We start from the raw sequence: 288,358 nt of genomic DNA, 5'->3' as shown, positions 1-288,358 counted from the left end.
AAGCCAAGTGCAAAGCAGCTGCAGTGGAGCAGGGTTTCTGGTAGACTCACGGTGCTAGGGAAGCAAAATATTAAAGTGTGGGATCTACCCAAGAGGAGAGGCCCTGGGAAGCACTCCAGGCATTAAGTCAGAACTTCTGCAGTGCTGTGCTTCAGGAGAAGGTATGAACCAGGAATGGATCAAGGTATTCAAATATCGCATTGAGCCTTGGCTTGCTCACAGCCCGGTTGCATTTAGGTGATCTCCTTCTTTGCCAGCTTCCAGAGGACAGAGCGAATCCTCTTTTGAACTAGTAATGAAGGGAGAGAGATATCATCTAGAACCTCTGTAACTTTTCAAAGATGATGTCCAGCATCCAACAAAAATTACCGGGGATACTAATAATCAAGACCAAGGGAAAAAATAAAATAGACAAACTAAAAACACTCACAGGTTTCTCTGATGTTGGAGTTATCAGACATAGACTTCATATTAAGTGACTGATATTCAAAAAAGCATATGACAAGATGGAGAATGTCAAAAGTATATGACAAGATGGAGAATTTGAGTACATTCCAGTTCCTAGTAGTCAGTGCTGAGCTGTGGACATGGGTCTGTTCCACAGGGTGGGGTTTGTTAAAGTTGTCAAGTATAAGGCCTACTGTAAGAGATACCAAGTGACATTTAGAAGACAGTGAGAGGGTAAAACTGATTACTATGTTTGGAAACACTTAGTGGTACAGGATAAAAATAAGTCTAACACACACAAATACAGAATGATTATTTGTGTGATAAATAGAGATACCATTTGTCAGATGGCTTATGCCCATATAGAATGGGACATGATAGTCTGTGCAGCTTATGCACACGAACTTGCAAAATACGGTGTAAAGGTTGGCCTGACAAATGATGCTGCAGCATGTTGTACTGGCCTGCTGCTGGCATGCAGGCTTCTCAGTAGGTTTGGCATGGACAAGATCTATAAAGGTCAAGTGGAGGTGACCAGAGATGAATACAACGTGGGAAGCACTGATGGTCAGCCAGGTGCCTTTACCTGCTGTTTGGATGCAGGCCTTGCCAGAACCACCGCTGACAATAAAGTTTGTGGGGCTCTGAGAGTGCTGTGGATGGAGGTTTCTCTATCCCTCACAGTGCCTAACGATTCCCTGGTTATGGTTCTGAAATCAAGGAGCTTAATGCTGAAATGCATCAGAAGCACATCATGGGTCAGAATGTTGCAGATTCTGCAACGTGCATTACCTAATGGAAGATGCTTGCAAGGCAAGAACCTTTATTGTAGTTTCCATGGGAAGGAATGGATGAGGCAAGGTAAGCAAGCTTAGGATCGACTAGTTAGAATAATTTCAGCAGGCCCTGGGATGTAGGGGCTTTCCTGAATTGTCTGACACCTGGTCCTGGGATGATTAGGCAAGGGAATATTGGCCTCGAGTGTAAGAGCCTGATAGAAGAGGTGGGAGAGGAGTGGGCTCTGGATTGGTTGGTTTGTATATGAAAGGGCACTCAATAGTACCATCTCTGGGAATTGACTAGCCCTAGGAATCCAGTTTCTCCAGGGTGGGTAAGGCCCTCCTAGGTCAAAACATTAGCTAAAAAGACATGCTTAATATAAGCAATAGCTGAGGCTCATACATCCATGCATTTCTGCTTCTATCACTTTAGCAGCATACTTAGTAGGATTTAGTTGTGTTTGGACCAAAACCTGTTAATGACAATTATATTTAACAATAAAATTATGATTTAGGGAAATGTTATATGAATTAGTGAAGTTGTTATTTCTTTGAAATTTAAATAGGAAAGTCTTGATGAGAAAAACTACTTTTAAGTATATGTGGGTTAGGTGCGACTGGAAAAAAAAAAAAGTCCTGAAGATTCCACAGCATTGTGGAACTCTCTTATTACTTCTACTTACAGATATCTCTTGAGTTTTCCTTTTTGGACAATGCGACAACTGGCAGTTTTTTGTTTTTTTTCTCTTGTTTCCAATCTTTGTGGGTTTTCTTTCTTTTTCTTACTATGCTGGCAGGATCTCCAATACAATGTTGGCTAGAGGTGCTGGTCACAGGTTTCCTTGCCCTGTTTTTTATTTCAGAGAGAATACTTTCAGTGATTGCCATTAGAAATAGCATTTGCTGTAGGATTTTAATAGATAATTTTAAAAATCAGGTTAAGGAATTTCTATTTCGCTAAGAGTTTTTAATCATTTATAGGTATTCCCACTTATTTTATACCTGCCACTTTGAGGGATGCTCTTCTCGTACCACTGAGAAATTGTCTACTTTCTAGTGCCTTATAGTCAAATTCACAATTCCTCATTTGTTTTCAATGAGGGAGGCTTGCTTCCTGGCTCATCTTTTGTGTACCATAAAGTATGTCAATATGCAGAAGCGAATCAAATTTATTTATTTATTTATTTTTGAGACAGAGTTTTGCTCTTGTTGCCCAAGCTGGAGTGCAATGGTGCGATCACGGCCCACTGCAACCTCCGTCTCCCAGGTTCATTGACTCTCCTGCCTCAGCCTCCCGAGTAGCTGGGATTACAGGCATGCACCACCATGCTCAGCTAATTATTTGTATTTTTAGTAGAAATGGGGTTTCACCATGTTTGCCAAGTCTCAAACTCCTGACCTCAGGTGATCTGCCTGCCTCGGCCTCCCAAAATGCTGGGATTCCAGGCGTGAGCCACCATTCTCATCCCACAAATCAAATTTCTAAACATTGGCATTGTGTCACCCCACACTGTGTGACCCTTAATGTCAATACTGTCTGATATGGTTTGGCTGTGTCCTCACCCAAATCTCAACTTGAATTGTATCTCACATAAGTCCCACATGTTGTGGGAGGGACCCAGGGGGAGGTAATTGAATCATGGGAGCCGGTCTTTCCCATGCTATTCTCGAGATAGTGAGTAAGTCTCACAAGATCTGATGGGTTTATCAGGGGTTTCTGCTTTTGCTCCTTCTCTCATTCTCTCTTGCTGCTGCCATGTAAGAAGTATCTTTCACCCTCCGCCATGATTGTGAGAATTTCCCTAGCCATGTGGAACTGTAAGTCCAATTAAACCTCTTTTTGTTCCCAGTTTCAGTATGTCTTTATCAGCAGTGTCAAAATGAACTAATACACTGTCTTACATATGAGTTGCCAGAAACGAGACACTTCATGCTGTATAAAATGCATAAAAATGCAAAATATACATTGCATATTCGGAGTCAACTGACTTATGGAGCTTTATGGCGAGTGAGACTCCATGTGCTTAGGATCTATTTCTCTTTTATTGTATGTGAGAATTTTACTTGCATCACCAATTTCAATAACCCTGAGATCTCAGCACAGCAGTGGAATAACAATGACAGTGGCAACAGCCCAAAGAGAGAGATTGTTTTTTGAAAGTCAATGAAAATTCAACTCTAATCTATATATTTTCTATAATCTATATTTTCCTAAAATGGAAAAGCCTGTCTCTTCCCATGGCTGGGGGAAGCATAGGAGCTCAGTGACTCAAGGAAAGGTTTCAGACTTCTCTTGATCAGCCTCTTTATTTTCTTGTCATTCTATCCCCCACACCGTTCCCTAGTCCTCATCCTGACATCTGTTTTTTTAATCACTGTCATTGAAAACAAGTGTGGTGCTGTCTGAAATCCACAAAAAGCAACCTCTGGGGAAGAAAATATAAATCATAGGTGTGTAAATCATCAGCCCTGAGAGTTGGCATACTGTTGACTTGCCTAAGAGTCTGCATTTTCATTTAGTGGGGAAAATCAGCTTTGATGCACATGATTGGTGGGGGTGGTGGGGAACAGATGAAACACAATGACTCAGAACTGGCAAAAGTCTGCGTGTGGGGAGAGGGAGATTGGTGGGTTCATTCTGGCATCTAATCAGTCCCTGAGAACTGTGAGGAAATTGAAAGGGGCCAGCTTATCAGCATATTGACATGCAATGAAAGCGCCTTAAATGCTTCCCAATCCCTATGCAGAAGAAGCGGAGAAGGAAAACCACTGTCATTGGAAAAAAATTATTTGGCAGAACATTCTCTTTAACGAGCAGATTCATTCATTTTCTGGGAAACATACTAGCGTTTTGCCTCTATCACACTAAAAGAACTGGCTGGTGCAATCAATTCCACAGAACACCCATCAATTCAGTTAAACAACCAGTGGGGTGGAAAACCCCCAGAAATCAATAGTAGTTGTTTCACTGAATTGATGGGTTACTGCGAGTCGTTCAGATCCATCGGTTGACTTGTGTGTTCAGTTGCTGCCTTGTCTGTGGTGTTGTGTGGGACCTTCAGGCCAGAGACAGACCCTGCTGGAAGGCCTACAAAGTGCAAGGTGACAGACAGAGAGGTACAGGCTCCCCATGGCCAGTGGCTGTCACTTCTGCTGGGAAGATCCTTGCTGCAATGTGCAGCCATCATTGCTACTGGCAGCTCACCTCTAGTGAGGGTGATGGTGAATAGTTTTAACAAGCCACCACTGGCTGAGTGCCTTTGATGAGGGAGGTGCTTTTAAAATATTATTACTTACGTTTTAACAAACCAGCAAAGTAGAAATTATCCCTCCCTGCTCTTTTCTTGCTTGAGGATTGAAGAGAAGCAGGGAGAGGCATAGCCAGTAACCTGCCTCTGTTCATTGTCAAAGCCAGAGTTCTGTTCAGGATGTCATCCACCCCGCATCCATGCATAGCATAGTGGCTGAGAACTGTAGGTTCTGGAATCTGACAAAGATGGTTCAAATCCTGGCATCTCTACTTATTGTGGGATGTTTGGCAATTTACTTAACTGGTTTCAGTTTCAATTTTCCCATCTGCAAAATGGGAATAATATCTAGTCATTGAAGGAATGAATACAAGAATGTACACAAAGTCCACTGTGTAAGGCCTGGGAATAATGTGGCAAAGCCTGGTTTTTTGTTGTTGTTTGTTTGTTTTTTAAAAACGTTATTTTTGGTACTGTCACTAAGGGTGGTGACTTGAGCTTGTCCTAAACTCACTTTAAGGCTGCACGCCTTCCTCTTTCCTCTTTCCTTGCTCTTGCCACTTACAATCCTCTGAGAGATTTTAAATCTTTTGTGAGAGCCAGAACACAGGTGTCAATATTTAATTGTCAAGTTCTGAATTTTAGTGAATATTTATTACTTCACAATACACGAGGCTTCTATTGACCCTGCTTTATTTATCTAACATTAAAAAAACACCAGTTGGTTGCCTCTTCATGCTGGCATGGTCTGCTCCTGTACAAGCGTGTGTAGGGGTGCAGTAAGGAACAAAGGGGGTTTCAACAAAGGCTCGCTGGCCACAAATAGCTCACTCACCTGCATGGCAGAAGAAGGCAAGAAGTGACTACAAAAACACTGGCAGTACAAATCCAGCCATGTCTACAAAGTTCACGAACAGGCAAAATGAACCTAAGGCAATAGAAGTCAGTCCATTGGCCAACTCTTTGGTGTGGGAATTTTATTTTATTTTATTTTATTTTATTTTATTTTATTTTATCTTTTGAGATGGAGTCTCGCTCTGTCGCCCAGGCTGGAGTGCAGTGACACAATCTCAGCTCACTGCAACCTCCACCTCCTGGGTTCAGGTGATTCTTCTGCCTCAGCTGCCAGAGTAGCTGGGACTACAGGTACACACCACTGCGCTCAGCTAATTTTTGTATTTTTAGTAGGGATGGGGTTTCACCATGTTGACCAGGCTGGTCTTGAACTCCTGACCCCAAACGATCCGTCCGCCTCGGCCTCCCAAAGTGCTGGGATTACAGGTGACAGCCACCGCGCCTGGCCGGTGTGGGAATTGATGGGGAAAGGGCAGAGGGAGCCTCTGGGGTGCTGGAAGTGTTCTAGGCCTGGATCTGGACATCTGCACATATAACATTGGAGCTGTGCGTTTACAATTTGTGCCCTTTATGTATGCTCTACTTCAATTAAGGAGAACTGAAATTTTAAATAACTATAGAAAAAGCACCACTAGTGCTGTTGCTCAGCAGGATGTGAAGATATGTAATACGAGAAGCTGTACTCAGCCACCTATGGCACTGGGTAACAATTGCATGGATTATTCCCTTGCAACAGAGTGAACTGGCCTGAATGAGAGCTGGCCCAGGCAGACAATTACAGTGTGGAAAATGGGGACACACCCCATCACCAGATGCCCATGAGAGCTGAACAATATTCAGATTCCTTATCTCTCCTTAACAATAGTAACTACCCTGATCAAGTACCTATTCAGTTCTAAGTGCTTTGTAGATACCGATTTTTTCCACTAGTCTTTACAATAATCTTATATGGTAGGTGTCTTTTGTTCCATTTTATCACTGAATCAATAGTTTAAAGAGACCTTATAACAAGTAAGGGGTGAAGCAAGATTTTAACCTTGGTCTGTGTGGCCTTTTGATCAGTACCATAGGCTCTGAAGACAGATTTCCTGGGTTTGAGTTCCAGCCCCTCATTTCCTTTCTGTGTAAATGTGGGTAAGTTCCTTGACCTCTCTGTGCCTTAATTTTCTCATCTTCAGGAAAGGGGGTAGTGGCAGCTATGTATCACAGAGTTATTTGAGTTAATCTGTGTAAAACACTTAGAACACGGTATGCACTTGGCACATAGTAAGAGCTATACATGTGTTACTGATTACTCTGTTGAATGACACAGCCTTTCAAAGTGGAAGGGCCAAATCCTATTATTTTCTGGGATATAAAGTAGAAATATAGGCCTAGCCAAACTGTTTGCTCCCTACCTCCCTCCTATGGGTTAACATAGCCCCGAATCCTAGGCATGTGGCAGGCCCATGGGACTGCTTTCCTTCTTCCCCAAGAGAACCCCTGGGTTACAGGCTGGGGGTGGGGTCAAGGTCCCCTGTCACTCCAGATCTCTCCTGCCACCCGTATCCTCAAGGTGGCCTAAGAGAAAATGTTGTTCCAGGCTTGTTGGCAGTTCCTACCTACACTGATGTCAGGCACAGGGGAGTCTGGAAGCTGTTGAAATGAGGACTTTTCCAGCTTGTGCCATCAGGTTTTCTGCCTGGATCTCCAACCCCATTCCCATCTGGATTCTGGTAATTTTCCCCTCCCTGACCACGTGGTGACAGTTGTCCTTGTGTGAACAGGACCCCGCCTCTGAGGTCACCTGTGATGGACCTGACCAGAGTCTCTTCCCCAGAAGTCAAGACTTGGAAGTAACAAATGGTAACATCAGTTGAGATTGTCTTTGAATGGAAGAGATATAAATAGAAGAATGCGGTAGCCGTTTTCCATCTTGTCCACTTGGAAATACACTGAGAAAGGAAGTGTGCAGCGAGTGTGAGAGGTAAAGCAGAGCCTCAGATAAGAGTGGGGACCAGGAGCAGAGATTGAGAGAGGTGGGTCACTCTGAGGCCTGAGCCACTGTGGGATCACCCAGCATCCTCATCTGCAAATTACCCCTCCTGCTTAAGCTGGCTGTAGTGGGTTTCCACCGCTCATACTTGAAGAGTTCACACAAATACACCTGGACTGAGTAATTCAAGGAACAAAATTCATTGCATGAAGCAATTTTCTTGGAAGCCTTTCTTGAATCCCCTAAATTGGGTTAGGAGCTCCTCTCAAACACAGCTGCTTCCCTTTCCCCATGGAATTACTTGTATCTTAGCCCTAGTCATACTCTTCTTAAAAATATGTCTGTATTAAAAAAGTTATCTTTAAAACCCACAAGGAGTTTCCAAAATGTAGTTTTTTTGAGTTGCAATCTTTAAATGTTTAGGTCTTATTCATGTAGCTCCTGCATTATTTATTTATTTTAATAACAACATAATAGGCTTTAATATTTAGCTTGTATTTATTCATTTTACATGAACTCCTTTTTAAATTGAGCATCATCCAGGAAATAGTTAAGAATTGAGGGTTTGAGGTATTAGATATATATTTCTAAACATACGTTAAACTGAATATGTACCTATTAAAAAGAAAAGATAAAACGTACTACCTAAGATCATCTCACGTACCACTTTGGAAATTCCTGTCCTACCTTGCCGGCCCCTTAAAAGCAGGACAGCATGCACAGCCTGCTTTCTACCCTTGGGCTCAGGGCCCAACATTTCCCCTTTATAGAACTTTTCACAAGAAACCATCGAATGTGCAATTAGTTTACTTGTCTGACTTGCATGGAAGACCCTTCCATGCATTGTTTACTGCTTTATCCTCAGTGTCTTCAACTAGGTCTGGCACCTAGCTGAGGTTTAATACATATGCATTGGAGGAAATAATGCATGCATTGATAAATGAAAACCAGTTCCAGAATGTTCTACAGCCATGAATGTGAATACATGCTGCTCCTGACTGGTGGGGACACTTGAGGGTGAGCACTCTTGCTCAGTCTCTTACTTTTCTCACTTGCTCCACTCTGGTGGTGACACTATCAGGTCATGCATGGAAAGTCTTTAGTCCTTAGTTCCATTGGCTGAAGCAGAACAGTCCTCCGACACTGTGATTCATATGCACCCTGACTGGGCATGTGCAGAGCCAGCTGTATAATTTAAACAGCCCAGTTCAAAATGAAAATGTGTGTTCAAAAAGCAGGAGTCCCTATGACTCAGCAACTCCACTTCCAAACATACCCAACAGAATCGCAAGCAGGGACTCAAAGAGATAGTTGCATACCGTGTTCATGGCAGCATTACTTACAATAGCCAAAAGGTGGAACTTAAATGTCCATCTACAGATGAATGGATAAACAAAATGTGACATAGACACACAATGGAATATTATTCAGCTTAAAAAAGGAAGGAAATTCTGACACATGCTACTCACGAAGAACCCCAAGGACATTATGCTGAGTGAAATAAGCCAGTCACAAAAACACAAAAGCTGTATGATTCACTTGTATGACGTACCGGAGTTGTCAAATTCATAGAGATAGGAAGTAGAATGGTGGTTGTCAGGGGCTGGGGGTAGGGGAAAATGGGGAGTAATGGGTATCACATTTTAGTTTTGCAAGAAGAAAACAGTTTTGAAGATGGGTTGGGTCAGGCATGGTGGCTCAATCCTGTAATCTCAGCACTCTGGGAGGCCTAGGCGGTAGATTGCTTGAGCCCAGGAGTTTGAGACCCACCTGGACAACATGGCGAAATCCTGTCTCTACTAAACTTACAAAACTTAGCTAGGAATGCACCTGTAGTCCCAGCTATTTGGGAGGCTGAGGTGGGAGAATCACTTGAGCTCAGGAGACGGAGGTTGCAGTGAGCTGAGAGATTGCATCACTGCATTCCAGCCTGGGCAACAAAGCGAGATCCTGTCTCCAAAAAAAAAAAAAGAAAAAAAACAGAAAGCAAGAAAATGGGTTGATAACAACCTGAATGTATTTAACACAACTGAGCAGTACACTTAAAATGGTTAAGAGAGTAATTTTATGTTACATAATTTTTACTACAATTTTTTTTAAAGTAGGAGAAAAGCTTTCTCTCTCACGGTCTCTCTATCTCTGTCTCTCTTTCTCTCTCTCTCTCTCATGTTTTTTTATTTGGTATTGAGTGTCACACTCCCTTGGGCCCAAGCATAGGCATTGGGTGAGTGCAGACACTTATAGGTGCCCAGGACCTCATCTTGATGCCCTGGGCATGCAGGGGGTACATGCCTGGCTCCCACACTCTGAGGAGGGCAGGAAAAGTGGGCAGTGGTTGCTCGGCAGGACCCTATGGAGGGAGCAGGAAAAAGGGGCAGTGGTCACTCGGCAGGACAGGGGAGGGGGTGTTGAAGAACCCTTGCTAGGGAGGCGGCAGGTGCAATGGCAGGAGCTGAGGCTCCAAGTCTTTGGCACATAACTTGACTTACAAAACATTAATTCAAAGATGCAATCATTAAGAGTTTTAAGATTGCCACTGCAGAGCACTAAACCTCAATCCCTTCTGCGTGTGGGGCTGGGCAAGTGCACTGTATACGGTCCCCAAGAAGCCAGCCCTGGTTGTGCTGCAGAAACATAACAAAACATCAACCCCACAGCAAGTGTCCCCAGGGTGCCCACGAACATGACGCAGCTCTGCATGTATGGGATCCACAGCCAGCAGAGATGTGGCTCGAGCATAGCAAAGAGGCTGGAGGGATTGAGTCACTAAGCCAGTGAGCCTTAAAGGGCTATCTGTGGATTTCCCAGGACTAGGGCTTAGGTTTGCCAGAGCCACCCTGACCTCTTTTTACTGATGGTAGAAGTAAATTGAGGCTCAGTGATTTGAAGATTTAGCTGTTAGAGTAAATTATTTTGGGATTGAGGTCATCAAGCAGGAGAAAAACTTTGCACTATCAGAATGCTAGAGCTGAAGTTGTGTTTTCTAAAAAAGAAATGGGTTAGGCTGAGGCAGAAGGATCATTTGAGACCAGAAGTTTGACACCAGCTTGGGCAACAGAGCAAGAACCCCATCTCTAAAAAATATTTAAACATTAGCCAGGTATGGTGGCATGCACCTGTAGTTCCAGCTATTCAGAGAAACTGAGCTGAGAGGATCACTAGAGCCCAGGAGGTCAGGGCTGCAGTGAGCCAGGTTCGTGCCACTGCACTTCAGCCCGGGCAACAGAGTGAGACCCCATCTCTTAAAAAATAAATAAATGGAAGAACTGGGTGATGTTTGTAACCAAGTGTTTATGAAATAAAGCCTGCTAAATGTTTCCACAGGAGACGTACAGCCTGATGGTGTATGTGATGTCTATGTAGACGCTGAGAAACGACACAGAGCTGGAGTGCACCGTTCTGAGCATGGTCACATAGTGGAAGGAATGTTCTGAGGGACCTCCATGCTATCAGGGTTACATATGTAAACAATTTCTGGAACCTGTTTCTTTCTTTCCACACTGTGGTGAGGATGAGGATATTGTTATTTGGGGCAGTGATTCTTAAACTGTCATGCACCTATGAATCCCCTGGGATCTTGTTAGAATGAAGATTCTCTCCTGGTAGGGCTGGGCCAGAGATTCTGCATTTCTAACAAGCTCCCACGTGACTCCTGGACCATACTTTGAGGATCAAGGGTCTAGACCAGCCTGGACAATAAAAAACTGCTTCCTTCTTCAGCATTCATGTCTAAATAAAAGGCCCTGGGACCATGTAAGTCCAGAATAGTACAGACCCCTTCTATCAGGCTTCTAGGTTAAGCTGAAATGTCTCCTCTGCTCCAGGAAGCCTTCCTTGGCTCCCCCAGGCAGAGGGGAGCACCATCAGCTCAGTGCTCCCTCAGGGCTTGGTACATGCATGTTTAGTGCATAGCACGTTGCTTTACCTGCATGTGCAGAATTTTCTCTCCCTACTGGACTATGTGTCTCTGGAATGCCAGGCATATTTGCATTGGCAGGGTCAGTGCCTGGTCATAGAAGGTGCTTATATTGGTTTCCTATTACTGCTGGAACAAATCATCACCAACTTAGTGGCTTAAAGCAATATGAAGTTCTCTAGGTTAGATGTCCAACACAGGTCTCACTGGGCTAAAAATCAAGGTGTCCGCAGGTTCAGTTCCTTCTAGAGGCTTTAGGGAAGAATCTGAGTTTTTGTTTGTTTGTTTGTTTGTTTTTTGTTTTTTGTTTTTCCTTTTCCAGCTTTTGGGGCTACCTGCATTTCTTGGCTTCTGGCCCCTTCCTCTGTCTTGAAAGTCAGCAATGGTGTGCTGAGTCTCTCTCACATTTCATTTTTCTGCCCTCTCCTGCCACCCTCTTCCATTTTTAAGAAAGATAATCTGGAAAATCCCCCCATCTTAACCTGATTAGCAGCCTTAATTCCCTTTACCATGTGGTGTAACATATTCGCATATGTAACATTACCATGTAGTGTGACATATTCACAGGTTGCAGGGATTCATGTGTAGACGTCTTTGGGGGCTGTTATTCTGTCTACTACAATGTTTGACTAGTGTCTATAGAGTGAATTTGTGCCTGTGATTGGCCTTATGTACACAGCTCAGGCCAGGGGGGTTCTGAAGAGTTGAAGATTCTACAGCTCTGTACTTGCTGTGGCCAATTTTGTAGCATTTCTGGTATTTTTCATTTAGCTGGGATTATTTCTGACTCCTGGCATCTCAGAAGACATTGGTAGCCTTTTGATTCTAGTCATCCATACACAGGCAAGATCTGCATAGAACCAAGGAATTCAGTTTACCTCAGCAAGTGCTAATGCGGCTCTAGTTTTAGTTTTCATTCTGGGATGGAACAACATAGCCCCAGTTGTGGAGGGTCTCTCTGCGAGTGTCTTTCTAGTGGCACAAGCAGTGACCCCTAGGCAAATTGATGGGCTCATCTGGATTAGTCCACTGTATTTTTTAGGATGGCCAAAGCTGCTTTCTGGAAAGAAAGAGGTTCTGTTATATAGCCAGTCTTCTTGAAAAATGTTTATAGAACTGCTGAAAGTATATATAATTTACGCAGAATTTATGCCAAATTTGGGCTGAATATATATGTTTTGGTTGTGACCAGGACAGAGGAGTGTGTTAACAGAAGCAACTTTCTTAAAGCCTCCCTTCCCATGTGATTGAAGTTCTAATATTACTTCCTAAGGGACTACATTGAACCTGTTCCAAGTATATCATAAGAATAAAGCCCAGTATTGATTCCCCCAATCGCCCCAGTAGGATACGCTGGTGGCTGTAAATTTGAAAATTGTGACATACAATGACCAAGTGCTCAAAGATGTTTGTTTTCACTGTGACCAAGTGATCAAGGGCTGCCTGTTAAAAAATATCCCCAATTCTGGAGAAATGTGGGGGTCCCACAAACAGGACACCACAGTAAATGAAAATGTCAGCAGTAAAAGCTGATCATGTGTTTTTGTCTACACGATTTTGTCCATAATTCTTGCACAATTCTGTTATGGCACTTCAAAAGGGAAGCTTCTTTAAAACTGGTTTTATATCTACGGAAAATTCTAACTTCAAAATACAAAGGTCTGAGTTTATTCGTCAAATATTTCATTTATCCATGCAAAGTTCTAAGATGATGTAAATAATGTGTATCTTCTACTGTTTTCTGGGAAGAGTGCTATTTCTTGGGCTAAGATATAGACTCTTGAAGACAGGGTTAGTGTTAGTATTTTTTTGTTCTTGCTGTTTCTGGCACCATCTCAACTCTGCCTAAAAACGTCAGAGAAAGCCTTCCTACAGAGGAAGGGACAAGAGAGGTGCTTATTATTGATGATGAAGAGAAATATTCATGCTAAATGACTTCAAAGATATAACTGTTTCCCGAACTGAGCAAAATGAGTTTGCACTGGAAAAACATAATTGCCTTTGGCTCATAGTGGCTTCACTATGCGTCTACCTTGTGCTACCTCTCTTGTGTGTCTGGGGGCTGGAGTGGATCAATGAGAACCAGGCTACCATTGATCAAGCAGAATGGTGATAATGACCAGACCAAAGGATATTTTTTTCAGCTTGAATGTCCAGGGTCAATGCTTCTGGCTGTCTCAAAGGGAAGAAGCAGTTACAGCATTGTTCAAAATGGCTCTTTAGAGAAATCATTTCTAGCTCACTCCATTTGCATCTGTATTTCAGATTTGCTAGGTTTCCTTTGCAAACATTTTCACTTATTACCCTTTATCACCTTAGCTAATTAAGGAAGATACAGAAACCAGATTTTTAGGGGTTTTTTTTTTTTTTTCAATTTCAGCCTTTGGCCACTTCCTATAAAAGATTTCCCTCTGCTTTGAATAAAATTTCTAAGCAGCCTTCAGAGCCAAATTAAATGATTTGGAATTCTCTCTAGCTAGCTGATCTTTAGCTGCAGAGATCAAGAACCCCATCTAGTGGGAAAATATGAAGCTGCCACCGCAGTGACGGACTGAAATTAGCAGCGTGGTTGAAATTCTTGCCCAGCCCTTCTTGTGGAGCACAAGAAGGCCTCTGCAGAAGCCTCATTCAGAATCTTGAAACTATCAGCCTTTCAAACTGTGTGGGGCAGGAGGTGGGCAGTCAGAAAGATGCTTTGTGAGGGGAAGGAAAACAGCACTCATTCCCCTCTGCAGAGTAAAGGGAAGCCTGGCCCCAGGAAGGAGCAGCTGCCTGCAAGAGGGAGCCTGAGCCGTGGAGTCCTGGGAGCCTATGAGGTGGGCAGCCAGGGCGTGGAGGCAGCAGCAAGCCCAAACGGTCAATACGGGCCCAGCTGGGGCCTGGCGGCGGAGGGTACCCTCACAGAGCCCTGGCTCCTGAGGCCAGAGGGGCATTTGGGCCCTCAGCCAGTTAGGGGGTTTGTTCTTCCTTTTCCTAAGGCACGTCGCTGCCCAGTGGGAGTGGGTTCCTGTCCATAAGCCAGAAGCCCCACCATGTGGTGGAGGGAAAGGATGACTTTCCTTCTCATCCCCTGGTGTCATTGGACCCCCCTCCAGGGGGGCCTCAGGGGATTGCATGAGCTGTGCTCTTCCTTCGTGAGCCTCCTGGCTCTGCAGGGGGCTGCCGGCTTTTACCTTACAGCTCTCCACTGAAATGTCACCTCCCTGTGGGGCTTCCTGCCACCACCATTGTTCTTTGCGTGGCACCCTGTGGGCGTCCTTCATGATGCCTATCACACCATTTAAGATGTTTTCCTGTGCGTCGCTCTCCTCCCCTGCTGAGGGCAGGGGCCATGCGTGTGTGCTATGTTGCTGACGTAGTCCTTCCTGCTGCAGTGCCTGGCACAGGGCAGGCGCTCCCTTGTCTCTGTAAAGAAATGAAGAGGCTTGGCTGAGCCCAAGGACTGGGAGGCAGGCTGCTGGCAAGGACTGGGAGGCAGGCTGCTGGCAAGGCCTGGGGAGACCTCTCCCTGGCTGGCCCTTGTTTCTTTTCCTTCCTCTCCACTAGAAGTAATCATAGGGGTCCAATTTGCCATGGGATTTTACGGAAATCACATGGGTCAAAGTGCTATGCAGATGCAAAGCGTCATCCAGTGCTGTTTCATTTCCATTTGCTTGGTTCCATGTGTTGGGGGAGGGTCCACCGCACCCAGAGCCCAGGGACCCTATGATTCTGTCATATACAGAGTGGCAAACGTCAGACATAGGAGGCCCTTGCAGATCCCCTAATCCGGGGTGTCTCAAGCCGTCTCCATATGTGAGAATCAACTGAGCCGTTTTATTAGCCACAGACCCGTTCCTCCCTGCTGGAGGTTCTGATTTAATTGGTCTGTGAGGAGGATCAGCCATGGGTATTTTTAAACATCTCTCAGGTGATTGATTCTAATGTGCAACTAGGGTTGAAGACCTGGACCAAATCCACCCCTTGGTTGTTTTTTTTTGTTTTGTTTTGTTTTGAGACACAGTCTTGCTCTGTTGCCCAGGCTGGAGTGCAATGGTGCGATCTCAGCTCACTGCAACCTCTGCCTCCCGGGTTCAAGTGATTCTCCAGCCTCAGCCTCCCGAGTAGCTGGGATTACAGGCACCTGCCATCATGCCCGGCTAATTTTTGTGTTTTTGTAGAGATGGGGTTACACTATGTTGGCCAGGCTGGTCTCGAACTCCTGACCTCAGGTGATCCACCCACCTCGGCCTCCCAAAGTACTGGGATTACAGGCATGAGCCACCATACCTGGCCTCACCCCTTGCATTTAAAATGAGTCCACAGAGCCCTGGAGGATCACAGCAGCCACTGTCCCATGGTCAGCAGAGCCATGACTGGGACCCAGGCCCCTGCCCCTTCTCTCACAGGCACCAAAGCGGGATTTGTCCTATAGCAGGACTGACTCTCACAGAGACTGTTCTCCTGCGTAGGAGATAAGAAAGGGGGTCCCCACCACACCTAGTCCGAGGTCTGAGAGCAATGTGTAGATGCTATGCAGATGCAGAACAGGAAATGGTGCAGCATCCACACCCCAGCAGAGTACCTGGGAGGGGGACACATGGTCAGTACCTGGGACTTCCCTGGGATGCCGCCTCTCCCCTGGCCTGCCCCTACCTTTTGCAGCTGCAGCTGTTTTACTGCTTCCAGCAAGGGTGGGCAATCCTGAGGTTGATAGAAGCCTAGGGAAGTACTGTGAGCTTTGACACTGACCAGGGGATCAAAGCGGGCCACTGCAGGTTGAGGAACCTGGTCTGGTGATGGGTGCAGGCCAGACAGACACTGAGATAGAGAAACCCAGAGCTCTGGGCAATGTGAAAGGAAAATAAGTCTCAGGTTTCCCAAATCACTAAGCTAAAGGGAAAAGTCAAGCTGGGAACTGCTTAGGGCAAACCCACCTCCCATTCTATTCAAAGTTATCCCTCTGCTCACTGAGATAAATGTGTATTTGATTGCCTCCTTTGGAAGAGCTAATCAGAAACTGAAAAGAATGCAACCATTTGTCTCTTATCTACCAAAGACCTGGAAGCCCCCTCCCCACTGTGAGTCCTTTGCTTCAAGTTGTCCTGCCTTTCCAGATCAAACCAATGCTCATCTTACATATATTGATTGATGTCTCATGTCTCCCTAAAATGTATAAAACCAAGTTGTGCTCAGACCACCTTGGGCACGTGTCATCAGGACCTCCTGAGGCTGTGTCATGGGCGTGCGTCCTTAACTTTGGCAAAATAAACTTCTTAAACTGATTGACAGCTGTCTCGGATATTCGAGGTTCACAGCAAGAAGAGATTTTATTTGCATTTCAGGGGACACAACAGGCTTGTTTTGTTCCACATGGACCGTAGCTGACAGATGAAGAAAGGGGTAAGGAATCCGTCAATACAAAAGTGAGTTTCCTGTGTTATCTCTGATTGAGGCAGGGATCTCAGATGTCCATTTATCAGAGGCTTTGGGTATCAAAGCTTGGGGGTGTTCCAAAATAGGTTAACAAATTAGGGTGCCTTTTATATATTTATATTATTTTTTATTTAAACAAATTTTAAAGTTTTATTTAGGTAAGAACATTTAACATGAGATTTACCCTTTCAATAATGTTTAAATGTACAACACAGTATCATCTACAGGCACAATATTGCACAGCATTGCTCTAGAACTTATTTGTCTTGTCTTCTATGAACCCCAAAAAGTTGAGACAGGTCTCAGTTAATTTAGAAAGTTTATTTTGCCAAGGTTGAGAACTTGCTCGTGACACAGCCTCAGGAAGTCCTGAGACATGTGCCCAAGGTGGTCAGAGCACAGCTTGGTTTTATACATTGAAGGAGACATGAGACGTCAATCAATATATGTTAGAAGTACATTGGTTCGGTCTGGAAAGGTGGGATAACTTGAAGCAAAGGCAGGAAGACTGGAAGCAGAGAGGGAGCTTCCAGGTCACAGATGGGTGATACATAAATGGTTATATTCTTTTGAGTTTCTGATTAGTCTTTCCAAAGGAGGCAATCAGATATGCATCTGTCTCAGTGAGCAGAGGAGTGACTTTAAATAGAATGGGAGGCAAGTTTGCCCTAAGCAGTTCCCAGCTTGAGTTTTCTTTAGTGATTTTGGGGGCCCAAGATATTCTCCTTTCATATTTACCCCCCTTTTTAAAAAAATCTTTTGGAGAAAGCATTTTACAAGAAAATGAATCTCTGGTCTCAGGTTTCATCTGATCTCTCATGGCTAGGATGGTTTATTTCTAGATGGGTAGATCTGGAAAGCTCATTTTTAGCAGGTTATGAAGTCTCATGTCCTGTGAAGAGAAAATAGGAAGAGAAAGGGAGAGAAAACAGAAACAAAAGAACAATCCTGGAAAAAAAAATCGATATAGACCACATTACTCTGAAGTCCATATATTAATAGGCAGGTATGAAAGTGGCTTATGTATGTAAATAGGTTACTGTTATTTTCTTCTGAAGCTTAAGTTCTCTGGCTTCAGTTCACAGGGTTTTTAAAAAGCACAGCTTAGTTTTCAGTGATTCCAAATTAGGAAAAATGAAAAAGAGAAGGAAAAAAAATTGAAAACATTATTTTGAAGACTTGTAGCCAAGAAAAATTAGAATTTGGTCCGAACTGTAGAAAATAATAAAAATTGGAAAAAACATTAGGCAAGACTGGAATCTAACAACAGGTGTACAATCATTTTGAAACAATTTTTTTCTCTCTCCAGTTTCCCATTTTACTAAAGACAAATCATGGTAAGACTGGTTTGCTTATTATACTTGGCCTAATTATTTGTATACAGTGCAGCAAGAATAATTAGTTTTTACATAGGCTTTTAAATTGGCTTTGATGGGACTTTGTTCCATAGGAGCAATCTCAGACAAGACTTTTCTAAAGCCAGGCCCAGCCATGGGTTGTGCCATCAAATACCCATGAGTTGGGTGAAATTTCCTTTTCTTTTGAGGTTCCAAGATAAATCTGGGGCTTCTACACCTGTCAGAAAGTGACATTCTTTACTTACCACAGGTCACAAACCCTGTATAGGGACTGTGTACACAAAATATGAGGCCAGTTTTTCCAACGGCTTTATTGGCTCCATAAATCAAGTTTGATTCCTTAAAGGAAAGCACATCATTCCAGTCAAAGCCTTGGTAAAATAACCAGTTTCTCCAGCTGGGTCCTGTTACAAATGAAAACAGATTCTTATTGCACTTATGCAAATAATTGTATTGCCATAAGTTAAGAATACTCACAAGTAGTTTCCAATTCTGGAGAAATCAGGTAGAGAGAAACAAGTATGCTCTAAATTTTGTTCATAAGAGTACACTAAATTGTTAAAAGCTGTCAATAGCTCAAAAGAAACGTTTTAAGACTCAGACAAAGAAAACAAAGGATCAGCAAACATATTAAGCAAAAAGTAAAAAAGATTGGTTAAGTCCATGCAGTTAATTCCTGTTCTGCTTGATACTCATGAACATTTTAGCTCTCCATGAGTCCTGAAAGCTTTTCCTCTGTTCTGATGTCACAGTCTCCAAAGTTATCAGAAACCTGTATTCAAGAGCTCCTGTTGGAGATTTATAGTTGATTATAAAATCACCTTCTAAAGAGGACCAAAACAAGACAACAATTGTCCATTGATGAAAAAAAGTTTTAAGGGAGTCATAGTTAAAAGACACAATTGACAAGGAAATTAGTTACCTCCATGGCACACAATTTTAATATAACAATTATGATTATTACTGATCATGTACACTAAGTTATATCAGAATTACAGGAGTTTCCCATAATTTTGGAACACATACCAATAATATATTTATACAAATACAGCCCAAAGAAAACCAAACACCATTTTGTATTTGACAATGCTTCCCGTATAATTTTTTATACCAAATAAGCCACATTATGTCATTTTTGAACTTTAGCGAACCTAATGCCTTAAAGGATTAATTAGGTTAGAAAGAGACATAATTCATAATTTGATTTTGGAAAGTTGGTCAAATATAAAAGGTTTAAAACACTTGATATTACAAAATAGGATTACAGGTCATTGTAAAGTCATTTATTTAACCAAAGTGATAATTCAAGGATTTCAAAAAAGCGAAAACCTTCATTCTTTGAGAGAGGAGACTTCATTTTCTAAACAAGGGGCCCTAGTATAAACAGCATGAAGCCAATTACATTAGTTTTTTAAAATTTTGTAAACAATCTTCATTATATAATATAACTTCCATAAGTCTTTTATAACCTTTATAACCTTTATTAAGGAGTTGGTTAATGCTTTAAGAAAACCTTGTTAATCTGACACAGGGCTCCATATACTGGTTTTGCATCAATGTGCCTTTGACATTAATAATTAATTTGTAGAGAAACTGAACTTATTTTATCTTTCAAAATTGGCCCTTACAATCTTATGCGCCCACCTCTTCCCCAATAGTCCCTCAGTCTTGAGGAGTTGAATAGCTTTCATTTCTTGCCCTGTGTCTCAGGAATGCAGCTTATTTTGATTGGCATCTTCTATGGGGCCTGAAGATGAGGCTTTAATTGCTGTCAGTGTTTAAGATTTAGCAGGACTTGGTGTCCTTTTTAGACCCAGGAGTTAAAAGCTCTGTAACTCAATGTTATAAGGACTTTAAAAGCATATACAGGAAGATACATGGATGTAATGACCTTAATTTAAAAAATTTTTTAATCTCAATTCTTTTTCCTGAGCAAACCAAAACTTAATAACAATATGACAACTTGATTATATAAAAGTTTCAGGTTTTTAAAAAATATATAGATCCTCTTATTGTGGCTTACACTGACCGTTCATGACATTGTCGGACTTTCTGATTTGTTCTGAACATCCCTCCTTTTTAAACAACCAGTTACTTTATTTTAGAACTAAATTTACCATAGAAGATTCTTTCTTATATAAAATTATTTTTCTTTAAGCTTTTTTACCTAAAAAAATTACCTCTTTATTTGTATTACTTTCTTTACATGTTTTTTTAGTTCCTGGTTCCTTTTACCTTGTTTTATACATAACTCTTAAATAAGCTTTAAATTAGGCAAAACTTGTTCACTTTTTTTTTAATAAAAAAGGACACACTTCTTTTTCTTCTTTCTTTTTTTTTTTTTCAGCAGAAATGTTTTCCTACAATATATATTTATTGGAAAACACCCAAATACTGAAATATCTATTAATTTAATTTAACTTTCTATTCTAAATTATGACCAGTTTGTCTACAAGTATTTATCCCATTACATTTACCTAATTACTTTATTTTAGTTGTTTATGTAGATTATTTATGAAAACTGTGATAGTCATGATTTAAAGTTCTGAAACTGCCATTGCAAAATTATAACTAAGACAGTAAAAAAAAGATTTCACCTAATTGGCTTCATCTTTCTCATAACTTCCAAGCTATCCTTGTTCATTCCTGGGCATAAGCTGAATTAACGTTGGGAGGAACTTAGTTTGTAGTTTAGCTTTGAAACAAAGGTGATAACAGTTCTTTCCCAAAACAAACCTACTTATTGTCTATGGACTAGGCTGCCTAAAGCCCCAGGATTAGAAGCTATGGTAATCTTACTAAATTCAAGATGCAGCTATTTTCATTAAACCCGTATCAATGTCTTATTTATTAAATCACACAAGCGAAGATCATTTTGATTTGGGCTGGGTTTATAGTTTTGTAACCCCTATGCCAAATTTTGACACCTTATAGTATTTGGCAGGGATAAGTATGAAATTGCCTGATTAATAAATGCAAACAAAAATGTATGCTGGCAATTCTTAAGACATTTCTAATACAACTTTACCAATAATTTTAAAGCTGGCTTATTTATTAAAGATTTTACTTAAGTTACATAAACTTGAAAAAGCATTTGACTAATCTTTTCTTTCTTATTATCTAATTTAAGTGGGTTTTTTTTGAGATGGAGTCTAACTCTGTCACCCAGGCTGGAGTGCAGTGGTGGGATCTCGGTTCACTGCAACCTCTGCCTCCCAGGTTCAAGCGATTCTCCTACCTCAGCCTCCCAAGTAGTTGGGATTACAGGTGCCCACCACCATGCCCAGCTAATTTTTGTATTTTTAGTAGAGATGGGGTTTCACCATGTTGGCCAGGCTGGTCTCGAACTCCTGACCTCATGACCCACCCACCTCAGCCTCCCAAAGTACTGAGATTACAAGTGTGAGCCACTGCACCTAGCCTTTTATTTTTCTTTAAGCCAATTAATTAGAGCTCTTTTATATATATTTAGTAATGAAACATTCTGTACCCAACACATAAATACATATAAAAACGTATTAGGCCTGCTGATGGAAGTACATTTTATAGATTCATAGAGTCCCCCACTTTTTTTAAACAGACACTTCTGAGTGTCTAAACTACATTCTTCCTTAAAAACCCAAGAGTGTCCTCTGTTGCAGAACTGTTTTAGTCAAAAAATCAGGTGGAAACAGAATTCATTCAACTGAGAAAAAAAAACAAAAAAAAAAATTTTGGCTCAAAAAAAAAGACAAGGTCTTAGGAGAGAAAAACAAAAAATCCCCCCCCAAAATACAAGGGCCTTTTAAATACAAACATGCATACACACACACACACACACACACACACACACACACACACCTCCCTTCGATGTTAGCCTTTTAATTAAGCTGACTTTTAGCTATTGAGCTCCTTTAACCAAAAAAAAAAATTTTTTTTTAATCTTATTACCATATTTCAGCTAGGACAAAATGCTGCTAAACTAACAATAATCACACAAATTATGATTTCTGAGCGCTCTAAGTGTAAGCAGAAATGAACACGAGCTGGTTGTTAATGCTAACTTGAGTAGTTTGAAAAGCATTTGCAAGACAGAATCCCAAACCAGTTTTTTACCTAGTGATGGGTGTTAGCTGTAGAATGGTCTCTACCATCCTAGAAGCAGGAAAAAACCTTCATCTTCCCTGTTGGAAGCAAGCTCAAACTCCATAAAGGAGTGACCTCCCTTCCATCGTCATGGAAGCAGGAAAACTTACTTTCCTGTTGGAAGCAAGTAAAACTCCAAAATAATAATAATAATAAGAGGAGTTTTACAGCAAAATAAACTTTAGATCTCAACCTAATTTTGGGAGAACGGATTCTCTGGAGGGGGTGCCCTCAGACCTCAGCAAATTGTCCTATTGGTTTGAGCCATAAAGTTAGCTCATGCTGGTACCAAGCATTGATAGGAGATTTGTCAAAGGTCAGGGGCATCTCCATTCAGAATTCCCCCATGGTTACCAAAATATGAACCCCGAAAATTCAAGACAGATCTCAGTTAATTTAGAAAGTTTATTTTGCCAAGGTTGAGGACGTGCTCGTGTCACAGCCTCAGGAAGTCCTGACGACATGTGCTGAAGGTGGTCAGGGCACAGCTTGGTTTTATACATTGAGGGAGACATGAGACATAAATCAGTATATCTAAGAAGTACATTGGTTCGGTCTGGAAAGCCGGGACAACTTGAAGCAAACGCAGGAAGACTGGAAGCAGGGAGGGAGCTTCTAGGTAACAGATGGGTGATACATAAATGGTTACATTCTTTTGAGTTTCTGTTTAGTCTTTCCAAAGGAGGCAAATCAGATATGCACCTATCTCAGTGAGCAGAGGAGTGACTTTGAATAGAATGGGAGGCAAGTTTGCCCTAAGCAGTTCCCAGCTTGAGTTTTCTTTAGTGATTTTGGGGGCCCAAGATATTTTCTTTCACAATTCTTACCAAAAAAGGGTCTCAATCCAGACCACAAGAGAGGGTTCTTGGATCTCACATAAGAAAGAAATCAAGGTGAATCCATACAGTAAAGTGAAAGCAAGTTTATTAGGAAAGTAAAGGAATAACAAAATGGCTAGTCCATAGGCAGAGCAGCTCTGAGGGCTGCTGGTTGCTAATTTTTATGGTGATTTCTTCATTATATGGTAAATAAGGGGTGGATTATTCATGCCTCCCCTTTTTAGACCATATAGGATAACTTCTTGATGTTGCTATGGCATTTGTAAACTGTCATGGTGCTGGTGGGAGTGTAGCAGTGAGGATGACCAGAAGTCATTCTCGTCGCCATCTTGGTTTTGGTGGGTTTTAGCTGACCTCTTTGCTGCAAACTGTTTTATCAGCAAGGTCTTTGTGACCTGTATCTTGTGCCAACCTCCTATCTCATTCTGTGACTTAGAATGTCTCACTTCCTGGGAATGCAGCCCAGCAGGTCTCAGCCTCATTTTACCCAGCTCCTATTCAAGATGGAGTTGCTCTGGTCCAAATGCGTCTGACAGTATAACAAATTTTATACCTGTTGATTAGCAATTCCTCTTTTCCTCATCTCCCCAGCCCCTGGCAGCCATGATCCTATCCTTTTCTTCCATGAGTTTGACTATTTTATTTTATTTTTTTTTGAGACAGAATCTCACTCATTGCCCAGGCTGGAGTACAGTGGCGTGATCTTGGCTGACTGCAACCTCCGCCTCCCAGGTTAAAGCAATTCTCCTGCCTCAGCCTCCTGAGTAGCTGGGACTACAGGTGTGCACCACTATGCCCAGCTAATTTGTGTTTTTAGTAGAGACGGGGTTTCACCATGCTGGTCAGACTAGTCTCAAACTCCTGACCTCAAGCGACCCACCCACCTCGGCTTCCCAAAGTGTCAGGATTACAGGTGTGAACTACTGCACCTGGCCGGAGTTTGACTATTTTAGCCACCTCATAGAAAGGAAATCATACAGTATTTGTCCTTCTGTGACTGGCTTATTTCTCTTAGCATAATGTTTTTCAGGTTCATCCACATTGTTGCATGTTGAATGATTTCCTTATGTATATATATTTGACATATATATGTGTATATATATTCATTATCCATTTATCTGCCAATGGACGCTTAGGTTGTTTCCACATTTTGGCTGTTGCGAATAGTGCTGCAGGGAACATGGGAGTGTGGAAATCTCTTCAGGATTCTGATTTCAATTCTTTTGGATAAATACCCAGAAGTAGCATTGCTGGATTGTATGGTTGTCCTATTTTTAATTTTTTGAGGAATCTCCATACTTTTTCCATAGGAGCTATACCATTTTGCATTTCCATCAAGAGTATACAGGGTTCCAATTTCTCCACAACCTTGCCAACACCGATCGTCTTTGTTTTTTCTTTTCTTTTTTTTTGATAAAAGCCATCCTGTGAGGTGTGAGGTGGTATCTCATTCTGGTTTTGATTTGTATTTTTCTGATGATTAGTGACATCTTTTCAGATACGCATTGGTCATATGCATGTCTTCTTTTGACTAATGTCTATCCAGGTTCTTTGCCCATTTTAAAATTAGGTTATTAGGTTTTTTTGTTTTTGTTTTTGGCTATTGAGTTGTAAGAAATGAGATTTTAACCTACATGCAAATGTGCAGTACAAAATAACTGTAGTGTTCACAGAAAATCACAGGATTTCTAAAACTGTGAAGTCATAATATGCCACAGCAGTGGGTGCTGATAACAGGCCACAACTTTAAAGTTGTGTAGTAGGCATCTTTCCATTTTGTAGGTGTAGCTCTATGAGTGAATCCTGGCATTTGGGGATCCTCTGCCCCTCCTCCTCGCCAGGGCCTGCCCTCAGCTCATGGACATTCTAGAAGAATGGGGGACAGAAAGTAGCATGGAAAGGAGGACCCTGGAAGTGCTAGGGTGCTGAGGACAGCACTGATGACACAAACCCTCCTGCCTCTACACCACAGAACACCATGTAGCCACTTAGAGAGAAGCTGAAGAACGGTAGACAGTAATCTGAAATAAAGCACATCCATGGCACATTTGTAAGTAACAAGCCAGTTTCAAAACCAAACCCTGTGCATTGTGGGTCTTTTTGGAGAAGGCATATATACATATGCTAGAACACGAAATCAAGATGAAAAACCCATGAACCCACTGTGGGGTGATGTGATTTTTAGTTTTCTGGCTTTCCTAAAACTTCCAGAGTTTTTACAATGGATACATACTACTTTTGTAATCAGATAAAAGTGTGTTATTTTAAAATGCTAATATGAAAGAAAGAGGAAAGGAGGAGGAAGGAAAAAGGGGAGGAAAGAGAAAGGGAAGGGCCCCCTTTCTGTTGTGCTTGGTGGGCTGGTTTCCATCTGTCCTGGGGCTCCAGAGAGTGGGAGACAAAAGGACTGAGAGGCAGGGAGTGGTGCTGGGTCTGGAGCCAGCGTGGGGACAGAGTGGGATATATAGAGTCCTCCAACAGCCCCTTCAGGGAGGGACAGCATAGACTGGGGCAGTCTGTACTCCCAGTGGCCTCATCACAGCCCTGTTCGAGAGTGACAGGACCTGGGAACCCACAGACAGATGCAGACTGTGACTTGGGAGTGACTGCTGGGCATCCCAGGGTTGCACAGACCCCACATCTCCGAGGCTGTGCAGGGTTCAACTCCCTCGCTGATGATCTCCACCTTTGGTTATTAGTTATGAAGCATTGTCTAGAAATGTGTCATAGTGTGCAATTTTGGTTAATCTATATACACATATGTACTGTTTATCAATATAAATAATTTGCATAATTTAATTTCCACATGCACTCTCTTTAGTTTTCAGGATAACAAAGAGTTGCACAGACACATAGATCTGCGACACACACACACAAACACACAAACACACAAACACACACAGCTCTTCTTCCTTATGGGGCCAGGTACTTGACTTTTGCTACTCCCATTCCTCTCCTCTCCAGCTGTCACATCATGTCCCTGAGGGGTCACCTTGTCCCCAAGAAGCCCTCAAAGGAGAAGCAGGGACAGCAGAAACTGGACAGCAAGTTTTATGACAGCTGGGCCACAGCCTTGCTCACAGCTATATTCCCGGTGCCTGGCATCTTGGTGCTTGTTGAATCTTTGCTGATGAATGACCCAATGCATGAATGCATCCTCAGCACCTCTGGCTTCTCAGGGCCTCGCACCAGCTCCTGGGGGTCCTGGCCCTGGGCGGGTTACCCTCCTGGTGTCACTTTTTCCTTCTTCAGGGCTGGGGAAGAATTGTCTTTGTGTGCTCTTTTCTCACTAGGAGTGGTCCTCTTCCTTTGTGGATTCCAAACTCCAGGATGCCTAAGAATCATTTGGGGAGTTTGTCCCACACCCCGGCGAGCTCTGAGACCTGCTTTATAGTGAGGTGGCTCTGAAGTATATGGCCCCTCCCATGGGGGCTGCACTTTAGAGCTTAACTTTTTTTGACAGCACTTAGACGGGAGTTGTCTAAATCCTTCTCTGCCACGACTAAAAGACTCAGAATCTGATTTGCTCCATAGACATTTGTTGAGCCTTACGGTTCTGTCTTGACAAAGATGAGTCAGAGTCACTGGGGTTCTCTGGAGGACTCAGCCAGCCTAGGTTTTAGATTCAAGTTGACCTGGGTTCACCTTGCTTCTTATTTTGGGGGTGGGTTGGGTGTTATCTGTGTCTTCCTACCAGTGGAACAAAACTCTAACATGCAGGGTGGTTGTGAGCATTACAGAGATAATCTAAGTGAAGTGCCTAGCACCGACCAGCTCAGCAACGGGAGCACAGTGTGGTGGGGCAGGGGGTTGATCTCACAACCTGGGGTGTGGGGTCGCCCAGTGGGAGGCCTGGGGGAGACCAGAGGGTGGGCAAGGGGAAGTGGGAAGTTTGCGAATGGCTGGGACTCTTAACTCTCACCCGTGACCTTGGCCCCTAGGGGTGGAGGTCACGCCCTGCAAATGCTAATCTCAGGTTTACCCTCATCAGGTGCTGGCCTGCTGGACTCTTCTGTCGCCTGTGTGACCAGTGCCCTGAATTACAGTCTCCAGTTTTCAATATACAAGTTGTTTCTATTTTTTTGGTTAGATCCTGACTGATACAGAGAGGAAATGCCACAGAATGAAAGAAGTGAGAGGAACTGCCTCTGACCAGGCCAGGGTAGGAGATGAAGGCAGATTGAAGGCAGACGCCTCTTGGAATCTTGCCAAGCCAGGGAGAGGGGAGGAATCTAGGAAGAAGAAATAAGAAATTGTTGGGTTAAGGATCACTAGAGGAGTTTTCTTTTTCTTTTCTTTCTTTTTTTTTGGGGGGGACAGGGTCTTGCTCTGTTGCCCAGGCTGGAGTGCAGTAGTGTGATCATAGCTCATTGCAGCCTTGGATTCCTGGGCTCAAGCAATCTTCTCGCTACAGTCTACTGAGTAGCTGGGACTACAGGCACCTGCCACCATGAATGGTCAATTAAAAAACATTAAATAAATAGATGGGATCTCTCTATGTTGCGCAGGCTGGTCTCAAACTCCTGGCCTCAAGCAATCCTCCCAGATCCTCCCATCTAGGCCTCCCAAAGAACTGGGATTATAGGCGTGAACCACTGTGCCCCGCCAAGGGGGTGGGGATTTAAGCAAAGGCTCGGAGGTCTGTGGCTGCCCAGGGAGTATCAGATCCATCTTAGCACCTTCTCTTGTTCTCTCCACCTGGTCTCTCTCCGGGCTCCTGGCTGCTCTACTCAGCCTCAGTTGCAGCCGCAGCTGCACCGAGAGCCTCTTGTACCCTCACAGTTCCACTGCCAGGCTGAGCAGCTGTGGGCAGTCTGGTTCCTCCCTCCTCTGACAGCCACAAGTGCAGCTCCAGAGCAGGCCCTGAGAACTGGCTCCCAAGAGGCCTCCCGAGGGTTCAAGAGGTTGGGTGAGCTTTGCCCAGGGCAGGCAAGGGGTGGGAGAGGAGGGCAGCGCCTTCAGTGCTCTGATGACTGCATGTGTACCTGGCATAGAGTCAGTCATTCACAAGGCCTAGGGCCTTTGGACTCTCAATCTTACCCCCCTGCGGCTGGTGGCTCCATCCAGGTCAGGAGAGAAGGCCGTGAGGTGTCACTGCAGGCAGACCAATCTCTGAGGCCATCAGACTTGTAACCTGATGTGCTGAAAGAGTTTCTTGTCCCCTTAAGGTGGCACCACAAAAGACCCCTTCCCTCTTTCTAGGTGGATTTGGGCCGGTTCATAAGAAAAGGGAGGCAAACACCCTAAGCAGTCACAGAAATTGCTCTGGGGTAGAGAATGTGCTCACATCCTCTCAGCTGGAGCTGGGCCCAGCAGGTTTTTGATGCTGGTGATCAAATTAACCTCAGACAGGAGGAATTTCCTGCCTTGCTTGTTTGTTTAATAAAAGAACAAGAATTGGAAAATAGTTAAGTTGGAGAAATGAGTATATGTTCATTCTTGCCTATTAACCATCATAAATCCCAAAGGATTTAGAGTTTGTAGGAAGATCACTGACTCTACACTCTGTAACGGCCCCTTTGCTGAGAGGTGTCTGTCCACAGCAGTTGAGTATCAGATGGGTTGGTGGCTCCCCAAACCCCATCAAAACAGCTTGGTGTTAAGGCAAAGCCAAGTTCATTACATACCCCAGTAAAGGGGATTCTGAGACTGAGGAGTGCCTCGGAAAAGAGGGCAAATGTGGTGGTCATTGAATGTGTTGAACCCTGAGTGAGTGAGTTTTTGATGTGGGGGTGGATTAGAATTGGGAAAGTTTGGGACATATTAGGGTCAGGGGACACAGGGAGGTGAGGATTTGGGCTAGATTGCTGCTATTTTTGGTCCTGAGAAGGCAGGTAAATGGACTAGATTTTCAGGAAATTCTGCAAAGAAACCATAAATTACCTACAAGCTCACCTTCCCAAGGGAGTTTCTGGGAGCAGTGGTGTTGGTGGATGGTGGGTGGAAGGACCATGGTATGAGCGTGCACAGGATGCTGCAGGTGTGTGGATGCCTGCTCTCCTGAGGGCTGGTGTAGAGGACCCCAGGAAGGCTTCCCTGGCTTTTGTCCCCTGTCCTCAAGATAGCTTCTGTCGTTTGTAAAACTCCACGTTGCTCAGCACAGGCCCTTTGGAGTCAGTTTCCAGATGTCTGGTATCACAGAGCCCCCTCTTCTGTCTCATTTTTCTCTTGGACACATGGCGGCACAGAGTTTGAGATGCAGGAGGCAAAAGGTTGACAGCCACTGGGGAGGCCCATGTGCATCAGACCTCAGTGCACACAGAACAGTGCTCAGACCAAGGGAAGGCACCCGGGCACCCACACATTTCCTGGGGCCCATTGGGGCTGTGCTGCAGGCCAGGCTGACCCAGCCCCAGGGCTCCCAGAGTGTTTCTGAAATTGCCAACTTTAATTAAAAAATATATATTTAATAAATAAAAAAATTAAAAATAGCACATGTTCAGTAGAGAAAATTTTTTATAGTTTTTAAAATTGTGATAAAATATACATAACTAAAATTCACAATTTTAACCATCTTTAGGTGTAAAATGAGTGGCATTAAGTACATTCACAATGTTGTGCAAACATCACTTCCCACCTCTAGAACTTCCCCATTCCCTCAAACAGAAACTCTGTGCCTATTAAATAGCAACTCCCTGTCCTCCCCTCTCCCAGCTCTTGGTAACCACATTCTATTTCCTTTCTCTATGAATCTGACTACTCTAGGTGTTACTGGAAAGGGGTACCAATCCAGATCTCAAGAGAGGGTTCTTGGATCTTGTGCAAGAAAGAATTCACGGTGAGTCCGTATAGTAAAGTGAAAGTAAGTTTATTAAGAAAGTAGAGGAATAAAGGAATGGCTACTCCACAGACAGAGCAGCCCTGAAGGCTGCTGGTTGCCCATTTTTATGGTTATTTCTTGATTGTATGCCAAACAAGGGGTGGATTATTCATGCCTCCCCTTTGTAGACCATATAGTATAACTTCCTGATGTGCCATGGCATTTGTAAACTGTCATGGCGCTGGTGGGGGTGTAGCAGTGAGGACGACCAGTGGTCACTTTCATCATCATCTTGGTTTTGGTTTGGGTTTTAGCCTGCTTCTTTACTGCAAGCTGTTTTATCAGCAAGGTCTTTATGACCTGTATCTTGTGCCAATCTCCTATCTCATCCTGTGACTTAAAATGCCTTAACCTCCTGGGAACGTGGCCCAGCAGATCTCAGCGTCATTTTACCCAGCCCCTATTCAAGATGGAGTTGCTCTAGTTCAGATGCCTCTGACATTTTCCCTGCTTTTTAAATAACAAAACCCTTAATCCGAAGGGTTGCAAAGGGATGAAGATCCATCATTTTCTGTTACTTCTTTGGGCTGAATAGGGGCGATATTCCCAAGTCTCTTGTGTTCAGGATAGAGAGGAGCTTAGAAAGCATAAGTATGTTGAGGGACACTCATAACTCTGAGTTCCAACAAAAGATGATATCCAGAAGATGAATAAGTGTTTAATTTAAGAAAACATTCGGTAAGCTTATCCTGCTTTTTTGTTTTTGTTTTTGAGACGGAGTCTCTGTCTGTCACCAGGCTGGATTGCAGTGGCGCGATCTTGGCTCACTGCAACCTCTGACTCCCCAGTTCAAGTGATTCTCCTGCCTCAGCCTCCTGAGTAGCTAGGATTACGCCACCACGTCAAGCTAATTTTTGTATTTTTAGTAGAGCTGGGGTTTCACAATATTGGCCAGGATAGTCTCGATCTCCTGACCTTGTGATCTGCCCGCCTCGGCCTCCCAAAGTGCTGGGATTACAGGCTTGAGCCACCACGCCTGGCCGCTTATCCTGCATTTCTACACAAAGAGTACAACAATATATTCCACAACAGTAAAGCAAAATAAGCAAAATTATCTCAAGTTAACTAAATTAGAAGGCTTTCCATGAACTGGGCAACTATTGGAACCAAGCTGATATGGGGTTGCTAGATGATTCCAATACATGCTCAGGATTAGAATATTGATCCAGATTTTTATATTACCCATCCCTCTTGTTTCTTCTAAGCAGCAGCCAGAGATCACTGGTTGCTTCATAGGAATAAGCAGGGCTAGTCTAAATTACAGGAAAAAAACTCAAAAATAACTGATGAGACTAAAGTTTAATAACAAATGTACCATAGTTCTTGAAACATAATTTTTCTCTCTCTAGTTTCCCATTTTTCACTAAAGACAAATCATGGTAAGACTGATTTGGTTTCTTATACTTGGCTTGATTATTTGTATAAAGTGCAGCAAGAATAATTATTTTTCGCATAAGCTCTTTTTAAATTGGCTTTAATGGAACTCTGTTCCATAAGAAGGAATCTTAGATAAGACTTTTTTAGAGCCGAGCCATGGATTTGTACCCTCAAATACCTATGAGTTGAGTAACTTCCTCTCCTCTTGAGGTTCCCAGATAACTTGGGGCTCTTAGGCCTTTTCCCAGATAACTTGGTGGGGTCCTAGGCCTGTTAGAAAGTGACATTCTTTACTTACCACAGGTCAGGAAACCTGTACAGGGACTGTGTAGACAAGGCGTGAGGCCAGTTTTCCCAAGGGGCTTTTATTGGATCTATAAGTCAAGTTTAATTCCTTAAAGGAAAACACACCATTCCAGTCAAAGCCTTGGTAAAAATAACCAGTTTTTCCAATTGTGTCCTATTGCAAAAGAAACAGATTCTTATTGCACCATGTTGCCTTAAGATACTCACAAATAGTTTCCAAATTCTGGAGGAATCAGGTAGAGAGAAACAAATATGCTCCAAATTTTGTTCACAGGAGTATAATTTACTTAATTGTCAAAAGCTGTAAATAGCTTAAGTTTCCTTGACTTTGAAAAGCAAAACAAAGGATCAGCACGGTTTTAAGCGAAAAGTCAAAAAAGATTACTTCAATGTTTAATTTACAGAAAAACTGAATGCTCCTTTAGCTTTAGCTAATATGTTGGCACATGGAATCTCTTTTACAATTAATTGTTCACAAACCTTCTACAACTTGTTCAAACCTTTGGCTTTATCCTAACTCAAAACAACACTTTAACCCTTTAATCTAGGCAAAAAAAATCCACATTTCCTTGACTGTTTATATGTATATATATATATATTTTTTTTACCAAAAACACATTTCACTTTCCTTACATGCCTTACACATAGAACTGTTTCTTTAGTAGTCTTAACTATATGTTACAATGTTAACTCTTAGTGACTTTTACTTTTGGTGAAAACCTTGGTAAGTTCAGGGGTTTAATTATGTACTAGTGTGGAGCCTAGGACCCAGTCAGAAGTGCAGATAAGGTCTGATTCTTTCTGTTGTCTAACTCCATGTGTCCCGGGCCTTACCAAGCTGTACATTTAAGAGTCATAGTGGTGTTTTTTTGAAGCATTTAGGAGGCCTAATCACCTTTAAATTGTACATTTCTTGCATAAATCCCCTTTATAAATTCTTTTACAATGTACACAGACCATCTACAACTTGCTTGGACTTTCTGACTTGTCCTAAACATCCCTCTTTTTAAACAACCAGTCATTTTACTTTAGGACAAGAATTTACCATACAAAATCCTTTCTTATATAAAATCTCTTTTCTTTATAACCTTCTTTGCATAGATAGGGGGCATGCTAATTTCACATGTTCCCAGGCCTTATCTAGAATCTAATGCTCCAAAATAAATTGAACAATTTTCAAAAGTCAAAGAAGCAGTTTATGACCTTAAAGCATTTAGCAAACTTAATATCTGACCTGCATAATTTAGACCAAATGTCTTTGTTTTACCAATAATCTTTAAAGCTGTTTTTATTTCCCAAAGATTACTAAAGTCATGTGAACTAAAAGGCATTACACTTTTTACTTTTCTGAAAAAATATTTTATTTAGGCACTTATTTTTAAACCAATTAATCAAAGCTCTTTCATATCACACACACAACACATACAAATACACAGACATTCAGCAGGTAAAGGACTCATTCCATAAGCCAGGAATTGAACCCTGAACCCAGGCTGCCATTGTGAAAAGAGAAAGCAAGGCCACATGGTTCCCAAGGACATAGAAGACAGGAGGGAAACCCCATCCAGTTTATTTTTTTCATGCATCTGCAGCAAAGTTTATAACTGACCAGTTTACTAGGCCATCTTGAAGAGTAGGCTTATGGGTTCCAAGGCCATGTTCTATCCTAAGGTACCCCTCTTTATGACAGAACAATACAGAAAGACACACAAAGCACACCAGATTCACTACAGCTTAAGACTAGGCTCACAAATCCTTTTTTCTATTAACCAAAACTTTATAGAGGAGATAAACAATGATTTTTGTCGTGCGTTCAACTGGTTTGCACAGAGAAAGAAAGGAAAGGGAAGGGAGAAAAGCATTGTCTGTGGCAGGGTGGGGAAGGCGAGGCACTCAGGGAAGCCAGAGAAAGACATGCCCATTGTGGCCGACACTGAATCAAAATTTCAGGTGATCCCTTGTCAGTCATGAAGGGATCTTCAGGCGGTCCCTTGTCGGTCATGAAGGGATCTTTTCCAGCCATCCCATCAGCTCTCAAGTTTCCTTTTTTAGGGAGGAAAAAGCCCCCTAAGTCCCATGATCCTGTACATGCCTAATTCTGTCACCGGCAGCTGCCAGCATGAGGTATTGCTCCTCATACTTGAGGGCATTAGCTGCGGGGGTCTGCCTGCAGACCCTGACCCAAATGACAGATGAATAAAACGTACACTGACACACAGATATTCTGTTTTGCCAGTCCAGCTGAGTGTCTGACTGCCTACACAGCAAGAGAGGTTTGTCACTGCGGCTGGCCCTGAGCAGCTCACACTCCAGGCATTTATTTGGTATACAATTAACAACAGAAGCTTTGAGTAAAGACACTTGCGGATAATTAACATGGTTAAGAGAGTAGTTCTAGGAATGATTAAAGCTCAGGTACCCCAGTCTAAAGTAAATACCATTAGGGGGCAGTATGCCTGGTCGACATCCACCTGAGAGGGTCATCTAGCTCAAAGGTTAGTTAATGGAGGTAGGGTAAACAGACTTAACTGGGGAAGCCTCTATTGTCCCTAGTATTTACCCTATGACCTAATGCTCCAAAGTAAGAACTGGCTGCCTTCAGTCTCTTCAATTATTACAAGCTATGTAACCTTTCAGCCTTCCAAAAGGTTTGTGACTATTTCCTATAACTTTCCCTAATATTTCCCTTTAATATTTCTTCCACCATCCTGAGTGAATCACAACATCAGCAAAGAGTGCAAGGCAGATTAATCCAAAGAGAATAGCAGTTAACATCCCATAGTGCCAAATCTGTTCTTAGCTGAGAGGGACTTTACTGAGAGGGGCCTCTAACCCCCTAAATCTTAGGAAGGACTCTAACCTTCCTATGCTGAGTCTCAAACCCAAGTTCAGTCAAGCGTCCTTGCCTTTTATTGAGTGGGGCCTTTAGCCCACTCTGTCTTAGGAGAGACTTTAACTCCCCTAAGTTGGGCCTGTAACCCAATCCCATCCTTTACCCAGGTATATGCACCCCACTTACCCAAAGTTGGCCCATCAGTGCTGCCGTCTATTTCCTTGAGGTTGGGGTTCTCCCCAGTGTCATCCCTTGCATGGTTCAACAGAAAGATATTACTGGAATGCAGTCTCAATCCAGATCCCAAGAGAAGGTTCTTGGATCTCGCACAAGAGAGAATTCAGGGCAAGTCATAGAGTAAAGTGAATGCAAGCTTCTTAAGAAAGTAAAGAAAGGAAGAATGGCTACTCCATAGGCAGAGCAGCCCCGAGGGCTGCTAGTTGCCCATTTTTATGGTTATTTCTTGATGATATGCTAAACAAGGGGTGGATTATTCATGCCTCCCCTTTTCAGACCATAACTTCCTGACATTGCCATGGTATTTGTAAACTCTCATGGTGCTGATGGGAGTGTAGCAGTGAGGACGACCAGAGGTGATTCTTGTTGCCATCTTGGTGTTGGTAGGTTTTGGCTGGCTTCTTTACTGCAAGCTGTTTTATCAGCAAGGTCTTTATGACCTGTATCTTGTGCTGACCTCCTATCTCATCCTGTGACTTAGAATGACTAACTCTCTGGGAATGCAGCCCATTAGGTCTCAGCCTCATTTTACCCAGCCCCTATTTAAGATGGAGTTGCTCTGGTTCATACACCTCTGACAGGTACCTAGAATGAGTGGAATAATACAGCATTTGTTCTTTTGTGCCTGGCTCATTTCACTTAGTGTAATGTTTTCAATACGTATAGTTTTTTAAAAATGTAAATTTTATACTACATTGTCTTATAGGCATATACATTGTTTAAATTATTAACATATTTCAAAATTTGAGGAAGTAATATATTGGACACCCAAGACCCCCACCACCTAGATTTCATGGAAGGTAACACTTTGCAGTGTTTGCCTCATAATTATTTTCATAAAGTTTTCAGAGTCAGGTTCCACTGACTAATAAGCCAGTCTTCCTTGTGGTTCACACACAGAGAAGCAGGATAGTAGAGAGGATAAAAAGGAACCCTGAGCTGCCTGCCTGAACTCAAATCCAGCTTCTCTACTAGCTGTGTGGCTATGGAGAAGTTACACAATCTTTCTGTGAATCCACTTCCCTTCTGAAAAATGGGGATGGTCATACTAATATCTACCTCCTCGTTGCTATCATCAGGATTGAGTGAGTCAGTAAATTGCCTAGACTGAGGCTGGTTGTTATTCCTTCTTGGTCATTATTCCTTCAAGATGTGGCTACAACTTCTCTGTGGCCCTTTCCATTTCTTCCCCCTTGTCTCGTATTTTTTTATTTTTATTTTTTTAAGACACAGTCTTGCTCTGTGGTCCAGGCTGGAGTGCAGTGGTGTGATCACAGCTCACTGTAGCCTTGTCCTCCCTGGCTCAAGCGATCCTCCTGCCTGAGCTTCCTGAGTAGCTGGGACTATAGGCGCCTGCCACCACGCCCAGCTCTTTTTGTGTTTGTTTTCTGTAGAGAAGGGTTTCCTCATGTTACACAGGCTAGTCTTGAACTCGTTGGCTCAAAGAATCCACCTGCCTTGGCATCCCAGAGTGCTGGGATTATAGGCGTGAGCCACTGCACCAGGCCCTTCTCTCATCTTTTAAAAGTCCTCAGACACCTGGCCCTTGACCACTATTGAATTCTTCATTTGTCAGAAATAATCAGGTGTGGCATTGGCCTTGGTCCATCAAAAAGAACTGGCAACCATCTCCCCCAGTCTTGGGCAGGAACCCCCCTTGGTAATTCACTCCCATCATCCCTGGCCCTCAGTCCTTGGGTAGCCACTTCCCAGCCCAGGACACGCAGGCAGCACTCTCAGAAGTTATTTTGGACCTGGTGAGGGGCTTCCTTTTTGCCTGGCACCTTCCATTTGTAAATACATCACTGTTTGCAAATAAAGCACCACAGAACCCTGGGTGCATGTGGACAATTTAACAAATGGAGCTGAAGGTAATGCTTTTTAAATTTGTAGGTAAATTCTGGAATGTTTTAACTTCAAGGAAATAATTTTAATATGCCCTCCTGCGTCTCTGTCTCATACCCGGCTCATTAAAGATAGAGTTTTGCCTGAATGTAACTAATTTTAAATGTTATTCTTAATAGAATAGGTGCTTTATAAGCCAATTAAATGGCAGTCAACAGATTAGAGGGAAATGCTTATTTTACTTCAGTGTCAAAACAAATACACCTCAATGCATTTCATTGGCACTGCTGTTCATATAAAATGCTAATTATAAATAATTTCATATTAAAGACAAAAACTAAGGCAACTGGCACCAGCTTTGGCATATGGTAGGTGCTCAATGCATGTTAAACAAAATAGTGGCAATGCCTTTGCCATAGCTTTTAAGATGTGAATGTACATCCACCCGGCCACACACGTAGGCACACAGGCACATGAAATTTGCATACATTCACTAATTCTGACAGGCTTCCTCTCCATCTTGGTGCACCTGTTATTGTAATGGCGTGGATTGTCCTTGCTTTGCTATTCACACGGAGCAGGACCAGGGCTGATCCTGCGGACGTGCTGCCCCCTGGTGGATTTGAGAAGACTTGCATGGTCAGCCAAATGAGAGAAAACAGTCACCATATTAAGAGCTCAGTTAGCTGTTGTCATTGCATTTATTTAATCACCTGATAGATGAAGAGAAAACTGTGAAGGAGACAGAGAAGGAACAGTCCAAGGAAAACCCTCACAGAGCCCAGGGCAGTGATGAGCACAGAGTAGTTCCCAGCAAATATTTGCTGATTGATTCAAAGGATAAGCCTAGGTGCTGTTGATGTTGATTCATAGACACTGGGGGGTGGAGCTTGGTGCTGGCATCCACAGTGACCTGAGTGATTCTTCACAAGCACTGAGAATCCTGCTGAGTCTTGAATTTTTTTAATATTCACTTTCAGCGATTGATTAATCCACCCAGCACTGTTAGAGAGGTGTGTGGCTTCTCTCCATCAGCTTTTTGAGTTACAGCATTGAAAGGGCCAGCCGTTTTCCACTCAACGGGAGTTTAAGTGTAGGGATAAAATATACATTCTCGACAAGCACAATCTATGCCCTAAAAACGTCAACTGAACCAGGCACCAATATTTGATGTGAAGTAGCAGTTTCACTCAAGTTCCTTCCAAGAAGAAGAAAATAACATGCTTTGCTGAAAGGGGCAAACCAGGGAGCTGAGAATTTAGTGGGAAGATAATGCAATTATAGGTCAGGATAGACACGTTTGCCAATCTTCCTGCAAACCTTGAAAGATTTACGACCTGTAGCTATACCTGTTCCTAATTTACTTGTCACAAATAAGACTGGCACCTTTGCCCAGCAGAGAGGCTGTTAATGAATGGAGAGGCAAGGCAGGCTGCTAGCAGGTACTGTACCTTTAGAGCTCTGAAACGATCTTTAGGCCCTTTTTCCAGCTAAGACTTGAGAAGAAAAACACTAGTAAACCTTACATAGAGGGCTTGCTTACAGAGTAAATGTAACAAGTTTCTTTGATGTGTGACCAAAAGGAAAAAAAATTCATTTAACCCTCAGAAAAAATAAAGGAAGACCCTGCGTTAAAGCCACTCTGTGTGTTATGGGGACAACGAGGTTTAATTTAAGAATTAGGGTTTGTATGAAGGAACAAGAGCTGGGGGAGTGAAACCAGCTGGAAGGTCATGGAAGCAGCTGGAAGGTCAGACTGAATACCTAAGTGGGTGGTTCTCTAACATTTGCCAGGAAACTGCTGCGAAAATTTTCAAGAAACTCTGGAAAACCTCCTACCAAACCTGGTGCTTGATAAGAAGCCTAGATGCCACTGTGAACCTTGTGTCTGCTGTGGCCCCCATGACCTGAGGAGAATTGCCTCTCTTCACTCTCTTCCAAAGCTTAGGCAAATTTCTCTCATTGGAAAATTGAACTCAACCTGTAAAAGGCAGGAGATTCCAGGAAAGGAAGATTCAGTGAGAAGCAGATGAAAGTGATGCAAAGCTGACAACTAACAACGTAGCACAACCTGAAAGCACCTAAATTCCTACATTTACCTCCTCATTATGTAACCGCCCAATGGATTCACCTTGTCCGCAGCCTAGACAGCCGATTTATCAAGACAGGGGAATTGCGATAGAGAAATAGTAATTCACACAGAGCTGGCTGTGCAGGAGACCTGAGTTTTATCATTACTCAAATCAGTCTCCCCGGAAACTTGGGGATCAGGGTTTTTAAGGATAATTTGGTGGGTCGGCCAGTGAATCTGGAGTGCTGATTGGTTGGCCCGGGGATGAAATTGTAGGGAGTCGAAGCTGTTCTCTTATACTGAGTCAGTTCCTGGGTGGGGCCACAGAACTGGTTGGCAGGTTCAGGTGGGGTTATTCAGTTGTTAGAAATGCAAAAACTGGAAAAGACATCTCAAAAGGTGGATCCTAGGTTCACAGTAGTGATGTTACCTTCAAGAGTAAGTGGGGAAGTTGCAAATCTTATAACCTCCGGAATAATGGCTGGTAATATTTAGAATTCCAGCCCCTCTTATTCTAACTTGGTGGCTGGTAGCTTTTCATTTGTTTTACAGGGACAGTTTAGCTTTAAACTATAAACTAAATTCCTTCCGAAGGCTAGTTCAGACTATGCCCAGGGATGAACAATGACTGTTCAGAGGTTAGAAGCAAGATGGGCTCAGTTAAGTCTGATATCTTTCACTGTCATAATTTTCTCAGTTATAGTTTTGCAAAGGCGGTTTCCATTATGTGGGACAAATTATTCATTCATGCGCTCAATAAATAGTAAGTACTTGAGGTGTGTCAGGAATTGGGTTAGGTGATAGAGGCGGATTTAACTATGTAGAAGAATTTATTCCCGCCCCATGTGAGCTGACATTGAACTCAAAGGGAGAAATGGTTTGAATACACAAACCGTGATGATGCACAGGCATTTTTAGGGCTGTTCACAAATATTCTGGCTCTCCTCCAGGCACATGCTAAGATTGTACTTCCCCACCTGCTTTGAAATTTGAAGAGACCATATGACTTGCTTTGGTCCACAAAGTGTGAGCAGAAGTGATGTGTGTAATTTGCATTTGGAAGGTTTAGGAATGATCCATGATTCACCATGCTGTCTTCCCCCTGCCATGATCAATCTGTTGAGATGAAGCTTGGGTCAGCCTTAGTCCCAAGAGGCTAAGCAGAGCCCCCAGCTGACCTGCAATAGATATGCAATATGATTGAGAAAGAAATCTGTGTAATAAGCCAATAAGAGTTTGGAGTTATTTGTTGTCACAGCAAAAGTAGCCCATCCTGACCGACCTGTAACAAGAGTGAGAACCATGAGCAGTGCTAGGGTCCCTGGGGGAAGGGAGGAACTTTTTTCAGATTGCCTTGTACATTGGTTAATCATTCACCACGTATGGTTTTGGCTTAGCTTGCTCTCTGGATAAGATCAAAGAAAACAGATTAGCTAGGGAGATACAGCAGTGGGCAAAACAGACCACAAGTATCAATCCATCTTTCTAATGCTATCACAACATCTCCTTTCTCCCCCATTGTTTTCAGCATGCACTGCCCCCACCTCTTGGTTTGACTTTAGATGACGGTGAAGTGATCACCACAAGATTGGTGAGGATAGAATAACAGTGGGTGTTTTAAAAATTGTTTCTAACATGATAATCAGAAACAAGAACAGAACTGAAGAAAAGAAATAATCAGAATAGAGATCCACAAGGCCCTGAGGATTTACCATCCAATTTTAAGACTGGTCACAGGTTATTTCAGGGGAATTGATAAGGCTCTAGCTTGGTCTATCAGTCAAATCTACTTGTAGTGGGCAGGAATTCAAGCACAAAACAGCTGAGCTAGCACTTTATAACAAGATGACAGTTTAAAAAAATTTTTTTAAGCTTATAAATGCTTTCTTTTCTTTTTCTTTCTTTTCCTTTTTTTCTTTCTTTCTTTTTTTTTTTTTTTTCTTTTTGGAACAGTTCTTGCTCTGTCGCCCAGGCTGGAGTGCAGTGGCACAATCTTGGTTTACTGCAACCTCTGCCTCCTGAGTTCAAGCAATTCTCCTGCTTCAGCCTCTTGAGTAGCTGGGATTACAGGCATGCACCATGATACCTGGCTAGTTTTTGTATTTTTGGTAGAGACAGGGTTTCACCATGTTGGCCAGGGTGGTCTCAAACTCCTGACCTCAAGTGATCCACCTGCCTCGGCCTCCCAAAGTGCTGGGATTACAGGCGTGAGCCACTGTGCCCAGCCCAATGCTTTCTTTTCTAATGATATATTCTGGTCATATATATTTCTGATATATATTCTTTATATATGTAAATATATATTTTCAGCATTTACATTATACCGTATTTACTATTTGTATATTTTCAACCTTCCTTTTTCTCTTAATATACTAAAAATATTTGTGTATTTAAATATTCTTTTTCTACATGACTTCAAAACAACACATTTGTGTACTTAAAAACAATACATGAAATATTTATTATACAGACACATAAAAGGGAATGTATATACTGTTTTACATTGGACTTTTTCCGCTTATTACATTGTGAATATCTTTTTACATTATTAATTATTGCTCTAAGACATCATTTTTAGTAACTGCTGTGTTCCATTATACAAGTGTAATTTATTTAGCTAATTCTCAGCTATAGAAAATTTATGAGGCCAGATGCGGTGGCTCACGCCCGTAATTCCAGCACTTTGGGAGGCTGAGGCGGGTGGATCACAAGGTCAGGAGTTTGAAACCAGCCTGGCCAACATGGTGAAACCCCGTCTCTACTAAAAATACAAAAAATTAGCCAGGCATGGTGGCACTTGCCTGTAATCCCAGCTACTTGGGAGCCTGAGGCAGGAGAATCACTTGAACCCGGGAGGTGGAGGTTGCAGTGAGCCGAGACCACGCCACTGCACTCCAGCCTGGGCAGCAGAGTGAGACTCTGTCTCAAAAAAAAAAAAAAAAATTTTTTTTCAGGCTAGAGTACTAGAAGTGGAATAGCCAAATCAAAATGAATGCATAATTTTAAGGATTTTGATATGTATTTCCAAAATACCCCATATAAAAGTTATTCCAATAGATGCTGTCACTAATAGCATATTAGAGTAACTTTTCCCTGAAACTTTCCCCACCCTTGCAACCCCAGGTATCATTTTTCTCAAGGTCTGGTCTAACAAGTATTAAATGTGGTTTGGTTTTAATTTAAATGTCTTTGGTCGCCAGTGAGGTATGCAGTTTGGAATGATTCCACACTTCCCATGGCACCGTTCTAGGTCTCTGGGCTCTGATCTGCTTGGTGAATCCTTCGCAGTGTTCCTCAGGACAGCTCCGCGCCCTTCTGAGTGCAGGAGGGCAACTCTATCCTGCTCTCAACCCTGGGCTCAGCTACCAACCACTACAGCTTGTGTGGCTGGAGAACCCTTAAAACCCAACCACCAGGGGGCAGAAGAGGTCAGGGTTTATTATGACGGGCATTTGTTTATTGAGACGGAGTCTCGCTCAGTCGCCCAGACTGGAGTGCAGTGGCGTGATCTCAGCTCACTGCAACCTCTGCCTCCCAGGTTCAAGAGATTCTCCTGCCTCAGCCTCTCGAGTAGCTGGGATTACAGGCACGTGTCACCATGCTTGGCTAATTTTTGTATTTTTAGTAGAGACAGGGTTTCACCATGTTGGCCAGGCTGGTCTTGAACCCCTGACCTCAAGTGATGCACCTGCCTCAGCCTCCCAAAGTGCTGGGATTACAGGTGTGAGCCACCTCGCCTATGACGGGCATTTTACTGAAGAAGAAACCAAAGGCTTTCCCAAAGTCACACAGCAATGCCTGACAGAACCGAAAATAGAACCCAGGTCTTCTAACTCCACATCTGGTGCCTTTTCAGGACCTCTGAAGTTAGAGACAAATAAAGAAGGTGGGAAGTGGTGGAAACAGTCTCAAGGCATTTCTCCTTTGACAAATATTCAGATAACCATTTTTTATGATCATAAAAAGGTTGAATCTCATTTAACACATATTTATAAAGCTCCCACTACATATCTAGAAGGGCAATGTGGATACAGCAGGGAGCAAGAGCATTCACAATTCCTGCCCCGGTGGAGCTTCTCATAATGCGGCAAGGATACCCGCTTCCAGTGACACAGCTTCTGCGTTCACATCTTGGCTCTATCACACAATAGATACAGGAGGCCGGGCACATCACTTAAAAAGGTCCACTTCTAAATGTCCCCATCTCTGTGGTGGGGACAATAATCATACCTGATAGGTAAAGTTATAGGATTCAGTGAGATGACACATGTAAAAGCCCAGCATACGTAGTCAGTGCTTGCAAATATTAACCATGATTATTACTGTAATTCTCAAGTGGAACCTCTACAGATGAAACAATTTACATTATTAATAACAATGGCAACTATTATTGAGTGACCATTTATTGAGTGCCTATAAATCAGCGCGGACTTCAATACTTTCCTAAACTTCCTTGATGGTAATAATCCTCTGGGATGCTTTCTTTTTTTAAAAAAGGAAAAATTCCCAGATTCTCCGATCTCTTTGATTTGGGAGTTCCTCTAGAGGGCCTTGGGAATCTATTTGTTTTTAAATTTATCGTTTTAGCCATTTTTAAGTGTACAATTTAGTGGCGTTAAGTACATTCACACTGTGCAGCCACCACCATCCGCCTCTAGAACTCTTTTCATCTTCCCAAACTGAAACTCTGTCCAGATCAAGCACTAACTTCCCGTTTTCTCCTCTCCTCTGCCCTTGGCAACCACCATTCTTTCTGTCTCTATGAATTTCATTACTCTGGGCACCTCATATAAGTGAAATCATACAGTATTTGTCTTTTTGTGTCTGTCTTATTTCACTTCGCATCATATCTTCAAGGCTCATCCATGTTGTAGGGTGTGTCAGAATTTCCTTCCCTTTTAAGGCTGGGTGCTATTTCATGGCAGGTATAGACCACATTTGGTTATCTATGCATCTGTTGATGGGCATTTGGGTTGCTTCCACCTCTTGGCGATTTCCCCTCTCACTCTGTACGCCATGGCAGCAGGAAAGCATTCAATGCTTTTCTGGCTCTGCTAGAGACAAGCTGATCAGACAAATGAGGACTCTCTTTGAGCCATTCGCACCCACTGATATCACCTGTGAATTCACCAGGTTTAGTGAAGGTTACTAAATTCCAAACAAACACTCTGTTCCCAGTGCACCCAGGTGTTATTGACTGAACCAGTTCTGAAACCTCTCATTTCCTCTTGATGACTTGAGGATCTGCAGCTCACTCCATGCTTGCAGCCACAGGGTGTGCCATACACCTGGGGATACTGTACACCTGGGCATACCGTACACCCGGGCATACTGGATACCTGGGCATGCCATACGCCTGGGCACACCATACACCAGGGCATGCCATACGCCTGAGCACACTGTACACCTGGGCATACTGTACTCTTGGGCATGCCGTACACCTGGGCACACTATACACCAGGGCATGCTGTATGCCTGGGCACACCATACACCAGGGCATGCCATATGCCTGGGCACACAGTACACCTGGGCATACTGTACCCTTGGGCATGTCATACACCTAGGCATGCTGTATTCCTGGGCATACTATACCCCTGGGCATACTGTATGCCCAAGCATGCAAATAAGGGCAGGTTGGCTGTGTCACTAGCACCCTAGGCTACAAGATCATCTATTTGGGGTGCTATTCATAATTATGCCATATACAAGTAGTAGACAAACTGGATGTATGGTCACTCTATGTGCAGGGATTGTTTCACCTAAATATGTTCTGACTTCTTGCTGCTGCCTGAAGAACAGTCACCACTTCTCATCAATGAAAGCAGATAGCTGAGGCTGCCTGTGTAAAAAAACCACCACCTTGAATGCCCCCATCAGGGCAGCTTCACTCTCTGCCCCAGTGTTGACTGACTCCTGATTCTAGGGAAGACTCACTGAGGCTAATCCAACAGCAAATGCCTGGTGGCCCAACACTTGGAGCCCCACAAAGCAATCAGTGTCCTTCCATCGATTGAGGAGGTGAAGACGTGAGGAAGCGTGAGGTAGGAGGCCTGTCGTGCCCCTCTCCAGGTGTCTTCTGGAGGACTGTTGTGGAGGAGGCAGCCAGACCAGTTCCCTGTCAGGGGATAAATAGGAAGACTTTGATCTTGTGAAAAGTTAGAAAGTTGTTTTTCCCTCGATGTCACTACTCAAGGTCCAGATGAAGAAAATGTCTTCTTCATCTTATTTCCCTCCTCCTTCCTAACTCCACAAATGAAACTGAGCCATCTATCAGAGATTGTTTGTTGCCTCCCCCTGACCCCAGAGCTGCTATAGCAACAGAAGTTGGAACTGGACACAAGATCATCCCACAAAAGACCACATTTCTTAGCTCCCCATGCAGCTCTGGGTACCTTGTGAGTAGATTCTGGTCAATGGGAGGTGATTACAAGTGAAAGGAATGTGCAAAGCCTTTTCCTTCCCTTTTTTCTATTGGCTGAAACAAGGATACTTTCTTCTGAGCCACTTTTGACCATGCAGGCAAGAGCAACGTACTTAGGGAGTGAGGGAGCAATGACATGGAAAGAGCCTGGGTCCCTGAGTGTTCACGTGGAGCAGAGACATCTCCCCTGGATTAGCTTCCTCTGCACTGTTACACAAGAGAAAAATAAATATGTATATTCTTATTTCAGTTATGGAAGCCAAACTGATATTCTAATATGATAGCCTTAAATTAGAGAAAAAAGAAAAAAAATAGGAGGGGAGAGGAAGGTCTGGGAAGAGTGGTAAGTAGGAGGTAGGTGCAGGAGAATGTGAAAAAAAATACTGGACCACAGATATTTTATTTACTCCAACCCCAAAAGTACCATCAGTCTCAGCCTTCTACCTTGGGTTTGGAAATTCACACTCAATTTTTCTGTTGATTGTCATGTAAATGTTTGATAAGGAAGCATAAGCATTCATGAGAAGACTATATCTTTTTTCTAAAAGTTCCAATAAAATGCTGCAGTATATCACTTTAAAATGATTAAAGATAAGGCTCAGTCCCTGAATTTGTCTTTCCAAAGTATTACATAATCCACTCCTAATTATTCACTTTTCCTTTTACATTTTTGGAAAATGAGACCTATTCCTACAATGATTTATGAAACTCAATTTTGGGCACTATAATCTATTTTGCTATTAGTCTTTGCTGAATACATTTAGAAAAATAAACTGACTAGGATATATAGTATTCTCAAAGCTGACTACAAATAATTTGGAGCTTATTCTTAGAAAAATCTGTTCACTGGCTGCTGTCCAATGAAGTCCTCCCCACTTCCACCTGGATGGCCATCTTAGCTTCCTAAGGAAATGTGGCAGTCTACTATACCTGTGGCCCCAATGAGCCATTCTTCTAGTACTCACACCCTTGTGTAGTCCCCTCCCCTTAATCTGAGTTGGTCCTGTGATTTGACTAAATCAATAGAATTGGGCAGGAAAACCAGGGTGCTAGTTCCCAGTTTCAGCCTGAAGGCTTGGCCGTGTCCACCTTTGAACTGTTGGATGCCCTGAGCAGCCATTTAAGTATTCCAGCCACCTCACTGGAGAGACCATGTGGAGAGGGAGAGGCTCCCCATTTGTGCCTAGACCCAGACAACCCACCACTGAATGCAGCCACATAAGTGCCACTGGCACATCCAACAGAAGCCCAGCTAAATTGCAGATTTGTGAGCAAATATAATGATCATTATTTTAAGCCAGGGAAGTCTTGGGATGGTTTGTACATAGTAATAGATAAACAAATAATTAGCCTTTCTTGAATCACATGGAGCTCCTACTTAAGTTTCCTAAATGGAATTTTCTCACAATTCCATTTGCCACATCATCTTCTGTTCTAAGTTTTTAACCAGCCAGGGTCACCATATACTGTTGTGTGGGTTGTACACTGTACCCGGGCACCTGCCAAGGGAGCCAGTGGGGACTGCTTACCTGGCCTTCACCTGGAGAGGGCACTTTTTCTAAATTGAGTGAAAATGTCTTATGGGCTCCCAGAGGTCTGATAACAGGCACCTTGTAGAATTAAATCCAAAGTTGTTGAACTGGCCTTTAAGACCCTCCTTTAACTGCCTGTTGCCACCTTCACCCTTCCCTTCCAACTTTCTCCAACCCAGCCTCTCATTACTCATCTCCAAGCTTGGCTTAGCTGGGTTACCCTACCTCCCATTGTCAGATGTGCCCCTTCTGCCTGATGGGCAGCAATGTACACGATGCTCCCAAATTAGGGCCACGCCTTCTAAAGGAGGATATAGTCCCGCCACCAGCCCTTTGTGTACTCAAGCACCAGTACATTTTCAGTCTTGTAAACCTCAGAGGATCTAATGTTTGCTTACAAGGACTTTTTTTTTTTTTAATTAGAGGTTTCCAAGCATGTTAAAGTAAGAAGGGATGGTGTAGAGATGTGTTATTCTGCTTTTGGTCTTCATATGTGGAGGGCCGAGCCCAGGGAGATTTGGAGCTGCTCTTTCCCCAGGGAACTGTGCTTCATCTGTCAAAGATCTAAAGGGCCTTGCTGTCTGAGCCAGGGAAGCTGGTCTCCAGGGAAAATTCTTTCCTCAGAATTCATAGTGCAACCAGAAAGCTAAATGTTCCAATACACTGTGCAAATGGACTTGGACTTCGTGACATGGGATACATGTTGTCGAACTTTGTAATCTTACCCTTCATTCAATATTCAACACATTTATTTGATCTCTTCCTTTTCTCAGCGTCCCCTTCTTCTTCTGTGCTCTTCCTTCGTTCCCCATCACCCCCACCTCCCTGCCTCTGGGAAGGACTGACTCAGAGTCACCTTCCTGTCAGGGGAGTGGTCGAGGGGATTTCTAGATGTGCAATTAGGGACCAAGGTGCTGATTGTTTTCTTTGATTTGGGACTCTAGATGAAGTACAGTTGCAGGCTGGTGGGATTAAAGGAACCATGACCTTGAGAGGTGTGTGCCACAGACTATCCCCGGTTACACCATGATACGAGGCAACGTCCCCAACTGTAGGGAGGAAAATGATGGGGTGCTCACCTGAATCCATGCCTGAAAGGGACAGGGTGCCTGGTCAAATGCCCCGTAAGCAGGTGTGCTAGTCACGATAGGGGGAACCAATGAACATCTTAGGGAAACTTAGCACTCTTCAGGATAGTGGGTAAAACTAGCAGTTTCTAGCTGATTATTATTAAGGATGGCCCATTTGAGCCTGTGATCTCTACAAATATTGCAGGATGAAAGGCCCCTTGAATTATAATTGGATTCCAAATATTTGCCTGGAATAATAGCTTGGCAACTATATGCTGGGAACTGTGAAGTAGAAGTAGTAGTAATCATATTTTTGTATTCCTATAAGTAATAATTACTATGATTGAGCAAATATGCATATTAAGTGCTCTCTATTATCTCATTTATTTTTGTTGTTTTTTAATTGTATTTATTTAAGGTATATGCCATGATCTTTTGATATACAAAGTGATATGGTTACTACAGTGAAGCAAATGAACATATCTATCATCCCACATGGTTATCCATCTCCCTCCTTTTTTGACAAGAACACCTAAAACCTATTCTTTTGGCAGAAATCTCAAATACAACACATTATTATTTGATGTACTCCTCATGTTGTACGTTAGAGTCCTAGACTTGTTCATCCTACATATCTGCACATTGCAGCATTACTCACAATAGCCAAGATACAGAAACAACCAAAGTGTTCACTGATGGATGAATGGATCAAGAAGCTGTCTGTCTGTCTGTCTGTCTGTCTGTCTGTCTATATCTATCTATCTATCTATCATCTATCTGTAGTAGAATATTATTTAGCTTTAAAAAAGACTCTGCCACTCACCACAAGTGAACCTGGAGGACATTATGATAAGTGAAATAAGCCAGACCCAGAAATAAAAATTCTGTACGATCTCACTATATGTGGAATCTTAAAAAAGAGAAAAAAAAGTCAAATACACAGAGATAGAGAATAAAATGGTATTTACCAGAGGCAGAGTGGGGGTGCAGGGAGGAATGAGAAGATGCAGGTCAAAGGATATAGTATCTCATTTAATCATTACACCAGCCCTATGAAATAGGTGGTATCTAGTTTTGGAGGTGAGAGATCCAGAGTTCAGAGGTTTAAATAACTTTCTTAAGCTGGTAGGTAGTTGACCTATGATTCAAACTCTGAGTAAGGCCCATACTCTCATTCTCTCCTGCTACCCTGGCCTGCCCTTCCAGTCATGAGCAACACCACAAGACCAGGCTTGTCTAGGAACAGGCAGAGGCTCAGTCAGCTCTTCTACACCTGCTGCCTGTAGCTGCCCCAGCCCAGCACTGCTACATTGCAAATCCTCTGGACTGCTCAGCCATCACTCTGGGGTTCTGCCCTTTACATTTGAGAAATTCTGGAATAAAGCAAGTTTTGTTATACAAGTCACTTTATGCAGATTCTCTGGCCAAGCCTCAAGGCTCTGACACCACCAGGAAGAGGAAATCTGGTCTGAGCCCAGTGAGAAGCACATAGGCAGTGGGGCTGATGTGGAGGGGCTAGGCTGGGGGAGAGGATGCAGGCCCTTCTCTCTCCCTGCTTAGATGTTTGTCCACATTCCACAATGTGTAAAAAGAGTCAAGCCTGGGGGGCCTGATTTGGGGTTTGATGGGCACTTGTAGTTTCTTTGTGATACACTTTGTGGCTAGATATGGTTGCTCACTCCTGTAATCCAGGCACTTTTGGAGGCCGAGGCAGGAGGATTGCTGAGGCCAGGAGTTCAAGACCAGCCTGGGCAACATAGCAAGACCGTGTCTCTACTTGAAACACAAACACACGTACACACACACACACACACACACACACACACACACAAAATACACAATACACTTTGGAAAACCACAAGGTGATTTCACACCTGTTTCTTATAGCTGAGGCTGTGAGAAAATCTAAGTAAGATACGTTAAAGGCAGTCACTATTCTGGATGAATTTCCTCCACCAGCAGAGGTGACGAGTATTTTGTAGGGAGAAAGCATTCTTTCCCCTCACCCAACTCAGTAGGAGCTCCAGGAGGGAGGCGGCTTCAGGACAGGACTGGCGTCGGAGGTGACTGACAGCAGTCAGCTGCTGGGTCATGGCTGCTGCTTAATGTCCTGTCCATTTCGTGTTCACGAAATGTTCTGCAGGTTGATGTCAGTAGAATTTTATCTCAATTTTCTTTCTAGGTCTGACCCTTGGGAAGAATCCAGCACGAGGTAGGAGTGAAGAAAGGAGAATGTAGAGGAAGACAGTTTTATTCCCTTTGTGATCAAGAGGTTAGGTCGCTTGTGGCATTCTGGATATGGATGTAGACTTCATTTTTATTGATTTAAACTCTCTAAATCCATGTAGAATAAGCATAATTGTAAACCCACTGGCACAAGCTACTGAGAAAGGCTGTGTAGTCATAGCCTGTGGATACCTCTGAGAAGAAGTTCAGTCAGCACTTACCCATCCCGGGTGCTTTGATATTATGCATGAGTCAAGGTAGGGAAGTGGTTTGGAGAGAGACTTCCCCTGGATACCTGGGAACTCGGTGACTTTATGAGTTCATTGCAGTGAGGGGGCATTGAGACCAGCATAATGGGCTGGAAGCTGGACAGTTGGGTCTGAGGACTGGTTCTGCACTCGCCTGATTGAGACCACAGACAAGTCTCATAACCTCTCCAGGGCGCCCCTTCTTCATCTGTGAATTGATGACCACTAAAGATGATAATGGAAATAATGCTTCTCTTCCAAGGAAGCTGCAAATATTAAATAACTTAATATGTGTGGAGATGCTTTATCATCCGTAAAGCATGCTACGACTGTGAAGCTGAAATGCTCCACATGTGAGGGGCTGTGCTACCCCAGTGCTTAGAAGAATGCCACAGGCAGAGGATGCCCTCAACAGGAAAACATTTATAATGATATTTTACAGTCATACAAAGAAAAGTATCATTATTGTTCCGATGCAGGATAGAAACATTTAAAAATGTTTTTATTTGCATCACAGACCTCTGAATATCTGATAAAACCATGAATCTTTTCTTTCTCTTAAAACACACACACACACACACACACACACACACACACACCCCACACACAGAGCAAACAGCAAAAATAAACCATGCTAATACATTCATTCAGTAATGCTTTACATACAATTTCTGGGGGCTCATACTTTCTCTTAGCTCATAGCTTAAGAAAATGCCTGACCTAGAGACTGGTGCAGGCTTGTACTCTCTGACTGTAGTCTAGGAGAGAAATAGACTGCATAGAAGAATGAACAAAATAACAATGTTTAGCATCTGCCTGAGAAAAATGCTACAGAGAACATCTCTGGAATTCTAATAGATTCCTACAGCCCTCTTGAAAAAACAGTTTATATCTGATGTTAACTAGTCTAAGTTAAAAATGTGCTCAGGCTAAAGAAAGTGTCTGCCCCACACATGTGGCCACCCTTCAGCTCACTGATGCTTTTGTGCAAAAAGTCGTGGTCCGGATATCTGAATCCTCCTCCTGCCTCCACAATGGGCTGCTATCCGGTAACGGCTGTGAGGTCCCATTACCGCAGGGCGAGGCTCTTCCAGGATGCTCAGATGCCTGCTCAGAGCTCAGCTTATCGGGGGGATCTGCGAGCTCCTGTCAACGCCCTGGTGTGTCCACCCTGGCCCATCTCGGGGGACTAGATTTTACCCTGAGCAACACATGATTTTTGGGTAAGGGCTGTCCGTGCTAAGTAGAATTTCATTTTGGATTCAGAGAATTCAGAACCGGAGTCAGCTCAGCCCAGGTGGAAATGTAAAAATTCACACCAAGATCAACTCAAACTGAGTGAGACCATGGCCAGCGATGGAAAGTGAAAAGGAAAGAAAATAACTGAGCAGGCAAAGCTCTGTCCCACTTTCTTCATCCAGCTGGGGCCTTCCACGGGAGAGCACAGAAGGTATTTGCACCCAATGCTTCATAAAGCCAGCCAGGGCACTCATTTTTAAGCTCACAGTGCGCCACCTTCTATCTTCGGGTTGTTTATGGCCTCTTGGTTATAGGATGTAAACATCCCCCATGGGAGATGTGCAGGTTACCCACCTGATCAAGCCAGTACTCCCTGGGATCCCAGAGATCAGAGGCCTCCTGGAAGGCAGATGGTGCGAGGCCTGGATGTCGGCTCCTCTCCCCGCATCTAGATCAAGTGGCGGCAGCACAGGCAGCTGGAAGGTACCCACAGAAAGAAATCGAGCACTATGTTCAGAAAGATCCACTCCATCTTTAACTCCAGCCCACAGAGAAAGACGGCGGCCGAGAGCCCCTTCTACGAAGGAGCCAGCCCTGCAGTGAAGCTGATTCGAAGCAGTTCCATGTATGTGGTCGGGGACCACGGGGAGAAATTCAGCGAGTCCTTAAAGAAGTACAAAAGCACCAGTAGCATGGACACCAGCCTGTACTACCTGCGGCAGGAGGAGGACCGGGCGTGGATGTATTCGCGCACCCAGGACTGCCTGCAGTACCTGCAGGAGCTGCTGGCCTTGCGCAAAAAATATCTCAGCAGCTTCAGTGATCTGAAGCCCCACCGCACCCAGGGGATTTCCTCAACCTCCTCCAAATCCTCCAAGGGAGGGAAAAAGACTCCTGTCCGGTCTACTCCCAAAGAAATAAAGGTAAGTGCTGCTGAGCAGTACAATTTAGATGAGGGTTTTTCTGAGAGCCTTGGGCAACTGTTTGAAAGCTTCTTCCTACCTCTGCATGGCTTAATTAATCTGACACATTCTGAGCCGCGGCGCAATAGTCCTCAGATGCTTTATGCGGCCATATCCCCAGCCTGGGGAAGGGTGGCTAAGCCCATGTTTATTACTCATTTATTTATTATTAACTTTATTTTAGGTTCAGGGGTACACATGCAGGTTTGTTATATAGGTAAACAGTGTGTCACAAGGGTTTGGTGTACAGATTATTTTGTCACCCAGGTAATAAGCATAGTGCCTGATTGGTAGTTTCTTGATCCATGTTAATTTTTAATACCCAGGAAGCAAAAAGGAGCAGGTAATGGTGTCCACAGAGCAGCTCGGTGAGGAAGACATGGGTTTTGGTGTCAGGCGGCACCGTATTTGCATTGCACATCTATCAATTCCTTCCCAGTGTTATAGGTGAGATAATGCTTGCATGGCATTTGGATGACAGCAAATCATTTTTCAACAAATTGTTGGTTTTTAAAAAATTATTGTTGTCACATCTAAAAATCCTGGTGAAAAGTGAAATCATCATATGACTAGATGTTTTCAAATATGGAGGTGCTTAGCCCCACGCAAGCCAAACAACTGGAAAATTCCTCCATCTGTACCTCAGACCAGGCATGTGGTGGCTCAGGCATAGCCACGGAGACAGTCTGTGTCTCTTGGGAGATTCCCGGATGGTTTTGGGCACTGGAGGTCTCCAGACAGTCACAAGCATGAAATGAGTGAAAGAAATAATTTGCATTTATCTCTTTGTTTATGCTTATTGCAGTGTTTTGTATATACCATCTTTTCTTGAGCATCACAATAAAGCCAGTACAGTAGGTGGGGAGGAACTCCTTCAGTATCACAGAAGGGAAAACCGAGGCTCAGTGACCCACCTCTAGGTGCTAGGTCACCTAATTTTAATTATGAGCCGGCGATTCATTCAGTTACTCTTTCCTTTATTTCCTCAGACTTGTATTTATTTAGAGACAAGAGTCTCCTCTGTTGCTCAGGCTGGAGTGCAGTGGCATGATCATAGCTCACTGCAACCTCAACCTCCTGGACTCAAGTGATCCTGCCACCTCAGCTTCCCAAGTAGCTGGGACTACAGGCACCTGCCACCACACATGGCTAATTAAAATTTTTTTTTTTTGTAGAGATGGGAGTCTTGCTTTGTTGCTCAGGCTGGTCTCAAACTCCTGACCTCAAGCAGTCCTCCCGCCTTGGTCTCCCAAAGTTGCTCGGGTTACAGGTGTGAGTCGCCAAACTCAGCCTGCTTTTATTTATTTCTAATGCCCGTAGGTTAAGGCTGTTTTGTTGTATACTTCCATCAGTCATTTTCCTGATGACCAGATGAGATGTTTGAAGCAGGCCTGTCTCCCACTTCCTTGCTTTCTCCCCAGAGTGTCCTGTAGGCCGTGCAAACTCCATTAATGTTGAATGACTGACTGGCCCACTATCAAATCTCTAGGGCTTGGCCTAACCCAATTGGTTTCAACTGTCTGCATGTTATACCAGGTGGGAGCAGTTTAAATAATCATTTTAACTCTAAAAGTATGTCAGTGTTGGGGGCCCATAAAAGAGGGTCCTAGTCACGGGTCCTGGTGCTGACTCTGTGGCCAGCCAGCTGTAGATCTGTGGGCCAGCCACCTCTGATGACAGAAGGGGTTGCAGTGGTTTCTGGACTCCTTTCCAGCTTGGATATTCTGGGGTAGTAGGCACTGGCTAGATTTCCTCTAGGTACTACATTTCTCTGCAAATGGAGCTCTCTCTTATAGGACCTACCTCCCTTCCTTGTTGAGCTATCTGAAGATGGAGGGAATAGAAGCAGAGTGACCAGTTCTAGCCCTTTGAATGGCTGTGCAGAGGCACATGGGCCTGATATAATGTAGGGATCTCCTTCGGAGATGCCTCTCACCACAGCGCAATCAGGAAAGAGTTTTGAAAGGACACTGAAGTCAATCAGACCAAGATTTGAATTTTAGTTCTGCTATTTACCAGCTGTGTGCCTTTGTTAAGGGAAGTTCACCTCTCTGGGTCTGTTTTTCTGTCAGGTAGTAATGGAAATGATAATGTGAGGAGTAGGCTCCTGCACGTAATTGTTCCCAGCACATACCAGGTACTTACTCCAGCGTTCACTGACTCTGAAATGTTGGATACAGGAGGCTCTTAGCAGTCTTTTCAGCTGCTGTCTTTCCCCATGGCTCTGACAGAAACAGCTGTATGCTGGGCCTGCCTGTGAAATGATGGGTTCAGGCTTCATGGCTGGTGGGGTGGCCCATGGCTGCCTGGGTCTCTGTGCATTGCCGGGACAGGGGACCAGAAGGAATCCTTTGCCCTGGAATGCCGTTACCCCATGCTTTGGGAGAAAGCTCTGCTGACATTCCAGGTTTAGGGAAAACACCATTCTTTCCCCTGACTACCTACTATGAGTTGAACTGTATCTCCTCAAAATGTATATGTGGAAGTCCTAACCCCCAGTACCACAGATAGTGACCTCAGTTAGAAACTAGGTGATTGCAGATGTAATTAGTTACGATGAGGTCATGCTGGGTAGGGTGGGCCCCTAATCCCATAGGACTGGTGTTTTCATAAGAAGATGGCCATGTGAGGACACAGAGATGCAGGGAGAATGCCACGGACAAAAGCCAAGGACCTACCAGAAGCCAGGAGAAAGGCCTGGAACAGACCCTTCACCAGCACCTTCAGAGGGAGCATGGCCCTGCGGACAGCTTCTGGCCTCCAGAACTGTGAGATCTATAGCTCTAAGCTACAGAAGCTACCCAGTTTGTGGTGCTTTGTTACAGTGGCCCTAGGAAATGAATATACCCCTCTATAGAATTAGCCTCTTCTCTTCTCCAGCATTGGTCTGAACACACCTCTATTTTAGCTTTCATCACATCCTACTGTGGTTTGTTAAAATGTGTGTCTCCCCTGGTGGACTGCAGTGAACTTGGTGAGCTTGAAGCTGAAACAGTATCTTTCTCATTTTTCTATCTCCAGAGCATAAAAGTGAATACTATCAATCATTTGTAGATGCTTTATAGCCTTTAAAAGTCTGATGTCTTTTGTGCCACACAGAGGGGAGAGCCGGCCTCCATATAGGGAGGGAGCAGTGTTCTCTGTGACTCCAGGGCACCATGGCAGGCCCTTTCTGCTGCCCTCCCTCCCTCCATCCAGATGCAAGCCCCTGGCCTGGCCACAGGACCTAAGTTCCCTTGTCTGTCCCTCTTTGTGGTAAGATAGTGGCTTTTAAACTATTTTGATTAGAATCCATTGCAGTAAGAAACATATTTTGGATATTGACCCAGTTTACCCAAACACACAAACGAAACAAAAGTTTTATGAAATAGACTTACTCCTGTTCCTTGCTTAGCACTCTGATGTTTTCCAAAGCATTCTATGCTATTCTAATTTTTTTTAAAAAAAATTGTTGTGACACAATAACTTGATTTCACAAGCCATTACTGGATCAAGACATATGGCTTTCATGCTCTGGAATGAGGCGGTCTAACGGGTCCCATTGACATGTGAATGGCATCCAAGGCCAGGGTACCAAATGGTCTGTTACCCCAGCCCCCTGGAGATGCCCAGAGCCTAGAACACCACCCATGTGGGTCGATGGGAGGAGGAAGTCAGGACACACTAGAAGCGAGGTGAGCCTCGGGTGGGGCTGGGAGCCCCTCCTGGGACCCTGCATGGTGGGAGTCTCTGCCAGGCCCTGTGGCAATGTACCCCTCCCTCAGAATAGGTCATTATAAAAATGAATGAATGAAATACACTTTTTGCAACATTTAAAAATCAAAACAACAACAAAAATCCGTATGTGAGGGTTTTTGTGTCAGTGTTGGGAAAGAGCTGCAGTTTGGGACTCATTGTTTAGGTGCTAAAAGGTTAGAATTTCTAACCCAGGGCATAATGTGTGTGGCAGAAGGATGGCATGTTTGAAGTGTGTCTTGTCAAGGAATGTAGAGTCTCTGAACCAACAGGACAAGCCTCCTCCTGCTCTGGGCACCTTGGGTGTTTCTTGCCAGTCAGGAGGAGCAATGATGTTCTCCTCTACACCCACTTCCCCTGCTCCCATGCAATCAGCTGTATTCCTGACTTCTAATCACCCTCCAAACCTGACCTGTTGGCTATTAGCCTCATTCTATAAAGGAGAAAACTGGGGCTTGGGGTCGTTAAGAGATTTGTGTAAGGCCATGCTCCTGACGAAGAGAAAGCCAGGATTTGATCCCAATCTGTATCGTGCCAGAACTCACACCCTTGTCAATGTATCCACTTTGACTGGAAAACATGTTTTGATCTTGTATAACATAGAAGATGCAAGAGTGTGCACCTTAGGATGTACTGCAAAGGCTGTTTTATCCTGCACACCTGGGCCAGGGAGAGTCATTAGGGAGGCAGCTGCATCATACTGCACGTGGATTCTGTGTAGGGTGAAGCCCTCCCAAAGTGGGAGAGACTGGGCTTCTTTTCTTCAAGAGAAACCTGGCTGAAAGGAAGTGGCCAGAAGGTATGCTTTAAATTGTTTTCTTTCCACAATCCGTGGATGGAATTTATCTCCATCTTGACTTCTTTTCACATGGCTACCTGTGATTCCAGTTTTACTCTAGGTCTCCATAGCATTGAAATATTGAGTTTATATATCATCTACTTTTGCACTTCTCAGTACACACTAGGAAAAGAACTGAGGAAACAGTGCAAGCACAGCTACAATCGGAACTTCATGATGGGTAGGTATTATGTCCTGAAATCATTTTTCAACAAGATACTTTCATATCTCCCAGCTCATTCTACAAAGTATCTGAGATGAAGAATCTATGGCAGCTGAATTAGCTTCTGTGTAGCTGAATTAGCTTCTGTATCATGTCGGAACTCATACTGTCAATATATCTACAGCATCTTTTGACTGGAAAACGTATTTTGATCTTGTATAACATACAAGATTCAAGAGCATACAGAATTGTTAAGTAGCACCAGAAATTGGAAAATCAGGAGAGAAAAAAAATCATAGAAAATCAAGACCACTCAAAATAATATGCAGATCATAGAAGCTAATTCAGCTGCCATAGATGAGCCTTAGATTTGGCTCTGTCCTTGCTGGAAGCTAAGATAAAAAGAGCTGGACTTGTTTCAAAATTCTGATGATCTGAGAAGAACCATACCCATTGCTTAGGGGAGTGAGATTTTTCCCCTGGCTTTGAATTTCAAAATATCTCATATGGCACTTGACTTAGGGAGTCTTGTATGATGTGGTTAGTGATGCCCTTAATAATATTTTAGTAACAGTTTATTAATATACCACTCACTTGTCCCTTAACACATACTGATTGAGCACATACTATGTGTCAGGAGCTGTTCTAGATGCTGGTGAAGAAGACAAAGTCCTTGTCCTCATGGGGGTAGTCGGTCTTGCGAGAGAGCAAGACCAGAATTCCTATGGTGATTTCTCAGAGCCCCAGCTGTAACCACACAGGGTGTGGTCCTGAACTGCATCTTAGTGAGAGACTATGGATTGGCAGCTTAGCTGAGCTCAGTAGCTTCTGCCAGCCCCTTCTGAGCCCAGGGAAGAATTCAAATGCCAGAGGTATGGATACATCACACACCCTTCCAATGGCCTTTGTCAAAATCCTCTGAAGAATTGGTTCACCCCAGGAGAGAAAAATGTCTGTGAAAAGTAACAAGTTGTCCTGCTGTGTTTTTCGCTATTCCCACTCCACCCTGCATCCTAGCATGTTAGACAGCCGATTGCTCCCTGTGGAGTTTGTTCCAGGGTCACGTATGGGATGTGACTGGCTTCAGCCTCTGTGTGTGCCTGTCTCACTTGCTTGTTCTTGTTGATTTCTTCAAGCTGCAGCCTTCTCCTGCTATGACGAGCCCTGGGTTATTTTACTTCTCTCTTTTCTCACCTACTCATAAACATCACTTTTCTTAGCTTGGCTTTTTAATTTTTTTAAATATAATAGCTTTAATTCACATACATAAAACTCACTCTTTCACAGTGTACAAGTCAGTGGTTTTTAGTCGATTCAGTATTGTGTAATCTTCACCACCATCTAATTTGGAAACATTTTCATTATGAATTTAAGCTTTATTTTAGTGTGGTACAATAAATGTAACATAACTTTTACCATTTTCACACAGCACTTCATGGTTCCTGAAATGAGTGCTTTTTAGTGTCTTCAGATTATGGGTAATGAAATCTATTACAGTTAACAAATTCTTAAGAAATTAAATACTCTTCTCGAACTCCTGGACTCAGGCAATCCGCCCACCTCAGCCTCCCAGAGTGCTGGGATTACAGGTGTGAGCCACCACGCTCCATGTACTAAATGCTTTTCTTTGAATGACTTTGTATCAACTTTTTTAAAAGTAAAAGTGCATACTACTAGATATCCTTCAAAATGTTAATAGCCAGACAATAACCAGGGTCTTTCACACTAGTCTCCCATGAGCTTTTCCAAATTATCATTTATATAATGTATAATAATTCATCCAAAGGATTATTAAGCCCTAATTAATGTATTTTTAGGACACTTTATTAAAGTATTGTTAGTAGTACCCTAGAATATGAATTCCTTAAAAGATCATGGACCCTCTCAAAGTACCTCATTTAGAAATCAGGAGAATGTTTTTATAAAAGGTTTGACAATTATTTCTTTAAATATGAAACAGTCTTTTAAAGTAAAATATTTTAATATTACCATTTTAACTAAAGCGTACAATGCAGTGGCATTAAGTACATTCACAATGTTGTGTAGTGATCACTACCATCCATCTCCACAACTTTTTCATTCCAAACAGAAACTGCACCCATCGAACACGAACTCCTCATTTCCCCCTTTCCCCAGTCCATGGTAGTCTCTGTTCTACTTTCTGTCTCTGTGAATTTGCCCATTTTAGTACCTGACATAAGTGGAATCATACTCATTCTTCTGTGTCTGGCTTATGGCACTTAGCACAACATCTTCAAGGCTTGTCTGGGTTGTTGCTTGTGTCAGAGCTTCCTTTCTTTCTTTTTATTGAGACAGAGTCTTGCACTGTGGCCCGTGCTGGTATGCAGTGGCGCGATCTTGGCTTGCTGCAACCTCTGCCTCCCGGGTTCAAGTGATTCTCCTGCTTCAGCCTCCTGAGTAGCTGGGACTACAGGCGCTCACCACCACACCTGGCTAATTTTTGTATTTTTAGTAGAGACGGGGTTTCACTATGTTGGCCAGGCTGGTCTCGAACTCCTGGCCTCATGATCCACCCGCCTCGGCCTCCCAAAGTGCTGGGATTACAGGTGTGAGCCACTGCGCCTGGCCCAGAACTTCCTTTCTTTCTATGACTGATCAGTCTTAGTTTCAATGGGAGGTGAAGAGGAAAAGTTGAAGCCTGTGCTCTGCATCTGACTAGAGTGCTTGCTGGCATTTGGGGTCCTCCCTGAGGACAGCTCCCCACACTTTTAGGGCCAGAGAAACAGCAACAACCACAGGCCACTTTGAGAAATGGGTCATCTAAGTGGATCCAAGCCTGACTAGATCACAGAGAAGAGGCTTGGGAGGCTGGCGACAGAGCCAGGCTGCTGTTTTGGGGTTGGCAGCAGAACCCTATGGAACCCCATGGCTCCCACGCAGTCCAGATGGTTCACATTGGACATTTTCTCAGGCGGGGTTACTTGTTGATATGACTTGACTAGGTGTCTCCACCCAAATCTCATCTCAAATTGTAATCCCCACGTGTCAAAGGAGGGAGGTGATTGGATTATGGGGGCGGTTTACCCCATGCTGTCATGATAGGGAGGGAGTTCTCATGGGATCAGGTCGTTTTAAAGGTGTGCAACTTCCTCTCCCGCTTGCTCTTCTCTTTCCTGACACCGTATGAAGAAGGTACTTGCTTCTCCTTCATCTTCTGCCATGATTGTAAGTTTCCTGAGGCTTCCCCAGCCATGTGGAACTGTGAGTCAATTAATCTCTTTCCTTGATAAATTACCCAGTCTCAGGAATTTCTTTAATAGCAGTGTGAACATGGACTAATATACTGGTCACTCACCACAGTCAGAGGAAACCTCATTAATTCTCTCATGGATCCCTGAGTAGCTTGGATTTCTGATATGTCTGCCTGAATGAACTAGTTGCAAAATATACACCCCTCCCTGATCCTCAACTAATGAAAGTCACCTGTTATAAGAATGGTTTAAAAAGAACCCATTGAATTCCGAAGAATACCTGTCAAAAGTGATTGATTTTTAGTGAAAATAGTTTTATTCTGAAAATAGTTAGCTTTCAGAATAATTTTCTATTAAGGCCACTCAGCCTTGGTTCATAAAATGAGACCATATCAACAGCCTGTAGAGGCTCTTTCTCCTCTATGGCAGGAGGGTCTGAATCCAATTCATCTAAAAAGACTCCAAATTGTCTGTATATTAATTGCATATGGGATAGGAAGCAGGTTCTTGATCTGTTTTACACCGTTGATAATTATTTTTCAGATCTGTTGAGAATTTCTGCAAACACAGTGATATTAAAATGCAGGTTTTCTGTGAGCATCAGTTACTGGCGGGGGCTGGGGAGCTGTCTGTATCACTTGGCCAGTGTCTGGTTTACATAGTTGAAAGGCAGTAAAAATTCAATATGAACTGCAAAAAATTTCCTATTATGCTTGGCAGAGTTCTCCGCAAGATGGCAGACAGTATAATAATTATTGATAACTGTGCATATGATTCCTGCAGTCCCTCTCAGTCAAGCTGCAAGACGTGTAATTATATTCCTAATCTATCCTCTGAGCACAAGCTGTTTGCTCTGCCTAGAAACAATACTTCCTCCTCCCTTTTTTCTCTCCCCCACACCACCTTGTTCACCTGGCTAACTTCTTGTCCTTTGAGACAGCAGAGACAGCACTTCCTGGGAAGCCTTTTCTCACATCCACAATTCAACACAGTGGATTTCCCTCCTCCCTGCGTCTGAGCCTTGTTTTAGCACTCAGCACACTGTAATTGTCTGTTCTTTTGCTTATCTATGCCACTAACTGTGAGCTCATTGAGCAGAGGCATTATATCTTATTTATCTTTTTAACTCCGACCTTTAGCACGGTTTTAGGCACATGGTAGATGCTCAGTAAACCAATTACCTGAAAAACTCCAATTGTAATTTAAGAAGGAAACTGTTATAAACTTTGATGGAAGATCTGGAAAAGTCATAGGTGTGTGGTTTTGATGCCTTTTCTTTTTTTAGTGGAATAGAATATAGTTTGCGTATATTCATGTGGAATCATATCCTAATAATTAAAATAGCCATTATGTAATTGATTAGAGCCCACCATCAAAAACACACGCTATACATTTTTTTCTGATAATAAAGTTATATTTGCTTATAAGATGAAATTCATAACACACAGAAAAGTATAGGGAAGAAAATAAAAATATCTTAGAATCCTACCATCTAGATAGAGGTACTCACTGTATAATTTTTAGGTATATTTTCTTTTAGTCATATTTTCCTGTGTATTTGCACATATGTGCATTGGGGCTGTAAGATAAAATGAAGACTGCCTAGCAAAAATTAGAATTTTTTAGTATAAGGATGTCCCATGTAATATTTGGCATGTATTTATATGAAAAATTATTCATTGTTTATCTGAAATTAGTCTTCAACTGCCATGCTTTATTTTAATTTCTTAAACCTGGCAAACCTCATGTCCATATATGTATAAATGTACTAAATTTGGTTCATACCATATGTACATCTTTGTATTATTTTCTCAGTTAATGTTATATACTGTGAGTTCTTTTCCATCTCATTAACTACTTTTTGAAAACAAAAGCTTAAAAGGCAAATTTAACAACTCACCTTCTTTAAACAATTGCTAAACGTTATAAATAAACACATTTTACTCTATGTCTGTAAGGCATTTTTTAGCAGAGATTCCTAAAGTGTGATGAATGGGTTGAAGGCCAAAGGTCATTATTTTTTAGGGATTCTTTTACGTATTACTTTCCAGAAACATTTTACCAATTTATGCTTTTCATTGACAGTGGGTTTCTAATAAGCTCTTCTATTTGCATTTTATCAGCATCAAGTACTGTCATTAATTTTAAAAGTTTGCCAATTTGATAGATAAATTGCAGTATCTTAAGGTACTTTTATTATTGCTTGCATAATGATCTTTGCAAAGGGTCATTGAAGAATGACCTTCTTTATCGTCATAAAAATGCATACTTCTTATTTAGTGGATAGTTCATTCATGTCTTTATACATTTTCTTTTGGCTGTATTAAAGTTTTGTTATTTATTTATAGGGACACTTCTTATATTTTGTTACTTCCAGGGATTTTTGAGGATATTAGTGCATTGTCTTCCATATATGTGAAAATATTTTTTCCAAGTTATTATACATCTTTTCATTTGATGTTTTCTGATGTGCAGATACTACTTATTTTTGTGTCTTCAATTTTTGTCTGTAATTTCTTCCATTGCTTTCATGCTTAGAAAGTCCTTCCATGTTCCAAGGTCAATTGCATATTTGCCATATTATCCTTTTTTTAATAGTTCCGTTTTTCTTTTTTTTTTAAACCAATCCCTTTGTCTATCAGCAATTTATTTGGATATGTAGTAGGAACTGAGAACACAACTTGAATTTTCCTGAATAGCAAAGTTTTCCAACACTATTTATTGACAACTGGCATGTATATAAAAGTGTACATTCCTTCTCTTAGTGGATTGTGACATTTCACTTACTGTATGTGAAGATTTTACACTATGCTTTAAGTCTGTTAATTCAGTTCTATCAGTTAGGCTTCTAACAGTTTGATATATATGAGCAACATTTTATTAACTTAGTGTTTTGTTAAAGCCAAATGATCATTTACATGACATATAAGGCCAGGAGTTACAAGGGGCTGACAAAATAAGTAATGGCTTTAAGATTATAAAGCTGGGCCAGGTGAGGTGGCTCATCCCTATAATCCCAGCACTTTGGAAAACTGAGGTAGGAGGATTGCTTGAGGCCAGGAGTTCGAGGCCACTGTGAACGATGGTCACGGCACTGCACTCCAGCCTGAGTGACAGAGAGATATTCTGCCTTTAAACAAACAAAAACAAACATTATAAAGCTGGGGAAAAAGTAAGCCTAAAACTGTTAGTTGGATCCAGTGAGTCTACAACCTCTGTTACCAGAAACAAAAGATATGCAGCTGTTCTCCCAAAACTATTTTAATATTTAGTTATAATAGATAATACCATGGTTTAGTTATACTAGAGGTTCTGACAAGCTTCTTATTTTTATCTCTTTGTGATAATTTTCTCAGCTCAGTTGTCTATTTCACTGATTTTTTTCTTCAGCCCTGGCAAGTTGACTATTTAGCTCATCTATTGAAAATTTGTATGTGGCTATGTATTTAAATTTCAGTGATGATACTTTTTTCTAAGTTTTTTTCTTCCTAGTCTACAGTTCTTGTTTCATAAACTCCCATTCTTTTTCCATAAAACCCTATTCAATTATGAGCATACATTTCCTTGGGTTCTGTAATATAAAAGAAATAGGTAAGTATCACTTTTGACTTGGTCCTGTACCTCCATCCCAAGGATAGCAAAAGGCAAAAAAGAGGCACTAGATGAAACTTTTAAGGTTTAAAACCAGAAAAACCTTATTTGGTAATATTAAATTGCTTGTGGGTAAATTTGACTTGTTTTGCATTTAATTTCACCCAGTTGAATGATCCAAGTGTAAAATGACCTTCTCAATCAGGACCAATTCCACGTTTTACCCTGGAAATTTCATCACCAATATTGACATTCAGATACCTAGGTACGATTATCCCAAAGAAGTATTATTAGTACCACACAGAAATCGAAAGTAGAGTTCCTAAAATTTGCCAAATTAAGTCCCAAAGTATAAATTAGCAACATATAAATTGGTTGGAAAATATAATTAGGTAATGGCATGTATATAATGGTGTACATTCCTTCACTCAACAAATAGTTATTTCAGTGCATCAGGCACTGAAATAGATGCTCGATGTTCATACATAAAGACAATATATTTGCCCTAATGCATCCCATAGCTTGAGGCAGCAACTCTCAGTGTCATTGTTTGAACCACACTGGTGTGTTGACGTGCCTTGGATGAGAAACAGGTGGAATTACAACCAGAACATTGGGAGTTGTGAATATCCTACAACCTGTCTCATGTATGCAGCAGCTGGCAGTGTGCATTTATCAATAGGGGTATGTCATATTTGTGAGTGTTATTTGCCAAAGTCATCTCACAGAAGAGGTTGAGGATCATTGGTCCAGTATGAATTAATACAGTGTGCGATGTGGATGTATCCAATGCGATAGAAAATGAGCATAGAAAATATGTGCCTGGGTCTGTCTGTGGCAATTGGTGAAAGCTTCAGAGAGGAGATGACACATGAGTTGACCCTCTGAGGAGTTGAGGGGAATTGCCAAGTAGAAGAGGTGAGAGGGGGCTGGATGCTTAGCAGTGGTCTCCTTGGCATTGGCTGGGTTCTCCTTTCTGACACAATGTTGCTGTTTACAACTGGAAGTTTATTTTGTAGAATTTAGATCTCTTGCAGAAAAATACTGACAGAGCCCAGAAGAAAATGAACAGACTGGGGAAGGGAGCATCTCAGGTACCCGGAGGGTGGTGAAGCCAAGCAGGATGGCAAACTGATATGAAATGAAAAAAAAGATAAATAATATAAAAGTAGAAACGGCCCTCAAGGAATTGGAAATTGAAATGAGAAACACAAAGGAGTTTTGTTTGGAAAGTGCAAAGGATTCCATCTGAGAAAAGTAATCCGAGGCTCAGGCCTAGGGTAGGGAGATGGAGCAGGGAAGACTCGGAAAATGATAACCCTAAGGCCGTGGAGGGTTAAATGTGAAAGGCAAACTGGAGTGGAGCTGGCAATAAGATACAGATGCTCTTAGAGAAAGCTTTGTCTCCCTGGGCTACTTCAGGGCTGATGGCAAAGGGACATGGACCCTGTGAAACTCAGCCGGGAAGGCTGCAGCAGGAAACAGCCTGCATTACATTTGGCATTTCCAAAGACCAAAAGGTCTGGGCTAGGAAAAAAAAAAAAATCAAGATTGGGAGGGAAGCAATCCACTTTTGCTTGGAGTTGTGAGTTCAGGGAGGGAAGACTTTTGGGTTTCACCTAGGGGTATTGATGACTGAAATCTCATTTTGCACAACCACCTCTTTGTAAAGTAGATTTTCCTGTGACAATAGCCTGAGCCCTGAAGGAATCTCTGCGGGAATGTCATAGTGTAGGTTAGAAAGCCCCATGGAAAGTGTGAGAAGGCAGAAAAAGCTGAGCTCAGCATGAGTTCAATCCAGAAACAGAAAAGGCTCAGCCCCTGACTGGTAGTTTAGACTTGGTACTTAGAAAATCATCATAGAATCCATTTGGTGACCTTTAAAAGTATAATTTATAAAAGGACAATAGAAGCTCTATTAACCAAACCCTACTTAACTAACTTGCCAGATTACTTGATGCTCACCATTCCCTCATTAAGACACCCAGAACAAGCTGGGTATTTGTAAATGGAAGCCTATCTCTAACTATAGTATTACAGGCAAAATACAAAACGACATATGACAAGACTTTTCATTGCTGCACTAATAGCAAAAGATTGCAAACTACCCAAAGATCTATCAATAAGAGATTGTTGTTTGCATCTATGCATGTCTGTACAATGGAGAACAGCTATTAAAAGGGATGAGGAGGATCTCTATTTACTGCTATAGAGTGATCCTCAGGATACGTTGAGTGAAGAAAGCAATACTCACAGGTGTACATGGTATGCTCCTTTTTGTTTTTTTAAAAAGCAGTAAATACAAATATGCTTGCTTGTATTTTCGAAGAAATGATAGAAAGATAAACAAAATACTAAAGCAAAGATAGAGGAAATGAGGAGAAGGGACTGACATGAAAGCAAGCCCTCTCTTGAATGTTTGTTATAGTTTTGGTTTTGGAGCCATGCATATTATTTACATAGTTTTAAAATATTAAAGCAAAAAGAAAAAAGCAATCCTTAAACATGAAACTCTACTGAAGCATAGGAATCTAACAAATTACCAAGTCAAAAGCATAATCACACAGAAAAGCATTATTTCAAGAGACTTTAAAACAGAATTTTGGTTTATACAGTCCAAGGACAAAACACACACACACGCAGATGCACACACACATCTTAAACTGCATTCAGTGGGCTTACTATTGGAATGTTGAAGTTACTATTTTGAAATGATTATATATAGTAGGGTAAAATAAATAAATAATCTTGTTAATGTTGCATGGAACCAAGATATTCAGTTTAATAGAGATACAAATATGAACTAAAGAAGTTAAGTGTGAAACCTCTACTATTCAATTTGAATTAGAGAGACTGTCAGTTTCTGCTCAGGATGTGGAGAGCAGGAAAGAATGTCACTCTCAACCTTACAAGGCCATGGAGAAGGCCACATCCCCAGGGACACAGCACCTGCCTGAGACTGTGGCTTTATCAGAAAACAGTGAATGCCCTCTTGTCTCTCACCACCATCCTAACAAGCATCAGGTAGAAACTGACAGTGGAATACTGCTAACAGAGGGGCAAAAGTGAGGAGGGAAACCCTCTCTTTAGGAAAGCAGAAAGGAAAGACCTAAAGCTGAGGATGCAGCAGACATTGAGGACAAACTCTCTGGAAAATTAGCCTGTACTTTAAACACAAGGTATTTCTAGAGAGATTTAAAATCTGTGATGTATTTCGAGTAACCATAGCAACAACAGGCCCAGTCCCAGCTAAAATCTTATCTAGATTGACTCAAAACCAAACTAAAGGCCTAGCCAAAGGAAAGACCATTTGCAGGCATAAAAACCTCAGTGTCTACTGACCTACATAAAATGCCTGGCTTTCAACAAAAAAATTATGAATTATGTGAAAAAGCAAGAAAAGAAAAATGCAGTACCAAGCAACAAAGCAACTGATAGAACCAGACTCAGATATGACACGAACATTGGAACTATCAGACAGGAAAATTTTAAAAAATTATAATTAATATGTTAAAAGCCCTAATGGAACAGGTGGAAAACACACAAGATCAGATGGATAATTCCAGCAGAAAGATGGAAACCATAAGAAAGAACCAAATGAAAAGACCGGAAATGAGCAGCACAGAACAGAGATGAAGAATGCCTTTGCTGGGCTCATCAGTAGACTTGATACAGCTATGGAAAAAATCAGCAGACTTGAAGATGGGTCCAAAGAGATGACCAAAACTAACACAAAAAGAAGATATAGTTAGAAAAAAAACCAAATAAGTAAATAAATAAAAAACAGAGCATCCAAGAACTATGGGACAACATCAAGGGGTCTAATATAAGTATAGCTGGAATCCCAGAGAAGAAGAAATAGAGAGGGGGGTATGAGAAATATTTGAGGGAACAATGGCTGAGATTTTCCCCCAAATTAATGACATATACTAAACCACAGATCTAAGAAGTTAAGAAAAACCAAGCAGGATCAATAACAACAACAACAGCAACAACAGTGATAAAACCTACATATATCATAATAAAATTGCTAAAAGGACAAAGAGAAAAATGACACATTACACAGCATAACTAACATAAAAATTACAATAAATTTCTCATCAGAGATGATGCAAGCCAGGAAACAATGGAGTTGTATTAGTCTGTTCTCACACTGCTAATGAAGACATACCTAAGACTGGGTAATTTATAAAAGAAAGAGGTTTAATGGACTCACAGTTCCACATGGCTGGGGAGGCCTCATAATCATGGTGGAAGGCAAAGGAGAAACAAAGGCACATCTTACATGACAGCAAGCAAGAGAGCATGTGCAGGGGAACTCCCCTTTATAAAACCATCAGATCTCAAGAGACTCAGTATCATGAAAACAGCACGGGAAAGACACACCCCCATGATTCCATTATCTCCCACAGAGTCCTTCCCATAACACATGGGAATTATGGGAGCTACAATTCAAGATGAGATTTGGGTGGGGACACAGCCAAACCATATTAAAAGTGGTATCTTTAAAGTGCTGAAAGAAAGAAAAATAATACTCATCAACAGAGTTCTATACTCAGTGGAAATATCTTTTAAAACATGAAAGCAAAAGAAGTATTTGTTAGACAAGCAAAAACTGTGAGAATTCATTTTTCAGCAGACCTGTAGTACAATAAATATTAAGGATACTTTTTGAAGAGTAAATGTGGTACCAGATAGAAACTTAGATCCACACAAAGAGGTGAGGAGGACTGGGAAAAGGTAAAAATACAATTTGTGGGTTTAAAACATTTTAAAATTCTCTAAATTATAACTAATTGTCTAAAGCAAAGAGGGTAGCAATATATTGTGTGTTTACAACATAATTAAAAGTGAAATGTATTGTAGCAATAATACAAAGTGTGGGAAGAGGAACCGTGAACACACCGCTTTAGTTTGAGTTGCAAATATCAGTATGAACTCAAGATTTTTTTATTTCTAAAAGATTAGTATTTCCTTATTTATTGCACTGAAAAGGCCTACAAGTAATGACAACCCTGTAGCAATAAAATCCGTAACATGTATATTGTGCTGTCTAAATGCCACTTCCAACTAAAAATTAAGTTTTCTTTGGAGAAGTAACAGAATCCAGGTCTGGAGTAGAAAATGTACAAGATGAATATTGGGCATTTGTTATGTCTAAAAGTTCAGAGGTTCTCAAAGATACCAGGATTGTGTCAAAGAGACTCCGGATCCACCATGAAAGAGTTCTTGATGTCAAAATGCAGGACAGTGTGAGCATCAAAAAGAATAATTACAACTGATGACAAGACATCAAATATGTTAAAAATACATGAATTTTAAATAATACCCCCCCAAAACAAACAAGCAAGTGAACCTTATTGGTTACCTCGAAAACTTTCTAGGGTATCAATTTATTATATGGGAAAAAAAGAGCAAGTATTCTGCCATTCCTAAACAGACTATGTGGTTGATGAGGGAAAGTTATTCATACCAAAAGCACAGTTAATAAATGCAGGAAGGTTGAAGAACTGGAAAAGCAACATTTTGCAACTAGTAGTAAAATAATGAATCTAGACAATGATTGCTAAAAGCATTAAGTAAAAGGTAGATGGCAAATTTTCTAGTAGATGGATCAAGCCAACATCACATAAACCCCCAATCGATGTCAACATTGCACGAAACAGGAAAATATGCACTGTGTGCCTCCTGGTGTGTGATACACAGCACCACTAATCTTATTATTAAAAAAATTAAATCTGAATTGAATTAAACCTTTAAATCTGAACTTTGCAATTCAGTAGCCACCAGTCACATATGGCTATTTAAATTTAAATTTAATAATTAAAAGTTCAGTTCCTCAATCACGGTAGCCACTTTGCAAGTACTCAATAGCCACTCACATGGCTAGTGGCTACCATATTGGACAGTGCAGATGTAGAACATTCCCAGCACTACAGAAAGTCCTACTGGACAGCCCTGCTCCAGATCTGAGGACCAGTTATAGGGAATTTGAGGAAGAGAGAAATGTGAACCAATACCCAGAAGAAGGAGTCAGTCAAATCCAGAATGTGAGAAAGTCTATGGAACAAGAGATGCACATTCTTCAATTAAATCACCTGCATAAATCATTAAAGAGACTTAAACAGGTAGCAACTAAATGTGGACCTTGTTTGGATCCTAACTTGAACAAACCAACTTGCACAAGACATTTTTGAGTCAGTCAAGAAAAATAGAACATAAACTAGGTACTTCCTGATATTAAGAAATTATCAGTTTTGTTGAGTATAATAATATTGTGGATAATGTTGCTGAAAACTCTTATCTGTTAAAGATACATTTTGAAGTATTTATGAGTAAAATTATCTTTTTTTAGGATTAGCTTTCAGAAAAAAAAGTGAGAGGTTGATAGAGGAACAAAAATGGCAGAAAGGTGATGGTTGTTGCTGATGATGAGTATATGGGGTTCACAGTTCTATTTTCTATAGTTTTTGTATTGAAAAATTTTTTATAATAAAACATTTTTAAAACTAGGATATGCCTATGTACTTCTCAGCTTCACAAGTTGAATGACTTGCTTATTAAAATTAAGTTATATTTGTTCCCAAACTGGTTTATACAATTTGGACTTCTTATAATTTATAATCGTGTATTTTAATTAAATATATGAATGATAAAATATAATTTCTTTTATGGAAACTAAGTTGAGTGTATTAGAAAGATTCACTAATAGAGAATTGCTTTTTAAAAAGCAACAAAATGAGGTTTGGACAAAGCAAATGTGACAGATTTGAAAAAAATTATAAATTATAAAGAACTAGAAGGATTTTACACTCAAGTTTTTTTCTCAGGTGCCTAGATCACTTTAAATAAACCAAATCCAGAAATTTTAGATGAGATATTGTGGATAAGATTTAGGTGAAAACAAATGAATAACTCAAATGAATAAATCCTATTCAAAAGATTGGTGATCAAAAAACATGGATTAAAGTGAAGAATTTAGGAAAATGTTATGCATATTTACAGTAACTTGATAATAAAATGCAGCTTATCGCAGGTGGTAACAGACTTGGGGGAGGTGGCACAACTTGTGGTTTATATGATAAAGGACCAGGTAATTTATCCCCCAACTAGGGACACGTTGGAGAGTGAAAAGAGGTACTATGCATAATCCCACTGGGATAACAGGCATAAACTGGGATGATTCCTGAGCACGCCAGGATGTTTTGTCCCCTGAACAATAAGAGATAGGATCAGAATCCCAAGCCGTTTTTAACACATTAGAGCAGCAGCTGTTTCTAGCCAGAATGAAGTCTGGCAGGGATGAATGCCAAACATTAATTCAGGAAGCAAACAAAACTGCATGAATACAAGCAGAGGAAACGTCTGCCCAGGAGGTGGCTTAGGTAAAGTTTGGGAATGGTAAAGTGCGCCCCTGTGGGTGAGATGTTCTCATACTTTGGGCCAATAGGAGAGAGCAGCAGGGGATGGATGGAGTCTCGTTACCTGGGCCTCTCTGTGTGCTAAGCCATAGGAAGGACACAAAGACATGAGGAGTCTGGGCCCCTTAACCCAGAGTTTTGTTCTCGTCCCTCAATGACCTGTATCCTGTCCCCTTGTGTCATGTCCCCTGTGTTCTTGTCATCATGGAGACACTCCTGTCTGCTCTTGCAAACCCAGGGAGTATAAGCAGGATTTGAGGTTTTCCACTCTAAACCAGTCATTGAGGTGGAGATCGTGGGCCCCTTTGCTGTCTCCCCTATGTTCGGGTCCCTGTAGAGTGATGATTCAGCCACTGTGTATTAGAATCACTTAATTGTCTAAATTAATTGGTTTAGGAAAAGGGCAGCATAGATATTCTTTAAAAGCACCCCAGGAGAGTCTAACAACCACTGGGATTAGGTACCACTGTTACAGAGTCACCCTGACACTGATGGGGGATAGCATTATCACTCTCAGGACTGGAATCTCAGACTGGGTCAAGGGGCAGGGAAAGCAGGCAGGGAAGGCAGGCAGGGCTAAGTAGGAGAATAAAGCAATTTGTTTATTCACTTACATTTGTTTATGCCCCTGCCTTATCCCATGAAGGATTTAGGGCAAGGCAGTGGGGGGACTAATGAAGATAATTGGACAAGTGGAGGAAAGCCCTCTTTTGTGATGAGAGTTAGTCACACAGGCACATATGGGTCAGCCACAAATAATGTCACCAGTGTGCCGCCACTGACTCACTCCCCAGCCACAGCAGGATCCAAAAGATCTTTCGATCTTTTATAACGAGTTTTATAATGACCATGTATTGACTGGGCCAGCAGAGCCCGGGAAGTGGGACCTGGAAGAACAGGCTCTTCAGTGTCAGCCAAGGAGCTCACTTGTCAGTGTTTCAGAGTGATCCTGGGAGGGTAATTGCTGCTGAGCTTAGCAGAAATGGCAAGGTGTGGGAAAGTGACACAAGTCTTGAATCCTAAAGCTGAAATTTTGGAAATAGGCGACATGTTTGAATATTTGGCATCTCACCTCTAGCAAAGGTGCAGCTGAAAGGGCTATTGTCCACTAGCTTGGATGACAGAGAGTTCAGTGGCTGAGGTGGTGATTTCTATGCTAATGTTTTCTTTTTTTTAGTTTATAAATGTTATCCTCAGAGGATAATACTTGAGGAGATTCAGGAGATTCACAACAAGACAACATTCATATTAAGCTAGCCAATGGCCGGATGCTTTCTTAGCCTTTAATAGCTAAGACACCAACATTGACTCTTTTCCTAACTCTTTAACAATTAACAGCAACTGACTGAGGCTGCTTTGAGCTGCTAGCCAAACCCTCCCTCCAGAGACACTTAGGACTGAGTCACTTAAATCAAATAATAGGGTAACCCAGATAAAAAAGAATATGATGAACACAAACAAGATTGAGACCTTTGCATTAAGCTAAATGCTGATGACAGTTGCCTTCTGAAGACTTGGAGATGTGTTCTCCATGTGGAGGTGGGTTTTGAGGTGCAAAACCACCATGGACCTTGCATTACTATTAAATAATACCCATCCTTCCTCAGGGGTCAGGCTGGGTCAGCCAAAGAATGGCTTTGTCCATTCTTTGTTTCTCTCTCCTCCACTTCACCAAAAATCTCTAAAGTGATATCTGTCATCATAGACTTAGGTTAGGTAATGAGACCCATGGGAACCTAGAGGATGGAAACTTAGCCCAGGAGAGGGGTAGCCTTCCTGGAGAAGGAGCAGTTCCAGCCAAGATTCAATGGATGAATTCGGAGTCAGCCAATGAGAACATCCAAGGCAAAGGAAGCAGCAAGAGAAAATGCAGGGAGAATAAACAAGTGTGGACCTACCTCCAGGTGTGAGCCTTCTGTCACCTGCCTTCAAGAAGGATGCCTGGCAGCTGGGCCTGCTGCACTAAGAGACTGAGCCTCCTGGTTTTTTAGTCTCATCCCATGCCCAGCCCTTATTGTGCCTGGTGTCACCCAGTCTAGAGCGTCTCCACTTCCTGAAGGTTGAATTGTCCCTCTTCTCAGCTGCCACCCCACCCATGATGTTCTGGGACCTGGTCCTCCTGCTCCATCACATTGGTCACCTCTCCATCTGCTTTCCAACTGGCAGAAGCTTTTGGAAATTTCTCTTCCATGGATGGCCTTTCTCTTGTTCTCTTTGTTCTTGAGGTTTCTACTTTTCCTCTCCTCAGTTTCATTTTAAAAGAGAAAGGCCATCTGTGGAAGAGAGATTTCCAAAAGCTTCTGCCAGTCAGAAAGCAGGTGGAGAGGTGACCAATGTGATGGAGCAGAAGCACCAGGAGACACTGCTATAAGGATCCTACCCAAGACTGGGTAATTTGTAAAAAAAAGAGGTTTAATTGACTCACAGTTCCACATGGCTGGGGAGGCCTCAGGAAACTTACAATCATGGTGGAAGGTGAAGGGAGAGTAGGCAGCTTCTTCACAAGGCAGCAGGAGAGAGAGGGCGAGCAAAGGGGAGGTGCCACACTTTTAAACCATCAGATCTCATGAGAACTCACTATCATGAGAACAGCAAGGAGGAAACCGCCCCCATGATCCAATCACCTCCCACCAGGTCTCTCCCTTGACATGTGGGGATTACAATTCAGAATGAGATTTGGGTAGGGACACAGAGCCAAATCATATCAAGGTGTATATTGTGGTCCTTCAACATCTTCCTCTAAGAAAGCTCTTAGAGCTTTCCTTTGATATTTTGCAAGTATAAAAGGAAAATCCTCCTATTTAAAAATGTTTCTTAGTAGTACAAAATGCATACACTTAATAAACATCTTGTACACATAGAGATGCTGTTTTCTTTCCTGACACACCAGTCTATAACTAAATCATATTCACTTTTAATACCATCCTATTTTCAAAATGCCCATATAAAATAAAATAACTCTACATTGAATCAAAATGCTCATGTTAACACATCTGTCCCTTTTTTCCTCTCCTCAAGTCTTCTTATTTCCTAAATTCCTCAGAGAGTTTTTTATTACTACACGTATTGATTTGGTCAGTTCTAGAGACCATGAGTTCTCCACTGAAACCCATCTTGGATCTTGAACTTCCATGGTATCAGTCACTCATGACGGGATTATTGTGAAGATCATGAAGGGAACAGTCAGGAAAGAGCCTGGAACCTCGTAAGCTACTGAATAGATTCTTGAAACTCTCTATTTTATTATTCCTTGTACTTTTCAAACAACCATACTAATTTTAATTTATTCCACGATTTGAGTGTAAATTTGGTTCCTTTAGAAACTGAAAACATCTTTATTTAAAAAAATTTTTATTTTTAATTTTTGTGGGTACATAGTAGGTATATATTTATGGGGTACATGAGATGTTTTGAGACAGGCATGCAATGTGAAATAATCACATCATGGAAAACATGGTATCCATCCCCTCAAGCATTTATCCTTTGTGTTTCAAAAAATCCAATTATACTCTTTCAGCTATTTAAAAATGTACAATTGAGTTATTATAGAAACTGACAACTGTTAGAGCATTTTCAACATATCTGGAGATCTATCATCTCTTTCCTGTGGTGAGCATCTCACCACCTACTTAAGGAACTGTACAATCTCCTAATTGGGTGTTTATCAGCAAGGAACAAGGCTAAAAGAAGACATTATTTTGCCTAATGTCTGACAGCAAATCTGTGATGAAGAAAGAAGTAGATCTTGTTGTCCTTTCACTCTCCCTTCTTGAGACAATTAGAAATCCATTGACCTACAGCAATTATGGACCTGGAGTATCTACCTTCCTTCCACAGGGCACTTATTCATAGTTACCTTTGAAACCTCACAAATCCCTAACCCCATGCGCATTTCGTTTTAGCAACATTTCACCCTTTTCTGAGTCTCTGGCTTACTGGCTCAGGCAACTCTCTCTTCTCCCCTTCACCTCTTGCAGAAAGCAACCCCAAAGAAATACTCACAGTTCAGTGCCGATGTGGCCGAGGCCATTGCCTTCTTTGACTCCATCATTGCAGAGCTGGATACAGAGAGACGACCCCGGGCTGCTGAGGCCAGCCTGCCAAATGAAGATGTGGACTTTGACGGTGAGTGCCAGGAAGGCAGTGGGAAGATGGTGGCTGAAGGCGGGTGGGGCTGTGATGCTGTGAGGATGGGCTGGGGGCTCTAGGGTGGACTTATAGAATAGGCCATCAGGAATCCCACCTCCCTGATTAAAGGGAAACCCTGCACCTCCAAGCTGGAGCCTGGCCCTGAGCCCATCCTCTGTGGGGATCTCTTACTTCAGTTTTCTGTGCTGCCACGGCTCTAGCCTGCCTCTCCAACACTCTGGTGCCATGTTTGGACAATGTTTTCCCTGTGGTCCACTTACCACGGCTGAGACAGGTGGGACTTTCCTAAGACTCCAAGAAGGACAGCAATAGGGAAATGATGAAGGAAGGAGAATCGATGAGGGGTGTCATTTAAAGGGTACACTTTCAGTTTTTTGAGATGAAAAAGTTCCAGAGATTGCTTGCAAAACAACGTGAATATACTGAACATGACTGAATGGCACACTTAAAAAATGGTGATGATGGTAAATTTTATGTTCTGTACACTTCACCACAACTTAAAAAAAAGAAATGAAATGGACAAACTGTATTTGAGAATCCAGCTTCTGACCATACGTAGGCTAGGTAGTAGGGTGGTGCATAGGGCAGGAGAGGCCCACGGTGGCTGCCCAGACCCAGCCTGGACTGCTGGAGCTGGAGTGGGGTGAGGCCTGAGTTCATGCTTCCCTCCTCACCAAGGCGTGTCCTGGGGCACCCCTCCTGATGGAGAGCAAAGAATCCAAACACATTCATCAGTTGAGCACCCTTTACATTCCATCATGCGACTGTCAGACAGTTTGTTTAATCTTTGACTTGCCCACCATGGTGTAAATTAATGATAGTTTTATTCAGGGGGCTCACTGGCCCCTTATACTAAGGTCAGAGCTTTTGGTACCAATATTAAATAATTCATGAGTGTTTTCTCTAATGCTTGAAAGAAGCTTGTGATTTGTTGTTGTTGTTCTGGCCTTGATAGATGTGTATCTGTGGGATTTGGGGTTTCAAATTGGGTTCTTTGCAGTTTCACAGAAGGTTAACTCTGCTCCCCAAGCTTATTCTTATCCTCCTCCTCTCCCACGCAGCCCCTCCAGTCCCTGACAGACAGCAGCCCTGCCCCTGGGAGTGAGGGGGCCTAGGAAATTCAGGATATTGGTGAAAGGATGACAAAATCCACTAAGGATGCAAGGGTCATTTTCAGAGTTATAATTTTTAATAAAAATGAATGTGACCAAGTCATTTTTATTAAGTTCATGAAATGACCACTTTTCTCCTCTGATAACAAAAAACATACCAAAGCATAAAGAAGAAAGTAAAAAATATGACCTGCAAAACTGCCACCCAGAGATAATCATCACTGTTAACATTTGGGGATATGTCTTTTTGAGTGTGGTTTTAACACACACACACACACTCTGTCTCTCACACACACACTCTTTCACACACACACACACACTCTCACATACACACACACAAACTCACAGACTCATTTTAATTTTTTTTCCATAAAACTAGTATGTCCTTTCATTTAACAATTTACAATACATCTCGGGCTACTTTCCAAGCCAATAAATATAGATCTATGTCTTCTTGTTTTTTTTTTTTTTTTTTTTTTTGAGACAGTCTCGCTCCATCGCCCAGGCTGTGTGCAGTGGCGCGATCTCAGCTCACTGCAAGCTCTGCCTGCCGGGTTCACGCCATTCTCCTGCCTCAGCCTCCTGAGTAGCTGGGACTACGGGCGCTCACCACCACGCCCGGCTAATTTTTTGTATTTTTCAGTAGAGACGGGGTTTCACCGTGTTAGCCAGGATGGTCTCAATCTCCTAACCTAGTGATCCACACGCCTCAGCCTCCCAAAGTGTTGGGATTACAGGTGTGAGCCACCACGCCTGGCCTTTTTTTTTTTTTTTTTTTTTTTTTGAGACGGAGTCTCGCTCTGTCATCCAGGCTGGAGTGCAGTGGTACAGTCTCGGCTCATTGCTACCTCTGCCTTCCCAGTAGCTGTGATTTATAGGCGCCTGCCACTACGCCCGGCTAATTTTTGTATTTTTAATAGAGATGGGGTTTCACCATGTTGGCCAGGCTGGTCTCAACTCCTGGCCTCAGGTGACTGGCCTGCCTCGAACTCCCAAAGTGCTGGGATTACAGGCGTGAGCCCCCGCACCCGGCCTATGTCCTCATTTTTAATGGACATATATTCCATTGCATTCCTCCTGCACCACAACTGCAGAGTCAAATCTGCTTTGCTTGGCTATTAGGAACATGGTTGCCTACACCCATTTCCTGTGAGTGTTCAGTCCAATCTGCCCTCTCCTTTGCCTTATGTGCCTCCCAGTGGCAAGCCCTTCCTTCCTGGGTCACATGCTTTTCTCTTCCAGTGGCCACCAGCTCCAGGGAGCACAGCTTGCATTCTAACTGGATCCTGCGGGCACCACGCAGACACTCCGAGGATATCGCTGCCCACACTGTGCATACTGTAGATGGCCAGTTTCGAAGGAGCACTGAGCGCAGGACCGTGGGCACTCAGAGGAGACTCGAGAGGCACCCCATTTATTTGCCCAAGGCTGTGGAAGGGGCCTTCAACACCTGGAAATTTAAGCCCAAAGCCTGCAAAAAAGAGTAAGTGCTTGGGCTAAATAGCATGACCAAGATGTTCTCGTGGCCTCCAGACGCTTGGGGTGATCCTTAAGGTGCCTCGAGCCCCATCTTACATGCCAAATATTATTCATATATATATATATATATATATATACATATTTGTTGTTGCTGGTGGTGGTGAGGTCTTAGTTTCAACATTTTTTTTTGGTAGTCTGCACTCTAGCCTGGTGCACTGCTCCTAACTTGCTTCTTCCTGGGTCTGCCTCCCTTTCTTTCTGGCCCACTTAGCCCATGCACTGTGCCATCCACCTTCATGGATTTCCCCCCAGTGCCATTGACGCATGGCATGCTACAGACTTTTAATGAGTTTGAGGTTCAACAGAGCATAGCACCAAGAGGAAACCAACATCAAATGAATCAGATGCCCCTCTCTAAAATGCACCGGGCAGGCTCCGAGATGTAGAACGTCTTGCTGGCCAGGCCCCTCTTGGGCCATCTTACCACCATCTCCTCTGGCCTGTCTCCTTTTAGATCCTCCTCCCCCAGGCCTAGTTACCATCACTAACCGTCAAATTCCTGTTATCCACTCGCTCAGAGCAGTAAGCTCTTTCTGGGTTTGGGCAACCCAGGCCATGCTGCAGGGCCTTGCCTGTCACAACGGAAGGGCCTGTCAAGCCTCATCAGCTGTCTTCCTTTGCTTCTACAAAAGCCACTAAACCCTGTTGGATTTAGGGGCTTTCTAGATAGCATTTCCCTTCCACAGTAACAGACCATGCACTGGACATATTAAAATCACAACCCAGCCCTCACCACCCGTCCTTCCCCTTCAAGGCCAGGCCAAGATCCAGCTGAGGTCCACCCATGGCCCCCATGGCGACACCATTTTGTCCTCCCCAAGACCCAGGACTTGGGCAGCAATCTGAGGGTCTCCATGAGAATGGTGGTCATTGAGCATCCCTTCCCTCTGTGTGGCCGGCCAAGCCGAACTTAAACCTCCTGCCTCATTCCTTCCTTCTAGCCTGGGGAGCTCCAGACAGATCCTTTTCAACTTCTCAGGAGAAGATATGGAGTGGGATGCAGAGCTCTTTGCGTTGGAGCCCCAGTTGTCTCCTGGGGAGGACTACTATGAGACAGAGAACCCCAAAGGACAGTGGCTGCTTCGAGAAAGACTTTGGGAGCGGACGGTGCCCTGACTCCATCTGGATTCCTTGACGTGTCTCAGACTGGGTCCCTGAGAAGCTGTCCGCTTTCAGCGCAGCATGAGGTATTTGGTAGAGTTGAAAATGCAAATTGTAACACAGTCAACCCACTCAGCACACTGCCTGCTGGTGCCATGCTAGTGCCAAACAGACCTGTGGCTTCCCAGGGGACAGGTCTCAGGACACTCTCAGAGCTTGAGTTTCTCTGCGTGGGCTGATGACCAGGGACTTACAGCCTGGCTGGTCTTCAAGAGCTGAAGGAATGGAAGGTCTTGAGTGGAGTGTCTGGGCTCACTCCCCTGACCTCACCTGGCCTGGTCCTCATTCTCCACGTGTCTGTCCAGGTGGCTGCTAGCAATGTGCTCAGTACCAGAAATGAACTCACCTGTAGATTTCTGGGCCAAAGCTTCAAAGAGGTAGCTCCTCTTTCTATGAGGCTCAGAGACATGCTGGATCTGCACTGAGGTTGCCGTCTTGTGTGCAGAATGCAGTTGAGAAAGCAGCTCCCTTTGCTCTAACTCTTTTCAGAGTTTTCCAGAAACTCCTGCTGCATTAAGCTAAGACGAGGCTAATGCCCTGGCAATGGGGTGAGGGAAGGGGTATGTCACGAGCCTGCCTGGGGGCCACACTGTTTCCTCAGGCCCCAAAACTCAGCTCCCCTTCACATAGGCAATTGACAAGAGAAGAAGGGAGATGGGGTGATTCTTTTCTTTTTCTTCTAATTCTTACCTAGAAAAATCTTTTTAAATATCCATGGAACCAGTTTATGACAGGCCACACCTTTCCCTTTCCCCAGTTAAGAGAACAATCAGAATCATTACGTTCTTTTGGTATAGAAAGGATTTCTGTATTTTAGGAACTATCTGAATCAGAATTACATTTAAAATATATTCTTTGTATTTCTAAATACTTTTTACATTTTTGCAATAGTTGTACCCATTCAAGCTTGAGAACCACTGGTTTGGAGAATATACTGAAATTTATCTATTCTCACTTCTTTTTTTGGCATTTTCTTGTAAACCAGTCTGTGCATGTATAAGGGCCTTTGGGCAGAAGGAAGGGAGAGAGACAAAAAACAGAAAACAAAACAAAACAAAGAAAACCACAATCATTTGAATTAAGCCAAGGATGTTCTAGGCTAAGGTCAGGCTAAGAACTGAACAGAGGCTTCCTTTCTGCCATGCCTGTGGGATGATATTCTTATTGTTCCATTTTTTAGGAAGAACCTTTTGTTTATGTGAACCTGATCATATGAATCTAAGAATATGTAACTCTTACAAATAAAAAACAGCTAGTAATTATATTGCATTCTTAGAAATTTTATCTCAACATGTTTTCAGAATGAAACCATACTAGAAATGTTTTAATACCTCTCTTTATTATTTTTCGAGTGCCAATGTCAATGTTTGGAAAGTTTCTTTCATTTTGTTGCTTGTACTAACCCAGCTATAGCCAGAAGCTTGACTGGAAAGTAAATGTTTAGGAGATTTGTTTTATAAACTGCATTAAAGCACTGCCATTTATCACCACAGATCTTTTCTTTTCCCTAAATGTGGCCTTGTTTGAAGCCTCATCTATAAAAGTTCATTGTTGGGGATAAACTCAGGATAAAGGTGTTTTTACTCTGCCTCTTATCAAACTACAGTTTATCATAGATCCACCCTGAAATTATGTGGTGAAGATACTGTGTACATTTTGTTTTTAAAGATAAGAAAAAATAAACATGACTGCGAGGATGTTTGGAGTCCTGATTTTTTTAAAAGCATTTATTTCTTATGGCACATGAAGCTGTGCCGTCTTATTTTGCTTTGTTTTGTATGTTTTTTGTCTTTCATGAGACTATACACAGCCCGAAAAATTCCATGATTGGGAAACAGAAGGTTGTCTTGTCTTTGGGGATCATTTTTAGGTGTTTGAAGTTGGTGATAAACCCAAGGATCTGGGCTCTGCCTGGGGAATCTTGAGATGGTGTCTGGTGGGGTTTGAGATAAATCAAATCTGAAACAATAAAAGTCAATTCAGAAAACCCAGTTGAGTTGACAGATTCTTTTCTTCCTTGGATTGGCCAGTTATTCAATGGAATCAAGCTGATCACTGAGGCTATGTTAGATCTCTGGCTTTCCCAGGATTCTCAGTTTTGATACATGAAAATCTACCTATCCCTAGACAGAATGTCAAAAAGAGAGGATGTGCATCCCTGGCATCTGGCTTGTTTTTTAGCCCCTGGTTTCTAGCTCCCGCTACAGACTGTCTTCTGCTTCATGGGGCAAGATGCATGGAGCTGCTAGTTTGATTTGAATCGTGTGTACCCAGCCATGTGCCATGCAACTGAGAGCATTGCTGCCAAGACCGACCTTCCTGGTGCCCATTCTCAGACACAGAGCCCAAAGTGTCTCTAACAGGACACTGTGTTCCTCTCACCACTGTTCGCCTTTGCAGAGAGAATGAGTTTCCTGTTGCTGCTGTAATAAATTACCACAGACTTAAAGGCTTAAAACAATATATATTTATGCTTTTACAGTCTGGAAGTCAGAAGAACCAAAATCAGTTTCACCAGGTTAGGTCAAGATGTTGGCAGGGCTGTGTTCCTTCTGGAAGCTTTAGAGGAGAATCCATTTCCTTGCTTTTTTCAGCTTTCAGGGGCTTCCTGCATTCCTTGGCTGGTGACCCCATCCTTGCATCACTCCAACCTATTGATTCCATCATCACGTCTCCACCTGCTCAGTCTGTGCTCCTGCTTCCCATTTATAAGGATTTTTTTTTTTTTTGAGACAGAGTTTTGCTCTTGTTGCCCAGGCTGGAGTGCAATGGGCATGATCTTGGCTCACCACAGCCTCTGCCTCCTGGGTTCAAGTGATTCTCTTGCCTCAGCCTCCTGAGTAGCTGGGATTACAGGCATGTGCCACCATGCCTGGCTAATTTTGTATTTTTAGTAGAGATGGGGTTTCCCCATGTTGGTCAGGCTGGTCTCGAACTCCTGACCTCAGGTGATCTGCCCACCTTGGCCTCCCAAAGTGCTGGGATTACAGGTGTGAGCCTACGTGCCCGGCCCATTTATAAGGATCTTTGTGATTACATCACTCTCACCTGAGCAATTTCTCCATCTCCAAATCCTTAATTTAATCAAATCTGCAAAATATCTTTTGCCATATAAAATGACATTCACAGGTTCTGGGGATTAGGATGGAAACATCTTTGGGAAGCCATTATCTAGCCAACCATACAGCATCACAAGATGTTCTAGTCCTTCTAACAGACCCAGCCCAATTCCCTTTTAAGCTTCATTATAAAAGCCCAATATTGGGAGGAGCCAAGATGGCCGAATAGGAACAGCGCCGGTCTACAGCTCCCAGCGTGAGCCAGAAGACGGGTGATTTCTGCATTTCCATCTGAGGTACCGGGTTCATCTCACTAGGGAGTGCCAGACAGTGGGCGCAGGTCAGTGGGTGCGCGCACCGTGTGTGAGCTGAAGCAGGGCGAGGCATTGCCTCACTTGGGAAGCGCAAGGGGTCAGGGAGTTCCCTTTCCTAGTCAAAGAAAGGGGTGACTGACGGCACCTGGAAAATCGGGTCACTCCCACCCGAATACTGTGCTTTTCCGACAGGCTTAAAAAATGGCGCACCACGAGATTATATCCCACACCTGGCTCGTAGGGTCCTACGCCCACGGAGTCTCGCTGATTGCTAGCACAGCAGTCTGAGATCAAACTGCAAGGCGGCAGCGAGGCTGGGGGAGGGGCGCCCGCCATTGCCCAGGCTTGCTTAGATAAACAAAGCAGCCAGGAAGCTCGAACTGGGTGGAGCCCACCACAGCTCAAGGAGGCCTGCCTGCCTTTGTAGGCTCCACCTCTGGGGGCAGGGCACAGACAAACAAAAAGGCAGCAGTAACCTCTGCAGACTTAAATGTCCCTGTCTGACAGCTTTGAAGAGAGCAGTGGTTCTCCCAGTATGCAACTGGAGATCTGAGAACGGGCAGACTGCCTCCTCAAGTGGGTCCCTGACCCCTGACCCCCGAGCAGCCTAACTGGGAGGCACCCCCCCAGCAGGGGCACACTGACACCTCACACGGCTGGGTACTCCAACAGACCTGCAGCTGAGAGTCCTGTCTGTTAAAACTAACAAACAGAAAGGACATCCACACCAAAAAACCATCTGTACATCACCATCATCAGAGACCAAAAGTAGATAAAACCACAAAGATGGGGAAAAAACAGAACAGAAAAACTGGAAACTCTAAAAAGCAGAGCGCCTCTCCTCCTCCAAAGGAACGCAGTTCCTCACCAGCAACGGAACAAAGCTGGATGGAGAACGACTTTGACGAGCTGAGAGAAGAAGGCTTCAGACGATCAAATTACTCTGAGCTACGGGAGGACATTCAAACCAAAGGCAAAGAAGTTGAAAACTTTGAAAAAATTTTAGAAGAATGTATAACTAGAATAACCAATACAGAGAAGTGCTTAAAGGAGCTGATGGAGATGAAAACCAAGGCTCGAGAACGATGTGAAGAATGCAGAAGCCTCAGGAGCCAATGCGATCAACTGGAAGAAAGGGTATCAGCAATGGAAGATGAAGTGAATGAAATGAAGCGAGAAGGGAAGTTTAGAGAAAAAAGAATAAAAAGAAATGAGCAAAGCCTCCAAGAAATATCGGACTATGTGAAAAGACCAAATCTACGTCTGATTGGTGTACCTGAAAGTGACAGGGAGAATGGAACCAAGTTGGAAAACACTCTGCAGGATATTATCCAGGAGAACTTCCCCAATCTAGCAAGGCAGGCCAATGTTCAGATTCAGGAAATACAGAGAACACCACAGAGATACTCCTCGAGAAGAGCAACTCCAAGACACGTAATTGTCAGATTCACCAAAGTTGAAATGAAGGAAAAAATGTTACGGGCAGCCAGAGAGAAAGGTCGGGTTACCCTCAAAGGGAAGCCCATCAGACTAACAGCGGATCTCTCGGCAGAAACCCTACAAGCCAGAAGAGAGTGGGGGCCAATATTCAACATTCTTAAAGAAAAGAATTTTCAACCCAGAATTTCTTTTTTTTTTTTTAACATTGATAAAATACTATTATCTAAACCACAATCCCTATATACAGAGTTCATCCATTGTCTCAATGATGCCCTTTGTAAGTAATTATTATTCTGGTTCAGGATCTATCATCACTCAGTACATTTAGTTGTCCTCTTTAGATTTATTTAATCTCAAGTATTTCTTTTTTTTTTTTTTTAATTGATCATTCTTGGGTGTTTCTCGCAGAGGGGGATTTGGCAGGGTCATAGGACAATAGTGGAGGGAAGGTCAGCAGATAAACAAGTGAACAAAGGTCTCTGGTTTTCCTAGGCAGAGGACCCTGTGGCCTTCCGCAGTGTTTGTGTCCCTGGGTACTTGAGATTAGGGAGTGGTGATGACTCTTAACGAGCATGCTGCCTTCAAGCCTCTGTTTAACAAAGCACATCTTGCACCGCCCTTAATCCATTTAACCCTGAGTGGACACAGCACGTTTCAGAGAGCACAGGGTTGGGGGTAAGGTCACAGATCAACAGGATCCCAAGGCAGAAGAATTTTTCTTAGTACAGAAGAAAATGAAAAGTCTCCCATGTCTACTTCTTTCTACACAGACACGGCAACCATCCGATTTCTCAATCTTTTCCCCACCTTTCCCCACTTTCTATTCCACAAAACCGCCACTGTCATCATGGCCCGTTCTCAATGAGCCGCTGGGCACACCTCCCAGACAGGGTGGTGGCCGGGCAGAGGGGCTCCTCACTTCCCAGTAGGGGCTGCCGGGCAGAGGCGCCCTTCACCTCCCGGACAGCGTGGCTGGCCGGGCGGGGGGCTGACCCCCCCACCTCCCTCCCAGACGGGGCGGCTGGCCGGGCGGGGGGCTGACCCCCCCACCTCCCTCCCAGACGGGGCGGCTGGCCGGGCGGGGGGCTGACCCCCCCACCTCCCTCCCGGATGGGGCGGCTGGCCAGGTGGGGGGCTGACCCCCCCACCTCCCTCCTGGACGGGGTGGCTGCTGGGCGGAGGGGCTCCTCACTTCTCAGACGGGGCGGCTGCCGGGCGGAGAGGCTCCTCACTTCTCAGACGGGGCGGCTGCCGGGCGGAGGGGCTCCTCACTTCTCAGACGGGGTGGCCGGGCAGAGACGCTCCTCACCTCCCAGACGGGGTCCCGGCCGGGCAGAGGCGCTCCTCACATCCCAGATGGGGCGGCGGGGCAGAGGCGCTCCCCACATCTCAGATGATGGGCGGCCGGGCAGAGACGCTCCTCACTTCCTAGATGGGATGGCGGCCAGGAAGAGGCGCTCCTCACTTCCTAGATGGGATGGCGGCTGGGCAGAGACGCTCCTCACTTTCCAGACTGGGCAGCCAGGCAGAGGGGCTCCTCACATCCCAGACGATGGGCGGCCAGGCAGAGACGCTCCTCACTTCCCAGATGGGGTGGCGGCCGGGCAGAGGCTGCAATCTCGGCACTTTGGGAGGCCAAGGCAGATGGCTGGGAGGTGGAGGTTGTAGCGAGCCGAGATCACGCCACTGCACTCCAGCCTGGGCACCATTGAGCACTGAGTGAACGAGACTCTGTCTGCCATCCCGGCACCTCGGGAAGCCGAGGCTGGTGGATCACTCGCGGTTAGGAGCTGGAGACCAGCCCGGCCAACACAGCGAAACCCCGTCTCCACCAAAAAAATATGAAAACCAGTCAGGCGTGGTGGCACACGCCTGCAATCGCAGGCACTTGGCAGGCTGAGGCAGGAGAATCAGGCAGGGAGGTTGCAGTGAGCCGAGATGGCAGCAGTACAGTCCAGCTTCGGCTCGGCATCAGAGGGAGACCATGGAAAGAGAGGGAGAGGGAGACCGTGGGGAGAGGGAGAAGGAGAGAGAGAGGGAGAGGGTCAACCCAGAATTTCATATCCAGCCAAACTAAGCTTCATAAGTGAAGGAGAAACAAAATCCTTTACAGACAAGTTAATGCTGACAGATTTTGTCACCACTAGGCCTGCCTTGCAAGAGCTCCTGAAGGAAACATTAAACATGGAAAGCAACAACTGGTACCAGCCACTGCAAAAACATGCCAAATTGTAAAGACCATCGACGATATGAAGAAACCGCATCAATTAACAGGTGAAATAACCAGTTAGCATCATAAAGACAGGATCAAATTCACACATAACAATATTAACCTTAAATGTAAATGGACTAAATGCCCCAATTAAAAGACACAGACTGGCAAATTGGATAAAGAGTCAAGACTCATCAGTGTGCTGTATTCAGAGACCCATCTCACATTCAAAGACACACATAGGCTCAAAATAAAGGGATGGAGGAAGATTTACCAAGCAAATGGAAAGCTAAAAGAAAAAAGCAGGGGTTGCAATTCTAGTCTCTGATAAAACAGACTTCAAACCAACAAAGATCAAAAGAGACAAAGAAGGCCATTACATAATGGTAAAGGGATCAATTCGACAAGAGCTAACTATCCTAAATATATATGAACCCAATACAGGAGCACCAAGATTCATAAAGCAAGTTCTTAGAGACCTACAAAGAGACTTAGACTCTCATACAATAATAATGGGAGACTTTAACACCCCACTGTCAACATTAGACAGATCAACAAGACAGAAAATTAACAAGGATATCTGGGACTTGAACTCAGCTCTGGACCAAGCAGACCTAATAGACATCTGCAGAACTCTCCACCCCAAATCAACAGAATAGACATTCTTCTCAGCACCACATTGCACTTATTCTAAAATTCACCACATAATTGGAAGTAAAAACTCCTCAGCAAATGTAAAAGAATAGAAATCACAACAAACTGTCTCTCAGACCATAGTGCAATCAAATTAGAACTCAGGATTAAGAAACTCACTCAAAACCGCACGACTACATGGAAACTGAACAACCTGCTCCTGAGTAATTACTGGGTAAATAACAAAATGAAAGCAGAAATAAAGATGTTCTTTGAAACCAGTGAGAACAAAGACACAACGTACCAGAATATCTGGGACACATTTAAAGCAGTTTGTAGAGAGGAATTTATAGCACTAGATGCCCACAAGAGAAAGCAGGAAAGATCTAAAATTGACACCCTAACATCACAATTAAAAGAACTAGAGAAGCAAGAGCAAACAAATTCAAAAGCTAGCACAGAAAAGAAATAACTAAGATCAGAGCAGAACTGAAGGAGATAGAGACACAAAAAGCCCTTCAAAAAATCAATGAATCCAGGAGCTGGTTTTTTGAAACGATCAACAAAATAGATAGACTGCTAGCAAGACTAATAAAGAAGAAAAGAGAAGAATCAAATAAATGGCATAAAAAATGATAAAGGGGATATCACCACAGATCCCACAGAAATACAAACTACTGTCAGAGAATACTATAAACACCTCTACGCAAATAAACTAGAAAATTTAGAAGAAATGGATAAATTCCTGGACACACAACACCCTCCCAAGAATAAACCAGGAAGAAGTTAAATCTCTGAGTAGACCAATAACAGGTTCTGAAATTGAGACAATAATTAATAGCCTACCAACCAAAAAATGTCCAGGACCAGACGGATTCACAGCTGAATTCTACCAGAGGTACAAAGAGGAGCTGGTGTCATTCCCTCTGAAACTATTCCAACCAATAGAAAAAGAGGAAATCCTCCCTAACTCATTTTATGAGGCCAGCATCATCCTGATACCAAAGCCTGGCAAAGACACAACAACAAAAAAGAGACTTTTAGGTCAATAACCCTGATGAACATCGATGTGAAAATCCTCAATAAAATACTGGCAAACTGAATCCAGCAGCACATCAAAAAGCTTATCCACCATGATCAAGTTGGCTTCATCCCTGGGATGCAAGGCTGGTTCAACATACGCAAATCAATAAACGTAATCCAGCATATAAACAGAACCAACGACAAAAACCACATAATTATCTCAATAGATGCAGAAAAGGCCTTGAACAAAAGTCAACAGCCTTTCATGCTAAAAACTCTCAATGAACTAGGTATTGATGGAACGTATTTCAAAATAATAAGAGCTATTTATGGCAAACCCACAGCCAATAGTATACTGAATGGGCAAAAACTGGAAGCATTCCCTTTGAAAACCGGCACAAGACAAGCATGCCCTCTCTCACCACTCCTATTCAACATAGTATTGGAAGTTCTGGCCAGGGCAATCAGGCAAGAGAAAGAAATAAAGGGTATTCAGTTAAATTGTCTCTGACTGTCTACATTCAGTCAAATTGTCTCTGTTTGCAGATGACATTACTGTATATTTAGAAAACCGCATTGTCTCAGCCCAAAGTCTCCTTAAGTGGATAAGCAACTTCAGCAAAGTCTCCGGATACAAAATCAATGTGCAAAAATCACAAGCATTCCTATACAACAACAGACAGAGAGCCAAATCATGAGTGAACTCCCATTCACAGTTACTATAAAGAGAATAAAATACCTAGGAATCCAACTTACAAGGGATGTGAAGGACCTCTTCAAGGAGAACTACAAACCACTGCTCAACGAAATAAAAGAGGACACAAACAAATGGAAGAAAATTCTATACTCATGGATGGGAAGAATCAATATAGTGAAAATGGCCATACTGCCCAAGGTAATTTATAGATTCAATGCTATCCCCATCAAGCTACCACTGACTTTCTTCACAGAATTGGAAAAAACTACTTTAAAGTTCATATGGAACCAAAAAAGAGCCCGCATAGCCAAGACAATCCTAAGCAAAAAGAACAAAGCTGGAGGCATCATGCTACCTGACTTCAAACTATACTACAAGTCTACAGTAACCAAAACAGCATGGTACTGGTACAAAACAGAGATATAGACAAATGGAATAGAACAGAGGCCTCAGAAATAACACCACACATCTACAGCCACCTGATCTTTGACAAGCCTGACAAAAACAAGGGATGGGGAAAGGATTCCCTATTTAATAAATGGTGCTGGGAAAACTGGCTAGCCATATGTAGAAAGCTGAAACTGGATCCCTTCCTTACACATAATACAAAATTAACTCAAGATGGATTAAAGACTTAAATATAAGACCTAAAACCATAAAAACCCTAGAAGAAAACTTAGGCAATACCATTCAGGACATAGGCATGGGCAAGGACTTCATGACTAAAACACCAAAAGCAATGGCAATGAAAGCCAAAATTGACAAATGGGATCTAATTAAACTAAAGAGCTTCTGCACAGCAAAAGAAACTATCATCAGAGTGAACAGGCAACCTACAGATTGGGAGAAAAATTTTGCAATCTATCCATCTGACAACTGGCTAATATCCAGAATCTACAAAGAACTTAAATTTACAAGAAAAAAACAACCCCATTAAAAAGCGGGCAAAGGATATTAACAGATGCTTCTCAAAAGAAGACATTTATGGAGCCAACAGACATATGAAAAAATGCTCATCATCACTGGTCATTTGAGAAATGCAAATCAAAACCATAATGAGATACCATCTCACGCCAGTTAGAATGGTGATCATTAAAAAGTCACAAACAACAGATGCTGGAGAGGATGTGGAGAAATAGGAATGCTCTTACACTGTTGGTGGGAGTGTAAATTAGTTCACCCATTGTGGAAGACAGTGTGGCGATTCCTGAAGGATCTAGAACTAGAAATACCATTAGATCCAGCAATCCCATTACTGGGTATATACCCAAAGGATTTTAAATCATGCTACTATAGAGACACATGCACACATATGTTTGTTGTGGCACTATTCACAACAGCAAAGACTTGTAACCAACCCAAATGTCCATCAATAATAGACTGGATAAAGAAAATGTGGCACATATACACCATGGAATACCAGGCAGTCATAAAAAATGATGAGTTCATGTCCTTTGCAGGGACATAGATGAAGCTGGAAACCATCATTCTTAGCAAAATATCACAAGGACAGAAAACCAAACACTGCTTGTTCTCACTCATGAGTGGGAGTTGAACAATGAGAACACATGGACACAGGGAGGGGAATATCACACACCAGGGCCCATTGGGGGGTGGGAAGCTTGGGGAGGGATAGCGTTATGAGAAATTCCTAACGTAAATGATGAGCTGATGGGTGCGGCAAACCACCATGACACATGTATACCTATGTAACAACCTACACATTGTGCACATGTACCCTAGAACTTAAAGTACAAAAAAAAAAAAGTCAAGAGCCATGGGCCATGGAGAGAGACTCAGGCCAAGGGAATACCATGGCAAGGCATCTGTGCTAGAGGGAGTATGGCTCATGCGAGGCAGCTCCAAGATGGCCCTGATTGATCTGTAGTGCATTACTGAGCACCCGTATTTGCCAAGCACTCTTCTAGGCCCTGAAGGCAGAATAGGACCAGATCCCTTCCTTCAGAGATTTTAAATTTGGGGGCAGAGGTGTATAGGCAATAAGTAGTCATCTATGACATGCATATATATTTATGTAGAATAAAGGGCCGGGGGTGAAATGCTGTGAAGTCTGGTGGAGAAAGGCACAGAGCGTAGAGAGGCGGAAGGTGGGGAGTTCAGTCAGTGGAGGCCTCTCAGAGGTGGTGACACTTTAATGGAATGAAATGGGGGATTAATGGAGACCAGAAGGAGAACTGCCCAGGCAAAGGATCAGGAGGAGACCAGGAGGAGAACTGCCTAGGCAAAGGAAGGCTCCATGTGAAATGGCATCAAGGGATCTTGAGGAGAAGGAAGGAAGGTGCCCAGGAGTGCTCGAGGGTTCTGAGCAAGGGAATAACACAATCTGATCACGTTTTTAAAAGATGATTCTGGCTGTTGGGAGAGGTTTTGACTGGGGATGGGGGTGGGGTGGGGACAGCTGTTGAGCAGCTCTGTAGGGTCCTGAGGGAGTAGCTTGATCAGGGTGGGGATAGGGAAGTAACCAAAGACGATTGGATTTAGGATCAACTCTGAAGGAGAACCTTCCAGTATTTAGGTTTGCTGTGAATTCGATATGGAGACATGGGATCGTGATAGAGTTTCCCTTTATTGAGTTGAATGAGGGATGGGCTGATGGGCAGGGGTATTTGGTGGCAAGGGAAATCAAGAGATCTATTTTAGGTATGTTTACTTAGAGCTTTCTGTAGACCTCCAAGTAGAGATGTCAAATGGGAAATTAGATATCTTTGTGTAGAGCTCAGGGGAATGGCTTGGTCTAGGGTGTAATCCTGGGGCCATCCTCGCAGAGGTGGAATTTGAAGCCACAGGGAGGTGAGGTCACCTAGGTGCTGAGTGGAGATGTAAGAGGGAGGAAGCTGACACCTGAGGCCTGGAGTACCCCAGCATGCAGAAGCTAAGCAGAGGAGGAGCAAGCAAGGTTCAAGAAAGAGTGGGCCAATGAGGAGGAAGTGCTCCAAGGGTGCGGACTGAGCCCAGAGGGCGAGAGGGGAAGCGGCATGGGAGACCGGCAGGGTTGGTGGAGCAGGCTTCACAGCCAGGTGAGAAAAACAGTCTCAATTTTGATTCAAAATCGGACTGTCCACATCCCAGAGAGCTCACTAACCCGTCTCATGAGACCCAGCTCTGCACTCCTTCTGACTGTTTCTAAAACTCAAGCCCTGCTGAGAGACAGTTGCCTGTAGCAGAAGCCCACGGGCAGCTGAAGTGTCATTCATGACTTAGGTGCTCCTTTCACTGAGTGGTCTCTGGCCTGCACTGGGTGGGAGTGCGGATGGACTCTGGATCCCGAGTACCCCCTCATGCAAAGAAAAAACTACCCAGCCTCACCCTGTCTCACACGGTCTCATCCAAGCTGCAGGCCTGAGGCCCTGGCTGTGTAAAAGTGGGCAGATGATTTAGGCCCTCTATGCCTTATTTTTCTCAAATGGGAATTGGGCATGATAATAACATTTCTTAACATATAGTGTCATGGTGAAGGTTAAATGAATTTACACCTGTTAAAGTGCCTGGTAGATAGTAACTTTTAACTATTGTCATAATGAAAGAATGTTGATTTGCTATCACTTAGGATATTCAAAAATTGTGCCACACACTCTGAAAGTAGCTGTAAAAGAGAAATTCTCAAAATGTTTCAATTGGAGGAAGTACAGTCTCCTGAGAAAGCTGTTTTGAAGAAGACAGCACTGCACCGACTTGTGATTAAGATTGGGCTCTGTAGGCAGGAGGTCTGGCTTGAATCTTGGTTCCTCCACTCACCAGCTGGATGGCCTTGAATGTGCTACTCGCCTGCTCCCAGCCCCAGCTTCCTAACTGTAAAATGAACAAAGCTCAAGTGCCTACTTCATGGGACCCTCATGAGCACCTGATAGCATAATGCACGTAAAGCCCTTGGCCTGGTGTCTGGCAGAGTAAGCACAATAAATATTCAGTTCATATTATTATTATTATTAGGGCTCTCAAAATACATAAATCTGCAAGTTACATTCAGTTGGTTACAATGTAACAATCCTTTTTTGTCATGCCTCCTTATATATAGTCCCCAGATCACCTGGTTTATTTGCAACTTTTCCTTTATCAAATGGAAGTATAGATTAGGTTAGATTTGAAGATTGTTGACTTTGGTCTTGAGGAGCCCTTACCTCGAGTGCCAGTGTTGCGAGACCTCACCTCCATTCTTGCCTGGGTTCTGTACATAATGTACAAAGTCAGATGTATATTCACTTTGCAGTTCTGGGACCACTGTACCTGGAGAAGGTTGTAGCCTCATTTTACACTGAGGGGCACTATCACTTGGGAAAGACAGAGGACTTTTTCATGATTACTCCAGACCTCAAGTACCAGTTGCAGGGTGAAGACTCAGACTTGAGCCCAGTCCTCTGAGCCATGATCCTCCACCTGGTCAGGATTTGTGGGTCTTCAGAGCCACACACCTCCTGCCTCCCTTCCTGCGGGAATGACTTACACAGCGTCCTGTTGGCATGTGGGGCTTTGGCCACACAGTGGCGCTTTACGCTCAGCAATCCCGCTGGTCCTCTTAATGCATCACTGAAGATTTGAAAATCAAACTGAAAAGGAAAGAGCCCTGCCCTCTAGTTCTTAGAATACACAGATATCATTGTCAACGAGTATGGGGCTGTTAGCAATTGAGGAGGTGAACTGGGTTCACTAGCTGGTTACCACCCTGTAGGAAATGCCTCAGTTCTTGCTGGTTTCATCCATCCTAAGGGGAAATCAAAGGACCTCTTGTTTGAAATCAAAGGATTCAGAATTCCACATTCAGAGCCCATTTTCAGGTGTTTTTCACAACATTGTACTCAACCACATGTGTGAATCAAACCTCACTTTCCAGTGTGGCTGATGAAATAAAATGGGCCCACATAAGCCAGAGTTTTGACATTCCTGGAAAAAGAGATTTTTTTTCTGAAGATATTGTCTGACTCCAAGACAAGCCTAAACCTCTTCCAGAAAAAAGAGAGGGGTTAACAGCAGCTAGTTTTATTCTTCTCTTGAAGGTGATATAGGACATAGGCCTGGTTGTGAATACCAGCTGTGACACTAACTAGTTTTGGAGCCTCAAGGAAGCTACTTCATGTCTCTTCACCTCAATGCTCCCATCAGTCAAGGGTGTTCATGATAATAGGGCCTACACTATAGGATTGTGGTAAGGCTGAATTAATATTAAGTAGAACCAAATGCAAGTGGTTCAATTCGTTCAATTCTAAAGTCTTTGACCTGTAAAAAATGGCAATTTCATGTGGCTCATTCTAAAACATGGAAAGGGCTTTGTGCCAGGCATATTGTGAGGCTTGGTGAAAGTGAGTGATTATTATCACAGCTGGCATGAAAAGAGTACAAGCACTTACTATGAACATTTAGGAAAACAAAACGCCCTGTCTTCTGGATATTTTTTTCCTGAAGATTCTTACTGATAGCTGACTCAGTTGTTGCTGCATACTAAAGTTTCTAATATGCAAATATGCCGAAAGAAATCTGGCTCTTTATCATAGCTCCACCTTTAGCCAGGTTATCCCAGCCTCAGGACATCTTTCAATGAGATATTAATCCTACCAAGGGAGAAAACTCAAGGCCATCCCAGTACCACCTGCCACACGAGTAAAGCTGAACTCTTTCATTCTGTGCCTCTGCGGTCCCTAGGTGATGGAGACCTCCCTCTGCAGAGCCTGCCTCTCAGAGAGCACTCTATGCCTTGGACTGATGTGGAAATTGATCCTCTCAGTCCCTCTGAAGCACACACATCAAAGTTGACCTGTTCTATGTCCTTTTCCTTCTTAGGTGAATACTAGCTAATCTGTTTAGCCAAAGGAATGTATTTTTATTCTGTCAGAAGTTTCCCAAGTTGTAGCTAAAAGGAATGAGAATTTCAGAGACCTGGCAGGCCTGGGGGGTGGGGGGTGGGGGCATATTTTTTAACAGACGGGCCTCTGGGAGCCCAGCTTCAGCCACACCCTGTCTTGTGTCCGGGGACACCTTCCTCTGCTGATGTAGGCCCTGGAAAGAAAGCCAGCAGCGGCTCAGAAGCCAGGCAGTCTGAGGTAGACTGGGGGCAACAAAGCAACCACAGGAAAGGCTTCCTACCAGGAATGAGGCAGCTGCGTTCCCAGAAATGCACAAACAAACCACCAAAAACCAGATCAGGGTTCTATCTTCTTCTCAGACACTCTTACCTTGCATTCTCCCTCTAGTTTCTTTCCTTAAATGATAGAGGTTTACTCCAGCGACCTCCCAATGGTATCCCACCCTCCCTGCAAGTCCATGAAAAATAAAAGATTTGTGTTTCTCATCGCACATCATACATAGACCACGGGAGATGAGATGTGGCTTATTGGATCTCATCACTTATCACAGGACACGCATCAAGCGAGACTGTGTTTACATACATGTTACTAATTTGGGGAATGGTGTTTGAACCCTTCAATGCACCAAAAGTGAGTTAACAAGTTAAGCCAGGCACAACAGAGAACAGACTGTATTCACGTGAAGTTCAAGAGCAAGCAAAACTAGTCTGTGGCGATAATATGATAGTAATCGGAATAGGGGCAGCTGGGGGGTGGTAGGACTGATTGAGAAGGGGTACGGGGGAAATTTCCATGACCACAGAGATGTTCTATACCTTTATTAGGGTGTGAGCTACACAATAGTATACATTTGTCAAAGATCATGAAACTGCGCACTTAATATAGAAAAAGGTAACAGCGAAAAATATCCCTCAAAACAACAGTCACAGTATCGGCAGGGAGGTCCATTATGTCATGGAGGAGAGAAGGGGAATTTCCATATAGTGAAATTTCCTCCCTGGCTGTCTATGCAATTGAAAAACATATAAAACGTCAGCCAATTTTCCAGACAGTTTCAAAATCTAGGGACTTTTTTTTTTTTTTTTTTTTTGGTACAAGCACTGTCTTTTCAAATGTTTACAGAGTATTTACAAAAAGTAGTCCGTTGGGTGGCAGTTGTAATTAGGGAAACTGGCAGTGAAAATTAACACATACCATAAAAGAGGGATAATTACTCCACTGTCATATACAATATTATTATCAAATGGTATTCACCCAGGAATCCAATTGGTTCATTCCCACTCAGCCTCGTTGTTACGGGAAAGACCCTCCCTTCCTTGTTACCCTGGTTATGAAGCTGCCACGTTCCACGGGTGATATGCCATATGGTACTTAACATCAGAATCAAAATGAGCTTGTGCTTTTTGTGTGAGATGTTGAAATTTATTAGAAAATCAGAAAGCCTAATTTCCACCAAGTTCCTGAGAACTGCCATCTGCCGCATGAAAAAGAAAATGGAGATTTTTTTTTTTTAAACCATTTACTTATTGTGAAATGTGAGGGTGCTGGTGTATGTGTTTGAAAAAGCGGGTTGGGGGCGGGGAGGGGGTTTGTGAGAGAGCGCCAGAGCAAGCCCACTTGGCAGGGCAGAAAGAAAGAGTGTCAGCTGAATGGAGGCAAGGGCTTGCGAAGCATAATTATGGAAATCATCTATTCCTGAGCCTTTTTTTTTCTCCTCCTGACCACATGTTCCTTCCACAGAGGAGCAGCACATAGAGTCCAGCTTTTGAGAATAAGTAAAGTCCCCATTTCGGAAAGAAGAGGGGGCTGAAACCAGTCTCTCCAGGTGTCAAGTCCTTCTATGGAGGAGCTGGCGTGAGTTAAGCAGGGAGAGTAAAGGCAAGGGAGCCAGAAAGGCTGAGTGGAAGGAGGACCAGGAAGTCTTTCTAAGGAGAGTGACAGAAAGAAGGGCAGGCAGGATAGGAGAGGGATGCCAACAGGGGAGAGTGAAGGAGTGCCTACTGAGAAGGGAAGAATCTTTCAGCAAACTTCGGATGCCAAGGGAAAGATGCTGAAGTCTTCCAGGAGGGCGTGCGATGCCTGGACGTTCGTTTCAGTGGACGGCCCCAGTCTGTGGCGTTGTGGTCCCCGACAGACTGTCTTAACCATGAGTCACATCCCTCTAGTGCCCCACACCTCCACACTGCCTGGAGGGCTTACCCCAGCCTTTGGTTTTACTAAATGTATTTATTTGTTCTCTGTTTTTACACCAAAGCTAGCATGTGTGTTGGAACAGCTACAGGCAACATTTGTTGGACCTGGTTAGTGGCTGGATTTCTCACCTCTGACCACAAGTAATACTCAGGAAATAGACCTCTGGCAAACAGCCCACCAGAGCCTGAAACGGAACAGTGATGGGGATGGAGGATAAGGCTCAAGGCACCAGGGGACTTCCCATTATGACACTGTAGGGCCAAGTGTTGGTCAAGGCAGGCCGTTCTTGGATGGCATCCAACGTGGTTTAATTAAAGATACACTAAAAAGATCACTCAATAGACAGCCTCATCTACAAGGCAGTCTTCCTACAGGAGCTTAGGGGTGTATGCTTTTCTGTGCTGGCAGAAAGGCGTTCTGTGCCGTTGGCACCTCGGGGAGAAGCTTCAGGTTTCAGGCTGAACTCCTGAGAGCTTAGCATCCGGGGTGTGCACGACTTGGGGTGCCAGGCAGCAGGTTCCACTTGCTCACCAGAGGGGGCGGCCTTATGCTTTACCCCGCAGGTGACTGAGGACCCAACAGTGTGCTCCTTGCTTGGAGGCTAGTGATGAGCTCCTAATTTCACTGTGGACTGCCCAGACTTCTACAAGACAGGCTTCTGGAGACGCTGTGGATTCTCTCCTGAGTGACTAGGGGCTGGCAGGAAGGGCGGGCGCTTGGTGCTGCATCTCAATCCCTGTGGCCCCAGGAGCAGCTGCGGCAGGAACATGGTGAGCAGCTCTCAGCACCCTTGGCCCTGACTTTCCTTCCGCTTCTGTTTGTTGAGCACCTATTGTTCAAAATGCCTGTTATCTAAGAGGCTACAGTTTCCTGAGTGCTTACTATGTGCCAAGTACTTCACACGTATTACCTCATTTAATGCTTACTAAAACCCTATGAGGAAGGGACCATTCTCACCCCCATTTTCCAGATGAGACAACTGAGGGCGAGTAAGATCTGGCCTGAGTCAAACAGCAAATAAGACTTGGGGTCAGCAATGAGCCCTCATGGTCTAACTTCAGAACTGTTACTCTATAACCCCAACAACCATCCTCCAACAGAGCAAACGGTATTATGTCCACTTTAGCTCATGAGCAGACTGGGCTCAGAGAGGTTAGGCAATTTACCCAAAGCTGCACAGCTATAAGTCACAGAAACAGAAACCCTTCTGGCTCCAGAGCCCAAACCCTTTCTCCTAAGCTGTACTCCCTCTCTGGGCTTACTGAGACTGCATTTTATTTTGAAGCCACATTCCGCAGCCAATGCCTGGCAGGCACAGTGAGTAGGATTGGATATGGAATGTGAAAACATCTTTACAGGAGAAAGATGTGGCTAAACCTTAACATTTTCAGACATTTTAATTGCTTCTTTGGAACACAGATGTTTTTTGGGGTGCTGCAGCCATGGCCCAAGTAGCCTCTGAAAGATTTGGGTGTCACCAGCAAATGAGAGTCCCTGCCTGCTTGCTGATCTCACTGGTTGAGCAGCACTGGTTCCAGATGGTTAGAGAACTTTGGTGCTGGCTGCCATTCTTACTTATTTCAATGAGGCCCTCAAATGTGTAGGGATTGTGTCCTACCAAGTATCCCCCTCCACCTGGGTGTGGGCAGCAAACACCAAGGTCCCCGCATATGCTGGACACATCGTGTGGGATACATTGCCTCTTTTGCTCTCTCCAGGGGCAGAGAAAGTCACCTGATTTCAGTGGACAGGAAAGGGACATGTTTATAATCAGTAGAGGGTGAGGGGGCCACTCTCTGATCTATAAGCTCAAGGTCTCTAAATGATTAACTCTGGTACCAGCTTGGGGAACTGCTGAACACCAAAGACAAATGCTGGACCACATGACTCAATGGCCCTAAATTCATCAAACAGAGGCACACTATCGGGGTGGTCATGACCTAGAAGTAGGTGATGTGGTTATCAACCAGCAGCGGACTTCAAATTCCCCAATGCCTCAGTTTCCCTTGTTACACACTAGAAGTTTGTCTCTAGTGCTCGGGCAGTGGGCATGATGTTTTATTTGATTGGGCATACTTTTGCAAAGATTGCTAAGTTGAACAATTGCTATCTTTGTTTACATTGGATTGATGTTGAATAACGGGTTATTTAAAGATTTTCATGAGACTTGAGGCTTCATTTCAGTACTTCCTTGCTCGATAAGTGTTTGTTAAATACCTCCTGTGTAGCAGACACTGTCTTGGCACTTTAGTCAAAATATAGATAAATGACACTTACTTCCTGACCCTGAGGAGCTTGCAATTTAACAAAGGACAGGAAAAAAATATATATATACATACACACATATGCATTTATATGTGTACATGGCCACATATAAACATACATAATATATATAAGTATATACAAATACATGCACACCCATACATACATGCCTGTGTGTATATATATATGTGTGTGTTGACAGATACAAAACCCGAGCGTGTGCATCTCTGTGGTGTTGAGGACACAGAGGCATCCAGCAGTAAGCCTGACAGGGAATGATGGCTGGGTCTGGCAGAGGGAGAGGAAATGGTTCTGCAGACCAGGCAGTATCCCAGTAGCATCAGAGCCTGGCCTTGCCCTGGGCTGACTGGGTGAGAAAGGAGGAAACTCTATCCATTGAAGAAGTGACATCTCTGTTTGGGGAAGGGTGGTAGGCATTTTGGATGAGCCTAAGGCAGCAGGAGTAGGTGATAAAATGAAACAAATTAAGACAGTTCTAGAGAGTGCTCTGAATGCCAGGCTAGGGTGCAGGCACATATTGGGGAGCGTAGAGGCGGGACAAGATGGAGTAAGGAGTAAGGATGACATTGGTGGTGGGGAACTGGAAATATAGCCCAGTAGGACAAATATTTCCATTTCTGGAAAATAACTACCAGAGTTTAGACACTCTCCTTCCTATTGGCACTGGGCTCTTTCACTTTAAGAAATTCCTATATATATGAAAATCCAAACTTATAAAATAAATCTGGAGCCTGATATTTGTGTGACAAAAGAATTCTTCCCTTCAGGAAGAAATATTTTGAAAGCTGAGCTCACACAGTGCTTTCAAACATAACTCAATCACCCTGCTTGTGTTAGGAGCCCCGAGTTGCGGAAGGCAGGTGGCCTGCCTGGGGCACACTATCCCTCACTAAGCAGAAGTGTTCATGGGTCCTCCTTTTTTTTTTCTGATGGAGGAAGAAGAAAGAGCACAGATTAATGAGCAAACCCAGAAGACAGTTCTTTCTGTTAACCTGGTGCTGTCTTTCTTATTGGAGTTTCCTCCTCTGTTTTCCTGCACTCGTTATATTCTCCACACACACACCCAGGTATAGATTCATTTTTATAAAGAAAAAAAAATCATCCTGTCACTGCCTTTTTGGAATTGACATGAAGTGTGTGCCCTTCCTTTCCGCCAGGTCTAAACACCCCCATGCCACTGGTGTGTTTTCGAATTCTTTGTTCTAACAAACCAGTTCCTTATTTCGGAGAGGATTATAATTGACAGTAAATACTTTCTTTAACTTTCTCTAATTACAATTTGATTTCAAATGTAGTTCATATGTTTTCTATATAGAAATAACCCAAGCGGTGGGGTGCCAGGTTTTTCCTAAGTTGGGAATGAGCAGAGCTATTAAATTAAATCACGAGAAACAAGGAAAAGGTGTAATTAGTTTCTCCAAGAGGATGCCGTTGCACATTTCCTAAAAGACATGAAGATGTGTATGACTGGGGATTTCATGCCTCATAATATATATTTTTCTTCTGGTTTTGTATTCCAGTATGGATTTATCAACACCTGTCTGCAATCTCTTGTGATAGAGAAATTTGGTGAAGAAACATGGGAAAAATGGAAGTAAGTATGTGAAAGGGAAGATGAAGTATCTCTGGAGCAACTGGTAAGCCTCCAGTGTTTTAAAGGTTACAGCTTTTTACTGACCTTTTGATTAAGCCAGTTAGTTGAATGAACCCATCATAAAAGATACAGCTGGTTCTCAAAGAGATTCATTTACCAGGGAGACCAATTCCCGTACCGTAAACATATGAATTAGATACAGGAAACACCTGGTACACCTTATCTGTCTTCGATGAAGGTATCAGTCTTGATTACCAAAATCAGCCTTAAATGGGATCTCACTGTAAATAATACCAACATTATTTTAACTTTTATCTCATGAATGAATTCTCATTTTCTCTTTCTAATCACAGACGAGAGAGCAACTGCATTATTTCCATTGCACATCAAGGGAGCTGCCAAACAGACGAGGGGAGATACCTTTTAAGTTTGACCAGAATCACTTCTTAGGTGTTCTTTGGTTAATTCTTAGTTTTTCTCCTCTGCCTCTGTCCAGTAACCCCTTAATGTCATCATTTATATCTCCATATAGTCTCCTGTCTGACTCTTGCAATCTTGTGCTATCTGTCTGCTTCCCTAGAGGCTCCCAGACCTAAAGTGTTAGAAGCTGGGGATGAAAGTGCCTCAGAAATCACTTGATCCTAGGAAGGGAGAGGAAAACAAAAATATGGAAAAATGATTGGCTTCCTCAGTTCATCAATGCCATGCAAATTAAAACAATTAGGCACTGCTTTGCCTATTAAATCTCCAAAAAATTTAAATGATAATAACCAGTTCTGGTTAAGATGCAGCAAAATGGGTAATTGCTGATGGCATAGTAAATCAGTGCAGCCCCTTTGGAAAGCAATCTGACAACATGTACCAAAAGCTGTGCAAATGATCAAATCCTTTGAAGCAGTAAGTCCATTCCCGAGAATCTATTCTCTTAGAAATGCACACCTTTGTGCACACATATATGCATATATATGCAAAAAGATATAATGTAGCTTTATATTGATAAATAATACAATAAAAATTGTCTTTAGTAGTTAAAAACAAACCAACAAACAAATAGAATGACAAAAGAAATATGCATTATGATATAGTGATTGCAAAGATCATGAAGCAACTTGCAAATTTTTATGACAATACTGTTAAAAAAAATAAGAAAAAAACCAAAAAAGACACAAGTTACATATCTACTAGGTAAATTACACAAATGAAAAAGGGTTAAGAGAAAGACCAAAATAATAACTAATAGTGACTGAATTAGATAAAATGCTGGATGATTTTTTTTCCTAACATCTATTTCCCAAATTTTTTTTCTATTTCCCAAATTTGCTATGTTTTTATTGCTTTTGTAATGTAAAAACAACTTAAAATGCTTAATGTAAACTTTCCCTCCTCTTCCTCCTACCCCCATTTTAAAAATAAAATAAATCGAGCTGAGAGCACAGTGACTTGCCACAGGTAGGTCCTGCCCAGACCCATGGCCCTGCACAGGCCTGTTCACTGCAGCCCACTGCTCACACACAGGACACCATCAACCATCTTATTCTCGGGAAGGCAGCCCAGGGGTAAATCAGCATCTCTGGGGTAAATTGCTTACAGCTCCACAAGTTTAGATGGGAAAAAGGAGCTCTGGCCTCATAGAGGCGAAGAATATTCATTTCCAAATATTTTAAGTAGGAGCACTGAGTAACTATGATCAGAGAAACCTTGGACTCGTGGACCCTTGAGAGATTATTTAGCCCAGATCTTCACAGTTGACAGGTGAGGAAACTGAGGCCCAGAAAGGTTAAGTGACTTGGCCAAGACTGCACAGCCAGGGAGCAACAGGGCCAGGATGCGCTGTCAGAACCTTAAAGTGCTCCTTTTCAGCCCCCTATGCGGCCGTGGGAAGAGAAGCATCTGAAGACTTTTTCATTTTTTTATTTTTTGTAACAGCCATTGCGTTGTAAAGGCTAAACTCAGTAAGAATAGAGGACAGGAAAGAGCAGTCTTCTTATTTTAAGCACTTACTTTCGGCCACGCCTCTTATATAATGGTCTTTTGAAAGCCCAACAAGAACACTGCAAGGCAAGGTATTGCCCTACTTCACCAAAGAGGAAACAGTCCCGGAGAGGATGATGCTGAAGACTGCACAGTGCATAAGGGGGCTGGGGTGGGGACACAAATCCAGGTCGGTAACTGCAAAGACTCCTTTCTATTAGGCCATTCTACCTGGGGAAAGGAAGAGCAACTGGCAACGGGAATTCATTTTCTTTTTTTTTTTTCTTTTTTGGTGAGACGGAGTCTCACTCTGTCACCCAGGCTGGAGTGCAGTGGCGTGATCTCGGCTCACTGCAACCTCCGCCTCCCAGGTTCAAATGATTGTTCTGCCTCAGCCTCCCCAGCAGCTGGGACTATAGGCACCCGCCACCCGCGGGAATTCATTTTCAGGGGCTCTGGGTGAAATAAGAGAGGTGTGTCTTTAAACATGTATTTACTGAGCTCCCATAGTAGGCCTGGTACTGTGAAAAACACTGGAGGATTGAAGAAGCAAATAAGCCGTTTGGCCTGGATGGCTTTAGAATCTGTGGAAACATTACAGGTATGCCTGGAACACAGGAACTAGGGTGCTGAAGGGCCATGTCAGATGGGAAATTGGGATCGTTTCCTCTGCTACAAACTTGACAGGGGCAGGTCAGCTCCAGCCATGCACACCTGGGCCTTCCAGAGGATCAGCTGCTCCTATGCAGAGGGCAAGCCGTCTTAGGAGGAGGAAGGAGAGATGGCAGGCTCAGCCAAGCTGTTGGGTGGACACTGCATGGTGGGGTGGGGAACCAACTTGGGAAATAGGATACTCATATTCTCAGAAACACGGCATTGTTGCAAGTCCTTAGGAAGCAGTCGTTGGATTCAGCGGGGGCTCTGGGGCTACAATGCTGAACTCAAAGCCCAGAAGCAAGGCCTACAGTCTGTATGACCCTGGCATGGCACTTAACCACTCTGCGACTCAGGTATTTCATCTGAAAAGAAAAATAATAAAAGTAGCTAACCTCATGGGGTTATTGCAAGTGTTAACTGAGATTGATGATACAAACCAGGCACTTAGAAAAAATGAGTGGCCCAGGATGAGCACTCAACAAATGCAAGCTGCTGTTGCATGATGGCTGCTTCAGTGCTTGGTATTGGCTTATTTTCAAGATGCTCGTCCTCACGTGGGTTGGGGGAGAGGTGGGGGGCAGTGGCGTGCGTCCCACTGGACTGGATTTGCATCTGGGCTCTGCTGCTCAGAGCTGTGTGATCTTGAGCGGGTTGCTTCACCTCTCTGAAGCTCTGTTTCCTCATTGATAAAGCGGGAATAATGTACCTATCTTCTAGGGTTAAGGAGAGAATTGAGTGGTGCAATCTACACAGAAGTGCCTAGTAGAAACTCAGTAAGCATCCTTCCTCCTCTCTGAGATATAGGTGCTACATTAAGATTACATTATACTTGACATTATTAGAACCACTTTGCTGCTGGTCAGATAATGATGCTTTCCATCTTGAAGAAGCAGATATTCCTCAAAGGCTTTCTCTTTGCCCAGAGGAGACCTTGCCTCCTAAAGTTAGTGTGATTTGCTGAATGGCTTTATCTCCACTCCTCATTTCAGTCTGATCTCCCTGACGCCTAGTGTGGGCCACTGTCTAGCCCTGCCTTGAGGAACCCTCATAAATGCTAGGGACCAGGCCGTGAAGGGGAGAGATGGATTTTTGTTGATTGATTTTTGACTAACGAATTTTCTACCATGTGATTTCCTGGTTAGGACCTTTAGCCTCAGCTCAGCTGCTGCTTAGAAGAACCTGTCCTGCCTAGGAGAAAGGCCAGGGCTCTGGAAATCATTGAAAATAGCCAGAGCACTTAGACATGAGCAGAGGTAAAATGACATGTTCAGCTCTGCCTACGACAGGCAGCTGAGATGTGTTGTTTAAGGAGGGACTCTCACCCTCCGGGTATGACTGAACACAGATAGCATGGCCAGCTTCTGGAACCTTCATTGGTTGAGATATTCAGCATATCTTTCCAAATCAAGGGGGAAAAAATCTCCAGCTTTCCATGTGCAAGTGGATGGAAGAGACTTTTTCCTTTTTGGATCCTTGGTGCGACCTCTCTGAAAGGCTGGAATGTCATCTCTTTCTTCCTTTAGAAGAGCAGTTCTCATAGCATTCCCAAACAAACAGGAATCCACATGACCTCCAGGGGGATAAAGGACATTTGAATGAGGGTACAAGAATGCAAGGGAACCAGAGAAATATGTCTGGGAATAGAGAACCCAGCAGGGTACATCCTGCGCTTGTGTCATTAGGTTTTATCTCTTTCATCTTGAAGTTTCAATTATCTGCTTAATTGGGTCTCAGGATGTTTGTATACAGAGCACTAGACATCTATACGATTGCATTGGAAATGCATCTTTAAGCCAAAAATAAAGCCAATCTAAGAAGTCCACCAGCTATGAAAATTGCATCATATTAGAATTTACTAAAAAGAAAAAAGAAAAAAAAACTAGTGCAGAAAACTCAGCTTTTAAAGGAGAAATTAAGGTGAGATTATTGGCTGTGCAAAACGATTTGCTTAGGCCACATTTAAACAACAAATTCCCTAATGCTTTTAGAGTAGAATTTCAGCTGAGAAAGAAAAAACCCATCAATTCCTACAGAAATTTTAAGAAGAAATGATTAGGTAAAATGAAGCATGTTTCCAGACCTTATGACATAAATTTTATCTTAACATGAAATAGGAAACAGATGTTTCTCCTCCTTTGCTTGCAGTATTTTCCTCTCTTATAGTCTAGATTTGTAGATTTCTAATTATAAATCACTCTTTTTTTTTTTTTTAAGAGACAGGGTCTCACTCTGTCACTCAGGCTGGAGTACAGTGGTACGATCATAGCTCACTGCAGTCTCAAACCCTTGAGCTTAAGTGATCCTTCCACCTCAGCCACCAGAGTAGCTGGGAGTACAGGAATGCACCACCATGTCCAGCTAATTTAAAAAAAAATTTTTTTTTTTTAGAGACAAAATCTCTCTATGTTGCCCAGTCTGTTTGTGAACTCCTGGCCTCAAGAGATCCTCCTGCCTCAGCCTCTCAAAGTGCTGGGATTACAGGTGTGAACCACCGTGCCTGGCCTAAATTGCTTGTTTATAATCTTTTGGTTAAAACCTTTATTGAAATTTAACAATGAGAAGGAACTAATGGATTAGGAAGAGTAAGGCCTTTGGAATCAGATAAACCTTTACATTTTGCCTGGATCACTTACTTGCTGTTTGACTTGGGCAAATGTATTTATTCAACAAGTATTTAGCTTCTAGAATGTGCTGAACAAAGTTTCAGGCACTGGGAATAGAGGCAAAGGGAATAGGCAAGTGCTGTGTTCCCTGGGAATGTATTCCAATGGGGAGGACAGTAAACAGGCAAATAAACAAATAAATCTCAGGTTGTGCAAAGAGCTAAATTTAGAGTATTTAGTGGTGACTGGGCAGAGAAGATGCCAGTTGCCCTGAGCTGGTTAGAGAAAACCTCTTGGCAAAGGTAATGTTTGAACTGAAAGGAAGGAAGGAGTCAGCCTCAAGACAGAGAAGTTATATGTGTTCCAGAGAAAATGGCAAGTGCAAAGGTCCTGAGGTCAGACTGAACTCAGTGAAGAAAAAAATCTAACATGCTTGGAATATCATATGTGAGGAGTCTGATAGGAGATGAAGGTGGAGAGGGTTTTAGGGATCAGGACATATAAATGTGTAGAAGATGAGAAGGAGTTGAACTTTTCTTCTAATGACAATGGGTTACTGATGTTTCTGAGCTTTGGTGTGCTCACTTGTGAATGGAGATAATCATGGTGCTCACCTCATCCACTTGTGAGCATAGGTGAGGTGGCTAACATCCCCTTGGCACTTTGTTTGCAGAACTTAGTCCAGGATTTTACTTCCAAGGATCAGCAATCCACTATGTAAGCTAATGTTTAAAGGAGTTACTATAAAGATTCAGAAGACTCTAACAGAACTCAATTGCAGGAAGTACAGATAAATCTCAGAGGAAACAGAAAGTCAGCAGGTCTGTTTCCAACTCTGCATCTCCCTTCACGTTTACTCTATTTTCCTGGTTATCTCTTCTCTCTGCAAGTCTTTCAATTTCTGTTCCTTTTTTTTTTTTTTTCTGTCACCCAGGCTGGAGTGCAGTGGCATGTTCATAGGTCAGTGCAGCCTCAAATCCTGGGCTCAAGTGATCCTCCTGCCTCAGCCTCCTGAGTAGCTAGGATAAGAGGCACATGGCACTGTGCCTGGTTATCTTATTTTATTTTTTGGTGAGACAGGCTTTTGCTTTGTTGCCCAGGCTGGTCTCAAACTCCTGACTTTAAGTGATCCTCTTGCCTCAGCCTCTTAAAGTGCTGGGATTACAGGTATATGCCACCATGATTGGACTTAATTTCTGTTTCTTCCAAGCTTTTCTATATGCCCTTTGGATTCAAGAGATCACCATCATCAGACTGGCTCAGTTTCTCAGTGCCTCAATTGCAGATGCCTGAGAAAGAGGGTTTGATGGTCTTTGGTCTGGAGTCCATATGTATCCCATTCAGATGGACTTTGGAGGGTGGGGTCTCTAAGAAGAGGTAATGGGTAGAGCCATCAGGACTGACGTATATTCTCCATTGTATAAATAAATACATGAAAACGGAATGAATGATTGGATGATTCATGTGTGTATGAATGGAAGATGAATAAATGAATGAGAGGTGGATGGATGACTACCAAGCCCAACCAACCCATTTAGGAGAGAGGTGGGTGGGATTACATGGCTTCTCTCTATGTCATGGGTTCTTAACCAAAGGTTCATGGATAGGCTTGAGAAAGTCTGAGAACCCTCTGAAGTCATCTATTAAAATGTTGTGTACATGTGACTATATGTATTTTCTGGGGAGAGGGTTCATAGTTTTCATCAGAATCTCTAAGAACTCTACAATCTAAAAAAATCAAGGAACCCTGATTATGAATCCTTGGGATTTTTGTTCTTGCTAAATAGGAAATGCTGGCCGGGCACAGTGGCTCGCGCCTGTAATCCCAGCACTTTGGGAGGCCGAGGCGGGCGGATCATGAGGACAGGAGTTCGAGACTGGCCGGGCCAACATAGTGAAACCCCTGTCTCTACTAAAAATATAAAAAAATTAGCCAGGTGTGGTCCGGCACCTGTAACACCAGCTACTTGGGTGACTGAGGCCAGAGAATCGCTTGAACCTGGGAGGCGGAGGTTGCAGTGAGCCGAGATCGCTCCATTGCACTCCAGTCTGGGTGACAGTGTGAGACTCCATCTCAAAAAAAAAAAAAAAAAAAAAAGGCTGTTAACATTGTGACATCCTGAGAAGCATTCCTTCGAGCCCAGTATATTGCAAAACTAATTGAGCCAGAAAAAGTCAGAATTCATTCATTCCCTTTTCTGCTATCCCTCGTCCATCCAATTGACTCACCAAATTTCTCACCCTCTCTTCAAGACTGAAAACCCCTGGCCCTCCATGTTATCTACTTTTCCCATAAATAAAGTCTAGTTAAAAAGTAGCTGAAAGCAGAGAGTTTTTGTTTTTAACTTTGATCCAAAAATGTTGCTTGTCTCCCCACTTCTGTCCCTTTCCTGGCCACAAACATTTTTGCTGGTTCATCTAGCTGCCTGAAACCACAGCCCCTCAGAGCCAGAAGGGCCCTTAGAAATCAATCTGGTCAGAGCATTTCACCTGGAGGACTCAGCCTCCAAAAGATCATATGAGAATATCTGTGGGAAATTCTAAAAATATAGTGAATATTATAATATTAAATATACAAAGCAGAAGTATTTTTTTCTAACAAAAGCTGTCAAAGGTAAAGCTTGAGAAATACTTTTGTTTAGTATGACTATATGGAAGATAAATTTTCTTCTTCCTTTTTTTTTTTTTGAGATGGAGTCTCGCTCTGTTGCCCAGGCTGAAATGAAGTGATGCGATCTTGGCTCACTGCAACCTCTGCCTCCCAGGGTTCAAGCTATTCTCTTGCCTCAGCCTCCTGAGTAGCTGGGATTACAGGCATACGCCACCACACCTGGCTAATTTTCTTACTTTTAGTGGAGACAAGTTTTCACCATGTTGGCCAGGCTGGTCTCGAACCCCTGACCTCAAGTGATCTGCCCACCTTGGCCTCCCAAAGTGCTGGGATTACTGGCGTGAGCCACTGCGCAGGGCCTGGAAGATAAACTTAGTAGGAGTAGAAACAGATATCACGAGGCCTGAAGCTTATATAATTTGGGAAGCCTCCTTTAAAAAGAATATAATTACCAATAAAAATTTAGCTACAAAAATAAGTACTCTTCTTAGAATTAAGGAAGAAAACTTTAAAGCTGACAGATAACATAAACATCAAAAGCTGGAAACATGTTTTTATTGTTAGTATCATAAATTAACTAGCCCTCTTTTATAATACTTTCCTGCATCTTTGGCTGTATTTTGCTTTTTCTGTTCATTGGACAATGATTTTATAATGTCATTTTCTATAAAGAGGATAGAATGAATATTCTAGCATGGCTGGCTGAAAATTGTATTTATTGTATTTTGTTTTCATTGTTAGCTTAGACAAATTTCTTTATGCACATCCATAACTTTCTCAGCAGTTTCTTGCTGAAGTGTGCTTCTTTCCTGTTGGCAAGTCCTGGGAAAACTCCAGCCTTTGATCTCCCTCGACCTGTTCCACCCATCTCCCCTACTTTTACGCAAGTCCTCTTGGACCACGCGGTCCCCACTGGGAATGCGCAGCCTCTCTTTCAGATGCCTTTTTGGGGGGTTAGAGTAGAGTCTGGATGTGTGTTGAGTCTACCAGAAGCAAGTGGTCCTGAGGACTGGGTGGTCTGCAGCTCCACCCACAGGCATCCAGGACCACTACCAGGGCATATAAGGTGACCCCTCAGGCTGGGGATGGCTCCAAGCTAGAGGGGGCCAGGTGAGGCTGCTTCCTCCCTGTCCTGGAAACCTCAGCTTCATTAGCTTCCAAAGCAAACCTGAAGCACTCTTGATTTAAATCAGAAGTTCTTAAACACTTTGGTATTCAGAAGCCTTTATACTCTCATAAATTATTGAAGACCCCACAGAGCTTTTGTTTAATCTATGGGTATTTATGGTATTAGAAATTAAAACAAATTAAAAAAACATTTTTAAATTTATCTAAAATAATTATATGTTATAATATATAATTATGCTATAATACATAATATTACATGTTAATGTAACATTTTTATGATAACTATATTATTCAAATAAATTAATGACAAGATGGCATTACTTTACAGTTCTGGAAATCTCTTTTAATATCTGACTTAACGGAAGTAATGGAAGTGGGATTCCATCTTCCGCAATGTATGTATTCTGTGATATGATTTTGGTTGAAACTTGTGAAGAAAATATGGAAGGAAGAAGAATTTAATACTCTTCTCAGATAATTGTGGCTATTCTTTTAAACCTCACAAAAGCTTGACAAATCGTATTTTCTCAAAGGTCAGTTATAATGTTGAATCTGTAACTGTACTGATGACCTTCTTCGTACTCTTATATTAAAATCTCTTGATCTGTGTTACACTTGGATAGAAATTTTTTCGCATCATTTTGTACTAGCTTGCATGAGTTATTTGGAAACTATTAGCTCACTGACTTGTGCTAATCTTACAAATGTTGACATGTTTCACTATACAATATCAAAATTGCATTTGTCAATATCATCATCACCTTAGCCTCTAAGGATTGGGATGCTAATAAGCTTACAGTATAAGATGCAACTTTTTCCCCCAAACTTGAGTTTTGTCATTGGCAACACATTCTGCCAGTTATTTTCCTTGAAGTGACAGGCTAACTTTGTTATTTTCTTAAGAGAATGTGTGCCAAGTATCCAAGTCTGAGTAACCATAGTTCGTCTGTCAGTGGTTTTTTAAGTGGAAATGATGTTCCATTAAAAAAAGTGGCTAATTCATCTCATAACTCAATCGTGTAAGTACTTTTCCTGGAAGTGACCATTCACACTCCTGCATATAGGAGAAGTACTTTATTTGAGTGCGTACTTCCCATTCTGTTACATAAAATATTCAAAAGATGTATACTCAGGGTCAAGATTTCATAACATTAGTAATTTTTACTACCTCAAAATGAACAACCTAAAGTAAAACTGGCATTTTTTTTTACTGCACATATGTGACAATGAGGAATATGATGACTATAAATAATATACTGAAGATTTAAAAAAAGAATATAATAGTTTTGTGCCACTGTCTTGATTCATGCTATAAGGCACCAAGTTTTACTCACCAATGCTTATGTGCCATTAGTGCAAATACCAATCAGTACAAAAGGCAAATAATGTCTTAATTTGGTTTTGAAAATAGTTTGGCCTCATGGATTCCTAAAAACACCTTAGGTATTCGCAGGGGTTCCATGGGTCATACTTTGAGAACTGCTGGCTTAAATGCCTTAAGCATCCTTCTAAGTGAATCAGAGGTCAAGGAAGGAGACATCATTGGTGGCTGAGGGAGAGGAGGGGAGGACCAGACATGACAGTCTTCATGACAATGACCTAGTTGAATACTATCATTGTAAAAATGAAGAAATGGAGGCACAGTGAGATTTGCTCCAAGTCATCCAGCTAGATGGTGGTAGAGCCAGGGTTAACTCCTAGGTCTCCTCCTGACACACAGAGTCTGTGAGCCTCTGTCAAGTTAGGTCTCTCACCGAAATTATCTTACAATTATTTATTGAGTACTTGTTGTGTGCCAGGTACAGGGCTAGGTATTGAAGATATTAAATCAAATGACATTGTCATGATCCTTCAACTTGGTAGTCTAGGAAGCATGCAGATGGGCAAATCAATTCCACTCGCAGTTAGCACGAAGACAGGTGATACAGAGAGCACGGGGGGCTCAGAGCAGGGACGCCCGGATCTGCAAGTGGCTGAGAATGTCCAGAATCGGGATTCTGACACTGAGTTGGGAAGGAAGAATCAAGTTAGCCAGATCAGGGAAAGTGAGAACTTTTCTAGTGGAGCAGAGCCTGTGGGAAGGCAGGGAAGAGAGGGGTTTGAGTAGCTGGAGGAATGGATGTATGGGATAAATGGCTGGAGGTGAGGAGTGGGTGCAGAGGCTGGGTCGTGGAGGCTGGGTATGTCCACCTAAGAAGTCTAGATTTTATTAGGAAAGCTGTGGGGAGCCAGACGGGCTAGCTGGAGGACAGGCTAGAAAGACAGTCTGGTGCTTTTTCTAAATTCCAGATGGTTGTGACACCAGGACAAATCTTTTGCCTCTCTGGGCCTCTCTTTCCCCAAGTACACCTTGAGTCACACAGTGACAGGCAAGTTTGTTATATGAATTCCCCACCTACCCTTAAGAGAGCTGTTGAAAAAATGAGTTCCTATGGCTTAAATTGATCCCATTCTCTTGGCCTGAATCTTGCTACAAAGTGCTGTTCATTTTTCCTGTGGGCTTTATGGCTCACCCTGGACTCTGAATAACCATTACATCAGTTTAGTAAGGTTGAACCACGTAAAATGTATCATTTTTAACCTGTTGCCTTGCCAGACTGAATCCTAGAAAGTGTTTCTGTGCAGTGGTTTTCAAACCTGGACAGTCGTCTGAGGTGAGTGGTTAAAAATATATGGATTTTCAGACACTACCTCTTGGGGCTCAGGAATCTGTGTATTTATTTTGCTCTGTGAGTTGCTCTGCTATAGGCAGCCTGGCCCTGATTTTCTGCTCAGATATTTTGGGTATCGCTAGTTGGAACTAACTAAAGAGGAACATATATTGAATGCCTGCTGGTGCCAATTAAACACTGATTCCTTAGTCTCCTGCACATGGATGCATACAAGCACCTATGTGGCTGACATTTTTCATGTTCCATGACAGGTACTCCTCTTTGTGTGAGCTGGAAACATCTAACTTTTACTTCATTTCCCACATTTCTTGCATCTCCAACTCTCGATCTCTTCAAAATGCTTTCCAATAGTCATTTTTCTCTCTTTCTCCTCTGCATATGAGAGGCTCTGTCATCTCATTGGAAGATATCAATTGGTTTATTTATTTAAAAAAAATTCTTGGTGAACATACTGTTTTACTAAAGCAGCTTGAATGACTACATATGCAAGTGTGCACTGGCTCTGTGGGAAATGTTATATGCAGGATCATGGAGATCAATAAACAAGGCTGAAAATCCCTGTATAATCATAACAGTCTGGGCACGTCTGGCATCCCAGCAATGTGCAACATATATACAAACCCAAATAAATATTTGACACTAAAATATGATCAGTTCAGCCTACAGGAAAGAACAGGCTGCCAGATCCAGAGATTGGTGAATGGGTGGTCCCATCAGAGGGCCGGGGAGCGCCACAGAGTTTGTTACATTTCTGACGGTCCTGGAGGTCACTTAACCCTTTCTAAGGTCTTCAGAACACATTATGACAATGTGTCAAGTTTAAACTGGGGTCATGTCCACGTGTTTCTGTTTTGCTTATAGGTGCAGAAGGAGGGCACATGTTTTCACAGAGATTTGTGGGCCCCTGGGGGCGAGTAAGAGGCAACTCCAACATGGTGGAGAGTGCCCCACTTAGGCAGCAGTGGTGGTGTATAGCACTCCTCTCCCGAGCAGGCCTACAGCCGGTTTCTCTGAACAGCTGCCTCTGAAGATGCTTAGAAAGCACTGTATAAGCATGGGCCAAAACAGGAACTCTTACAGGCGAAGGAGAATTCAAGCAGCTTCTAGTCCTAGAAGCTAGAGTCCTAGATCCTCAACTGCATGCACAAGCGTTTCTGGGGCTGTCTGAGAATCCCCAGTGGATGTGTGTGTAGCAGAGAGGTTAAAAAAGATGGAGAAACACGAATCTTGCCCAGTACCTCCTCTATTTTACAGATAAAGAAATCAAGGCCCAGAGGGGGAAAGTGATTTTCCCTCAGAGCTTATTTGTGTAAGGTATAAGCTTGGAACCAAAGTCTCCTAAACCCCAGCCCTGGTCACCTCCTACTCACTACACAGCCCCTTTGTTCTCATTGTCATCACAGCTCTCCTAGGATCTGCATGGTGGTTCTCATTTTCCCCAAGCTCTTTCAGATTTGTTATCCTGTTTTATCCTTATCAACACTCCTGGCAGATAGGAAGGGCAGGTAATAATAATTGCCACATTTTACAGAGAGGAAGATGAAGTCCAGAAAGATGATAAAGAGATAGTTAAATTTAGTGATGAATAAGGATCCTCAAACATTAGAAGGTTAGGTATCCAGAGGAGGGAGCAGCCCAGTCTGCATTTTCCTAAAGGGTAGAACTAAGGCCAGTGAGTAAATTCCCAGCAGCACAGTACAGGAGTGGTGTGGGCTTTGAAGTTCAGAGCCCAGATCCTTCTCTTGTCAACCGGTGACCATAGCAAGACATTTAATCCCTCTGAGCATCAGCCTTCTCAACAGTACGAGGAATGATAAGTAATAAATTGGTCATCTCTTGGGCCAAAAGCACATGCTTAATAAATAGGAGGTATTATGAGGGCCCAGAAGGGGGTTTCATTTGAACATAAGAAAGACGTTTCCATCAAAGAAAACAGTTGGTAAGTGGAATGTGCTGCCTTGCAAAGGAATGAGGTTGTTGTCACTGGAAGCATTCAAGAAGAAACTGGAAAACCAGCAGTCAGAAATAGCGTGCAGTAAGAAATTGGACATTTAGAAAATTGGACATGTAGAAAATTCCATACTTCTCGCAGTGTCAAGATTCTATGGTGTGCTCTGGATAAGCTTGAATGCTCTGACCCCTCTCTGTTCTTCAAACATGCTCTCTGCTGCCTAGGAGCCTGTTCTCTCTGTCCAGAAGGCTCTTCTTTGCCTTTCCATCCTTCAGTCTCAGCAAAATCTCCCTTTCTTAGAGAAGCATTCCCTGACCAACCTCCTTCCCCCATTTGTTAACTCAGTTGCCAACTACAGTTTGATGGCTCACATAAGGGCCAAGCCAAGGGTGCAAGTCTCAGACTCCCAGGCTAAGCCTCTTTTCAGCAGGCTTGGCTAGCTGTTGAAGACTAAAGTCCATCCATAACTCCTGCAACATAGCCAACTACACTGCAAAACAGTGAGAAACTCAAGCAGCTGCTCTACCATTCAGAGAACAAGACTCTATGACCACTGAGTTCCAGTTTACTACCATATATTAAGTTCTGAACATGTGCTCAGTACAGTGCCACTTGCTGGGGGTTCAAAGATAAAAATAGGTCACAATGCTCATCCTCAAGGAGCCCAGCTAGTGGGTAAGACCAACAATCTTTATATAAGTTGAGGAAATGCATAGCCTATCCTGGGTACTTGAGAAGGGATCTCCAGGCTCAAACTGAGGTCCAGGGAAGGCTTCTTGGAGGAGTTGACACCCAAACACTCCAGTATCTCACATTCCTTATGATCAAGAAGATTATTGTTATATTATATCTTGCTGGGTCAGTGGATATATTCCTGGGGCAAAGCTCCAGCTGATGAGCATTCACTGCACCTCGATTTATCCTCCAGAACTTCTGCAGAAGTACAAGATGCCTTCATGACCTACACAATGTATGATGACGTCATCACCATTAAGCTCATCCAAGAGGCCTGCAACATTCTGGGTAAGTATGAAAGAACTTGTTTTGCTTTCTTAGAGCTGCTGTAACAAAACCCAGTTGATTCTCATTATTTGCCTTGGTTATAGTCTATAAAGCTGCTGCAATCCTGAATTAGTGAATACTGCACCATTGTTCCTAGGGGAAATACAGGGTTAGTTTCCTGAAAGTCTCTGGTCACAAGATTTTTGCCAACCAATCAATGCATAACTTTGTTTCATGTGTGCTTCTGTGAAAAAAATATGTATTTAATATACATAGTTGATTCATTCACATTGAACTGCTGGCCAACCGTACTGTAACTCATGCCTGAAGGAGGCTAATCTAACACTGCCTGTTCTCTGGAAGGATGTGACAGTCTTCTTGTGCTTAGGGACACTAGATGGCACTTCAGCCTACATTTGGGGGTCATTCTAAACAGCAAAATCACCAACAGAAAAGCAGAAAAATGTGAAAAAGATGACACTAAATAGACTGCAAGAAGGACACTTGGTTATAGTTCAAACTAAAATAAGAACACAGAGCACAGCCTTGTTCTACCTTGGCTAGAAGCATTCATGTTGGCCGGTGGAAATTCTATGTCTGTGAATGACCTTGACAGCTCTGTGAGTATTGATTTCGGGGCTACAGATAAATAAGTAGCCAAATTTGTGAATATGAAATCCTCAAATAATGAGGACCGACTGTATCACAACCTGGGTGGCTTAAAACTACAGAAATTCGTTCTCTGTGGTTCAGGGGACCAGAAGTCCAAAATCAGGTTGCTGGCAGGGCCGTGCTCTCTCTGAAGGCTCTCAGGAAAAATTCTTTCCCTCTTCCAATTTCGGGTGGCCCCAGGCTTTCCTTGGCTAGTGGCGGCATAACTCCAGCCTCTGCTTCTGTCTTCACGTGGCTGTCTTCTCCCTGTATTTGTGTCTCTGTGTCTAAATTTCCATCTTCTCATTAGGACATCAAGCATATTGGATTTAGGGTCCATCCTAAATGACATCGTTTTAACTTGATTACCCAATTTCCAAACAATGTCACATTCACAAGTTCCTGGTAGACATGAATTTTGGGGGGCACTCTAACCCAGTACAGGGCTCAGGTATGACCCTTTCCATTTGAGTGGCCTTAGGCTTCTTACAGACAAAAATGATGAGCAGCACCGTCTGCACCACTGCCATCATGTTTGGCTTCGATGTTGGCTTTACAGGTGTTGCAATACCTTTAGAATGATCTGCTATGATTATCTCTGGGTGTCAGGAGGAACAACATTGAGAATCCGCCTATGCCACCTACACTCGTGCTTACCTGGAAATGGATGTGGGGTGCTCTGCAGCGTGCTGAGGGCCCTTCCCCCATCTGCTGTCCATCGCATATTTTCCCACCTGCCTGGACATGAAAATGCCATTGACAGGGTCATAGGAGGGGGACCATGTGTGGATGGTCCCACTGACAATGTACGTGTCCTCCCAGGATGGTTTTTCCTGTGGATGTATTAGCACTGGATTTTTTTATCTTGTTAATCTGCTCACTCCCCAGGCCCAGAGGGGACAAGGTACAGGACAAAAAAAAAAAAAAAAGAAATTAGCTCTGCCTCTTTCTAATTTAATGACCGAGGACAAATGACCTAAATAGTCATAGTTTTCTCATTGGTTGAACAAGATATAATCTTCAGAGTTATTTGGAGGATTAAATGAGAAAATATATGTGAAAATATCATATGTGGTATCTGGCATATAATAGGCTTTCAAAAAACATTCCCTCCTTCCCTTCTTCCCTCACTCCCTCCTTCCCTCACTCCCTCCCTCCCTCCCTCCTTCCCTTCCTTTCTTCTTTCTTCCTTCCCTCCCCTTTGTGTTTCCTGGGCTGCTGTAACAAAGTACCAACAACCAGGTGGCTTCAAACAACAAACATCAATTCTCTCCCAGTTCTGGAGGCCAGAAGTGTAAAGCCAAGGTGTTGGCTGGGTTCATTCCCCTGGAAGCTCTAGGGATAACTTGTCTCTTGCTTCTCTCCCAGCTTCTGGCAGTTGCTGGCACCGCTTAGCCTGTAGACACATCTCCCCAATCTCTGTCCCCATCTCCACAGGCCTTCTTCCCTGTGTGTTCACGTGGCCTTCTCATATTGAGAGCAGCCATTGGATTTAGGGCCCACCCTAATCCCTTACGTCCTCACCTTATTTTAACTAGCTACATCTGCTCTCTTTTCAAATAAGGTCACAGTCTGAGGTTCTGGGTGGACATGAATTTGGGGGCACACTATTCAACCCAATACACCCTCCCTTTCTTTATCCTTCCTTCTCACCAGCACTGAGTACACAGTGAGCCAGGGCAGGCCTGAGGGGAGGGAGGGGCAGGCAGCCTCCACCGTCCCAGGCTCCAGGGATCTATGCAGGAAGCCGAAGCCCCCCTCTGTACTTCCAGGATCTTTGGTGAGGTTCCTCTTTCCCTTCCCGTTGAACTTCCTTCACCCATTCCTCATAGGCGGTGCTGCCTTGGGTCACTGTGAGAATGTGAGATGGCATTTCAGGATGATCTCACTCAGACGCTGCATCAGGCCTCATGCTTGTCACCTGGCACCGGGTATAGCCCTGTTGGAAGTGTCAGGCTAGGCCCAGTCCCTGGGAGTGTGCAAGCTGGCTCTTATGCAGCCTGCAGAGGGTCTGGCAGCAGGGGCCATGGTTTTGAGTTGCTTTCATGGTGCCTCTGAGGGCCTAGCAAATTGGCTTGCCATTCTCAGGAACAATTTGTGAAATGATATAGGTTTAAGCCAGTAGCAGGTATCACAGTCATCAGCCCAGCAGGCGTGCCTGAGAACACACCAGGGCAGCTAGCTAATGCTAAGCCCACAGGGACAGGCAGCTTCTCCAGAGCGCAGCAGTGATGTGTAAAGTGCCCGTGTCATGTGAGGTATTGAGCTTATTTCCCTTCCCTTTGGATTTCAGAAAAATTATCTGATGATTAAAAAGATAGTGCCAGCTTTACTTGCAGGCAACTGGATCTGACAGATGAGAGGGCTTTTCCCATGGCTTTCACATGGCGCTGTGACTGATATCTACATCTCTTCTCATGTTCCTGGTCATATCCTGGATGCAGAAGACCTTCCAGGGATCCGTATCCAGGAGAGGCCCAAAGTCTCTGCCAAGCTGGGAGGGGGAAGTCATTGAGGCTGAGGAAGCTGGATGTGTGTGGTGCTCAGAGTTCTCTCTGGTAACAGGTGGTCACCTGCTTCCCCTGCCCACTCTGGGCCACCTGCTGTCTCATCTCATCATGTTGCTCTCTTGGAGCCACAGAGCCAAGCAGGGGCCAGAGTTGCCAACGAGGCCTGGCAGGTGATGGTGATCATAGCTAGGAGGAATCTGGTGTCCCAACTGGTTGTTAAAACAACTTCCAACCAGATGTATGTTAGCCCCTGGTCACTTCCCACCTGCATCTTTTGATAGAACCAAGGTTGTGTCTGAGGCTGGAAATAAGGCACAAGGAGTGAAACAGTCATTTGCTCCTTCAGCTCCTGGAATTCAGGCGCCAAGAGCAGCAACACCTCCCGGATGCTTCCTAAAGCCAGTTCCCAGCCTGCCACCATGGCAGCACTTAGAGGGAGGACGCAGGCAGCTGGCAGACAGGGCTCAGGTGGCTTCCCAAGAATGACGGCTGGGCCTCTCCCCAAATCCACCAACCAGCTCCGCTCTCCAAAGAAGCTTACAGAGAGAGATTCTAGGCCAAAGCTGGCCCAGGAACTGGGAAGTGTCAGTGATACCTGCAAACCTCACCCCTATCCTGTCCTGCCTGTCTTGGGGGGACTCCCAGGCCCTTTTGTCTCTCCAGCAGCTAACACCAGGGGAGGTTTCTGTGGGGCTGGGTTATCAAAAAGCACACAGCATCGAGCTTTCTGCGCTCGAGTCTGAGAGCGGGATGTGTCCTCTTTACAGCACTGTGCTGCTCCCAGGGGCTGCAGGCCTGGAGACCTGGGTTCTCGACTCAGCTCTGCTCCCCAGCTATGGCCTTTTTGTTCAACAGGTGGCAGCAGCACAGCCACCCCAGAGGGTCACCTGTCAGCCTTTATGCTTGACACACCTGCCAAAGAGATTACCTGTTTTGTTTTCTTAAGCATCACTTTAATTTTTTTTAAAAGTATGCGATTACGATGTTAAATATGCTTTTGCAAACCAGACAGACAGATCTCCTCTTGATCCTAATATGTCCACCCCACATAGGCAAAGCCTAGGTGCTGCCCTTGTGGCTGACAATTCTGCACATCTGTGATCCTAGTGAGGGCAGAAGGTCCACAAGCAAGTCCAGCGGTTTGCAATTACCTCCTTTCTTCTAGCTAAGTAAGAGGAGCATCTAGTAACCTTCCTTCCACAGGAAGAATACAAATCATTAGGTGGAAATTCTGTAATGAGAGATGACTACTTCTGAGCTGAAAATCTGGAGTTTTGACAGAGCTTAGGAAATAAAACGGCAAAAAAGCTTAGAATGGGTAGTGAAATTAAGCCCACCTTTAGTCTTTTCTTGATTTTATTCCAAGGCATCCCAGCAGCAGAAGGACGTAGTGGCTGTATCGTGTAGTCTTGATTTGGTCTGAGCCCTCTGCGAAAGAACATCTCGTTGTTATTCCAGAATGAGAATGGAGGGTGGATTCTTTTCCGTCACACCAGCTGTGTGACCTTGGGCTAGAATTTCACTGAGAGTTGATCTCCTGCAAAAGGAATAATACCTTACAGGGTTGTGGGAAGGAATGAATTAAATCAAATAACAAATGTAAGGCACTTAGCAACATGCATGGCACATACTGGGTGTTTGGTAAATGTCAGCCAAATGTTGAATCTGAAGGAAGGACGGGGGTATTTCTATGTTTTGTAACTCTAGATACTGTCCCTTATAAGAAGACAGGCTTTGCTGTTCACTTCAAATGGCTGTGGTAAAAAATTATGTTCTACATGTACACAGGGAGGGGAACAACACACACTGGGGCCTGTTGTGGGGGTCGGGGGGAAGGAGAGCATTAGGAAAATTAGCTCACGCATGCTGGGCTTAATACCTAGGTGATGGGTTGATCCGTGCAGCAAAGCACCATGACACACATTTATGTATGTAACAAACCTGCACATCCTGCACATGTACCTTGGAACTTAAAAATAATAAAATAAAATAAAATAAATTATGGGCCAGGTGCGGTGGCTCACGCCTGTAATCCCAGCACTTTGGGAGACTGAGGTGGGTGGATCACTTGAGGTCAGGAGTTCAAAACCAGCCTGGGCAACATGGTAAAACCCCATCTCTACTAAAAATGCAAAAAAAAAAAAAAAAAAAAAAAATTAGCCAGGCGTGGTGGTGTGCCCCTGTAATCCCAGCTATTTAGGAGGCTTAGGCAGGAGAATCACTTGAACCTGGGAGGCGGAGGCTGCAGTGAGCCAAGATTGTGCCACTGCACTCCAGCCTGGGCAACAGAGCAAGGCTCTGTCTCAAAAAAAAAAAAAAAAAAAAATTATGTTCTGAGCTCTCTGATTAGTGGTCAGCAAACTACATACAGCTTATGGGCCAGATCTGGGCCCTTGCCTGTTTGTGTAAATCACGTTTTATTGGAACACAGCCATGCCCCTTTGTTTATACATCGTCCATGGCTGCATTTGTGTTACAGTGGCAGGGCTGAGTAGCTGCGCAGAGACCATATGACCTGCAAAGCCGAAAACATTTATTATTTACTATCTGCCCTTTACAGGAAAAGTTGGTCATTTCATGCTCTCAAGGGTGGATGCAGATCTTTTTCAAGATTCTAAAAATATCTTTTAACCTAAGAACTGCTCTGGACTGAATTGTGCCCCCATGCCCCAAATTCATATTTGGAAATGGGGCCTTTGGGAAATAATTAGGTTGAGATGAACTCATGAGGGTGGGGCCCTCTTGGTAGGATTGGAGCTCTTATAGGAGAGATACCAGAGCACTGGCTCTCTCACTCCCTGTCACATGGGAACATGGTGAGAGGGTGACCCTCTACAAGTCAGGTAATCATGTTATCACCTTGATCTCAGACTTCTGACCTCCAGAACTCTGAGAAAATAAATATCTGTTGTTTAAGCCACCCCATCTATGGCATTTTGTCATGGTGGCCCTAGTGGAATAATGTAAGAACTTGAATCAGCTTGTATATCTCCAGAAAGAAATACTCTGTATATATCATATCACCCCAGTCCATTTTTGTGGCTGTCTGTGCTCATGTACATCAAACAGTGTGGCAGTACCTCCAGCAGTGAGATGCCATCACATACCTGCCCCACTGCCGTCACATTCCCAACCCAACCAACATGTGTAGAGGCAGCAGCCAGTCTATAGACCAATGTGTGGGCTGGCCCACATCACCTTTCCACCGAAAGCCAACGTACATCACTGTGGTTTCTCTCTGCCTAGCTTTGAATGTCAGAAATCTTTTCTTCTTGTCGTTTATTTCCATAACATCTATTGGCCTATATCTATCTGAAAGAGTAAATGAGTATGGTGAATGCATTTTTCAAACAAGAAGTTGGGATGCAAAATCGAGTGAACACATGTATGAGATGTGGAATCAGGACAGCCCCAGGAAGCTCGTCGTGATTCTGTATGTCTACAACTCCCATGAGTCTGAGAGAGCAAGACCCATCCAAAGGAAAGGCTACAGGAATGACATTTTACTCTCTAACAAAATATACCGGTCAGTTGAAAATCCTCCCTTTGACAAAGGAAAAAGTGTGCTTAGTCACCACTAGCGAGGGCTTTGCTTTCCATGTGGGCTTCAGAATGCAATTTCCCTACCTTGAAGCAATTGCTGGGACTTTTCCAGACCGCTCTGCCACTGCATAGCTCTGTGCTTTCCAATTAGCATAATTCAGGAGGGGACCAGATGGCAGGTTGAGCATTGCATAAGGAATTGTTCTGTATATGAATAAGTGCCTACTTAGTGTGTAAGTGGGTTATTAGTGATCTGAAGTGACAAAATTCAAAACAACACACAACAGCCATTTGGCACAGCTGTGTCCGTCTAGACTTTGCTTGCGAAGACACCCATAGTAAAATGTGTTTCAACAGTTAGCTATCAGCAAATGCCAGCAAGCCTCTCTGCACTCACATCTTTAAAACTAAGAACAGCACAAAATTGACAACGTCTTGAAATCAGGCATTATAACGTTTTCTCTTCACTATTCTCCTCTGAGGATGGGACAAGTAACCCAGGCTGTGCAACCAGCCACGAATGGAGACTTGAATTCAGGTCTGCTGATTCCAAGGCTGATGCTTAATCCCACAGACTGGAGGGGAAGTCGACAATGTCTAGAGCAAGGGCTTTGGAATCAGACAGACCTGGGTGAGCCCCCTGGCTACACCGGCTCCTGATAATGTAACCTGGGGTAAATGTTCCCCTGGTAATGCAGCAATGATACCTGTGACGTTTTGCTTACCTTATTTGATTTCTTCTGTAGGACAACAACCCAGGGGGTTTCATCTGTCCTACAGAAGAAATCAAATAAGGTGAGCAAAATGCCTGACACCGAGTGGGTACACAACAAGGTACCTCGCCCTGTCCCTCACCCCTGCTTGCCACCAGATAGACCCCTGGACCTCTGCTGTGGCCCTGGTGGGGCTGACTACTCTGTTCCAAGGTTTGACGGGAACCAGGAGGCTTCTTCTCTACCAGGCTTCAGCAGAATTGCTTCATCCCTGCAGAGCACCACCTTCCTGAGCTGCCTTAATCGACTTCCAGTTTATTTTTTCTCTATGCCTGTATAAACTTACGACTACTTCTGAAACCCAACCCTCCCAATTTAGAGTCTTCTTCCTCCTTGCAAACTACAGCATGGACACGGGCAGATGTTTCTTTCCTTTTCTTAGACTACTCTTTCTCCTACTCCAAAATATTTCCCCATAAACTAACTCATGCCTGACATTAGTGATATCATTGGAGAAAAAGAGTATGTGAGATTATGGCTCTTTTCAGGTATCTGAAGAGTAATCCTTTGGATACCAATGCTTTGGGGGAAAAATTACCCATTTTCAATGGAAAACTTTGTCAAATGTAGAGCATGTACTTCTCTTTCCTGTCGAAGGGCACATGTTTTGCTGGGTGACTCAGGAAGAGTGCCATGAGGAATAGCTCTTGTTGCCTGTGACTTGGGTGACGGGAGGTGGGCAGGGGTCTTGCAAGTCTGGCCCTGAGTGGGCTGTTTGTCCAGGAGGCTCTGCTTTGGTGGCTGTGGTGTCCCTGCCAGCCTCACTGGGGCTTCAACAGGCGCTCTCTGTCCCCCAGCCCTGGACAGCCCAACTCTACTCTTTCCAGTACCTTGAGCTGAAACCCAGCAAGAAGCAAATGTTTCCCAGTGACAAAGAAGACCCATGCTTGTTAAGTCAGAAAGTTTGAGTTCATGCAACACTCCAATGTAAAAGCTTGTTAGAGGTCTCCACACCTGGGGAACCAAGCATAGAAGCTTTGTGACCATCATTTTCCTCCTGGAAAAAAAGTCTTGGGTGGGTGTTGTAATCCCAGCACTTTGGGAGGTCAAGGTGGGTGGATCACTTGAGCCCAGGAGTTTAAGAACAGCCTGGACAACATGGCAAAACCCCCATCTCTACAAAAAATACAAAAATTAACCAGGCGTGATGGCACACACCTGTAGTCCCAGCTACTTAGGAGGCTGAGGCAGGAGGATCACCTGAGCCTGGGGAGGTTGAAGCTGCGTGAGCCGTGATAGCACCACTGCACTCCAGCCTGGGCAACAGAGTGAGACCCTGTCTCAAAAAAACGAACAAACAAACAAACAAAAAAACAAACAAAAAAAACCAACCAAACAAAAAAAAAACAACCAACCAAAAAAAACTCAACTCCTTTATTTATTTTAAAAAATTGTTTTAATACATACGCAAAAGTAGAGAGAATTGTGTACAGAAGCCCACATACCCTCCACCCAGCTTCACTAATTAACAATATTTTGCCAGTCTTATTTCATCTATCTGATTCCTCCACTCTTTTTCTAGTTTTATTTTTTCTGGAGTGTTTTAAAGCAATTACCAGGTTTCTCACAATTTCATCCATAAATATTTCAGTATTAGTCTCTAACAAGATAAAGACATTAAAAATATACTGATAATGCCCTGATTATAACTAACAAAATTCATAACATTACAGAGGCCTGGGCTGCAGCTGTATTTCAGCTGGCCGTGGATAAACATGGTCTTTACGGTCTTATTATGTAAGATTCCCTATGGGCTTTTCAGAGCAATCAACAGAATCTTTTTTACTTTGACATAATTTCAAACTTGCAAAAGGCTTACAAGAATAGTACAAAGAATTCCCATGTAGTATTTATCCATATTCCCCAAATGTCGACATTTTACCATATAGTGTCTATCCTTCTCTTTATATCTAGATTTATACTTTTTTTCTTGAAATTGTTAGTATATTGCAAATGTGATGCCTTCTTGTCCTTAAAAATTCTCTTAAATAACTACAGTACAACAATCAAACTCAGGAAATGAACATAGATATAGTGCTATTATCTAATCTATAGACCTTATTGAGAGTTTTCCAGTTGACCCAATGATGTCCTTTAGAACAAAAGAAAATCCTGGATCATGTCACTTATCGTGTCTCTTCAGTATTCTTTGGCTTGGAACAGTTTCTGAGTCTCTTTATGTTTTATAAAATTGGTATTTTTGGAAAGTTCTGGTCAGACATTTTGCAAAATGTCCCTCAATTGAGGATTATCTGATATTCCTCATGATATAATTCAGGTTATGCTTTCCTGGCAGGAAGATCACAGACGTGATCTTTTTCCTTCCCAGTTTATCATATCAGGAGGCATATTCCATTCATTGATCTGTCCTATTATTAGTGAGGCTAACTTTGATCACTTGATTTACGTAGAATTTGCCAGCTTTCTCCACTGTAAAGTTACATTTTCCCTTTGTAATTAGTATCTTGTGAGGAGATACTTTCAGATTATGCAAATATCTTGTCGTTTCTCAAACTCCCTCTTTCATAGTTTTAGTATTTATTTGTGATTCTTGTCTGAATTGATACTTATGATGGAAGTCAAATGGTGATTTTCTAAGAATATTATTCCTTTTGTATTTATTCATTGAGTTTCTGTAAGGAAGAATTTCCCCCTCTCCCCCATGTATTTATTTACTTATATCAATGTAGATTTGTGATTCTTATTTTTTAAAAACAGGCTGTAATCCTTTCCTTTTATTATTTATTTTGATGCTCAAATTGTGCAAGAGTTAGCCAGTTAGAGCCACCCTAAACTGGCCCCTGTGTCCTTTTGACATGTCCCCATCATTCTTTGATCACTTCTTTACCTTCTTGCATAACAAGATGTTATAGGCTGATCTCATCCTTTCCCTGCCCCAGCCCTGGAATCTGCCATTTCTCCAAGGCCCTGATTCCTTTTACAGGAGAAGAGCATTTAAAAACTAAGATCTAGACATTAGGCAACCCCACTGCTACTGGGATATCACTGCTTTTAGGCCCTCTTAGTGGACAGTGCTGGAAAATACATGTCATATACACACACATATACACACACATACACACATCCATCTTTCTCTCTCTATATATATATCTATATATAATATATAGATATAATCTATAGATATAATATATAGATATAATCTATATCTATCTATATATAGATATAGATATATAAAATATAGATATAGATATAGATATATAAAATATAGATATAGATATAGATATATAAAATATAGATATAGATATAGATATATAAAATATAGATATAGATATAGATATATAAAATATAGATATAGATATAGATATATAAAATATATATATATCTAAAACCATGATAGATTTCATTGTCTTATTATGTTAGATTTTCTAATCCAGAGGCACAGGGTTCATTCTATTCCTCCCCTTTCCATAATTGTAACTTCATTCTCAGATAGGGAAAAACCTGGCTCCCACTATCCACAATATATTTACTTGTTCAGAACATAGTTTCAGAATTGCTAACCCACACTGCTGTGAAAAGGAAGCCTACTAACTACAGTAAAATATTTGTTTAAAGTTCTTTTTGTTTTTGGCCTGAAGACACAGTAGTGTAAATACTATGTTCAAATATTACTGGGTTAATTTTTTTCCTGGGTGATTATGTTATTCAAAACTGTTCTGTTGAAATGCTGTTCTGTGAATTTGTTTCTGTTTGTACTCCATCTTAGGGGTTTTCTCTATCCTTGTTGATCTTATATTTTATTTATTTTAAGCATATGAAACATTAACATGACTCCCCAAACCAGAACTGTTCAAAAAGTTATGCTCAGAAAAATGTCATTTTCCCCAACTCCACAATTTTTCTAATCTTTCCACCCCATTCCCTACCAATGTCCTGTAGGTAACCAATCTCAATAGATCCAGGTTTATCCTTCTGGTGTTTAATTTTGCACAAATAGGCAGATAGATGATTATTTCCTTGTTTTCCCTTCTTTCTTACATTAAAGAATACTAAGCATAGTATAAAGTCTCCCCTGCACTTTCAAAAAACATTTTAAGGCACCTAAGTTAGTTTAGTTCTTTCTTGCAGTTTCTAACCATTTCCTGTATATCTTGGATCCCCTATGACTTAACGGGTTCTTGGAATCTTAAATACACTGATGTGAAACTGTATAAAAGACTAAAACAGGTGTTGATTTTTTTTTAAAAGCGGCCTTTATTCCCTGCTGGACAAGCATTCTCAACTAAGAATTCTAGAAGAAGCTCCAAACCCATTACAGGTGGAAAACACCACACTCAAACCCAAGATCCTTGTTTGGGAAACAGTTCATCTCTCAGCCAGATGTCCTTTCCTTTTAACAGAGCTGGGCATCCACAAACAAAATAACCAGAGCCTGGAACAAACAGCTTCATGGATTTTTTAAGTTTAAAGATTTGAAAGTCAAACAGGCAGTCTTTTACCCAAAGCTGCCACTCTTACTTGAATATAACTTTGCTTGGCTTACACGCAGCCCAGTCCTCCTGGCAGAGGTTCTTGGGAGAAGGGGGGCCGCTGGGACCCCTGCTTTTCCTGGCAGGTAACAGGATGCACTGCTCAGAGCTCCAGCCTCCATGATGCACAGCACAGCTGTTTTTTCTTAGTCTGAATAAGCTAGATTAGAGGTAACAGAGGGATGGAAGCAGGAGAGCAGAAGGACAATTTCCCATCTGTCTGTTTACCTTTTAGCAGTCCCCCTCCCAGAGACTCAAGCACTGGAAAGGAACTTGGTAGAATTTGTCTCAGATCCCCTAGGGGTTAGCAGGTGGCCCTTGAATTTATACCAGTGTATAGACAAGCCTGCCTGCAGCCGGCCAGGATGCACCCACAAGCAAAGAATCCAACGGAGGCAATTAACACAGGCCATTACCACTGGCTTCTCTACCATCCCAAGCTTCGTCTAGATTGAGATCCGACTAATCAATTTTTGGAAAATATGTATAACTCATCTTGGAAAATATGTACAACTCATCTCTGACAAAACTAGACCAATTCAGTGGGGACTCTATCCTGCTCAGATTACAGAACAATTATCTGCCCCATGGTCTGGCTGTGGACTATGAGCTGTAGGGAAACCGCTCTTCAGACCATCCTAGGAAGCAAGCAGGGGCTGGAGAGTGCCCAGACCTCCTTGGTCTGTCCTCTGTAGGATTTAGCCCTGGATAGCTCACGAGACCTGGAATGTCCCTTGCTGTGAATTCCAAATCCAGCCAGAGCATCACAGAGTTTTTCAAGGATGCAACCACAGATACTGGTGATGGTGAGCTCTTCAGGCCTTCCATAAACCTGGGCATTACAGACATTTGCCCCAGCCCCCAGGACTTACATGTGTCACAGCCCCATTGTAAATAAGAGGGTGTTTCTCACAGGATCTCCAGACCAGCAGCATGGATGGATGCCCTGTCTCCTGTGTCAATGATGCCAACGCATAAGCAGCGCTTCCCTTGGGGAGACTCCTTGCTTCTCTCATTGCTGCTTCAGAGGCTGGGGGATGTGGTATAAAAAGTGCTAAACTTAGAGTTGGAGCCTCTTCAACAAATCTGGCCTCTGCAACTCTATGTGACTGCAGTCAATTCACATAGATGACTCGGCCCCAACAGGCTCAGCTGTAAAAGGGACATGATAATAAGGTTAGCTACCTTATAAGAGCTGGGCAAACACTGAGTAACAGAACAGTAATTAATGTGTGTTGTCAGAACTATAAAATATTCTTTTAAAATGTTTGCTGTCTTTCCCATAAAGTGGACACTTGCTCACTGTCTATTCCAACAGTGCAGACTGGGGAGCGGGGAGGTGGGCAGCAGCTCCAACTAATGCCGCAAATCTACCTCCAGGTGTTCATCAGGCACCTACGCTGTGTTTAGCACAGAAAACGTGTAGGATCGGGTTGCTTCTCTCCAGAATTACCATGAATTAGGAAGAAAAAAAATGCAACACTTAGGAAGAGAGAATTCAGAGAAATCTTTATGGAGAATGGAACAGGAACACTGGGCCTCACAGGGAGGCCAGGAGAGAAAGGGAAAGACACTGCAAGTATTTGGTATCATCTTTTTGGTAAATCAGGATCCTGTAGCCTTGAAGGCATAGTTTTTTCACTGTGTATTAGTTATTTCTCAGAGGCATCCTTGTATTCTTGTTAGAGACTGACTGTTACATTTAAAGATGTGGGAGGTGTTGGCAGTGTTCGTGGAGGGTCGCGCCCTCCCCACCCAGAGTGAAGCTTGTTCTGGGCACTGGCTTCAGCAGCTAAGCGGGTACAGCATCTCTGCATCCCCTTCTCGACTTTGAGGAAGTATTTGTCAAGGAGACTTATGTTTCACAAGCACCTACCCAGTGCCAGGCTGCACGGGGCTCCTCCCAAGGGCCCATGACATCAATGTGGTTATTGGCATTTTACCGAGGAGGCAAGTGACGGCTTAGAGAGTAGCTCGATAGTGTCACACAGCCAGGATGTGAACCCTTTGGAAATAAATGAAGACCACACAAAGGACAACACACACCTCCAGGAGATTTTCTTTAGGGGGTATGCTTTGGTTTCTACAGGTGTCTCCATGGAAGCCATCCTGAAACTCTTTGGAGAATACTTCTTTCAATTCTGTAAGATGTCTGGCTATGACAGGATGCTACGGACACTGGGAGGAAATCTCATGGAGTTTATTGAAAACCTGGATGCCCTCCACAGTTACCTGGCACTCTCTTATCAGGTAAGGCCACTTGAGTCTGGTCTTGGCTGCCCAAGAGGAAGCAAATGCTGTGGCAGTCCTGGGCCAGCTCCCCGCCTCCCCCAACAGAGGCGCGGCTGCAGGAGAACCCTCCCATCTGCAGAATCCTTGGTACCTGGTGTTGGTGGGCTCAGGAGTTCTTTTTGGAAGAGAATGAAAAAGAAACACCTGCTGGCCACTTTTATAAACTGGCTCACAAAAACCGAAGGGATGGCCTTTTCAGATAGGGTGTGGTGTTGATTTGGAATTAAATCCTGGAGACTCATTACAATTGGAACAAAGGCTGGAAAACAGTCAGGTTTCAGTGCATTTGCAAAAGCTCTCCTAAGGTTTCCTGGCCAGGATGGAGCTGATAAATTGCATATGCAGCCAGATTCATGTTATTCATGTATCAGAAGGGAAGACTTGACAGGGCTAAGAGCCAGAATCGGAAACCATCCAACTCTGATTAACCCATGGGTGACTGACTGAGGTGTTAGGAAACTAATTTCCCTACTGGGATATATCCTTCTGGAGTTCTTTCCTTGGGTTTCTTGTTTGTAGAGATCACTGGAAATTCAAATGCCTAGATTCTCTTTTATTTTTTAGACAAGAAAAGGTGAAAGAGCATTTATACATATCATAATAATAGCTTATTGCTTTATAGAACATAGTTTAATTTTAGGGCCTTATATATTTCACCGAGATCTTCCTTCACCATTTCTATATTGGTGTTCATATCCACCCTTTCAGGGTTGTCATGGGGACAAAATGGGATTGTGGATGTTAAAAAGCCTCAGCAACCCTTACACCCCCCAATAGACGATAAATGGGAAAAGTATTATTTTCTCCATTTTTCATATAAGGAATCAGAGGCTTGGAAGCCTTAACTGACTTCAATTATGAATCATGAATAGTTGGGCATGAATAGCTGGGCCTGTCCTATTGTTATCATGTGAACTACTCAAGGGTAGAGGGAGTGGAAACAGCCCTGCTTATGGGGTCAGATGGGCCCATGAGACTGTCCCACTGGCTCTACCACTTAACAGCTGTGCGATCCTGGACAAGTTAGTTGCCGTCTCTGAATCTCAATTTATTTTATTTAATAATATTTATTGGGTAACTAATATTTATTGAGTGATACTATGTATCAAGTACTTTTTAAGGTATTGGACACAAACAGAGACAAAAAGGAATAAATAGGGAAAAAATAACTTACCTCATAGCAACATGTGGATTACAAGAGATAAGATGTAAAAGTCTAGCATTGTAATCAGCCCAGAAAAATCAGCTTTCCATAAATAAATAATAACTCTATTCCTTCCCCTTTCTTTTCTCTCTGTTCAATATGGCCAGTTTAAGAATTAACGATAATTTGCATGACAACTTCCTTTCAATTTATTAGCTAAAGCACAACAATTAGGATATAAAGAAATAGAGTTAGGCCCTTTTAATATTTTTTATAAGACATATATTTTTTATCCTATGATCTTTTTCCTTTGCTTTTTTATAATTTCAATTTTTTAAAAAAGATTCAGAGGGTACATATGCATGTTTTTTACATGGGTCTATTGCATGATGCTGAGGTTTGGGGTATGATTGACGCTAACACCCAGGTAGTGAGCATAGTACCCAATAGTTTTTCAACCCTCGACCCCTATCCCTTCCTCCCTCCTCTAGTAGTTCCCGCTGTCTGTTGTTGCCATCTTTATGTCTATGTGTATTCAATATTTAGCTCTCACTTATAAGTGATGCTAGAGAAGCAATAGAATAGAACTTATCTGGTGGTATTTGAGGACATTTTGCACATAATGAGATAAATAAAATATTTAAATATTATAATATACAAGTTGGAACAAAATACATGCAATGATACCTAACAGCTATATAGTGCTTTATTCTGGGCAAAGTATTATAGATTGTCCCTTTAGGCAAAAATAACAAAGTAAGATAATGTTCACTTTTTTTGTGTCTATCTAGTAATTTGGCAGTGCCTTTAAGGTATACATTTCTGGTTATAACTGAGCCTTTAATCTTGTTATGCTTTAGCCAAACTTCATTGAGTGCTAATTATGAGGCAGGTGTTGGGCTAAGTAATGTGTCAACATTGACTTACCTTCTTGATGCCATAAGAGTAGGCAGTCTTATTTTTCCTGTTATACAGATGAGAAAACTGAGGTCCGGAAAGTTCAAGTAACTGTCCCCAAATCACCCAGGCATGGTGGCTGAGCTGGACCCAAACCCACACCTGTCTCCAAAGATCCTGCCCTGTGCTGTTCTCATTATTCTTTGGAATAATAAGAACTTTGTCAAAGATCACGTGGCTTTAGGTGTACAGCCTTATTTCTGGGCTTTCTATTCTGTTCTGTAATGATACCTAACGGCTATATAGTGCTTTATTCTGGGCAAAGTATTATAGATTGTCTCTTTAGGCAAAAGCATTTTTTTAATTCTGTTATTCTTTGCCCTAATTCTCCACTTTTAAAAAGCCCTATTTGAAGCAAGAAATAAAAGTGTAATTATATTATTTAGAGACTTAGTGACATTGACCAGAAGAACTAAAAGCATGAACTTTTGGAAGTGTCTCTGGGCAGGGGGTAAGGAGTGAGGGGCATGAAGCAGGATCACGTGGACTTTCTTTCAGGCCTCTGTATTCTGTTACTTTATTTTCACTATGTAGGATTTGGATATAATTTTTAAATTAACTGTTAATTTCCTATTTTATTTATGCTTTTTATATGTGCTGCCTCAACTACTCTTTACATTTTGTCAAGATGTAAACACACATACATACAAATAAATATATGTACTTTCTCTAGGTACATACTTTTGGAATTAGAAAAAAATAGTATTTGAGGGCTGGGCGTGGTGGCTCATGCCTGTAATCTTAGCACTTTTGGAAGCCGAGGTGGACAAGATCATTTATGCCCAGGAGTTTGAGACCAGCCTGGGCAACACAGAAAAGCCACATTTCCACAAACAATACAAAAAAAAAAAAAAAGTAGCTGGGCATGGAGGTGGCGTGACTGTAATCCCAGCTACTCAGAAGCCTGAGGTGGGAAGATCATTTGAGCCTAGGAGGCAGAGGCTGCAGTGAGCTGTGACCGTGCCACTGCATTCCAGCCTGGGCAACAGAGCATGACTCTTATCTCAAAAAAAAAAAAAAAAAAAAAAAAAAAAAGGATAAAAAAGTATTTGGGGAAAAAAAAGAAACCCATTTTAACTAACAACATTTCACCATGGAAGACGACAAAGATCTTGGAAGGAACCCATCTCCTTTACCTATTCCCTCACTTGGACCAGAAGCTGTGTGTCCAGGGTGCTGAGTTGCCCTCTAACTAGCTAGAGACTCCCCTAGGCAAAATCTCTATCCTTCTTTCCTAGTATACATCTCATTTACTGTGAAATGATAGGTACTTGAATGTCAACATTTCTGGAGAAAGGGGAGGATCTCTTCTGATGTATCCTTGAAGGTTCTACTTTTTTTTTTTTTTTTTTTTTTTTTTTTTGAGATCGCTCTGTCGCCCAGTCTGGAGTGCAGTGGCGCCATCTCGGCTTATGGCAACATCGGCCTCCTGGGTTGAAGCGATTCTCCTGCCTCAGCCTCCCGAGTAGCTGGGACTACAGGCATGTGCCACTATGCCCGGCTAATTTTTTCGTATTTTTAGTAGAGACGGGGTTTCACCGTGTTAGCCAGGATGGTCTCTATCTTCTGACCTCGTGATCCGCCCGCCTCGCCTCCCAGAGTGCTGGGATTACAGGCATGAGCCACCGCGCCCGGTGGAAGGTTCTACTTTCTAAATGTTCAAATTGATATCACAGAAGACATTATCCTTTCAGAACAAGACATTAATTAATTCTACTTGCAAATTCTCTGATTCTCTGATGTGTTGGAAAGTGAAGATGCCCATGGTCACTTGGTCACGGGCCAAGCGCGGCGGAAACTCACCAAGGCTTCCTGTTACCAGCAGACAGCTGCTTTTGGGAAATGGGTAGAAACAGCATGGCACGGTGCAAAGGCTCATTTGGGAATCAAATGTTGTTCTACCATTAACCTAGGTTTACCTTCCCTGAGCCTCAGTTTCTTCCTCTTAAAATGGAACTAGTACTTGCCATATAGAGTTGTTTAAAGTACAGTAGGTATAGTATAAAATTCCTGACATACAGGAGCAGAAACAGTGGGAGTTTCTATGTGATTGGAGAGAGGGTTGGCATATAGTTCTGTATGATGTAATGGATAAATACTATTGTTTCACAAAGCGTCAAAAGCATAATTTACACAATTTGTGTCCACTGGGATAAATGTGTGTCTTTTAATTAGGAGATGAATGCACCATCGTTTCGTGTGGAGAGAGGAGCAGATGGGAAAATGTTTCTCCATTACTACTCGGATAGAAGTGGTCTGTGCCACATTGTACCAGGTATGGAAATGGCTTAGCTGGCCGCAGAGCTATGGGGCTTCTGAAGTGAGGAAGGTTTCCCCATAGATTCTCCAGGATGGCTAATAACTGGCTACGGGTAAGAAGTTAAAACTCTTAGAATGTGTGACTTCATGTCATCTTGACCACTGCTCCCAATGTCCTTGAGCTTTTAAAATAAGTTTCCAAAATTCCACAAAAATGAGTAATTTGTACTTTTCTTTCAACATTTTAAATCATACAGGCTTTTACATAGTTGTGATAATTCTGCGTATATTATTTTGTATCAGCTCTTTATTTGCATTTAGCATTGTGGAAAAAGCATGTTTCCACATAATCTTTAAAACCACATATTAAATGGCCGAATGATATTCCATATTGTAATTATCTTAACTAATCTCCTATTATTAAATTTTCCATTGATACTAATCTTTTGCTTTTGTAAACAATGCTATCATGAACATCTTCATACATGCTTTCCATATATATATTTTTTTCTTTTTTTTTTTTGAGATGGAGTCTCGCTCTATTGCCCAGGCTGCAGTACAGTGGCGCGATCTTGGCTCACTGCAAGCTCTGCCTCCCGGGTTCATGCCATTCTCCTGCCTCAGCCTCCCAAGTAGCTGGGACTACAGGTGCCCACCACCACACCTTACTAATTTTTTGTATTTTTAGTAGAGACAGGGTTTCACTGTGTTAGCCAGGATCGTCTCGATCTCCTGACCTTGTGATCTGCCTGCCTCAGCCTCCCAAAGTGCTGGGATTACAGGCATGAGCCACCGCGCCCGGCTCTTTCCCTGTATTTTGTATATAACCCTGGGATAGATTCCCAGGGGAACACTTTTTTGAACTTGATCCTTAATGCTTTTACAACTGAATTTTGCTTACATTATCTCTAGGTTTATTTGTTTGTTTAATGAGTTAAATGCCTACCTGAAATAACAAACAAATGAATAGATGCCAAACTAGAAATTAACGTGGCATGGATATATTTGGTATCCAAACATGTATCACTTCAGTCTCTGCATATTTTTATTTAATTGGCTGTCACTGATGTCTGATTTGAAGCAGGGCCTGGGCTTGGTGAACTTCAGAGTATTCATCAGAAGTTTTGCAATTTGATTATTTTATGATTTTTGCTGATAAAGTTGCCTTCGGCCATCCCTCGACAATAGGTGTCCTTCTGCTGCAGGTATCATTGAGGCTGTGGCCAAAGACTTCTTTGACATTGATGTAACCATGGACATTCTTGACATGAATGAAGAAGTGGAGAGGACAGGGAAGAAGGAGCATGTTGTGTTTCTGATTGTACAGAAGGCTCACAGGAAGATGAGAAAGACAAAGCCAAAAAGGTTACAAGACAGTCAGGGCATCGAGAGAGACCAAGAGGTACTGGGTTTGCTGTGCCTTTAGAAAGAACAGTTGCACTTAAGTAGAGCTACGAGTCTTGGAAAAATCTATACAAACAACAGAATCAACTGGACCTTTTTGTTTTTGTTTTTGTTTTTTACATTTTCCTTTAAGTTCTGGGTTACATGTTTTGAACGTGCAGGTGTGTTACATAGGTATGCATGTGTCATGGTGGTTTGCTGTACCTATCAACTAGGTTTTAAGCCCCACATGCATTAGGTATTTGTCCTAATGCTCTCCCTCTCCTTGCCCCCTGCCCCCTGACAGGCCCCGGCGTGTGATTCTCCTCTCCCTGTGTCCATGTGTTCTCACTGTTCAACTCCCACTTACGAGTGTCTACGGCTATACCACCCTGAATGTGACTGATCTCGGAAGTTAAGCAGGGTTGGTCCTGGTTAGTGCTTGGATGGGAGACCAACTGGACCTTCTAATAGTGGAATTAAGGCAGAGTTTCTCAATTTTGGCACTACTGACATTTTGAATCAGATAATTCTTTGGTGTTGATGGGGTATCTTTCATGTTATAGTGTGCTTAGCAGCATCCCTGGTCTTTTCCTACTAGTAGAACCTCATCCCCTCATTTGTGGCAAAACAAAAAAGAAAGAAAGAAAAAGAAATGTCTCCTGGCATTTCCAAGTGTCTGCATAGTGGGGGTAATGGATAAAATCATTCCCAGTTGAGAATTGCTGGGTTAAGGTTAAGTGGATATATACTGGCAAGCATTCTGGGATGTACCTGAGCCTGGACAATTTTTCACCTATAACAATAACCATATGAAGGGTTTGAAATTTGAACTTGATGGCTTTTTTTTTTTCAATCCTCCTCAAATACATTGATCTTTCCAGTCTTCAGTGCCCACTTCTGCAGCTGGAACCAGTCATAGGTCCTGAGTCAACTCAAGACTCCGTACTTGGCCACCTCAGTTGCAACTGATAGGGTGATCATTACCTGCTTAGGTTACCATGTATGTTAGCTGAACAGCTCTCCATGCACATAGCTTGTGAAAATACCCAGATTAGGATTAGTCTCTGATTCCTTAGAGTATTTTCAAAGTCCATCTCAGAGTCTGTTCACTGCAGAATCTTCAACCACAGGAAGAAATGTTCGTGCATGATTTTCTTGCCAGATATCATCCTAGTTCCCTCTTGAGATTTTCTAAAAAGTTATTGCTTTCTTTGATAGAGAAACAGCATGAGGACTAATTTGATTAAAAAATACCGGGAACGCTAAAGTCTTGGTAGAAGTGATCTTGTAAGCCCTCATGCTGTTCCTCTGGCCATGGATACAGTTCCTTATTTAAAGGTGGACCCCATCACAGCAAATGGGGTTTGTGCTTCTCCAGTCATGCGACCAGGTACCTGTCTCCCTGCCACCTGCAGGCCCTCCAGGCAGCTTTCCTCAGGATGAAGGAGAAATATTTGAATGTCTCTGCTTGTCCTGTGAAAAAATCCCACTGGGATGTTGTGAGAAGCATAGTCATGTTTGGAAAAAGTAAGTGAGTGATTCTCCCAAGCTCAGCTCTGAGATCAGAAAGATTGCTTGATTCTCAGGAGTAGTGGCCAGTGTACACTGACAGGGCCAAGCCCTCTGCGATTATGTTGGCACTAGTTTCTGCAAAGCTTGGATTTGGTGACCATGGTTTTTAACTTTAAAACGTCAGGCTCTAATTGTCCTTCCATTGCCTCTCATTATTTGTGCCGGGTGACATGGAGACATCATCTCCCCTGTCCTAAGAAAAAGTTTTTGGAGACACAATTGGAATCACTCCCAACAGGTGATGGGTGGAGAGAAGGAAGATGAGCACTGATGTGCCATCAGGAACAATGAATTTTCCACAGCTCGTCTTCTGCAGTCAGGCCTTCTCCATTTGGACACATTTCTGGACTGGAGATCTGTGGATAACAACCCTAGTCACCCAGCAAAGGACACTAGATCAAGAGCCAAGAAAGCAAGTTTCTGGCTCTGTGCCTAAGGAGCTGTGTGACCCTGGACAAGAGTCTCCATCTTCTCATTTGCAAAATGCAGGCATTAGGCTTGCTAAGGTACCCCTGTGGGCACTGAGCCCATCTAACGATTAGCACCTAACGCCTGAGTCTGAATAAGGGCTCTGATCCACTGGGAGAAGGGAGTTAGGGTGCTCTGCGTCACGGCTCAATGGGCCAGGTGACACGCATCTGGGAGAAGGTCTGCAGGGCTCAAAGGGCTGCATTTTGCGTCCTTCAAGCCATGGCAAGTGAGTCAAACACGCAATTGACATCCTTTGTCTAGGAGATTTTCATATCAAAAAGGCTCCATTTCGAATCTCTACCCCCTGCCAAATAGGACTGTTGGTTAAATTTTCACGTGCCACCCAAAACTGTCAGTCTAAAAAGCTCCATGGCAAATGTGCCTGATGCTGGGCCCGGAGCACACGCTCTGCTCTGCTAGCTCATTGTCTGGCTGTCACCATTTCAATGCCGACTCTGTGTTCATGGCGAGACATACTCAATTGGCCCAGAAACTCTTCAGCGGCAGGCAGAAACTTGGCAGGGGGCAGGAGGGCTTCTCAACCTGGTAGCAAGTTTTCTGTTTGTTTTAATTTGGAAGAAGAATTGCTGTGGCCATCTGGAGATGCTGAGGGAGTCCATGCAAAAGAAGTGAGATTGCACTTTGCTTGTGAAACACTTAAGATACTATCCCTATCCCGAGCTCTGCTCTGTGCAAGGGTGGAGGCGGGAACTGCTTCTCATCAGCACTTTCTTTTTCTATGTCCAGGGCATCTCATGAACACCTTTGAGCCAATTTATCCTGAGAGACTCTGGATTGAAGAGAAGACATTCTGCAATGCTTTTCCTTTCCACATTGTATTCAATGAATCAGTAAGAGACTCTTCCCTCTGTAGCTTAGAATTGGGGCTAAGCCAGGGAAGTGAGCATGATTTACAGTCCTTCATGAACAGTGGAGATTTTCAAGTCCCTGAGAAATTCCCAGGGCTTGGGAGACTAGGCTTTATCCTGGCAGGACCATTGATTTGCTTTTCATATTGTGGTATCCTACAGAATCCAGAATGCAGGATCTTCTTGATAGGGTAGAAAGGGAGGTTTGAACTAGTGAATGCATGGGAAAGTTTACCATTAGAAAAAAGGGGAAAAGGAAGTGACACTAAAATTCACTACATAAAGAGACAGCAGAACACAGTCAGTAGCAACAATAGGGTGGAATTCTACCCATGAACTCTTCCCATCCTTGTGAGCACCATGTATGTCTCCATCCCACCCAGCTTCACATTCTGCCTCTTGAACATGGGGAAGGGGTCATGCCAACTCAAGCCACTGCTCTGTAAGAGTTGTGAGCATAACTATTTAAGTTTGATTGTTAATCCATTTCTATGGATAAAATATATGTCAACTGAATTGATTAGGAGCTCATTTAAAGGACACCTATTTTACTTCTTCCTTCTGTGTGTTCACTGGAGATAGCAGTGAAAGGTATTCCCCCACCCCCTTGATGGATTTCTTCACCCAGGCCTGGGTGATAGATCCAATGCTATAGAATTTGCTAGTTTCTTCATTAGTAAATGATAGAGAGAGTGAGAGAGAGAGTTGTCTCAGAGAGCAAGGAGGAACTATTAGCCCAACAGAGAGCTGTAACCTCATTTCTCTTTAGTCGGAAATAAGCCTCTGAGCACTCTCGTATTATTCTTTTCTCTTTCAGACATTAGCACAGATTTGATTGTTTCAAAAAAATTTATTACTTCCATGATGTTGATTCCATTACTGACCCCCTTTCCCGATAGTGAGCCACAGAACATGGCTAGAATGTTATTTCCAAGGGGAAGTTTATGGGAAGGGGGGTTGCTTTCTATTCCTCAGCTTATATCTGTCCTCTGTGGATAGCTACAGGTGAAGCAAGCCAGAGTGAACATTCAGAAGTACGTACCAGGACTCCAAACCCAGAATATTCAACTGGATGAGTATTTCTCCATCATTCATCCTCAAGTTACCTTCAACATTTTCAGCATCCGCAGATTTATCAACAGTCAATTTGTCCTGAAGACACGAAGAGAAATGATGCCTGTAGCATGGCAAAGTCAGACTACACTCAAACTTCGAGGTAATCACTCACTCCTTTCCTGTTGCTCCCCACCTGTTTGAGAGATTGATTCGAAAGGGAAGAGGCAGTTTTCCAATTTCCTAAAAAGTAGGGTAGGGGCTACGTTGAGAACACGTTTTCTTTTTTCTGACGTTTCCACTTGACTTGATCTGTAAAGAATATATTTTATTTCCTCAACCATCTCTGGCTTAGACATAAACTATGTATGTAATATAGTTACATACATAATTATACAAGTATATACATTATGTAATTATAAAATTCTGATATGTTACCAAAATTTTCAGGATGCATGAGGTGCTATTGGTATTAAATTAATGTCTGTATTTTATGTAGCAACATGATCATCTAACTCACTATTAGTAAGGCCCACATTTTGTTTTTAATTGTAGTAAAATTTACATAACAAAATTTACCATTTTAATAATTTTCAAATGTACAGTTGTTCATTAGTATTAAGCACATTCACACATTGTATGTTGTACCTTCACTACCATCCATTTCCAGAACTTTTTTATATTGTGCAAAACTGAAACTCTGCCTATTAAACAATAATTCATTTGTCCTTCCTCAATTCCCTGGTAACCAGCATTCTACCTTCTGTTCCTATGAATTTGACAAGTCTAGGTACCTCATATAAGTGGAATAATACAGTACCTGTCCTTTTGTGACTGGCCTATTTCGATTAGCATAATGTCTTTAAAGTTCATCCATATTGTAGCATGTGTCAGAATTTCCTGCCTTTCTAAGGCTGAATAATATTCCACTGTATGAATATACAACATTTTCTGTATCCATTCACCCATCAATGGACAGTTGGATTTCTTCCACCACTTTGCTATTGCAAATAATACTGCTACAAATGTGGGTGTACAAATCTCTTTGAGTCCCTGCCATCATTTATTTGGAATATATATCCAGAAGTGGCATTGCTGGATTATATGGTAATTCTATTTTTAATTTATTAAAATTAGGAACTTCCATACTGATTTTCATAGTGGCTGCTCTATGTTACATTCCCATCATGGACATCAATGGACAAGTGTTCCAATTTCTCCACCATCCTCATGAACACTTATTATCTGCTTTTTAAAAAACAGTAGCCATCTTAATGGGTGTGAAGTGGTATCTCATTGTGGTTTTGATTTGTATTTCTCTAATGATTAGTGATACTGAGCATCTTTTCATGTGCTTAATGACCATTTCTACTTATTCTTCAGAAAAATGTCTATTCAAGTCTTCTGTCCATTTTTAATTGAGTTGTTTGCTTTTGCAGTTGAGTTGTAGGAATTTCTTGTACATTCTGAATATTAACCTCTTATCAGATATATAATCTGCAAATATATTCTGTATGTTACCTTTTCACTGTTGGTTGTGTCCTTTGATGCACAAAAGATTTTAATTTTGATGAAATCCAATTTATCTATTTTCTTTTTTGTTGCCAGTGATTTTGGTGCCATATCCAAGAAATTGTTGCCAAATCTGATGTTGTGAAACTTTTCTTCTATGTTTTCTTTTAAGAGTTTATGTTTTGGCTCTTACATTTAGGTCTTTGATTCATTTTGAGCAAATTTTTGCATATGCCTTGAAAGGGCACACATTCTGAGCTATCTTTCTATTAGAGGGATGTTTAGTTATTCCAGGGATAAGCACAGGCAGAACTCGGGGGATGTCCGAGGGGAGAATGACATGTTCTGGGAACCCGAGTGAGGTGTAGAGTGGAGTGATGGGAGAGGAGGCTGGCAAGATGAGGACTTGAACTCTATCATGCAGCTGGAAACATGTTGAAGTGTCTGCCATGATCAGATTTGATGTTTAGAATGATGACTCTGGAGGTGTGTGAAGGCTGGGTCAGAGTGTAGAGAAAATGGATCCTGGGAGGCCAGACAGAGGCTGCCTCTGGAGTCCAGGAAAGAAACTCTAAGGTGCTAAACTCCGGCAGTGGCACTGGAGTGGCAGTTGGAGGATAGACTCACAAGATAATTAAGGCAGGACTTGGTGACTGGATGTGGGGGGTGGAAGAGAATCGTTAGGATAATTATTAGCTTCCTTGATTGGGTAACTGGGTGATGAAGGTGCAATTAACTGAAAAAAAGACATAATGTAATGCCCTTGAGGCAGGGATTTTTGCCAGTTTGAGTCACTGCTGTATCCTCAATGCTTAAAACTGTGCCTAGCTCATCGTAGGGACTAACTACATATGTAATGAAAGAACTAATAGAAAGAGAAGATTTGTGGAGGGGATCGAAGATGAGTTCAGTGCAGATATCCATGAACAGATACCTAATAGGGAGAACAGAAGAAAAAAAAACCACTGTTCCTGGAGGTATTGATTGTCACAATCATCCTAGAGTGTATTTTGGCAATACGTATCAAAAGCCTTAAAAATGAGCATATTCTTTGTCTAAGTAACCCGTGTCTAAGAATATATCTTTTTAACAAACTAACTAGCCATGATTATACACAAAGACTGCCTCAAGCTTATTCATCACAATGTTGTTTATACAATGATAAGCTAGATAAAATATAATCAATACTAGCTTATTATTTAATAAAAGACAGTATGAGCAAGGTAACCAGCAAAAATTAAGATGAATATCTATATTTAATACTATGAAAGAATATGTTATATATTTTAAGTGAAAAATTCAGATTATGAAAAGAAGATGCCATGTAATCCCTGTTTTTTTGTAAAACAAAGATATACTACAAAATATTAACAGTAATTATCCATGTGGTATGATTATGGGTGATTTTTACTATTTTCTTTCACTTTTTTTGTTTTCTGCAATGAATGTGTACTGCTTTTACAATAACATAACAAACATATCTATTTTTAAAGAAATACACATATTGAGTTCAGGAAGCAAGGTTTCTCTGGAAATTCAGATTCAGTCAGCATGGTGTAGGATGCAGTTGTGTGATGCTAAATGAGAATACCAAGACAGAACCGTCAGGAACACTAACATTTAAGGAATGAGATTAAAATAATGTAAATAAAAATTCAAAGAATTAGGGGACATCTCAGAGAGAAAGCAGTGTCAGAGAAGTCCTAGGAAGTGAGATTTCAGGAAGAAGGGTCTGGTTAACATCATCAAACAGCAGAAAGGCTGAGTAAAGAAAAGGCCAAGGAATTTGTGTTGGCATCAGTAGCATGGAGGCCATTGATAGATGGGAGCCACTTCAATGTAGGCAATGGACACAGCTGCTAGGGACAGAGCGGAGATGAGTAAGGTCTCACAGACCTTGGGTAAAAGAGAAAGAGCGTGACTGTGCAGTGACTAGAAGCACACAGTGTGGGAGATGATTGGTTGTCCAGCGAGCTCGTCTCAGTCCCTACTGGTGACATACTCTACTGTTGCATTTCTCTCCATGATGGCAAGGCCAGATGATCTGGATGGAGTCCATGCGGTGCATGGTGTACCTGTGCTCTCCGAAGCTCCGCAACCTGCAAGAGCTGGAAGAACTCAACATGCATCTTTCTGACCTTGCCCCCCATGACACCACCAGGGATCTCATCCTCCTGAACCAGCAGTGGCTGGCTGAGATAGAGCTGTCCAACCAGCTGGAAAGGAAGAAGGAGGAGCTACGGGTCCTCTCCAAGCACTTGGCCATTGAAAAGAAGAAAACAGAGACCTTACTTTATGCCATGCTGCCCAAACACGTGGCCAACCAGCTGAGGGAGGGCAAAAAGGTGGCTGCAGGTAAGGCACCCTCTCCTCCACAGGGTCCTCTGAGCAGAGCGTGGTATATCTTAGTGGTCAGGGCCACGGGCTTTGAAGCCAGACAGAAGTGGTTTTGAATTCTGGCTCTGTCACTTGTAAGTGACATGATCTTGGGGTAGTTACTCCACCTGCATATTCTCAGCTTTGTTCTGTCTACATTGATAATAATAATAATAAAAATAATACAGGAGTGAAACATGAATTATATAAAAATGGTTGTCAACTACACACACATTAAATTCTCTAAGAATTTAAGGATGTGTCCTGAGACTGGCCTCATTACTCAGTGACAATGAGTAGGGTTCTTAACTATAACTAGAAATAATACACTCGCACACTAGTTAAATCATAGGGTTCCTCTGAGGACCATTCTGGGACAGTATACTATTTATGGAGGCAGGGATGCTGTGTTTACCCTGAACTCACTTTCCGTTTGTCATGGGATTGTGTTCATTCACCAGACACGCCTGGTGAACTTACTCTGTGCCAGGGTGCTGTTCTAGATCTGGCGACACAGAGGAGTTTACAGCCTCGTGAGTTTGATAGATATATGCAGAATAAATTAATGGGGGTGGAAATGACCAAAGGAAAAGAAACTAATTTGCATTAAGGAGCAATTATTGTGCCAGGATCCGTGTTAGACATTTTACATGTGCAGTTTCATTAAATTTTCTCAACATTTCTATGAAGGAGGTGTTGTCCATACCATATCGCTGAGCAAATTGACATTCAGCGCAGCTGATAAATGAAAGAGGTGGAAACTAACTGCGTTAAGGCCATCTAACTCCAAAATCCATACTCTTTCCATCACACAAGGTGCTATGGCAACATGGGGACAGGGAAATTAATAATAAATAGATGTCAGGAGATAAGAGATAGGGGGGTGGGTTGGAGTTGTGGAGGCACCTCTCAAAAGTGTGTGACACTTGAGTTGGGCCTTGAGGCTGAATTTCAGCAAGCAAAGAGGAAAAAGGCATTTTTGGAGAATGGGCTAGTAAGAGCAAAGTTAAGGCAATGTGCAAACAAATACCATGGGGCATGTTCCCAGTGCATGGGGTATGTGGAAAAGTGGGGTCTGGTGATGCTGAGTGGGTAGGGTGGGGTTCAGGTGATGCAGTGATGAATTTGGACTATTAAGGAAAAGGAAATTGTCTTTTATTTTGTAGGCAGTGAGAATTCATCGAAGTTTCTTCTTTTATTATGGAAGTGACAGGATGAGTTTTATAAATCCGATTTTGGCTGCAGTGTAATGAATGCATGAGAGGGGGCTGAAAGACCATAAGGGCACAGCTGATTGATGGTAGAGGCCTAAACTAGGGCAGCCTGAGGAAGAATCAGCAGGATTTCCTCACTGACCAGATGGGGAAGGTAAGACAGCGGAGGCAGGCATGGGTCTGAGGCTTCTCGCATGGAAAAATGGGATGCTTTATCCTAAGACAGGGCCAGAAAGAAGAGCAGGGTTGGGGGAGAATGATAAGGTCCATTTTAGAACCATTGAGCTGGAGATGTCTGTGGGATACTCCACACAGCATGATCAGTGGTAGGAATCTTAGTGAGAGCTCATAGGAACATTGTGGCATGGAGCTATACATCTGGGAGTTATTGCAGTGTGGGCGGGGTTAATCATAGACTCTGAATGGTGGATAAGATCACCTAGGGGACAGGAAGTGAGAAGAGAGTGGAGTATTACTCTTTAGGGAACATCTAGTGCTTAAGAAGGTTGAGAAGCCAAGGAAAGATATAAAACAAGGAGATCAGAAAGGTAGGAGGAATATGAAGAGAGGATGATAGGCCAGAAGCCAAGGAGAAGGGAAAGTTCCACAAAGGGGAAATTACCATCAGAGGCTTAACTAACAAAGAAGGCACCCGGCTGCATTCAAGGAGTCATTGATTCACTCACTCAATATTTATTGAGCATTTACTATGTGCCAGGCCCTGCTTTAGGTGCTTGGGATATGGCAGAGATCTAAACTGACAGTCTCCCGTCTCATGGAGCTTTGTATTCCAATGGGGTGGTAGACAATAACCAAATAAACCATTCCATACAAAATATCAGGCCGGGCATGGTGGCTTACGCCTGTAATCCCAGCACTTTGGGAGGCTGGGTGGGCAGATTGCCTCTGCTCAGGAGTTCGAGACCAGCCTGGACAACACGGTGAAACCCTGTCTCTACTAAAACTACAAAAAATTAGCTAGGCATGGCGGCATGTGCCTGTAGTCCCAGCTACTCGGGAGGCTGAGGCAGGAGAAATGCTTGAACCCAAGAGGTGGAGGTGGCAGTGAGCCGAGATCATGCCACTGCACTCTAGCCTGGGTGACAGAGTGAGACTCTATCTCAAAAAAAAAAAAAAAATATATATATATATATATATGTATATACATATAATGTCACGTGTAAGGAGTGGGTGGAAGGCAATCAAGCTAAAAGGATAGCCAGTCTAGGGGCTATTTTATACAGGGTGGTCAGGAGAGTTCTCACTGAGTTGGTTACATTTGAAATGTGAGTAACAGGCCCTGTAGATATTTGAGAAAAGTGTCAGGCAGAGGAAACACCTCTTTTTTTAAGTGTAGAAGCCTGAAGGCAGGAGGCACTTGGCATGCTGGAGAAACCCCATGAGGCCAGTGTGGCCAGAGTGGAGGGAGCCGGAGGGACATGGGGTCAGAGAGGTGGCAGGGACAGAGGTGGGGGGTCCCCTCTGTAGGCCATGGTCAGGACTTTGGGTTGCATTCTAAGTGTGATGGAAGTCATGAAAGATTTGAGATTGAAGAATGGGAGATTTGACTTAAACAGGGCATCTGGCTGCTATGTGGAAGTTAGCATGAATGGGGGCCAAGGTGGAATCAGGGGCATGATTTAGGAGCAAGTGTTCAGGACAAGGTAGGTTTCCTGCCATTCAAAGACAGGGACCCATCACTTCACAGTGACCAGTCTCTGTCAGCCCTGTCCCCAGGTCTCCTGTAGCTCAGGCTCTGCTTGGCCCACTTGCTAGGGGCCCTTTCTGTCCTCCCACAGCACTGGTCACATCTTACTGGAAGGATTTGTTCCCTTTTATGTCTCCTTCATTAGACTGGGGGCTCCTTGGGGGCGAGGGCCTGGTCTGCTTGCCCCCTGTGATATGATTCTCCTACTATGACTAGCTTGCAGCGGGCACTCAGTAAACGTGTGCTGGGTGATGCTGAATGGGGAATGGCATCCAGCTACTTTTCCCACAAGGCACAGGGCAGGTTTGATTCTCACAGGGCCTCTTAATCCAGAATTCATGGACTTATTAGTCGATCTCCTTGTTTCTCACTGATACCTGGTTTCTGTTGTAGGAGAATTTAAAAGCTGCACGATTCTTTTCAGCGATGTAGTGACATTTACTAACATCTGTACTGCCTGTGAACCTATACAAATAGTGAACATGCTGAATTCCATGTACTCCAAGTTTGACAGATTAACCAGTGTGCACGCAGTCTATAAAGTAAGTGTCTGTGCAGTGTGGGGTGTTTCACGGTGTGCTCACGCAGGGCGAGTGCTTGATTCTAAGTCTCCCTTTGCCTCTGTCTGCACTGGTCTGGGGTTTGGTGTGGATGAGTGTGGGGTCAGAATAAAAGCTGAAAGGGAATTGGAAGTATTTTAGGAATTCTAGTTTTTAGAAATTCTTTTTACAATGCTCAGTGCTAAGATGGCACTCTGGTGCCCTTGAGGGGCACCTAGATGTCAGATGTTTTCATAGAGTGTAGTTCTCCTACTCCTAAATTCAGCAGAAAATCGAATCTAAACAATGTGTTATCTCATATATAGCATCACATGACTACCCCAGGAGCTTCCTCTTTTCTGGGATTTGTTTCCACCAAAAGCAGAAAGGCCTTTTGGCTCTCTCATGGTTGTTTCCTGAGTCCTTTTCTTTCTCACCTCCTCCCTCATGCTCCTCATACCCTTAGCAAAGAATCAATTACCAGCTTTAGTATAGTCCCTTTGTCTATATATGGAAAATGAAAAAAAGTGTAGTGACATGTTTAGTGCATGAAGGAATCCCTCTGAATACCTATTTTTTTTTCCCTGACAGGTAGAAACAATAGGAGATGCTTATATGGTGGTAGGAGGTGTACCAGTGCCTATTGGAAACCATGCTCAAAGAGTGGCTAATTTTGCCTTGGGGATGAGAATTTCTGCAAAGGAAGTGATGAATCCTGTTACTGGAGAACCCATCCAGGTAGAGAGCAACTGAGTACTTGGCTTAATGCCAAACATCTCACACACTAAAGTAGAATTCTGCTTATGTGCTTAGGTGATTACTGGGTAAGTTGCTGTCATTAAAATGGGTAATGTATCCTAGCCCTTTTCTTCTCTTGCATATGTCTCTAATAGAGATATTCCTAAGGCTCCTATAGTCTCAACTTTTCTCAAATTTCAGAGGAGGCTGCGGTGCTCAAGGTTTTCCTACGATTGACTGCAAGCTTCCTTTGTTGGTAATTCAGGACAGTGCTGAGCAGTTCTTCCTATTTACCTAGCAGAGCTCAATCCATCTTAAACACCAGCTCATTTATAATTCCTGCTTTTTTGTTCAAGCATTTCAACAAGTGGTTCAGGTTTAATGAGCAGCCAACTTTTCCTGCTTAGGAAATTGTGTCTCCAACATGCCATCTGACAGGTTCAGAACTCAGGCTGAGGTGTGAAGCTGCCTGCAGTCAGCAGGCCAGGCACCGTGATGCCGTAAGATATTCAGAATGGCTTTCCTTCCACCAAGTGGCCACTAGCGAGACATCTGCTCGCCTTTCTCACAGAAAAGTACGCTTCCAAGTCTGGAAGTTTGTTCACACTCTAAAAGTTGAACAGTTTTGGAGATGAAAAATGAATGTCCTCCTCCGCTGGCTCAGCAGATCCTAATGCTCCTGGGATGGCTGAGAGTGGCGTCTCTCTGCCTTTGATTTCTAGATCCTTCCTCTGCTAATATCAGTCAGAAATTCAAAATAAATGAAATAGTCAATTCAAAATAAACAAAGCCAATTATAAGATGGAATGTGATTTTTCCACATTATAACCTTTTTACAGGAGATTCTGAAAATGTGCTGCACTCACTCTGACCATGGTGAGTTAGAAGCTGAGAAACAGTGCAGATCATGGCTACAGCATCCACTGTAGTCTTCTAAGTAAAAGCTGGCCTTAGATAGTCACAAGAACAAGATAGCTGCCATAATGACTCATTGTAAACACAGTGTGCATCAGTAGAATAAAAATCCAATGTAAGAAATAAAAAATCAGGATGAGAGGTAATGAGGGAAGAGATATAAGAAGGTTAGATAAGAGATAAATGTTTCAGTTAAAGGACGCTTGTGTAAGTCACTGGTGAAAAAATAAAAATGGAAAGCATAGTGTGCGTGTGTGTGTGTGTGTGTGTGTGTGCATGTGTGTATGAAAGGGGCATAGCGCCAGAGATGAAAATAATGCTACACCAATAAGAATGAAATTAGACAATGAATTGTGGGAAACTCTCAAGGTGGATTTACCAAGAAAAAAATAGGAAAGGATGTTAGCAATTCCAAGGTAAGACTATGGACATAATTAGGAGCATCATTAAATATCCACCAGAAACAGCATATCATATGGGTTTATTCAAGGATGTAGGGGAGAGAACTGGAAACACTTTCTCTCTTAAAAGAATTGTGGAATTATTTTGCACTGAGATATTCTATTATTTTATTCATATAGCTTTAATGTACATTTACTGAGATCCATCCATGTATGAGACAGTATTACTAGGTGCTTTGAAGGGTTCAGAGAATCCTGTTTTCCTAGAGAAATTATAATTTTATTTCAAGGAGAAGAAAATCTAGCAAGTAAAAACAACAAGCAATCTGATTAGGATGTAGAAAGCTGTAAGAGACTGTTATTCCCATGCTAGCAGTTTTTTTTCCCCCACCAGAAAGCAAAGGAATCAAAATAAACTAAATTCCAGGAAGTGACAAACCTTTCAAAGAGAAGACACCCATAATTGCATTCAATCCTGGCAGGGCAGCAGAAGAAGTAATCCACCAGAGGTGAGGGTAGGGATAAGCCCGTCTAAATTTTAGTGGACTTTTAATGGTCACAGGGCTGAAACAACAGGTTAGAATGCCAAAGAGTCCCAGCCACAGAGTCTGTACCCAACTACCAACTCTTCCTCATAGGCCAAGTGCAGGGGATTAGTCAGCCAAAAACTAGGACAGGAGAGGAGAGCTGAGAGAACTCTCGAGTCCCTGAGGTGTTTGGGGCCTTTCCCAAATGCAAAGCAGTGGCCCATTAAAGGCTAATGTTAGAGTAAGAGAACTGAGAGAAATCCAACTGAAGTACTCTTCGTCTTCACCAAGTACACTACGATGACCTTTTGAAGTATGAGGGCAAGGAGGAATGGCAGAGAAAATTTTCCCAAGGTGCAGAGAGCCAGGGTGGGACTGAAGAGCACAGAGACTTCTGAAAATCTCACTGTTGGGCTGTAATGCAGGAGGAGATCTCCTACAACTCCAAAAGCTGTGGATTGGCTGTACAGCATTCAAGGTCCTCAGAGCCTTGCTGGTGCTCAGATTCTAAGCTCTGCTGTACTGAAAGTTCTGATTCAGCCTTCATAATATTTGAAACCAGTGGTGCATGGAATCTACCAATATTTCTGGAAAAGCCCTGACCCAACTCAAATATGGATTAGATTTACTTACTGCCCATTCCAGCAGCCTAATTCTGTAGGGATGTAACATTTTCTGGTGGATAAATATTATCTACTTCAGTCTCTACTGTATTTTCACACACAATATGGGTCATTCAATTAGATAATGAAAAATATGAGATGCAAGAAGAAACAAGGAAATAGTAATATAGTGGATAGCCAATAGAGAAAATAGTCAATAGAAGCAGGTCCAGAAATAGCCTAGATGTTGGAATTATCAGATAGGATCTTTAAAATTAGTCTGATAAATATTTTAAAGGGTCTATAAGAAAAGGGGCAAAACAAGTGTGAAGATATGGGAAATACGTACATACTGTCTATATTTACATCTATATCTATATCTAACAGAAAACTATGATATCAGAAATCAGAAATAAAGAATTAATTTTATGGGCTTAACAAAGACTAGACACAATAGAGAAAAAAATCAGGGAATTTGAAGACAGAGAAATAGAAATCACCCAAACTGAAATGCAAAGAAGAAAACAGGGTTAAAAAGGGGAACAAGACACTCTATATCTGTAGGACAATATCAAATGGACTCCCATATATGTAACTGAAATGCTAGAATGAGAACAGAGTGAGAATGGGTAAGAAGAAATATTTGAAGAGATAATAGTTGAGAATTTTTCAACATGAAGGATATCAATGCACACATCCAGAGCTCAGCAAACCCAAGCAGAATAAATACAAAGACAACCACTTCTAGTTAAAGCATACCAAAAACCCTACCCAGTGAACTAAGGCAAGAAGAAGAAATATAAGACATTAAGTTTGGAAATGAATGAAAAAATAAAATTATCATTATTCACAGAACAAATAATGGTGCACCTAGAAACTCTTATACAAACTACGGGAAACTACAAGATCTAATAAATGAGTTTAGCAAGGTCATAGCATAAATACAGGAAAATTAATTAAATTTTTATATGTTAAGGACAAAAAATTGAAAATGAAATAAAAAGAAAATAAACTTAATTAAATTTCTAGGAGTAAATCTAACAAAAGATACACATGACCTCTATGCTTAAAACTACAAGGTATTGCTTAGGGAAATTAAAGAGGACCTAATTAAATAGAGAGATATACCATATTCATTGGAAAACTCAATATATTTAAGCTGTCCATTTTCCCCAAATTGATGTATAGAGTCAGTAGAATACCAATCAAAATCCCTGCAGGCTTCTTAGAAAATATTCACAAGCTGATTTTAAAATTTATATGGAAATGTAAAGAATCTAGACTAACCCGAACACTCTTAGAAAATAACAAAATTGGAGGATGAACACAACTAATTTTAAGACTTATTCTAAAGCAACAGTAAAAAAAATACAGAGTGAGATTGGGAGAAGAATAGACAAAGAGACCACTGGAGCAGCACAGAGTGTCCAGACATAGACTCCATGTTTAGTCCATTGATTTTTGACCAAGGCACCAAATAATTGAGTGGGGAAGGCAACCTCTTTTTAAAAAATGATTCTGTTACCATTGAATATCATGTGGAAAGAAAAAATGTACCTCAGTTCTACCTTACCCCATATACAAAAAAAAATTTGATATATATCACAAATCGAAACATAAAATCTAGAATCATAAAGCTTCTTGATGGAAATAAAGAATAGCATCATGACTTTGGGGCAAACAATGATTTTTTTTTTTTTTTTTAGATAGGATACAAAAAGCACTGACCATGAAGGGAAAAAAATGATAAACTTCATTGTTACGGGCTGAATTGTGTCTTGCCCAAAATTCTTATTTTGAAACTCTAGTACTCACTACCTCAGAACATGACTGTCTTTGGAGCTAGAGGCTTTACTGAGTAAAATGAAACCTTAAGAGTAAGCCCTCATCCAACGTGCCTGATGTCCTTATAAAAATATGAAATTTGGACATAAAGAGACACTAAGAATGCATGTGCACAGAGGAAGGACCACGTGAGGACACAGCAAAAAGGTGGACATCTACAAGCCAAGCAGAGAGGCCTCAGGAGAAACCAACCCTGCCCACAGCTTGATCTTGGCCTTCCAGGCTCCAGAATTGTGAGAAATAATTTCCATTGTTTAAGCTACACAGCCTGTGGTATTTTGCTATGGCAGCCTAAGCAGATGAATACTTTCATCAAAATTAAAACATTCTGCTTATTAAAGAAAATAAATACACAAACCCACAGACTGATAAAAATATTTGTAATACATACATATTACATATCCAAATATGTGTACAACTCATACACATTAACAATAAAAGACAAACAGCTCAATTTTTAAAACAGGCAAAAAATTGAACAGACTTTTTACAAAAGAAAATATATGAATGGCCAATGTGTGTGTGACAGTGTGCCTAACATCATTAGTTACCAATTTAACACAAATTAAAACCACAGTGAGATATCATTTCACACCCACGAGAAGACCAAATGATGGTGAAAATGGGAGCAACTGAAAGTGTCACGTTGCTGATAGAAATGTAAAACAGTAAAACAACTTTGGAGAATTGCTGGGTAGTTTTTTGGCTTGTTTTGTTAAAAAATAAAATTAAATGTGTATCTACCTTGGAACTCAGAAATTCCACTTCTAGGTATTTACTTAAGAGAAAGGAAAACATGTCTACAAAAATATCTGTACAGAAATGTTTATAGCAGCCTTAATTTTAACAGATTCAAACTGAAAAATAATCTAAATGTTCATGAAAAGGAGACTGGATAATGAATGTGGTGTATTCTTACAATAGAATGCTATTCAGTGATAAAAATAACTACTGATATGTAAGACAATATAGATGAATCTCAAAAACATTATGTTGAGTAAATGAAACCAGATATAAAACAGTATATACTATAAGATTGTACATATGTGATGTTCTGGAACAGGCAAATCATTCTTTGGTAAAAGAAATAAAAAAGGCCAGGCGCAGTGGCTCATGCCTATTATCCCAGCACTTTGGGAGGCTGAGGCAGGTGGATCGCCTGAGTTCCAGAGTTCGAGACCAGCTTGGCCAGCTGGCCAACATGGTGAAACCCTGTCTCTAATAAAAATACAAAAATTAGTCGGGCGTGGTGGTGGGGGGGTGCCTGTAATCTCAGCTACTCTGGAGGCTGAGGCAGGAGAATCACTTGAACCCAGGAGGCAGAGGTTGCAGTGAGCTGAGATCACACTGCACTCCAGCCTGGGCAACAAGAGTGAAACTCCATCTCAAAAAAAAAAAAGAAGAAGAAATGAGAATGTAGTTATCTCTGCTGAAGAAGATGGGGAGAGAGCTTAACTAGAAGGGGCACAAGATAATTTTTTAAGGTAATGGAACTAGTTTACATTTTATTTTGGGTGGTGGTTACAGGGATATAAGCACTTGTCAAAACTCATGGAGCTAAACACTTTAATATCTGTTTTTTTATTTTATGTAAATTATATCTCAACTTACAAATAAAATCAAGAGTATTAGATGGTCTCTTTTCAGTGATGCTGTCTCTGTACAGCTCAGAGTGGGGATCCATACTGGACCAGTCTTAGCAGATGTTGTAGGAGACAAGATGCCACAGTACTGCTTGTTTGGTGACACTGTGAACACAGCTTCTAGGATGGAAAGTCATGGGCTTCCCAACAAAGTGCACCTCAGTCCCACAGCCTACAGGTAGCCTTCCATTTATTCATGCCTTCCTTTGTCCCTCCCTCTTTCTAGAACGTACAGAGTGCCTAGCAGCCATGGGTTGGGGTAGTGCAGGAAACTCATGTTTTTTCTTCCACGTCTCAATGGCTTACAGAAGATATTGTGGCAGCTAATAAATTTAGTTGAGCTTCTAACTGTAGCATAGTTTTTACTGTCAAGGAGCATATAGTTTAGTTCAGGGAACAGCAAAGTATAACCCCACAGACCAAATCTAGTCTGCTGCTCATTTTTGTAAATAAAGTTTTATTGGAACACAGCCATGCACTTTCATTTACATATAGTCTATGGCTGATGTCATGCTACAAAGGCAGAGTTGAATCACTGCAACAAAGACCATATGATACACAAAGTCTAAAATATTTACTATCTGGTCTTTATTTATATAAAAAGCGTGCTGACCTTTGGTCTAGCAGAAGAAAAAAGAGAAGTTTTAGTTGATTATTTTTAAAGTGAGATAAGTACAATGATAAATATGTGCATAAAACAATACTTATAGTTTCTTGAGCACTTAAAATAGGCCACATTCTATTCTAAATTCTTTTATATGTTAATTCATTTACAGTTGCAACAGCTCTGTGAAGATACATTATTATTATTATTTACATGAAAGAAAAGGCACAAAAAGGTTAATCATTTGCCTCAGGACCAGGTAGGCTAGGAAGGAGAATAGCCCAGATGCAGCCCACAGAGTCAGAGTTCAGTGTCCCCCCTTTAACTGCTGCACTCTTATCCTCAAGGTAGTCACCGGGGGTGTCATGAGAGCCCAGGGTAAGAGTGCTTGACCCAGTAAAAAAGGGCTTCATGGAGGAGATTCCTGAGCTGAATCTTGAGCAAGGAGTTCCAGAGTAAAATTTAGCCAAAATTGGGGTATTGGGAGTAAAAAGTGGGTAGAGGCTGACATGTAGAATAGGTGCAGAGAACTATAAACACCCGAGGTTTTCTGTATTGGAAAATATGAGGCAGGAGCAGTGAGAGCTGCACATGCCTTACTGAAGGGCAAGAGCCCTATGCCGTAGGTGAGGAAAAGCCCCTAACAAATGTGAGATTGAAGACAGTGACAGGGTCAGGGTCCTATTTGACACTGACCACTCTAGAGACCCTGAAAGGGCATATTTGAGAACCAGAAAATGAGACAGATGAGACCTGTTAGGAGTTTGGTCTGAATCAGAACATTAGTGGTGGGAATATGGGGGAAAATAAAACCAGCTAAAGTAGTTAGAAATGGGGGATGAGAAGAAGGGAGGAGCCCGGGTCTCCATTCTGGGTGACTAGGGCTTGAATGGTGGCCTGGCCATCTGCAATGGGACAAATGAGAAGTATCCCAGATCATAGGGGCAGACAATGAGTTTAGGTTGGACACACTGGGTTCAAAGGAACTGTGGAACATTCAGCTAGAGGTGCCATAAAATGGATGGAGTTGAGTTATTGAAGATCCAGACTTGGAGTAAGCAACATATAGGTGGTAATAACAGTCATGAGAGTTGATGAGATCAACCCAGGGAAGGATGCAGTGTGCAAAGAACAGTGGGAAAAGAATGGAATCCTGTGCAGAACCAATATTTAAGTGGCACAGAAGGAAGAGGAGCCCAGGGAAGAGACAGAAGAAATACTCAGAAAGGACCAGGAGAGTTGAGGGTGAGAAGCACTCTTGTGGATGACTTTAGGAAGGAGGAATTGAACAAAAATGTCAAATGTAGTAATAAGGACTGAAAAATACTCACTAGAGGTTTTGGGGACATTCTCAAAAGTGGTTGTAGTAGAATGGTGGGATAGACGTTGGGCTGAAGAATAAAAAGAGGAGAAAATTTGTATGAGATTAAAGCAGGTGAGAGGCTGTTTTGTTTGCTTCTGTTTAGGATGGAAGAGACATAAGCACACTGAAAAGCAGAAGGAGAAAGGCAAATGGAATGGGCGATGAAGATAAGCGTGGAGTGGCCAATGGAGCAAGGCCCAGAGGTGGTGGGAAGGGGGTGAGGGTGAGGAGACCCTGGACAAGAAATATACCTCATCCTCGGAGATTGGGGGACAGGATGGTGTGGTCATGGGGTGAGAAGTCACAGGCTCTCACCTGTAATCAATGTAATTTTGTAGATGAATCAGGGCATAAAGTAGGAGGCACAGCCACCAGCGTATGAGTGAGGGGAGCAGATGCCAAATGGAGGCCCATGAGGAGTGTGGTGAAGGTCTGAACTCTCTACCAACCTGGCCAAGGGCAAGGGAAGGCTCGATGGAGTGCCGAGGCAGGTGGTCATGAATTTGAATCCTCATTGGTCTGAGTGGTTCTTTGGCTTTTCTCCAACATCACTTGGTGGCTAGTAAATAAATAAACAGGGAAACGTTTTGTAATTACCCCATAGCTCTGTCTCTTTTCATGGTTCCTTCCCTATAGTCCTCCTCTTCAGTTCCTTGGCAGACAGAAATTATGGTGGAGAAAGCTTGGGTAGTTAGGATGAGCATAGTAGCAAGCATGGGGTATATGGTGCACTTGGGGAAGATGGAATAAGAGTGTTGATACCCAAGAGTCTTACGTGGCAGAAACATGAAAGGTGGTGTCCACATGGGCACTGACAGCATGGTGTGTAGAAACGTGAGAGATGCCCATATGAGGGTTGAGCTGGAGGGAGGAAAATTGGTGGCAGGGTTGGGAGGGTTTTGATGGGTCCCTGTGTTCTCTTTTGGCCTTTGGCATCCTGTTCAGAATATCTCATCCTCACTTTCCCCACGGCCTCTGTCCTGCTTCAGCAGGCAGATGTCTGGGATCTTCCCTCCCCTGCTGTTGTGTGTCCTGTGTCCTGGACTTTTCCTCTTGAGTAGCCCTTTGCATTGTAGCCAACTCTTGAGTTACAGACCCACAATCTTTGATATCTGATGCACTTTTTTTCTCTGTGCAGAGCCTTGAAAAATCAAGGGTTTAAAATCATTGAGAGGGGTGAAATTGAAGTGAAAGGTAAAGGGAGAATGACCACATACTTTTTGATCCAGAACTTGAATGCCACAGAGGATGAGATCATGGGGAGATCTAAAACCCCAGTTGATCACAAGGGTAAGCAAAAAAGAGAAGCTTTGTCATTAGTGTTGAGTAGTTTTTCCACTAACCACTTCAGATATGTTTATTATTTGCAGGGTCAACACAGAAAGCGTCCTTGCCCACCACCAAGCTCCAGGGCTCAGTTCAACCATCTTGCCCTGAACACTCTTCTCTTGCATCCTGGTTATTATGATGTTCTTTGAGCTGGGCCGATAGATCCAGCTGAAGAGTTCTACATACATTAGTCTTCAAGGTTCTTCTCTGGGCGTTTCCCATGCAGCTCTCTGGTAGCTGGGGAATGATTTGTGAGTGCTTCCTCTGCTCCACAGCCTCAGAGGCTCCAGCGCAGGCTTCCCTCGCGTGCTGGAACCTTTTTCACATTTTGTTCTAGCTTCCAAAACTGGGATGAGGGACAAAATTTGTGACTCACCCAGCTCCAGGAATGACAAGAGGGTGGGAGTTTAGAGTAAAAAAACCCAGTACTAAGCTGGACCAGGGATTACTGTTTGGCTCATGGTACCCCCAAAAAGAAGCTGGAATCCAATGGCGAGCTCTCCATCAGCTGCAAGGCTGATCAGTCCCACACACTCAGGGTCCCTTAGCTACAGCCTGGCTAAGACGGAAGTGCTGACCTGAAGGGGAAACCCGGTAACAGGAGGCAAGCCTTTCTGAACCTCCAAGAAGGGAATGAATTCCTTCTGACAGGAACTAATCTTTAGCCACTCCAGAGGCCCACAAGGGGAATCTCAAAGTCCAGAGGTTCCTTATTTACACAGCTATTACACGCAGTATGTTTCTTTGGGACATGTGGATTATGATGACTATTTTTAAAAGTGGGGCTATCCCAAAGAAAAGATGGATTATTTGAAGAATTTTTAAAATTGTTGTCATAATGCTTTCATTCTAATATCAGCTCACCGTAGTATCCCTGTGAGCTATAGTTGGTTTAGGCCACATTTTACTGTTGTAGACACTGAGATACAAATATCTAAATAAAAAACAAGAAATAACTTTGGTAATAAGGACCAGGAGCAGTCCTCATTAGAGGTTTTAGCCCCAGAATTTCCAGGCTCTGGGCACCTCATCCACTGCTATCTCCCACTCCCTCCCACCCACCATCATGCCAGCCCCACAGTACAGAGGGTTTCTAGAGAGAAGGCAAACAAACTTCCCCCCCTTTTCTCTTCTTCGTTGTCAAGAAATGGACAAAGTAAAGTGGGGAGGGGGCATCATATCACGTGATCACTGGAGAGGGGAAGGCAGGGCTGGAGGCTTTGGCACAGGACAGGGCAGATGGGTCTCAGCTGTGCCTGGCTCTAACCCCACACTGCTCTCTCCCACTCGTTCGCTGAGGGTTCCCACACTTCTTAGAGAAACAGTATTCCGGAGCAAGGTCTGAGTCAGTAGAATCAAACCCACTTTCAGTTCTGAGCTAGGGAAAAGCAACCCTGAGGAGAAAGTGAGGAAGGGTGTCTCAACCGGGAGCCCTCAGAATGGAGCCTGAGAAAGAGGAGGGAGGGTAGGTGTGAAAGGAGGGCAGGGGATAGCAGCCCCCATCCCCCGAGGGATGCTTTCCAATCAGTCTCTCTGTGCAAATTAAGAACAAAGACCCCTTTGTGGGCTATGGGGTCGACAGCCCCCAGACATGGCTTATCATAGAGGAAAATGGCAACCTCTGTGTGGGCTGAGGTCAGTCCTCACCCTGAACCCCTTGGCCAGGTGCCTCCATGTAGAGAAAACTGCACAAACATATATGTGGTCCCAGGAAGGAAGGATCCCAACCCTTTTCATGCTTCTGTGCATTTCCCAGTCCCCTCTCCCTTTCCCCAGCAGCCTTGGATTTCCTGCTGTGAGCCTCAGCCACCAGGCTCTGGGGGAGGGTGAGACTGTCTCTCCCTGCCTGCCTTCAGCTGCAGCATGGGGGCTCCAGCAGGAAGGCCAGGAACTCTCAGGGGAGACCTCACGCAGATACTGCTTCCTAAGGAACCCCATTAACTTCCGGGGTCCAGGGTGTTTTCTCCCAGTGACCACTGACATCTCCATGAGGCAAGATAGAGCCTCTCAAAGACAGTGATGGGGGAGGGGCATGGAAACACTGTTATGTTCACTGATACTCTTTTCACATGGGTCTATTCCCTCAGATTATCTCCCATGGGACACACACGATTTTTTTTGGGGGGGGGTTACTTAGGGAGGAGCAGCAGCGAGGGCACTTCAGTGATTCTAGTGTGCAGTCAGCATTAAGAACTATGTCTAAGACAAAGCAATGCAGAAGAAAGGGCCCTGCAGGGTCTTTCTTGTGCCCCACTCCACCCTAGCACAAAAAGACCCAGAAGGTGACAGAAACAAGAAAGGATAGTGTCCAGGAGAGCTCTTCCTCAAATGAGCCTCCTCTCCTCCACTTCGTTCTCAAGACAGTGCATTTCCTCGTTCTAGGTAATGAGTACATGAAACACGTTAAATGTCCTTCAGCCTCCCTACCACGACATCCAACAGCTGGAACTTCCATCCAGTCTTTCACATGATGGGCACCTGTGGGAAACCTGCCAGGGGCAGCCGATGTTCAGAGGCATCCAAAAAAAGTCTCCCACTTCGGCAGCCATGAAGCCCACTCATACAACCGTCCTCACTTTTCCTTCCTCTCACGGTTTTTTGCAGAAGCAAGTGCTCAGGGAAATGAAGACAGGAGAACTGCTGCCGTCATGAGCTATGCCGACAGTCAGCAGCTGATCCCCGACAGAGACGCAGCAGATGCAGACGGTGAGTGCAGCAGGCCTGGTCTAAAATACTTCCAGCCTTGCATTGCTCATAAAGACAATCGGACACTTCAGAGGTCACTTCATAGGCAGTGAGAAAGAGCCGGGAAGGGATAGCACAGGTGGAGTTTGGTGTCCCGGGGCAGGACGCTACTGACTTGCTTGCTGTATTTTGAATAAACTGTTGTTTTGAGCACCCCTATCCCAGGTGTCCCAAGGGCTCTCATTCTGGCAGGGCCATCTATACTCGCTTCCAAAAGAATCTCTAATACCAGAAAAACGTATTACTTTCTGTGCATCCACAAAACAAAGTTTCTCTGGACAGCGTGGCCCTCAGTAGCTTGCCTTGTCTTGCTAAGGAGAGCTGAGACTTCCTCTTCCTGCATTATCTGGTGCTTTACAGAGACCTCAGGGCATTGACACTTCCACAGAGTAGCCCAGTTACTCTCTTCTCCACTTTGTCCTGAGGGTGGTAGGGACAGGAGGGTTTGCTTAATTCATGCTTATTCTGGACGGCCTTGGCAGTCATTCAGCTCCCTCAGAGCCAGAGCCATTCTCAGGACTGACAAGGCTTGGTTTTTGAGTATGGAGTCACAAAGGAATAATGAAGAACCAGGGATGGGTGGACAACATGAACCCCTGTAGCAGCAGCTCCCCCATCTTTTTCTAGAACCCTCATGCTAGGTGATCCGTGTGGAGTTAAAAGCGGCACGGCCACAGTATATGTTTGTTAGAGGGGATCACATCTCATGCATTTTCTAAAAACCATCTCTGGTCACTGAGACAATTTCTTAAGACAAATGAAATGATCCATGTGATGAGTTAGAACAGCTTAATAATCCATACAAAAAGTCTAGCTCTCATTATCTTTATTAGACAATATCTCTAAAGTTGAGTGTTGCTTGAGCCCTTGGCATTGGCACTGCCCTGATGCCCGAAGGCTTCCCTCTAGCTTGATCCTAGAACCTGAGGTTGAGGGAATGAATAGCAGCCTCCTGTTCATTTCAGGTGAGAGGAGACAGAGCAAAACTTCTCTCACTCTGATCCTGGGGTCAGATGGACATTTGCATTCTGGGACATGAGAAGCTCAAAGCAAAGTTTTTGCCATTGCCTGGAGGCATTTCCCTCCCGTCCCCACTCCTCTCCTTCCTGGAGTTGCATGTTTCTGGCAGTGCCCAAAACCCTGAATAGTTGTCCAACTTATTACAGGATAGAATTATAACACTCACAGGTCCATTTGATAGTGTTCCTTGGAAAACTGTTGCTGCTGCAGGAATGGACAAAGCGTCTAGTCACTGTCCTGGGATCTGCAATGCTCACTGAACTAAATACATGAGATTCCTGCCTTTGGGCAGCTTGTGGTTTAGTAGAGGGAAACAGACAATTAACATGTAACTAAACAAATAAGATCATTGGGGTAGTGATGAATGTTAAGAAAAAAATAAAACTCAGTAGAGGGCCAGTGAAGTCTTCTGAGAGGGAGCAGCATTTCAGCTGAGACTTGGATGAAGGAAGAACCCCCATGTGGCTACCTGGGTAGGGGCTTCCAGGCAGCGCTGTGCCCAAGGCAGAAACAGCCTTGGCAAGTTCACAGGAGACAAGAAGACCAGTGTGCCTGGAAAGGGCTGCAAGAGGAAGGGAGACATAGGGATGAAATCAGACAGGTGTGTCGGGGCCTGGGACAGTCTTGGCCTTGAGACTGCTTATCAACGTGCAAAAAAGCATGAGCATGAAATAAGGGGTAGGTGAGGAGGTGCTGGGGCTCCCGGAGACCTTCAGAGGGAGAATGGCTCTGCCATTTGAATTCCTAAATGGCGGTTCCATAAACAGTTCAGAAGGGAAGGTCTAAAAAACTCTTTATGCTCCAGGAAGATGAGTAGGTTAATTTTTCAAACTTCTGCTGCGTGGGAGATGGGGAGGTCCTGCCACAGGGACCAGCAGGGCTGGATGTCTTGCTCAGAGGTGAGAGATAGAAATTTCACAGCACCTCTTCTAACTGTGGCTTTCCTGGACAAAAAGCAACACTGAACTAGAGAAGGAAAAATTGAGGCCACCTCAGTTTTGGGGGGAAACTCGAGGGGTGAACTGGCATTTTTTTGGCAACTACTTTGTGCCAGGCATTTTACCCACATTATCTTATTTACACAACAGTTATATAAGGTCCCACAACTAGTAAGTGGAAGAAATAGCATTTGATCTTCATTTCAGACTTGTTTGTCTAGGGCAGATCACGTCCCTGTGAGTTCGTTTTGAGCATCAGACCAAGACAATTCCATAGTTTCCCTAAGTGGTGGCCACTGCACTTGAACTGCTTGGGTTGACAATGGCCCAGCCATTTGTCTCTCAGATCCTCTGGGCCCCATCTGAACAGATCTCTGATTGTTCGGTGTGATTAGCAGGTGTATTAATGAGGAAGCACTCCCACACTGTGGGTTCATGACAGACTGGTGTGCACCAGGAGTGCCACTGGACCCAAAGCTACCCACACCGAGATGTACTGAACCAGAAACTGCCCTTTCACAATGTGCCCCAGTGATTTGAGTTTGGGTTTACCACTGACATGGGCTTCTTCCTCATCTTTGACAGTTGGCAGCAGACATAGAATTTAGCAGTGGAGGACTCATGCCACCTGCTCATGGGAGCTGCCTCTTCACTGTGGTTCGGGTCCCAGTTCTTATGGGTTTTCAGGTCCAGCTAGGTCTCCTATATCATGCTTAGCTCTGAAGTCAGTGAAAGCTGCCAGAGGGTCACTGTGGGAGCCCCCACCCTCGTCACTACCCCTGGGCCATCCTGCCCGGCCCCTATGTGGGCATCGCGATGGGGAAGTGTCTGCATCAGTAGCCATGACCTGTCAGGACTCCTCAGAGACCAACCTGCTTCTCAGGCTCCAGGCAGCTGGGCGGACGTTCAAGACTTGCTTCATTCATCATCTCTGCCACCAATCTCACCAGGTGGTCACCTGGCTGCCAAACATGATGGCTCTTCAGGGGCACACCATTCCATCTGACTTGGCCCTCTTGGGTGGGAAACGGGCACTCCTGGCCCCCTCTCCCCGGAGAGGACCGTGGATCCTGACAAAGTATCTCAGAGTCTTGGTAGCCTGTGCAGCTGCAGCGCACCTAGACTTCTCTCTGCTGGCCAGCTGAGGCCTGGGGCTCACGCGTATCTCGACCCTCTTTAAAAAGGGGGCCACAGGGAGTCCCTGCAAGGCCCAACCACCTTCTGTCAGGGCAGTAGGGAGCGCTCAGCGGGACCCAGGCCTGCAGGCTGCATGGAGGACCTCATTTGCACTTCAATAACATGCTTTTCTTTCACTTAACTATGTATCTTGGTGTTAGATTTGTCAGTGGAGAGACTCCCCAGTGCAATTAAACGGGAGTATTGAGCCGGAGAGAAATCAGTGTGTGTTGACTCAGATATTTAAGCAACCACCTTTCAGTATTGACTCAGAAATTGGCCTTCCAGCTGTCCCTGCTGGCAGACTCTTCTGGCATCTCGTCAGGCCCCTGTTAATGTGTTTTTCAAATTTCAACTTGCTTCAACTTGTCTCCTAACTGATCCTCCTGTTGATGACAATAATGGTTTCCAGGCTGACCTGCACACAGCACTTCGGCAAGTAGCCCAGGCCCCTCTCTGGAGGCGACCCCTTCCTTATAAATCACAGTCAGAGGGCGTCTGCTTGCTGGGTTCATGGCAGGTTAAGTCAGCTTGGGGGACTTCTCAAGCAACTCCTAATTGTTCCTCTGGAGAACTTGAGTGGTGAGGGTCTCTCTCCTGATGGGGTTAGACTTTAGCGGTCTGCTGCTGGAGGGGGTGGGTTGCTGATTCCCTCCAAATTTCACTCACTCTTCCAAACAGGAAGAACTTTTCCACCATTTGCAGTCTCCCTGATGAGTAATTATTGGATGGGTTTGTGGTCACTTAATTGCCAGGGCCCTTGCCCCTTGCTTTACAGAGTCGTGACTATACGAGCACCTTTCCCAGAAGTGGCCAATTAGGGGGGGCCCAGCTGGTTTGGAGCCAGGCTTCTAAGAAAGGCTGGGTCCCTGTTCTCAGCTCCGAGGCCTTTCTGCAGCCTCTCTCAGTCCTTCCTAAGTGTGGCTGTCAAACTTTGCTGACCTTTCCCCCTTGGGGCTAATGAGTGTCACAGCTATTTTTAACCTTGGGTTTTCTAGAAGTTGAGCCGTTAACCTAGCTCCTACAGAAGGAGGATCCTGGGAGGTATAAATGAACTCTTCACACACAAGGAGGTGACTAATGGAGGAACATAGGATTTTCAGTGTCAGGGCTAGCCTTGAAGTTTTGTGTTGACACCCTTGATAGCATCGACCAGATGTCAAATCAGAGCTGGTCAGCACAGGTGGCATGGGTGGGAGGGCAGCCAGACCATCTGTGGAACAACCTGTTGATAATATAGACGGCTGAGCCTCACCTGAGAGGGATTTGGCAAGTCTGCAGTAGGACTGTGACTGGTTCGTTAACCAACTTTATAGGGGATTCTGATGAGCCAACCGGCTTGGGGATCACCGTTGTGATGGAAAGGGCAATAGACTGAAATCAGAATTCCAGGTCCTGGCAGTCAGCGACCTGTGTGTTACTTCGGGCAAGTCCTCTTCAAGCCATTTTTCTCATCCTGAAGGCAGGGGTAATGGAGGGCCTTCTTCACAGGGTTGCTTTGAGAAATAGATGAGATAGTATGTAGCACCTGAAAACAGCAGAGTGTCAGGTGTGCGGACTGCTGAGTCACTTGGGCATTCATTCGCTTAACAAATATATGGGTCTTAACACAAAACTGTAAGAGGTACTGCAGAGGTTTGTTTTTTTTTTTTTTTTTTTTTTTTTAAGTACGATCTGTTGTGTGCGAAGAGCTTCAGACAAATGGAACAGAGGAATCCACATGGGAAGTCAGGCTCCCAGCCTTGTGCAGGGCGCTCCAGCATGACAGTGTGCACAAGTGATGCTGAAACACACACTGAGATTTGGAAAACCTCTTGGACAAGGTGCATGCAACAGCAGAAACAAGAATAGGCAAGGATCTGCTCTGGTCTCTGGAAAATGTGGGGACTTCTGGAAGCTGGGAATTTATTTCCTGCATGGCATGGCCTCTTTTGTTCATGGATGGAAAGAGGCAACCAGGCAGCGTGATCCTAGAACAGCCACCCCTTCCCTCATCCTGGAAATGCCACTGCACTCTTTGTATCGCTAGGGTAGAAGTATATACTCACTGGTAGAATTTCCCCTAAAATTTCATTTTTGGAATTTGTGTCTCTTTTGTCTGTTCACACATCCCCTGCTCTTCCTCTAGGATGAGGGTGAACGCTGGGAAAACTGAGATGGAAGCAAGTGGGAGCGGTACAGGGCTCTGCACAAGTGGAGACCACACAGAGCAAAGGCCAGTCCAGTGTGGGGAGAGAGGTGGGACGGTGGCACAGGCCCTGTGCTGTCAAGGACCAGGATGGGGTGAAGTGGTGAATGGGGTGAAGCGGTGAATGGGGTGAAGCGGTGAATGGGGTGAAGCCGTGGTGGTGCAGGGCCCTGGAGAAGACTGAGTGCCTGATTTCAGGCTCAGGCCAAACCCTCCACCCCAGTCGTGGAGAATCAGTGTTGAAACCAAGATGTGGTCTTCCATATCTTATTCTGTTTAGAAGGTTAGAAACAGATGCAGAAATGCTATGAAGTGATTATCTTAATGGCAAATGTAAGAATCCTTCTTGTAACCCCATATCATATCGTGTATGACTCATAGAGCCTGCCTGTGATAACAGGTGATGATCCACATCCCACCTCTATTCCCCAAGGCAACAGCATTTCCTCACATTCCATGCTGCTATCGCTGCAGCCACTACCACCCCCAACTCCCCAGCCTCCAAGTTTGTGTTTGACAATCTCACATGATAGGTGTTTTCCAAATGGGAAGATTTCTTCTGCAACCATTCTTTTCATTTAATCTGTTCTTGATCTACATTGAGATAGATTTCTGTGCTGATTTTAATACTGAGCTATGTGATTTTTCCAATTAAAGACTATTTGTTTATTTGTATTATAGAAGAAATATTTAATTTTTAATAAGTATGGATAAACCAAAAGAAGAAAACCAAAGCACCTATAATTACATCATTCAGAGAGACTACTATTAAAATATGGGTCATATCTTCCCTGACTTTTATATGGGAGGCTGTGTGTATGTGTATACAGAGATGCTTTTTCTTACAAAAATGGAATTGTCATGTATATACTGTTTTGTAATCTGGCAGGGCATGAATTTCTTTCCTTTGAACATTTAAACACTTAATAATACTGAGGAAGAAAACTTTAAAAAGATATAATGTGCTTCACATGGTACCCTTATTTCCCATGTGACTTGTGCTATTACATACCCCCAAACCACTTTTACATTGTACCAAATGAAAATCCCAATTATCTTATACTACCCACATCTACAACACACTTTGGTACCCTTGATGTTCCACGAGTCCTGAAGTTTCCTCTAAATTTTCCAAGAAAGACTAAACTTGTTCAAGTTAGCTTTGGTGCTTAGAGTATCCCAGGTGTCTAGATGTCAGCAACACATGGAAGATGTACCTTGTAATTTCTATTAATTGGAAAATGTAATTAACCAGAAGGCTACATTTCCCAACTGTGCACAACAATGAGCATTAACTGTAACAAAATGATGGTACTCATAGGCAGTCCTTGGGGGTTGTGAGCAATGGTTTTGTGGGAGCGAAAGATGATGGACGAGAATCCATCTCAAGTAAACAAAATTCTTCCAGCATCTGGATTGTGGAACTGAATTGGAGTAGAATGTCAAACATATATGTGTGAAAATTCCAAGACAGCCTTGCAGTTCTGCGCTGACCAAGTCTTGTTTGAATTGTCAGAGGCATCAACCCAAATTGATGGAGTCAGGTTTGGCTTGTCCAACTTTCACTGTGCTGTTTCAGTTCATTTTCTCAGCACAGTCCTAGCTGATTGTCCTTTCTGTCTGTTGTCTGTTCACTCTTTAGGGAGAGAAAAGGAAAAGAAGAAAATGAATTTAAAGGAAATAGGAGTAGAAATGGAGGAGATGGAAGATCCAGTTAAGATACAAGTGAGAAAAATGAAAAATGGTCAGGCTAGAAGAGAGAAAAATGTGCTATGAGGCAGGAGAGATGAATCAACGCTGAAAAGCTACATTTCTGAGAAGAGAAATTGCAAGGGGAAAAAATTAGAGTGTTGAATAAAAAGGAGATGAAGAGATCTGTAAAATATTGTTTCCTAGTGCTGAGCTTACTTCCAAAATACCTTATGAGAGGTTAGGCCAGAAAATAGATTATTCCTCTTGGTTACAAAGAAATCATGGTGCTCTCAGGAAGCAAGAGCAGATCATGAACACAGCCTGACACAGCTGGGTACAGGGAATGGTTTCCTTTACCGCATTTCCGCTCATTTTAGCAATTCCAGCCCTTTCCAGCTCAGTTTTCATTTTCACTAGAGTGACCTCCACTTTTCATACAATTACAAACATACAAAACAAATAAGTTCTGGGATCACAACACTTTTGTGGATATTTTTTTCTCTCAAAGATTCTTATAACATTTCTTTGAGTTGAGGGGGAGACAGATGTGTTGTGTGGTGTTGTTTTACATCTGGAGAAACTGGGGCACAGAGGAGTATTGGGGGAGAGTTCAGCTGCTCTTTGTAGTGCTGTTGGGTGGTGATGGATGTGGAGGCAGATGACCAGGTCTTCTCAACAGAAAAAAATTACACTTCCATCTGTAATCAACTCATTTTTTCTCTATTTGCTCTGATGACAAAACAAAACGGAACCCAAATTTCACAAACACACTATTTTTATCATTTAACCTGCATGTTTCCATTTTTGAAAAATTTAGTTCTAATTATAATAGTTTTTACATCTCAAAAAATGCAATGCTGCAATAAACTCCATAATTCAAAATGAAAGAGATGAGGGTATTGGGAATAATAAAATTAGTAGAGAATCAGCAAAAAGCAAAAACAAAACACCCTGTATCTGAATAAGTAACAGTTTCCAAAGAGCATAAAATACTGCTGAATATAATTCAGTCATGTGTGTGTGTGCGTGTGTGTGTGTGTGTGTATGTGTGTGTCAGAGAGAGAGAATATGTAATAGCAATCAAATGAACATATAGCTAATGATATCTGTACTTAGCTAACTCTGGTTGCGCCATACCCTATAAAATGTCACAGTTGAGAGTTTCATGAGCCTTGATTCCTTTTCAGATTGGCCCCAATATATGCATGAGCTAAACGCTTCCTGTAAATAATTGCTGGAAGTTGCCTCAGTGACATGGCCCTACATGTCCCAGGAACCCCCCTTTCTCTGCTCCAGGGCCCTCTCTCCAATTTTCACCTCATTGTGGGCCTGAAACTGAGATGAGACTGGGGAGAGGTCTGGTAGCCCCAAATTTTCCACATGTATGTCATCACTGACATTCCTCAATGAGCAGTGCATTAGCGAATGGAGCCTGTTTCAGTCTCATTGTTTGTGCTCTTAGGATCTTAAAACAAAACCGATCACTAATCCAGGTTCAGGATGAAGTCTGAGGTGCTAACAGCCTCTAATAGTGAAAAAAAAAAGTCATCCATTATTTTGGGAAGACAAGGCCGAAGACAGGAGCCCCTCTTGATTTCCCGCTTTCTATAACACTAGATGTACATGAGCCTCAGACCTAATACATGCACCTTTCTGAACTTGAATGTCTCTGGGACAATGATTTATATTTTTAAAAAAGGAAATGGCAATGATATATGACTTTAAAATCTCAGACGCTGCCCTTCCAAATGAAACTGCAGGGAACGCGGGAGGAGATAGATTCAGTGTCCTCCACCCGGCCTCTATCCCATTCCTTCTCTGATCCCACTCTCTCTCTTGCTTGGCTCACAGTCCCAGAGGCAGTTTTTCTCCAGGGCCTTCTCCCAGGGCTCCCTCCCATGCTTAGAAATACTAATTGGCATCTTTGAGTTTGTGCTCTGTGGGGCGTTGCGTGACTCACTTGGTATAAATCATCTAGTTTAATGATCATAACAACCCTGGAAGGCAGGTGTTATTTCTCCATTTTTCATATGAGGAAAACTGAGGCCCAGAGAGCTTCAGTGACTCATCCAGGGTTACAGGTCAAGTAGTGGCAATGCTGGCTCTGACCTTCAGCCTCCGTGTCTGCTGCTCAGAAGTCACAGACAGCCACAGGCCAGAAGACAAGGAGACTTGGTGCTATTGTGTGAGTTATGCAGAAGCAAAGATGTGGGCGTGACCAAAAAGATGGCACAGGGCAGTTCAAAGAAATCATATAGCCACAAGGCAGTGGTCTGTCCGGGCTGTTTGGCCTTGGCTGTGAAGAATTCTTCCTGTCCAGGATCACACTGAGTAGAAAAGGAGGCCCGTAGTATCCACACGTGTTCCCCAGGGTCTGGCCCAGACAGACAGTCTGAGGCTCGATCACTTGCTCACCCCTCTGTGTTCTTTCAGCTCCTGATGAAATCATCCCTGTGGGGAGTGCAGGGCCAGATGGGGACTCCATGGAGACAGCCGACCGGCGACAGCCTTCAGCTCCGACAAAGACACATCACCTTGCAAATGACACTTTGCCGTCTGGTTTCTGTGTTTTGTTGTAACAGGTTAAATGAACCCCTGGGCTTAATTTTCCCCCTACTTAGTTCTGTGGCAGCAAAGAAAAGTGACTTCTTTTCATTTCTCAGCTCAAAACTTCTTAAGCCGTGTCTCTTCCTCATCATCCCTTTGAGAATAAAAGTCTAGAAATGAAACACAATCCTGACAAGTTTGGAAAATGTGCTTTTATATTCTTAGTTCAAAGCCAACCCTAAACTTTGAGATTTTGGGTCAAATTTGTTCTCAGAGACGTAAGTTCGGCCTTGAGGCCTATTTCTGTCTTCCTCTAACAGGAATGAATGGCTTCAAGCTCTCATCACTGTGGTTCCACTGAACCTTTGCCTGAACAAGAGCCCCAGTGGCTGACACCCTGACTCTGGAGGCTCACCTTGTTTTAAAGGGTGGTGGGAAGGAGAAAGGGAGGAGGAGGGGAAGGGGGAGGGGGAGGGGGAGGAGGAGGAGGAGGAGGAGGAGGAGGAGGAGGAGGAGGAGGAGGAGGAGGAAAGAGACCCAGGCTCTGCAGTTTATAAATCACACCAGAACACAGCCGGGCTGTGAAAGGCACTCAGCCAGAAGTTGTGAAAGCAAATAATTTTCATTCCCTGCCCTGGGAATTACGTGAAGCAACAGAACAAAAGCTGCATTCCCCAGAGATTTTCTGAAAGTAAAATGAAAGGGAAAACATGAAAATCACCGGAAAGGCAGAGTTAGGAAAGCTAAGGAAAGAAGGCAGAGCACAGCCAAGACACCTTTGGCCGGTTCCTCTCCTGCTTCCAGCTGTAGGTGCAGAATACCTTCTGCAAAGAAGAGTGTTGGAAATGTTCTCAGAGGCCATCCCAACTAGGAGAAGCGAGGCATGAGATGGGGCTATGCATCTGCATTTCGTGATGATAAGAAAATAAGTATTTTTTTTGACCTAGACATTAACGAAAATCTTAAGGGCACACAGGAGCTTGTGATCCATTTAAGCTAGTACCTTACTTGTCCCAAGAGGCATTAACTGTCTCAGCAGTTCCCAGGAGGGCACAGGCAGGACCTGGCTCTGTCTTCAGCCAATCCCAGGGCCTGGAGACAAAGGGAAAGTGACAAGAGTTGAATTCCTTGCTCCAATCTTTCTAGACAGCAACTGTGTTTGGTGTCTAGAAATGGACAGGTGTGACCTGAAGTCCAGCAGGAAACAGCAAGCTCAGATTAGACAAAGTGCAGAGTCAAGAGATGGGGGTTCTTGCCCAAGCTTTACCACCTGATACACCAGCTATAAAATGGGGTTAGTGACAGCTGCCCCACCTACCTCATAGTTTTATGTGTGCATGTGTGTGTGTGAGAATTCAGTGAAATCTAAGAGCACAAAGATAATGACAATGCTCACAGTAGTAATAACCACAGATGCTCCTCCACTTACGATGAGGGTTCTGTCCAGATAAACCCATTGTAAGCTGAAAATACAAAAATGCATCAGGTTTATATCCTGATAAAATGTTTATATCCTGATAAATCCATGGTAAAGTTGAAACTGTAAATCAAACTAGCTTAACTCAGATGCTCCTTGACACACGACAGGATTACTTCCCAACAAACCCACTGTAGAGTTGAAAAACTGTTAAACCAAACCATCAGGGGACCATCTGTACTAACATTTATGGAGCCTCAAACATGTGCCGGGCACTGGCCCTGCATGCATGTATGTTACACATTTCTTCTGCTCCTGACAGCAACCCTATAAGACCACTGTTCCAGTCCTTACTTGACAGACAAGGAAATGGGAACTCAGGGAGACTTAGTAGCCCAAGATGGCACCACTGGTGAGCAGCCAAAATAGGGAGCCTAAAGCTCAGTTATTACACCATCAAAAGAGGTGGGAAAGCCTGGTGGTATGGACCCGGGACTAGCTGTGCAACTTTGGCAAAGTTGCTTAACATCTCCGGGACTTGGCATCCTATTTGTAAAATAAGGGTAATCAGAGAACCTGCTGCATAGGGTTGTCATGAAGATTACATGAAATGTCCACAAAACGCTTAGAGGCAGGGCCGACACTTCTTTGGTAAGTGCTCCTTAAATGCTAGCATTTTAAAATTTTCTTAAATGCTCCTATTGAGTGACTGATCTCCCTGCTTAAGTGGAGGCAAGGAACGATGTTGGAGCTCACGCTCTTGTTACTTTAGTGATATGGTTTCCTTTGAAATCCTTAGCTCTGCTGTGAGTGAGAATCCCATACAGAACGAGGAACCCTGTTATGTGGTAGCATTGCCTGGGAGATAAAGAGCAAAACAGTTGGTGGGGTGGTGGCTTTCTGTTTCATTTTTAGAAAGAAGAAAAGCCAGAGCCTGTGGTTTTAGCCCCCAGCTGGCGGCTTGCTTTGCTTCCTTGGCCCTGATAGAATATGCCAGCTTAATGTTCATTTGTACCGACAACTGCCAGGAATTGTGAAGCAGGTGCCCTCATCCTGGGCTGAAAATGAAGAGAATTTTGCTCAATATTTATTAGGAGTAAAATAATAGTTTCCAGCTTTAAAGGAATGACTACATCTCCCCGCATTTGGTGTCACCCTGGAAACTATTTATTCTTTTGAGTAAACACTGCTGGAGACAAGCTTCAGGTGCCCAAGCAACCTAGCCAGGCTGACGAAGTGCTCTGTGAGCCCCCAGCACTCACTCCCACGGGCACCTTCATTCTCTCTTAGTCTGCTTCTCTGGGTTGGAGGCCTCAGGAGCCCTGGTACCAAGCTGGGTGTGTGAACACTCACTAAGAGGGCAGATTCACTTGAAGGAGGCCTGCACCTCTGCACACATCTGCAAGTGCTAGGCTCTAACACCAGCATCTGGTGGTCTGTCTGATGTCCACCAACCCCCACGTGTGGCTGTCACTCCAGACAACAGCCTTGTTTACGAGCAGTGAATGCTTTGCTCAGCAGAGCAGGCAGAATGACCCCAGACCAAGCCCCTCTCAGCCTCAGAATCTTCAAGGATAGGAGCCCTCCCACACCTACAACCTGTCAGTTTCATTTGACTGCCCCCTTACTCCAGCTGCCTCCATCTCAGGCACCTGTTCAGGAGCATGGCAGACCAGGATCCCAGCAGATGGCTGGTCCTGCAGGCTGAGGACTGACAGACTCATTCGCCTGTGGCCCACAGAGACAGGCAGACATTGTCATTAGGAAGAATTGAAAACATTGTTCACTGCCCCTTTCCAGTGGGGCACAGAACTTAATCCCATGGCCTCTACAGCAGCCTGCGCCCCTCCTCTCAGCCTCTACACATCAAGCCTTCCAGGCAACATTGGATCATGGAGGTGAAGTTCACGGATGTGTGTGGAGGAGATAACAATGTGTCGGGTGTCCCCTCTGTCTCCCTGTCTTCTCCTTTGTGGACATCTGGAGACAGTTCTTGAACACTCAGGGCTGGCCAAGGCCTGGAGTCTCACTCTTCCTCTGGGCTACGAGGACCTGCTTGTTCTTTACAATCACCCGTTCTCCCCCGCCCTTTCTTTTTCACCCTTTCTCTCTTTTCCAACTTCCCTTCAGCTCGAGTTGTGTGTGAGAGAAAGAAGGCGGCTCACGTGCCTGGCTGAGGAATGAGATCATTTCTCTCCCCGTGTAGCGGGCTTGCTGTCTGCTGGTCAGGGTTACTGGGAGAAAGCAGGACAGCTCGCTCTCCACAGAGAGCCATCTGGCTCCAACAGACTCACGCGGATGCTAATCTATTGGTTTCTTTTTCTTTTATTCTTTCATTCTTTCTTTTTGTTTGCTCCCAAGGAACACTTCATCTGCAGCTGTAAATTCAGACCTGGCCCCGTGAAGGCGAGCGTTCATTCATGCACTTATTTATTCCTGCATTATGCCCCCTCGCCCCCTCTCCTCTGGTAGGTGTCAGGAAGCCATTGTTATCATTGGTGGGTCTATGTCATTTTAATGTCAGGGCTGTACTTTCAAATGGAAATCAGGCAATTATGCTCCACATGGAGAAATCTGACAGATGCAGAGGTTTTACACCACTGGCCGTGTGGCAGGGACAAAGGCGACCAGGGCTCCCAGGGGATGGTTAAATAAATAGAATATGTTTCAAGAGTGCAGAAAAATTCAAGAATAATTAACTGCCTGATGAGAGTTCATAGATCCTGTGGCTGTTTATCTTCAGAATGTGATAATGATATGTCAACGAACCACTTAACTCATCCTTGTAAAGGCAGCGTTAGAAAACTGATTACAATGTGCATTTACACAGAGGCAGACTGCTCTGTGCATCTGTTTTCCGGTTTCTAAATGCAAAGCTCTACAGTATTTTAACTTGCTCTGTCTCCCCCTCGCAGGGGTTCTGGTTGGAGAAAGATGGAGGCATGTTCCAAGTCTGATGTCTACCTGATGAAGCACTGTCATGTCTACATTCACTGTTAGCTAACCACAGTGGTATCTACAGATACCAATGGTGTGTAATATCAGTGTTATCTAATATCAGTGGTATCCACCTGGGAACTCAAGCTGAAAAACATGGTGACAATATCATTGTGGCTATTGTTGGTTGATGCTTGTTTTGCATCAAGCACCCAGCTAATTATTCTCCATAGGTGGCCTCTTATAGTCCCATGAGTGTGACGTATATAGTATTATTATCCTTGTTTCACAGAGGGGAAACTGAGGCATGGGGCTAAGTGGAAGAAGTGGCCTTCAGACCTAGCTCTGCCTAACTCTGACCTTAGCTCTCAGCCACTGGGCCCCAGTCCTCTCCAATGTTCTAACAGGAAGAAAGGTAACTACTCACTCACACCCTGTATAAAGCACTCTCATTATGTCAGACACATATAGTTGGAGTGAACTAAACAGGAGAGATCTAATAAAAGTTAAAACTTGATTTTTTTCCCTGACATATCCAGCTGTTTAAACAGACAGTTCATTTGGAGCCTGAAAAAGGGTCATTATTCAATGTGTCCAAAGCTGGGTTTACATTAGTTTATTTTATAAAAAAGTAAAGTGCCTCCAACTACTGGTCATTGCTCTCTTCTATTGTGGAGGAGTCAGGGAGCAGGCGAGGGTGTGTTTGGACTTCAGCACCCCCTGCACTTCCTCACTAAGCAGCTGCCTTGAAATACACGGAAGCTGATGCCAATTAGTACACAGAAAAAAGGGAGGACGTTTTATCCCTCAGGAAAAGTATGTTTTAAACCAAACAAATGATAAAATAAATACAACAGGTTTATGTACGAATCTCCAATGCTTTCTCCGATGAATGAGTGCCATCCTGAAAGTCCATGAGGCCCCTCTGTAGTGAGCAAACATGAATCAAAGCCAGAGGTATCAGGAGACAAAACATCTACTAATTTGCTAGGGACTAATAAACATCAGTCACACCCACAACACCCTCCATTATAACTTGTTTTACCTTGTCCAAGGGTAAAGACATAAGTAAGGAGACTCACAACCTTTTAGAGCATTAGCTTTGTCTTAGGTGAGGAAAAAAAATAAACATGCTTATGGAGGAATTAGTTTTCTTTTTTCATCTCTATTGAACACATTGGTTTGAAAGCATTAGCATAATAAACTTGCGTTACAAAAACAAAAAGTACTATTAAAGTATCCTCTCCAATAAACACCTTAATTAAAAGGATTCAAATACTAGGGAAAAGCACGAAAGAGACAAAGTCATAGCTCACTCAAGAATGGATTACTCGAGAGCTCAAGAAAACAACAGGAACATCATGCCATGGGAGGGCTGATGCAAGGTCTGGGATAGTCAGAATGAACAACTCTTGTTCCACAGAGACCAAACACTAAAGAATGAAGGGAATCAAAACAGAGAGAAGAAAATGGGAAAACCAATTCAAGGCCAGCATTAAAAAATCTGAAGAGGATGGGCGCGGTGGCTCACGCCTGTAATCCCAGCACTTTGGGAGGCCGAGGCGGGCAGATCACCTGAAGTTGGGAGTTTGAGACCAGCCTGACCAACATGGAGAAACCCCATCTCTACTAAAAATACAAAAAATTAGCCGGGCGTGGTGGCACATGCCTGTAATCCCAGCTACCCGGGAGTCTGAGGCAGGAGAAACGCTTGAACCCGGGAGTGGAGGTTGCGGTGAGCCGAGATCGCATCATTGCACTCCAGCCTGGGTGACAAGAGCAAAACTCCGTCTCAAAAAAAAAAAAAAAAATATCTGAAGAACAAAAATCGAGGTCAACGGTCCTCAAAATACATGTCATAGCTGATGTCATTCAATTGGTTAATGTCCATAATCAATTATTTTCACATAATAGCTTTCCACAAATAAATTTGGTCAACATCTTCATGACAAGTTTTTTACATATCAAAAAGTATTTTAAATTAAGCATTAAACAAAAAGTAAGATTCATTTACAGAGGAATCTTGAATACTTCCCCAGATTCAACAAGTGCTATTTTGAAGTTCAAGATGCACAATTGCAGAGATGATTTATTAATTAAACAGAACCTGAGGTGTCTACTAATTTACCTGTGATTAATGAACATCAGAAACAGACACACAATCATTAGTCAGTTTAACTTCCCAAGTAGAGAAAATCATTTAGAAAGCCATTCAAAAGCTTTTGGTCATCAACTTATTTTAGGAAATAAAATTTTAATAATTTTCTCTGATTAAAATAATCTTGTGATTATGACTTTTTAAAAAATGTTTGTGATTGGCAAAATCAAAATTGATTTTGATCCAGCTCTTCAAAAAAGAAAAAAATGTATATGTATGTGCATTATGTGTGTTTATGTGTGTGTGTATTTTAATATTAGCTCACTTCTCAGGTGACATACGCACTGTGACAATACAGGTGACTATGTATGCCTATCACCATAATACCTCAGTATCTTAAGAAAAGTAAAGCAAGTGGCTGGCCAGAGAGGGTACAGGTAAATCAGTAGGGTTGCAACAGTATGGGAAGGCTTTCCATTAATAATAAATACAAATCAAACTTCTTCACACCTGATCATGGACAACGTGAACTTTGAAAAACCATGTCATTTATTAGAAGGAGATTAAAACAGCACAATGGACAGACCACATGAAAAACAGGTGGAACTTTTCAGATGACACCTTCATACCCCTAAGAAAAATCATTTCAGAGTGAGCCCCAGTTCCTAAGGAAAAAAGAGTCACAGAACTCAGATGGACCGGATTGGAGAAATGGTAGAAAGCTGCTGATTTAGATTAAAATATTAAGAGTGGTCATATTTAGGAACAAGAATTATGGGTCACTTTATTTTTCTTCTTCATTCTTTTCTGAGTTTTCCAAAGAATAGTGTGATGGCTTTTCAGCCTGATTCTGCAGCTCCTTGGCTTGTGCAAACCATTTCTTGCCTTTGGACCCTGGAAGTCCTTTCTGTGGGAGGGAAACTATCATAGTGCCTACTTCAAAAAGTTGTTACAATGAAGAGTGACATGGCACTGGCAAAGCATATAGTGCTTTGCACATGTAACTCTGCAATAAATGTTAACTAAGAGAAAAATTCCCTCTACAGATGAAGTCTGTAAGGGTTCTTACAGAATAAGTAGAAGTCCTAAATCTTATTGATGAAGTCAATATGCCTTCCTAATGCCACATTGCCTGGTCACCTGGTCTAAGCGAGAAGCCCCTCTAATTCCTTCTCTGTGCTTTGTCGTCTTTCAGGATTAAAGTTTCCTGATATACGTATGGAATATTTCTTAGATTTATTTCTGGTTATTTTAGCTTTTTTGTTGTTCTTGAAAGTGTAAAAGGGTCTTTTCTTCCATGACATCTATCCAGCAGTTGCTTAAATGTATAAAAGCTTTTGATATTTATATATTGATTTTACATTAAGCTACCTTACTGAATTATCATTTTTATAATCTTTTTCAGATGATTCTCTTGGGTTATTCAAATATAAAATCTGCAAGTAATGATAATTTTACTTCTTTTCAATTTGTATATGTCTATTTTCTCTCTCTTATCTGTTTAGAACATTCTTATCATACTCCTGACTTTAATGGTAACGCTACTGATATTTCTCCACTAAACATAATGTTGACTTTTATTTTGTATATATTAGGGAAGTACACATCTATTCCTATTTCACTGAATTATTTTGAGATCAATAATGGAAGTTGAATTTTACCAGGTATCTTTTTTTTTTAATATAGGAAGGGGTTTAATTGACTCACAGTTCCACAGGGCTAGGGAGGCCTCAGGAAACTTACAATCATGATGGAAGGGGAAGCAAACATGTCCTTCTTCACATGGTGACAAGAAGAAGTGCTACCAAGTATCTTTTAAGTATCTAAGGAGATTAATAATACCTTATTTCTTTCTTAGATAACTAATATGGTAAGACTTCTTAATATTGAACCATCTTTATATTATGAATAAACCCCAATTTGTCACATTGTATTATTCTTTTAATGAATTGTTTGAGTCTATTTGGTAATATTTTATTTAATATTTTTGCATTAATATTTACAAGTAAGCTTGTTTTTTTGAACTCTACAATCACCAGGTTTTAAAAAATCAGTATTTTGCTCACCTTTTTGTCCTGTTTAATAAGTCTTTCCTGTACCCAAATCAATTTCATTTTGCTTGGTTTTCTTATTTTTAACCTCTAAGCTCTTGTGCTATTATTATTGTCTATCTTCCTTCAAACACATCTTTGTTTCTTTGATGGTTTACTTTTTCCCCCATGCCTACCCTGTAGTGCGCCAGCTCAAACAACATCACTTGTCTTTCTGTCACTTCCATGATTCTTCCCTCTCTACTTTGTGCCCAAACTTCATAGAGGTAATTGTTTAAGTATTTTATGTTTGTAGTAAAATACTTTTTACTATTTTTATCTGCTCTTTGGCAACACTTTATCTGCCATTTACTTTTTCTGGTCTTTTTTTTTTTCTTGTTTTATGTTTCTTATCTTTGAAATAACTTGGGTTTGTTCTTTTTGGTTTCTCATCTTTGAGGCACAAGAGTTTTCCTTGGGCCAAATATTTACAGGGCCTCATCCCAGCCTAGTAGGAATTTTCTTTATAAACCAGGGTTTTGCATGCAAGTTTTAGTTCTATTTCTCCCTGATCAATAAAGACAGGTAGCTATGGGGATTTTTAAAAAGCAACATCTCTCTTCTTTCCCTCTGCCACCGAGATAGATAGTTCCTGCAAATGTGATGTGGATGTGTGATTTTTTTTTTTTAACTCCATCACCTCTTCATTTCACAACTAAATTGGGTCTTGGAGAGTTCTTGCTGTTCTGGTGTGTATACTGGTTCCTTCTGTCATAAACATGTGACTTAGACTTTATTCCTCACCTCTGCCCTCTCTGTTTACAAATGTATTTTTGCTGACTCAGTCTCATTTCCACAGCCATGAACTCTTCCTTCCTCTTTCTCCTGGAAGCTCCCCTGCTTTTTGCAGTCCTTCCATCTATTTGTTGTTCATAGTTTAAAATACCTCCTAGTTTTGCTGAAAATTGATTTTTTGGTTTCCATTTCTTATTTTCCTTTTGCTTTGGATGATTTCAAAGAAGAGATTGGGGGTGGGAGGTGGGGACAGAGGATGATCTTCCCACCTCCATCTTCAAATCAGAAACATTAGTATTTCAAAACTTTAGTGTGAGTAATCTAAAGGGTAAAAGGCAGCTATTTCTGAAAATCTTTTAAAGAAAAACAATATGGGATTCACTTTATAGAGCACATAGACATTGAAGCCTCAAGGTGGATTTAAAGCATTCGGGGTATTTTCTTAGCTTATCACTTGGGAAAGTCATCTAATCTTTCTAGGCCCCATTTTTCCAATGAAGGGGTTTGACAAGAAGATTCCTAGAGCCTGAAGACAGAGCAGACTAGCCTTGAAGCCCAGTGTTCTCTCCTAGAGAAATATACAGAGGCATGCAAGCCTGTCCTGCCTGAGATTCATGGGCTGGTTACACTCCAGCCACCGCTGCCTCTGTCACCCTGCCTTCTACTCTAGCTCCATGGCAAATATTTAAAAACCAGACCTTTTCATATGCATCATACTGATTTAGTCTCTAATCATGAATCCAACCAAAATATCTGGATCCTCTCTGCCATCAGTCCATGGTGACCAGATCTGGGCTGTGTTAGGGGTCATTGCATTCAGCCTGTACTCTGGAAATTACACTCCAAACATTCATTTACTAAAGCTTTAACAAAATTATTCAGACAAACTATCCATTTAAAAAGTAGACTGAGTAGGTATCTTTGAAGACCCAAGGAATCTTTACCCAAGATTAATGAGAAAAAACAAACCGAAAAAAAAATTGGTGATTTTGTTCACATTAAAAAAAAATGCTGCATGTTAACCATCTGTCATGGTTTACTAATTAAATCACTGCAACTAATCTTGTATTAATATTTTTTTAAAGTTAAAAGTGAGTTTCCTGAAAATGCTTAGAATTTCTGTGGAATTGCTTAGAAAGTCTTTTTACTTTTTGAACTTCCTTGGCCTTATAAAACTGTCAGCAGAGCAAAGTAAGGGCCAGTTTTCTGCAGCCATAACTCCCCCATCTCTTTTACAAGTCTTTATTCTTCGGAAATATAAAGGGTTGTGTTGAAAAGCATTAACTGGGAAAATAAATGAGCAGCAAAATTATCAGTTTCCATTCAGTGATTAGTTGCCTCTGGTCTGCTTGTTAACAATGGAAAGCCTTTGAAGGCTGACGCCTTTCTTTGCACCTGGGTAAATGAAGTCACCTGACTTTGCCCTCACCTTGCCTGGGCCTGTCCAACCCTAGGGCCCCCAGATAGCTGCTGGCCCTCTAGGCTGTGCCCCCACTGGCCTCTTAGCCAGCCCTTACAGTTCTAAGAACAACTTATCTTGGAATTTCCACTGCCAGCTTTAGACTCTAGCACCAGGCAGAGAAAAAGTGAAATTATATCCCAAAGAGATTCTTCAAACCCAAAGAGCTAAGACTACTTCCTTGCTGAATTCTCACTGCTTCTGATTCTGAAGACAGGAAGGTGGGACTATGACGCGTTGTCAATTCCTTTCTTTCCCTTGGGCCTTGCCTTGGGCTGCACCTGCCTGAATCCCATTCATTCCAGCTCAGTTCCACCTTCTCCATAAGAGACTCCCATCTACACCTGCCAACCCTGTAGCTCCCTTTTTATGGCTCTTTATTCTGTTTGAGAACCTACATTTCCATCCCTTCAAAGCCAAACTCCTCTGTCTGAATTCAAGACATGAATAGCCTTACCTCACACTGCTTCTAGACACAGATTCCATTCCCTGAGCAATCTCCCTGGGTGTTACAAAGGAAAGATAAATCACAGCTCTGCCAATTAACAGCTCTTGCATCTCATGGTCTGCTGTCTTGTCTAGAGAAGGGTTAAAAAATGGCAGATGGATAGATTTACATTTAGTGGAGGAAGGAGCTTCCCAATATAGGAAATAACATACATCTCCTCATCACTGATGATGAACTGTTAACAAATAATCAAAATAAAGTTAATTCACATCATCTTATATGTAAAGTGACACATGTATTTCTTAGTGGGCAACTGGTGGTGTAGACTACTGGTCATTATTAAAAACAATCTCCTGAACTCTGTTCTGCACCCCAGCCACGTCCTTAGGAGTGACCCAATCCACCATAGTCCTGATTTGTATAGTTTCGAGTTCCACTTGCTTGTCTTAGTTGCTCCAATCTTCTCATGTGGTTGAGGCAAAAGGTCTTATTTCTTCCTCTTATCAGTGTGCCTGCTAATTGGCTGTGAGTTCGAAAACTAGAAACCAGAAATTTTAAGAAGCATTTACAAAATAAGAATTCACTTTGGTGGAAGGATGGACCTTGTGAAATCTGATTGTCAAAGGGGATGTGTGGGGGAGGAAGGAAAGGAGAGTGTGGTGTCAGAAGAGGCTGCACATTAAAATCCCAGTGCCTGGACCATACCTCAGACTGATTATTTGCAGCATCTGTAGGAGTGGGGCCCAGCATCAGTATTTCTTAAAGCTTCCCAGGTGATTCCAATGTGCAGCCAACGTTGAGAAGCTCTTGCTCCCCTGATGCTGAGGCGTCACTCTCCGTGACAGGCTGGCCAACAATCTAAACACACAGTAAAGAGGGCAGAGATGGTGAAGCCAGCAGAACAACATCAGGGCCTGAGAGGAGCTGCTGGCTCATCTCTGCCCTGCTGCCACTTCAGATACAGAAAATTCATCTTCATGAGAAAACAATTCAAACGGGCTTTGACCAGGCAAAATTTCCTGAATCATTTTTTATTCTGCCTTTTCCGGAAAGATGTGCCTTCTCTATTTGGGTCATTAGGATATAGTTGATAAATCATAAAATTCCTTAGTTCTTTTGAGAATTTCCACAGGATAGACTTAGTCCTAGTCCTCTGAGGTCATTTTCATTTTCATTAAAAAAAATTATGTATTAAGCAATTCATTAAATGTCAAATACTGAGCAAGATTCTGGGGATACCATGGTGAGTTGAGAGTCCCCAAGACACCCCCATGTTGAGTATTTGCAATGAAGACTCACAGGAGTTGGCATATAGCCATATTCACAGCTAGGACTTATGACAGTGGTGTGGTGAGGATACACAGCCAAGCCAGGAAAGAAGACATGGGCAGAGTCTGCAGAAATCCATGTACAGGATTCCTTATGCTCTCTCCCTCCCATGTGGGGTCACATGGGGTGCACCTCAGCGATGGAAATGCAGCTCCACACTTGCAACAATTCTGCCTAGGGAAGTCCATTACCGATTCCATGACTAATGTTGGGGCTGGTCACGTGGCTTCCTCTGCTTGGCGTGTACCAAACTCCCGACCCCCGGAAAGAAAGTTGCATGTTCAACATAAAGCACATGCTTCTACCCACAGTTTAGGAACGGCCAGCCCCTCTGATCCTATCAGCGTCTCATACCAGTGTAAGGAACCATTTACCACTCAAGCTCCCAGATGCCAGCCAAAGGCCAACCTTGCAAGCAGGCCATTCTAAGCATAGCAGTCTCAGGCTTGCCGTGTTAACTCTTTGCACGAGTGGTTAGTGGTTAGTTAAATGGTCTCTGCCTTCACAAAGCTCTGTGTAATCCAAGAGATAAACATTAACGTGATTATTAGGCCTACAAATATAAAATTGTCTCTGTGATAGTTCCATGAAGGGGAGGTCAAGGGCACCGTGACAGCTGTGATGGGAAGATCTGACCTGCTCTAGGGATCAGGGGAGCCTTCCTAAGGCTTCCCTGTGGCTGACCATGGTAGATCAGATCTGAGGGAAGATCAGGACTTAGGTAACCAGAGGAAGCTGGCAGATCATTTCAGGTGAGGAGACAGCACAGCTAAAGGCCACATAGCCAGAGTAAGCATGGCACGACTGAGGGTCTGCAGAGGAAGTGTGGCTGCAGAGGGAAGGGCTTCAGCTGTGGCATGCAAGGCCTTGCAGGTCATGATGTGGGGCTTCATCCAAAGAGCAATGAAAACTTTAGAGTGGAGCTGGGTATGTGCAAGGTCATGGGAGAGGCAGGGATGATAGTGAACTTTGTGAGAGGCAGGGATGATAGTGAACTTTGTGTTTGAAAGGCATGGAGAATGCACAGAAGGGTTCTAGAGTTGGATGCTGGTCCTCCAGGTAGGGAGGACACAGTTGTGCTCTGGGAGATGACAGTGGTTTGAACCAGCAGGAAGGTGACAGGAATGGAGCAAAGCATCTGGCTTGGTGAGATTTTTACAGGATAAACTGAAAGACCATGCATGGGGTGTCAAGGTTACAATAGCGACGCGGGGTCAAGGGTGACTCTAAGATTTGCAGCTTGTATCAACAGGTAAAGCTAGGAAAAACTCTGTCCGCCATGTTTGGTTTTAAACACTTTCCTTCTCTTATTTCCTTTTCTATTTTCTTATCTCCTTCCTTCCTTTCCTCTTTTCCTTTCTTCCCCTTCTTTCCTTCCTTAATTCCTTCCTTCCTTCCTTCCCTCCCTTTCCTTTCCTTCCTTCCCTCCCTCCTTCCCTCCTTTCCTTCCTCCCTACGTCCCTCCCTCCTTTTTCTTTTTCCTTCCCTTTATTCCTTTTTCTTTTTCAATCAAGGAGAAGATCATGAGATGAGATAGTCCTTAAGATACTCAAGTGTGACTGTGATGTCAAAGGACCACTAGACATTCAAGCACGGAGCTCAGATGGGAAATCTGGATGGAGGTCTACATTTGTGGAGTAGTTGAGTCTTGAGACTTTGAAATAGTAATGAAAAGGTGGTATTCAGCCTGGATAACCTTCTAGAAAAAATATTTAATACCTTCATAGATAACATTTAATCAAATAGAACTGGGTTTTCCAAAGGCTGGTGATATTAAGTTCTTAACAGCTGTATCGTGATGGATTGAAATGATGTAAGCATGAACAAGTGAACAAACAAATGTAAAACAACACAAAACCCAAACAATAAACACACACCCAAGGGTTCCTAGATGGATAGGATTCCAGAACAGGATTCATCTGGAAGGCCTTCCTGCCTTAATTTTTAGGTTAAAGCTCGGGTGATATGCAGGGGAGGGCATCAGTACCACTAGACTGGCAATCTGGCTAGACTGTTCTACGGTCTGTGCTGTGCTATTTTATTTATGTTAAATATTGTGGATAACATTCTTGCTATAAAGTGACTAAAGAAGGTGCAAGGAAAAGTACCAAAGGAGTTTTATGAAACAGCAGTTTATTGAGATGCTATATGGGAAAAATAAAGTGGTAAAATATATCTGGGAATATTGAAAACTGAATGCATCTCTAGTTTTACAAGGTACATGAAGATATGTGCTCCAAAATCGGTCAGGAGAGAAGCCTGTCAAATTCGGTATAACCTACTTATTTTGCCACAAAATGCTGTTCTTTCTCCTAGGTAATAAGTAGCAATATCTAACCTCTTTTAGCAACAATGATACAAAGAAAAATGTGTCTCAATTTTCTAAAAAAGGCCTCAGCAATATCAAATTTTATAGTTCCCTTCATTATATTATCAAATCACATAAAAACTGAGGGAGAAATGAAACATTAAGTTAGGATCATACAATTTTACATATTTCTGGAAGTGGCCTAAGTAACTTTAAAACCATTAAAAGTATAGTAGCAATTAATTTATCCCTATAAAGTTCTTTTGAAAAGCCAGTTACGCGCATTCAGAAATTGAGTCTCTAAAGTTATTTCTGTGAAGTTGAGCAATTTGGTTACAATCTGCTAGGGCAAAAAAACAGCAAAAACTGCACGTCACCAAGTGTGAAACATTCACTGGCTTCTGTGTTCTGCTCATTCAGTAGTGTGTTTTTCTCTCTCCCCTTAGTTTTGTAGACAGAAACAGTAATTATCAGTCCTGGTTGTGATATACTCCAGAGCATTTGCAATTATTTCTAGGGCTCTTAGGAAATCTTCAAAGCAAAATTAATTAATTTCAGCATGTGTGTACATGCCCCAAACACACAATTCCAAGCAAATCATGTATCTTTGACTGGGTTGGGAAGTCAAGGAAGTGGATAGCAGAGACCTGAAACTCTAAAGGTGTGGGGATGGAAGAAGGGCAATTACTTGATTACTGGTAGGATTTGCTAAGATCTACTTGAATGCTAAGCAAAAAATGGTGAAACATATATAGTATGGTTCTTCCTCCAAGAAACTTACTAAATGAGACACAAAAATTTTAAGAGATTATAATCTGGAGAGGAAAATTATGAGGGACTAATGGTATAAAATAACCAACTGTGTAGTTTTATTTTTGTATTAGCATAATAGTAACATGTTTATCTAGAAAAATTTCTAAAAAAGGGAGACAAGGAGAAAGGAAAAAATGAACGAGAGAAAAGAAGGAAAGAAGGAAGAGGGGAAAGAGAGAGAAAAAGAGATATTACTTATACTTGCAGTACAAATTTGTTTGTTGTTGTTGTTGTTGTTGTTGTTGTTGTTGTTGTTGTTTTTGAGGCAGAGTCTTGCTCTGTTACCCAGGCTGGAGTGCAGTAGTGTGATCAATAGCTCATCGCAGCCTCAACCTCCCAGACTCAAACCATTCTTCCACCTCAACCTCCCAAGTACCTGAGACTATAAGCACATGCCACCATGACCAGCTAATTTTTCTTTTAATTTTTATTTTTTCTAGAGATGGGAGTCTCATTATGTTGCCCAGGCTGGTCTCAAACTCCTAGGCACATGTGAGCCTCTCACCTTGGCCTCCCAAAGTGCTGGGATTACAGGCAAGAGCCACCACACACAGCCCAGTAAAAATGTTTAAAAAATAATTTCAGCCTTCTAATTTAGTTTTTTTCCAATTACTTACTATTTAAACAGAACCACAGTGAATATTCTTGTAGCTAAATCTTTGCACATATTAATGATTATTTCCTAAGGCTGTATTTCTAACAATGGATATTGCTGAAACAAAGAAAATGCAACAAATTCAGGCTTTTCATATTTATTTCCAAGTTAGCCTCCAAAAGTTGTACCATTTTCTATTCTTACCAGCAAGGCCCACTTCCCACCTCCTCTCTAGCTCTGAGCATGGCTGTTTTCTAAAAGTCCTTGACAACTTGATAGGGAAGGAGTATGTCACCTTGTGTGTCAGTGACTCACGCGCTGAGTGGGGGATACATGCGGCATGCTCAGTGCTATCTTGGTGTTCTTAGCACCGCGGGTGTGTCTCTATTTGAGACATGGCCCATATGGTCTCTGCCCTCAAGAGAACAGCCTTATGCTTGGTGGCAGTGGGCATGAAGACGAAAGGGCTAGCCGGGCACGGTGGCTCACGCCTGTAATCCCAGCACTTTGGGAGACTGAAGTGGGTAGATCACTTGCGGTCAGGAGTTCGAGACCAGCCTGGCTAACATGGTGAAACCCCGTCTCTACTAAAAATAATTTTTAAAAAAATTAGCCAGGCTTGGTGGTGCGTGCCTGTAATCCCAGCTACTTGGGAGGCTGAGGCAGAAGAATCGCTTGAACCTGGAGGCAGAGGCTGCAGTGAGCCAAGTTTGCACCACCGTACTCCAATCTGGGCAACAGAGCAAGACTCTGTCTCAAAAAATAATAATAATAATAATAAGAGCTATCTATGACAAACCCACAGCCAATATCATACTGAATGGGCAAAAACTGGAAGCATTCTCTTTGAAAACTGGCACAAGACAGGGATGCCCTCTCTCACCACTCCTATTCAACATAGTGTTGGAAGTTCAGGCCAGGGCAATTAGGCAGGAGAAGGAAATAAAGGGTATTCAATTAGGAAAAGAGGAAGTCAAATTGTCCCTGTTTGCAGATGACATGATTGTATATCTAGAAAACCCCATTGTCTCAGCCCAAAATCTCCTTAAGCTGATAAGCAACTTCAGCAAAGTCTCAGGATACAAAATCAATGTGCAAAAATCACAAGCATTCCTATACACCAACAACAGACAAACAGAGAGCCAAATCATGAGTGAACTCCCATTCACAATTGCTTCAAAGAGAATAAAATACCTAGGAATCCAACTTATAAGGGATGTGAAGGACCTCTTCAAGGGGAACTACAAACTGCTGCTCAAGGAAATAAAAGAGGATACAAACAAATGGAAGAACATTCCATGCTCACGGGTAAGAAGAATCAATATCGTGAAAATTACCATACTGCCCAAGGTAATTTACAGATTCAATGCCATCCCCATCAAGCTACCAATGACTTGCTTCACAGAATTGGAAAAAACTACTTTAAAGTTCATATGGAACCAAAAAAGAGCCTGCATCACCAAGTCAATCCTAAGCCAAAAGAACAAAGCTGGAGGCATCACACTACCTGACTTCAAACTATACTACAAGGCTATAGTAACCAAAACAGCATGGTACTGGTACCAAAACAGAGATATAGATCAATGGAACAGAACAGAGCCCTCAGAAATAACGCCACATATCTACAACTATCTGATCTTTGACAAACCTGAGAAAAACAAGCAATGGGGAAAGGATTCCCTATTTAATAAATGGTGCTGGGAAAACTGGCTAGCCATATGTAGAAAGCTGAAACTGGATCCCTTCCTTACACCTTATACAAAAATCAATTCAAGATGGATTAAAGACTTAAACGTTAGACCTAAAACTATAAAAACCCTAGAAGAAAACCTAGGCATTACCATTCAGGACATAGGCATGGGCAAGGACTTCATGTCTAAGACACCAAAAGCAATGGCAACAAAAGACAAAATTGACAAATGGGATCTAATTAAACTAAAGAGCTTCTGCACAGCAAAAGAAACTACCATCAGAGTGAACAGGCAACCTACAAAATGGGAGAAAATTTTTGCAACCTACTCATCTGACAAAGGGCTAATATCCAGAATCTACAATGAACTCAAACAAATTTACAAGAAAAAAACAAACAACCCCATCAAAAAGTGGGCAAAGGACATGAACAGACACTTCTCAAAAGAAGACATTTATGCAGCCAAAAAACACATGAAAAAATGCTCACCATCACTGGCCATCAGAGAAATGCAAATCGAAACCACAATGAGATACCATCTCACACCAGTTAGAATGGCAATCATTAAAAAGTCAGGAAACAATAGGTGCTGGAGAGGATGTGGAGAAATAGGAACACTTTTACACTGTTGGTGGGACTGTAAACTAGTTCAACCCTTGCGGAAGTCAGTGTGGCGATTCCTCAGGGATCTAGAACTAGAAATACCATTTGACCCAGCCATCCCATTACTGGGTATATACCCAAAGGACTATAAATCATGCTGCTATAAAGACACATGCACACGTATGTTTATTGCGGCATTATTCACAATAGCAAAGACTTGGAACCAACCCAAATGTCCAACAATGATAGACTGGATTAAGAAAATGTGGCACATATACACCATGGGATACTATGCAGCCATAAAAAATGATGAGTTCATGTCCTTTGTAGGGACATGGATGAAGCTGGAAATCATCATTCTCAGTAAACTATCGCAAGAACAAAAAACCAAACACCGCATATTCTCACTCATAGGTGGGAACTGAACAATGAGATCACCTGGACACAGGAAGGGGAACATCACACTCTGGGGACTGTTGTGGGGTGGGGGGAGGGGGGAGGGATAGCATTGGGAGATATACCTAATGCTAGATGACGAGTTAGTGGGTGCAGCACACCAGCATGGCACATGTATACATATGTAACTAACCTGCACAATGTGCACATGTACCCTAAAACTTAAAGTATAATAAATAAATAAATAAATAAATAAATTTCATGTAAAAAAATAAAAAAATAAAAAAGAGAAAAGGGCTTATTCAAGTGCTGGAGTTTTCTATTTCTTGATTTGTCTTAATTTTAATTTTCCCATGAGGTATTTCTGAAGGAGAGCTCAATAGGATTGGATTCTTAGATGAAATGGATTGCATGAACAGTGACTGTAGGGCTGCTCGGGCTGCAAGGAAAAAGATAGAAACTGGAAATGGGAAACTGGATAACTAAGAAACATGCTTGATTCAGGGTCAAGGATGCAGTCACCCAGGGGAGCCTGAGTAGTGCTGGCAGTGGGAGGTGGGGATCACTTCTGCCTTCTCTTTTTGTGACAATGTATCATGAATTACTTGTGAAAAGAAAAAAAACAACCCAATGAAATCTTGTAATGTTAGGTGTTTGAATTTAAAGTGTTGGAACAGAAACTTGGGGCACAGGTAAGATAGCAGGGTTTCTAGTGACAAACTTGGACATTATCAGTATCTAGTGGCTTTGGTTTTTGCAGAGGGAAGATTCACTTTTCCACTACAGAAGGGCAGGAATTTTTAAAGTCCTTTGAGGTTAACAAAAATTTCTACATGTGAAGGGAGGTGTGGAAAAGTGGTAGACTACTTCCCAGAACTAGGATCTAATTATTAATACTCCTTGTAGTCAGAGATTCGGAAACAAAATTATTTCCTGAAGAAGCAGATTGGGGTCCTGTGTGAATGCGGGAAGATCAGCTGAGCAGCACCCACACATTCCTCTTGCATGTCAAGTGGACAAGCCAGCTCAAATCCACAGACATTTTTGCACAAAACCTCCCACTGCCTGCTAAAACATATTCACTACGCACCAGATTCCCCACCAAATCACTTTTTGGCATCTACTTCCAACCTTCCCTCATCTCCTATGTCCTTACTCTGAAAAATAAAATAATACACATACTGGACAGATCTTCTAAAAAGGAAGAAATGTTTAATAACTCCTGGAGAGATAAAATGCCAACATTTAGGTACATTTATGAATTAGAAGCTTCCCAATTGATATGGAGTAAAGCAGTGTCAGATTTTTAAAGTAAGGGTTGAAACTTGGTTTGCCAAAGCTTTCAGGGTGAAATCAAGACAATCAAGTACTTTAAGTCACCACATCCATACCTAAAACATGCTGGCTTGACCCAAGCTTGAGGTCCTCAGACTGAACAGGTGCACTGCTGGGATGCTTTCAAGCTCCTGGACGGAACCGCCTAGCTGAGTGCTCCAGGGAGGAATGCCGCTGCCCACATAGACTAGTGGTACTAATCAAAGAAATAAAGCATTTTACAGTCAGCGCTTTAAAATACACCTTTTGGCACCTGGCGATTTTCCAAAAAAGTGCAGAAGAAAAAGTCCGAGTCCTCTGGGAGTGTCTGAAGTTGCAGGGAAAACCGCCAAGCCTTGCGTGGAGCCACCACCATCACTTGCCCCTTTTCTGTCTTTGTGCTGCCATCTAGAGAGGAAAGGAAAACATGTGGTGTGTCCTGGTGAGGAGAAACAGTCACCTGAAATCCCAAGCACCATCTGCAGCTCCTAGAACAGAACGCAGGGCTGGTGGGTTTAGTCCTGAGAGCAGCTGAGCATTTTCGCTTCTAAGAGATGACCTCAGACACAGGAAGGGATTCCCATCGTGGCCAGCCTCCGAGATCTCATACTAGGGTTCATAGCAGGCTCCTCGAGAGCACACCAAGAAGTATGTTTTTCTTTGAATGTTCAAAGGGAGTGAAATATAATGTTGGGGTGGCCCAAACTTACGGGATGGGCACCATCTTATAGGAAAAAAAATAAAATACAAGAAATACATGAAAGTAACGTTCTGAGATGAGTAATTCTTAAACCATTTTTCTTTTCTTTTTTTTGTAAAGAGGCAGTTCCTTTTATAAAAAGCAGGAAGCCTTGTGTAGACTCCAATGTATAAAAAATAGATAAGCATATACTTGTTGCTGATAGAAGTAGTAGCACCTAATGTCCCTGTGAAGAATGTACTGAACAAGTTTAATTACTACAAGTTGATTTTTTATTGAGTGCAAAGTTAAAAATAACTTATTCTGGAGCTATATGTTACAAAAAAAAAACCATGTACATGGAAATCAAATTTCTATGCCAGAATGTGGATGAGAAGGAAGCAATGCCTTCCCTGACCACCCACTCCCCAGAACTCAGTGCCCTGCCTGGTCAGCTTTTTCCATAGGCCCTGGCACTACCTGAGATATCATCTGTCTACTCGCTCTAGAATGGAAATTCTTGAGGGCAGGTTATTTTTGCCTGCCATGTTGATATCCGCATTTCCTCTATCTACAACATGTCTAACACACAGCAGGTGCTCAGTACATGCTCTTAAAGGAACAAATAAATCTAAGTTGATTCCTTAGCCTCTTTTGCTTGTTTATGCAAGAACTAACAACATGTCTAACTTTAATTTTACAAGTATTCTGATTCAAACATGTGTAAAGTAACAATTATTTTAAAGTCCATGAAGAAGCTCTGATTTCTCTGTAAATTTCATTTGGTGCCGTCCCCCATTTCAAATAGTCTTGATTAGCCTGAGACCATCAAAATAACATTTATTAATGAAAGTACAGTAAATGCTAAAACACTGACAGCTGAATTAAAGATTTGACATGCAAATGTACCAGCTAAGTAGAAGCTTTACTTAAATTCTGGCTTGCCATCGTTGAGGATAAATTGACCTGCAGAATTCATTATGAATAAAGCAAGAAGATGCAGCAGAATAAATGTGATTTTTTTCCTTTCTTAAAATAAAATTTGCAATTAAAACAGATTATTTAAGGCTAAATGGTCATACAATGGTATGAATAGGAACCTTGGGTAAACAAAAGGAACGAGGCCTAGGCTTGGCATCTGGGCTTGGCCACCTACTGTCTGTATGACCTCACACAGACCATCAATAAAATAAGGATACCACCTCTTTCTGGTCTACCTTGGAGGGTTGTTGTAAAGATTAATTTTATTTTACTTTTTTAAGAGACAGGGTCTTGCTCTGTCACCCAAGCTGAAGTGGAGTGTTATAATCATAGTCCACTGTAACCTTGAATTCCTAGCCTCAAGCAATTCTCCCTCCTCAGCCTCCCAAGTAGCTAGAATTACAGGTGTGTGCCACCACACCTGGCTAATTTTTTATTTTATTTTTTTGTAGAAACAGTCTTGCTATGTTGTCCAGGCTGGACTTAAACTTCTGGCCTCAGCTTCCCAAAGTACTGGGATTACAGAAGTGAGTGACTGTGCCCAGCTAAGGTCAATTTAAATACTGATAAGTGATTGCTGTGAGAACTGTAAAAATACTATGAAACATAGGGACGAACCCTTTTGGTCAGTCTAATGGCTCTGGGGAATATATAAACCTCAGGACTGTGTAATCTCCAAGTGTATACCAAGGTGTAAAAATCAAATCATATCTTCTGATTATTCAGATGAGGACAAAGCTCATAAACATTTTCTAAGTACACTTGGAAAACACCCTCCCACTTGCTTCTCTAGACCTGGAGCTCTTTGTCTTCCAAGAGATCTGACTATGACATAGCTAACTCCCAAGATTGCCAAATTTTGGATTCGTCCTAGAGAAAGGGGTGTTTGGGAGAAAATATGTAATACAAGGCAGCTAGTCAAGTTAGATCAGCTTTAAGAACAGAGAAAGTCAACTCCTAAACTATGTGAAAAGGTTGTCTTTCATATCTGGTAAAGAGGTGATGTTCTAGGATGTAACAGAGTCAAAGTTAGAGCCACTGGGGCAAGGGAATTTGATGTGGTAGAGTCTGGATGTGAGAGGTCCTGAATTCAAGTTCTGGCTCAGTTATTCATTAGCTGTGTGATGTTGGGAAAATGAGCTGACCTTCCCTTGTTCAACTGCAAAACAAGAGAAATAATACCCTTTGTGCCATATGGCTTCTGGAAAGATTAAACACATAAATTCATGTCAAAGTTGCTTTAAAAATCACAATGCGCTTTGCCAGTCTTTGTTATTACTTTCCAACAATTGTGTTCTTTGTATTTCTTTCTATGGCAAAGTGAAATAATCTTTGAAAAATGAAGAAAAGAAATATACATATACACATATCATGGGCACCCCAAAACCCAGTATGAGCATTTTGTTTTATTTTCTTCCAGACTTTCTTCCAGCAAAACACATGAGCTGGTTCATCTAAAGAGTTTAGGGGAGTGCCTAGTGCATGGTAAGCACTGCATGAAAGATAACTCTAAAAGCACTTTCCTCCCAGGTGTAAAGGAGACATGGCTCCCCAAGCACCAGCGGCTGGAGGGAAAGACATAAAAAATCTTGATGATATAGTCCCATTTCATGCTGAGAAGTGACTGGGGGCCAGAGATGCCAATGACTTCCTCCATGGCTCACAGAATTAAGGCGGAACTGAGACTACAACCAGGAACAATCCTGCCATGTTGTATTAATTAGTCTGTTTAGTACTGAAACATGGTTGATGTGAAGTCCTTTTTTCACTTTATTTATATTTTTAAAGATTAAGATATCTGTTCACTGTTGTCAGAAGTTTGCATACAATATAAACAACACTGTACATTTAGTAAGAAAACAGGTACACTTTAGGTTCTCACTTAGAGCTTGCCTTTGTGTCTTGCTAAGGCCCCAAATAAGAGAAATATGATTTTGGGAATGGACAGCAGCACAATATGAAACAGATTCGAACAAACAAAAGACAATTCCACTTGACATCCAATTTAAGCCTTACAGAGGAGAGTCTCTTTGGCAATGCAGAACCGAGAAGCACAAACCTTGAAAGATGACAGGGTCTGAGAGTACAAGGTAAATTTAAATTGAAGATAAACTAGAAATAAAAAAGAATGTTGGTAACCTGTGATCAGTTTCAGAAAAAAAAAATATATGGCTTGATGAAAAAGATGGAGGCTTTTGTCTATGTACCCAAGTGGTTTTGCAGTTTGTGGAAATGTTGTGAAGCTTTCCCAAACTTGGCACATTAATCAAAGAGAAAAATGATGTAAGTAAGAGAAGCAAAGGGCCAAAGGATTCAAGTAGGCTAGCGTATCCTAATGTTTAGTACAAGAGTCTAAAAAGGCTCTAGTCTGAAATTCCTTAAAGAATTCTAAAGGACAGGCTATGTAGATTTAAGTCTGTATCTGTGCCATATGTGGGTATGCATTTATGTTTGTGTGTACTTATGTGTATATATGTGTGTTTATGTGTGTTATGTGTGTATATGAACATTTTATGTATAACTATAAACCCACATGGATTTATTCCTAATATTATTCCCCAAAATGGCACCTGGTATGTGTAATACCTTTTGTTTTTCACTTTTCAATTATTATTCAGCTCAGTTATGTTGTACATTGCCAGTGAGATCTTCAACTTGGCATCAAAGGTAAAGTGAAACAGGCAAGAAAACAAAATTGCCAGTTTACCAAATTCCCAAATAATTTGTAGCTAAATCATAACATGAGCTCCTATTCAAGCCTCTGTGAATACAAAGAGTTTATAAAAACCACATATATTCTCAAACTGCAATAATTTAGGTTGTGGGCTTAATATAAATAATCTCTAAATGCTATGTAAAATGACTCCAGTAAGTGCAGTTCAATCAACTGACAGAAGAAAATTCACAGCCCTTTATCCGGAGAGATTAAAGACTGTATCTATTTCATTTATTACCAGCAACATTAACACACAAATGTAAGGCCCATACAAGTTTATGAGTGAGTTTATGAATAAGTCCTTGGACTTCAAATACTAATGCATCACAGAAAACTCATTCTCAGAACGACTCTTGAAGTTCAAGGTTTAGCCACAAGGCTGTCAAGGACTCCAACACTGTATTGCTGAACACCTGTCTGGGGTGTCCAGCATGGATTGATGGATTGGTTGGTTGGTTAATTCTCTCATGCAACAAACATCTGTTGAAGGTCTACTGTATGCAACCCCAAGTTAGGTGCTGTGTATGTACAGTCATGTGTTGCTTAATGATGGGATACGTTATGGGAAAAGTGTTGCTAAGCAATTTCGTTGTTGTGTGAACATCACAGAGTGTACTTATACAACTTATACAGACCTATGGTGTAGTCTGCTACACACCTTGGCTATATGGTACAGCCTACTGCTCCTGGGCTACAAACCTGTATAGCATGTTAGTGTACTGAATACTGTAGGCAACTGTAAAACAATAGTAAGTACTTGTATATCTAAACTTATTTAAACATATAAAAGGTAATGCAATGTGCTACAATCTTACGTTATGATGGCTACAACTCACTAGGTGATAGGAATTTTTCAGCTCTGTGTTATAGTCTCATGGGACCACCATCGCATATGCAGTCTGCCATCAATCAAACCATTGCTGTGCCGGGCATGACTATATGTGAAGCAGTCAGGCAAGGTCCTATGCAGAGAGTAAGGCAGGAAAATGGTATGGAGAGTACTGAGTAGGAGCTGGGTGGGGGTAGGGGAGGAAGGTCAAGGATTGGGTCTCTGGAAAAGTGATTAAGATAAGTGATAATAACAAGATGGAGCCAGTCCTGTGAAGATTCAGAAAAAGGCACATAGAGACAAACCAGTCATACAAAGGCACCAGTGTGGAAACAGCTTGGCATATTCAAGGACCCAAAAGAAACCCAGAAAACAGCTTAGGCACTTTAAAGGTAGATAAAGATCTCGACTTTGCTGGAAAAAACAATCAAGTCTCAATTAGTGAGAATATTGCTGAGATTATTCAACCTGTCTGACTATCATGTACTCATCCTTTACCAATTGCATACTGTGTGCTCGGCACCGTGCAAGACACAAGCTTGAATGGTACAGAGTTCCTATTGTGAAGAAGCTAACTTTCAACAGGGATAATAATGCAAGTGTTTAAGCAGCTTCTCCTCTCATCTTTTGAGCTTTGGGTGGGTGTCACTATTCTGGCTCGTATGGCACTCTATGATTATAATTTTTGTAGGGATTAAATGAGTTATTATATGTAAAGTGCTTAGATCAATGCCAAGCACATAAATGCTATACAGTGTTTGTCAGTATTATTAGTTAGTAGTATAGTGAAATGATCGTGAAAGAAATAGGATATTAACATAGTTTCAAAGTATCTCAAAAATTAAGGGGCATTTATAAAAAAAACTGGCTACTACTCTCAAAAGTGTCAAGGTCATTGAAAGACAAAGGAATACTGAGGGACTCTTTTTTTTATTTTGAGATGGAGTTTCCTCTTACTGCCCAGGCTGGAGTGCAGTGGTGTGATCTCGGCTCACTGCAACCTCCACCTCCTGGGTTCAAGTGATTCTCCCACCTCAGCCTCCCGAGTAGCTGGGATTACAGGCATGTGCCACCATGCCTGGCTAATGTTTTGTATTTTTAGTAGAGATGGGGTTTCTCCATGTTGGTCAGGCTTATCTCAAACTCCTGACCTCAGGTGATCTGCCCGCCCTGGCCTCCCAAAGTGCTGGGATTACAGGCGTGAGCCAACGCACCCGGCCGGGACTCTTACAAATTAGAAAACACTGAAGAGATGTGGCAGCTAAATGCAATGTACCATCACAGACTGAATTCTGAAATTAAAAAAGTATCAGTGGAAAGATAGGTGAAAGTACAATAAGGTAAATTTTCTGGTTTTGATCTTTGTAGTATGGTTATGTATGCTAATACTGAGGGAAGCTGGGTGAACATCATATCTAAACTCTACTATTTTTGTGACTTTTCTAGAAAAGTATAAAATTATTTCAAAATAAAGTAAAAGAGAGAGGAGAAAAATAGACCTAGAAGATAGAAAATAACAAAGATAATAGAACTAGCAAATGAGGACATTTAAGTAGCTATTTTAACTATATTGAAGTATTTAAAGAAAACTGCAAGCATAATAAGAAGAGATACGGGAAGACATAAAGAAGAACCAAATGGAACGTCTAGAACTAAAAATTACAATATTTAAGGCCGGGCGTGGTGGCTCAGGCCTGTAATCCCAGCACTTTGGGAGGCTGAGGTGGGTGGATCACCTGAGGTCAGGAGTTCAAGACCAGCCTGACCAACATGGAGAAACCCCATCTCTACTAAAAATACAAAATTAGCCAGATCTGGTGACGCATGACTGTAATCCCAGCTACTCGGGAGGCTGAGGCAGGCGAATCACTTGAACCCGGGAGGCGGAAGTTGCAGCGAGCTGAGATCGTGCCATTGCACTCCAGCCTGGGCAACAAGAGCAAAACTCCATCTCAAAAATAAATAAATAAATAAGTAAAATTACAATATTTAAAGTAAAAATTAAATAACTAAGGTTAACAGAAGATGAAATGCTATAAATCAAAGTAAACTTGAAGATACACCTAGAAACTGTCTAAAAATGGAACATAAAAAAACAAACAAACAACAAAACAGAAACTCAGTGATAGGACCTGGAGGACAATACCAAGTGTTCCAGCATACATGAAATTGGAGGCCAGAAGCTGAGGGGATAGGGAGAAAAGGGAGGAAAGAATGGAAAAAAGTATTTAAAGAAATATTGGCCAGAAATTTTCCATATTTGATGAAAATTAAAAACTCAAAAGTTCAAGGAGCTTAATAAACTCCCAAATGAGATAAACAAAAAGAAAACCACATCAACACATCATAGTCAACTTGCTGAAAACTAGTAATAAAGAAGAAAATCTTAAAAGAACCCATGAGGAGGAGACACATTATGTAAAGGAGAAGAAATATAAGAAGTATCATAGATGTCTCATCAGAGATTATGCAAGCCAGAAGACAATGATTCTTTGAAAGGATCAATGAAATTGACAAACCTTTAGCTATACTAACAGAGAAAGCAAAAAGAAGACACAGATGACCAACATCAGGTATGAAAAAGGGAATATCACTACAGATCCACAGACATTAAAAGGATAATAAAAATGTGATGAACAACTTATGCCAATAAATTTGACAACCTAGATCAAATGGATACGTTTCTTGAAAGACATAAATTACCAAAACTGGCACAAGAAAAAAAAAGAAAATTAGAATAGCTCTTCATCTATTATAGAAATTGAATTAGTAATTTAAAAGTTTCCCCCAAAGAAAATTCCAGGTCCAAATGGCTTCACTGGTGAATTGTGTCCGACATATAAGGAAGCAACAACACCAACCTCACACAAACTCTTTCAGAAAATAAGTGATGAAAGAATACTTCCCAACTCATTTTATAAGCCCAGTTTTACTCTGACATCAAAATCAGACAAAATCATTACAAGTAAAGAAAACCACAGACCAATATCCCTCATGAACAGAGATACAAAAAAACCCCATACTACATATAAAAAGAATAATATACTGTGACCAAGTAGGGATTATCTCAAGAATGCAAAATTAGCTTAACATTCAAAAATCAATCATTATAATTCATATATTAAAAGACATTCCTCTATTAAAAAGAAAACTACTTGATCATCTCAGTAGATACAAATTATTTGACAATATCCACATATGATAAATACCTACATATAAAAACTCTCAGTGAACTAGGAACAGAAGGAAACTTTCTCAGCCTGATAAAGGGAATCTACAAAAAACCACACACATAGATAAATACTGATAGATACATGGATAGATTTAGAAATGTTGATACGAGTATATAGTGTATATATGTGTGTGTACATGTTGTACACACACACACATTTCCTAGCTTTGGCTCCTAAGCAATGACATACCAATAGCAATGAGCATACCTACTGCCTAGATCTTGGTTTCTAAATACCATTCTTCACTGAAAGGAACCAGGGTTCTTTGAAAAAAAGGTGGATTCAGGGCTTGCACAGGACAAGAGGCTGAAACTCCAGTCACAGAAGCAGGAATGTATTAAAGAATGATAGAAACATACCCAAAAGATACACAAGTCAGCTTGAAGGGTCTCCCACTAGCTCTTCTGAAACAACATGAGCATTAAAATTAATAATAATAATGCAATATAGCCCACTGGATAAAATAAAAATCTATAAATCCATACTGTTAAGAATTCATAAATGAGGGAAGAAGCAAGGAAAAGGGAAAGTTCTTCCTTACAGAAGAATGCCAACTGATAAATATAGAAGAAATGAAAGTTAGAAAATCATCAGATCCTGAAAGTAGTGGGCAAACATCTGATAAGAAATAGGATACTTACAAAGTCCCAGAATACTTACCCACAAATTACTTATTAATTATAAAAATAATCAACAATAATTCACAATGAAAATTGTAGGCAGCACCTTAATCAAGTGATCAAAGTCAACAACACTGATATTGGGATAGACTGTGATTCCTGCCATGGTGTACTGAGAAAGACATATTACTCCTGGAGGTGCCCTAAGAGTATGACTTGAATTTAATCAAAAAGAAATATTAGAATGAGAAATATTCCAGCAAATATTTACCCTGTACTCAAAAATGTCAAGTAAGACAAAGAACAGATGAGAAACTCTTGCAGATTAAAGAAAACTATAACAACAAAAAGGCTCCAGTGCTAGATAGTTTTACCTCTAAGATTCTTAAACATTTTCCAGCAATAGAATATAATAATGCAAAATGAATCCTTCCAGAACATTGGAAAAAATGGAAAGCTAGCCTAATTCTAACGCTAAAGCCTAACAGCAGCATTGCTTATGAATATGTCTGCAAAATTCCTTAATAAAAGTGTAGAAAGTCTAATTGAAAACTATATTTGACAAAGGTTAAGAAAGATAGGATGTATCCATTATGCTATTGATCCTTTATCTACTGCCAGGGTGAGTTTATTAGACATTTGGGTACAGTTTGATAGTAAGTAGTAAAAACTTTATAGACACCTCAATAGATGCCAAAAAGCTTTCTGATAACAACCAACACCAATTATTAATTTAAACCTTAAGGAAACTAAGTATAAAAGGATGGATAGTCTTTATCATATTAGCAACAGCTAGTGTCAGAATTAATGGTAAAGCACATCAATAAAATCACCAATTAGACAAAGACGGCTATTATTACTCTTTAATACTGTTCTGGATATTCTAGCCCATGTACTATAATGTAAAATATATAATAAAAGAGGTGTAACTATTAGAAAGAATTGCATGCAATTTTTAAAAACTAAATTACATACTATATTATGTACTAAAACCCAAAATAAATAAAATGGAAAATTTTTCCATTAATAGTTTAGTAAACTGGTTATTTAAAAGATAAATATATAAAAATATAAAACTTTACCACAAAATGACCAGTTGGTAGACCTAGCTGGAAAAAAACAGATTTCATTAATAGCAATGAAAATATCTACACATACTCGTACAAAGATATGTCTAGAACCTATTGAAGATGAAGAACCGAACATTAGTGAAAGGTATTCTTAAGACTTGAGTAACTAAAAAGAAATACTATATTCCCAAATAAGAATATTTAAGTTTGTAAAGATGTTTGTTTTCCCAAAGTAAGTTATGCATCTAACAAAATCTCAGTAAAAATCCCATTGGAACTTACTCTTAGAACTTGACAAAATAATCCTACAGATTAAATGAAAAACTAAACTGGTGAGAAAATAATTAAATTAACAGCTTTACCTCACAGCATATTTAAACATAATTACACATTCTCTAGATGATTTAAGTAATTAAATATAAAACAAAAATAGGCCAGGCGTGGTGGCTCACACCTGTAATCCCAGCACTTTGGGAGGCCAAGGCGGATGGATCACCTGAGGTTGGGAGTTCAAGACTAGCCTGACCAACATGGAGAAACCCCGTCTCTACTAAAAATACAAAATTAGCTGGGCGTGGTGGCACATGTCTGTAATCTCAGCTACTCGGGAGGCTGAGGCAGGAGAATCACTTGAACCCTGAAGGCGGAGGTTGTGGTGAGCTGAGATCACGCCATTGTACTCCAGCCTGGGCAACAAGAGCGAAACTCCATCTAAAAAAAAAAAACAAAAAAGAACCAAAAACAAAAACATAACTATTAAAAAATCAGAAGAAAATAAAAGTGTCTGGTTAAATTTCCTGTAAAATGAAATATCTTTCTAAGTACAATATCTGTGTAAAGGAAAAGTTTATGTATATATGTCTACATAAAAACTAAAAACACCTGCATGTCAAAAATCATAAGCAAAATTAAAGGCAAAGTATAAACCAAGAAAGGAAATTTACAACAAACACAGTAGAAATAATTAATGTCCTTAAGTTATAGAATACTTTTAGTCAATAAGAAAAATATTGATACTCTAATAATTTAGCAAAGCATATAAAAGACAATTCTCTATAAGATGACAATTGATTAGTAAGTATGAAAAAATGTTCAAAATCACTACTAATCAGGGAAATATGAATTAAAACCACAATAAAATGTTTTTACACTTATTTCCAAAGGTAACAACCAATGCTAACAAGGTGGCATTAAGCTTTCACACCCACTGTTTGTTAGAGTGCAAGACCATTAAAATAAGCCTAGAGTGCAAAAGCTTATAAACTTTCCATGAAATATATTCCCATAAATATATATTTGAAAATCCAATAAGCCCACATCCAAAAATCCATTACAAGGAAACAATAAAATATGTGGACAAATATTTACTTATAATCTGATTCTTCAAATAGTGAACAGTTGTGAATAATCCAAATGTCCAAACAGGATCATGGTTATTAAATAATCCAAATAATCAAAAATTATACTGTCATTAAAAAACATATTTATGAAGAACAGTTAGTAGTCTGGGAAAATAGTAACAAAATAATGTTTATAAAAAGGTAACTAATGTGATTTTTCACAGAATTAGAAAATAACTATTCTAAAATTCATATGGAACCAAAAAAAAGCTTGGATAGCCAAAGCAATCCTAAGCAAAAAGAACAAAGCCAGAGGTATCACATTACCCAACTGCAAACTATACTACAAGGCTACAGTAATCAAGACAATATAGTACTGATACAAAAACAGACACATAGGCCAAAGAAAGAGAATAGAGAACCCAGAAATAAAGCCACACACCTATAGCTATCTGATCTTCAACAAAGTCAACAAAAATAAGCAATGGGGAAAGGACTCCCTGTTCAATAAATGATGCTGGGATAACTGACCAGCCATATGCCGGGGAATAAAACTGGACTCCTACCTATCACCATATACAAAAATTAACTAAAGATGGATTAAAGAATTAACTGTAAGACCTCAAGCTATAAAAATCCTAGAAGAAAACCTAGGAAATACCCTTCTCAACATCAGCCTTGGCAAACAATTTATGACTAAGTGCTCAAAAGCAATTGCAACAAAAATAAAAATTGACAAGTGGGGGTCTTATTAAACTAAAGAGCTTCTGCACAGCAAAATAAAATATCAACAGAGTAAACAGACAACCTAGAGTGAGAGAAACTATGCAACTGACAAAAGACTAACATCCAGAATCTATAAGGAACTTACACAAATCAATAAGATACAAATAACCCTATTAAAAGGTAGGCAAAAGACATAAACAGACACTTCTCAAAAGAAGACATACAAGTGATCACAAACATATTAAAAAACGCCCATCATCACTAATCATCAGAGCAAAGCAAATGAAAACCACAATGAGATACCATTTCCTACCAGTCAGAGCAGGTATTATTTAAAAGTAAAAAAATAACAGATGATGTTGGCAGGGCTGCAGAGAAAAGGGAACACTTTTGGTGAGAATGTAAATTAGTTCAGCCACTATGGAAAGCAGTTTGGAGAGTTCTCAAAGAACTAAAAACAGAACTACCATTCGATCCAGAAATCCCACTATTGGCCACTATTGGCTATGTACTCAAAGGAAAATAAATTATTCTACCAAAAAGATACATGCACCTGTATGTTCATCACAGCACTCCTTACAATAGCAAAGATATGGGATCAACCCAGGAGCCCATCAACAGTGGAATGGATAAAGAAAACATGGCATATATACACCATGGAATACTACACAGCCATAAAAGAGAATGAAATCATGTCCTTTGCAGCAAAATGGATGCAGCTGGAGGCCATTATCCTGAGCGAATTAATGCAAAAAAACCAGAAAACCAAATACCACATGTTCTCACTTATAAGTAAGAGCTAAACATTGGGTACAAATGGACTTAAAGATGGCAATAATAGACACTGGGGACTTCAAGGGGAGGGAGAGTGGGAGAGCAAGGCTTGAAAAATTACTCATTGGGTACTATGCTCACTACCTGGGTGACAGGTTCAATTACATCCCAAACCTCAGCATCACACAGTATCCTTCTGTAACAAACCTGCATATGTACCCCCTGAGTCTAAAATAAAAGTTGAAAAAAAAAAAGGTTACAAAGTAACTGTAATTCCTTTCTAAAAATTATTATAAGAAAATACATTATCTCTGGGTAATGAAGAAATGGGAGATTGAAATTCTTATTATTTCCTCTATTTTCTAAAAAGTGAGCCGAGATTGCGCCACTGCACTCCAGCCTGGGTGACAGCGAGACTCCGTGTCAAAAAAAAAAAAAAAAAAAAAATTTACCAAAAACTAAAGTCTTTTTTAAAGTAACAATTTACCTCACAGTTTTGTAATCCAGTTTCTCTCAGTATATTGAAAATATTATTACTAAACCTACTGAATGCAAAGTTGCATTAAAAAGCAGTCATACACTCTAACATTGTCACACATCAGTTTATTGACAAAATCATGATGCTATATGTTAATTCTCTTCAAGTGATTACTTTTCATTATGTCAGATGAGACTCCAAAAGGCCATAGCCATGAAGTTAGACACTTTCCCATATTTTGTTCAGGAACACAAAAACCAAATGCAAAGAAATGTTTAAGAGAACATGAAATTGGCCTCTTCCTTCCCCCCACCAAAGGTAGTCATTAACAGTCAGGAAGGACAAACTGAAACATGTAAAAAGCAAATATTTTTGCTAGATTTTATTTTCAAAGTTTCAAACCTTTCCAATTTTTTTTTTATTTTTTACACCAAAAAAGGTATCAATACTTTTCATTCCACTCTTGTCAACTTTAGCCAAAGCCTTCTGAGCTGCAGTCATTTTGCTATTTTTCTGTTAATGAAAATAAGAGAGAAAAATTGTTATGAATGTAACATTTATTAATCATATATGGAAATCAAAGAAGACTGCATGTCTCAAGTTTCATTAAGGAAGGTAAGCATCCCCCACTAACATGCTTCATAAGGGAGTGAAAAAGTTCTGATTTCTATTCAGAATTCAGACCTAAGAGACAGAATGTGTTAAAAGAGGTGGAAGACAAAACTGCTGCCTTCTAAGAAGCAGAATGTTCCAACCAATGGTTTACACTGGGGAGGGGGTAGATAATTCTGGAGGGTGCATAAAGTACAATAACACAAACAATGGAACTGACACAGGCCGCAATTGTCAGAGGTAGGAATTACAGCCTTGTATTACCACATGATGAATAATTCACACCAATTTACCATCTGATTTTATTCATTTGCTCCATGGGAAACCAAGGACAACCCTATGATATTCAAAAGATGACTTGTGTTGCAAAGCATCCCAGACCAGCAGGATAGCTGCCTTATTTTTCCTCCAACAAAGCAATACTTTCCAAAAAGCTGACTCCAAATAACTCTGCCCTGTACATTTCTATCTCTCTCTGGTCACTGAATTTTTTTCTTCCATGTCTTATATAAAGCACTTGCAGAAGGTAAATAGCAGCTGATTTAACTTTGATGCAGACGCACCACAAATTGTTCAGAAGAAGCATAAATGATGGGAATCAAAAAACAAAAAATCACCTGTCTCCCTGGGAACTGTAAGACAAAGTCATTGACAAAGTATTTTTTAGAGGCACAGTATATGATTCCCACAATTCTGCTTTTCACATTGTCACTTATAATTTAGTAGGCTTATTTTTGACTCAATGGTGCAAAGCAACAGTCTGTTTCAGACTTATCTCGTGCATTTAAGACATTCTCCATGCTGTGCCCAAGTGGATACAATAAGTGGCACTCCCACAGAAGGGCGGGGCACAAAGATTTCTCTCAGAGAAACTGACAATGTCCCTGTTGACACAGCATCAAGATAACTAGCTATTTGGGCAGATCTTAAATCGAACTATCCCCAGTATCATATGCCCAAATAAATTACATATTGATTCAAGAATAACAGTTCTAAAAAAACATTAAACTCAAAGGGCAGTTAGTATTTTTAAAATCTAAGTGAAAGTTAACTTATCTTGAGATGGGCAAGGCCTTCCTAAGCATAAAAACAATGGAAAAATCATAAAGGGAAACAATTTCTGTACTTAATACTCAGAAAAATTTAACACTGTTAAAAAATCAAATGAAAAAGTTAAAACAAGTTTGTATCCTATATTTCATGAAAAGTGTTAATAGCCTTAATTTAGAATGAGCTCATACAAAGCAACAGAGAAACATTACTATCTCAACATAAAAACAGGCAAGCGACAGGAACCAACAATTTGCAAAAATGCAAATGGGCCATAAGCATTTGGAAAAACAACCTTTCTAGTTAAAGAAATGTAGCCTAATTTGACAGGCAACAATGTTCAAGAATAAAAGCAATACTCAATGTCGTCAAAAATGCAAGATAAATACTCATTGGCAATAATGTTTGGAAGCACAACTTTCTCCATTTTTGAAAAGCACTTTAGCTATATATATTTCAATTATGAAAGAATTCATGTTCTCCAAGCTCTTAGTCTTAGTTCAAAATTGTGTCTAATGAAATGATTGGAGATACAGACTGTAAATAAGAATGTCTATCACTTCAATAAAAACAAAAAATAAAAAAATCAGAAGTAACCTATATGTCCAAATATAGGGAAATGATTAAATTACATTCCATATGGTGAAACAAACACCCATGACTGAATATCATAAAAACATGAATATTTTTTCAAAGAATGTTTAATGATATGTGAACATTTTCACAATTTAATGTTAAATAAAAAGCCCAGAACTAAGTATTATAATGCCAATGTTAAAGGCCACATATGTATTTATAATGCATGTATAAAACTCAGTAAGGACTGTTACCAAAATGCCATTTGCCAGGGTGAATGCTGAATGGTGAAGTTATTAATTTTTATCATCATAATTTCTGCTTCTGGGCAGCAGGGTTGACAAAAAATTACCTGTAGAGCTTCCTCCCTCCTTTCCCACCCTATCACTCTATGAATACATAGCAAAATTTAGGCACACTCTTGATAAGTAGTATATTGTTTTTCTCTAACTAATAATAAGTCTTAGTTGCTTAACATTTTCATTGTCATATGCAATTCTTAATTATTAAGTCACAGAAATGCAAGTTAATAATTCTTCCTGGTCAAAACTGTAATCACAATCAAGCGTGCAACTGTTCCGCATGTATTCATGCACATCACGCATTGAGTATGAACGATACACCACTACACCTGAACCCACATACCTTTTCAGTCTTCAAATCTTTAGTATTAAACTTAGTGTAATCTTCTTTTGCTTCTACAGGCTCATCTGATAACTTTATTTTCTGCAACATTAGAGCAGTGAAGTGGTGTCAAATGTCACTTTGACACAACATCAATCCATTAAAAAAAAACCCAACATGTATAATTTAGACCTCTACAGAGGCGAATGGAACAGCAGACCCAGCAAAGGGCTTACTTTTTACAGGCTCCTTTACATTTTGCCAATCATCTAGGGAATTGAGCCACACATCACTCCTAAGAAGCAGCCTTGGTGATGGTGGATATGATTGGGTAAGTACATGGCTGAGCCCCTTAGCTGGTCCAGCAAACACAGGCTTTGTAGGTGCCAGGTATGGTGGGCATGAGGGGATTGCTAATTACCAGATGAATGCAAGGCACAGAAGTCAAAATGAGAATAGTCTCTTGAAGGGGCCCAGGTGTCCAGCCAGAATCACTATTTCATTTACCTCCTGGGCCAGTTTAATGTCCACTTATGAATGAAGGGACAATACTTATCTTACTTTATCCATGCAAGAACAACCTTGCACAAGCAAGCAGCCAGTAAGAGAGGGAAGCACAGAGAGGCTAAATGAATAGCTTAAGGTCACCAAGTAGAGGACTTTGGCCAAGATTTCAATTCTGATACAGTGTTCTTTCCATTAGGCCCAATGCAACTAAGTCAGACCTTTACTTAATATTTTCTCCTTTCACATGAACATTTTACACCAGTGAATGTGAGAATCTTGTCAAGGCCTTAATGATCACAATATAGAAGAAATCATGCCACACTTATTATATAAAAGGTACAAAAGCAGGGAAGACAAGTCTTGCTGTTGAACATGGAGAATTGACTGCATGGTGATCACAACCCAGATTTTTATAATTTTCAGGCTGTTTATGGAGACACCAGGTTGACCAGACCCAACATGGATCTAACCTAGGAAACAGACTTCTTCCCAGCTTCATTCTTCATGCCCCTGCTTTGCTAAACAAAGAACGGGTAGAGTTGGTGCTAAAAGATTCCACAGCCCATGGTGTTTTATCCCATAACCCAAGAGGATAAAACACCATGTCTTAAAATTGTTTGCTGTAAAAAAACGGAGGCTCATCCTGGGAATATACCACACACTATAGGAAAACCTCTTGGCCACACAGCAACCTCTAGCAAATGAATCATTAAAAGAAAAAGACTAATCCATCACAAATGAACCACCTATCAGCACCAAGTGAATGTATATTTGCAACTTTGTTAAGAATATATGTTTCAGCTTGGTGCAGTGACTCATGCCTGTAATCCCAGCACTTTGGGAGGCCGAGGTGGGCGGTCACTTGAGGCCAGGAGTTCGAGATCAGCCTGGCCAACATGGCAAAACCCCATCTCTAATAAAAATATAAAAATTAGCTGCGCATGGTGGCATGTGCCTGTAGTCCCAGCTACTCCGGAGACTGAGGCACAAGAATTGCTTGAACCTGAGAAGCAGAGACTGCAGTAAGCTGAGATTGTGCCACTGCACTCCAGCCTAGATGACACGGCAAGACTCTGTCTCAAAAAAAAAAAAAATACATGTTTCTATTTAAATTAAGACAGGAAAGGGTGTTTAGGTGATGCACATTTTTTACTAGAAAGGTATCTTCAGCTAGGAGGGTGGAACTCACAGCTAATAATGCTGAAGGCCAAGATATTTTCAAAACACAAAAAGCTTGAAGTTATGAGGATGCTTGTGTTCCTTCTCTATGGCAAAATGTTCCTAACACAGATGTCATTATAAACACTTAGACATTATTCCCTTTTTTTCTTTAGAGACAGGGTTTCACTGTGTTGCCCAGGCTGGAGTGCGGTGGCTATTCATAGTTGCGATCATCATATACTACAGCCTTGAACTCCTGGGCTCAAGCGACCTTCTGCCTTAGCCTCCTGAGTAGCTAAGACTACAAGTGTGTGCCACTGCACTGATGAGGTTCACTTTTCATTGATAATTCAAATAAAAAGTGTTCATTACAAGAATTTAAGATGAAAGGTACTTTTGTATGGACATAAAATGTTTAATTGGAGAAATGACTTGTTCAGGTGTTTTAATAGCTCACAACAAAACAAGATACCAGTTACAAGTGTTTAAAAAAAGAAAATGATTGTGGTAGCCTCTACATATAACCAATTTTTTTTGTTATTCCCAGTGCACTGTTGAATATATTGGAAAAAAAGATGATTGAAGCATTTACTAAAATTTTTGTTATTTCAAAGACCAAATCCCTATGGATTTGGGAGATTGTTTCAGCAGAGAAGTGGCTCAGAAAGACAGTAACAAAGGCTATGACTAAATGGATACAGTTCTGGAAAGAGAACAAACTGCAGAGTACCACAGGGATAATGTTAGGCCTTCTTACAAATGATTTGCAAGAAGGAACTCGGGAACATCTCCAAACCCACTGGTTGCATTCAACTCTGCTTGCTGACAGTGACAAATTGAAAAGACTGGAGCAAGTGAGGGTTGGAAGCTGAGTTTCAACAAAGGCAGACATATGATAGTAAAGGAAAATAATATAAAACATATTAAAGATGACAGGCTCCACGCTATCGATTACAACATAGATACAAAGATACCTAATGACTACTGGAATATATTTCCTGGAAACAGTCAACTATATTACTGTAAAAATCAATCAAATCCTGGATACAGACAGGAAAGCTAGCAGAAGATATGTTCTACGCTTGTTTAAACGATGGTACATCATCTAGTATAGTTTGTCATGTGTACACTGGAACCCCAGAAAGACACAGAGTAGAAGACCTCGAAAAGCAACTCAAATAATATAGAAGACAAGGCTGGGGTTTAGGAAGAGCAAGATGCCAAAATCAAAATCAGGGCTTGGCAAATGATGGCCCAGGGGCCAAATCCAGCTGGCTGCCTGCTTTTATAAATGAAGTTTTACTGGAACACAGCCATGCTCATTCGTTTATGTATTATCTGTGGCTGTTTTCACAATACAACAGCAGAGTTGAGTAGCTGCAATAGAGTCCATCTGCTTCATGGAGCCTAAAATATTTACTATCTGGCTTTAGAAGAAAAGGTTTGCTGATCCCTGATCTAAATCATAAATGATGAAGTCACAAACAACTTAAATTCTGAAAATTAAAATAAGAAAACAGAAATCAGGAGCAGAGAAGAATAAAGTTATGAAACATATTACTCCAAAAGGTATCCAAGGTTAAAGCTTTCAAGAATAGGTTTAGATCAATTCATGAATGATCTCTAAGTTACTAAGGAAGATAGATATTTGGGAGAAAAAAATCTGCTTCATTTTTGGATGAAGAAGAATAAGAAGCACTCTGAGAACCTACCCTCTTAGTTTCAGCAAGACAACTGTGCCTCTCTAGGTCCTCTAGAGCTACTGTCAGAGATTAACTACCGGAATGAAAGACGCATGGGTCTGGCCTAGAGCAGTCCTTAGATCTTACAGCAACAGACTTCTGCCCAGTGCTATTCTCCAAGAGAGTAAAACATGCATTTTTTTTTTTGACAACATGCTGAACATAGGCCCAAACAAACACTGCTGTACTTTCAATTTTCTGTCCTTTTCTAAGGACAATGTCTTTGGAGCCACCACCACCTTTATACAGGGAATGACATAAAAAATTATGAGCATTTTAGCTACCTTGAAGGCCAAGAAACGAATTCAAGGGAGAAGGAAAGTTTGTAACATCCACAATATGTCCATTTTACATTCTCAAGGCATCCGTTACTTTGCTGGCTGAAGAAATGACCTCACTGACAAGCTGGTGCACATGTTTATTTCCCTGTCTTGGAGCAGAGTTTAACTCATCTGAGATCTGGCCTGGGCTGAAGGAACGCTGCAATTTGCATTCAGGTGTGGTTTATGATTGGCTTCTCCATTCTCTGGATCTAGGAGATAAACATACCAGCTGCAGAGGAGCTGTGGGTAGCAGCCTGAGAATGAATGAGGAAAAGATTTTCCACTAACAAAGATTACACATAAATTCATCAATCATTTCAAATTCAGAAAAAAAGTGATCATCTTTGCTCAAAGGATTCTTTGTATTATGGAAATTGTTTTCTGTTCACCTTTGTGCCAGTGACAATTAGATTTGGCAAAATGAGTTTTAGTTATATATAGAGTATGCTTAGTGATTACTAAATTTAATTAAGTGATCTAACTAATGCAGGAAGATTTAATTTTAACTATATGTCTTTAATATTTTCACAGGGGTACCTTGCTAAAACCAACTCTTCTTGGGTTTTCATGGCACTTTATTTACCATTCAGGTGGAATCCACAAAAATAAAAAATAGTGATGGAGAGCCCAGTACAATCTTTATTCCACATGGCATCACTCCATGCAAAATGGATTTAGTACACCTTAAAATATATTAGAACCAACTAAACTCATGTGGTAAGAGTGTAATATTTTTCTAAGTCCCCCAAAGATATCTTAGTCACAGCTTCTTACCTTTGATGGAGGATTTGGCAATGAGGCTGAAGGTTCTGGAAGCCTAAGAAAGTTAAAAATAACAATCAAAGTCATGGTTTTTCATAGACAAACAAACAGAAAGACAGGGCCAACTTAAGACTTAGTAAGTCCTACTTTTCAACTTACAGCTTTACCTCCATATATCTTCCTGTTCAATCAACTCAGTGTAAATAATGAAAGTTTTCTCAATAAATGAGTCTTTATTTTGATATGTTAAGTCCTTGTTTTGGTGTTGTCTGAACTAAAAAATAAAATTAGAACCCATCTGTTGGAACAGAGTTCCTTTTCTTTAGCCTCTATAAATCTGTGTTTCAGTGTTGGAGTATTTTTTCTTCACAGTGAAGATGCTAACATATATTTAAAGGTGAAAATCATTTTAACTGTTCACAAAAAGCCACATAAATTTCAACTTTTCTTCCATTAGAAAGCAGTTTAATTGGCATACCTTTCTTCTGAACTCTTCAACCAAAACTTAAAAATGTTAGTGGAAAGAAAGGAAACTATACAAACAATGGAGTACAAAGACATGAGATCTCTAACAAGACAAGCAGCATAGAAATCTGGGGATATATTAAGCAGAAGGATATGATTATCAATTTGAAGCAGGCTTTCTGCACACTTTAACTATTATAGAAACCAGTTTCCAATCATTGTTTTTTAAAGTAGGACCTCTGGAATTTGCTAAAACCAACAACTATATCTATTAAAAAGTCATTTTATCTTCATGACTCAGAGGATAAAAAGGATTTATAAGGATCAGGAAAAGCTATTAAATCATCACACACATAAAATCTTAACAACAAAATTAAGTAGCGATTTTGCAAAAATCTAGAAAATAAACACTTCTAACACTTCTTTTTCAACTTAAAGTCTAAATGTATAAGCTCTTTATAAAGAAAGGAACATACATTAAACCATTCTTAAAACCCTTCTTCTGCCCCTCAAAGACACAGATTGTGTTTCATATTACTTTGATTTCCAAGTCTTGGGCATAAAGTCCCTTTAGTGAACATCTAGTGATAATAGTGAAAATGATATAAATATTTTGTAAATTAAAAAAAAGTCTATATTCCATCTACTCTTTCCATCCCTCCTTTCTTCCTCTTAAAACGATCACAAAGAACCAAATTAGTTAAGTATAATTGAGGATAAAATTTTAACATAGTTAATCCTCTAAAATCAGACCAAGCCATAATTCCAATCTTGACATTCACTAGTTCCTGCAATCCGTATCCATCAAATCAGTTCATTCCAATCATCCATTAAAAATCACCCCCAAAGCACAAAGTATATGACATAGCTGAAGAATAATCTTGTATCATAAACAGTGATATGATAAGCCATAAGGAAACCCCACTGCTGGGGAAACCAAGAAGCAAATGGTACTTCATTATGACTGAAGATAATCAATACTCACTTTAAGTATTTAGATAAGTCATCACTTAATTCTTTAGGGATGTAGTCAGATATCAGACCATGGGCATAACGAATATAATCCTCTGAAAGAAACAGAAGGAGGAGTGAAAGCAAAAAAGAAAAAATAGTAATTATGGTGGTTTTATAGTCAAATTGACCAGAATTCAAATTCTGACCCTATCTGGATAAAGGGAACTCACTTAAGCTCTAGCCTCAGTTTTCTCATTTGTAAAATGGGGATAGTAATATCTATCAGTCAGACTAGTGGGAAGATATGAGGGATGAGATATGACATGTGATGATACCAAAGATATAAGATAAAACAAGTATAATACAGTAGATGCTCCCTAAATGACATTAAAAACAAAAACTCAGGGTTGCTTTCTTATTTGAAACCACTGAATACAAATAAAGTTTAAAAATCATCTACAACAATATGAAATAGTCATGTCTTTTTTAAAAGGGTAATCTTTTCTAAGCCTGCTTCAATAAAGAATAAATCTAATTATTCAACAGTAATGAGTGTACTCATTTAAGAGAAATAAAATACCATGTCTCTACTACTAGGTATTTGCTTTATAAGAACCCTGAAATATATATGTATAGTTCTATACATACATATTGTTCCATATACATAGTTCTACCTACACACACACACACACACATACACACTCCCAAACTAATAAAATACTTAAACTTAAACAACTAACTCAGCAGAATTTATCATCATTAATTCTAAAGCATTTGGATTCTCAGTACTAAAATGCAGCTCTGGCAGCAATTAGAAATACAGTTACATAAGAAGACAATAAAATGTTTCAAAACTCTGTTCCCGAATTCAGTATTTTATGTAGAATACAAGCAGATAATCAAACTTAATCATAAGATGGGATAACCACGTGGGGATATAAAGCACCAAAAGCAGACCCCAGGTTTGCTGCTGGGATATTCATTCACTTCCTTTTTTCCATTCTCCTCTGCTCTCAAGTCAAAGTAACAATTTGCCTCAGTATTACATAGAAAATGACTGCCGTCTGGGGACCACCTGATGTCAAAAAGTCTTCAGTAAGAGATTTTCATTGTCAATGGAGAACTGAAAGTTATCATTTGACCCTTCTTAAAATTGCTCATGGATCTGGGATAGTCATTATCCAATGAGTCATGACTAGACAAAGAAAACTATTTTAAGAAAGTCAACATATAGTTCATTTGCTGCTTCTGGTACGGTACCAAACCAACCTAAATATCTAAAAAATGAAATAATGTAAAATATGTAAAATTTACTTTATGGTCAGGACACTAAATGGCAATATAGCCAAGCCCAGAACCTTAATATGTAGAGTACTGGTAAAAGCACTAGACTTAGAACAGAAGATCTTGAGGATAAGTTACCTACCTCTCCATTTAAAAAATGAGATGATCTGTCTAAATAACCTCTAACATCCCTTCTCCTACTTTTAAAACAAAATCTATGGTTCCATCCATCCATCCATGGATGCATCTATCCACCCACCTATCTATCCATTAATCATCTATCTCAATCCCTCATCTTCTATTGTTAAAGCCAATTAAAGACACTGACAGCTGGTAACTCAGTATCGCAAAGGTGCTGTCCACCACTCCCAGAATGGCAGTAGCCAACTACCTATACATGCAAGGTAGATTCCTGCAAATCAGATTGCCTGAATTACTATCAATCACAAACAGGCCACTATTCCTAGTTTTTATTTATGTAATGACTAAAGCCATATGTATACCTTGAATAAGGGAACAATGAATTGGAGTTTAACGTCAGAATAATTTCTGTCTCACCATTTGAGATTGTTAACTGCATTATATAGCTGTTCTTATTCAACTATACATATAAAAATAAGAGGACTCTACTTGGAAAAGAAAATAATATACCTTTTTTAGATTATAAAAGAATAACCTAAAAGAAAAATTGCCAAGTAAATCAATTTTCATCTAAAATCAAAATATATTGATCCCTGTATCAGGAAACATGCATCTTGAGAAGAAAATGCAAACAGATGCAGCCACTGGAACAGTACAACTGTGCCACAGGAACAGTATCACAAAAAGATTATGAGTGTGGGCTTCAGAGACAAGCTCCATAAGTAGCTCAGCTTTGGCATTTACTAGTTGTGAGACTTTGCACAGGGCCTCAAGATGCTCATTATGAAATTTACTGGGAGGGTTGGATGAGATCATGTTTGTATAGTGGCAACTTAGCAAAGGGCCTGGCACACAATACACCCTCAATAAGTGATAGCCAGGGTTGTTACTACTATCAGTGTAAAAGAAATATTTGCTGAATAAATAACTTAAGTATCAATGAATGACAGAAGTAACCTATGGTAGAAATATTCTTTGCTTCTGAAATAAGATGCACACCTGCCACAATGTGTATGAGGCATTGGTAGGAATATGAGGCTTCTGTGATATTAAGATTTTTAAATCCTAAGATAGGCATTTACACATAAGCAACTTACTCCAGACAAAAATCTTTTCTGATAAAATGCTTTACTTACCTTCCTTGTCAGTGGAAGCTTGGTCACCAGAGAAAAATGCAGTTGACTGTACCCGGGAACTGACATTCACATTATTGGTTTTTAATGCTGCCACAGTTTGATTAACCTATGAAGCAACCAAGAGGGGAAAGGCAGGGTATTTTCAACTTAACTTTAGAAATCTATGAATTCATAGGTGGCCTTCAGACCATTTAAGAGATCTGCAAAGAAGTATTTGAGAACCTAGAAGTATCTTCACCAGACACCAGAAGATGAGAAATGGTTGCCCATTTGAAGAAAGGCTGAGTGGCAGCAATATCTGGATGATCTCAATACATGGACTTCCATGGCCTACACAATATGAGAAGGCAACATATTGTGATAACTGAGAGCTGACTCTGGAGTCAGGCTGCTGGGCTTGGCTCTGTAACCACGGCTAGTTACTTAACCTTTCTGTGGCTCTATCTGTGAAATGGGGGGAAAAAATAGCATTCACTTCATAAGACTACTGTGAAAATTAAATGAGGTAATATATGTAAATAAAGCCCTTACAATAGAACCTGGCACAAAATTTATATGTAATAACTTCCTAAATAGAATAGTATAAATTTCCCACTTCCTAGGAAATATAATCAGTAAGTATAAACTCCTCTTCGCTATTCATGTCATTTTCCTTGGCTAAGAGCAAAAGTAAACATCAAGGATTCTGCTCCGCATTTATTCTCATTCTTCGCCTACATGGAATACTACTACTACTATATCACAAATGAAAAGTGAAACCTGGCACTCTAAATCTTTCCACTACTTTGCACATTAGGAGCCTGATTATTCTACTAGACTCATTTCCAGCTTCCCAGGCTTCCAATAAGCCTGGTAACATGGTATGACAAGTAAACACAATTTATTTATTATTTATTATTATTTATTTTTATTTATTATACTTTAAGTTCTGGGATACATGTGCAGAACATGCAGGTTTGTCATACAGGTATACATGTACCACAGTGGTTTGCTGCACCCATCAACCCATCATCTAGGTTTTAAGCCCCACATGTATTAGATATTTGTCCTAATGCTCTCCCTCCCCTTGCCCCTAACCCCCGAAACATCCCCGGTGTGTGATGTTCCCCTCCCTGTGTTCATGTGTTCTTACTGTTCAACTCCCACTTATGAGAGAGAACATGCAGACAAACACGATTTTTCACACAAAAGATGGAAGAGAATCTTAGGAAACAGTACTACAACTATTGGTATCCACTGATCTTGCAAAAACTTTATCATTATTCTATATGGTTTAGCGAGATTCTTAATCAATGTGAAAGTACATATTATCCTTAGACCAGTGGCTTTCAAAGTTTTTTTTTTTTTTATCACAACCCATAGTAAGAAATATACAGCAACCCAATACTTAAACACATATAAATACATTTCACAGAGCCATACTTAATACCTGCCCTTCCTCTGCTATATTTTAACCCATCCCATCCCATCCCGTCCCATCCCGTCCCGTCCCATCACGTCCCGTCCGTCCCGTCCCATCCCATCACAATCTGTTTCATTCCAAGAGAAATACTGGTTGTTACCTACTAAATTGATTTGAAATTCACTGCCCCAGTCCATCCATTAGGTCAAGATTCTTAGAATCACTAAGATACAGGGTTTGCCTGTAAGATGACCCCTCATCAGTGTCCAGACCCTGAGAGCAGGACATACTTCCTCTAAACCTGAACATCTTTGCCTGGCTATGTCCCTGGGTCCCTTTGCCTGGCTGTGTGTAAGCATCACCCTTGGAGACACCTGCAGGACTGACAGTGGCCAACAAGTGCCAAGCCTGGTATCCTCTTACTTGGAAGACTCAAATCTACACCAACAAATTATTTCATTCCGTAGTAGGATCAGGGAGAAACGAGAATGCAGGTCACAAGAAAACATAAAGCTAACTTCAGAGATACAGAAGTTAGGGAGGATTAAAAAGTCAAAGCCTTCTTCTCATACTTGGTATCTCTACACAATTTTCCTCTTTTCACTGAATATACAAGATGGTCTCTGGATTCAGACTTACTGCCTTCTCTGAAAATTTCTTAGAGAACTGAATTTTTACTTTTACCACAAGGCACTGGAGAGGAACTATACCTTTTTTCCCAGCCACTTTAATGTCTTCTCTTTGCTGTACTTGTAATATTTCTTGTTGTCTATTTCTGGATTACCTTAAAAGAAAAAAAAGACTCAGCACAATGAATTAAAAAAAAATAAACTCCTAAGGTTGTATCATATACAAGTTAACCATTTAAAGAATATTTTGTAAGTTTAAATTCTTGAAAAGCTTAATTTACAAACCTGAGAACATACTTGAAATGTTTTTTTAAATGTTAGTAGTAATTTGGCTACCTCAGGAGTCATCAACCACTAAATGAGTATGAATTTAAGAAAACCTTCAGATTATACAAACAACTCTGTAGAAAAGGTAATTTTAAAACCTCAGCAAACTAATGTGAAAGGAAAATAATCTTGTTGATAGGGACAGGAGGCAGGGAAATTCTGGGCAGAAGAGGGCCGGTCCCTAGCAATGGCCCCACACTCAAGCCAGACTAAATTGTGTATTCAGTGGAAGGCTGATCAAAAGAATGCAACCTTTTGTCTCCTATCTATGTCTAACGTGGAAACCCCCACTTTGAGTTGTTGCTGCCTTACTGGACTAAACCAATGTACATCTTACACATATTGATTGATGTCTCATGTCTCCCTGAAATACATAAAAGCAAACTGTACCCCCAACTACTGTGGGGCACATGTCTCAGGACTTCCTGAGGCTGTGTCATGGGTGCATCTTTAACTTTGGTAAAATAAACTTTCTAAATTGACTGAGACCTGTCTCAGATATTTTGTGTTCACATTAGCATACTAAGCAGTCTTAACTGTTCTGAATAATTTTAAGCTCACCTCAATGTTTTCAATGAAACACTTTTTTTCTTAAAATAAAAATGAAAATCCCAATAAAGAAAATTGAAACTAAATGCAGGTATCTATGAAGTTCACTACATACATTCAGGAAAAAAATCTTGTTAACTACTCAGTAGTGGCCTGGTATTGGGGATTGGGGGAGCATTAAAAAAAGATCTATCTATCTTTTAACATATTACCAACATAATCATAGCTATTTGAGAAGATTTAGATTTATGGTAGGCTCAATCTGGCCCTTTATGGAGATAAAAGTTTCACCTCTTATAAATTACACTTAACTTCCCCACAATCCACCCAGCCTTATATACCATGACATTAAACCATGATTTCCTCTGCAACCCTTTTCATTCATGGGATTTCTTCTGTCTGTGCAATTAGCAAGGGCAGCACTTCTACTCCAGCCTCCTCTGTCCATGCACGATTTATCTTTATGACCACTGGCAACCCTTGGGCCTGATGTGAATTTACCACCTCTGAGTTATATAGAATGAGGCTCTTTCTCCCTCCCACCTTGTGATGGGAAATGAAAACTGCCCATTCAGGGTTCATTTTCTGCAGTCTGTTAAACTGTATGGGAGAGAGGTTGGGAGGTCCCTGGCCTTAGCTCCTGTGAATTTCCTCTCTGTTTCAGCCTATGGTTGTCAATGCTGCAGGCAAGATGAGGCAGGATGGATTGGGGGCTGGACATCTGCAGCCATCTTCTCAGGACATGCCACTACAGTAACAAAAAAGAGGGACAGGTGCAAAAGCATTGTCAGGAGTGTCAGAATTCCAAGGTGCAGTGTCTGCTGTTTTGGAGCCAGGACTACCTGGGCAAACAGCCTACTGTAAGCCAAAGCCAATGAGACTGGACTCAATTTCCTTGGAGACCATGTCCCAACCGATGTACAAACCAGGGGAATTTTAAGAGCATACAGCAATCACTAAATAAATATATGATGTTGAATGGCTTTTAGAAGTTATGTTCATTGCCTGAGGAAAAAAAAACTCCAAAAGAAGCTCACTGCTCAAGGTTCTCCTGAAAATCCTACCCTGATCTGGCATCTCACTTCTTTCTTGCCTCTACCTCCAAATTTTCTCAAAGAACGTCTACCATCTGCTGCTGTTTTCCTTCCTGTCTCCCACTCCCTGAGCCCCACTAGGAGGCTTCTCCTCTACCTCTGGGAATTATTCTCTAAGAAGGGGCAGAGAGCACAGACTGAGCCATGCTACCAGGGCTCATGCATACCCCAGCACATGCTGTCTCCTTGGGAAGCCGCCTCGTGCTCAAAGCCTGTTCCCCCATGTGTAAAGAGAGGTTTTTTCCTCACTGGGCTATTCTGAGCATGAAATGTGATAATCCATACAAATCCTAGAGCACAACACCTGCCACTTAGCAAATACATAATATTAGCTAAGATATCGTGATGAAAAAGATGATTTGTTAATAAAACGTAAGAAACTAATGTTTATTCAGGTCTGTGCTATGCACATTTTATACATTTTCTTATTGAATGATCAGAATGAATCTCAGAATCAATTAATAAACCATGATTTGTCCCCATCTTCGAAGACTGGCTCTGAGTGACATGAAGTAAACTCTCCTAAGTCACTGAGGAAGTAGGCAAGAGCATCCAACTCCCAACCATGCTGACATCAAAGCTGTGGATCTGATGTTCACTTTACCAAGATCACCAGGTCTACACTTTCCTCAGTACCTCCTAACAACCTCTCCTCCATGGCATATATAAAATTGCTTTCTATTTTTTTATGTCTCTAATGACTTATCTGATTCTTTTCCCAGCTCTGCTTCACCCTCCTCCAAAGTCAACTGTATCCTTTCATCTGGTGTGATCTCCTCCTAGATCAACAAGACTAAACAAACTAACCGGGAAGCCCAAAGCCCTGAACTAAGCCTCCATGTGTCTAAAACCCAGTGGTTCATCTTCCTCCTACACCACTCTCCTGAATATCGAGGCCTAAACCTCAGAGCCAGTGCTCACACTGGCCTTGCCTCCCACATTCCATCTCTCCATCCCATGGGAGGTAGGAAGTATGGAGAGAAAAGGAGCCAATATTATTTTGGGGGAAAGGGGCAAGTAAAAATAAATACTGTGTTAGAAATCAGGAGGCTTAGCTTCTAGTGCTGGATCAGTAAATATTGTTTTAAAAATGAATTTTATTTAGGTGTTCACACAATGTTCATGTTCACACAATGGACACACCCATTTTAAATGTACAATTCGAGGAGTTTGGAAAAATGTATGCAGTCATGTAAGCATCATCCCCCAAAGTTCCCTGGAACCCTTATGTAGTCAATTCTCCCATGGCTACCCAGATCACAGGTCACCACTCATCCATCATTATAGGGCAATTCTTGCTTTATTCTGGAACACCATAGAAATGAAATGATACAGTATATACTTTTTGTGTCCAATTTCTTTTGCTCAACATTATTTCTGTGAGATTTATCCATTTTGTTGCAGCTAGCAGTAGTTCCTTACTTTGTACCAGGGAGTAGTAGAACTCCTGAGTTGTAAGAAATTGTCAAGTGGCTATATCATTTTAAGCCGTGGACAGCCAGGTAGGTAAGTTCCAACTGTCCCACAACTCACAATCTCCTTTTTTCTTAATGGCATTTTTCAAAAACAAAAGAGAATACTTTTGATAAAATACCATTTATAATTTTTTTACAGTTAGTGGGTTTTGTGTCCTAAGAAATCTTTGCCTCCCAAGACAACAAGGATTTTATCCTATGCTTTCTTCTAGAAGCTCAATAATTTTCATTTTTGAATTTAACATAGTGACCCATTTTGAATCAATTTTTCTGTATGAGGTAAGAATCAACGTTATTTTTCATATGTATACCAAATTCTTCCATCAACATTTGTTGTAAAGACTATCCTTTTTCCCACTGAATTATCTTCACACTTTTGGAAAAAAAAATCAATTGACCATATAAGTGTGGGTTTATTTCTAGATTCTCTATTCTATTCCATTTATCTATATATTTATCCTTATACCAACACCAAATTTATTTTATTTTTATTTATTTTTTAAATTTAGGGACAGGGTCTCACTCTGTTACCCAAGTTGGAGTGCAATTGTGTGATCACAGTTCACTGTAACCCCGACCTCCTGGGCTCAAGTGATCTTCCCTTCTCAGCCTCCCAAATAGTTGGAACTACAGGCACATACCACCACAGCTGGCTAATTTTTTTTTCTTTTTTTTTTTTTTGAGACAGAGTCTCGCTCTGTCACCCAGGCTGGAGGGCAGTGGCGCGATCTTGGCTCACTGCAAGCTCTGCCTCCTGGGTTCATGCCATTCTCCTGCTTCAGCCTCCCGAGTAGCTGGGACTACAGGTGCCCACCACCACACCTGGCTAATTTTCTTTGTATTTTTTAGTAGAGACAGGGTTTCACCGTGTTAGCCAGGATGGTTTCGATCTCCTGACGTCATGATCCACCTGCGCTGGCCTCCCAAAGTGCTGGGATTACAGGCGTGAGCCACCGTGCCTGGCCCACAGCTGCCTAATTTTTAAACTTTCTGTACAAATGGGGTTTTGCTACTTTGCTCAGGCTGTTCTCGAACTCTCAGCCTCAAGCAATCCTCCTGCTTCGGCCTCCCAAACCGCTAGGATTACAGGCATGAGTCATTGTGCCTGACCCCCACATTTTCTTGATTATAGTAAGTCTTTAATTCAGTTTGTGTAAGTTCTCCAAATTCTTCTTTTTCAAAATTGTTTTGAATATTATAGGTCCTTTACATCAGGGCTCCCCAGTCCCCAAGCCATGTACTGGTACCAATCCATGGCCTGTGAGGAACTGGGCCACACAGCAGGAATGAGTGTCAGGCAAGTGAGCATTACTGGCTGAGCTCTGCCTCCTGTCAGATCAGTGATGGCATTAGATTTTCATAGGAGTGCGAACCCTATTGTCAACTGCACATGCGAGGGATCTAGGTTGTGTGCTCCTTATGAGATCGAATGCCTGATGATCTGAGGTGGAACAGTTTCACCCCAAAGCCATCCCCCTCCCTGCCCCATCCATGGAAAAATTGTCTTCCTCAAAACCAGTTCCTGCTGCCAAAATTAGGTTGGAGATTGCTGCTTCTGCTGCTTTACATAGTCATATAAATTCTAGAATCAGTTTATCAATACCTACCAAAAAAAAAGAAAAAAAAATGGAGCTGGCTAAGTATTACACTGAATCTATAGTGTAATTATATAGTGTAATTATAGTGTAATTTGGGGAAAATAGATACCTTAAAAATATTGAGTCTTCCAATCCACAAACATGGCCTATTTCTCCATTTATTTAATTTTTCTTTAATTTCTCTCAGCAATATTTTGTAATGTTCAGCATATCGGTCTTGCACATATTGTGTTACATTTAGCACTAGAATGTTATTTTTAATGGTAGTATAAATGGTATGTTTTTATTCCATTATCCAATTGTTCAATGACAGTATATAGAAACACAACTAATATTTGTATATTGAACTTGTATCCTGAAACTTTGCTTATCAATTCTAGTAACTTCTTTTGTAGATTCTTTTGGATTTTTTCATACATGACAATATTGTCTATGAATAAAGACAGTTGTACTACTGACTTTCCAATCTGTATGCCTTTTTCTTGTCTTATTGCACATGCTAGGACATCCACCACATGGTGAATAGAAGTGGTAAGAGCAGGCATCCTTCTCTTGTATCCAGTCTTCGGGGAAGATTGTGTTCAGTCTTTTACAATGAAGATGATGTTAGCTGTTTAAGTTTGCCATAGATGCCCTTGGAAGTTCCCTTTTATTCTTCATTTGCTGATAATATATATCATGACTGAATTTTATCAAATACCTTTTCTGTGTCTTTTGAGATAATCATACAATTTTGTAATGCATAAATATGGTAAATTATGGTAAATGCTCAACCAATTATGAATTCTTGCAATAAAGCCCGCTTAGGTTTTATATATTTAATTTTTAGATATTTGATTTTCCAATATCTTCTTAAGGATGAGGCATTTGAGAATCTTACGTATTTTTCCCCCCATTTAAAAATCTTTTTGAGAATGGGCATGGTGACTCACACCTATAATCTCGGCACTTTAGGAGGCTGAGGCAGGAGGTTCCCTTGAGCCCAGGAGTTCAAGACCAGCCTGGGTAACATAGAGAGACCCCCTCATCTCTCCAAAAAAAATGAAAAAATTAGCCAGGTGTGGTGGCTTGTACCTGTGGTCTTAGCTACTCAGGAGGCTGAGGTAGGAAGATTGCTTGAGCCCCAGAGATTGAGGCTGCAGTGAGCCGTGATTGTGCCACTGCATTCCATCCTGGGCAACAGAGCAAGACCTTGTCTTAAAAAAATAAAAATAAAAAAATAAAAATAAAAATAAAAATAAAAATCTTTTTCGTTCTGTTTTTAAAACTTCCATTATTTTGAGATTCACAGGCTGCAGCTTATTAAGGGAAGAATTTGATAAAAAGAAACTGCCAAACCTCTAGAGATTGAATACATCTTTTACTGTGTGAAATTTATTCTAAAGTATTTTATGTTTTGCCCATCACTTAAAAATAAAGAAAAAAATTGAGGCCTAGGGTTTTTGAAATCCGGCAAATATAAAGGCTAATAATATAGCTACTTTGAAAATGGAAGTGCAGAACTTCCAAAAGTTAGGCAATATTGAGAAGCAAAGGAGACTAAGACAGAAGTTCAGATAATGATGCAATAAATGGTCAGGAGTTTGGTGTACAAGAGGGAAGGGATGAGACAGAGAGAGCCTCTTGCTCTCGGCTGCAGACTGTAAGGAAACAAATGCTGAGGCACTAACATTGTTTCTAAATCCGGATTTCTGGGTTTTAAGATGATTGTTCTTATACAGCTAATAGCAGAATTCTGGACAATGAGTTAACTGCATTTTCAGCTTGCATTAAGTTGACAAAAATTAACATGGCTTAATTAAATTATTCTTCATTACTTTATCTTTTAAAAGTGGTTATGGGCTAATTCAGGTCACCCACAAAAAGACTGCTGTCTTCTGCCAAACTCAGCATCAGGGAATGTCTTTAATGGAACTGCTTTGATAAAACCCTGGCACCATATACCCCTCAGTTCCAAACTGGAGCTCCAAGTGTGGCCAAGTATGAATTTACTGGACCCCTTAAACATAAAATGCAATCAATAAGGTTCTTCTCTTTCCCACTGTAAGCTTACACTTCTTGGAATCACCACTTTCTTGGTCCCAGAAGAACTGTCATAGTTGGCCAAACCATCTATGACCCAAACAGCCACAACTTATCAGCCTGATGCTCTGGTTCCCACACTTTGTTTCCATATTAACCCTGAAACTACTTGGATGATTTTTTAAGACACCAAAGCCAAGTTTTTATACTATTTCTAACCTGTCAAAACACATTCACACATACTGCCTTACTTTTCCCTCTGAAAAATTAAATGAATGATAGTGAAAACGCATCTCTTCATTACCCTATCCTGCTCCTCCAGCCCATGTTCCCTGTGTCCAGGATCCCACCACTACACATCCTTTGGGTCAGGCACAAACCCAGAAGTCACTCTTGACTCCTCCTTCTCCTTGACCACCACCCAACAACCAGATGCAGTTGGGTCCATCTCTAAATGGCTACTTTCTTCTTGTTCTATCTCCTAAGATCAAGGCCACCATTATCTCCTGTGTGGATCACTGCAACAGCCTTGGTGGACCTGGCTTCTCCAATATACTCTCCACACTGCAGACTGCCATGCTAAAAACTTCACAGACACTCCACTACCATTAAGCAAAGTCCAAACACACACAGGGCCCTTTACCATCTGGACCCATGCCCAGCATTCCTGCCTCATTCCTTACCAACCTACATCCTTCCCCAGAATCCTATACTTTGAACTCCTTGGAACTTCCTGAACCTGACAAACTTTTCCATACATCTGAGCCTCTGTTACACTGCTTCTCTGACTATCCTTCAGGACTCTATAAAGAGGTCATTTCCCCCAGGAAAGCAACACAACATCTACCCACCTACATTCCCCACCCAACCCCGCCAGATTAGAAACCTGTCCTGTGCATCCCCAGTAAATTCAGAGTTCACTTCCGTTACACTGTGCGGTCACTGCTCAGCTTGTCATTGACCCCCATCAGACTGGGCGCAAAGTGAAGAAAAGGACAATGTCTTATTCATAAGTATCTAGAGCTTAGCACTAATGTGCAACATATGCTTTTTGGAAGGTGCTCGATAAATGCTTCCATCTATTAAGGTACAGGTTATACGTAATTTTACAATGAGGCATCTGAGGCAGAAGGCAGCTGAGTGACTTGCCTGATGTCACAGAACTAGTTCAAAGAAGAAGTGAGACTGAAGCCACACCTTGTGATTCCTGCCCTGTGGACGTAGGCCCTAGACTGCCATGGTTGTAGTTCCAAAGACTAAACACTCCAAAGCAATAGAGGAACAGTGCTGGCAGTGTTAGCAAATCTGAATGATAGTTTTCCCTATGGTGGACACAGAATAAGCCTTACATTCAGTGGGTCTGTAAGCAGCCACGTTCTTAGGCAAGGTCCATCCTTTCTACCAGCCATAAGCCTTTAAGTTATACCATACCTTTTTCCTCTGTCACATGATGAAGTAACTTCTCAAGTCCAGGAAGTTTCAGCAACAAGATGCAATTTGGAAACACGTTATCCACCACAACTTGATCAAGGGGCTGAAACTTCCCCTGAAAAAACAGTTAGTTGGAAAGCAAGCATTTCATTCAACAAAGACATTCAGAAAAAAAGAGAAAAAGACACATTAACTCATGGCTGGGCCTTTAAACTTAGTGCAGGAGCCACCTATTCCATCTAAGGAATCCCTACAATGGGACAGGCTCTAGGACGGACCCCAGCTCCCTTCAGGAAGCTCCTGTGAGCACTGGAGTCCCACACAGCACACCATCTACCTTGGGTGTACAGTCCCCAAATGAAATGGGGAACAAAATCAATCTACAAAAGCACTGGAAGCCACAGAAGCTTGCAAAGATGGTGGAGACTGCCTGGGGATGGTCCAACCCATTCAATTTGAAGAACCAGCTGTGGTCACAGAGCAAGAGTCCTGACTGTCACATTGGAACAAGCCCAGACCAGGCCCAGACATACATCTGCCTCCCCATCATCACTCTAGGGATGATGAAAGAAGCACCCGCCACAAAAAGAAAATACAAAAGTGAATCTACCCCTGTCAAAGCTGCCTCACAATGCTTCCAAATTTAGACCAGAATAAAAGAAAAGACAGCCAGAGGGAGAAGTCATGGGAAGCTGCAGGCAGGCTAAATCAGGCTCAGCCAGGGAAGTTTATATGGCCTGGTTGCCAGTGGGCCAGAAGTGCAGACCATATTGATTCACAACATCATTCTTTGGAATTAGGTCTAGTTTTTCGTAACTGTACTAGTAGCAAGTAGAGGTGAAGTTTGTCTAAATTAAGGTATTAGCCCCCTGATTTGGGGACACCGGACTGTACCAGATGTATGGCCTTGCCCATGACCCACTTCTAGCTCGCTCTACCTCTCGTGTACTGACAACTCCTCCTGAAGACACAAAAACTGCATCTGATCAATTTCTGCAAATGCAGCTTTCTTGGGTTTTAAGGGTAAAATCTTCTCAATCATTTAAGAACACGTGATAGCTTGCCATACTTTCTCTTAGGTTAACTAGTGCCATGAACTATCTCAATTTAAATGTTCTTTTTCCTTCAAATAGTAAGAATAATGCACAGATTTTTCCCAAGTCTTACTGTCTTTAGATTTCTACCTTAAATCTATAGTCTTCCATGATCAATCAATATCTTAAATATTTGACTACTCTAAAACAATATTTATATGTAATGGACTACCATACAATCATGATATAAAATAATTTTGTAATTAACTAGTGTTTCATTCTTATTTTTATTTACCATATATACATTGAAGGAAATGCAATAAGCAACCTGCCTTGACTATAAAGCTAGTAGCAGTGGGATACCTAGAAAAAAATTTATTTTTACTGATGTTAAAATAAAGTTTAAAAGAACAGGTCACATTTCAAAAGTGTGTATCAATAATTTTTAACTAAATAGGAAATGATCATGTCTAAAATGTAGAGAAGGAAATACCTAAACATCTCAAATGTTACTTTAAAGGGCATTTTTGGCACTTGGGAAGACGTGTTTGGGAAGTACGACGGTTTAAAATGAAAGCCAAAGGCCACCCTGAACAGCATTTCTGCTTCATTCTGCACTTGTCAACGTGAGCTCGCCATAGCACCCTGGAGGTGCCCAGAGTGCCAAGACAGGGTTAATCCCCCAGAGTCATGGTCCTAATGGGAGATGGAGAAATGCTATCAAAAAGGGGAGGGGGAGCCTTAAGTGCAGATCAATACATTTGCTGAGGCTGGTTGGTGTCTTTCTGCTCATTAATTTATCCTAGAAAACACCACATAGGTGAGCCACTGAGGTTTACAAATTCCTCCCTGAATATTCCCCAGGGCCTTCCTGGTGGTGATTAGGACCATTTCTGTTCCTTAAAGACACGAGGCTTACCAGCCTCACAGCTTGTGTGCCCTCGTTATACTGGCCATCACAGTAGCTTCCAGATAATGGGACACATGATTAAACGAAGGGATAAAACTTCACTAATCCACAGTGAAGGGCGGAGGGCAGGGAAGGAGGAGGCTAAAAGAGGCTAAGCTGCATCAAGAGAAAACATGCATTGATACTTTATGACTTTCAGTATTTACAGCAACTTAAATTAATTTACCTACCAAATGGAGGTTTCAGGAATTTGATCTAAGGATTAAGTAAGAAATTTATAAGTGTTCAAACTTTATGCAAACATGAGAGTCCAAAAAAACCAGATTCTTCTAAGCAGTTTGAGTAACACTTATCACTCAAAGTTATTAATTAAAAGATTTTCCAACTATGGTTGATGGATCCCTGGGTCATGAAGTACCTAAGCTCAAAGCTATTTTCCTAATACTGCTAAGACGCTATCTGCATTTTCACTGTGTGCACATCTGCACAGATGATTCAAATGCAATGGTGGGTAAAACTGCTGGCTCTTTAGCACGAGTCTGGTGGTGGCACCAGACTGTCCTAGTCATCATTTGGATCCTCACCGCCATTTATGTGCAGTTTAAAAAATGCCAGTTTCACTTAAGAATATCCTTGAGCAAGTAGTAAAAGCAATTAATTTTACTTAAATCTTGGCCCTTGAACACAAGTCTTGTAAATTATCTGTGATGAAAGTGAGGTATGGCTAAAGGCCTTTGGCTGCTTAACCAAAGATAAGCTGATTACCAGGAAGAGCATGTTCTCCTGGGACTGGCTGAGTTGCAAGCAGAACCAGCTGCTTTTTCATGGATACCATTTTTATTTGAAAAACCCACTATGAATTACGGTGATTCAGACCCCGGTATTAGGCAGAATATGAACGAAGTGAGCCTGTCATTTCACGGGAAAGATTGACAATATTTGCGGCCAATAATAAAATTTGAGCTTTCAAGCAAAAATTAGAATTGTAGAAAATTTCTATCTGCCACTATGACAGCTTCTCAATACCTAAAGAGCTTTCTGATGAGATCAGTGGTAATATTAACAAAAGGGAGTGTGTGTGTGTGTGTGTGTGTGTGTGTGTAAAATGAGATGTGTCAACATTTGGAAGATATGCATAACTCAGCAAATCAATATTTTCCAAATGACCAAAGCATGATGTTACAAAATCATACACTGGTAAAAAGATCCATTTTAAGTGCAAGATAGACCAATGCATTTTAATGTAACAGAGCATAGAAGGTTAACTGACAAAGTTTCACATTTCACATTGCAACTAAACTTTAAAAAACTACTTGTTGATTTTTTAGGCAGTATTAAAGAAGAATATCCACAATAATCTAAAAAGGCTGTAACATTATTTCTTCCTTTTCTAACTACAAAGATGTATGGGGCCGCATATTTTTCATATAATCCTACCAAAATAACATACGGAAACAGACTGAATGCAGAATCAGATATAAGAATCCAGTTGTCTTCTAGTTAAGCCAAACACTAAAGAGATTTGCAAAAATGTAAAACAATGCCACACGCCTCATTAAATTTGGTTGTTTGTTTCAATAGAAATGTGTTATTTATGTTAACATGTAATGGCCTTATTATTTTTAACTTTTAAATAAATAATTTTTAAATCTCTCAGTTTTAATTTCTAAGAGTATTGCTAGAACCCACAGAAACATAAGCTCTTTAGAACCCTTAATAATTTTAATTGTAAATGTATCCTGAGACCAAAATATTACAGAACTTCTGGCTAAAATTATTACTATTAGTAAGCTGTGTCTTTATTTCTATTCCAAAGGTAAATTTTATCCATCTGGGATTCCTTAAGTCTCAACTAGCACATCACCATTAATGAGCTTCTATTGGACCCGCTCCAGTTTACCTATTCCACAGTCTCTCACTAAAGAAGAGACTCTTTAAGACATGTGGTCAATTTTTAAATACCTGTTTTGTATTTCAAGTGTAAGGAATACTTAATGATAAAGGAGTGTTAGCTGTCAGGCTTTGTCAAGCAGTAAGGTGCACAGCACAGTGAGTCAGGCAAGTCAGAGGTCACAAGCAAGCCAGGGTCAGACTGGATCAAGAGTAAGGTGCTGCTTCTCTGGCCTGTGCAGTAGTGCTCTGTCCTGCACTGGCCCATATGATTCATGTTTTCTCCAGTCACTATAATAGATCTGAAGGTAGAATCCACCTTTGGATCATTAAAAGGAGAGAGAGGAGATCAAACAAAAATAGTTGATTCTGTTTCCTCACTGTGGATGCTCCGAGCTGGAAACTCACCTCCTTATCAGCCTTTATGAGGTAGTGGAGAAGCAGAAATAGAGGATCCACAGGTGTGGCAAAATGGAGAAGACCTCCTGCAGATTACAAAAAGGATGAAGGGAATTAAACGTCTTGGAAAGACAATGTGGCTATTTCACCTTAATCTCAAAGTGAAACACAGTGTTGAAAAATATATGTGAAATTCCAAATTCAAATCTCTTCTTATACAGGCCTCAGAGTCTATGTGATTCTCTCAAAAGGCAGAATGTGCTCTATGAGATTTTACTCCAAAGAGCTTCAAATCCCTGTGTGGAGAGGAGAACCAAGACCCTGAAATTGATCTTTAACTTTCCATTTCTTCTTTAGAAATCATTTTTAACACAGCCTCCCAACCCCCTGAAAAACGAGGGGTTAGGAGGAAGCACAGACAGAATGAGAAGACGGCAATGTTAGGGAACCTGTATCGTCAGTCTATCTATAAAGCTGCAGTAAAATGTAATTTCCTGTGCTTTTGAGGACAAAGCCATGGGAAAGCAGTGCCATTCTCTCTATACACAGTCCCTTCCGTGGTCTGTGGGCAGGGGGATGTAGGATTCTTTGAATAGCCACTGACTGCCCCCACCCCAGAACATGAGGCAGAACAGTTCCGTTGGCCTACTCTTCCTTTAGTCAGCACTGCCCCCAAATTAAGGGAACACCACAAGAAACAGAACTTTGGTGCTGGGGGGTGTATGTGTGTATGGGGGTGGGGAGCAGGTGGGCAGGCAGGTATATGACAAAGCATTTTAAAGAAACTTTGTTATGCTCTAGCCTATGTTAGAAGCCATATCAGTATCCAGTTTCAAGGAAATAACATGTTAAAAACACAAAGATCCTCAAAAGAGTTTCTAATCAACACAATATGTGCCCCATGTACAAATCTAACTTCTAACTCAGGATGTGTCACTGTTTTAGGAGACAAATCAGAGTTGCTAGTTTAAAACTTCCTACCGTCTAAGACACACAGGAGATGACTTAACCTTAGTGCTCAAATGATCTTTCCTTTCTCCTTGATTAAACCTGCTCTCATGCCAAGGAAGGCTAAACCAGTAACCAGACTCCAAACCCGGTGACAGACCCACAACCCCACGTGTGAAGAATGGAAAAGCTGGAGTATGTGTTTAGTTATTGGAAATGCTTACACTAGTCACCTACCTGATTGAACTGATTGATTTATAAACCAAGAATGGTGTTTTTCCTTGAAAACTTTTACTTCAAACAGCTGCTGTAGACACATATTGAACAAGTAAATGGCTCCTTCTCCTGTTAAGACAAATCTGTCTTTTATTTGTAAGTTTTCACACACACACACAAACACACACACACCCCAAAAGACTATCCAGTATCTCTGACGAATGTTCCTAATATGAACATAAACATACACAGGTCTATTCTAAAAAACTGATTCCAAGGAAAGCTTACAGCTATTATACATAGATGGTAGTTTTCCAGCTCCATAATCCTCACTGGACTTAAACCAAAAAATTAGAAAGTGCAAGTCATTTATCTTAACTAATACAAAGCCTGTCCTTAAATCCTGCATCAGATCAAGAGGGAATATCCATTCCTAAACTATCAAAACACAACAGTTCAGCCATATGACATGAGCTGGCACATGGGTCCCTGCCTCTGGGCAGTGTGTGGCTCTCCCCACACAGGGTCTGACAGGGACCAAGCCACAGGCCAACCCTAAGTGAGAAAGACAGACATGCTTGAAGCCATAGGGAGTGAGCAAAGCTTTATTCAACTGAATGAATTTTTTTTCCTTTCCTTTCTTAACCCAAAAAAAAAAAAAAAGGGAGGAGGCACAAGAGGGTGAAGACTGTGCACATCTGCATGTTTTATCACTTCAACTAATGAAAAAAAATTTTTTTTTTAACCATAGCACAATCTCTGGAGACAAGGATGCTGACTTTAACTCTATCTCCACCATATGCTGGGCACGTGCCCTTGGAGAAGTTACATAAACCTTCCTGTGGCTGTTTCCACATCTGTAAAATGGGGACAATACTGAACCTCCTCATAGGGTTTTCATAAGAATTAAAAAAAAGAACACATGTAAATTTCCTAAACCAATACTTGGCACATAGTAAGAACTCAGCAAATGTTAGCCTTTACTTTCCCACTGCCAATGTAGCAAATAAAAACATTTGTTCCTCTGTTGTCTATGAGCATTTAGATAAAACAGAAATTTTAAAAGAGGGCTGGCTTTCTTCTGTACCTGTACTTTTCTTAAATGCTTTAGAACCTTTACTGCTACCTAAAACTTCTCTTGAAGAAATATTTCTCACGTCAACTTAGTCTGATATATAACTAAGATTTCTAAATATAGCTGACCAATTACAGTCAATTTCATTTTGAAGAAAAGAACACTGGAGAAAGTCAGGAATGTGTTTCTTCTCTTGTTGCTTCTATTTACATGTCTCTATAACAACAAGGCACTACTCAGTGGCCCTCCCATACTTTTACTATTCCGTATTACTGTCACCAGGAGAAACCTCTAATATGGCAAGTATCAGGTGTCTACACAAAACCTTATAAATTAATGGAAAAACAATTACACACAGAGATAAACACTATCACCCATATTACTCAATATTTAGAATACATTTTAATATTTTTGCCTAAAAAATGTGAAGACAAAACTGAAAATGCACTGAATATAAAGTTAAAATAAAATTTTTTCAATAAAATATGAATCCCTTCAATAAACAATGCTTATCATTAAAAAAAAAAAAAGTCCCCTGACGGAGAAAAAAAGTACTACTTTTTGGTCAGAAGAAAATAGGGAAGTATAGCTAAAACTGAACCTAATCAAAATCTTGGCATGTCAAGTAAAAGCCTTCTGTTTTTGTTTTTGTTTTTTTAAATTCTGGTTGTTTATTTTACTTTATAAGATAAAATGAATATAAATGGAGGCTAATGTTGAATAATTAAGAAAAATTGGCTTAAGGAAGCCAAAGAAAATTAATCTGTTTTTAAAGAGAACTCAAACATGCTACTTTTTTGTTTTGCCCGTATTTCTGATGGCTGAACAGTTCTGTGAATTAAAATTATGAGAAGAAATTTTTAAAATGTTTAAGTCAAATGAATTATCTGGGAAGACTAGTAATGTCATCACCTTGTTTTCTTCTCCTCACGGTGCCATCTTAACTTTAAAAGCTATTCAGAAAGAGCAAGGACACAAAGACATAAAAGTGTATATACTCATTAGCCACAACATTTAAGAACATTCAAGTTATGAGAAGAGAACTTACCTGAACAGGGGTTAACCAGTTTTACAAACATTAGCCCATTTTTCATCTTCTTTGAAGCATCTTTTAAATATTCTGAAAATAAACCGTGAATATCTAAAATTAAAACACACAGCTGCTTTGTTGCTCACCTTACTTTACCCTGTTTTCCTTTCTTCTACTTATATGACTTTTGTAAGATTTTTAACTCAATTTATCACTTACAAATTTTGTGATCTTGAGCAAATTACCAATTTCTCTGCAAGTTGCAGTTGAATTTCAGGTAGTTTGAATGTATTTCTATGAGGAATGATGAGAAGCAGGGGTCTAGAATCAGAAGGCCTGGGTGATAATCTTGGCTTAGCCACTTGGATAGCTTTGTCACCCTGGGCAAGGGTCTTAATCTCCTGTCTCAAATGCCATTTATAAACTGACAATAATAGTATACTTGTTTTTCAAAGTATCATATTAGCCAATCTACTGAAAACATTAACGTAATCAAGCAAATAGAAACATGAAATAAATGATAGCTATTATTATGAGTATTATCATTTGTAATTGTTACTATTATGAAGTACAGCATTGTAAACATATTTACCTGAAACCTATATTTTTTACACAACTATCCTTTGCCTAATTTCCCAGTGGGATATTTGGCTTTTTTTTTTTTTTACTACTTTGTGAGGTATCTTTATATGCTAAGGATATCGACTATGTTTTTAATCCTGCTCATAATGATTTTTGCCATATAAAAGATATAAAATCTTCATGTAATCATATTGATCTTTTTCATTATGGTTGTATCCTTTGTATCACACTTAGAAAGACCTTTTCTTAAGATTCTGTGAATTGCCTATATTTTCATTTAATATTTAGAAATTATATTTTTAACCTATCTGGACTATATCTGGGTATAAGATATTAAGAGGAAATCCAATTTAAATATTTTTTTCGAGAAGTTAACCAGTTGTACCAAAACCATCAAGTTTTTATCACATAGATTAAAACATAAAGACCATGACAATTTTATTGGTAACACTCTTCATATATTTTGAGTGGCATATTCATAGAACTCTTAAAATGTTCCTATTACCAAAAAGAACAATGGGGCTCTGATTAGTAAGGGGGCATAGCAACAATTTACCAAAAGAGCAAAAGAGAAAGAATGAAAGAAGGGAGATTTTACTCTCTTTTATTTTTCTATGGCCCCCACTCCCTTTACTCTACTTCAGATCTTCATAAGCTTAAATAGAGCAGACATATTTTAGAAGTTGGCTTACCCATGAATGGTTAAAATACGATCATTTTTTCTTAAACTAATAGTGACATTAAGTATCTACAGAAAAAAAAAATTGAGATTTCTACTTTCCACCAAGATGGAATAACAGGAATTCAATTAACCCTCTGAAACAACAACAACAACAACAACAAAAACCCACAAAACACCAGACAAAATATATGAAACAACTATTCTCAAGGCACTGCACACAAGCCATGCAGGACCGTAGTCCCTGAGAGATGGTAAACAAATGAGATGAGCCCTGTGATTGCCCAGCTTACTGCTTTAAAAGAGCTTCCAGGCCACAGTGCAGAAAGGGAGAACCCAGTAAAGCCTAGCTGACTCGCTGAATTGAAGAGATGATGCTAAGAATTCCAGAGACACCAAGGTGGTTAGGGTTCACAGGTCAGCACACAGGAAAAGAGAGGGCTAAAAAGAAATAAGACCCCAGAGATCTGCAGAGGGTCCTACTTAAGTAGGATCAGTGCATGCATGTGATGAAACTACCCAAAAGCCAGGAGAAAACCCATCTAAACAGATTCGAGGGAGCAGTACCTCATACTTCCTCAGGGTCTTGAATTGTGCCTACTCCCAGACAGACTGTAAAACCTCACAATTCATGGAGCTTTAGGCATAGTACTCAAAAGGGTCCTCAGTAGTAGGGAAGAGTCAGCCCTAACTATTTGCTGGACTGGTCCTACCAAACTAATTATAAAAGCAAGACCTAAAAGTATCCAATTCTTTCAAAGTAACTGTGTCCAAGAATGAAGTTCAAGGATATTTTATAGAAATACAAAATACTCATCACCCAAAAGGACAAAATTCGCAATGTCTGCCATCTAATCAAATACTATGAGGCATTCAAAGAAGCAGAAAAATATGGCCCATAATGAGTAAACAAAATCAATTACTGAAAGAGGGGTATTAATATACAAGATAATAGAATTGATAGACAAAGGCTTTAAAAACAACAATCCTCATGGACAAGTTAATTAGAGACATAGAAGATTGCAAAAAAAATACCTAAATTGAATTTCTAAAGATGAAAAATACACTGGATAAAATTAATAGCTGAAGAAAAGATTAATGAACTTGAAGACACAGTAATAGAAACTATCTAAAATGGGAACACAGAGAAAAAATTGAAGAAAAAAGAGTATTAGTAAACTACGGGACAACTTTATGCATTTTAATATATGTATAACTGGAGTTTCCAAAAGGAGAAGAGGGAACAAAAAAAAAACTTGAAGAAAGTAAGTCTGAAACGTTCCAAATTTGATGAAAGCTACAAATCCAAGAAGCTCAATGAACTCAAAGCATAAGAAACAGGAATAAAACTATACATCACAATAATACTTCGAAATCAGTAATTAAAAGAAAATCTTGGCTGGGCATGGTGGTGCATGCCTGTACTCCAGCACTTTGGGAGGCCAAGGTGGACAGATTGCTTGAGCCCAGGAGTTCAAGACAAGCCTGGGCAACGGGGTGAAACCCTGTCTCTACAAAAAATACACATGTGGTGGCATGTGCCCATAGTCCCAGCTACTCGGGAGGCTAAGGTGGGAGGATCACTTGAGCCCAGGAAGTTAAAGCTGCAGTGAGCTGTGACTGCACCACTGTACTCCAGCCTGGCTGACAGACTGAGACTCTTTCTCTAAAAAAAACACTGTTATTGTTCAATTGTCTATATCTCCCTTCAGTTCTGTCAGTTTTTGGTTCATGTAATTTGGGGCTCTGTCATTGGGTGCATGTATGTTATAATTATGATATCTTCCCAATAGACTGTTATGTGTCTAGTAATAATTTTTATCATAAAGTTGATTTCATGTGATATTAGTATTGCCACTCCAGCTCTCCTTCAGTTACTGTTTGTATTGTATATCTTTTCCCATTCATTTATTTTCAAACTATTTTTGTTGTTAAATTTAAAGTGTGTGTCAGTGTGTCTAGTAGATAGGATATAATTGGGTCAGGAGTTTTCCTCCCTCCATTCTGCCAATCTCTGCCTTTTAATAGAAGTGCTTAGTGCATTTATATTTAATATAATTATGGATAAGGTAGGATAAGGTAGGATTTACATCTGCCATTTAGCTCTGTTTTCTGTATGTCATATTCCTTTGGATTCCCCTATTACTGTCTTATTTTGAGTTAAATAGATGTTTTCTAGGGTACCATTTTTGATACCTTGTTGTTTCTTTTATTTAAAGGAGTTATTTTCTTAGTGGTTATCCTGGGAATTACAATTAGTATCTTAACTCACAATGTAGTTCAGATTAATATTAACTGAGTTTCAAGAGTAGTAAGTTTTCTGCACATATTCCTTTTCCTCTCCTCTCCTTTGTGCTACTGTCATACAAATTACATCTTTACATATTATAAGCCTGTTAACACAGTTCATAATTATTGCTTTATGTAGTTATCTATCACCCAAAAGAGTTACAAAAATATATTTGTGCTTTTATGTTTATTTCTGTGTTTATCTTTACTAGTGCTCTTTATTCTTCTTGTGGATTCAAGTTATCATCTAGCGCCTTATCCTTTCAATCTGAAGGACTCCCTTCATAATTTTTGTGGGACAGGTCTGCTAGTGACACATTCTTTTTTCCTTTATCTGAGAATGTCTTGGTTCCTTCCTAATTTTTGAAAGGTAATTTTAACAGATATAGAATTCTTTGTTGAGACTCTCTTTATTTCAGCACCTTAAATATGTCATCCCACTCACTTCCAGCCACCATGGCTTCTAATGAGAAGTCAGCTGTTAATTTTATTGAGGATCCCTTTTATTTGATGAGTCATTTTTCTTTTACTGCTTTCAAGATTCTCTTTGTCTTTTCACAGTTTGACTATGACACACACACAGGTATGGATCTCCTTGAGTTTATCCTATTTAGAGTTTCCTGCACTCATTAGTTGTGCAGACAAGTATTTTTTAAATCAAATTTGGGAAGTATTTGGCTATTATTTCTTCAAATATTCCTCTTCCACCCTTCTCTTCTCATCTGGGATTCCCATAATGCATATAATAGTAGGCTTGATGGTGTCCTACAGGTCTCTGGGACTAGGTTCAGGTTCAGTTTTCTTTATTCTTTTTCTTTATGTTCCTCACCCTGGATAATCTCAATTGGCCTGTCTTTGAGTTTTCTAATTCTTTCCTCTGCCAGCTCAAATCTGCTGCTGAGCTCACGAGTGAATTTTTCATTTGTTATTATACTTTTCAAATCCAGACTTTAGATCCTTTTACAATTTCTCTATTGATATTCTCTATCTGGTGAAACTTCATTGTCATACTTTCCTTTCATTCTTTAGACATGATGTTCTTTAGTTCTTTGACTATGTTGATAGTAGCTGAATAAAATCTTTGTGGAATAAATCCAACATCTCAGCCCCTTCAGAGACAGGTTTCTATTGACTACTTTCCCTATTGTGTATGGGTCATACTGTCTTGTTTGTGTATGTATGTCTCATGCTTTTTGTTAAAAAAAAAAACAAAACTGAGCACTTCAGATAATAACAAATGTGGCAATTCTGGAAATCAGACTCTCCTCTCCCAACTCCCCAGGATTTGTTGTTGCTGTTTTTTGTAGTTATTGCAGTTGTTGCTGTTTGTTTGTTTAGTGACTTTTCTGGACTAATTCTGTAAAGTCTGTATTTCTTGCGGTGTGCAGCCACTGATGTCTCTGTTTAGTTAGCTTAGTGGTTAGCTGATGCTGTGAACCAATAAGTGATCCAATCTTTGCTGAAGGGTCCTGTGTGTGTGTGTTGAGGCATACCTTCAACAGTTGGGCACTTTAATCTTCTGCCTTAGCTTGTATTTATTGCCTTCTCCGGACCTCATACTCAGTCAGAGGTGAGACACTGAGGCCCTCTCAGGTCCTTCTGAGCATGCACATAGCCCTGCATATGTGTGTAGCCTTCTAATCCTCTAGGAATATGTCAAAAGAGTTTTTTAAAAGCCTCTTATGGACATCTTATTCCTCACATCTTACCCGTAAGTTTTTGGCCAGGTTTTTATTTGCGCAACTGGTATTGACCCCTCAGAAGCTACGATGTTAAACGATTGTCACTGATTGTTTTTGACAAATACCCTGAAGATAGGGCTCTGCGGGAACAGAGCAAGCTCTGAGCTCCAAGGTAGGTCAAATAACAACTATGCCCTGCAAATGAGACTTTTCCAAGGAGCTGTGAGAAAAGTCAAATAGGGACAATGCTCTGGGAATGGGACTTCTTGAGGATCTTCCATCCAGGCCTATCCTAGCCAATGGTTGAAGGCTGTTGGTTTTTACAAGTACCGTGTTTGCAAGACTGCTGGTTTTCAAGGCTATTGTAGAGCTGAGGAGAGGAAATGGGAGTAGTTCAAGTTACAATCCCACAAACCCTGCTGTTCCTAATAAGATTCAGAAGATTTTCTTGAATAAACACTTCTCAAACTATTGGAAGCCTTTGGCTAATCTCAGGGATTCTGAAAAAGTTGCTTTTTGCTATCTTTGCTAGTGTTTTCATTGCTTTTATGGGAGGGTGGATTTACCCTCACTGAACTTTGAAGACTTGGTATGAGAAAAAGGGCTCATTTACTATAATATTTCTGATAAATTCCTTAGTCTATACCTGGTATTAGGCACACAAAATTACTTGTAACTATAAATTAACTCTATCAAAGTTAAAGATTTTCCAAAATCCTGGGTCATTTCATGGACCAGCCTCTCACCCAACAGGTTTGGAGGCTCCACCCTTTTTCTAACTTCTGCTGTCTTTTACTTGCATCTAGCACAGGTGAAGAATAGCTAAATTAATTAGAGAAGAAAACCCTGCTTTTACAGCAATGGGAAAGAATTAGAAAAGAGAGAGGGAGTGTGAGGAAGGGTCATGATCTATAAACCTACTTTTAACTTATGTCTATTTCTTCAATGATGTCAGCATGGAAAGAACATTGGACCCAGAATCAGAAGGGTCCATACTCCAATCTCAGCTCCTCTCCTCACTCAGCAGTGTGACTCTGTGCAAGATACTCAACCTCTCTGTGGTTCGTTGTGTCATCTATAAAATGGGTATAATAATAATTTTACATATTTCTGTTAGATTGAAATGAAATGTATGTGAAAGTGCCTAGAACACATAATAAATAATCAATTAACAATCAGTAACCCTTCCCTCAACTACGTGGAAAAAGTCGAGAACACGTAGGGAATAATAAGATCAAAATATGAAAGTCACGAAATCTAAGCACAGAGTTACATAACGGCTTAACAATTAGTCTTCCAAGAAAATATTAAATTAAAACCAGTGTATCTTGTTTAAAAGCCAGAACACAATGCATTTTATATGTAAAAATCAAGGCAATGTAAAGTACCCAGTAGTGTTTCTGGCACATGAGATATACTCAATAAACATAACATAAATGAATTGTTCAAGTTTAGAAAAAACTCAATAAAAAATTATAAAAGCAAGTTTTGATACTAAAAGAGCCAAATTTCACTTGTCTAGAAAATTGACTCATGTGAGACACCTTCTTCCAAAACTATGCTTTCAACTCTATTTTTAAAAGAGTAGCTATACACTTTGTCTTTTTTACTCTTTTCTCTCATCTGAGAGATGACATAAGTCATGCTGGCTAAAAAAGTATTTTCACAAAAAAAGAAAAAACTCAGACAACTGAGAAGCAGCTATCAGTCTTGCTGGCCATTTTAGGTTTAATAATATGTTAAACTTCCCAATTATCTCAGGCTCTGCCCCTGTGGTTCCTTAAAACTAACTGATTCCAGAGTAGTTATCTCATGGTCTCTATATTCTCTGTAAAGATTCAATTGTATATCCCACCGGTCACCATTAACTCTAGCAGCAAATCTTCCATCTGCTGGGCTTCCACAGGCTAGGCACGGTGGCTCACACTTGTAATCTCAGTATTGTGAAATCAGGCTGAGGCGGGCAGATCACTTGAGGCCAGGAGTTAGAGACCAGCCCGGCCAACATGGTGAAACCCTGTCTCTACTAAAAATACAAAAATTAGCCGGGTGTGGTGGCACATGCCTGTAATCCCAGCTACTTGGGAGGCTGAGGCATGAGAATCGCTTGATAAGAATCACTTGAACCCAGAAGGCAGTTAGAGTGAGCCGAGATCACGCCACTGCACTCCAGCCTGGGCGACAGAGCAAGACTCTGTCAAAACAAAACAAAACAAAACAAAACACCCTCAACAAACAAGGAATCTCTGATTGCTACTTTCCTGACATCTGTACTTTAAAGAAAACATACCAGTGACAAAGAGACAATTGTGTCTAATGAATGTAAAATCAAAAATAACAGCTAATATGTATTGGCCATTTACGGTCTACCAGGCACTGTTTAAGTCCTCTATATTGGTCACATAATAAGTGCTATGTTAATTTCCACTTTTTTGGATGAAAAACCTGCCTGAAGGTCAGAGTGCAAGTCAACTATAGAGCCAGGATTTAAACTCAGTCAACTATTATCCAGAGCCAACGTTTTAAACTATAATACTGTAAAGAAACTCTTAATCTGAAGTCCCACACCTCTTAACTTAAAAAGCACAAACTGCAGCTTGGAAACACAATGATTCTGACATGACTATTCTCCTATGATATAAACATTTAAAATTTTCCCTCTCTTGTCCTGTCCTCCTCATCCTCAAAAACCAGCAGAGTCATCTAACCAGCTGCAATCCAGCTATTGCAATCCAGCCAGTAGACCACACAGCCAGGGGGCAGAAGGAAGAGAAAGGAGGGAGAGCTGTGTATATTCTGTACATAGCTGCATATACTTCTCCCCACCACCCCCAGATATCTGTGACATTATAATGCTGAAAAGTTAGGTTACACAGCACGTATTAATGCACAGACTTAACCATTCCGTATTTTTTAAAGTTAGCCACAAAGTATTGTACAAGCCAAAATGGTACATGATTTTTCATCTACAGACTATATAGTACAGGTTGTTGTACAGTTGGTATGAAGTTATTTATCAGCAGGTTTTTCAAACTTGGCAGCTCTTTCTTATCCCTCTCTTGGTTAAGACAAGTTTTTTCACTGCATTTAAAGTTCAAAGACACAAGACAAGTGATTTTTGCCAATTGTTCTTATGACTTGGAAGCAATGGACACTTGTTCCTGAGCCTCTCTGATTTTTGGCACACAGGAGATAAACTCTGAGAAACATACACCCACTGTTACATGGAGGAGAAAGTACAGACATCAAAGCACCATTTACTTTATTTTTAGATATCATATCAAGGCTATTCAGGTTTCTTAAGAAGATCCAACAGAAAAAAGAAAAAGAGAGATGAGATTATCACTCTCATGCTTATGCAATACGATGTCCTAAATAGGTTCCAGTTCATTTTCTTTAGACTTCAGCCATCAGAATATATTCAGACCCTCCCACTCCCGCTGCCCCGGCACCCTCCTGCCTGTTTGCCAGATACTTCCTTGGAAACACTTTGGTAGGACACAAATACAATGCATGCAAGACAAATCAGCATAATTTTCAAGTAACTTGCAGCTTCCAGGAACACTAATTTCAGTAATAACTATATGCCTTCACTTCCCAAAACATTAGCACTGCTGTCAAAGAGATCTGGGTCATTTTCCTGGCTTTGAAGCTCTTTGTTTCTTCAAAGACTACAAGAGGCAAACCAAGAAAGCAAGAGAGACATGCACCAGGAAAATTATGTGATTACTGAAGTAACAGATTCCTCTAAGTGTAACTTTCTTTTGAAGCTTTGGAGAAAAAAATAAAAATTAGAGGCCGGGCGCAGTGGCTCACGCCTGTAATCCCAGCACTTTGGGAGGTCGAGGCGGGCGGATCACGACGTCAGGAGATCGAGACCATCCTGGTTAACACAGTGAAACCCCGTGTCTACTAAAAATACAAAAAATTAGCTGGGCATGGTGGTGGGTGCCTGTAGTCCCAGCTACTCGGGAGGCTGAGGCAGGAGAATGGCGTGAACCTGGGAGGCGGAGCTTGCAGTGAGCCGAGATCGCGCCACTGCACTCCAGCCTGGGCGACAGAGTGAGACTCTGTCTCTAAATAAATAAATAAATATAAAAATTAGAAACTAGCCTTCAGCAGGACCATAGAAGACAAAATCTCCATTCTTTCAGGGCTGTCCCTATCAACAACCATGTTTCTAGGAACAGCCTGTGCACTGGTAAAGAAGCTAGTAAAAAAATTCAGGTTCACAGCCAACTCAGAGCCACAAAGACCAGCAAACATACTGAGATGGAGCATGGATGGAGCATGAACTATGTGGGAAGCAGGAAAAATTGTGGAGTGCTAGAAAAGACAGACCTGATTGGGGTGACTGACAGCAACCAGGTTTGGTTCCAGGGAAGGAGGTATGTCTGGTCCCCAGTCATCAAACTGAGAGCAGTTTGAGACCAGCCTTTCCTGGTCCTCTGGCCTCTCCCACAGTGGTGAGGTATCATTATTCAGTCAGCAGAGTGGCCTCTGGCACATGCAGGAGTCCTGGAAAAGGACTTGAGAGAGCTGACAGTCTCTGCCACTGGATTTCTATTGTATGTTGACAGATTATTTGACTTCTCTGAGTCTTGGTTTCCTGATATGCAAAATGGTGATAATAAAGCCTGCCTTAACTGCTTCCCAAGGTCATCAAGAGGGTCAAATACAATTATATGAAAGTGTTTTGCAAAGTTATAACAGCTAGAAGTTGCAGGCCTAGAAGCTGGGCTTCCTAAAAATTATACAAACTTTGACTAAATGAAGGCAAGTACAAGTTACAACTAGAACCCAATTCTCCATACAAATAAACCTCTGCTATACCTATATACAAGCCAGTCAAACAGACTACCAGCAACTGAGAAACCCCTAAGATTGGCCATAGGCAAGACAGCTCATGAGTGGCTGAGGTTTCTGGCCAGAGCTCAGAGTCCCACTGGTGAAACGACTTGGTAGCTAGTTCCTCTGCTATCTATCCTGTACCCTTTCCTTCTTCCAGAAAAGCACTCTTTAGCCTCAAGTGCCCACTTTGTCCTCCTCCTCTCCCACCTTGTGCTTACAGCCTGCCCCTCCCTGGCTACAATAGGTGGTGGAGGGTGGGACTGCATGTGACCACAGCAGGACCAGTCAGAAGGCTGTTTTGAAAGGTTTCAAACTGGAACTAAGAGGAGAGACCCCTCCCAGCAGACACTGGGGGGATCTGCAGCTTGGGAATCACGTGAAACCAGTTTTCCACTAAATGCAGGAAGTTAGTTTGAGAAGAGGAAGTTAACACTCAGAGAGGCAGAAACCCTGGACTCCTGCTGCTGCAACACCCTAGGGCCAGATGTCCTATGCTCTCCACCACACCACCACCCCTGCTCCTTCCTGGGAAGATGTGAACCTGCTAAGGAACTCCCAAAGAAGTTCATGTCTGATTTTGTAACACACAACCCAGGTGCACTGACCCCACATTAAAAAATGGCAATTTCCATACTAAGGCAGACTCACAGGCTATTCAAACCAGTATCCAGTTTCAGGAAAGCACACCAAGGGATGTTTGCAGGAGGCTATGGTTGTCCTCAAAAATGTAACCTGCTTTGAATGACTTTTGAAACATCCTAGTTTGCCATTGGGTCCAATACAGCTCTGTAAATGTATCTTTACCTCTTTTGCACCTATTTGTATTTTCAATCTTTATCCACTTTCAAAGATAACCCATTCCAAATATGTACTGTCTACTGTCTGAAGCAATAAGTATTACACCTCTTCAATGTTCAAAGCCTAAAATACAAATTCTCTTTGTCAACTTGTTTCATATCACTGTGTGAGTTTCTGTCCTTATCAAAATTAAGAGGAAAAAAACAGCCCCTACCTCTATTAAATCAACTGAACTGTCTTTCTCCAATTTTATGTAGAACAGCACCATATAAACTTTTATGTAACCCCAATCTCCCTGAGTGTTTTAGTGTTACATTAAATAAGTAGTAAGGGTAAACAATGAAATAAAGGCAAAAATAGAAAAATAAGAAAAAAAAATTTAAGAAGATTGGAATTCATTTTGTAATGTAAACAACATGAAAAAACTGGAAAGAAATATCTCCAAAATTTTTATTTTGGGTGAGGATGATGGACAAATTATTTTATTCTTTATTTTTTCCCCATATTACTAGAATTTCTATACTGGGTAAGTATTATTATTCTAATTATTTAAAGTTATCAAAAAAAAAAAACCACTGTGAGAAAAACGTGTAAATGTAGAGTTAACTGGTCAAAAGAAGGTTAAAAGGCAACAACAATAACAAAAAATCTTTAAAAACAATCAGGCAAAGGTAGCCAATCATGCAGGAGAGCCTTACCAAATGTTGAGACCTAGGCCCTCGGAGGAGTAAGCCAGCCTCCAGCTTAGCTGTTTCGGGGACAGATAATGAAACAGGGACTAGAACATGCAGCCCCAAATCCCTTACATCCCCTTGCCACGGGGTGGCCCATTCTGCTTTAGCAAACAGTCATCCTTAGACAAGGAAGTCATAAAGGTAGCTCTGAACAAAGGCCTGGAAATCCTACGTGACATGCTCTACTGTTTGGAGGTTGTGCTCTGAAGCTGAAGGCTGAGGTGCCCACACTGAGAAGCGAAATGGCCACTCAGGGAAAACACACCTGGACTCTCTCTAGCTCCTGGCATGTATTAGGTGTTCAATACATATTTATATAAAAATGGCACTTAAATGAATAATCATGATGAAATGTGTAGGTGGTCAAAGAGGTACCACGAACCTGGGCAGTAACAAGAGGAGAGACCCATGGGAAGGCTTCCTGGTAGAGGTGATACTTGAGCTGGGTTTAAAGGATAAGTAGGAATTTGCCAGGTAGATAAAGTGAAGAGCAGGCAGGATTCCAGGCAGACACAAAGTCAAGACGGAGAAGCTGAGCTGGAGCAAATGGCTTAGCTTTGTGGAAAATAAAGTTGAATGGAACCTTGAGGAAAGGGTAGAATTTGGATAGAAGTAGAAGGGGAGGAAAAAGCAGAATAAGCAAAGACATTGCAGGAAGAAATGGAATGTGAGACTTTTATTCGTTCAGTAAATATTTATTGAAATATCTACTCTGTCCCAGGCCCAGGGCTAAAAGCTTGAGGTGTAAGAAAGCTTATGAGTAACTCAAACCACAGATAACAACCCCATGAGACTGGTACTGTTCTCCCCACTGTGGAGATGACAAAAGTGAGGCTTTATAGTGAGGAGGTAAACCACCCAATGACACAGAGCTAATAAATAGCATAAATCTAGCTTTTAAGTCTGTGTTATTATAGCCAGGCTTTGGAGCACACTGACTGAGTTGTTTGTTTTTTAAAATCACAGTTAAAGCTCAGAGGATGTGGGAGAATCCATGCAGTCCCTATTCTGTTATTCAAATAAAAAATCATGAACACAGCTTGCTTTCCTTTTATGAATTTTTTTCTGACCTGGAGGATAAATATGTGGGAGTCATGAGTTCTTACTTATAAATGTCCCAAGTATTTTGGAACAGTTACTAAAGGGACAAGATCAGACTCTGGAAACAGCCTGATTACACCAACTGGCAACTGAAGTCCATCCACTTCAGAACGTGCTCAGATAGATAGCAAGGGGAGCAGATCCAGTGGCCATCTGAGAAAGGTCAGTCGGGTCCCACCGAAACACATTTTGCAAAAACAAAGCCAGACTGAGATTCGTGTGGAAAATGTTAAACACGCTCTATGCTGGAAAACTCTGAGACTCCTACATTGCTGACTGCCTGCAGTAGACTATTCGGTAAATGACACATCTTCCAAAAAGCTGAGCTTAATTATTCCGAGGTTGTCTAAAATCAGCACTTGAATTGGCCAGGTTCTCTATCACGTGCCAAGTGAAGTTCATCTCTTCTGAAAATAAGGAAGCTTTCGGCCCTCACGTATATTTCTAAACACAAACATATACATACATACCGTTTTGACAAAGAACAAAAATCCTGCTTAACTTTTTCTTCTGAGATTAACCATGAGCCATTAGGTAAAGAAGGGAAAAGAGTGTTTTTTAGTGTCACTGAAAAGTCAATTAAATCTATAGTAGGTCTTCCTTTGCCATACACTTTAAACCTTTACTTTTTTTCCTCCCCCAAAACAAGAGGCATTTCTTTGGACTTATAAAAAGCTACAATTATGCCAGTTGGTGGACCAAAAAAAAAAAAAAAAAAAAAATCTTCAAGACTGTAATCAGAAATAACATTAATATAAATTTTCTCCATCATTAAATAAGAAAATTAGTTTTTTCTTTTAAATTTAGTTTATTTTTTAAATCCTTTAATTAGAACATAGTTCTAATGCAGGAATTTATACAATCCTTCCACATCTATTTTTGCATTCCAATTGGAAAGATAGCTCTGGTATAATCATTTGTGATTATCATGATGCCTCACATAAAAAGCTGTTATTGTATTTGAAATGTCTAAGGTAGACAGGGATTCTTATCTCCCAAAAAGCAACCCATCCTCTACCTCCATGAAACTGCTTTCTGTGGAGAAATAAATAATAAGTGCAATCCTTCCTAAAATACTTTTTAACATGTATATTCATGAAATAAAGGGGGATAACTTTATTGCAAAACTTGTCTCTAACTGAAAATTCGAGTTGAGGTGCAGTTTCACCTCAGGACTGTTTAATCAGGGGGCTGATTAAGGAATATTTTAATCAGCCTAAGTGAACCCAAATGAGTTTTGTTTTAACAGGCCTGAAATGATTTTTCTTCTTTTTTTTTTTTTTCAATACACAATGTTAGGGTTTCCCAATTAACATTTCCTTGGAGATGAACCCAATTAATTGTTCAGCCCCCAACAGCAATAAATGCAGTCTTCTAAACACAATGAATCAGGTGACCTCTCACACCTGGGTACATCCCAACTTAGTAGCATTAACAAGAAAAATGGACTTAAGAAAAACATTAAAAATATGACTCAAACATTTACTTTTAGGGCAGAAAAAGAGGGATGGAAACTTATACTACTTTCCAAAAAGTAAAGATGTTAATGGCCTCTTATAGAAATTAAAACTGCAAACAGGCTAGTATTCCCAGGCCATTTTACAGAAACATTTAAGACCATCCCAAACTAAAAGAAATGCTTGCCTTGCTGAAATGGGAAATGGTTCTGTCTTCACCAGCCTATGAAAACCAACGTCCCAAGTCTGCATATCTCACAGTATCTCTTCCAAGTTCCAGATTTGTTTATCTGAGATAGCCAGCTTCTCCAAACAAACTGAAAACTAGAGGCAAAGATACCTAAATCAAACATTTAAATATGTCCTTCAAGATATAACACAGTGCTGTGGCAGGCAACTCGATGAACAGCATGAATTAAATGTTGGAAAAAAGTATCATTGCAAGGTTAGGCATCTTTACCCTTGTCTCACGGATAAATCCCTTTAAAGTTCTGTTGGCCTGTGGGTTCATGTGCTCACTTTTCAGTACACAAAGTAAGTTCTTCAGATCCCAAGTTTTCTAAAACCGAATACAAGCCGCCTCCGCCAAATACTTTTGAAAAATGTTTAATAATCTTTGTTTTCTTTATTAAGGGCCCAGCTTTACTGGAGTATGGTGCTCCCTCAGCCAAGGGCATATCGTTTCCAACTCCCGAATGGGTAACTAAGCAGGCTGATTTCTCATCTTCTGGAAAAGAAGACAACTACATCTGGGAAGATGAGCCTCACACTCTGCGCTTACATGCACTTCCTTGACCATATAAATTCTGGCCCAGCACAAAGAGGGCCAAACATGAGGCTTGTCATTCTTATATCCCAATCTAGTTCCCAAGGTCTTTACTGCAGTGGTTCCTGGGGTGGGGGCAGTGGTTTCCGGACCAGCAGCATCAGTATCTCTTGGGAACTTGTTACCAATGCACATTCTCTGGCCCCAGCCCAGGACCTACTGAACCAGCACCTCTGGGAACTGAGGCCCAGCTCCCCAGGTAAATGATGCCCTCAAGTTTGAGAACTAGTGTTGCACTGCAGTCGCTGTCAAACCTTGTTGTACCCTCAGAGCCTGCAGGTGGCGCTAAAGGCCAGAAGGAAGAATTGCAGGAGCTGGTAGCTCAAGTTTTTAACTGTTAAGAGTTCCTGCCCCCCTGACCACACAGCTCTTTCTAGCAGTCCCAACAGCTGCTCAGCCTCCCCCAATGCCTTAAAAGGTCACAGTAGATCTCAGCTCTGAACAGAAACTCAACTGAAACTCTTCCCACAACCCAGCAGTAGATATATTAAAACCTACAATTTTCAGGGATACAATCAATATTTAATTCTTTTGAGGGTTTTGTGTTTAATACAAGGACACAAACACACGTATAAAATGACGATGTCAATACTGATTAAACAGAACAACAAAATAAGAAGCTCAAATTATCATCAGCTATTGTGTATATCTGAAATAACAATAATGCACTTGATTCTGAAAGAATGATTAGAGTTCCTACTCTGAAAATCTAATTGTCTTGATGTGACGAAGTGAGAAGAAAGGATGATTTTTCTAATGAAAAGCATGTATACGGGTAGCCCTTTGCGAGATTCTGTCAAAACCCTGAATTTTGCATTAGCTGTTTTACCACCCAAACGTTTTTACTGAGGATGTGCAGCAATGGGAACTCTCATACACTGCTTGTGGGAATATAAATCAGTATAACCACTTTGGAAAACCATTTAACATTGTCAACTACAGCTCTACACACAAGTACTAGAACCAGCCATTCCACTCCACGGTATACACCCTAGAGATATGAGTGCCCATGTCTACCAAAAGCCGCCTAAAGGAATGCTCTGAGAAGTGTAACTTGTAATAGTTGCAAACTGGAAACAACCCAAATGTCCATCCACAGTAGAGATACATAGTATGGATACTCATACAATTAAACAGAAGCAGCAATGAAAAAACTAACCAACCAACCAAACAACTGCTACAACATGAATGAATTTCACAACAAGGATGAATCTTTCAGAGTGAAAGAAGCCAGACACAAAGGGGTACACTCTTATTCAAACAGGCAAAACTAATCTCTGGTGACAGAGGTCAGCATAGAGGTTCCTGGGGCTATCTAGGAACAGGCATGAGGCGTTATTGGAAACAGACTACATCTTGAACTGGGGGATGGTTACTAGGGTGGTGTATACGCATGAAAAGTTCAGTGAGTTGCATACTTAAAATCCGTACACTTTATGTATGTTTTATTTTTAGAGGCAAAAAATATTATTGACAGCCTGTCATGTAAACATTTTCAATAACCATCATAAAACTCTAAATTCCTGGGAAAGAATATTGTTATCAGAGTATATTTACTGCAACAAACACTGCATTTGCTGAGCTAAACTCAAAACTTAATACAGGGAACAGGAGATGTTCCTTTTTTCCAATGTTACATATATAAAAAGACCAAACCTTTCTGGCTTGCACTCCCTAGGCCAAATTCCTTTAACTGTGTCATTTAATCGGTCCTTCCTTGTGTGGCACTGGCTGTCCACTGTCCCAAGCCCTCGCATGTCCTGGATGGCCGGTCATCATCCACACGGGGGCTGAAAGGCCCGGCTCCAGCACTCCTGTGGTCATCATCCTGCTGAATCGCTTTGAACTACCCTTGGCCTAACCGCGACTCCCATCCCGCTTCCCTCCTGCCTCGCCACTGCAGGCCTGTCCCTTTGCTTTCTTAAAACTGCGCACCGTCTGAGGCCACTTCGAGCCTACTAGATCCCTGGTTCCGACCCAGTAGGATCACAGAAGCAGGGCCAGCTGCCAGGTAGGGGACACCAAGGGCAGAAACCTCCGGGGCCCGCAGCGCACCGGTGACCGCGAACCCGCGTGGCTCCCCTCAGGCTGAGTCGGCTTCCACCCTCCCACCCGAGCCACCGGGGATCAGGGCCCGGGAAACACGCTCGGTCCTTTTCGGCGCTTCCGGGTTTGAAAACCGCGGCTTGCTATGACGTGTGACCAAAATGCGGGGCCAGCTGTCCCAGAGAGAATCCCATCCCGCGCCGGGCCGGGTAGTGGGAGCCACCGGGGTGGGGGGCGGCGCGCCCGGGGTCGCGGGCCGCTCCGCCAGTTCTTGGGCCGCCCCCGCCGCCCGGGCGCGCGTGTTTACCTGGAACCAGGAACACGTGCTGCCGGGCGCCAACCCCTTCCCCGCAGTCCACGCCAGCGGCCATGCCGCCCGCCTCTTCCGGGGCGCCGCAGGCTCAGCGCCGCGGGCCTCAGTCTCCCAGCCCCGCCGAAAATGGCGGGAGAAGGGTCTGTTCCGGGTGGCGCGGCGCGCTGAGGGACCGGCAGCGCCCGGGAGGAGGCCCAGGGACCGAGTTTCGTTTCGTTTCCGAGACCAGCCTGCTGCTCGTGTTACGTTTTTAAATTTAGCGCCAGGCGAGGGGCTCTGAATGCCAGCCCGTGGCCGCAGGCAACGGGAAGGGGCCGCGGCCTCTCCCTCGCGGCTCCGCTAGTGGTAGGTGCTCATCGCGCGCCGCAGGGCGCCGAGTGACGCGGAGCGGGGCGGGGTCGCCGGGGCCCCGCGCTCTGTGGCTGCACCCAGCGGCCCTCCATGGTCTAGCCAGCGGGCTAGGATTGGGTCTGCGGGGTGTGTGCCCGGACAACGGGTGACGCCCGCCACACCCCCGGGGCCGGGGGACTCACCTGGAGCTAGTCCGTGTTAAGGACAATAGCAGTCACATCGGAATCCGAATGCAACTCTTAGCCATGGTCCTCAATTATTTGTGAATATATATTGGTCATCAGTTGCATTCTATGTTGCTATTGATGTGAGAATATGTGTGCATTGTGAGCTATAAGGGATGTCCTCAATTTGGACTCCGTCCTCATCACTAAAAGAGGTGCACAGTTTTGGGCTCAGAATATGAATTTGTTGTTTTGGAGAACGCTGTATACTGAGTTAAAAACTTAGACATTTATTTAAAAAGTGATGTTTAAAAAGTTAGAGCCATGAAATTTGGGGATTTAAACTTTTAAAAATAACATTTTAATTGAAAAGTGCTGTTTGGTACATGGTTTTTAAGAAGAAAGTACATATTCCTTTCATACTTTAGAGAAAAGCACGGGCCAGGCGCAGTGGCTCAGGCCTGTAATCCCAGCACTTTGGGAGGCCGAGGCGGGCGGATCGCCTGAGGTCAGGAGCTGGAGACCAGCCTGACCAACAAGGTGAAACTCCGTCTCTACTGAAAATACAAAAATTAGCTGGGTGCGGTGGTGCACATCTGTAATCCCAGCTACTACGGAGGCTGAGGCACAAGAATCACTTGAACCCAGGAGATGGAGGTTGCAGTGAACCGAGATCCCACCACTGCACTCTGGCCTGGGCTACAGAGCTGGACTCTGTCAAAAAAACAAAAACAAAAAAATCCACAAAAACCTATTTTTTTTTTTTTTAAAGAAAAGCATGATGTATCTCTTTTATCCCAGATCCCAGGGGTAACTGTTAACATTTCTTCTCTATTCTTGCAGAATTTTTCCATGCAAAAACAAGTTAATGTCTTATTTTTGCACAATTGAAAGAATAATATACATAACTCATGCACTTTGCTTTTCATGTTTAATCTTGAAGATAGTTAAATTTAGCAGCACTAAATTTATCTCGGCCCTCTGAAAAGGTTTTTAACTTCAAACCTGTTTCCCATGGGGTGAGACCAATACAGCTGCAGTTGATTGCAGGACACAGCTGGTGGAGAAGAGGCCTTTCTGGCTGAGGAAAGGCGCCTCTTGCCAGTTTTGGGGCAAGGAGCAGCAGATTGGTACTGCTCTGATCTTCCCTCTCCCCCAAAACGACTGTAGAAGATGCTGTGGTGTATAGCACAAATCCCCAGGCACACCATCGTCTTACTAACAGCTACAGGAGCACCCCATTATTCCTGTAGGATGGGATCCAAAACCCGCAGTGAAGGCCTAAAACCGCAAATAGTACCAAACCCTAATATACTGTTTTTTCCTTTGCATGTATATCTGTGATAAAGTTTAATTTGAAAATTAGGCCCAGTAAGAGATGAACAACAATAATAATAAAATAGAACAATTCTCACAGTATGCCAGCATCACTACTCTTGCAGCTACTAAGTGACTCATAAGGAGGGGACCTTCTGCAGTGTGGATCCGCTGGACAAAGGTAGAATTCAGGTCCTTTGCAGGACGAAGCTGGATGGTGCAAGATTTCTTCACACCACTCAGAACACCGTACAATTTAAAACTTACGAATTGTTTCTGGAATTTTTCATGTAATATTTTTGGACCAAGTTCGACTGGGGTAACTGACACCTTGGAAAGTGAAACTTCGAATAGGGGGAGCTACTGTACATGAGAAATGTTACCCATGATTCCCTTGCTCAGACATACATACCTGTTTCATTTTTCTCTGATCCTTTCTAGCCCTTGGCTGTATTAATGTATATTTTTGTGGTTGTTGTCACAATTTAGACTGTTTTGTCTGCTTTTCTCACTTAACATTGTCATAAGCATGTGCCCCTTCATATCGAGAAGTATCATTGTTAATGAAGGCATGATATTTAACACAGCTGGTGTACTAGGGTTAGTTATCCATTCCCTAGTGTGCAGTATTTAGGTTATTTCAAACTGTTATTATAAATAATGCTACAATGTGTATTGTATATGGGCTATGTATACAGCAGTTTGACACAGTGATTGGTGTACATATACAAACAGATGCTTTGTATCTAAAGAAAAAAATTTAGATGCAGGAAATTATTTTTAGCAGAATACCATGTAGGTAAATTTAAAAGGCACAAAGAACAACACGATGTAATTTACAAGGATACATGCATATTTAAGGCCATGTCAAGCACATAAAGAAATGGGTGTCTTTACATACATGTGGCCAACAAACATATGAAAAAAGTTCAACATCACTGATCATTAGAGAAATGGAAATCAAAACCACAATGATATACCATCTCATGGCAGTCAAAATGGTGGTTATTAAAAAGTCAAGAAACAACAGATGAGGCCGGGCACGGTGGATCACGCCTGTAATCCCAGCACTTTGGGAGGCCGAGGTGGGCGGATCACCTGAGGTCAGGAGTTCAAGACCAGCCTGACCAACATGGAGAAACCCCATCTCTACTAAAAATACAAAAAATATTAGCCAGGCGTGGTGGCGCGTGTCTGTAATCCCAGCTACTCGGGAGGCTGAGGCAGGAGAATTGCTTGAACCTGGGAGGCAGAGGTTGCAGTGAACCAAGATCGCGCTATTGCACTCCAGCCTGGGCAACGAGAGCAAAACTCCGTCTCAAAAAAAAAAAAAAAAAAAAAGAAAGAAAAAAAAAGAAACAACAGATACTGGCAAGACTGGGGAGAAATAGGAACTCTTTTACACTGTTGGTGGGAATGTAAATTAGTTCAACCATTGTGGAAGACAGTGTGGTGATTCCTCAAAGATTTAGAGCTGGAAATACCATTTGACCCAGCGATCCCATTACTGGGTATATACCTAAAGGAATATAAATCATTTTCTTATAAAGATACATGCATGTGTATGTTCATTGCAGCACTATTCACAATAGCAAAGACATGGAATCAACCCAAATGCCCATCGATGATAGACTGGATAAAGAAAATGTACATATACACCACAGAATACCATGCAGCCATAAAAAGGAATGAGATCATGTCCTTTGCAGAGACATGGATGAAGCTGGAGGTCATTATCCTCAGCAAACGAATGCAGACGCAGAAAACCAAACACCGCATGTTCTAACTTATAAGTGGGAGCTGAACAATGAGAACACATGGACACAGGGAGGGGAACAACACACACTGGGGCCTGTAAGCGGAGGGTGGTCGGGGAGGAGATCATTAGAGAAAAGAGCTAATGCATACTGAGTTTAATGCTTAGGTGATGGGGTGATAAGTGAAGCAAACTGCCATGGCACACGTTTACCTATGGAACAAACCTGCACATCCTGTACATATACTCTGGGACTTAAATAAAATATGGGTGTCTTTAATATGGAGAGGAATGGGAGAAAGCATGGGTAAGGAATGAGGGGCAGGAGAAATTAAATGAGAGGCCCAGGCTCATACGGGTAATGGTTGCTATACTCTGTGAATGAGAAAACAATGAACTCTGCCCTTTCTGTAAATAATTTCCTTTATCATTAAAAAAAATTATGTAAGTACCTTTTTGAAAAGGGTACCATTACTGATAGGCTGACTCCAGATCCCTGTTGTCTTCAAGGTAAAGTCTAAGGTGCTAAGCTTTGAACACATGGCCCGTGAGATCCGGTCCTGGCTGGACTCCCCAGCTACAGTTCCCACCACCTATGTCGCTCTCCACCCAGTCCACAGTGTGGCCACAAGGAACTGCCTGTGGTTCTCTTCTCTGTCACATCTAGCACTTGGTATTGTGTCCCCAATGCTGAGACCATCCTGTTCTCCACAAGCATCATTCCTTCCCTTCTCCCTTACCCTTTACCACCGCCAGGACAACTCTCACTCATCCATCAGGTCTTACTAAGTGCCTTCTCTTCCTGCCTCCTAATACTCTTCCCAAGAATAAGTGAGATGCCTCCAATTTCACCAGTGAGAGGAACCAGTCAGTTCCTTGAGGGAAGAATAGCATCTAGTAATTCACCACTATCTTGTCAAAAAATAACAATGGCTTCACTGAGTATTAACTATGCTGAGCACTGCACTAAGCAGTTAACTCGAATGACCTCTTTCAGCCCTCCCACAGCATTAAGGGTAAGTATTATTTAGTCACCCACATTTTACAGAGGAAGAATGTAGAGTCGAGAGAGATCAACTACCTGCCTATGATGACATGACTAGCAAGTGGCTGAGCAGGAATTCCAACCCAGGCCTTAGGACTCCAGAGATTGGGCTCTTCACCTTCCTTCCCTCCCTGGTGTCCCCATGCCTGGGACAAAATAATATGGAAACATAGCATGTGCTCAGCAAATATTTTTTGAGTAAATATTTATGCGGATAGCTAAGCTGTCGTGGCTTGTGGTATTCCCAATTTTATAAATCAAAACAAATTGATTACATCTAGTATATCATAAAACAGTCTGTGAATTACTTGCAGTACTAGTCTGTACTAGTTCTGTACAAAGAATAAGAAGGGAGCAGCAACTTTAACACCTCTTGAGTAGAAAATTTGAGACTCTTCTAAATGCTGGAAACAATAGATGTTTGGTTTTTAGTAAAAAGAGAAAAAAGAAAAAAAAAACTGGGTGGGGCACGGGAGAAGAATTCAGTGCCAAATAACCTTTAGCAATGCTTAGTGGTAATTAGAGCAGACAGACATTGTATTAAAGGTAGTGGAAGAATATTTTCTCCTCTATATTATTAAAAATCTATAAGATTGCTTCTTTCAAAACAAAATTAAAATTAAAATCCATGTTTATCATCATTTTTCTCAGGAGAAAAAGTTGTTCTCTTCTACCAAATTTTCCTGCCATCAAATGCTCATCGAGTGACAATAGAGAAAGCACCATCATCCTCAAGCATCAGATTGGGAGAAAAGTCCACTCTCGAGAGCATCAACTATGTAGAAAGGGGACCAGTGAGTATGAGTAGCACTGAATCATTCTTTCTGGGAAGAATATTCCCTTTCTGTTCTCTTGTAACCAACCCAACCTAAAATTGAACTGTACTTGGCAGTGTGAAAAAAAGGCACACATAAACTTGTGAGATCTGCCCATCGTAGCATAAGAATGACTGAAGCTATTGAGGAAGGAAAAAGGGCAGCACCTGACACCCAGAAGCTGGCCTGGCTCTCATAGGCAGACCCTGCGATTCTCCCGTTAGACATGAACCATCTCACAGAAAACCAGCCTCTGACTGGGCTATTTTGAGACCATGATTAAATAAGACCATTCATAATTTTGTGTGAGCACAGACAAAAGCAAGTCACTTTGCCACCCATGAAGTACCAAACATCCTATCTCTTGGCCAAAATGAGTGCTCCTTCTTTACCAATGACAACTTTATTCTCACTATAGTTTCCCCTTCCTATAAGAGTAAGTGAGATCTCCCATTACAGAATTGCTCCACTTTCTAACAGCATCCAATCTAGAGGGAATCCCCGCTGCCTTAGACTCTACCTCAAATCACTCAATCAAAGCCCAAATCCTATAAGGTCCTTTCTAACACCCTCTTACTGAAACACCCATGATTTCCGTGATGTGTGTTCTTCCTTGCTGCAACAAGTAATGAACCAAACTTGTTCAACTACAGGTGACTTCCTGGCTTCCTTGGCTGAAGAGTATTGATGCTATGTTTACACATTTCCATATGTGTATGTGTGTGTATATAGTTATAAGTGTTACATATATTTATATAAAATCAAGGTAGCTAGAAATTCAGGTAATTCAAGCTCCAAAGTATACTTTTCTGGCTGAAGTATCTGTAGAGATAGACTACTAGAATTAAATAAATCAGATAATCAGATAATTACACATTTTGCTGCCTGGCACCCTAGCAACCATCACACAATTCACATAATTTTAATAACTTGATGTCCTAGTTATCATCACCTAATTTGCTTTTACATATGCTATTAATATTTTCTACAATGCAGTGTGTTTGAGATTTTTTTCAAGCTATGCATTTTTTAACATGATAATAAATGGGGAAACCAAAATTTTAAAAAATTGTTTTTTGAAGCAGGATATAAACTTTTATAGAAAATATGATCACAGTTAAAAAGAATAATAAGAATAAAAGGGTGGTTACTAAAGTCTAACCATAGCTGCACTTGAATCACTTCAACTGTGATATATTTTCTAAAATTTTTAGTATTTTGAATTTGATGGTGGAAATACTATTAATTTCTGGTTTCATTTTACCCTGTTCTTCCTCTTAGGTGCCTAAACAATGATATCCTGATTCTCTTTTGGTAAATCTTAATTACTTTTACCAACAGTCTCTACAATTAAGAGGCTTAAGGAGACACATTACTAAAATCAAAGCTGTTCATATCTGCTGCTTTCTCACTATAAGTAAAATACTCTTCAAATAGTAATAAGATATTTTATTAATTCAGTCTAACAAAACATCTGTAAAACAGGAAATGCAAGTACTAAACATGGTTTGTTGCTTGCCAAAGATTAACAAATTTTTCTGGTAATGTGAGCATTTCACCCAATGTTTTGCTTAAGAGCAAAAATAGGTAATATTGACTGAGTATTTAAAGAGAAAGTGTTGTAACTTCCACAGAATAATGTCAATTTCATGTTGACTTTTGCAATTATATTGATCATACAAAAGCAACATTTCTGAAAACTTAGTCTTCTTCATTTGTTCACTAAATATCTCTAATTCTTTGATAATGTAATTCAATTAATAAACAGATTATCCTTTAAAAGTGCTTATAATTTCTCTATTTTTAGCATAAACATGCAGCACATTCTAAAAAATACCTTTATCAAAACTTTTAGGCAGAGTAAATGAGTCTTTTGTATTTCTTATTAAGATTATACTAGAGGTGAAGATTGTAACAAAGCAAGCATCCTTTGTTCTGGATTTGGGAAGAAACCAGAGATTTAAAAAGGATTTAATATTGAGTTAAAATGTAAAAGGATTGCTCTGTACTTAAAGACTACAATATTCATTCTGTAGTAATTTCCATAGTAATGGCAGTAATTGATTAAATTGTGACTAAATTGACAAAAAAGTGGCATGCCTATAACGAAATAGACTCTGTCACCTTCTTGTGGATGGGCACTCTCCAGACATATTGCTATCTACTTAAAATGTGGATTAAGATTTAAAAGATTAAGAAGTATGAACAAGCTATGGTGCAACATTTCTGGTTTCAGAGTTAAACACTGAGTTAAAAGGAGCTTTATAGCTGAATTGATGTTCACATTGCTCAGACCATAAGTATAGATTGGGACAAAGAAGGTAAAAATTTGGGGATAGAAGAAAAAAAATACTTTTTTTGCTTTTTACATAATCTGAACAGTATTTTAAATAAATAACAGATGTTAGGACAATGATTAAAAGGAGTGGCCAAATCTTTAGACACCCCTTGCTGAGCTTTTGTGCATTTTTTGTTTGCTTGCTTGCTATTTTATGATGTCAATGTATTTGAAGTTGCCTCCGTTTCTTATTTCTAACATCAGGTGTGTCTTCAGTGAGCAAACATCCAAATGACATTCCTGTGGTAACCATGTACAACTCAGAAGTGACTTTCTACCATTTTTTCCAGAAATGATTTATTTAATAATAATCTAACTCTTGCAAAACAGAAGCTACTTTACATATGCTTCATATAACAATGTCCAGATCAAGCTATCATTTTTGGAGTCAGTACACAAAGGCATTGTTGACTTCATTAGGTGCAAGTAGCAGCCTGTCTTTCTGGCTATGTTGGAAATTTTCAGGCGGGAAATGAATGAGATGGCCCAAGTACATAACACTCCTGCCTCAGCAGCAGAGCCAACTCCACAGTTTAGTTTATTCACTAAATGTGGTAACTCCAGCAGGGGCGGGGGAAACTGGGCCCATTGCACTGATCCTGTTACTTTTCTTCCTTAGTTTTATGTTGTAAACCAACTATCCCCAAGATTTATTTTCTGACCTTTTTTTACTATTTTATTTTCCATGTTGGATAAATAAGTTCAGCAGAAGCACATGTTTTGATGATTTTGCCTAGATTAGTTATATTAAGACTATAAATTGTAAACAGAGACTCCTTTTTTTTTTTGACTTTCAATACACTCTTCTGGATGAATTCCTAGAAGTTAGTAGAAGCTGTTGCTCTAATATCTTGTAGAGCCAGATGGGAATGGGCCCTATAAGGAGAAAATGTAAAAAGAATAGCTACTTCAAAGGAGAGTTAGAAGTTTCTCATAAAAGACAGGACATAACTTAAGAATGCACTAGAATCTCCTGTAAATTTGTATCTGATGCTTGGCCACTCTCTTTTTCTCTCTCTCTCATGATCTGGACCAATCTGAATTAGCTCATCGATATTTATTGATACCTACTTTGTGCCAGACACTGTTCTAGTTGCTTGTATTAAATCCATAAATAAAACATACTAAAATACCTACCCTCCTGGAGTTTATGTCTAGTAGAGGGAGACAGACAAACAATACACATAATAAATACATTCTACAATGTGATAGAAGGTGGCTGGTGCTGTGGAGGAAAGAAATATGGCAGAAAAAGGAGGTCTGTGAGAAAAAAGAGGAGGGTTGCTATTTTAAATAACATGGTCACAGTGGGCTTCATAAAGGAGCTAACATTTGAGCAAAGACTTGAAGGAAGAAAAGGAGGTAGGCGTGTGAATACCAGAGTGAAGAGTGTTCCAGGCAGAGGGAACAGACAGTGGAAAGGCACTGCAGCTGCAGCCTGCACGGCACGTTCAAGGACAGCAAAGGAGGCTATGGACTGAACAAGAGGGAAAGGGCAGTAAGAGGTAAAGCTGGAGAAGTGAGGACCTCACATGCCATTGGCAGGGATGAAATGGGCTCCACCAAAGGGCTGGCCAAGGGGTGGTAAGAAAGCATAAGTGTGTATAAGGGAATGACTTCAATCATTACACAGCCAAGGGCCAAAGCTAGAACAACTTCAGTTGCAATAAAAACCTGAAAGAAGCTTAGGGTTTCTAAAAATGTTTTTACTGTAATCCACGGTCAGAAATACATTTTATAGGATGACTTTGCAGTCACACAAAAGATACACACATTATTAAAACAAAGGTTTCATAAACCTACACACGTTGTACTCAAGGTATGCTAATATCTTTGGTATATTCTAATCTATTAGGTTTCTTTTCTTTATTCAACCCTAATAAAATATATTAAGTTGATTTTATAACCTAGTAATGGCACTTCAAAAAGCATTGCTATAGGCAATGTGATCATTTTGGCTATACCCTAACTGGATAACATAATCACATCATTGTCAACTCTGAGCACACTTTGGCTAAAAACCACATTGGGGGCTAATTACTTTAAACAGAGAACCATCATTAGCTCATTAATCAAAATACAATGTATATATAAGATATTCTGCTTTCCTGACAGCTGTCATTATATAAAAATATTGTGTGGGCTGGGTTACCATGAGGAAATGTAAAACGTGAAATTCGGGTACATCATTTCTGACAGGCAGCCAATATTTATGGTAGTTGGCTAAAGAGATTTTACTTCAAATAAACAAATGTTTAATGTTTTCATAAACACATAGACATGACCCTAATTAGTAAATTTACTAATAGATTTTTGTTCATTATCTCCAGACCAATCTTTAGATATATTTATTTTTAGAAAACAGTGAAAACTTTACAACTGTGTCTCAAAATATTTTGAGAGTTTCTTAAAATGTTTGAAAGCAGCATGATTTTATGAGTGTATAAGCATTGGTACTTTTCCAAACTGTTAAATTGCCCTTTCAAAACTCAAAATTCATTTTTAACTAGATTCTGGTTTTAGATATTTTTTTCTGCTGCGGAAAGTTCTTAGATTTACCATAGGATGGGTTCAAGTTTTATAATACAGTCATGTACTGCGTAATGACATTTCATCAACAACAAACTTCATATATGACAGCAGTCCTGAAGAATATAATATTGTATTTTTACTGTACCTTTTCTATGTTTGATATGTTTAGATACACAAAGACCATTGTGTTTCAATTGCCTACAGTATTCAGTATAGTAACATGCTATACAGGTTTGTAGCCTAGATACAATAGGCTACACCATACAGCCTAGGTATGTAGTAGGCTACACTATTTGGGTTTGTGTAAGTACACTCTGTGGTAATCACACAATGGTAAAATCGCCTAATGATGCATTTCTCAGAATGTGTCCCTGTTGTTAAGTAACACATTACTGTAGATGCATAAGTGAAATCTTAAGAACATACTAAGTCTTAAGTATAAGAAAGTTCCAGAGTGATACATATACTGTGGTATGATTTACATAAAGAATATGAACACTTAAAAATGGTGCATATTGTATATGGAATTTATGTAGATATCCCATGACATAAACATGTATATGATATATATGTGTATATGAGATATGTTCATTATATATATATTTCTGTGAATATACATATATATTATTTTTAAACTTGCCAGGAAAAAAAATGTCCCTGAATAGTCATCACTCTTTGGAAGGGAAAACAGGCAGTGGTACAAAGGCATCATTCACCTATATCTATAATAGTTCAAATTTTAAAATAAAATATTTAAAGCAAATGTGACAAAATTTGTCTCTACTTTCTGTATGTTTGAAGAAGAGCTTACTTCCTTATAGCCTGTACTCTAGATGGCCATTTATTTTCAAACAGAGACCAGATATAAAACACAACACCATGTCCTTAACTTGTAAAGAAGATAAGCTGGGAATACATCTTTTTAAAAATAGCTATATGGTGTGGACACAGTTTTAAGCAAAGAAAGCCCTAGTTCCTGTTTTCACTTAGGGTTGTGATAAAGGGAAGAGACTTGAGTGGCAGACAGAGATTTAGATTAGATATTAGAAATAACTTCATATCTCTGCAAGACACCTAAGATTGCCTGGGGATTTTGAGAACAAGAACTTTGCTGAAACAGCTTATGCTCTACCCTACTTGGAACCAGAAGAGATTATCAACATCCTAGTTGTCCTTTAAAATTTGAGATTCTGTCTGCCATTTCTATAGGCAGGAAGATCTTAACTGATCTACTCAGAATCTACAGCAAGGCAGAAAGAATGCAGTGGAAGAGAACAAAAACAAACAAACAAAACTTGGTCCTCAGCCATCAAGAGCCTGTTCTAACATTGGAAGTTAATGGTACTCTAACAGGACAGTGGCAGTGAAGGCCCTGGAGAGGGGAGGAAGGCAAAGAGGGCACCACTTCACTTGTACTCTAGTTATTTCTATCCATCAATCAATAAGCTTGTAGAGGAGCTTTCAACTTCCATATGTGCAAGATGCTCTGTAGAATGCATGTAAGAAAGAAAAACATCATTGCTTATTCTTTAACAGCTTACAATCAAATTTGAAAAAATCCACACATGAAATATTAAAAAAAAACCATAACACAACAATCGGTAGCACAGTTGTGAAAGCAAGAAAAGGTAAGGACAATCAGTATGGGCTGGACTCATCATGAATGAGAAGGCATTTATAAAGAGCCCCATAGGATGAATGGAACTTGAACTGTCATGGAAGAGTTGGTTGAGAGGGCATTTCAGGTATAGGGTAAACATAGGCTGAAACCTGAGGGAGGAATACTCCCGAATACCATAGCATGTTGTTAAATGGAAGTTTCTGGCTATAGTGCAGATGTTTCAGAGAATACAGGAGGTGATGAAGTGAAATAGCTGAATAATTGGTGGTCACGGATTGCTTTTTATTTATTTATTTTTAAATTTTTAATTTTCGTGGGTACATAAGTGTATATATTTATGGGGTATTTTGATACAGGCATGCAATGTGTAATAATCACATCAAAGTAAATGGAGTATCTATCACCTCAAGCATTTATCCTTTGTGCTACAAACAATCCAATCATCCTCTTTCAGTTGTTTTTAAATGTACAATAAAATCATTATTGACTATAGTCATGCTGTTGTGCTGTCAAAATACTAGGTTTTATTCATTCTTTCCAACCATTTTTTTTGTACCCATTAACCATCACCACTCCCTGCCACCTCCACCACTACTCTTCACAGCCTCTAGTAGCCATCCTTCTACTCTCTATCTCCATGAGTTCAATGATTTTAATTTTTAGCTCCCACAAATAAGTGAGAACATGCAAAGTTGGTCTTTCTGTGTCTGGCTTATTTCACTTAACATAATGACCTCTGGTTCCATCCATGTTGTTGCAAATGACAGGATCTCATTCTTTTTTATGGTTGAATAATGCTCCATTGTGTGCATGTACCACGTTTTCTTTATCTATTCATCTGTCTATGGACACTTAGGTTGCTTCCAAATCCTGGCTATTGTGAATTGTGTTGCAATAAATATGGGAGTGCAGATATCTCTTTGATATACTGGTTTCCTTTCTTTTGGGTCTATACTCAGCAGTGAGATTGCTGGATCATATGGCAGCTTTATTTATAGCTTTTTTTAGGAACCTCCAAGCTGTTCTCCACAGTGGTTGTACTAATTTACATTCCCACCAACAGTGTGTAAGTGTTCTCTTTTCTGCACATCCTCGCCAGCATTTGTTATTGCCTGTGTTTTGGATAAAAGCCACTTTAACTGGGGTGAAATGATATCTCATTGTAGTTTTGATTTGCATGTCTCTAATGATCATGATGTTGAGCACCTTTTCATACACCTGTTTGCCATTTGCATGTCTTCTTTGGAGAAGTGTCTATTCAGATCTTTTGTCTATTTTTAAATTGGGTTATTAGATTTTTTTCCTGTAAAGTTGTTTGAGCGCCTTACATTTCCTGGTTATGAATTCCTTGTCAGTTGGGTAGTTTGCAAATATTTCTGTGGGTTTTCTCTTCATTCTGTTGATTGTTTTCTTTGCTGTGCAGAAGCTTTTTAACTTGATGTGATCTACAAAATGCTTTAAAAATCAGCCAGAGATTTCTAAATTTGAGGATGGAGAAAAGAAACAAGTGTCTGTTCTTAAGTAGGTCAAGGATATATTGAAAATGACATTTCAAAGACTTCTTTAGCAGCAACGTTCATAATTAAGTATTTAATATGGATTCTTTATAAAATAAAAGTTCATCTTGCTATTTATGCTTTTTTATATTAAAATATAGGGTGTTTTGTTAACTGATTACTTGATTATTTTAGAACACGCTTAAGAAGCCTAAGTATAATCAGATAACCTCAACATCAGTAGGACAACTGATGCTGAACCTTAACTTGGAGCTCTAAACTCTTTTCCAAATGGTTTGTCCTTTAGATTTTCACTGCATCTAAGCACTGTGAGCTAGTTATTTCTCAGAGAACACCAATAACAGTAATAACAGCTAATATGGCAAAAATGAAAAATTCAGACGACTTAACTATAGACTCTTAACAGTTTTATTTCAGATTCCCAATACAGTGTTTATATAATGTTCATGTGCCATTGAGAAGGGGTGCTGGAAATGAGTTTTCAGCCTCAGTGTACCAGGACAGCAGGTCGAGCACAGAACTGAAGCCTTGGGCTCTGTCCTATCTCTAGGTCTAGTCTATTGCTTTCTTAGTCAAGTCATTTCCCCATTGTAGGTTTACCTAAAAAGAGGGGATTAAGCTGAATAAACTAAAAGAAAAAAAACCCACAACATTTTTTTCAGCTCAAACTTTATAAAACTACATTTGTTCATGTTTTGGGAGTTCCAGCATGAGCCTAGCTTGACATCGTAGGGTATAACAGGGCCTATTTTTCAGGTGGGTAGGAAAAGTCTAGTTGCATAATGATAGAATTATCTTGGGAGAATAACCCACTAAAAGAAGCTCACACCCTTGGGTCAACCACAGTGGTCTAGCACTGGAAAAAGAGGACAACATTGAGTTATATTGTTTACTACTTAGAGCTTCTTCTGGCCCAGTCCCTGGGATTAGTAGTTAAATTCTAGGAAAATTTCAGAGACATTGGAGTACAAATTACTCATAAGACCACTTAAATTAATTAAGTAGTTTCACCTACGAGGAATCAAAATACCTGACTCAAGCTTGTGTATGCAATAAGAACATTTATCTACATAACTGGATTTCAAAGGTAGGGCAGCATTAGTTTCATCCTAAGACTGGTTCTCCTTGTGCTCGCAATATGGCTGCCAGTGGCCATGGGGGATATATACTTCCTGGTATGCAATGTGACATGAAATATGAGTCCTTGTTTTTATTCTGCTTATTTCATCTCGGATTATGGTGCCCATCCCTGTACTAATCTCAGGGGATGGAAGACTGCCATTGGCTTCACCTAATTAGGTTCTATCACCAGTGATCCAGATATGGTCAGTTTCCTCTGAGGTATTTGGAAAATAGGTAGTTTTCTGAAAATTACTTTGGTTCTCTAAAGTACTAATGAATATTTTGCAGAAAATGAACACCTTCCATGACTCTGACCCACTGGTGTCTGGGCTGGTGGGACAAGAGAGCATCTGCTGTTTGATGAAATAAATTTATGTTGAGGTCATCAGAGCAGGAGGTTGTTGACAAGCACGGGTGTCTATAATGGTCTTGTAAGAGCTGAAAGTGTTACTGGCGGTGAATCTGTATAGGTCTGCAGCAACAATTCTTACCTTCTCAGAAGAAAGAATTTGGCTCAGGGGCATAAGGCAGAGTGAGAGACTGAGGCAAGTTTTAGAGCAGTGGTGAAAGTTTATTAAAAAGCTTTAGAGCAGGAATGAAAGGGAGTAAAGTACACTTGGAAGAGGGCCAAGCAAGCAACTTGGGAGATCAAGTACACAGTTTGACCTTTTGACTTTGAGTTTTATGTGCTGACATACTTACAGGGTCTTGGGTCCCCTCTCCCCTGATTCTTCCCTTGGGGTGGGCTGACCACTTGTGTGCTAGTGCTTGGGAGGGGCCACATGCACAGTGTGTTTACTGGAGTTGTACACATGCTTACTTGAAGCGCTCTTCTCTTACCAGTTGATTGCTCCTAGAAGGTCATATACCAGTCAAACTCTGCCATTTTGCCTCTTAGTGTGCATGCTTGAACCCACTGGCCCGACTCCTGAGATCTTATCCGGAAGCTGCTGATCACCAGTTTCAGGTGTTTTCTATCTATTGGGAGGCTGCCTTTCCCTGGCATCTGGGTTTCTCATTCACTGCTATTGACTTGGGCTGAAATTACATGTTCCATGCAGCTGGAAGGAAGTTGCCTAAGAAAAGCTATCAAACACTTGTGAGGATTGGAGACTACAGCAAATCCACAAGTGATGAACCTGCTGGCTAGTTCAAGAAAATTCAAGAAATATATTTGGACAGACCTCTAGAGATTTGGCTAAAATAAAGAAGAGCAGACACTTAAAAAAGTATTTTTTCTTTGATTCGTGGTATAATTTTAAATCATGAATCTAACCCATTTCTTGATAGGTGGGTTTGAACTACAGAAATTCTAGTTCAACTTTTACTTCTTCTGAAGGCATCATTTTAATGTTAATGCATGTTGATATATGTCTCCTTTCTTTAGCAATAGGACTTCCTTGAGCTGATTAGAGTAGCTGTGCCATCTGCAAAAACTCTACCTTAATGCATCTACTTTAAAACCTTAAAAACCTTAATGCATCTACTTTGCATGTAAACAGGGAGCATGGCTGTGGCCTAACTGAATTTCAATGCCTGTAAGTGTGGTTTCCTGAAAAAGAAAATGAAACCCTGTCTCCATGTCTTTACAGCATGCATGCCTTTTTTTTTTTTTTAAACTGTGCATCTGAGTCACACTGAACAACTCTCTTTCTACTCCAAAGGGGGAAAATAAGTTAAATTTACGTTTCATGCCTGTAAGGCATTTTAAAGTTAATCGGGCCCTTTGGGCCTAATTTAATTTGTGTAAGATTGCTGTTGATGATTAGAATAGCTATTTAAGATTTTTGTTAACAGTCTGTTATGTGGACTTAATGGAAGCACTCCAAAAGCAGTCTGTTCACTTTCCCCTGTCAAATTCAGGTTACAGAGCCTTCACAGATGTGAGTAGACATCAATACGAAAAGGGGATAGAACACAAATTAAAATCAGAAGTGTACTCAAACTGCCAGTGTTGAGCTTTGGTTAAAAACATCTGTCACATAAAAGCAAACACTCAGAGCCGTTACGTCTTATAACAGTTGTCTTTATTTTTCATATCTTTGGCATTTTCATCATTTCATGTTAGTGCTGTCTTTGGAATTTTTCATACAAGTGATTGCTTTTTTAACATCACTGATTTCTCTACACAAACATTTGTAAGGCTTTTGTCTCAACACTACAAAGAGAGAGAATACCAAGCAGAGCTGGAATTTGAATGGTCTCGTAGAATCTGAAAAATGCTAAATGACGAGTTAATGGGTGCAGCACACCAGCATGGCACATGTATACATAGGTAACTCACCTGCACATTGTGCACATGTACCCTAAAACTTAAAGTATAATAATAATAAAAAAAGATTTTACTTGAAAAAAAAAAAGAAAAATCGGCTGACCAACGCAGAGCACTTTAGCGAAGTGAATGTATTTGACTCATTCTGGCCAACATGAGATCAAACTCTCCCTTTGATTCCTGCTACAAGGTTATTTTTCATCGTTTCAAAATTTACAGCTACCATTCTTATTTTACAGATGTCAGTGATCATAAGAAGCCCAGGTCTCCCTTCGGTACTATCAAGGAGATTTCAGGATGCTCTTGAGTCACTCTCCTGATATTTGTCATAAATCACATCTCTTTTTTTCAGAGTTAAGATTTAATTCTCTCATTACTTTATTTCATAGCTTTTACAATTTCATTCCTTTATTCTGTTTTCATTTTCTGTTTTCCAGGCGTTGTATTTCAAAACCATGGCCCTTCTATTTCCTCTTTCTTATTGTTTTTCTCTTCCATGTTCACTTCTGCCTTCCTTAATTTTCTTTCCCTTCCTTTACTCTCATTTCTTTCACAGAGTGAGTGATTTCTGTGAAAGCAAGGTAAGTGTCTCATGGGGTCCAGCTAAGGATGCAACCACCAAAGGCAAGATCAAGAGACAAATGAGCTCCACCTCCCCCAGCGCCATGTTCCCCTGCCCAGGAAACACCACCTGCTTCCTATGTGGCTGGAGGGGTGGGGGCTGTGCACAGCAGTGAAGATGCTAGGAGATTACAGGCAGATATTTTGCAAATAATCTCTTCTAAAGTTATTGATTCATATAAGTGGAATATAAGATTTACGTTAATCCTGTTCCTTAAATCAGAAATGTCTAATGTTATACTGTTTTATGCAGTGGGTAATTTACATTAAGAAAAAGGATAAAAAAAAAAAACTAATAGGAAAGCTTGTGGATCATCCCACCCCACCCCACTTTTTTTCTGGTCACCCCTGGCTGGTCACCTCAACCTTCTGCTTTCTTATGCTGCCATTTGCACCAAGCATGACATTATATCAGCTCTCTCTTTCTCTTTGTTCAGAACAAAATCCTTTTTATAGCAAAGTGGAGAAAATTCTCGATGCCATGAATGCTGAATGAGACTTAAATACAAAGGCCCTGCAATCACATTTCACCCCATAATTAATTATGTAATTATAAAGCTTTGTCAAGCCATTGTATTCCCCCTCAAATATATTTTAAAGAATTTTAAAGCTTTTGTTTCTACACCCCTGACAATAATGATAAAACACCCTTACCTCTCCCATTTCCACGTGTCTATCACCTTTTTAATAATACTCTTGAGAAAAACATGAGATCACTGGTATTAAAGTAGAAAGGTCTTGCAGCTTTTTTTCTAGTTACTTAGATTTGTGGAGCTCTAATTTGATTGTGGGCATCCTTTATAAGGCTTGTTCCACCTTCTCCTGTGGAGCTATACCAGCTGTGACTCCTGTTTTAAGAACTATGTTCTCTTCTCTGTTGCAGACCTATGTTATATCTGCCTTAGTGCATGGGCTGCTGGTCAATGCTAATAGCTGGCTCTCAGGGAAAAAAGAAAAACCATCTGTGGCATCTGCCAATTTCTGTGGTGTAAATACTCTGAGCTCTGCCAATTTCAAGCCATCCATCTGACATTGCTGAACCCAAAGTTGGCAAGGGATGTGCACAATTGCCTTTTGCAAGCAAGTAAGAGCTGTCTTGGGGATTATTAAGCTACTCAAGAAGCATCTGCCTACTGGCACCCACTGCTTTTTTAATGTACTCTGGGAGGAGAGGGCATATAAAATAGTGTTCTTGGCTTAAGGGGTTTACAGTCTAGCCGGAGAGAAAGAGCCCAAAGCAATGACCAGAGAAAGCAGAGTGCAACAGTGATCCACAAACTCCACTGAAGGGATTCAGAGCAAAGCCCTCAAGAAAGGCACTTTAGCAAAGAAAGTGTGTTTAAAGGATGCAGAGGGTTTCATGACATGGAGGAAAAGGGAAAACGCATTGCAGGCAAGGGAAGGCTGGAAGGTTGGAATAGGCATGGAGTGTTCTTAGAAAAGACAAAACAGAATCTCAGACTGTCTGATGACCCAAACGGGAAATTTTTGGTACTATGACAGAATATTCACTTCCCTCTTTACCAGGTACTTTTACACACGTTTCTTTTGATCCTTCCTATAACTGTAGGAGATTGGTAAAATACAATAGGTGTTATTATTACTATTATTATATTCACTTAGCAAAAAAGTATACTTAGAAAAGTCAGAAAACTAAGGGAAGTTAAGGGCCCTTGTGGACCCCTTTAAGCCAGACCCAGAATGCTCTCTCCCCAGCTTATCATACCCCAGTGTTATTGCACCACAGTCTGCTCTGAGGAGCCTCATTAGGCAGTCCTCCCATACAGTAGCCTCTCAAACTGCAAGACTTTTCATTGCATGAGCAAGATCCATTTTTCCTTGCAACGAAACTGAAGAACTGCCTCAATGGCTTTACAAAGAAAAGCAAAGTCTATTTCTTTTTTAATGTCTGTCCTGAAAAGGGCTTTGGGGGCATGGTGCAGTGGAAAAGTCACTGAGCTGGGTATCAGAAGAGCTAGATTCAGGTTTGGGATCTGATTCAGGTTTGGGATGTGATGGAGAGCTGTGTGATATTAGGCAGATGGCTTAACACTTCTGGGTTTCCGTATGTCATACAGGAACTGATGAGTTTACTTGCATGGCCTCAAATGTTCCTTTTATCTATGAAAGGCAGCACTTCTAGATATACTAAATTGCCAGTCTAGAACTATATCATTACATGGGCCTCCAGAGAATCCGGGGAGCCTAGAGGAGTTGAGTGTGTTGAAGGTTGAAGCACAATTACCTTAAAAAATAATGTAATTGAAGTTCTTGGATATTACTTCCTGAAGATGGCCAAGATGGCTTTTTTTTTTTTTTTGCCTGGGCTAGAATGCAGTGAGATGAACACGGCTCACTGCAGCCTCAACCTCCCAGGCTCAAGCAATCTTTCCACCTCACCCTCCTGAGTAGCTAGGACTATAGGCATGTGCCACCACACCCAGCTAATTTTTTCTTTAAATTTTTTTGTAGAGAGAGGGTCTCCCTATGTTGCCCAGGCTCAAGATGGCCTTCTAATGGAGCCAATATCTATCTATTCATTCAACATATTGCAAATAAACTTTGGAAATAAACCAGTTATATGAAATAAAGAAGTAAATAAATTATTAAATAAATGGCCTTACTTTATTCTGTCTCCTCTGCAGGCTTCTGCAAAAGACTTGAGACAGCTCACAATGAAGTACTCTGTATTAGGCAGGGTAATATTGATTGCAAGTGACAGAAACCCAATCAGAAACTCACTGGAGTCATGAGGAACACTTATTGGCTCAGGTAACCTAACCCTTGAATGGGCAGGGATGTATCTGGTTTGGGAGGAAATAGTAGTACCAGGTGCTGAAAGTAGCTGTCTCAGACTCTGGTCTGTCTGTCTTTCTGTGTCACATTCTTTCACACCTTGGAGGTTGTGGTCATCTGGCTTATCACTGGTCAAGAAGATGCCTCCTTCATTAGTTCCTTGATTTCAATTTGAAATAATGCTGGTCAAAGACTCTGGCCTTCAGCAAAGACCATGGCAATGGTCTGAGAGTGGCAGAAGGCAGAGGTTGACTGCATTACTAAAATGACAAGGTTGGAGTTGGGACAGGTGGGGAGAAGGGTTTATCTAAAAGAAGGTGCTGCTGCTATCAGAAGAGGGAGTGTTTGGGCTGGGGGGACAAAATAAAATATGTCCACAACAGATACATCAATAGAATCATTAAATAAAGCTGGATGGGATGGAAATGAGCAGGGTTCGTTGTGTAAGAAAACCTAAATTAATTATGGTAGCTTCAGTTTAGCTCTCACATATGTGAAAGTCAAGGTAACATAGAGAAACATATCATTTATAAACAAAAGGAAGCAATCATTTTCCTATGTGTAAACTCTACTATGATACTTAAATAGGTTTACAGGAGTCATTCAGTGGACAACATCTTCCATAGTGATTTTCAAAAAAGATGCAAACAATTTTTATTCTGTCATATCTTATATCAAAAATTATATTTAGAGCATATTACCTCATATTTCTTTTAGGTCTTCATGGTGTATTTAGGATGATAAATAAGGTGTATCTGGGGAGATAAATCCAGGTATATAGCTTTCAGATGATCAAATCTATTAGCATAACATCCAATTAATGGACTATTAATGATACCATATTTTTATCAATGTGTAAAGGTTATGTTTGCTCCCATTTTGAACTTTTTGTTCAGTGTAGATGACTGGAATGATCATATTATGTGACACTGTGTTGAAGAGAGTCACTGAGAAAGAGGTAATGTCAAGTAACAGGGAAAGTAAGAAATGACTGGAACACACTGGGACTTTGCCATAAACATAAGAGACAGGCAGTCAGAACAGTAAAGAATTGTACTCAAGTTGTTTGAGTACAAACTGTGTGACACTGTGACACTGTGACAGGGAAACCAAATAGTGTATTCATTGGCAATGTCTTTTATGGATACCAGGAGATATTGTTAGTCAGCTGTAGTGCAATTATTGTTGATTGGTATATTCTTAATTCACTGAATCCTTTGAATTGTGCTACTCCAAGTTCTAGTAAATACTAGAAAGTATTTACTACTCAAGTATTCTAGTAAACACTAGAAAGCATCCAGCATATTCCAAAAGACCGAGAGTCGTTGACTTAGTAGACAATGAAAATTGTTACCTTAATTGAACTAACTTCAAACTGTATGTGCTGTATCTCTGGGGGCAGAGGGGAGAAGAGTGACTCCATCACAGTCAGGTAGTTCCAAATGTATCTGTTGTGCATATTTGACTTGTCCATAGTTGCCTTTTAAAAGAAATTGTCTTTAACCCAAAACAAAACACCTTGAAAATCAGTCTTAGACTGTTGCTTTTAATTTTCTAATATCTCTTAGTATTCCTAGACTTTCAAAATTGTTCTATTAAGGAAATTCTCAAACATCCAAAAGTAGAAAGACAGTATAATGAACCCCATTGACACAATATTCAAATTCAACAATTTTTAACATTTTTCTTGGTTTTTAAAAAATATTTCACATAACTGATCCAAAGGAATTTTTTTACACATAATGTCGCCATAGAATGTTAGACTCTTTTTATTTAAAAAAAAAACTGATTATAAATATTTGCACATTTATAAGAGGAGTTTTCAGGAATTTGACAGGGCACACCTAGAACCACCGGGGTGGTGCTCAGGACCCACCAGGTACACCAAGAACCCACCAAGCACAGGTCCAGCCCCAGTTGTCCATCTTGCTTTATCTATTATTCACCTTTTTTGATGTCATATTGTTTTATCCATAATTAAGTCAGTAGTATATAAATCGAGCAGACGAGCATTTTTAAAAACCACAAACCCACCATTCCATTATCATACCTGACAAAATTAACATTAATTCTATTATTTCACCTATTACGCAGTCCGTGTTCAAATGTCCCCAATTTTCTCAAATATATTTTACAGTCCTGTTGAAATCACAGAGTAAAGTCCACAAATTGCATTTGGTTGAAATGTCTCTTAGGTATTTTCTAATCTATGAAAGTTCCCACTTCCCCATTTTTAGCCATTTTTTTGTTTGTTGAAGACATTGGTTCATTTGTCCTGTAGAACATCCGGCATGCCAGATTTTGCTGATCGCATTCTCATTCAACCCATTAATCTAATAACTTGTTCCTTTGTATTTTTCATGAGCTTGCTGCCTGAGTGTGAAGCTTGCTTAAATTCAGATGCATTTATTTTGGCAAATACTCCATAGGTACTATCGTGTGTTTCCGATTGCCTTCCATCAGGCGGCACATGAGGTCTCGTGGTCCCATTTGTAGTATTGTTAACACTGATCAAGGGTTAAGTGTTGTCATCTAATCTACCCTTTCACTAGTGTTTTCCTGAGCCTCTGACAGATGCTTCATTGAAAATGAGGTCTGGCGTGCCCATCCAGTGGAAGCATTTTGAGTTTTTTATTGATTCTTAGATGTCCTTTCTCATGGAAGCCTTCCATGTCAGCCAATTAAAATGGCAACTCCTCACTCTCTATTGGCTTTCTCTGCTTTTTTCCTTCCTCCATGGAATGTATTAGTATTTCCATCTTCTATAAACACATTACTTATTTCCCCCAACCATTGTGTATGCTCCACAAAGACAAGGATTCTTTTTTTAATTAGTAGACTTTATTTTTTAGATCAGTTTTAATTTTAGAGAAAAATTGAGTAGAAAGTACATAGAGTTTCCTTAATGCCCTTTCCCATCTCACCCTAACCCCCCTAAATTTCCCTTGTTATTAATATCTTGCATTAGTGTGGTACATTTGCTACAACTGATGAACTAATCTTTATGCATTATTATTAACGTAAGTTTACTCTTTGTTTCGTACAGTCTTATGGGTTTTGGCAAATGTATAATGTCATGTATCCATATTACAGGATCACATAGGTGATCCTAAAAAATCCCCTGTGCTCCACCTATTCATCCCTCTTCCCTCCATCCCTGAACCACTGGCAACTTCTGATCTTTTCACTGTCTCTATAGTTTTGCCTTTTCTAGAATGTCTTACAGTTGGAATCATACAGCATGTTGTCTTTTCAGACAGGCTTCTTTCACTTAGCAATATGCCTTTAAGTTTCCTCCACATCTTTTTGTGGCTTGACAGCTAATTTCTTTTCATTACCACATCATATTGTATTGTCTGGATATATCACAATTTAGTTATTCATTCACCTACTGAAGCCATCTTGGTTGCCTCTAAGTTTTGGTAATGATGAATAAAGCTGCTATAAACATTTGTGTGCAGGGTTTTTTGTGGACACACATTTTCAACTCATTTGGATAGACACCAAAGAGTGTAATTGCTGGATTGTATGGTAAGACTACGCTTAGCTTGTAAGAAACTGCTAGACTGTTTTCCAAAGTGGCTGTACCATTTTGCACTTCTACCAGCAATGAATAAGAGTTCCTGCTGCTCCACATCCTCACCACCTTTAGTGAAGTTTCTGTTTTGATCTTTTGCCCATTTTTAAGTTGCATCGTTTGCTTTCTTAATGCTGTTTTAAGAGTTCTCTTCATATTTTTGATATAAGTCCTTTATCAGATGTGTTTTGTAAATATTGTCTTCCACTCTGTGACTTGTCTTTTCATTCTTTTAACAGGGAAAGTAGAACTTTTTAAAAATCTGTTTTGTTTTCTGTCTTATCTCGAGTGCCTAGAACAGTGCCTAGTTTATAATAGCTGGTTAATCTAGTGAATGCTTGCTGAAAGTGGTCTATATGCCTTAGGTACAGCTAAGAACAAAGTTGACACTTGATTGTAAAAACTAAAGAGCTGATCCAATTGGAGGACTATTTCACTCTTCACAGAATTAAAGCTTTCATTGACCAACAGCTGTGATTTTATCAAAACATTCATAAAATTGAAAGTCTTTCTTCCAAATTGGAGGTAGTCTTAAAATAATCTAATTTATTTTACAGTTAAGACCCTGAGCCCTATTCACAGAATGTCAATCTCTGCTCTCCCAATGACCACTTAAGGCCTAACAGAATGACTCTCAAGTTCTTATTTCTCTGAGACATATTCTCTAATATTTTCTTTTAGGGTTAAATAATGAAGTATTCAGACATAGAAAAGTACAAAAATAATCACATATTCCTATCTTCACCGTATCGTAATATTGAACTGATTTTTACATTTTGTCATGTTTGTTTTAACTCTCTCTCCTCCTCCCATCTTTCTTGGAATAAATATTAAAGGAATGGCTGAAGCCTCAGATACCTCATCCCTACCTCCGTCTCTACCTCCACTTTCCCTCATTAGTACCCATGATGGTGAAATTGATGTATAATTCCCATACAAGTGTTTGCAATTTTTAATGTATTTATATATACATAACTAGCATATTGCTTTTTGTGTGTTTATAAAATGACACAAATATTATATTAATACTAATCAGATCATTCTGGGTGGTAGACACTGTGGCATGGCCCACCAGATCTTCAGGACAAGGCACTTGCTCCCTCATTTGGAGATGTAAGCTTAGAATAGCTTCCAGTTGAATCTCTCACCAAGAATTCCCTTTGGCCATAAGCCTTGCCCAAAGTCACACACCCTCCCTACAAGCATCCACTGACCATTGACTGGGAGAGGGGATAGGGCATTTATGACATTGGAGTAGGGAAGTATTTATTAAATAAGATTTTAAAATATAAATCACAAAACGAAAATGAACTTGAATATCTTAAAATTTAAAAAATACCTCTGCACAATAAATGAAATTATATAGTGAAAAAGCAAGATACAAACCAGTATATTTGCATAGCACATACAGTTATTAGTAAATAAACAATTCCTATTCCTTCTTCAATAGGAAGATCTGGCCTTCTTGCCTCAACTCAGGGCTACTCTAAAGGGAGATCCCAGCTCCAGAGCTCCCCACAGGCTTGACTGAAGCCTCTGCTGCAACTGCACTGTGGTTTAACTTCTCCCTCTGCCAGTCTCGCTTTCCTCACTCCTTGCAGGGTTTTGTTTTGTCATTGTTCTTGTTGTTTTGTTTTGTTGTTGTTGTTGAGACAAGGTCTTTCTCTGTCACCTAGGCTGGAGTGTACTGGTGCAATCTCAACTTACTGCAACCTCCACCTCTCAGGCTCAAGCAATCCTCCCACCTCAACTTCCCAAGTAGCTGGGACCACAAGCGTTTGGCACCATGCAATGGCTAGTTTTAAATTTTTTGTAGAGATGTAGTTGCACAGTATTGCCAGGCTTGTTTCAAACTCCTGGGCTCAAGCTATTCACCCACCTCAGCCTCCTAAGGTGCTGGGATTACAGTCATGAGCCACTGTGCCCAGCTCCTTGCAGGTGTTAATCCTGAAGACACTCCCTAATAAACTTTCTGTATGCTTCTCATGGTCACAGGGTCTGTTTCCTAGGGAATCTGAGCAGTGGCATTCTGCAACTTGCTTTTAACACAGATCATTTTCTAAAGATTCTTCCATGTTGACTTGTATCCAGTACCCTTATTCTAACTGCTACATGGTATTCTATTCTATGGTAAGCCACACTTTATTTATCTAGTCACTCATCAAGTTAGGTTGTTAGTCCTTTTATATACTTACAAAAGTGGTACAATGAATGCCTGTGTCTATTTCCATTTTACACATACTGGAGACATTCTCCAGGATCTGTAACTAGAAGTGGAACAACCTAGATTGTATGTTATGTGTGTTATCATCTTTATTAAGTGATGCTAAATTGTTTGCCAAAGTGATTATAGAAATTTACTCTTTACTAATGATTTTTAAGAGCTCTTCTTCTCCCACATTCTCACCAATATTCTGTGTTGTCAGATTGAAATGTTTTCTTTGCCAAGCCAATGAGTGTAAAGTGTCAACTTAATGTTGTTTTAGTTTTATCTGACAGCTAATGAGATTAACCAATTTTTCACGTTTATTGGTTATTCAAGTTTCTCCCATAAATTGCCTACTCATATTATTTGCTCATTTAAAAAATTAGGTTATTACATTTTCTCATTAATTTGTTGGAATTGTTTATATACTAATAATTGTATGTGCTATGTAATATGCAAATATACTAGTTTGTATCTTGCTTTTTTACTATATGATTTCATTTATTGTGCAGAGGTATGCTTTAAATTTTAAGATACTCAAGTTCCTTTTCTTTTTGTGGTTTATGTTTTAAAATCTTATGTAATAAGTACTTCCCCACTCCAATGTCATAAAGATATTATTTTCTTTCTTCTGAACTTTTACAATATTGGTTTTTTTTTTTTTTTTACATTTAGGTCTTTTATCTATCTGAATAGCCCATTTATCCAAGACTACTAATTTCTTTTTTTTTTTTTTTTTTTTTTAGACAGAGTCTCGCTTTGTCATCCAGGCTGGTGTTCAGTGGCGCAATCTGGGCTAACTGCAAACTCCGCCTCCTGGGTTCTAGCAATTCTCCTGCCTCAGCCTCTCAAGTAGCTGGGATTCTAGGCATGCACCACCACACTCAACTAATTTTTGTAATTTTTAGTAGAGACAAGATTTCCCTATATTGGCCAGGCTGGTCTTGAACTCCTGGCCTCAAGTAATCTGCCTGCCTTGGCCTCCCAAAGTGCCGAAATTACAGGTGTGAGCCACCACACTTGGCTAAGACTACTAATTTCTAATGCTGCTTCTGTCATATACCACATGTGTATGTATTAAAGTTGTTAAGTTTCTAGACTTGTCTTTGGTGTTCTGAAGTTTCACTATATGTCTAGCTATGATCTTTTTTTTTTTTTTGTTCAAGAGTAAAGGCATGGACCTTCAGAGAAATAAAGTCTGGGAAATTGACTAGATCCTCACTGAAAGAACTACTAAAGGATGTACTTATGGAAGAAGAAAATTACAAAGTGAAAGAACTGGGATGCAAGAAGTAATGGTGAGCATGGAATTTGGCAAAGATTCAAGTAAAACAAAGCAAGGACTGAATATATAAAATCATAATCATAACAAATTTTGACTATTATATGTAACAGCCAATCTCTTAACTGGGTCATAATAAGAAAGTGAAAGGCAGAAAAAATGACAAAAAGAATAATTAGAATGTTAATAAGAAGAGTAACAAGATTTTGAAAAATTTGTGCTGGTTGATATCAACTTTTGGCACTTTTCTCTTTTTCTATACTGTTAACATAATTAATGAAAAAATAATAATTCATACTTCAAAAAATTTAAGAAGTTGCACATATTTTCATTTGAAATAGTATAAGCATTTTACAAATGTTATTTTAAGCTTTAAAAAGTGAGTAAAATTAATAACCAAATGGTGGAAGCAACCCAAGTATCCATCAATAGATGAATGAATAAACGAAAGGTAGTATGTTTATACAATGGAATATTATTCAGCCTTAAAAAGGAAATTATGACACATGCTACAACATGGGTGAGCCTTAAGGACATTATGCTAAGTGAACTAGACCAGTCACAAAAGGGCAAATACTATAGGATCCACTTATATGAGGTAACTACAGTAATGAAATCATCGAGACAGAAAGTAGAATGGTGGTTGCCAGGAGCAGGGGTAGGGGAAAATGAGAGTTATTGTTTAGTAGGTACAGAGTTACAGTTTTGCAAGATGAAAAAGTTCTGGAAATGGATGGTTGTGATTGGTGCACAACAATGTAAATGTACTTAATGTCACTGAACTGTACACTTAAAAATGGTTAAGGCGGTTCTTTTTTTTGTTATATGTATTTTAACTTTAAAAATAATACTTTTAAAATGTGAGAAAAATTATCCTTGAATCTGTTTTATGTTAGTGAGTGAAAGCATCTCTAAGAAGAGAGTCAATTACTTTGTCAAGGCAGTCCCCAGCCTTTTTGGCACCAGGGACCTGTTTCGTGGAAGACAATTTTTTCATGGATTGGGTGGGGGGTGGCGGTTTTGGGATGAAACTGTTCCATGTCAGATTAGATCATCAGGCATTAGATGAGAGCACAACCTAGACCCCTCACATGAGCAGTTCACAATAGGGTTCATGCTCCTCTGAGAATTTAATGCTGCCCTTGATCTGACAGGAGGCAGAACTCAGGTGGTAATGTTCACTCACCTGCCACTCACTTCCTGCTGTGCAGTCTGGTTCCTAACAGGCTGTGAACCAGCGGTACTAGTCAATAGCCTGAGTTGCGGACCCCTGCTCCAAGACACCAAGCCCACAGCACATCTGGTGGGGTCAGACATGACCCTTACCCTTCCCTCCCACACCCCTGTCCCCAGCTTCTCATTTCATGGGCCCTATTCACTGGAGCCAGTTTGTCTAATAACTCCAGAATCTGTGCTCCCTCTCAATTAGCACTCCAAGTTTTGGGTCAGGCCCTCATCATTTCTTACTTTGATCAACACATTAAAATCCTGGCCAGTCTCCCTTTTACCATCTATCCTCCACTCTGCAAGCTGAATGATCATTCAAAAGCATGAATCTGTTAAAAAGAAATCAAAAGAAGGAAAGAGGAAGAGATAGTGGTTAGTGACGTGAAATGAAGCAGAATAGTCAAGGAGAAAACGTAGCCTAGAAACACTTATGGATTGGCGTCTTTCAGGAGAAAAGTTAGTAAAGTTGTGGAGACGGAGAAGCCAGATAACAAGGAGTGAGAAGAAAGTGAAGAAACTAATATAAAATTGCCTGTTTTCCTGGCATTATCTTCCCCATTTGTTTGCCTGGCAAACATTTAGTCTTTAAAATCCAATCCAATGTCATCTTCTCCACAGAGTCTTCTTTAATATCTGCAGGCAAAGTTAAGAGCTTCCCTTGCAATACACCAGCGTGCCTTGTTCATGCTTTTACTACGGAATTTATTACATTTCTCTAATTATTTGTTTTCATCATTTTCTGTCACTAGACTGTGAGCCACTGGGGAAATACATTATTTTCTATTTCTCTTTGTACCCCCAGTTCCCAACATGATGTGAACAACATCTGTGCTGGTTGAATGAATGAGTGGTGTTGAAAGCATCTACATCAGGGGTGTCCAATCTTTCAGCTTCCCTGGGCTACACTGGAAGAAGAATAATTTTCTTGCACCACATATAAAATACACTAACACTACTGATAGCTGATGAGCTAAAAAAAAAATCACAAAAAAATCTCATGTTTTAAGAAAGTTTATGAATTTGTGTTGGGCCACATCCAAAGCCATCCTGGGCTGCATGCAGCCTGAGGCCATGGGTTGGACAAGCTTGACTACAGCTTTAAAGTGATCTTAATCTAATCAATTCTTCCCCATTCAGAAGAAACCTACTACATCAGAGTCTATTGAGAATCTATCTCCCTAATCACCCTCAGGCACAGGGTTATTATGTATTGATATCATACACACTAAAAAATTCCATCATACAGGTCTAGAAATACTTCCATAATACAGTAATATTTTAATAGAGTCATAACACACAGACAGCCACCCATTCTGCCTGTAGCCAGTCATGGAGCAATACATTTTGTACATAACCTGTAATTTCTTCTGGAGAGTGTAATTACAATGCCAATATGACATTTTATTTTTATTATTATTATTTAGTTAGTTAGTCAGTTATTTTTTGAGACAGAGTCTCACTCTGTCACCAGGCTGGAGTGCAGTGGTGCGATCTCGGCTCACTGCAACCTCTGCCTCCCAGGTTCAAGTGATTCTTCTGCCTTAGCCTCCCGAGTAGCTGGGACTATGGGTGCCCACCACCACACCTGGCTAATTTTTGTATTTTTAGTAGAGACGGGGTTTCACCATGTTAGCCAGGATGGTCTAGGGGTTGATAAACTACAGTGCACAGGCCAAATCTGGTTTACTGCCTGATTTTGTAAATAAAGTTTTATTGGAACACAGCCTTGCCCATTTATTTACTTATTGTCTCTGACTGCTTTCATGCTACAATAGAGTAGTTGCAACAGAAACTATAGTCTGCAAAGCCTAAACTATTTACAACCTGGACCTTTAGAGAAAGTTTGCTGACTCTTTTTTTAATGGATAAACTAAAAGTATGTAAGTAAACATGATTTCATGTCTTATGATATGTCAGGTGAATGGTACAATCCTTTGGTTTAAGTTCTTAGTATTATACCTAAAGTATATCTACCATGAAATGCATTTTCCACCTTTCATAGTCTCAGCTGGTTAATCAAAATAAATGGATTCTATGGCATAATTCAGGATGTTACCATTTTTGCTTTTTAGATCAGCTCTTCACCCACTGTTTTCCTGTCATACACATGGTGTTCTTAAAATTGTAAATGAGAACTCATTTGAACTTACATTAGTAACTTCTGTTAAATTATACTGGATTGCTTATTAAGTAAGCATTATTATCCACATTAAATCTGTCACAGATGAAAAAATTACACATAAAGGAGACTGCTTGAGGCCCCAGGGCATGCTGTAATATACATAGAGGCTCCTGAATACTTGGTTTTCCATGTGGATCTCTGATTTTGCTGAAAGAAGTCTATAAACTGATGTAGTCAGACAGCTCCCCACTGGCTACACATCTCTATAGAATTTAGAAGCATTGTTTATTTCAGCAGAGGTCTGGAATGAATTTTCCTTATAATTTAACTCCTGAAATGACTGTTTCAAAAGGTCAACTGTGGTGAACTTGCATATGTGACTTGCAGTCACAGCTAAGTCACGATCCCTTAGTTTTTCCAGAAGTCCACTAGAACGTTAGCTCCATGGCACTGTTATCTTGCATCTCCAGGTCCTGAAACAGCCCTTAGTGCATACTAGGTATTCAATAACTTTTTTTTGAATAAATGTTTTATGTAAATTCCATCACAAATATGGAGGATCTTAGGGGGGATTTTTGAAAACCAAAGAAAGTTGAAACTCCTTCACATGGAGTTTGGATGTTGAACTTAGAGGCTTGACTTAGCCATTTATAAAAAACGAAATGTGTGTGTATGTTTATTTAAGGTACCTTAGTGACAGGTACAACCTACAGCCCAAGGACAATGTACAAAACCCAATGAGGGGACAAGCCTCCACTCTTTTATAAGATGCAGAAATTTGCAGGAGTCTATCACTCTTACTCTAACCATGAGAACAGGCCAGAAGCACTACAAATGACAGTTTTATTTGTTGTTGCTTTCATTTGCATGTTTCACACTCATCAGAGAACCCAGGAGCCAAAAAAAAAAAAAAAGAAAAGAAAAAAATCCCTCAAATTAACTACATTTCCAAAAGGATCAAGCTCTTCCTAGAGAGAAGAGTCCCACAGCTGCTTTTGTTCCTAGGGACATGTTGGAAGGAGCACAGAAGAGGAAGGGAGAAACCAGCCTATCTTTAAACAAATTTTGGATGATTGTATATGGGTTGGCATAACAGAGTAGAATCACAAGGTACCCCAGGAATAGAACTAGTCTGTACCCACCCAGCCTCCATTGAGTGGATGGGAGTCGTACACTGAAAGCTGGTGCCAGGGTAGGAGAACTGAGAAATACCCTCCCCAGGTACACCAGGTCTTCCCAAAGTACAAGAAAGTAGCCCACTGAGCACAGGAAGCAAGGCAGGAGAAGCGAGAGGGATTCTCCAAGGCATGTGAGGTTCATCCATTGCAAGGCAGTCCCCATTGCACACTGGAGGTAAGGCAGGAAAGCTGAAAGAAATCCCCTCCTAGAAAGCACGAGGCTTTCACCAAATGCAAGGCAGCAGCCTGCAGTCGCCAGAGGCAAAGCAGGAGAACTGAGAGAAATAGATGCTCCCCCAAACCCTTTCAACTCTCCAATCCCCTCAACCCTACCCACCCACCTCACCCCTACCTCCACCCTCCCTACACAAGGTCTCTACTGAGTACATTGTAGCCACCTATTGAATGCCGGAGGAAGAGCTATCTTAAGGCTCTGAGATGTGGAGGCAGAGTTTAGGCAAAGAAAAGGCCCCAGCAACCCAAGAAGTTGGTGGCTGGGCTGTAAGGCATAAAGAGAACTCCCACAGTTTGGAAAGTTGGGGGCTGGGCTGTGTGAAGCTTGGAGAACTTTCCAGAGTCTTACTGTCTCTAGGATTCCAAGATACACTGAGAGAAAAGTACTGATTCTACTTTTCAGATATTAAAACCAGCCATGAACTGAATCCCAATAAGCTGTGACAAAGCTCAGACCAAGCCCAACTACACAGAGATCAGATGGGCCCTGTCTCCAATCACAGGGGACTGACAGAACCAGGGCTTTGCCATTTTATAGGCATCAGTATTATTTGCTTCAGTCACTATCGTTGTTTCTACATGAAATGGTCAGCATACAACAAAACGTGTATATGTATCAGCAGTGTTTGATTGTTTTAACAATGTTTATAGATAGATGATAGATAAATAGTTACTAATACCATGTTCATGGGTGAAAGATTTAATATTATTAAGACATCGGTTGTCTCCAAATTGATAGATTCATCGCAGTCCAAATCAAAATCCCAACAGGCTTTTTTTGTTTGTTTGTTTTTGTAGGAAATGACAAGCTAACTCTAAAGTTCATAGGAATGAAAAGCACCTAAAATAGGCAAATTCATTTTGAAAAAGAAGAACAAAGTTGGAGGGCTAAGACGACCTGATTTCAAAGTGCAAGGCTTCAATAATCAAGACAGTTTGATACTGGCACGAAGATACACAAAGAGATAATGACACAGACATTAGGTCCAGAAGACAGTCCAGTAATAGACTTTCACATATATGGACAACAAATTTTTGACAGTGCCAAGGCAATTCAGTAGAGAAAGGATAGTTTTGCAACAATGGTGCTGGAACATTTACATATCTGTATACAAAAAAACCCCAACTTTGATTTATACCTTCCTTCATATGCAACAATTAACTAAAAATGAATCTCATATATAAATGTAAAATGTAAATCTAGGCCGGGCGCGGTGGCTCACGCCTGTAATCGCAGCACTTTGGGAGGCCGAGGTGGGTGGATCACGAGGTCAGGAGATCAAGACCATCCTGGCTAAGACGGTGAAACCCCATCTCTACTAAAAATACAAAAAAAAAAAAAAAAAAAAAATTAGCCGGGCGTGCTGGCGGGCACCTGTTACTCGGGAGGCCAGCTACTTGGGAGGCTGAGGCGGGAGAATGGCGTGAACCTGGGAGGCAGAGCTTGCAGTGAGCTGAGATCGCGCCACTGCACTCCAACCTGGGCAACAGAGCAAGACTCCGTCTCAAAAAAAAAAAAAAAAAAAAGTAAATCTATAAAACTTCTAGACAAAACATAGGAGAACATTTTTGTTACATTGGGTTAGGCAAAAATTTCTGAGATGCAACAACAAAAGCATAGTCCATAAAAAAAAAAAAAAGACAAATTGAACTACATCAAAATCTAAAACTTCTATTCTTGGAGAGACACAATTAAGAGAATGAAACGAGAAGCTGCAAACTGGCAGAAAATATTTCTAAAGCCTATATATGATAAAGGACTTATAGCCAAAATATGTAAAGAACTTTTAAAACTCAATAATAAGAAAAGAAACAACACAATTAAAAATCAGGCAAAAAATCTGAACAGACACTTTACCAAAGGACATACACAGATAGCAAACAAATACAGGAAGATGTGCTCAACATCATTATTCATCAGGAAAATGCAAATTAAAACCACAATGAGATAACACTCCACACTTATTAGAATGACTAAAATTAAAAAGACTGACTATAGCAGGTGTTGGTAAAATGTGTAGGAAATACACCTCTCATATGCTACTGGTGGGAATGTAAAATTGTCCACGTGCTTTGGAAACATTTTTATAGTTTCTTAAAAAGGCAAACATACACCTACCACCTGACCCATCCATTCCACTCTGTGATGGTTAATTTTATGTGTTAAGCTGACCAGATCTTGGGTTGCCTAGGTATTTGGCAAGGTATTATTTTGAGTGTGTCTGTGAGGGTGTTTCTGGATGAGAATAATATTTGAATCTGTAGACCGAGTAAAGCAGATTGCTGTCCCCAGTGTGGGTGAGCCCCATTCAATTTGTTTGAGGTCTGAATAGAATTAAAAGCTGAGTAATAAAGAATTCTTTCTCTGCCTGTCTTCAGACGTGGACATGGGTCTTCTCAGATTAGAACTTACACCCTTGGCTCTCCTGAGTTTCCAGCTTGGCAACTGCAGATCTTGAACTTCTCAGCCCCAGTAATCACATGAGCCAATTCCTTATAGTAAATATTAATATATATGTACATACACACATATCTATATATTTTACATTTATGTACATATATGTTTACTATAAGAAATTAGCCTGAACATGCGCTCATGCATGCGCGCGTGCGCACACACACCCCCACCCCCCGCAACAAGGTCCAATAAGCATTTCCCTTGAGCATGACCTTTGAGCATTACATTAGGGCTCATAAAGTTTTGGATTTTGGAGCATTTCAGATTTTGGATTTTCAGATTAGATATACTCAATCTGCATCTCCTATTGCTTCTGTTCCTCTGGAAAGCCTAGACTATTACACACTCCTAGGTGTTTATGTCCCCAAAAATGAAAACATCTGTCTACACAAATACTTATAGACAAATGATCATAGCAGATTTATTCATAATAGTAAAGAACTAGAAATAACCCAAATGTTTCAGCAGGTAAATGGATAAACAGAATGTGGGTTATCCAGTGCAGCCATACAATTAAATACAATTCAGCAATAAAAAGAAGGGAACAATTTACGTATATATATATATATATATATATATATCTCCACATGGATGAATCTCAAAACTATAATGATGGGTAAAATAAGCTAGATAGAAAAGACTATATATATGTATATACTGTATAATTCCATTTATATAAATTTCTAGAAAAAAATTAATCTATAGTAACAAAAAATTGATTAGAGGAGGGAGCATTGGACTGCAAAGGGACATGAACACACTTTTGGGGGTAATGGGAGGGTTCTGCTTGGATTATGATGAGGTTTACTGGAATGTACATCTGCCAAACTCATGAAATTATACACTTAAAATTGATGTAGATTATTGTACTGTATTGTAGGTTATATTTCAATGAAGTCATTTTTACAAAATGGAAATATACTGTTATACATATGCAAATATGGAACAAATGGTTTGGACGATCACTTCTGTACAAGAACTTTACATTTTCCTTTATATAGTTCCAGATTTTAAAAATGTGCTACAAAGTATATCAATGTATTTCTTGAAAGAACTTAAATATAAAAAAAATCCAGTTTTATGACAAAGACTGGGGAATTTGACAAAGATTCTCTGATTGGCCAAACTTTAGTCAGTCTCCTGAAACTTCCCCTAGCCCCATCTGGGCACTTCCTTGTAAAATCCAGTTTTAGAAAAGAGCCCTGCTCAGTTGGTTTAGCAAGTGGTCCCATCCTCAATATCTGATCACCCTTGATATCTGATCGGGTTCCTCATCCTATACCATTCCCCTAACCACCCTGGGTGATGTCTGATCACCCTGGCCTGTCTTCAGCAAAAATCACATTACATTGGGTTAGCCAGAATTCCCCTTACCCCTGATAATTCCTCCTGGTAATTTTCCATCCACTGACCCCCACCCTGCTGCTTGGCTATAAATTCCCACTTGCCCATGCCATATTTGGTATTGAGCACACATCTCTCTGTCTCACTGCAAGACTCTGTTGCCATGGTTCCTATACCTTCACAATGCTCCTGAATAAAGTCTGCCTTACTGTGCTTTAACAAGTATCATCAGATAATTTTTTCCTTAACAAAGTACGAAAACCTTTAAGAAAAATTACAGATTACTCATAATCTCATCACTCAGGAAGAGCCTTCTTAACATGTTTACTTAACTTAAATTACTTACATGTGTGTATGTGCTTGGGAACATGACTGTATAGATGCACATAAAATTGAGATCATTCTGTATGTAATTTTTGTATCATGATTTTTTATTGAAGATTATAGAATGAGCATTACCAAATGTCTTTACTTATTGTTTGAAAACATGATTTTTATGGAGCATATGGAATATAGTTTCCACTATATGAAAACACCATAATTTACTTAACTTATTCCTTATGGTTGGATATGTAGATTATTTTGAAAATTATAAACAATGCCCCAATAAATATATATATATGGTAATCTTTTTATGCATCCCTATTTGTTTTCTCAAAATAGATTTCTAGAGGTAGAATTTTTGGATCTAAAGCAATACAGACACTCCTCATTTTGCACAGTTCTGATATCATTGAGTTTCTGAAAAACATGGCATCATGCAAAGAAAGAGCTGCCTGCATGTAAAGGCTATTGATGCCTACGACCATATTGCTCTTCCAAAAATAGTGCCAGTTTACATTTCCACCGGCAATCTACACTATACCCCAGCCAAATCTGGATAATGTCACTTTTAAAAGTCTTTGATAACTTGAGAGGTAAAAACATGGCATTTAATTCTTAGTTTATTTTTCTTTATTATTAGAATGGTTTAACTTTTGTCATATTTATTGGTCATTTGTATTTCTCCCTTTGTGAACTGTACCCTGCTTTAAATCTTGAAGCAAAATGCTCTGCAAAGGCAAAATGGAATTTTCAAGCTTTCTATCTCTATAACAATTCCTCTACTCTTTCTGTAAAACTTTTAAATCTTTAGAATCACTAACATAAAATATTTAAAACTTATCTAGGATAATATCAGGAAGTATAGAAGCAGTGAATAAATGATCCATAGTAGACAAATGCTGCTGGAAGAGAAAAAGTGAAACAGAAATCTAAACCTATCTTCCCTTAGCTTAATTAAAAGTTTTCAACCCCATAAAGTTTGAGTGGGCTCAGTATTCTCAATAAAACCATACCTTAGTTACACAATTTTCCATTTCCTGTAAAAAAAATAGCTATAGTTTGTTTCAAACTGTAGTTGTTGGAAATACAAATGTTTCAGGTTCAATATATATTTATAATATGTAACTTTCTACAATCAATGTCATAAAGACCTGTTTATTTATATTTATTTATTTTTAATTTTTTTTATTTTTTTTTTTTTCTTGAGATGGAGTCTAGCTCTGTTGCCCAGGCTGGAATGCAGAGGCACGATCTTGGCTCATGGTGACCTTGCCTCCCAGGTTCAAGCGATTCTCCTGTCTCAGCCTCCCCGAGTAGCTGGGATTACAGGCACACACCGCCACACCCAGTTAATTTTTGTATTTTTAGTGGAGATGGGGTTTCACCATGTCTGCCAGGATGGTCTCGAACTCCTGACCTCAGGTGATCTGCCCGCCTTGGCCTCCCAAAGTGCTGGGATTACAGGCGTGAGCCACCGCGCCTGGCCAGAAGACGTGTTTGAAATGATGAAGTTTATCATTAAAAGGACTATGTCTGGTCTGAAGCACATCTGTTAAGATAGGACAGAGAATGTCAAACCCAAATGGTCTTTCAGTTTCAGGGCTCAGCAAGGGCCAGGGGCATAGTAGGCACTCAACAATTAAGTGCATCAACTAGAGTAAAGGATGTCTAAGTATATACTATTCCTACATTCTTAGGATTTTTGTTTTCATTTTTTAATGAGGCGATTTACAGACTACATAATTCACAGGAATTACATATTCAGTCTAATAAGTTTCGACAATTATTTACTGCTATAAATACTGATATTATCTCTGTGGCTCTGAATAAAATCTTCCTCACCATGCTTTCCCAGATATCATTGAACGCTTTTTACCACCAAAACCAAAATATGCTTTCATCATCTCAGAAAGTTCCTTTGTGTCCCTTTTCAATTAATTACCTACCTCCTAAACCCAGAGGCAACTGGGTTTCTGATTTCTGTCACCATGTAGTTAGGTTTTATTGTTTATTGACTTAAATAAACTGAATCAGCAGTATGTATTTTTGTGTGTGGGGGGGATTATTTTGCTGAATATGATATTTTAAAGTTTCATCTCTGTTGCTCTGGGTATCATTCCTTTTTACCACTGAGTTGTATTTAACTGTATGGATATCCTACAATTTGCTTATCCAATCTCCTAATGATGGATATCAGGTTATTTTCCGTTTGAGGCCATTATGGACAAGGCTGCCATGAACATTGCTGCATGCTTTTTTATGGACCTAAGTTTTTGCTTTTCTTAGATAAATTCCTATGAATGGAATTGCTGAGTTATGGCGGGAATGTATATTTACCTTTATAAAAAATTGCCAAGCACTTCTCCACACTGGTTTTATCATTCTAAACTCTCACTAGCAGTGCATGAAAGTTTGAGTTTCTCTTCATCCATGTCAACATTTATTGTCAGTCTTTTTTATTTTATCCATTCTTGTGGGTGTATTGTGGTGTCTCATCATATGTGTGTGTGTTTTAATGAAGATATAAAGTTTAATGAGTTTTTGACAATTGTATAAAACCAGGTAATCACCATGTAAAACAATATACAGAGCATTTCGATTATCTCAGAAATTTCCTTCTTTTACTTGGTTTTCTTCTTTGGGAGGCAACTGCTTTCTAACTTCTATCATCATAGAGTTTTATCTCTTTTAGTAATTTAAATAAATGGAAAAATACAGTGTGTTAGTTACCTATTTCTGCATAACCAATTGCCACAAACTTAGGCTTAAAACAACAGCCATTTATTTTATTTTCTTATTTATTTATGTATTTATTTATTTATTTTTGAGACAGAGTCTCGCTCTGTCACCCAGGCTGGAGTGCAGTGGCACGATCTCGGCTCACTGCAAGCTCCGCCTCCTGGGTTCACGCTATTCTCTTGCCTCAGCCTCCTGAGTAGCTGGGAATACAGGCACTCGCCACCACACAGGGCTAATTTTTTGTATTTTTAGTAGAGACGGGGTTTCACCGTCGTAGCCAGGATAGTCTCGATCTCCTGACCTCATGATCCACCCGCCTTGGCCTCCCAAAGTGCTGGGATTACAGGCGTGAGCTTCCGCGCCCGGCCAACAACAACCATTTATTATCTTACATTTCCATAGGTCAGAAATCCAGCAGAGCATGGCTGAATTCTCTGTTCAGGGTTTCAAGAGGCCAAAACGAAGGTGCTGGCTGAGCTAAG

At 41.2% G+C, this 288,358-nt stretch overlaps 3 protein-coding genes, 1 long non-coding RNA gene and 1 pseudogene across 13 annotated transcripts; 4 read left to right on the top strand and 1 right to left on the bottom strand.

The window, feature by feature from the left end:
- The first annotated feature begins 587 nt into the window (after window positions 1-587).
- LOC100990682 (large ribosomal subunit protein uL18-like) lies at window positions 588-1,243 on the top strand (annotated as a pseudogene).
- A 49,993-nt stretch (window positions 1,244-51,236) lies between these two features.
- On the top strand, window positions 51,237-79,887 carry C14H13orf42 (chromosome 14 C13orf42 homolog). Its single transcript, XM_034936732.3, has 4 exons — window positions 51,237-52,105; window positions 75,082-75,229; window positions 77,608-77,848; window positions 78,846-79,887. Exons 1-4 carry the CDS (start codon window positions 51,692-51,694, stop codon window positions 79,018-79,020), a joined length of 978 nt encoding a protein of 325 aa, XP_034792623.2. The 5' UTR covers window positions 51,237-51,691; the 3' UTR covers window positions 79,021-79,887.
- A 17,128-nt stretch (window positions 79,888-97,015) lies between these two features.
- On the top strand, window positions 97,016-168,541 carry LOC100980358 (guanylate cyclase soluble subunit beta-2). Its single transcript, XM_024925300.5, has 17 exons — window positions 97,016-97,222; window positions 100,256-100,329; window positions 114,851-114,945; window positions 128,981-129,141; window positions 133,460-133,559; window positions 134,749-134,945; window positions 136,345-136,456; window positions 137,720-137,823; window positions 138,841-139,057; window positions 142,441-142,761; window positions 146,098-146,246; window positions 146,835-146,981; window positions 152,938-153,092; window positions 156,020-156,171; window positions 156,252-156,461; window positions 158,593-158,916; window positions 168,403-168,541. Exons 1-15 carry the CDS (start codon window positions 97,220-97,222, stop codon window positions 156,347-156,349), a joined length of 2,085 nt encoding a protein of 694 aa, XP_024781068.4. The 5' UTR covers window positions 97,016-97,219; the 3' UTR covers window positions 156,350-156,461; window positions 158,593-158,916; window positions 168,403-168,541.
- Window positions 168,542-188,626: 20,085 nt separating this feature from the next.
- On the bottom strand, window positions 188,627-252,394 carry RNASEH2B (ribonuclease H2 subunit B). Of its 9 annotated transcripts, none has more exons than XM_034936735.3 (12): window positions 248,913-252,390; window positions 231,579-231,650; window positions 229,477-229,584; window positions 228,301-228,377; window positions 224,059-224,173; window positions 215,644-215,717; window positions 213,532-213,637; window positions 211,002-211,083; window positions 209,564-209,606; window positions 205,078-205,158; window positions 198,889-198,915; window positions 188,627-189,156 (listed from the first exon to the last, which is right to left on the bottom strand). In XM_034936735.3, the coding sequence occupies exons 1-12, from the start codon at window positions 248,974-248,976 to the stop codon at window positions 189,124-189,126; spliced, it is 882 nt and encodes a 293-aa protein (XP_034792626.1). In that variant the 5' UTR covers window positions 248,977-252,390; the 3' UTR covers window positions 188,627-189,123. The 9 variants fall into 9 exon arrangements, with proteins under 9 accessions (XP_034792626.1, XP_034792634.1, XP_034792628.1 ...); XM_034936737.3 differs by lacking the exons at window positions 188,627-189,156; window positions 198,889-198,915 and adding exons at window positions 202,562-202,707; window positions 245,921-246,057 and having other exon boundaries at window positions 248,913-252,386; XM_034936738.3 differs by lacking the exons at window positions 188,627-189,156; window positions 198,889-198,915; window positions 248,913-252,390 and adding exons at window positions 202,562-202,707; window positions 245,921-246,057; window positions 248,615-248,893.
- LOC103784673 (uncharacterized) lies at window positions 248,206-279,568 on the top strand. 2 transcript variants are annotated; one of them, XR_010109616.1, is made up of 6 exons: window positions 248,208-248,570; window positions 254,203-254,345; window positions 267,273-267,473; window positions 269,035-269,161; window positions 275,715-276,038; window positions 276,135-279,568. It is a non-coding gene; the product is annotated as an uncharacterized LOC103784673 (long non-coding RNA). The 2 variants fall into 2 exon arrangements; XR_008620636.2 differs by lacking the exon at window positions 267,273-267,473 and having other exon boundaries at window positions 248,206-248,570; window positions 275,715-279,568.
- The last annotated feature ends 8,790 nt before the right edge of the window (window positions 279,569-288,358 follow it).

Source organism: Pan paniscus, chromosome 14 (genome assembly GCF_029289425.2).
Source record: "Pan paniscus chromosome 14, NHGRI_mPanPan1-v2.0_pri, whole genome shotgun sequence".
Classification (NCBI taxonomy): Eukaryota; Metazoa; Chordata; class Mammalia; order Primates; family Hominidae; genus Pan; species Pan paniscus.
This window is presented reverse-complemented; position numbering and strand designations above follow the sequence as displayed.

Bases quoted from the DNA above. Each gene is read 5' to 3' on its own strand.
- LOC100980358 (XM_024925300.5), top strand. The intron at 114,946-128,980 runs GTAAGTATGAAA...TGGTTTCTACAG, and splicing joins AGAGGCCTGCAACATTCTGG to GTGTCTCCATGGAAGCCATC. The intron at 153,093-156,019 runs GTAGCCTTCCAT...TTCTCTGTGCAG, and splicing joins CTCAGTCCCACAGCCTACAG to AGCCTTGAAAAATCAAGGGT.
- RNASEH2B (XM_034936733.3), bottom strand. From the start codon at position 248,976: ATGGCCGCTGGCGTGGACTGCGGGGAAGGGGTTGGCGCCCGGCAGCAC. The intron at 228,378-229,476 runs GTAGGTGACTAG...TGTAATCTGCAG, and splicing joins AAATCAATCAGTTCAATCAG to GAGGTCTTCTCCATTTTGCC. The intron at 224,174-228,300 runs GTGAGTTTCCAG...CTGTTTTTTCAG, and splicing joins TCATAAAGGCTGATAAGGAG to GGGAAGTTTCAGCCCCTTGA.
- C14H13orf42 (XM_034936732.3), top strand. From the start codon at position 51,692: ATGTTCAGAAAGATCCACTCCATCTTTAACTCCAGCCCACAGAGAAAG. The intron at 75,230-77,607 runs GTGAGTGCCAGG...TTTCTCTTCCAG, and splicing joins TGAAGATGTGGACTTTGACG to TGGCCACCAGCTCCAGGGAG. The intron at 77,849-78,845 runs GTAAGTGCTTGG...CCTTCCTTCTAG, and splicing joins CCCAAAGCCTGCAAAAAAGA to CCTGGGGAGCTCCAGACAGA.